We start from the raw sequence: 288358 nt of genomic DNA, 5'->3' as shown, positions 1-288358 counted from the left end.
TGATTTCGATTTACTTACTGACTATTACTCGTCATCTTCATTGTCTAAAGGGAAAACTTCATTGGGCTTTTACTTGAACAACTTATTCATCCAATCTGTTTATGTATTTGATGTGAAGCAACATATTTGATTTCAAGACTACCGATCTATTGTTCGATCTGTAGTCATCATTACAGTTAGTGTGAAGTAGGCATAGATTACCGATATCAGTAACTTCACTGTGTAAACATGTTTACATTTTGATGTTGACCATATCTCAACTTTATAGAGTAATTTGAATAAACGAGTGAAACGACCAATGCATCTAGCTGTTCTACACTTTGACATCTGAATCATATGATAAAGACGCTAGGTAATTAGTGAATGTGTAGATTTCAATAATTTACAAACACTGGAATTATTACTTTTCATTGTCATATGACTTCACTACATAACATCAGTCCATGAAGTCACTGTCAATTAAACTGAGCTGTCCAAAAGTGTAGGAAGCAAGAACAAAGATTCTAGCAGAATAGAATTAATTCATTTTATTTCGTTTGGTTATTGTCAGCTGCTTACAAGCTGTGTTTAAAATCGTAATTACAAAATGGTTTTAAATCACTTACACAACAGATGTTAGTTGGAAGTTGTTTTGAAAACTCATCAGTGTAGTATAGCAGGGGTGTAAATAAATTTAATAGACGGAATATTGTTAATATATACCTTATGTGGAAGAACATTATACAAAATTGTTTGTAACAAGAGTTTGAAGGGCTAAAAACAAGTGATTACATAATGAGTAAAACTCAGTTAATAGAATAAGATTACTAACCTAGAAGATAGTCGAAATGAAAAGACGTGATGGTGTAACTAAATGAAGTAAAGAATTGAAGAAATATTATTGAAGATACAGTGAAGGAACATTTGTCACTAAGGCAAGGAAAGGTTAATGGATATCCTTGGAACACAAGTCAGATTTTCGACGCCTGATGGCAACTGCTTCAGCAAACTTCGGAAAACTGAGACTTGACTGTCTATTAATCACCTTGAAAGATTGCAAGATATCGACCTGATGTCTTGCATCCAAGAAATGTTTGATAGTCACACTGTTTAAAGTCGTTCTTTCTCTTGTTCTAAGACTTTTTGGAACATGTTCAAAATAGGTGTAGACTGCCTGATTGTGGTCTGTGTGATTATTTTAACCAATGGTTAGAGACTTCGGATGGCACGGCTCAAAGTCTTTTGGAATAACAGGTGTATCCATTCTTTGTCTTCCTCACAATCCCGAACTTCTGAATTCCTTGCATCGTTTGATGCCAATCACTGCTGGTACTGCCACTACCTCTACTATTATAGGATTTGACTTGAAAATTTCCTCTTTGGTAAATTGAACTGATGTATATACGTACCAGGCTTTACATTGTAACTGGCTGATTTTACAGCATCACTGTTTGACCTGAAAGTTCTACAACTTTTAGAAATGTTTAAAATAATAAATTTCATCAAATCTCACAAATGACGTGAAGATTACGGTATACGAATAAGAATTTTCTTATGTAAGTTACAGGGAAATTTACAATTTTGTATACTGAAGTCGGTGTACTTAGAGTGGTATCAACTTCCTTTCGTTCTCACAATAATGCTGTTGGCCAACTTCCAATATGTGTAAAATTCAACGTGGTTTTTTGTGATAATTGAGCTGAACAACTTGGTTCTACAAGCGTATACAGCATCCCATTGTTTTTTTTTTTAGATTTTCAAAATAAGTAAGATAGTTATTGCCTGACAAGAATCAATTCATCAATAGTCACTAATACTGAGTCTTAACTTACCTTTTATTGCTCACAGGATATTTTATGTATATTTTTATTGAGCAAAATCAATGATTATTAATTAGTAGATAGGACTATCTTATATTTTCATCTGCGTAGCTTTCCAACATACACTTTTGTTGTCACTATTTTTGTTTGTGAAGCCACGTCCGCGTTTTTACTGTATATTTTCTATTGATATTACAATAAATCAGGTGTTTAAAATTAAAATTTACCTATATGATATAGTTTGTAATGTTAATCTGTTATTCGGTAGTTTATTCTTTTTAGTTAGCTTCAACAGAGATTCATTTATCCAAGTTGTAAGCAGCAAAATCTAGACATGGTTCATAACTTTCTTGATAAACCCATGTTAATTTACTTACTCATAACATTCACATATAAAATTATATAATGCATTTCACTTTCTTTAATTAAAATGTTAGCTTTGGTATGAACAATAAATTCAAGGAAGAATTCCCTAATGAATTACATGGTAAACTAGCACCTGAAGAATTTGAGGAAAGTATACGCAAAATAAATGAGCGCTTGGAGAATTCACTACCTAGTCATGTTAGATGGTTTATTTGTGGGTTATTGTGTTGTTGTTGTACAGCTGGCTGCTCACTATGGCCAGTAATTCATTTAAGCAGACGAACCAAAAGAGATCTACAAAAAATACTGGAAGCTGAAAATATTCGATTGTATTGTAATATTGGTTTACGTTTGTCTTTGGTCAAACAGCGGTCTTCCGAAACAACAACACTGATGGAATACGTATGTTTCCAAAGCTTTTTTTAATCGTGAATTATATATGATGTATTGTATTCCTGAAATAAACTTTGTTATGTCCTAGTGAAGATTAAATTACGGGTAACTTCTGAGAACTATTAATGGACTGATATTATATATATTGTATAAATATTCAGTAACTAGATTGTGTGTAGCTGTACTCCTTTTATTATAAGCTTTATTTTGATTTATAGACTATTATGATACGACTTATTATTCTTAAATTATACTCAGTTTATTGATTGCTGTCTCCCACGTTCACAGTCACTTTTTGGGTTGATCTTGTATAAATGTTATTTCCTATTTTATGGTATGATGCAGTCCGTTTGGCTGGTATATAAACCAAGTATGTTTGAAATAAATAATTCGCATAGTGGAAGCTGCTATTGGCGTTCTGAACTTAAGTGGAAGGGCTAGGAGGAAAAAGGACCAATAAAAAATCTAGGCTGTTCATACCGGTCGAACTTCATTGGTTTAGTACGTTACTAAGATTGTATGAGTCGTATTTCGATTGACGAATAAATTAGCCGGTCACAACAAACTTGATGTCAAAGTGTAAACAATAACATAGTTATTTAACGTGTAACAGATTCAAATAGACCACGTGCTAATAATTGAGTGAATAAATCTCAGTGTTCCTCGTATTTAAAATGTAGTTTGATCATCTAAAGTGTGACTTAAACTTTGCGTGTTAGGAAGAATTAATTAACATTATCTTAATTTATAGCATTACTCTAGTTGACTCTCGGTTTATATAACACTGATAGTGATATGAAATAACTTTCTCAATCACTCTACTTTTTTGATATTTCACTTGAATATGTTCATTTTTAACTTTTTCCATTAGGTTCTTCGAATAGATCAATTGCCAAAAGCGTGTATATATTTTCCTGATTGAACTTTTCACAAAATTGAGACAAAAAACGGGCATCATTATCATTTCTGAGGAATTTTTACTTTCATTCCAATTTCCATGAAAAATGTTCAGTAATTTTATTTTTGTAGTGATATATCTTCCTTATTTTCATGCCAAAATGTTGAGTTTTTCTTATCAATATTACTAGTCCTATGTTCAGCTGATTATCATAAACAATATCATATTGAACCGTTCGAATGTATACACGAATTCAATAACGCTATGTTTAAACTGTAGGTTTTAACTTACCTAGTAGATCTGAACAGTTTGTTGTGAAATATACTGTTCACTATCCATTTGGATATATATATATATATATATATATATATATATATATATATATATATATATATAATGTTGTTTCATTCTTCAATAGTTGTATTATTTCAATTTCATTATTTTTGTACATGTACCATTTATTTTTCTATCATTGTTATTATTACTCTCAATAGTATTTAATGATAGTAAATTTAATTTTTAACTCCTCTTTTCCCCTTGTTATATATGACCACTGGGATATTGTTATCTTTTTTTTTGAGGCAATACCAACATTTTTCACTTTCTCTAGTTTCTCCTACATTACTTAATTTGACTACTCTTCAATACATCACATGCATTTCTATGTGGCTTTGGATACGTTGTATACTGGTAAGTTTAGTTTTGAAGATGATAAAATTTAAGTGTCATTCATCCAAATACTGTTGAATAATATCCTAGCCGTATACTATTTAACCAAAGCATCATTTCTTAAGTGATTTATATTTCAGTTTTTCATCCTTAATCCAATCTGTTTATTTTTCTTTAGGAAAAAAGTTACGTTTAGTTTTGCATACTCCAATTGTTTGTAGTTTCGTGTAAAATTGTATTGGTTTACGTGTTTTCAATATTTATACACATGTAAACCACTTATCTTACTTTTTCTGTTATTTTTATGATATTATAACAAATTTTCATGAGTAACAGTTATGTTTATGATAGTAATGATATTTTAGAATTATTCACTTCCTTGTAAATAAACCCTGCTGTACATCAATTATATCAAAAGTATTATCTTAAATTCAGTAAATCTTTTTATTTCTTGCTGTAGGAGAATTGCTGTCAGCTCCCTGTTTTTACATCACTATTTGTTGAGTCGACGTATATGGTGGTAGTGGATAAATTACTTAGTCAAGCATATCTTTTAAGTTATCCTAATAGTAGTCATTCATTTAGTAGGAAGTGACTTCATTAACTAATAGAAATTTAGACTGCTGAATAATCTAGTAGAATGAACACAAAAAATTGGATTTTTGCTGCTGTACGGTCAAAATAATATTCTTCTTGGGTAGCTTTTCCTGTTCCCCTGCTGTACTTTGTGGATGAAAAACGTGCTGTTTAGAAATATAGAATATTCATAGATAATCATAGATACCTTTGGTGCATTGGTTGCGTATATTAGTCCCACAAAGTGAACAATACCGAGATTAGACTTGACCCTAGGTAAGGTTGGCAAATCATTTAATGAAGTCGCTAATCTTCTATTGAGAAAGTTGGGACGTACATTTCGTATGCCCAACCACTGCCTACCTCGACGGGTGATGTAGGAGTAAGTTGGAAGAAAGCTAGTGACGGACTAATCAAAATATAGCATCAGTCCATGAATTTATTGTAAACAGGTACATATTACCTGCTTGGGTTCCGTGTATTCATCATAACCACTGATTAAAGACATTGATGACAACATTGATCAGAATCAGTTACACTGGTTCAGACGTATTCACTGTCTTTACTTAGATCAAAAGCTACATAATTATCCATGATAAATTTCTAATTCATATTTTCTCGAGTCATACCCTCTATGGCTAATCTTTTATGTTGCCAATAGTACCATTTCTAATTATACTATTTCAACATCTCGCTTTGCTGACGTGATGTAGCAAATTTAACCGATTCACTTATGTGTCATGTTCTGTGTTGCATATGACCGACAAACTGAATTTATCCTGTTGTTGGACTAGCTAATGTATGTACTTCACCCTTTTCTCAATTATCTTAGGTTAATTATATGAAGATCTAATTTTGCTAACTAATTTTCCACAAACAGACTCGTTTTTATCTTCTGATATTCCAGGGATTTCAATGAGAGACAAGTAGCTGAATAAACAATCGTATTCGTGCTGTCTAATGCAAGCTCTCCTATATAGTCTTGTCATCAAAATCAATCAGACTACCATTCATGATTGCTTTGAAATCTTACTGAAAATTGTCTAAGTTTTAGTTAGATTTCACTAAGAGTCATCTGAGTAGACTGGGATATATTTTCCGTGAGGGACAATTATCACAGTGTATTGATGAAACACTACGTAACAACACAAATAACTGTATGCAACAATAACAATGTTTGTGAGACACATCTGAGTAATATAAACGCTTAGCGATCATTACCTACTGCATATCGACTCTGAAAGCGAAGTATTTCGAATTTAAGCTTGATTACTGATTTAGCTAGTTACCTCATAAATTAGTTAGATTTAAAATCAGATAAAACATGCATATGTGCTTTATTCATTGTGATTAACTGTTTATGTTCGTGGTATTTTGATTCCATTATTTATCCTGGAATGTTGTTTTGATATTAAAAACACTTTTTAAAATATGGTTACAACACAAGTTTTTCACGCGTATTTCGCAGCTTAGATCAAAAATGTTTCTGTATAAGGATTACTGAGAATAAATGTTTATTGATATACAATCATTTGATTTGACTTTTCTGTCATAACATTCTACGGATCGATACCGTTTCAGACAAGTGCCTGTATATGAATTATAATTTTCACATCTTTTTGTAACTATCATATGAACGAACTTTGTAGCAACACAGAATGGTTGATTTTATGGTTATTTCTCGTGTAAAAGTTGCAATTCCCGTAAAGTATATCAAGATCATGAAATAAAGTGTGTTAACTGAGTATAGATTAGATTAAAGCATGTTCCATGCAGGATTGTGTAAGGCACTCTGATTGGTCATTTCGTAATCAATCAGTGCCAGCGGATACTTGGAAAAGACTCTAGAATATTATTGTGTAAAAATTATAAATATACTAATGTTTTTCTTATGGTGATTCCTATTTCCGTCCAACCTTGTTATTTGAAATATAATGACGTTCCTGTTCAACCGCGTTCTGATTTGAGGACTTGTCGAGTGAAGTATTGTCCAAGAAAACTAAGCGACAAGGGTAGGTGGGTCGTTATAAAAGAGTTCATAAATTGTCAAATTTGTAAATAAGTTATCTTCGTCTAGATGGAACTTTGATAACAAACATTCGGACTGCGTACTCGCGTAACCACTGTTATTACCCTCTATATTCTGAAGAGAAAAAACACAATTCAAGGGCAACCTAACTTTTATTTCACATAACTTCAAATGTCCTATTTTAATATCAATTCTATATGTCTTATCGCAAAAACCTTTTCGATGATGCTAAACTATACCACCGAGCCAATTGTGTATGTACGACCGCTTCATGATCACAGCTCATTTGCTAAAATAGGGTTAGGAGTTAGCACTACGAGTTAGAATAAATATTTTCACCAATAAACGACATCAGCTACAACGCAACGATCCTAAGATGCATATCCAAAGTCTTAGTCTGAGTATAATAAGTAATTCGTTATGCTTTAATGTTTCCTGTTTGGTTAAATGCTTTGAGATCTCAAGGTTGTTTAGGGGTATAGCTCAGCCTAACCACATTTCCCGTTTTATACGTTTGATTTTAATTTCTACCTTAAATTTACATTTGTTTATTCACCAAGCTAATTTTATTTAGTAGTTAATGTGACTACTTTTTCCTAGCTACTAGAAAATAATCGTAGTAGAATGCGTATCATTGAAGTGATTGTTCATTTATGTTAATAACTCATTGAATCTTGGTGCTTACCGGTTCTTAACAGCACCGTTTTTTGTTTGTTAAGTAAGATTGTATGTTAGAAGATTAAAATCATTGTAAACATTCTGGAAGCCAGGTAGAAACATGTGTCATATGGAAGAACAAGGGGATTCAGTTATCTGTCTTCGGTGTTTCACATCAGTCAATCTCCTGTATTTCTGTTTTAACTGCATCATTGATTATCTCCTAAAACAAATCAACAAGAAAATATATCCAGGTCGAACTTGGCTAAAATAATCAATGACCGAATCCACTGGAATTATGGGGAATAATTTAACAATATAAATTAAACTGTAGAGTAACAGAGCGTCTATCACATATCTCGATATCCTGTAGACAAAACGTTTTGAACATGAAGTAGGTGATACTTTGATCTTGTACGGTATAATAAATTATACTTACAGTTTTAAAAGATTTTGATGTCCGAATCTTGAGTGACTCAATTCCTGTTTCTAGCTGCGTTTCTTTAGCATGATTCGAAGTTTGTTATTGATCTTGGATAGTGGAGAAACACATTCGAGTTGAAGAACAAGGGTGAGTTATTAGTTTTATTGTTGTTCATATAAATGCTCCCTCACACGGTCCAGTTCAACCAAGTATTAAGCCTATTCCTCGAAAATTGATATGGAGAACAGACTACAAATCATACTGGTAATCAATAATCTGTTGGTCTAACCTGAAATTAAAAAATATAAGGACATCGAAATCAATAAACAAATTGACCTATTTATTATTCTGCAAAATGGAAAAAGAGATACTTATTCCGAGGTCATCACTTCAAAATTGATCTTGAATACTATAAGATTTTACCTCAATTCTACCTTTTATTATTATAACTTACAAAGCGGAACTAACATTCTAATATTGTTTGAATATGAAGATCGATTTTGTGCATCACTTGTTTGGGTAAAATAAACAAGACTTTTTTGATGATCACTTGAAAGAACGTAGTCTTCGTGGCTTACTAATTTGTTTGACTAATCTTTATTAATTAATGGAGGATTTGTTATCTGTCAGGAATTTTCACTGATATCACCATCAAAATAAGCCTTAGTTAACATTTGAAATTTTTCAAGCCGGAACATTATGTACTGTCGAATTATCCGAATGCTTACACTGTGTCCTACTCTACATCTTACATATTGGTAATAATTCCAGTCAACCAACTACAGTTTTATAGATCTAATTTTTATTAGGATCAATTGTAGATTAATTAGGTTTGGTCTTAAAAATGTAATGATAAGCAGTCTATATGCAATCATAATGAGAGTTCGTGTGGATAACTAGTTCTGTGGTGACTAAATTTTGCCAATGACTGCCAATCACTTTAAAACCTTGATCCAGGTAGGTTATGTGTCGTGCGTTTTCACTTCTGTATTATACTAAGAAAATACTGAGGTAATTAGTAATATCTTGTTACTGAATGGAATTCTTTTAGTAACTCAAAGTGTTTCCTCTCAGAGTTTAAAAACGCATCATTCAATACTAATTATTAGGCAGTATATATTGCTTTCTGAAAACACTTTAAATTTTATAAATAATTACTGTTTAGACCACTGGAAAGATTTACTGATTATTTATTTGAACATAACTATTGGCACAAATAGGCACCAAAATAGATATGCGCGACACAGATAAGAAAATGAAAGAGTGAATAGACAGATGAAGGAAAGTGAGTATACTCAAAAGCAAATAAGTGAATAAAAATAATGGAGCGAGAGTAGTGAATAATGAAAGAAACAGTTAGCTTATGAAAAATACAACCATGAAGAATTCTTTTAGTTATAGAAGTTCCTCTAATTTTTAGGAAGAAAGCAAAGGAGAACATGGTTGATAATAAATTTCTTAAAATACTTTAACATATCTTGATTATAGTACAAATCATGACTATTTTTAGACTGAACAGACTTCCACACAATGAACTTATTTAAATGATAGTTTTGTGCTATGCGCTAACAACCTTCGAGAAACCAGGACCAATAGAGTTTTATCATGTCGAAAGTAGAAGTTATACCGGACATCACTAGATGATCGTCATATAAAATCCTAAATTAATTCAAAGTGGAAATGATGACTACTGAATTCTAACTCAGTGGTCCGAAAGTATCCCTAAAATAGGTTGAAATACCTGATTAAACGTAGTGTAATATCATGAGCCGGTACTGCTAATGAATTTCAAACTAGAACCAAAGAGCTGTGCCTAGTGGATCCAATAAAATCTGTTACTCTGGAGTTAGATGATGGATGCTAGATTCTTTAATAGGAAACTCTTTGCTAGTGAACACTTATGAGCAGTTAACACCAGTTAAGACTTTGTAACAAAGTCATATGCAAAGTAGAGACAAGTGTAGATGTTTATTGACCGCAGTTGCTCAGTTAGACGATATTAACATCGAATAGTAACAGGGTTGAAACAACAAAATTGGTTGTTAAAACCAAACAGAAAAGTTAGTTAATAAAGAACAAATTAAATTTGAGCATGAAATAATAATAAAACTTAAAATTTAGAAAGGGGGTGAAGATCGAATACATCCGTGACACAAAGATCAGTATTGAATCATTTCAACTAAGGTTTTGAATAATAATACACATTTGTTTCACTAAACTCAACCAAAAAATTTGTATCTGATATGGTTCAATTCAATAGTCCATAATTTTCTGAAATGATGTCAGGTAGTGGTCCTTCCTCCTTTTTATTTATAACTTCCAACCATCCAATATTAAAAAGTTTAGTTAGACTTGTAAATTACATTAATAATCATGTCATCGAAGGCAAATTAAACAATGATAAAAGTAACAAGATGAATTTCAAATTCAGTTTTAATTACGAAAAGCCGTCAGAGAGAAAGATTAAAGATCATTGAGATTCCGTATCAACACAAACCACGTCGGTGGTGGGACAGATTATACCTACAAGAAAGTCACTCAGTTTCACGAACTGGCTGGAGTGGAGAATGAGAATCATTCGATTCTAACATATTATCACAAAGTTATCACGTTAGCTTCGTAATGTAAGTGTAGCAGGTCCCGTTCATACAGGGTTGTAAGTGTATAAGACAAAAGTCACGAAATGGCATGAAACAGGTGTCTAGAACTCATTCATTTTGAATCATTCTCCAGCCGAAGCCAAAATGAACAATCTCCATAAACGGCTATCTTCATAAAAATTGTTTTTCATTTATATCTAATTTCGAAAAAAATGATTTTCCTGTCTAGCTACAATCAAAACTAACCTCGCTATTCTAAAAATCCCAATTAGCGTTCAGTCTAAGTCCTTGTCTTCTCATTTAAGATTCAGATTATTTCAAACACGAAACTTGTATATGTTTCATATTAGGCATTGTAAAATAGTGCTGATGCATTTCTTACTATAGATTTTAGTGAGAAGTGTATTGGTCGTATTCTGCTTATTTCATCTCATTAATTATTATCATATTTTCTCATGCTTAAAATTAGTATTTATTTAACTACATATCAACATAATCCACGAGATACCGAGCAACTTAATCTAGTGGCCACATGGCAGCTTGATCGATAGAATTTGGTCAGCACTAAAAAAGGACATGAAATTCATGATATTGGTCACTACCCAGTGATCAATGATTTGTGAACAATCGTAAGAAGCGTACTGCCATGTTGAGTATTTTTAAAACAGAAGAGTGGATGAACTAAGTAAATTAGGTATGCAGCAAACATTTAGGTAAATTGGCAACTTATACATAAATTGAAATCATAAAACCAATTTTAATGATTAGTATATCTATGAGGTTTAAATAAATTCATTATCTTGTGCAATAATACAGAATATTGTAAACCCGAAAGCGTAGAATACATCATTAAGATTCTCACTATAAGGTTGTGGAGAATTTCATTAAACTCATGAACTCCTCAGTAGGGTGCATCCACGAGCCCAAGACCTTCGATCTCGCACACGAACCCTTAACCTATGGACCGTTGGGCCGGCATCCAACGTTTTCAACACTAAACCTCAATTAGTCCACGACACTGAGCGACTATCTTCGATTGTCTTCAGTAGGCCTAACACCTGACAAAGATTAGATTTACCGGTCACGGTTCCTCACAAGAACTCTTGGTTCAATTTGTGTGTGCGGGGATGCTGACGTACGCTGATGATGAGTTCCATACTGGAACGAGATGGCCGTTCAATACTTTCAGGTTTTCAATGGTGGTCCAACTTAAATGGGTTCATGATTTAAATGAAATTCAGAAATCTCCACAACCCCATGATGAATTTACTGCCGTTACTCCCTGTTTAGTTCCATGAATATACATATGTAATTAACTCATTTATAGTAGGGATTTTCCTCAGTTCATTACAACCTAGCATTTATTCGTTAAAATATGGATCTCCCCATTAAGATAAACGTCTCGCAAATATACAGCAATAAATAACCTGATTGGGAATAATACAATATCTAAATGTAACTGAATTGTTACACTAACCGAATAATTTTCAGATTAAGTAGTTTCCAGTGTATGAATCTAGCATCTAGCTTCATAGACATCTTAATTTTGTTTCGGGAGAATAGTGCTGCTATAAACCATAAATAAGTAGTTGAAGAAGTTACACGAAATTTTAGTTATGAAGTGCAATGTTAAATTGGAAGTTTCACTTGAAAATTTTTCAAATGATATTCAAAATAAAGCTTTATCCGATACTACTAGGAAGTATTTTGAAGAAATAAGTATGGATTGGTGGTTTCTAATTCCACATAACTAGCCATGACTTTATGATAATACATAATAAAGTAAACACTACTTCAAAATTTCTGTAGAAAACAATGTATAATCTGGAAACCAATACAACACATAAAACTTATCAAAATCTTTGTTTCGAAAATGATTAATACACCGTCCAAAAATAAGCTTTATGTTGCCACTAGCTCCGAGTAGACCAACAGTATTAGAAATTATCCATGAAATACACATATCTTCAATTCATATAAAGGATGGAGTATGAAATGTCACACTGGAAAGTTTTATGTCTAATCCCAATGTGGTCAAATTAATGTTTACTCGATGTGAAACTACGTTTCATACTGATATATACTTTTACAAAAACAAAAAAATTTTAATATTTATGCGATTGTACAGCTTGATAATAAATTCGTTGAAAAGAGATCCTTTCGCTGAACTTCGTGTTTTAATTTTAATGTTTAAATGGGAATTATCTGTCAGTTGATATATACTGCTCCAATACTCTCTATAATAAAAGTAAACGAATAAATTACCAATTAAGGCATTGTTCTTCATCTAAATAAGAACTCATTTGTTTCATCATGTGGTACTGCCTAGATGGACTCTTTTTTAACCCAACTTATAGCCAATTGAGGTACTAATGTGTCCATTCGGAATTTATTCGCTGGTGCTGCAATACAAACTCAGCAATAATAACTAGTTGACTTCGGTTAATGGTGGTCCTGTGAAACACGTTAGCACAGAAAAGCTTTATACATATATATCATGACCATTAGACAGAATTTTCAAGTGTAGTTTTTCTTTGTTTAGGAAATTGACCAAGCACCAAAAGATATATAGAACTAAATAGTATAGCAAAAGTGGACAATATCTCGGTCTACGAAAAATAAGTTGTCATGCATTTCTTTCGTGTTAGTGCTAGATAATTCGGTCTATTTATCAGATCACATTACCTTGGGGTTGCCGTCTCAGAAGATTAATTCCCTAAATGATACGGATAACTATATAGTAGCAGACGTCAAACGAAACGTGCGTCTTGGATTCCACTGCTAGCCACCAACTATCTCTGCTTATAATACTAAGACTGAAGTTACGTCGCTGACTAATAGATCTCACCAACTACATGAAGTGGTCTCCATGTCCAGTTACTTCTCTCCTTGTCTTTAAAAGTAATAACTATGGGTGCAAAATGTGAATTAAACATTTCCACACTTTTTCTCCCCATTAATTAATTAAATAATGTAACTCACTCACCAAGTACATGTTTATATACTCGGCTTTGTGTCAGACAGTGTGAGAACTAGTGACATTATCTGGTTACTTATAGTGAAGTATGTAGAGCGATAGCTAGAATCCGCAACTACGTCTGTAGCAAGATGATCTAGATGTTGGATCAGTAATCACTGTCATAATTTAAAAATCTTTGCCATTTTTAAACTTTTCCAGCTCATAAGACTGTATTGCATTTGGACTTCAGATTACTTAAAGAATCTCATTACATAAAAGCAATCACAGAATAAAAGAGGTGTACTGTTAACAACAGCCAGAGTGCTTTTTTATTAACATTATATACATACTGACAATAATTACCATGCTAAAAGAAAATAATAGGATTGAATATGGATTTTTATGTAGTACATATATATAAATGAGAAATCTGAGGTAGTAAGAAATCGAAAATGCTGGTCATAAACAAGGAATAAAAACATCTCTATAAATTTGCGTGAAAGTAAAAAGAAGCATAGTCATATATTATAGACAAAATATCTTTTTCAATCAATAAAAAGTCTACTTGGTTGAGATATTTGATAATGCTTAGGTCCAACGCGTTTAAGAGTAACCGTTAGACGGCGAGAATCTGGTGAAGAAGAGTCAGAGAACAGAAGATCAGGGTGCCAAATGTCCTTTGTATCTGAAGTTCGAGACTGCCATGAATTATGAGCGTAGGAAACTGAGGGGATATGAGATGAATTTGAGAGGAAATCATTTTTAATTTTACGTGGTGAATCACGAGCATACAATTCGAAAATACTAGATTGAGTTTCTGGTTGCAGAAGTGGAGGTGGAGGTGTACGGACGACTTCTGGTAAATATGCATTAAAGTTTTTATCATTATTATTATTGATACTATAGTTTTGAAGTGAATTTTTCTCGGATTTCTGCCGGTGGTCTTGGTTGTTTATTTTAGTGTTAAGTATTGGATCCGAAACTAGAGTACATTCAGCATCATATGCTGGCAAAGAGTAATCATGATCTATAAGAATATGTTCAGCTGACATTAAAGAACTTTTTTTGTCATTTGTAATGGACTTATTATAAAGACTGAAAGGGATTATGGGTGTGTTAGAAATATGATAATCACATGAGGAATCAGTATCTAAATTGGGTTCAGTGAGTTCAGAATCAATCGAAATGAGTTCACTTCTATCATCTGCTTCAGCTGTGGAATATATGGAGGGAGGACCCACATCATGAGAACTATCTGACAAAGTAAATGATGACGTTGTATGAAGTTTCGAAGGACTGGTTAGTAATGGGGGTATCAGCTCCTCAGAAAAAGACTCAATATCCGTACATTGGTCCGGCATTGCATAACACTGTGTTCCCGAAGCCGCAACATATTTATTCCCCACAAAAGATAACCCTAATTGTGGGTTGTACTTAGTATAAAAACTTTTAGAATCGTCATTTGCATCTTTAACATCATGGCCGTTGTTATTTTGTGACTTGTCATTCAAAAGTTCATCTTTATTTCCACACTTTATTGACCTTGTTTTAGATCTCACCGTATTTTTAAATGAAACATACTCTACAGAATCTGGATAACTTGGCGGTTTACGTTGCCTTTGTTTGGATACCGGAGTGAGCAAACTGGCCTCGGCTATCAAACGAGCATCATAATTTGTTAAACGTCTTCGACAGTGTTCAGAAGTAGTAGATTGATTAAATATATAATTAGTAGTTAGTGGGCTTTTTAAATCACTACTACACTTTGTTTCATGCATAAGTCGTCCCAAAATAGGTTCCACATTCTTTGTTAGTTCATTTTCAGCTGAAATAGCATAACAGATTTCGATTCAATCAATAAATATGGTAAAATTGGTGAAAACTACTTTCGAAAAAATGTTTTTCTTCCTAAAAAAAACTCAGTACCATTATAAACAATTTGCTTTCCTACATTCCCCATGAAATGCTGAACGTTACAGCTTAGTTGGATACTTACGAACATAAAATTATTGGATTACCTTAAATATCATAAAACAATTTGAGTAAAACACAAAACCTTTAATCCACATACAAGAATGAACATCCCTAGAAAGTATTTGGTGTTCCAAGTAAATATTTTTACAAAGAATCCTTGAAAATGGGATACTTGGTCAATCACCACTAACATAAGCACTCCAAAACTGAATATACATTCGCCTACGTGTACAGACCAAATCGCAACTCTACGGATCATTGTGGAACAATCAGTTGAATGGAATTCATCACTCTACATCAACTTCATTGACTATGAGAAAGCAGTTGATAGCGTGGACAGAACAACATTATGGAAACTTCTTCGACACTACGGCGTGCCTCAGAAGATAGTCACTATCATACAGAATTCCTATGATGGATTACACTGCAAAATCGTGCATAGAGGGCAGTTGACAAAGTCGTTCGAAGTAAAGACCGGTGTTAGGCAAGGTTGCTTACTCTCACCCTTTCTCTTTCTCCTGGCGATCGACTGGATCATGAAGACGTCAACATCTGAAGGAAAGCGCGGGATACAATGGACATCTAAGATGCAGTTGGATGATCTAGACTTCGCAGATGATCTGGCCCTTCTATCCCAAACGCAACAACAGATGCAGGAGAAGACGAACAGTGTGGCAGCAGCCTCAGCAGCAGTAGGTCTCAATATACACAAAGGAAAAGCAGGATTCTCCGATACAACACAGAATGCACCAATCCAATCACAATTGACGGAGAAGATTTGGAAGATGTAAAATCTTTTACATATCTGTGCAGTATCATTGATGAACAGGGTGGATCTGATGCTGATGTGAAGGCGCGGATCGGCAAAGCAAGAGCAGCATATTTACAACTGAAGAACATCTGTTACTCAAAGCAACTGTCAACCAACACCAAGGTCAGGATTTTCAACGCAAATGTCAAGACAGTTCTACTGTATGGGGCAGAAACCTGGAGAACTACGAAAGCCATCATCCAGAAAATACAGGTGTTTATTAACAGTTGTCTACGCAAAATACTTCGGATCCATTGGCCGGACACTATTAGCAACAACGTACTGTGGGAGAGAACAAACCAGATCCCAGCGGAGGAAGAAATCAGGAAGAAGCGCTGGAAGTGGATAGGACACACATTGAGGAAAGCACCCAACTGCGTCACAAGACAAGCCCTCACATGGAATCCTGAAGGTCAAAGGAAAAGAGGAAGACCAAAGAACACATTACGCCGAGAAATGGAAATAGACATGAGAAAAATGAACAAGAATTGGAGGGAACTAGAAAAGAAGGCCCAGGACAGAGTGAGTTGGAGAATGCTGGTCTGCGGCCTATGCTGCATTGGGAGTAACAGGCGTAAGTAGGTACGCTTCACTGTTTGTCTAAAGTAGATTTATTATCGGTGTTCAGTACTAGTTCTTTAAGAAGTTTATTAAAGCTGTTTTAGTGATTATCAACCACCTGAATCAAATTTAACTTGTAAACAAATGAGATTTTGACCTAAAATCTCGGGAAATTTACGTAAGGGATTAGGTAACCAGTTAGTAGCTAATCATGAAAATAGATAGTCAGTAACTAACGATCATTCTAGGTTTAAAGTATAAATTCAGCTCAGATTTACTGAGAAAATATTTCTACGAAACTCAATTTTCAAAACAATGACACTAAAAAGCATCATTAACAAACTATAGGACTAAAAAATTACACGACTGATTTTTTTAACATATTTCTAGCATTAAAAGGTATCTAAGATTAGTCATCTACGTCAATAAAAAACGTGATTCAGCAACGCATTTGTTCAATTTGCCATACTTTGAAACACATCTGAAAATATGAATGTATATAAATTTCTGCTTAACACACCTGTAATTCGTAATGGACTGATGATTGGTATAGAAGACTCAGCACTAATACTACATGGTTTTCGTTTCATATTCCGATTGTCAGTGCACTTTTGAACTAGTGATTCAAGATAGTAAGATGATTTAAGATCAGGTGTAACAACAATCGTTTCACTGAGTGAATTGTTTGGTGAAGTCGATGACATCCGATCCAAATCTGGTGGTAATGGACTATTGGAGCCACTACTGTCATTGTTAACACTCCGCCCTAATCCACTACTTGTCCCATCGGATTCCTGCCATGATATACCATCACAAACTATACTGTGATCAGACAGGTTACCGATATTTCTTCTCGAAGTAAAATTGTCCTTTGCTTGAGCGTCAGACAATATTTGTCGGCTTTTTACGGCAGCGACAGATTTCATTAGGTTTTTTTTACCAATGGCGTGGGGATTTGATTTTGACTTGTTTCTTTTTAAAGAGGGAATGATATTTGAAATTGTCATTCTTAATTTACACTTTTTGTAAGAAGACTTGATTTTTGGCTTTCTGTTTTCTTGACTGTTCACACCAAAGGATCTGTTTATAGAAGCTACTTTTGCAGCAAATAATCGAGCTTTAACGCGGTTTAGACGAGATCCAGTATGGCGTAAGGCGTAGGCATTAGGTAATGCTTTACAAGCTAAACCAGTGGAAGATCCCTTTTCGAGGAAAAAATCCAAAGATAATTGCTTAGCATTTTGTGCATCATTACATGCAGACAGAGTATTATCTAAAAAAAAATCAAAGTATGTACAAAAGATAAATAAATAAAGTCTTAATCTCACTGGTAACTTGTTTAAATATCCCAGAGAACCATTAAGACGAAAATGCATTTTAAACATTTAACGAAACTGTAGACCTAATTTGACATCTAAAATGTCACTCCCTTATTCATAAAAAGAGTGAATCCAAATATTGAACAGTAAAGTTACTGAGTAGGGAGGATCATCTGTATTTTTTCATGAACTTAGTTTTCTTTCATGCATATAATGAACAAAGTGAATTGACAGAATCGTAGAATCCTTACGTTTGATGTCTTTGAGAATTACGGCAAAATGTCATAAGGATTGTGAAGAAGAGCGAGAAACTGAAGCTTCAGTGATATTTAATATAATATAAACACTAGTTACTTGCATGAAAAAGTTTACATATCACAAATAAACTGCAAAGCTAAATAAAATAGAATTTATCGAGACAAATGGCGTTATAGATTTATTTTGCTGTTTGACACACTTGAATAACGACGTTATTGCATCTAAGAGAGATAAAGTTCTATATATCATCGATTATTTCTCACAATGATCGAATATACTTTCAGCTTTTAGTTAGCAAAAAAACTTTAAAGAAATGAGATTACACACTTAGGAGTGAAGATTGACAAAGTTTTGTTGAATGAAGACATTAGCAAACTAACTATTTAAAAACCATAAGTAACAACGCCGGAATGTTTGGGACGAAATTCTTCCCCTCTAAATGGAAATATCGTTTTATAACTGATCTCTGTCTATACCGAGTTTGGTCGTAGCGATGAAAGCGATTGGATGTGTTTTTGTTATTTTCATTTATCTTCAAAGTCTTGTCAGTCCGGATGATTTAGTGATTGACGAAATTTTGGAACAGGTTCTAAAACGTGGCTTGGCTTTTAGTAAGTGATGAATCCTGTTTCATACTCTTATCTCGATTCATTTTCTATTAATTTAGTCAACTTCGTTTTTCTTATGTGGTGTAGTGACTTAGACTGATGCACATTTTAGGTAGGTACTACATTGATTATGGCTAACTGATGGAATAAACATTACTGTTCACTATACACAATAAACACATAAACATAAATTTGTTATTTTGTATACGCATTGGAAGTGAATATAAGCAAAATCAAAAGAATACAAGTTAATATGTTCAACAATGAAGATGTCGTTTCGCGATATCTTTGGCAAGTTAATAATATATCAAATAAGGATGATAAGCGATAATTTACTAGAACTAACACCTTTATACAGATATTCTGAAACAAACCTACCTGGTAATAAGTTCATCTTATCAAGAAGAACATGACTACGAGCATTAGGATTGTAACGGGCATTGTGATACGACGCTATATTTCTGGTATAGTTTTCTTGACCATTCACAATATTTGGAATCAGTTTTTGATTGGAAACAGTGGCATTGTCAATCGTTTGTGTAAATTTACTAAAATAACCGCGCCCCAATAACTCGCAGGTAAAACACTCACAAGCTCTATTATTTGTATCAAAAAAGTGAGTACCATAATAGATAAAAATTTCATCACCACATTTTATATCCGTTTTTGCTTCCAAACTCATACGAGCGTCAATATCACAGTTAATTGTGAACTAAATTCAATCAGAAAAAAAGATTGTAGGATAAGGTGATTTGCAAGAACGATTTGTTTCATAAAACCAACGGAATTTTAAGCCTTGGTGATAAAAGCCTACACTTAATAAAGTATGCTGAGTTAATGTTACTCAAAAAGTATCCAACATTATTACTTTTGAAAGAGAACTAAATACTTGGAGATTAATCACTTAAAAAACCATTAATCATTCCTAATACATTCTCCGAGGTTCAAAATGAGTTAAAAGTCGTGGAAAGACATCCATATTTGTGCTAACAATCAAGCACTGGCATGGAATCTAAAAATCTCATTTACCATTCTAAACAATCTTTTGCAGACTAGCAACGACTATATAGAGAAGTCACACTAACTAAATGTTTTATAAAATTAATCAGCGGAAATCGAATCTCATTATCGTTGAATTATCTTAATGACGCGACAAACACAGCCAGTGATCTAACTCTAATAAACAAAAATGTAATATATGAAAGAAAACGTCAACAGAATTGTTTAAGAACAATCACAATGGTACATATTCCTTTTTATCTTGCAATCTTAAAACTATCACATAATATCTACTCTTCTTTGTATTGGTTAATCTGCGTTTTTTTTTCATTTGATTGATGACTTTCGCTCTTTTATCTAGACATCTCCAAACTTGAACAATGAAGGTCTGTTACTGAGTTAGACCTAACAGGAAGATTGGAACCTAGTAAGAATCAGTCAGTCAGTCAGTCAGTAACAACGTAAGAATATGGTTGCTTAGGAAGATATAAACTTGAGATGCATCTAATATATCGAACAAAACGTTACCTCACAATTTGGATGACAATCATGATTAACGTAGGCAGCGGGACCCAACCACAACTGAGAGCAATTTTTCCTAGAAGAATACATAACCGAAAAATCATTTTTGTGATGCTTCAGAAATGCAGCTTCTTCGTGATGTTTAAGTTCAGCAATACATCCCACCAAGGTACTGATACGTGATCCTTTAGCCCTAGAAACTTATTTATGAGGATTCCTTTGGTTTACCAATCTCTTGTTGCGAAAATTGCAGCACCCATATGGTTTTCCGATGCATAGCGCCAACATGGTCGAATTTCGATGCCAGAACGATCATCAAACAATAAAAGATAACGATTGACCTATGAATAAATCAAGGCTACGAAACACGTACATGCTCTTTGAACCGAGGATCAACACTCCAAGGACGTTTTACAATATTTGGATCGGCTATCAACTGATTATAGGCAGCATCATAACATTTATGCTTCTGAAAGTTGCATATAATATCACGAAACTTCATTTTAATTCTATCTGGAATTCTTAGCTTCATGCTATAAAAGAGAATATGTTACTTGCAAAAACATACTCAGTCATTTTATGGGTAGTGAATCCAAGATAAGGGTCAACGGTGAGGGCGGAAGCAAGATCATCAGCTTCAGCCAACTCCTTCCAAGTCATCTGATGGCTCCCTGTGACATTCGGAATAGGGTTCTTTTTCGCAAAATTCACATCAGGTGATAAATTAGGTCCCCGTACCCTCATTATGAGATATTACAAAAGAAAATAAGTTTCCTCAGCACATAGAGGCAAACCAGCTCCTGAGGTAAGTAATTTCATTGAAGTTTTCTTTTCCATTACAGAGCATGACGTCTGAAAAAGGAATAAAAAGAAAATAAATAAGTGATGTACTAATAGTGTTACAGTTGAGCAGTTAAAAATGTATTCATAACTAATGAGAGTTTAGGCTGTTTATTTCCCACAGATTTGTTGAATAGGATTGGTTAGATGCCGAGTGGTTACAAAAGTCAGAACGTTTGGAAATTTTTAACTAAGCTTATTCCTATGGGATTATCATACAAGGGTACCTATTCTTTTCTAGAAAATCTCTGTAATTTCACCTGAACACTAAACTTACGCTATATTTAGCTCAAAATACAAGCTGAGACTATTATTTAAGAAGACTATCGAAATTGAGGCATAAGAATTCGGTACTGCCACCTGTCTCAAGCCATTTATAGCTTTCTCAAGCCTACCGAGAATTAGAAAGCTGATGTTATTTAATTTAATTTTTTGGTTAACAATTGACAACTAACGTCAAGTTATAGGCCAGTTAGAATAGTGTGTATTTGCCTTAGTCAACTGGAAAGTAAATGACTAACCCACCTTCTTGTGAAGGTGCCGACTTCACAAGCACATTTCGCTCAATTGACCTAAACTATGTAATGTTTCCTATTGACAATAACTATCAAAATATAGATTTCCAAGGTACACTTTTAAAGTAATTCTAACTGGAATACGCCTTATGAGTACCTTTTTAAGAGAAACTTTGATGTGAAGCTTAAATCCCTTCAGACAGTTAAGCAAAGGTTTCTGTACTATTATATTGTGAATAAGACATGGTGTAAAAGCGAAGTCCCATGAAACATTTACTCCCGAAGTGGATTTGATTTTGAACAAACCTTAGTGGGATTTCTTCCGCCTTTAATATTCAAATCAAGCTTAACAAAACCACGCTTTTCTGAGTAAACTGGATGAGATACAGTTTGTTGTCATTTAGACTGGTTAAAGAAATCTTACTAGAATTACCTTTAGATCACTACTCCATGAGATTTTCAAGTGTTCTGGACACAAACAACGCTAGAACAGCATGAATGTAGCAGAGGTGACAACATACTCGAAATAATGGATAAAATTAAAACTAAAGTAGATTCGTGCATTACATTATCAACAAATCTGGCTGAAAAACATAATCTCCCTATTTTGGGGTACTTTGGGTAAATTCCGTGGTTTTCCAAAAAGTCATAAGAAATATGGCAGTTTTCCCAAAACCCGAGGAAATGTTGAGGTTTTTGTGCCATTTTCCCAAAGTTGTTTATAGCGTTTCCCCAAAACAGACAAAATTTTCCTCCAAAATAAGGAGTTAGGGAACTATCGTGTTACGAGACTAAACTTAAAGATAAAAGCGTTTTTAAGAAATTAACCACGCTTCCTGTGCTTCATGAAATAATACTCATGACAGAGTGCAGCAGTATTCATAAGCGAGACGTACAAATAGTACAGAATTTATTTGAAACAAACCCAAACAAAGCGCCCCACAAGTGTTTAATGCCCAAGTCCTACATAATATATTCAATGCTTCAAATCACTTCTGATCGTTACAGACATTGCTAGGCACAGAAATTAGTGAATGGAAACCAGAAAAAACAATTCTTTCACTAAACGCGTGTGAGCTGCTAGGTTAACTGTTTGAGAATCCATCAAGTGTTCTCTAGAAATGCTCCTAGGACGTTGCTTGGATCGATGTTACTCTGATTATGGGTAACTTCTTTCCAGACACTTACTATCATTATAGCAAGACTTCAAACCATATGTACATTCAGAATGCCAGGAGGCTTTTCACACTTCTTAAATACATGCATTAATTTCAAGTCTATTTGGGAATATGGACTTTATAACAAGAAATTCACCCTAAATTTGGTCATATGCCACAAATATCTTCGATGTGGTCCGGATCAGCATACAAATTACTGTGTAGCGATAAATAAATCCCCAAAATAAATAGCTCTGTAAGTTTTCGACATTGGATGCTGACCAGATTAGTTTTAGTGGAATCACCTAGCTGAAGGCGCTCGGTCATGCATCCGCACCAGATCACGTGTTGAAACGCCGTGCTCAACATCTACTGCAATCGCTAGCCAGATTAGATCAGATAATTCCGATATATTGGCACTCGTCAAATACAACTTCTGATCTCCTCGATTCTGTCTTTTGATTTCTCTTGGTGGGTACGAGTTATATTAGAGGGTGTTACTGGTAAAAGCGTTGTCAAACACTGAATACCTGTGCCATCTTCATTGGTGAGCCTAACGTGATCTAGTACACCAAATCCCAAACTGTGTGTTCCTTTTTGGGATACTATATATCATTGCCTTATCTTAATATTTTATACATTGTGATATTTTTTCTCGTGTTTTTCGATATATATATTTTTCCCTCCTTCATTCTCGTACTTCATATTTCATTATGACTGAACAGACACCCAAAGTACTTAAGCTCAAGACTATATCCGCGCCTTCATTTCAACTGATGCCCTTCTGGCCAAACAACATCGAGGCCTGGTTTTGCTATGTAGAAGCCGACTTTTCTGAGCACGGCGTGATCGACACACGTGTACAATTCCTCGCAGTAATCAAGGCACTACCGTGCGAATTCAACAGGTACGTAACACCTAGTATGTTTACTAGTGATGTTTCTGAACCTGATGAAACGCTGAAACGTTCTATTCTTAAGCGCGGAGACCTAATTGATAGACAAAGGTTAGACCAACTCCTCAATAACATCGACCTGCAACGCGGTTCTGCGACGGACATGTTGCAAAGGATGAGAGAGGTTATCGGCTAAAGAACTTTCAATGGAGGCCTATTTAAACAACTTTTCTTTTCGAAACTTCCGCAACAGGTGCAAGCTGTGCTTGTCTCGTTCCACAACAACGCCTTAGACGAGCTAGCTGCATCTGCCGACCGCATTTTAGAAATCACAAAATCTTCTAATACCGAGGTATTTTCAGTCAAGGAAAAGCCCCAAACAACCCAGAATGACATAACAGAGTTATTTCATACACTTACGCGTTATCTTAATTTTCGTAACGACCGTAAGCGATCACACACCCCACGTAGAAGCACTTCACGTAAGCGATCTGTCTCTAGACCACGAGAGACGGATAATCCCGACTGGTGCTGGTATCACAACCAGTATGGAAAGTCTTCCAGAAATTGCAGAAAACCCTGCAATTTTCCCAACACGAAACCGACTGACTCGAAAAACAACTCGGGAAACTTCCAAGCCGGCACGTGTTAACGGCAACCGTAGCCGGCGAACATAGCCGGCTGTTGTACGTCACAGATGTGACAACGAGAGTTCGCTACCTCGTCGACACTGGCGCAGAAGTTAGCGTTCTCACAGCAAATCTTAACGACCGGCTTAATGAATCGGCTCTAAACTTACAGGTGGCAAACGGAAAACCTATCGCTACGTATGGCAAAAGGTACGTTTACCTTAACGCATACGATAGACCCACTTTATCAACGACTACTCGATATGTATCCTGGGATACACCAAACGCAACCGAAATTACCATGTGTAACCAGCAGCGTTACACATCACATCAAGACTACAGGATCACCTGTGTTCTCTCAAGCACGACGACTAGCCCTCGAAAAGCTAAGGTCGGTGAAAAACGAGTTCGACCACATGATAGACTTAGGAATCATACGACCGTCAAATAGCCCATATGCATCTACGTTGAACATGGTCCCAAAAAAGGACAGCAACGATTGGCGTCCAACTGGTGACTATCGGCGATTGAATGCGAAAACCATTCCCGATCGTCACCCGTTGCCTCACATTCACAATTTGACAGCCACCTTGAAAGATTCAACTGTCTCTTCGAAAATCGACTTGGTTGAAGCTTATAACCAAATTCCCATGACCACTGACGACATTCCGAAAACGGCCATCATAATTCCTTTCGGACTTTACGGATTTTTGCGAATGTCCTTCGGTTTAAGAAACGCTGAACAAACCTTCCAAAGGTTTATAGACGACGTTTGTCGAGGTCTCAATTTCGTACATGCATATGTTGACGACTGTCTAATGATAAGTCCGGATAGAAAATTGCATCTCAAGTATCTGGATCTTGTTTTCGATCGACTACAAAAACATGGCATTACTGTAAACATTCAGAAATGTCAAATCGGAACCAACTCATGAGACTTTCTAGGACACACTACCGATGTTCAAAAAATTCGACTCCTTATAACCAAAGTGGCGGCCATTCTGGACTACCCAGAACCGACCACAATCAAGCAATTACGAGTGTTTGACGGCCTTGTAAGTTTCTATAGACGATTTGTACCTAAATGCGCATTACTTATGAAACCTCTTACCGACCAACTTCGTGGAAATGCGAAATCCATCAATTTGGACGGCACCGCGCGAAAAGCATTCTTCATAGTTAAGGAACTTATCGCTAAAGCAACAATGCTTGCCCATCAGGACACCGAAGCACCCATTAGCAACGCAGTAGACGCATCCGACTCAGCAATCGGAGGAGTTTTACAACAATGGGTTAACAACTCCTAGCAACCTTTGGCATTTTTCTCTAGACGGTTGCTAGACACCGAATCGAGGTACAAAACATTCGGTAGAGAACTCCTAGCTATGTATTGTGCTGCACGGCATTTTCAACATTACGTCGAAGGCCGTGAATTCACCCTTTTTACTGACCATAAACCTCTTACTTTCTCGTTAGGCTCCTCCTCAACTGAGTACTCACCTCGTGAGTCTCGACAACTGGACTACATTTCGCAATTTACTTCACACATCCAACACATTTCTGGAGCAAACAATGTAGTTGCAGACGCCTTGTCTCGAATAACTTCCTTGAACAGTTTCCAAGGAATTGACCTTATGAAACTCGCCCAGCTTCAAAAAGAAGACACTGATCTTCAGCAAGAGTTATCGTCTACAACCCTCAAGCTATGCTTCGAACACATGGGAACAGTTGAGGAAACCTTACTTTGTGACACATCTACAGGTGGGGATCGCCCAATCGTGCAGAAATATTATCGACGCAACGTCTTAACTACGTTGCACAAACTTTCTCATCCAGGTGTTCGTGCAACCATCAAACTTATAGCAGAACGGTATTGCTGGCCTGGCATGAAAAAAGACGTGAGGGAGTGGGCACGCTACCGCGTAACCATCGACGACTTTTCGAATTAGCATACGAAGGATCTTTCAAAGTTCTTCAACACGAATGTAAGTACTATATGGTCGATAAGAACGGAACCAACGATAGCATCAGCATCGGTCGCCTCAAAGCAGCGTATTTAGAAGGAAACCCCATCTACGTCGATTTTCCCTCGGTATAATCGCACGACACGGCTCCGAAAATTATAATACGTCATCCAACAACCTCACACACGATGATACTTCGACAGTATCTGAAAATAAACTTAAAACAACGCGTTCTGGAAGAAGAGTAAGATTTCTAGAACATTTCGACGATTATTGCTAGTAAGATATTAGTTGACATTTTATATCACCTCAATTTTTCTTTGCACTATATGTAATATAAAAAAACTAATATTATTATGCTTATGTATTTATATTTACATTTCAAAAAACAACACAAAAAACATTTTGTAAAAGTCCTTTTTAACGCTATTACGTGTGAATGAGTTTATTTTCCTTTTTTCGCCCGCTTTGAGTTTTTACGCACGTACGAGCGTATTTCGACATGCACTTAAATATTTTTTCTTTTCCTGGACGGCTGGAAAAGACAATAAATAGAACGATGAAGTTTATGAGTAAATGAAATTTTCATTGTACTGAAATTCCTTGTTACAATATTGTACGATACGGTCCGTTATAGTAAGGAAAGACGACCAGACACTGCTAAACCTAGCAAGCTATCAGAAGAGTATTTACCAACGACAAAACTCGTTGGGTATAAACCTCAGGCTGGCCACGTCTTAGGGTTATCACTATCCCACTAGGGGGGGGAGTGATCTGTAGCGGTAAATAAATCCCCAAAATAAATAGCTCTGTAAGTTTTCGACGTTGGGTGCTGACCACATTAGTTTAAATGGATTCACCTAGCTGCAGGCGTTCGGTCATGCATCCGCACCAGATCACGAGTGGGAACGCCGAGCTCAACATTCTCTGCAGTCGCTAGCCAGATTAGACCAGTCGATCCTCAATTTATTGATAGCCTATCAAATATATCTTCGAACGAATTCATTTCTGACTTTAATTTGACTGAGTTGGTATAGACTGATTGTAAAAGTGTTGAGTATAAAGGCGTTGTAAAACTTTGAATACCTGTAGCACCTTTATTGATCTCAACAATTGGTTGCTCCATGTTCATTCATAAGGAGCCTGAAAATACAAAGTGTTTCCCCTCACAGACATAAATGGACCTAATTCGTTGTTCTCACCTTCAATGCTCACAGTTAAGTAATCACATTCTCCTTTTTGTAATATGGCTGGGTGTTTAGGCTGGTGTTGAATTGTTGCAGCTGTTTCATGTTTAGTTTTGATCTTAGATATAGTAGCTGCACTCGATATGTTTTCGATTTACGGAGGGTGAGGGGATGGGACTTCAAGGTTTGTGATGTGGCCATCATTGTGACTGTTGCCGATGCACACACTGGGTTGGTTGGTTTGCATATTTTTGACGATTTGATATTCGATGGATGTCCAGTCATGGTTGATTCTAATCTTCTTAAGTGTTTGAATGCGCCGAAATAATGGAATCACTAGGTATCTGTATGGCAATAAATCCTGAATATTTTGGGTGAAGTTACGTTCTATGTGACTGCTGTTAGAATTGCCAGTCATGAATGTATTCGAGTTTATACCAAAACTGTTAAGGTCAACAGGGTTGCACATTGATGTTTTGTCAGTGGTTATTGGTTGACCTCAAACACTCATCAAATCCACAATCGGATATCCTATATAGTGCCTCACATTTTCCAAAAGATTTTCATGATAAGTGACGCTTTCGAGTGGATTGCAAGAAGTACAGTAGCTAACGTAAATTAATTTATATTACTACCAAATTTTCGGAATCAAAGGACGTTTATCCTACTTTGTTCTTCAGCGTTTCCTTCACCACCTATGACATGTTTCATCGTTACAATTCTCCACACACTGTTTTTTGTTCCCATGTTTTATCCGAAGTTTATTAATTGATAAGTTTGAGTTCAACTTGCTAATAGGCATACCTTAACCTCTCCCACTGCAAAAATGGAAAACTAGGTTTTATCAACCAAATTTTGCCGTTAATTTCACTGCTTTTTACTCTCTTTTTCCAGCTCCATGAATGTAACAGGCAAAGGTAGAATTCGGAGCAGATGTACCTTCACTAAAGTTTCAGCTTGTACGATGTGACATTTCTAAACAGATTATATCAACCCTGAACTCATAGTAAAGTACTAACACATAAACCCGTTTATTAATTTGTCGGCTTATCCGCATGAATATTCTATCATAAATCCTCATTGACTTCATGCATTTAATAACCGTACTTAGGTGATATCTTATCTGTAAACCAGTGTTGCAAATTGTTCATTATGCCTTTGATGATGGCACTTACCTGCTGTGTATTATTATTAATCATAACATTAGTTATATTCCTATGTACTCAAATTTACCATCCTCTTTCCAAAACCAGTGTCTTATTATTTGTCAACCTAATGGAACAACTTACTGTAACAAATACTGTGTCATTTGTAATATTTCGACCTTACCTGAAACCTATAGTTATTTCAGAATAAATTATTACTATATTTCATTATTTAATTTCGCCGAACAATAATTGGCTGGACAAAGTTTCTGAAAATAAATTGATCACATCCACATTACTGGACAGAATGAACTTACCTCCATGTTCGCTAAATTTTGGATTGCTTAGGATTTGTTTAGCATACTTTAATCCATTTTTGTACTGCTTTTGGTCATAATATTTCTGTGAAACATGGATTAAGGGAAATAATATGCACTAACAACAACTCTCTTGAATATTGAGAGTTCTTTAGGAGGGAGAGTATAAGTAGATGCCTGTTTACTCATCGCCGAATATAACACATGAACTTTGATGCCAACTCAAATTGCGAGCTTGAACATTACGCGCTTCAAAAAACACTTGTGGTCACAATGAAAAGATGATTTAGATTAAAAATATTTTGACAAATTGTGTATAGGCAGTGAGGTGCATAAAAACAACCGATTTATTCGGGTCCACCTTTAGTTAATCAGTCAACTCAGTGTCTTTCGTTGCGTAATTAAAGTGTTTCGTTACACGTAAATATTATCAATTATATTCGAATTCATCCATTTTTTTTATCGTAAACACTTGATAGAAACTGATGAAAATATTTACAATACCATATATCCTTCTGTAGCGGCGAATAAATCCCCAAAGTCGACATCGGATGCTTACCACATTAGTTTTAATGGACTCACCTAGCTGAAGGCGCTCGGTTATGCATTCGCACCAGATCACGAGTGGGAACGCCGAGCTCAACATCCTCTGCAGTCGCTAGCCAGATTAGATCAGTCGATCCTCAATTTATTGATAGCCTATCAAATATATCTTCGAACCTCCTCGCTTCTGTTTTTTGATTTCACTTGGTGGTTATGATTCATAGTAGAAGGTGTTACTGGTTAAAGCGTTGTCAAACCCTGAATACCTGTGGCATCTTCAACTGTCTCGAACAACTATGTCGTCATCAAAGTTGGCAAGTACAATTTGTCAGCAGATAATCTCATTTACCATCTCAAGTACAAATCTGAAACTGACTTCAGGCACATTGTAGTTGTCAATCATAATCTATAAGATCTCGATTTACCCAAGAAAGTCTTATTGTAATAATTCATTAACTCCAATGACAGAAATCTCTTGCTCTAATATTTTTTTAACAGTCTATCACAGTCCCTGTTATATCCGTATGAAGAATAAATGAATAGTAACTGCTAGGAATTATTTATGGACTACTATTGCATATACTGTTATTGAATCCAATATATTCCTTATTCCGCCCGTATAAAGTCACTAACTTTGCAGTAATCAAGCAAGACTGAGTTGTGAAGCAAAGGTTGGACTTCAGATACCAGATGTTCGGCGAAGTTTATTAACAATGTTATACTGTAAGCTTTGAAACCGCTTAATCAGCGTGGTTTGTTCTTAACTAGCTAGACGGTGCTGGCATTTCGATGGTCGACAAATCATCCAAACATGTAGCAGTTCTGTAGTGCGATGGAATATTACTTCATTTGTAATTTCTATGCAAGTCAACGGAAAACGTTGTGGACGCTTGTTGAAGCACGAAACAACAACAAAAGCATATCAGAGTCTCGTGATTTTGGAGCTTGTAGTTTCACCATTTTCTTTTGTGAAGCTGAACATAAACTCTTAATCTCTACTTAGAGCAGACAGATTGCTTCCTGAAACTACGGATGCTATTTTATGAAGACCGATCACAAGAAATTCATACTGTCCCAAACTATTGTAAGTTTCCCTCAGTTTGTTTTGTGCGGTTCAGCGACTTCCATGCTTCAGATTTGCTGGAATCAGACAGTTTTACCCTTGCCTCCTTAAGTATCTCCCCAATTACAGTTTTATGCTCTTTTACCTATTAGTCTTTGGTCATCCACCTATCCTTACACCATCCAAATCACCTGTCACCTGAACAGAATCTCATAGTTTATGCCGCTAGTTAACTTCACGACATAGTAATATACTAAATTGTTATCTAGACCTAGGAAGAGAAGCTTTGGCAGTCTTTTTTGTAACATGGAACAAGTGAAGACAGTGTAGCCCGATAAGGTGTGCAACATAGAGCTTAGGCCAGAGCTATGATAAAATGAACCACAAACGTACGACAGCCGAGAATCACAAGGAGAGGAAGGGTTAAGTTTCCGCCAAGCAAACATTGGGATGGAAAATTGACCTCAATTCCTTCATGTCAGTATAGCATAGCGTTTTGCTCAACTCGGTCTTCATATGATCGAGCGTGAAGCAACTGACCGATTATGCTGATGCTACTTTCTCATAAGAACGGCCTCTTTAAATCATGTTTGTTACTTTAAATTGATCCCCCTTGCTATTTAAAATTCCTATAGCGTAACACGGCGTGATAGATTTACGCCCGCAATTCCTCGCGACGATGTTTATTCTGACAAAGGAAAGACTAAAATGACGTAAAATAACATTGGAGATTCTTGCAGTACTCTCACTTTTTATCTTAATATTTATCATAATCTCAAACGTTCCGAAACTTTTCATAAAATCCCATTAGAGAAAATCTGTCTTTAGACAACGCGAAATAAATAATCATGATTGTTGTTGATACCAAAACACCCAAGACAGGCCTCTTAGAAATGGCAGAAAACCTTTCAGTATTTCTGTGTGTGTAACTGCGCAAAGCTGAGAAAGCCTTGATGCTCGGTTTCGATCAGCATTACTGCTAGCGATGTTTTTGAATCCAACGACATGTTTGAAAAGGTTATCCATCATCTGGCGGACCTAAACAATTGACAAAATTAGGTCAGCTCTTCTACAAAATAGAATTGGCAAATTTCTACAACTAAGCTTTGCCACGTATGCGGGAGGTATTTGGCCAATGGACTTTCAATCAAGGTTCATACAAAATTGCACAGTTAAGCAATTACATATGTTCAACAGCCTAAAACGTTTTTAAAGAGGGTTCATACAGAAACTTTCATGAGATCCTTACCCAGCAAACTTCATGGAAATGTGAAAATCATAAATCTGGACGACAGTGACAAAGTGCATACTCCACAGCCAGAGAAATTATTGCAAAAAGCAAATGCGCTATCATACCAGGTGAAAAATAGACAAACAAGTCCCAGGTTTCAGATGTTTGCTGAAGTAGTTGCTATCAGGCGTCGAAAACTTGACATATGTATTCAAAGAATGCGTTCATCTTTCCTTCATTTAGTGACAAATATCCATTCATTGCATCTGAAAATTTCTTTGATATTCACATCATTATGTCTTTTCATTTAGAACGTCTAATGGATTAATAAGAGCACTTTGTTAACTGTCTTTCGTTAATTATGTAATCACTAGTGCTTAGAACTAAGAAATCTCATTTAAAAAAATTTTGTAGGATCTTTTTCCACATCATATATATATTTCTAAAATTTTGTTCACTCAATCAGCTTTAATTACACATTCGATATAATAAAACTAGTTTTGAATTCTCGTTGTTGGAGTGTTTGTTAGAATACTTCTCTTCGGGCGTTCAATGCCGTTATGATGCGAATATTAACCCACTTCATCTTTGATCCTGCCAGTGTTACGCTTCATTTCTGTCATCAATAAAGTAGCTCAACTTCAAGCTTGTTGTCATAGTGTTCCATTACCACTTCACAGCTACAGTTCAGCAACCCTATGGTTTAGTTGTGTAGGTTTGTTCTCTAATACTATCCTGTGTACGCCTTAGCCTTGCTTTCGCAAGCAGGTCATTGACCGGCTCGCTTGACTTAATTGATTGTTACGCCTGGGCGCCTTACCATATATGATCACGTTAGTCCTTTCATGTATTGTAGTTTATGTCAGCTGGTGATGAAAACCTTATAAGTTTGTAGCCCCAGATCACAACGCTAGCCCATCTCACACTATGTAAATTTAACCACTTTTCTTACAACGACCAATAATTTAACACGTGAGAGTTCATTGATTATCTCGAAACCGTAAATCAACTGTAAGTTTGCTTTCCTTATTGACCTTTTTTGTAACTAAGCGCTATTCCCTTATTAGCTGGCAATCTGTTAAAGATGGTCATTAAAATATACTTTTACGGTGAATGTCAACCGACGTATATCCCAGTCCAAGTTTTGTTCTAACTAGCGCTTGATAGCGCCAACTATTGCATGCGTCAGTGTTATTATTATTATTCACAATCAGCTTATTGGTACATAAGTGTTGTGAAGACACCGTTTCAGGCTTCTTCAGAAATGTAATTTTACACATGTCTCAATCATGTTTACATACTATTCGTCATATTTAGACAGGTTCTGCAGTATTTGAAAGAATATTAAATTGATTGCAGAAAAAGGAAGGAAATAAAAGTGAAGTGTGTAAATAAGTATGATTGCGAAAAAGACCAAAAATAAACAACAGTATATGTATTATGAAAGTAATTAAACAATAAATCGTTGACGTGGCAACATTTGATGGTAGGATAAAAGTTTATGCAGTAATAGTTTCGAATGATGCAATAAAGGTCTTATTTGATTGCGAAGAATGATAGTCAAATATCAATCTGCGTGTGTCATATATACATGGTGAAGATAAAATGACACTGAAAAGTCAATTCATTTAAGTAAGTGTTAAGCAAGATTTTGTTTTTCTAGTTATAAACTCTGGATGGGTTAGACTAAAAGTTTTTCGGGATGAAAAGAGAGAAGAGAAACACTATCAAATGTGTCAGGGGATCAGTCATAATAATAATGGTAGTAAACATGGACGTAAACGGGCTTTGGATATTCACATGAAAAAATTAAGCAAATAAATAAAATGTCGAAAGTCCTACTTTGTTTTACATTCAATTAAGTAGATGCCGGATCTTGTTTGCATAAATTATCGTAATCACACTGATATTTAATAGGTGATGCAAACCACTTTCAGAGAGAGTCATCAGTGAGACTTTTGAATTGGGTTACACTACAAAGTAGGCCCACTGAAAATCTGCTCCACATCGTTAAATAACGAGGAAATTCTGGTGTGAATTCTCGGAATCGACGGAACGCTCATATTATTGCGCTGGTTGTGGGATGACATGACAGAGTGGGAAGGAATGGATGCCGAACAGTAGGAAATACCATTTATAAACCGATCGATAAAGACAAGGTTTAAATTATTGCGGCTGATTCAGAGCGGTTCTAGCTTGAGATTCTTTAAATCTTTGGTGATAGTCCTTATTGTTGAAATATTCTGAAACATCTCCGGCGAATCTTCTTTGAGCTGGAAAACTCTAGAGGTGCTTACTTATGCCTGCTCCGTACAGTAGAACTGTCCTGACGTTCGTATTGAAGATGCCCAATTTGATGTTGATAGACAGCTGCTTTGAGTTCCATATGTCCTTCAACTGTAGGAATGCTGCCCTTGATTTGCTAATCATTGCCTTTACGTCTGTATCACATTCTCCACGTCCATCGATGATTCTATCTACTTATATGAATGCTTCCACCTCATCCAGAGTTTCCCCATCAAGTGTGATTGGTCTGATGCTCTCTGTGTTGTATTTGAGGATCTTGCCTTTTCCATTGTATATGTTGAGGCCTACTGATGCGGAGACTGCTGCTACACTGTTTGTCTTGTTCTGCGTTCGTTTGTATGTATGGGATAGAAGAGCTATGTGATCAGTGGAGACCAAGTCGTCTAGTTGCATGCAAGCGGTCCTTTGAATTTCGTGCTTTCCTTCAGATGTGGAGATCTTCATAATCCAGTCGACCACCAGAAGGAATGGGGAGGGGTGATGGGTGGTTAACCTTGTCTGACTCCGGCCCTCATTTGGAGTGCATCGGTAAGCTGTCCTCCACGCACGATTTTGCAGTGCAGTCCGTCGTATGAATTCCGGATGATATTGGTGATCTCCCCAGGCCCGCTATAGTGTCGAAGAAGATTCCATAAGGTTCTTATGTTCGCACTGTCAAGTGCTTTCTCATGTTCAAGGAAGTTGGTGAATAGTGACGAGTTCCATCCAGTTGATCGTTCAACGATGATCCGTAGTGTTGCTTTTTGGTCTTTGCACGACCGACTCCTACGGAATCCGGCCTGTTAATCTCAAAGTTGGACATCTACTGAATCTACCGTGCGGTTTAATAACACTGTTGAAAACTTTTCCCGGTACTGACAGTAGTGTGACACCTCTGTGGTTCTCACACTTGTTCAGATCTTGTTTCTATGGTATGTTGATGAGGTTTCCTTCTTTCTAGTTTGTTGGCACTTGTTCCTCTCCCCAAATCTTCCCGAATAGAACGTGAAGCATGTTTGAAGTTGCTTCTACGTGTGACTTCAGCGCCTTACCTGATATGTTCTCAGATCCTGCTACTTTCCCGCTCTTGATTTGTCTGGCGACCATCTTGATCTCCTCGATCGTGGTTCAGTGACATCTGTGGGGAGATCTGCAGGTGCTGCTTCCATGCCCGGTGGGTCAAGTGGGGCTGGTGCATTTAAGAGTTCTTCAAGGCGTTCAACCCATCTGTTCCACTGTTTTGGGATCTCAGTGATTCGCTCGCCTCTTTTATCCTTGACTAATCTGTCTGGTTTACTATATTTCCCTACTAGTTCCTTCGTTGTGTCATATAGTTGTTTCATATCTCCTTCTCTTGCATCTTTATCCGCCTTCGTTGCTAGGTCTTCCACGCATTTCCGTTTGTCAGCTATAATGCTCGATCTAGTTTTGTGTAGTGTGATCCGTTGAGACTCGTGTATGCGTTTGTGTGGGAATGTTATACCGCCTATAACCATGTTGTTGAATGCACGTAAATGTAAAAATCTGTCACTAATCTTGCCCCCTTCTCCCAGTCGTCATCGTTGTTATCATTTTTGGGTGAGTAACTTTGGATAACATTCATTGTGATTCCCTCCTTTGTTTTGAAAGGTGCTTTGATGACCCTGGTTCCACGACATACCCATTCTATAGGTGCATCATGTACTCCCTTGGACAGCATCAGAGTATTTTTCTGTGTGTGCGGAGGATTTTCTTCTTCATGACCAGAATACAGTAGCACCTCTCCCGAATCTAATCTTTTGTGTTCAGTTTAGGTTCAATGGGTTTTCTACAGGATGTGTTTCAGACCTCGCATTCGACCTCCCTCCTTTGTGTGGGCTTGAAGCGTCAATTGCCTTTGGATAGCTATAGGCGGATCACTAGAAACATTATTTTATGAAAATTGTTTAGAAACCACAACCAATAAAGCTGTAATCCAGTTCGATGGACACCCTACCATATATAACCAACAGAATTGCAATGCCACGGAATTATTCCTCACCTACTGGATTGATTTCAACCTAACACAATGTCTTCCACATCTAGGGAGAAGTGATCATGTGGTCCTCTTGTTCAAGTCCATTATCGCTATGCTCTTTTAAGCAGAAACACAGGCCCTTTCTAACATATGCAAAACAGAAGTGGCTGATATCAACTGTGACCATGAGTAAGGACTGAAAAATTGATTGAGATTGATCAGAGGACGATGCATAGAGTCACTTACGGCACTTGTGCAACCACGTAACATAGCATTTTATACCCTGTACGGTCCCGAGTGAACGAAACCATCCCATATCTGGACAAATTAGATGACTCAATGCTCACTAAGACCAAAGCAAATACGCCGGAAAGTTGCCACCAGTCTCCGAACATCGAGCGAAATGAGTGTCAAAAGTCGACAATAAATGAATCCATGAACACACCTCAACGGAATTACGGAATTCAGTTAAAACAACGTGTAATTAAGTAGCCGAAACAACTGTTTTCGTATATAAGTTTGCGGAAAAAAACGCATTAATTAGTTCCCTCTTTAATTATAGAAGTGTGTCAATCACAAACGATCGACAACAACCAAGACGGGGCAGAATCCACGATTGACTTCTCTGGGATGTTCTTCACCTAAGAGTCTCCTCTTAACAGGTGACAAGGGACAGAATTAATGTCACTGAATCGGCTATTCACTGAGGACCCATGTCAAGAAGATGCACCGAAGATAATAAGTTATTCTGACCTCGAAAAGATCAACAGGACCGAATGAGTTGTGCCATGAAATCCTGGGACAAATTGCATTACATATTCCTACCATAAGCACTACATTATTCAGGATGTCCTTTAGAGAGAGTGAGTTGCCTGTGGACTGAAAATGTGCAACTGTCCCTCCAACCCACAAAATAGGATCAGGACAACTGACGCTAAAGTACAGATGTAACATCTCTTCCAGTTACGCGGCTAATATATTGGATAAACCATGGAAATAGCCGTCAAATCCCACGTGGAAATCAACGTGTTGACTAGAACTATGGGGTTCTGGGAAAACATTTGCTAGCACAACCAATCTGCAAATGGCAATTGAGAAAAGGACGGAGCCATTCAACCAAGTTGATCTATAACATGCAAACACAGGCTCTTATTTTGTGACGTGTCAGCTGACACCTGATGAAAAAGAGTGGTAAAATCAAATAACCGATGGCCAGCAACAAAGGCATTGGCATTTCCAATGACTTTTGGTACACGTTTGACATAACTGACCAACCTACCCGCTTCAGTCTTCAGTATGAACGATGGGAGGTCAGTCAAACGATATGTTAATTCTTTAAATTTATAGTACTTTAAAGCTTCAATCCCACTTTAAAAGTATTGAAGAAAGGGGTTGACATTACGTGTTCTTGTTAGAGTTTTGTTCTCTGAGATCGATGGTTTGATCCTGGAGCCTTCATCGTTCTTCTAAACAACTTCAGGTAGAAGTTTGTGTTGATGATGTCGTTCAGAAAAACAATAAAAGTTCGACGAACAAGCTACCCAACTCAGAGAACAGAACTCCATCAAAATCACCCAAATGAGCTACGAATCGTCTCCACATTGCGTGTTCTTGTAGGAGACGCCAGTAATTCGCTACTCGGTGCAAAAAACGGAACTCTAGGAACAAATGATGCGATTACGGTTTTTGAATTTTATTAGAATGTCCTCTGAGATGATCATTCCTGGATGTAAGGAGAAGGCGAGATACATGAATACTAAAATCATCACTCAGCAAACCGTAAGCCAGTATTATATCACCCCTTGACTTAAGTTAAGGGACTTAGGCTGGGGCGTTTCAGTCCGTCTTCATAAGATAGGCCAAAGAAACCTTTTATCATTTCGGCCACAGAATACATTGTTAAAGTATTAAGGTGAGACTAGACTTAACCCTAGCATAGCTGGGAAAATCTTTATCTCATCGAATATTATTACCGGTATCTTACTACGATGAAACAACCATGATTCAAAACCGATCAACAAACTTCTTAGATGTCGAAGAAAGCATTGCAGTATGTTTACTTTTACATTATGTGAACATCACAGATCTACCCATTGCAAGGCTAGGAGTGCTTGAAAAGCGTTAGTAAGTAAGGCTGAGCATAGTTCGGAAAGATTGTTCTCGTATATCAAGAAGCAGATAGAGATAATTGATGGAATCTCATCACTTTTGTTACAAGAAAGTCCGTTAATCTACTCAAGAAATTGTGTTGCAAAAGTTGAGTCTTTATCAGGATATTTCAGCAGTGTTTTGTACCGACAATGGTAAAAGACCAACAATTAATTTTGAAAGCAGCTTGTCAATGGATCCTGTGATAATTGGGAAGGGAATCGTCTTTCCATTACTTCATCATTTCCTTTGATGTTGGCGATATTTATATTAGAAATATGAAAGCAAAAGTGTATGCAGTTACTGAAGCTCTGATGATACTTTCTGTTATCTCTTTGCGGCAGTCTAGACTTGGTGATAGGAGAGTCCTATCATGCTTGACACTTCTGCTCATTGCAAGAGAAGATTGTGTTGCGTCGAAAAATGGAAGTATTCTTGAAGTAATGAACTATAAATACTTAAAATCCATTATAAGCAGTGACGTCAAAACTGCTGTTGCCAAAGGCTCCTGGATCTTATGGCTTATTCGTAAGTCACTTCAGTACTCAGACGAAGAAATGTCAAGGATATAATATCCGACTTTTGTGAGGCCGCGTTTGGAATATGAGGACAAAGCGGCGAATATTTGTTTCGAGTATAATGCGGATGTGCTGGAACGAATTCAGCGGCGGGAGACCTAAATGATAAAAGGTTTCTTTGGCCTATCTTATGAAGACGGACTGAAACGCCCCAGCCTAAGTCCCTTAACTTAAGTCAAGGGGTGATATAATACTGGCTTACGGTTTGCTGAGTGATGATTTTAGTATTCATGTATCTCGCCTTCTCCTTACATCCAGGAATGATCATCTCAGAGGACATTCTAATAAAATTCAAAAACCGTAATCGCATCATTTGTTCCTAGAGTTCCGTTTTTTGCACCGAGTAGCGAATTACTGGCGTCTCCTACAAGAACACGCAATGTGGAGACGATTCGTAGCTCATTTGGGTGATTTTGATGGAGTTCTGTTCTCTGAGTTGGGTAGCTTGTTCGTCGAACTTTTATTGTTTTTCTGAACGACATCATCAACACAAACTTCTACCTGAAGTTGTTTAGAAGAACGATGAAGGCTCCAGGATCAAACCATCGATCTCAGAGAACAAAACTCTAACAAGAACACGTAATGTCAACCCCTTTCTTCAATACTTTTAAAGTGGGATTGAAGCTTTAAAGTACTATAAATTTAAAGAATTAACATATCGTTTGACTGACCTCCCATCGTTCATACTGAAGACTGAAGCGGGTAGGTTGGTCAGTTATGTCAAACGTGTACCAAAAGTCATTGGAAATGCCAATGCCTTTGTTGCTGGCCATCGGTTATTTGATTTTACCACTCTTTTTCATCAGGTGTCAGCTGACACGTCACAAAATAAGAGCCTGTGTTTGCATGTTATAGATCAACTTGGTTGAATGGCTCCGTCCTTTTCTCAATTGCCATTTGCAGATTGGTTGTGCTAGCAAATGTTTTCCCAGAACCCCATAGTTCTAGTCAACACGTTGATTTCCACGTGGGATTTGACGGCTATTTCCATGGTTTATCCAATATATTAGCCGCGTAACTGGAAGAGATGTTACATCTGTACTTTAGCGTCAGTTGTCCTGATCCTATTTTGTGGGTTGGAGGGACAGTTGCACATTTTCAGTCCACAGGCAACTCACTCTCTCTAAAGGACATCCTGAATAATGTAGTGCTTATGGTAGGAATATGTAATGCAATTTGTCCCAGGATTTCATGGCACAACTCATTCGGTCCTGTTGATCTTTTCGAGGTCAGAATAACTTATTATCTTCGGTGCATCTTCTTGACATGGGTCCTCAGTGAATAGCCGATTCAGTGACATTAATTCTGTCCCTTGTCACCTGTTAAGAGGAGACTCTTAGGTGAAGAACATCCCAGAGAAGTCAATCGTGGATTCTGCCCCGTCTTGGTTGTTGTCGATCGTTTGTGATTGACACACTTCTATAATTAAAGAGGGAACTAATTAATGCGTTTTTCCGCAAACTTATATACGAAAACAGTTGTTTCGGCTACTTAATTACACGTTGTTTTAACTGAATTCCGTAATTCCGTTGAGGTGTGTTCATGGATTCATTTATTGTCGACTTTTGACACTCATTTCGCTCGATGTTCGGAGACTGGTGGCAACTTTCCGGCGTATTTGCTTTGGTCTTAGTGAGCATTGAGTCATCTAATTTGTCCAGATATGGGATGGTTTCGTTCACTCGGGACCGTACAGGGTATAAAATGCTATGTTACGTGGTTGCACAAGTGCCGTAAGTGACTCTATGCATCGTCCTCTGATCAATCTCAATCAATTTTTCAGTCCTTACTCATGGTCACAGTTGATATCAGCCACTTCTGTTTTGCATATGTTAGAAAGGGCCTGTGTTTCTGCTTAAAAGAGCATAGCGATAATGGACTTGAACAAGAGGACCACATGATCACTTCTCCCTAGATGTGGAAGACATTGTGTTAGGTTGAAATCAATCCAGTAGGTGAGGAATAATTCCGTGGCATTGCAATTCTGTTGGTTATATATGGTAGGGTGTCCATCGAACTGGATTACAGCTTTATTGGTTGTGGTTTCTAAACAATTTTCATAAAATAATGTTTCTAGTGATCCGCCTATAGCTATCCAAAGGCAATTGACGCTTCAAGCCCACACAAAGGAGGGAGGTCGAATGCGAGGTCTGAAACACATCCTGTAGAAAACCCATTGAACCTAAACTGAACACAAAAGATTAGATTCGGGAGAGGTGCTACTGTATTCTGGTCATGAAGAAGAAAATCCTCCGCACACACAGAAAAATACTCTGATGCTGTCCAAGGGAGTACATGATGCACCTATAGAATGGGTATGTCGTGGAACCAGGGTCATCAAAGCACCTTTCAAAACAAAGGAGGGAATCACAATGAATGTTATCCAAAGTTACTCACCCAAAAATGATAACAACGATGACGACTGGGAGAAGGGGGCAAGATTAGTGACAGATTTTTACATTTACGTGCATTCAACAACATGGTTATAGGCGGTATAACATTCCCACACAAACGCATACACGAGTCTCAACGGATCACACTACACAAAACTAGATCGAGCATTATAGCTGACAAACGGAAATGCGTGGAAGACCTAGCAACGAAGGCGGATAAAGATGCAAGAGAAGGAGATATGAAACAACTATATGACACAACGAAGGAACTAGTAGGGAAATATAGTAAACCAGACAGATTAGTCAAGGATAAAAGAGGCGAGCGAATCACTGAGATCCCAAAACAGTGGAACAGATGGGTTGAACGCCTTGAAGAACTCTTAAATGCACCAGCCCCACTTGACCCACCGGGCATGGAAGCAGCACCTGCAGATCTCCCCACAGATGTCACTGAACCACGATCGAGGAGATCAAGATGGTCGCCAGACAAATCAAGAGCGGGAAAGTAGCAGGATCTGAGAACATATCAGGTAAGGCGCTGAAGTCACACGTAGAAGCAACTTCAAACATGCTTCACGTTCTATTCGGGAAGATTTGGGGAGAGGAACAAGTGCCAACAAACTAGAAAGAAGGAAACCTCATCAACATACCATAGAAACAAGATCTGAACAAGTGTGAGAACCACAGAGGTGTCACACTACTGTCAGTACCGGGAAAAGTTTTCAACAGTGTTATTAAACCGCACGGTAGATTCAGTAGATGTCCAACTTTGAGATTAACAGGCCGGATTCCGTAGGAGTCGGTCGTGCAAAGACCAAAAAGCAACACTACGGATCATCGTTGAACGATCAACTGGATGGAACTCGTCACTATTCACCAACTTCCTTGAACATGAGAAAGCACTTGACAGTGCGAACATAAGAACCTTATGGAATCTTCTTCGACACTATAGCGGGCCTGGGGAGATCACCAATATCATCCGGAATTCATACGACGGACTGCACTGCAAAATCGTGCGTGGAGGACAGCTTACCGATGCACTCCAAATGAGGGCCGGAGTCAGACAAGGTTAACCACCCATCACCCCTCCCCATTCCTTCTGGTGGTCGACTGGATTATGAAGATCTCCACATCTGAAGGAAAGCACGAAATTCAAAGGACCGCTTGCATGCAACTAGACGACTTGGTCTCCACTGATCACATAGCTCTTCTATCCCATACATACAAACGAACGCAGAACAAGACAAACAGTGTAGCAGCAGTCTCCGCATCAGTAGGCCTCAACATATACAATGGAAAAGGCAAGATCCTCAAATACAACACAGAGAGCATCAGACCAATCACACTTGATGGGGAAACTCTGGATGAGGTGGAAGCATTCATATAAGTAGATAGAATCATCGATGGACGTGGAGAATGTGATACAGACGTAAAGGCAATGATTAGCAAATCAAGGGCAGCATTCCTACAGTTGAAGGACATATGGAACTCAAAGCAGCTGTCTATCAACATCAAATTGGGCATCTTCAATACGAACGTCAGGACAGTTCTACTGTACGGAGCAGGCATAAGTAAGCACCTCTAGAGTTTTCCAGCTCAAAGAAGATTCGCCGGAGATGTTTCAGAATATTTCAACAATAAGGACTATCACCAAAGATTTAAAGAATCTCAAGCTAGAACCGCTCTGAATCAGCCGCAATAATTTAAACCTTGTCTTTATCGATCGGTTTATAAATGGTATTTCCTACTGTTCGGCATCCATTCCTTCCCACTCTGTCATGTCATCCCACAACCAGCGCAATAATATGAGCGTTCCGTCGATTCCGAGAATTCACACCAGAATTTCCTCGTTATTTAACGATGTGGAGCAGATTTTCAGTGGGCCTACTTTGTAGTGTAACCCAATTCAAAAGTCTCACTGATGACTCTCTCTGAAAGTGGTTTGCATCACCTATTAAATATCAGTGTGATTACGATAATTTATGCAAACAAGATCCGGCATCTACTTAATTGAATGTAAAACAAAGTAGGACTTTCGACATTTTATTTATTTGCTTAATTTTTTCATGTGAATATCCAAAGCCCGTTTACGTCCATGTTTACTACCATTATTATTATGACTGATCCCCTGACACATTTGATAGTGTTTCTCTTCTCTCTTTTCATCCCGAAAAACTTTTAGTCTAACCCATCCAGAGTTTATAACTAGAAAAACAAAATCTTGCTTAACACTTACTTAAATGAATTGACTTTTCAGTGTCATTTTATCTTCACCATGTATATATGACACACGCAGATTGATATTTGACTATCATTCTTCGCAATCAAATAAGACCTTTATTGCATCATTCGAAACTATTACTGCATAAACTTTTATCCTACCATCAAATGTTGCCACGTCAACGATTTATTGTTTAATTACTTTCATAATACATATACTGTTGTTTATTTTTGGTCTTTTTCGCAATCATACTTATTTACACACTTCACTTTTATTTCCTTCCTTTTTCTGCAATCAATTTAATATTCTTTCAAATACTGCAGAACCTGTCTAAATATGACGAATAGTATGTAAACATGATTGAGACATGTGTAAAATTACATTTCTGAAGAAGCCTGAAACGGTGTCTTCACAACACTTATGTACCAATAAGCTGATTGTGAATAATAATAATAACACTGACGCATGCAATAGTTGGCGCTATCAAGCGCTAGTTAGAACAAAACTTGGACTGGGATATACGTCGGTTGACATTCACCGTAAAAGTATATTTTAATGACCATCTTTAACAGATTGCCAGCTAATAAGGGAATAGCGCTTAGTTACAAAAAAGGTCAATAAGGAAAGCAAACTTACAGTTGATTTACGGTTTCGAGATAATCAATGAACTCTCACGTGTTAAATTATTGGTCGTTGTAAGAAAAGTGGTTAAATTTACATAGTGTGAGATGGGCTAGCGTTGTGATCTGGGGCTACAAACTTATAAGGTTTTCATCACCAGCTGACATAAACTACAATACATGAAAGGACTAACGTGATCATATATGGTAAGGCGCCCAGGCGTAACAATCAATTAAGTCAAGCGAGCCGGTCAATGACCTGCTTGCGAAAGCAAGGCTAAGGCGTACACAGGATAGTATTAGAGAACAAACCTACACAACTAAACCATAGGGTTGCTGAACTGTAGCTGTGAAGTGGTAATGGAACACTATGACAACAAGCTTGAAGTTGAGCTACTTTATTGATGACAGAAATGAAGCGTAACACTGGCAGGATCAAAGATGAAGTGGGTTAATATTCGCATCATAACGGCATTGAACGCCCGAAGAGAAGTATTCTAACAAACACTCCAACAACGAGAATTCAAAACTAATGACAGTGGGATTCATAAAATGTCTTTAATTTAAACACTAAATATCGGGACGTCAGATGAAAATTGGACGTAACTGACTCAATGTTGAAATTGCTGAAGAATTCACAACATTATATAAGGCAGAAATATTTGTTCACAGTAATAAATTGTAATACGCTCTTGTGTTAAAGAAACAAGTTATCAGAAAGCTAAAGATTTTATTGTTAAAATAAACGTTCATACCAACTTCACTCAGTGTAAATATGATGATAATGATCACAATTATCAACAAGTCATTTGGCAAATAGGGTCTGGAACAGATTTGGAAGTACGTAATCTGCGCATATACAGTAGGTAAAGTTTGTTGTACACGATTTTTGAAATTACAAAAGCATTTCACGAAGTAGTTTTATGCACATGTGATACAATAATCATATGTAACATTACTGAACCAAGGTATTTAAATAAGTTTCCATGCAAGAAATATTCACATGAAAAAAAAGGATTTCAAACTTATTCTACAACAGTGTACATTTACTATTGGACAATGGAAAATACAAATGAGTCAGTATTCACAAACTTCTGAATACATACACAAAATTTTAGCGAATAAAATGGATAGGCAAAGATTTCAGTAGGTTCTTCAAGAATTAAACAACGATATCAGTTGCCTTATTTGTTACTGTAACTTGCTTACACGATTGAGGAATCCAACTAGTCGAATCCTTTAGATCACCATTAACCATAGGTTCAGTAGTTAGTCTAGAAAATTCATTTGATAGTTTACTTCCATGATCCGTGTTGAGTTCCGATAATTGGTCCTTGTCATTCGGCGTAAGGAACACACCAGATATAGCTGATGAATTAGCTGCTTCAATCATATTCTGACGTAATATATCTATTTGTGAGGTTGTTAGAAATGCATTTGCCATTGGAAAATATTCATTGCAAGCACAACGATACTTTTCTATGACAGATGGGTCACAACGACCCAGTAACGTCCACTGACCTCTACGCAAAATATCTAGACACGTGCGGCATTCCTAAAAAAAGCAGGATGCGTATATCATTACTTTTACTACGAAGAAAATATCATTAAAAACGGTTGAAAGGTATAATATTACTTTCATGGAAAATAAGATATGGACTAAATACAAAAAGAAAAATCATCTAAAAGAGTTTATATCAACACAATTAAAGTAATATTAGTACTTATGTGGTGCAGTGTGAGTAGTCTGCCTCTTACACCCAACAGTTAGGTTTCAACTGCTCATCCATATGTCGTTTGTTTGTTGGAGTAGAACTAAAAGTATCATATTTGAACCCAAGGGTGAAGTCGTACTGCTGACTATAGAGGGGTGTGATAGTAGTAGAATTTTTCCTTCTGACAGCCAGCATCTGCAGCTATACTGCCATCTGATAAAGGATGGTGTTTTAAGAATGGGAGAACACAAAAATGTCACACCTTACCCTATGCATTACCGTCTTCAACGGTAAGGCCTTTTTGAATTGCGGAGCTGACACGTCAAAAACTCCCCATAAAAAAGCTGTAGGTGACCGGCCTTGAGTAGTTATCTCTTGGCCTCTAAAGTCACACTCCCAGGTCACCAGGACCACTATTAACTTAGTTTCCTTTCAGGTCCCTTAAGAAATCATCCTTGTACACTCTTAAATACCTAGCACTATAATAAACGGCTTAGTATTGTTTGTTTGAATCTGCCGATTGATTGATCAATTGCAGTCTTAATCAATGGAAAGATTCAAATAAACAATACCAAGTGAATGTAAACTTCCCCACATTACAAAAGCAAGTGGTTATCAGGACTCAGTAGCTAAGTGGATAACGCGATGGCGTTTGAAGTGAACTGTAAAGGACTCGCGTCCTGGAGTGAACATCAACTCTGGGATGTAGGTACATCAGCTGACGAGTCTCAAGTAGGACGAAACGCGCCTCCTGGATTCCACTGCTAGCCACTATCCATCTTTGGCTATATTAAGTGGTTGAGAAAGAAATTTGTGAGTTCACCATTCTTGCTTTTTTATTTTTGTCGAAGTCAATCACTTGAAATCAAAATTAGTAACGAAGATTTTTAATAGGTGCATTACGAGAACAACTTAGTTCATTTACAGCTATTTTTAGTGTCCGAACAATTTTTAGATACTTCCATTGAAAAGTCGAGAATCGTAAGGAAAGAAACAAATGTTTAATCAACTACAGTTTTTTGTATGTATTAGAACCGACTTTTTTCCACCATATCATTATTGGTCCTACAGATAAGCATCAAAATTGTATGGAAATAAAAAGTTTATCGTTTCAGGAGTTAGTAGCACTGTAGTTATATCAGTCGGAAGGACAGAAAACACCCTAATTTAGGGATGATGCATCAAGACGAAAACTTATCCTACAAACGCTGTTTGAAATAGATAGGAACCACAAAACTGATGCAAAAGATAATGCGATTTCAATAGAAGTGATCAAGATATTTGTTCGATAAAAAGGCAAAACAGATCCACATGGATGAAACGACACCATTCAAAACATAGTGTCTCGCCGGTAGTAAAAAAAGATTAAATCAAAGTGCGAAACCCAACACTTACTTGCCATGTAACACCTTTAAAGTTATCATTTGGTAATGGAATCTTACTAAGATAATTATCTCTATGTTGTGGGTCAATCAGACATTGACATAGCGTATCTGGAAAAATAATAAAAATAGCAAAAACAGAAGATAAAAGAGAGACAATAAAGAAATAATAATGATTGCCAGAAAAATGGAAATAGAAACATGTGAAATTAAAAATAAATCCAAGTGATACAGTCCTAATAAGATATATTAAAATAATCAAGAGAGAACTTAATAACATACATTACAATGTATTGTTGTCAACAGGATACCTGTCTTTTTACCATTTTAGTCACTGGATGAACATATCTTTTAAAACATAAACGAGCTCAACAGACCAACGATTTATGCGAAATGAGTGTGTGTTTTTCATAATTCTGAAGACTGACTTCACTTCGTAAATATGTAATATTCTTTAATCGCTAACGGTATGGTTGAAATATAAAATATCGTTTTTCTTAAAAAACAAATAACATATCCAGGTTTTAATTTATTTGGCTACTCAAATATTGTGAATTTATCATTCCGGGGATGATAAAGCTGTACCTGTTACTGCCTTCATCTATTATCATCTCATGTTAAAAAACGAAGATAAGGAAACGATAAGTTAATAAAATCTTTTGAGCATGTACATCATATAGCAAACTGCTTTCAAGAAAAACATTTGTATTCAAAAGATTGGAATATTTTAGGTACAATAACTTGAAAAAAATGCTGATACTGCTAGTATGGTTATTTTTAGTGATCATGGTAAACCTGTTGCTTGATACTTATTACAACGGAACAAGACCAATATGCCTATCGCAGAGAAGGCAAGATTGTCAATCAGTTATAGTCATACGCAACGTAGAACCTAACGCATATGTGCATTGGCCCAATTTACCGTACTACATTAACACAGCGAGATAAGATTAATCTAAGATAAATTTCAGAGTAGTAAAAGTATCACTAACAGAGGAAAAGATTCGAAATAGAAAAATAAGGTATAAGATTTCAGGACTGAGTCTCTGGAGTAGGACAAGGGGTGAATAGATTTACCATTCTTATCTGGTGTCCATATACATAAACTCATCATTTCTTGCTCTGTGGTCCTAAAATATACGAGCGATGCTTTGAAAATACCTATAGTCAAATGCTAGTAACCTACGAATATCCTCTATTCTTAATGGTCATATTTCACAACTATGAAGTCGAAAGAGACGAACTGATGCGTGGCATATACTTCACAAGTGACTCAAGTTGGCAAAAGCCAATCGAACTTTCTTCAGAAGCCAGCCCATTATGGCTGGTGAAACTCCCTCAAGATAGAGCAACACAGTGAATAAAAAATTATTTATTTACTAACTGAATACATTACTGAATAAAACATAAGAAATTATCATGAAATATAAATACGTCCTTTCAAATATCCAGTAAATGCAATGAACTGAGTAGTTGACAATAGTTGATACAAATCAAGAGACTTGTGTGGCACATATGAATTCGGTGCCTCCTTGTACCAGTATTTATGTGCTCAAATAAATAAATAAATTGACATTGACCGATCAGTGACTATAGATACATTAAGTAGTCAGCAAGCATGGCAGGAACGTTAGTGCAATTTTAAAAATTATACCAAAAAAAGTAGCTATCACTATGCTCGAACCGCTGATATGAATAAAGTTATTCTACAAATTTCAGTAAACCGAACCGAGGAAACTCAACTAGTATATCAGTAGTGAAGTGAAGGGATGAGATAATAGATGGTTCAGTAGCTATTTTCTGGTACGAGCAGTAAATTTACAAATACCTGACTTACAAAAAAGTGAAACCATACAGTCGATACATTTTAATACGTTCTAGGTGAGGAAGTAAAAATAAAACTAGTTATAAAATCACGTCATACGTATTACGTATCCAATGTTGTAAAGGATAAAAAGACATGTATGTGGTGTCTGCTACTTATGTCGACCGACATAAGTAATATGTAACACCAATTGGAAGTGGGAAATCTGGTAGCAGAAGACTAAGATTGAGTTGAAGAGAATAGAAAAGAAAATATAAAGGGATTGTGAACTGGAAGAACGATACAAAATGTGAAGGAAAAATGATGGAAATTAGCAAATGAAGTATTCAGTGTATGATTTTTATATTTTACCAAGAGATTCTGTAATTTTGTATCCATATATAATTGACTACCCCACCTGTGTTCTCGTTTATTACATGTGTACATTAAGAATTTCCAAGATGTGTTTGTAAGTGCTTGAATAGAATAAAACTCTATAGAATGTATTACTCGACGGAAAAACGCTTGGCAAAACAACGCTACCAGTACCATTCAACTCCTTGATATCTCACTGTATTAAGTATGACTGTTTTAAATATTTTGAAGGAATGGGTTCCAAAACAAAATTTTACTAAGTTGAAGAGACAAGATGCGATTGAAGTGCAAAAAACGTAAACACAGTGTTTAAAATACTTGGAACAACTCCCTTCGAAAAAAAATGAATAAAAATCAGGCAACTAACCGTGATGATTATATGACATACATGTTATATATATAATCGACAGCTGAAGAGTCGGTCATTTAGTAGCATATAAATGATATCAAATGGACTGTTTAATACACTGAGATTTTTCTTTCTTTTTACCAGCACACTGAAATGTTGGGTAGTTGTTAAACATTTCAACACAAAAGAATTGATGTGAAGATATATAAAACATTTTAGTCTTTTTTGACCTGTGCGTTAAAGGCTATAGTTGCAACTATTAACTTAAGAGTTTGACTACTGATGTTCAATAAGATGAAACTAGCCTTGGTAATTTCTTTTCAAGTTCAGAAACCATTCTCAATTGTATTCAATTAATTTTTCATAATTACTTAAATAGTACATTCATTGACTACCTCGGTAAAAATTGGTCCTGTTCACTTTTTGACTACCTCCTAACGGTACAGGTATGTAGCACTATGTTTATAAGTCTGACCAAGATCAACATTATTGCAGTTTTTTAGATAAGAAAATCATTGACTATTGAATTTCGGATTAATGATCGAATGAAATCAAACTTCTCTGCGAAACTTGAAGGCCTTAGGTTTATTATATACACAGCTGTGGATGTCCAGTGCTGAAAAATACAAACCAGAGCAAAATAACCGGTTTACCAAAAAATGTTAGTTTACAACGAAAATCCTCAAAAAAACATCAACGCTTACATCTGAATACATGAGGATATGTGTCCTGATTACGGTGATTAAATCTTTTATTATATTCTTGAACAAATGAAATATTTTCTGGCCACTCGCTGAATAACTTAGGGACTTCTGATGTAAGAACTTTGCCAACTATATCATCTGATTTTCCACGACTGTGTAGCTGGAGAAGAAATCTCACACAGCACTCATGAAACCAAGGATTGTCACGTGAATTTGTAAGTTGCACACCACGGGAAATCCATTTGAGCATGAGGAGAAATTTTCCTGTTAAACATGAAAACAAAACGTAAGTTCATAATTTCAAAACTAAAGGTCATATACTGCTACTGTGTGCTACCGCAGTTCAACTAAATAAAGTGATTAGGAATAGAAATTCATTTGTTAAAGAATAGATTATCAATAAATTAGTCATAATCAACGTAGAGATTGGCACAGATGAGCGTTATCTCAAAAATGCCATAACACATTAGTACGATGAAATAAAGTTAACATGATGAACGTTGAAATAGTTAAAATAATTCTAGTAGTAACTATGATGAGGAACATTGTTCGAAAAGACATGAAAAGGCATGTATGTAAAAATACTGGAACTTGAGATAAATAGTGAATAGATCTAAGCCAGTGTGACCAAATCCAATCCATTTCATCAAATGTTTCCAACCACTGGTCACTTACCACGCAGGTCCTAACCAGGTAGTCTGAACGTAGCAACACGGTTCAATTCAACAGCCAATGATTTCATAGAATGAGCCCACGTTTTGGATTATCAGTCTCTAGCTTTCTTACAACCTACTCATACACCAGCCCTCATCATGCGTCGGCATAGGTAAAATACGTTTCAACTGCCTCAGTTGGTGGACTCACAACCCCATTAACCGACTTGTATTCCTTACCTAATATCCCGCGCCTAACTTTCGAAAGACTCGCTCAATTGTTCCATCACACGCGAATAATATTTGGAAGACATGTATGATCAAAAACCAGAGCCTATGTATACCTTTCATAGAGTAAAATCGATGTTTGGGTAGTATGTTCATCCTTTTATTGATACACGAAGATCTCACCTACACCACAAGTGATACAAATTGATAAAGACCAAATGAGCTTTCTAACTCTGTGCTGAAATTTAGACACCAACGCATTGGGGTTAATGAGACTTCTAAGATAACTGAAGTGGCCAGTGCACTCAACTACTTCACTCCTTATGATCACGTTAACAAAAATACACTGAAGATATGTAAATGATTTTAGTATTTAATGGTAACATACAAGAGTAACATTAGGCTCCTTGATATTTCATAACTAAACAACTAAACATGATTTTGACAAGTTCGATGCGAATGTTCGTAGGATTCTCCACATAATATAGCATGTCAAAATGATAGATTGTAGAGCATTTAGTAAATTTTAAACAGAAAAATGACTATTTAAATTCTCACTTACGCTTTCTCTCATAAACTTCAAAGGCCAAACAATAAGCCTCAATAATTTTAGGAGACAAATCCAACAAAGGGAGAAGAAATTTGGATGCCTCTTCAAGTGGATCCTCAGGCTATTTTATTGGGAGAAAAAGTAACATTAAAAAATTTGAAATCAAAAACAGTTAGCAATTGTTAAGTTACATGAACTTGAGTCAAAATGTGACCAATAGTTTTGTAAACAATGAAGAACAATCAGACGTAAACTACATTTGGGAGAATGTAACCAATTTTTAATTTGTGCATTTATAGTCAGCTGGATGCCTTATATAATATATACACAAAAATTCTTTAAAGAGCTTCATATTCATGTATGTGACTATATCTTCAGAAAAAGACTGACTGATAAATCGGAGCCGTAAATCTCTGGCATCAAATAGTTCGGAAACGAAAACGGGTGACCATGGATAACACAAAATGATGATCATGACAAATTACAGTTCATCTGCAGTCGGAAAACATGAACTATGGAAACCTAACTCAAAATCTAGATGTTATCGTAGTCAAAATCGGGTATGGATGTACTTGATTTGATTCTGCATAGCTTTGAAAGCATGGACAACTGAAGACTCGAAATATGGTAAATATTTCTAGCGTCCCTCTGGTTTTCAATTGTTATCCAATGGTAAACAGACTTAAGATTGGCCACTTTTATACAGAGTTTATTAAACTGAAAAAGGCATTAACTAACAAGAACTCACGTTGACTGTTAAGACAAGTTGCTTAAAAATCTTAAAGTATTTGGGATAGTTAATTATAGTTAATATCAGTCACACTGTCATTTCATGAGGCGAAAAAACAGAGGCAAGTGTGGCAGTTTATTGGTGAAAAACGGGAAAGAAACATAAATTGGCCATTCACGTACGCTAGCAAGTGATAGTACAGTTTAACCAGACAATATTTTGTGATTTAAATAGTAGATTAAATAAAAAATGAACAAAAGAACGACGGAATTACTTTTAATGTGTAACTTTAAAATATAGATATCCTTTTTTAAGAGACTGCCATCAGTATCTACAAGCATGGTAAAATCTGACGCCAGAATTATAAGTCAAGAAACTTTACAGTCAAGGATGAGACTAAGGTTTCCAATTTTATATAAGACTATTATTAAAAACAGCAAATGTGTCAATCTACAAGCTAAAAATGCCGGAACAGAATTTATGAGTTATTTCATAAGGCAAGCAATCTGTAAGTCAAGGTTGAGTATTGTCGCTAAAATGTAAATCCCATTTAATACAACTGACAAATACTTACTCTGGCCAGTAGATTAGCATCTAGGTCGTTTTCCCCCATGGATGGATTATCTGCATTTGCTTCTTCGGATGCAGGCTGTCTTGAACGAGCTGCTTGTTCTCGACGTTCCTGTTCAGCTCGAGCCCGAGCAGCTTCCGCTTCCGCACGCTTAGCAGCTTTCCGTTGTTTATTTCGTAGCTTTTTAGCTTCAGATGAAGACATACCGTCTATTTTTACATTTACAAAATGATAAGAAAATAACTGCGTGTCAATTTTATATGAAGTCAATTACATTCAGGAAATAAACTAAACTTACTTAAATACCGAACAACCTTTTATGGATTTATAGACACTGTTGTTTAAACTTGAGAAATGAGTGAAAAACATCCCAACGTTGATCTGAAATATTATTTACAGATAACAATCTAAACTAATAAGGGGTTGGTTGGTTTATTTCAACTGAATGTAAAATCCCATGCACTTGGTTTCTTTTATTGGAATAAAAAAAATCCCCAGTTAGATGTACCCAAACAGATCAACAAGCTCAATATATTCGCTATATGATGAGATAATAGAAAACAAGTCTTGAAGAGCTGAGTACTTGTGATACAAACTATGTACAAATTTTTCGTGAATAGTCAAAAGATATATCTCATCATCAGAATTTCGCACGAGAAACTGATCTCAAGAAAGTAGGATAACTAAAAACATAAGTACTACTGAAAAAGGGAGGAAATCATTTACATATATTCATGTAGCAAGCAGTTCACTACGATTGGAGAACCCCACAAGCGAAAATTTCAATCCCGGAAATAAAGTGACAACGTTGAGAAAGAAGAGGGGTAAGTTTGCAAAAATCTTACAGGATACAACTAAAATGAAAATGTAACCTGAGTAGATCTCGTACGCAAATCTTGGAGTAAGATTTTCGGCTTAAAGTTACCCTAACGGAATAAACGAACAACCCAGTTACCCACACCACACTAACTACTTTTGAGATTAAAATATGCATGAGAACCATTGGGCCAGCAAGTCAATCAATTTTATTGATAGTAGACTTCAATCAAAGGTGTAAGGAACCTGAAGTCATTCCACTGTTTGAGTAAAAACTTATACAACTTGTAAGCTATGGAGTAAAATACTAAGAAAATTGACAAAAAATAAAGTATCGTTTAACTTCCAATACATAAAAATAAAAGAATTTACTTTTTAGACAATATTTTACAAATAAGACACATTGGTCAGGATCATGATTATTTCCGTCGACCTGATCAACTATGTAATTTTTCAGTACAAAAAAACAATTATATGATAAACTGCATTAGATGTTTAGATGAGAATTGATGCGCTTGACCAGTCTGGCATAGCCGAATGGTAAGTTAAAGGTGCTGATTGGCGTACACTACTGGTCAAGATCTGGCTTCAATTTCCAAGGAAATGAACAAATTAAGGGTTGAAAATGTGGTCGTTTTTCCTGAGGGATATATTTATCTATACTTACGAATGAGTTGTGCATATATTCTCTATTTGGTTGACCAATAAAATCTTCCTACTTACTCTTGGTTTTCCTATTCAGGTAGCTAGTACGGGTAAGTATACAAGAAGCATATATACCAGTATCAAACTCCGAAAACCGCAAAACGTAGTGTTTACCAGATACAGGAATGGAACTCGAACTGACGCGGGGAAATTCTAACCGTTGGTAACTAGAATATTGCAGAAACATGTCATCAATTTGTCTGACCGAGAAATGCTCCTAAAAAGTGTGTACAATGTTTGTGTCTTATAGACAGTTGAAAGGACTTGAGCTAAGATTGCTAACAAGTACAACATACAAAACCCGTTTGTAAAAAAGACCGACATTCGAAACAACAAATCAAGAGTTCTAACCATTTTCGCCGTGAGGAGATTCATCAATACTGTCCAATGGTTGAGAATACAGTTGCAAGTAAATCTAGAAGGGAAATCGAAAGTTGATAGAAGTGAAACTATAATGTAAGGAACAGAATTGATATTGAGATAGACAACGTTTACTAGAAGCAAATAAAAATAAACCAGTTGGATCGAGAGAAATCTGTCAAATTAAGAACATACTTTACGACCGTTCATCGCTTCACTATAAGATAGTTATTGCAAGCGTAAAAGCTCCGTGCATGTGCATGGGAAGAGGCCGCTGACTGAGTGAATTTGAAGTTGGGTGCCACTTTTAAACAATTTGTGAACCAGCACCCTCTGGAGCAAATGAACCATATTTTGTACACAATTTTATTGCCTGACATGTGATATTGGTTGGATGAGAATTACTTTTGACAGAAACCGGGTACGAGTGCATTTATTTACAAGGCTACTGAAAACTAGAGTCGTACATGGAGATGTAAACTTCTTGCATGATGTTATCAATATAGAAATAACTGGCTGCAAACCTTGTTAGAAATTGTTCTAAACAGTTCATAACGACGAAGAAAACTTTTTTGATCAAAATCTCAGTACTATTAGTTGACTGACATTTTTTGACTAGTTCGTTTCTCACTCCCATTGTCTTATTTTAGGGTCGACCTTTTATAACCCCTTCATTTTTTTATGAGGTAGCACGGTTAGAGACGGTTATTTGTGCAAAACCTCATATCGTAATCACACCACAGTATAGTTAGCAGCACAACTCTGGCCTTCGAACTTTAGATTATCTGTTTTCAGTTGCATTATCATCCAACCGACCACACTGCAATGGGAAATCTCTAGGAAAAATTGTTTCAGACAATGTAGCTTGATTGAGTAGTCACGATAGGCAACCCCGACCGTTAAATTAATGTAACAGCTACGGCCAACTTCTTTGCTATTCATCTCGTGGTGTTGATCTGATATGGGGACAACCCTAATTCCCCTAAGGCTCTATGTTGCGTATAACTGACTGAATTCAATAAAAATATTAAAATTATTTTGAAACGTCATATGATATGATGCCTAAGAAATAGGTCTGACAAACAGGTCTCAATTGTTTGAAGAACGAGTGACCCATGAGCTAATTTCATTCAATCGCATATAAAATGTTTTTATTTTTTGTTTATATTCTTTAGGTAAGCATGTTATTTAATCTATTTTTCTGGGCTGATGGTAATCTGTGATTCCAAACTATTCGAGGGTTTATATCAATAATGTAGTCTTGTGAGTAGCCATCACTTGGATACATCAAATCAGTGAGTTCATCTATCGACTAGAGTTCTATTCATTGATTTAAACGACCGAAAACTTAATATCATCAATCATTGAAAACCTCCTCTATAACACTATGTTAATGAGCAAACCATAGTTGAAGACTAATAATGCAGCAATTGTATTGAGATTATTTTATTATAACTAGAATTAACAAAATGAATATAGCTATGCAAAATAGCAGATAAACGCCACAAAAGTCAACTTTAGCTGGATGGAATTCCGAAACAAAACTTTTTAACTCCATATTAGACATACTGATTCAAAAACACTAAAGATGATTTATAAATTATACATGTGAATAATATATACATGTAAATTATATATGCAATAGCTAAAAATAAAACACCTACAAGTAGTGAACTAACAGATACTGTAAGTATTATCTACACATCGAAAGTGAGACAACTTTCAGAAAAGTTTAAAGAACAGACACTTTAGACTCACTTCAACTGCAAGTTGAGCGGTATCAAAATAAGACTGATGATCCCGTAAACGATCTTCTAATCGCAGTGTCTCAACATATGATCGTAGCGTAACCTTCCGCAGACAGTAGGAATGGAAGTCTAACTGATCATCAAGAATATTTCTGTAGTGCTACCAGTTATTGATGATTTCATATGCAACAATCGAATAGATATAGATAAAAGTCAGTCAAGATAAGTATACATCAACAAATTAAATTAAAAATGGCATGAAATACTAATTTTTCGAAAGGGCTAGCTATATCCTAAAATTTTGAAACTTTACATCTTAAGTAGACAATAATTCTTGTTTAAATAATCGTAGAGAAACATAAAGAAATAGTAGTCGATTCAGTCATTCACTACTATGGAAACAATATCATCAATATATTTATTAATTCACAATTCCTGAACCGCCATGTTTTTTATTTTGGTAATGAAACAGAAACAATCAGTACGTGCTATTATTTCTAAGACACATGTGCAAGCACAATTCAGTAGTTTATAACACAATCTTTGATACGTTGAACTTACAGTTGTCAGATATATCATTAAATGATGGCAGAAAAACTTAGAGAAATTCCAGATGAAAGCCATGGCATTCATCGATAGGGAAAAATGTGGTGCTGACTTCTTAGATATTTTGTATTGACATGGAGTTTTAAGGATTTCACACACTACATACATACATATTTTGAAGCAAATGACGATAAGATTCATTTACTACGATTAAAAATCAAAATAAAAAAGTGGGTAAATTAAGGCTACTTATCATTAGCCTAGTAGACTTCCAACAGTCTGCAAAAGACGATTTTGTGAACAAGGCTTTATAGTTCATCTATATATTCGAGCAATTTATTTGAATGGGTAAAGTTTTGGTGATGACGATCGCTTATATTTTAATCGTCTCTAGCAAATGAAATTAAACTAGGCTTTAAACCTTATATCTATCCACTTCCAAAACGCCTGAAATCTTGCCACTAAAAAAACCTTTATTTATGTTTACTTATGGATACGCACTTAGTAACCGTCGTACGAATTACCTGAACTTTATGATTTTGCCTTTACTAGTAGTTTAACTCTAGAGAGTAGCATTTCAACACCTTTGAGACATCTTGAAACTTAAGTACAGACATCAAATCCATAATACGGAATTGTCACGGGGAAATTGATGTCTGACAGAAAAGTATCTTTTTGGATTGGTATATATTACTATTATATATACTACTATAATATTATGTCTTTGAAAGTGCTTCTAGTCTGATTCATGGGAATTTTTAAATAAATCGACACATTATATGATTGTAAACAGAGGAATCTTGAATGATTACACTATTGAGACAAGTACTGCACATTTAAATATGCATAGAATTTTTTAATTTGTATAACTCAAATCTTTAACCGGTTTAAACATTTGTCTTTAGTGCGAAGTGGTTGTTTAAGTAAGAGATTACTTTTAGTTAACGCACGGTTGAAAATTTGTTATCAATACACTAGTCGGCTAATGAATTTCGCAATTTTGAGCAATTCAGAATACCATTTGGTTTAACGTGAATCAGAATAAAATAATTGACGAATTCTTGATAGCAAGAGTTCGTTATCTACAATGGAATATTTTCATTGATTTTTGAGCACAACATGTATTCACATATAGGGATGTTTAAATCTCACCCCAATTTCGTTATGGAAGTCCAGTAGTGATAAAAGCATTTAAACGGAAGTGCAATTAAAAATCAAATGTGCGTTGTAAAGAATCCTGAAACTTAGTTTAATTCATTTCGATAGGCAAGTAGGGATTTTTCCATCGAGGTTAAACCATTTAGATGATAACGAGTTTTACCAGATACATGGTTTATGACTAAATATACAAATCTAAGTGACCATTAGTTTACACTGTGAACACATTTACCCACGCTAGCCTATGAGTTTCAGCAACTGTTAACTACACCTTATCGAACAATTTAATGCACCTAAATGACTTCATATGTAGTTCTTTGAGTATTTTCTCTAGTTCGCACAAAAACATAGACTACATTACTTTCAAAATATTGTTTATGTAAAAACATAACCAATCACTTACTTGCTGCACTTCGTGACACAACTTAAGGGCATCACCAAATCTGCCCATTTCTTTAAGTGCTCTGGCATTATCTAACAGAAACCACATGCACTGCATCTCAGACAAGTATTCCTTTGGCGATGTGTTTCCCTATATTACAAATAAATAAGCTATAACAATATTACCCTTGTAAATTTAGAAGCCATGTTAGTGGCATCTTCAAGGCGATGAGCTTCCACCATGAATTTTGTACAGCGAGCATTAATAAAACGATCAGCTGTATCTAGAGATTGGGCTTCTTCCATCCACCGACTGGCTGTTATATAGTCCCCTGCATCGTGAAAGACATCGGCTTTTAGGACATAAAAGTCAACTAACGTAGGTGTTGAGAGCAACTGAGAATCTATGATTTCAATGGCTTCCTGAAAAGTGAAATAATATTAATCACGAATTGTACCTGATATTTTCTTTTGAAGTTATAATACTGAGCTAGTAAATAGTTAAGCCAAACATCTGTTGTGGGAGCTTCTTTTTCATTACTTTCCTGTGCATCAAGGGATCCGATGGCACTCATGCTGTTACGATATTTAGTTAAAAGACTTTCAAAAGCTGAAAGCTTTTTAGAGTCATTTAAAAGCCCCACAAGTTGTATAAAAAGTGGAGGAACACCTTTTCTGATGTATGGCTTTAGGTAAGCATCCAAACGCTGGAGAAACTCGTCACCTGCAACAAAATGTATACATTTATCAAATCAAACCTGAACAATAATTCAGAATCAACCGTCTAGATAGACGGGATTGGGGGTAACGGGCAATAACTGACTCATAAGTTTTTTTCGTCGTTTCAGTATTTGCGTCTATTATACCACTGACTAAAGCTGTATTTGCCTGTGCCAAAAGCTCAAGATATAAACTATTTTCCTGATTCCGATCAATTAAGCTCCATGAACACTCAACCGCTTCCTCATACTGTCCAAGTTTCAAGTGAAGTTGAGCTGAAAACAGATAACCAGAAAGTAGCAGCCTACCCTTCATTTCCAACAAAGATATTTTATCAACTATTTCGTTGCTATATTGATTTAAATGTTCTAAGGCAGCATTTTCTTTTCCAGCTTCAAGCATGATCATTGCTTGGTAGAGTAGTAGCTCACTGTGTTCGTAATCGAACTGAGGTATTTCACTTTGACCCTTTTTGAACTCATTGATGACTGTAAGAGCGATTTCATAGTTTCCCAGCAAATGGTGAATTAAAGCATAGCCAATCCATGATGCTTTTTGGCTAGGTCGCAGTAGAAGCAACTTGTAACGTATGTCCTGACAAAAGTTTCTTAGAAGGAAAATTAATAGTATACCCTGCATCCTTCATAATCTCTCAACTGCATTTGTAAAACTGAAAGATCCCTTAGCACTTGTAAATTTTCATTATCTAACTTTAAAGCTTGCAAGTAGCACTTTATCGCTTCTTCGTACTTATGGTCAGATTTATGAATAAGACCATAAATATGCCAACCTATCGTGATAACCCAAAGCACGGGAACTTACAAACAAAGCTGGTGATGTTGGCCTTTAAACCACGCTTTACATATTCCCTTGCTTCATCTTTCTTACCAAGACAATTTAATAAAATACCTTTCATCGCCAAAGTTTCTGAAAATAAATTGATCACATCCACATTACTGGACAGAATGAACTTACCTCCATGTTCGCTAAATTTTGGATTGCTTAGGATTTGTTTAGCATACTTTAATCCATTTTTGTACTGCTTTTGGTCATAATATTTCTGTGAAACATGGATTAAGGGAAATAATATGCACTAACAACAACTCTCTTGAATATTGAGAGTTCTTTAGGAGGGAGAGTATAAGTAGATGCCTGTTTACTCATCGCCGAATATAACACATGAACTTTGATGCCAACTCAAATTGCGAGCTTGAACATTACGCGCTTCAAAAAACACTTGTGGTCACAATGAAAAGATGATTTAGATTAAAAATATTTTGACAAATTGTGTATAGGCAGTGAGGTGCATAAAAACAACCGATTTATTCGGGTCCACCTTTAGTTAATCAGTCAACTCAGTGTCTTTCGTTGCGTAATTAAAGTGTTTCGTTACACGTAAATATTATCAATTATATTCGAATTCATCCATTTTTTTTATCGTAAACACTTGATAGAAACTGATGAAAATATTTACAATACCATATATCCTTCTGTAGCGGCGAATAAATCCCCAAAGTCGACATCGGATGCTTACCACATTAGTTTTAATGGACTCACCTAGCTGAAGGCGCTCGGTTATGCATTCGCACCAGATCACGAGTGGGAACGCCGAGCTCAACATCCTCTGCAGTCGCTAGCCAGATTAGATCAGTCGATCCTCAATTTATTGATAGCCTATCAAATATATCTTCGAACCTCCTCGCTTCTTTTTTTTGATTTCACTTGGTGGTTATGATTCATAGTAGAAGGTGTTACTGGTTTAAGCGTTGTCAAACTCCAAATATCTGCGGTACCTTCACTGCTTATACTATCATAAAACGCGTTCGTGGAAGTAAATAAATGTTCAAAATAAATTGTTCTAAATGTCTTCAACATTGGTGCTGTCCTCATTAATTAATTACCCCTTGCTTTCTCTTTAAGCTCCTCTTCAGCCAAGTACTCACCTCGTGAGACTCGACAACTGGACTACATTTCGCAATTTACTTCACACATCCAACACATTTCTGGAGCAAACAATGTAGTTGCAGACGCCTTGTCTCGAATAACTTCCTTGAACAGTTTCCAAGGAATCGACCTTCTGAAATTCGCCCAGCTTCAAAAAGAAGACACTGATCTTCAGCAAGAGTTATCGTCTGCAACCCTCAAGCTATGCTTCGAACACACGGGAACAGTTAAGGAAACCTTACTTTGTGACACATCTACAGGTAGGGATCGCCCAATCGTGCCGAAACATTATCGACGCAATGTCTTCAACACATTGCACAAACTTTCGCATCCAGGTGTTCGTGCAACCATCAAACTTATAGCAGAACGGTATTGCTGGCCTGGCATGAACAAAGACGTGAGGGAGTGGGCATGCTTCTGTGTCAGAAATCTAAGGTTATCAAACACAATAAATGTCCCTTAGGCTCATTTAAAACTCCCGATGCTCGTCTCGACCATGTTCATCTGGATTTGGTAGGACCTTTGCCAGATTCAAATGGATACTCTTACCTCTTAACCTGCGTAGACCGTTTCACTCGATGGTCAGAAGCAGTACCTATCAAGGACATCAATGCTGAAACAGTGGCCCGCACCTTCGTCGAGCGATGGGTAGCAAACTTCGGCTGTCCTTCAACTATCACTACAGACCGCGGACGACAGTTCGAATCCGATCTTTTCCGTTGTCTGACCACACTTTTAGGAATCACTCGCTTCCGAACGACCACCTACCATCCACAAGCAAACGGGTTGGCAGAACGTTTTCACCGACAACTAAAAGCTTCACCATCAGCTGCAAACATTTCACGGTGGAACGACGCTGTTCCACTCGTCTTACTAGGTATTCGCAATGCAGGGAAAGCTGACATTGGATACACTGCGACTCAACTCGTTTATGGAGCGACATTTCGGCTTCCAGGAGAATTCGTGGATCCTTTATCTTCTTCAATGAACATGGATCTAACCTCCTACACGAACAGGCTTACAAACGCAATGCGTTCAGTTAAACCTGCTTCCACTCGACCACAATCAACCGATGTTTTCGTTCAACCTAACTTACGATATAGTACACACGTTTTCGTTCGTCGAGACTCGCATCGACGACCTTTCGAATCAGCATACGAAGGACCCTTCAAAGTTCTTCAACGTGAATCTAAGTACTATATGGTCGATAAGAACGGAACCAACGATAGCATCAGCATCGATCGCCTCAAAGCAGCGTATTTAGAAGGAAACCCCATCTACGTCGATTTTCCCTCGGTATAATCGCACGACACGGCTCCGAAAATTATAATACGTCATCCAACAACCTCACACACGATGATACTTCGACAGTATCTGAAAATAAACTTAAAACAACGCGTTCTGGAAGAAGAGTAAGATTTCTAGAACATTTCGACGATTATTGCTAGTAAGATATTAGTTGACATTTTATATCACCTCAATTTTTCTTTGCACTATATGTAATATAAAAAAACTAATATTATTATGCTTATGTATTTATATTTACATTTCAAAAAACAACACAAAAAACATTTTGTAAAAGTCCTTTTTAACGCTATTACGTGTGAATGAGTTTATTTTCCTTTTTTCGCCCGCTTTGAGTTTTTACGCACGTACGAGCGTATTTCGATATGCACTTAAATATTTTTTCTTTTCCTGGACGGCTGGAAAAGACAATAAATAGAACGATGAAGTTTATGAGTAAATGAAATTTTCATTGTACTGAAATTCCTTGTTACAATATTGTACGATACGGTCCGTTATAGTAAGGAAAGACGACCAGACACTGCTAAACCTAGCAAGCTATCAGAAGAGTATTTACCAACGACAAAACTCGTTGGGTATAAACCTCAGGCTGGCCACGTCTTAGGGTTATCACTATCCCACTAGGGGGGGAGTGATCTGTAGCGGTAAATAAATCCCCAAAATAAATAGCTCTGTAAGTTTTCGACGTTGGGTGCTGACCACATTAGTTTAAATGGATTCACCTAGCTGCAGGCGTTCGGTCATGCATCCGCACCAGATCACGAGTGGGAACGCCGAGCTCAACATTCTCTGCAGTCGCTAGCCAGATTAGACCAGTCGATCCTCAATTTATTGATAGCCTATCAAATATATCTTCGAACGAATTCATTTCTGACTTTAATTTGACTGAGTTGGTATAGACTGATTGTAAAAGTGTTGAGTATAAAGGCGTTGTAAAACTTTGAATACCTGTAGCACCTTTATTGATCTCAACAATTGGTTGCTCCATGTTCGTTCATAAGGAGCCTGAAAATACAAAGTGTTTCCCCTCACAGACATAAATGGACCTAATTCGTTGTTCTCACCTTCAATGCTCACAGTTAAGTAATCACATTCTCCTTTTGTAATATGGCTGGGTGTTTAGGCTGGTGTTGAATTGTTGCAGCTGTTTCATGTTTAGTTTTGATCTTAGATATAGTAGCTGCACTCGATATGTTTTCGATTTACGGAGGGTGAGGGGATGGGACTTCAAGGTTTGTGATGTGGCCATCATTGTGACTGTTGCCGATGCACACACTGGGTTGGTTGGTTTGCATATTTTTGACGATTTGATATTCGATGGATGTCCAGTCATGGTTGATTCTAATCTTCTTAAGTGTTTGAATGCGCCGAAATAATGGAATCACTAGGTATCTGTATGGCAATAAATCCTGAATATTTTGGGTGAAGTTACGTTCTATGTGACTGCTGTTAGAATTGCCAGTCATGAATGTATTCGAGTTTATACCAAAACTGTTAAGGTCAACAGGGTTGCACATTGATGTTTTGTCAGTGGTTATTGGTTGACCTCAAACACTCATCAAATCCACAATCGGATATCCTATATAGTGCCTCACATTTTCCAAAAGATTTTCATGATAAGTGACGCTTTCGAGTGGATTGCAAGAAGTACAGTAGCTAACGTAAATTAATTTATATTACTACCAAATTTTCGGAATCAAAGGACGTTTATCCTACTTTGTTCTTCAGCGTTTCCTTCACCACCTATGACATGTTTCATCGTTACAATTCTCCACACACTGTTTTTTGTTCCCATGTTTTATCCGAAGTTTATTAATTGATAAGTTTGAGTTCAACTTGCTAATAGGCATACCTTAACCTCTCCCACTGCAAAAATGGAAAACTAGGTTTTATCAACCAAATTTTGCCGTTAATTTCACTGCTTTTTACTCTCTTTTTCCAGCTCCATGAATGTAACAGGCAAAGGTAGAATTCGGAGCAGATGTACCTTCACTAAAGTTTCAGCTTGTACAATGTGACATTTCTAAACAGATTATATCAACCGTGAACTTGTAACAGCTTAGGTTGGTTGGTTAAGAGTTGACCCCAAACAACCAAGCATATGCCAAAACAGTATTGTTCAAGTATTCATCCACTTCCTTGTTTTGTATAAGCGTTATATTCCCTATTATCTTATATTGAGTGTTGAGAGCCTTTGTTTGTCTGGACAGATAATCCCACGCTCCACTGTGACCGCGCTAAGATCGAAATAAAGACCTATTCACTACTTCTCTGGTTTCTTCTATCAATAGCACGAGGGATACTTTAAGGCGCGAAATTGGTGAGCCCTTTTTGAACACAAATTTAACCTCATTTCTGTTATTAACATTTTTACTTAATCGTAAAAGTAGACCTGATTATCCGTAAACTAATTTGAGTATATAACTAGTTTATTCCGTATTATCTTAAGTTATTCGTGTTATAGTAACCACTTTTTGTGCAAACTTTATTGCTATATTTGTCACATACCGCATGTCAGACTCAATAGAAACCCATAATCTGGAGGATTTGTCACCAGTGGAGATAGACACTGTTTTGACTACGAAATCCCGACTTCCAGAATTTGATCATAGTGATCCTGAGTTGTGGTTTGCTCAACTAGAGCATTATTTCACGAGACACAATATCAAATCTGAAGGGATTCGCTATAGAGACTTGTGTTCCATCCTTCCTCCTTCAGTCGCCAAAGAAGTCCGTGACTTGATTTTAGATCCACCATCACCACAACCATACACCATCTTAAGACGAGAGATAATGAACCGTTTATCATTATCAGATAGTCAAAGAATCCAAAGACTTTTTCAAGGTGAGACACTAGGTGATCGGTCGCCGTCACAGTTTTTACGTCACCTCCAAGTCTTAGTGGGTGATAACACAGTGGGTGAAGCAGTCCTAAAACAAGGATGGATACAAGCTCTCCCATGCTACGTCCAACACTGTTTGGATGCACAAGACCCTGAAACCTCATTATCTCATTTAGCGCGTATAGCCGACAGAATAATGGAAAGAGGTCCTCCAACTGGATCAGGCACAATAAATCACACACAAAAAGTAGAATCAGCAAAAGACCCCGTAATAGAAGGACTCATTGCGAGTGTTAATAGTCTCACTGAGGCTGTCACCAGAATGCAAATGAGTCATAGAAACAGCAGCAGGTCACCACAACGACCACGATCCAAGTCACAAATCAGGTCACAAATGTCCAGACAATCTGGGCAGTTTTGTTGGTACCACTGGAAGTTTGGTGTCAACTCAACCAAGTGCATGCAACCATGCGCCTGGCCTAAGCATAATTCTAAGACAACGGGAAACGAGTAACCCCTCCCCAGGTCGCGACGACTGAGGAGGGGCGCCTAAACAGTCGCTTGTTTTATGTTAGAGACAGAAACTCTGGCTTGAATTTCTTGGTGGATACTGGCGCTGCTCTTAGCATCATCCCTCAAAATGAAACTGAGATTAGTCGAGAAACATCATCAATTACACTTCAAGCTGCAAATAAAACTAAAATCGCGACATTTGGGCAGAAAACTTTAACCCTAGATTTGGGGTTCAGGAGGCAATTCCCTTGGGTTTTCACGGTAGCCGACTTAGATCTGGCAATACTGGGGATGGACTTTCTAGAGAGATACAAATTTCTAGTTGACACCAAGAAACGGCGATTAACACTAAAAGAAACTTCGTATTACACAAAAGGCAAAGAAAGTCACATCAGCTCTCTTAACTTGATTCAAACTCCCCCAGTAACAACAGAGAAATTCCAAGATATACTCGCGGAATTTCCAAACTTAACTAAGCCAAACCCACAGCCTTCTAAAGACAAACTAAAAGTGAGTCACACTATCAAAACCGAAGGTGCACCGGTGTTTGCAAAACCCAGGAGACTAGCACCAGATAAGCTCAAAATCGCTAGGGCCGAGTTTGATTATATGCTACAATTGGGTATTATCCGTCCCTCTGATAGTCAATGGGCATCCCCTCTGCATATGGTCCCAAAGAAGAATGAAGGTGACTGGCGACCGTGCGGGGATTACAGAGCCCCCAACCGTCAAACCGTACCAGATAGGTACCCAATACCTCATATCCAAGATTTCACCAACAGTTTACAGGGTATGAACATATTCACTAAAATTGACTTAGTCAGGGCATATCACAATATCCCGGTGGCTGATGAAGATATTCCCAAGACAGCTATTACTACACCCTTTGGCTTATCCGAGTTTGTACGCATGCCATTCGGCCTGAGAAACGCGGCACTTCCTCAGATATTCTTATTCCACATTCTCACACTCTCTTGAAAGCACGCAGCAAACCGTCGGCGATAGTTGTAGAAGAAATCACATGCTACAAAATAAGATGACAAGCTAGTAAAGAAGAGACATCCATGGACTATCGTTGACAGCGTCAGTCGTCACTGATTGTAAGTCAAACAGTGAGCGAGTTGATAATTTTCCCTTGGGGTGAGAAATAGAACTAAGGTGTTTTCGATAGTTAGGTTAATCGAACCGACGTTCCTACGGAAGTCGATTCTAGGGGGAAGCTAATGTAACAGCTTAGGTTGGTTGGTTAAGAGTTGACCCTAAACAACCAAGCATATGCCAAAACAGTATTGTTCAAGTATTCATCCACTTCCTTATTTTGTATAAGCGTTATATTCCCTATTATCTTATATTGAGTGTTGAGAGCCTTTGTTTGTCTGGACAGATAATCCCACGCTCCACTGTGACCGCGCTAAGATCGAAATAAAGACCTATTCACTACTTCTCTGGTTTCTTCTATCAATAGCACGAGGGTTACTTTAAGGCGCGAAAAACTCATAGTAAAGTACTAACACATAAACCCGTTTATTAATTTGTCGGCTTATCCGCATGAATATTCTATCATAAATCCTCATTGACTTCATGCATTTAATAACCGTACTTAGGTGATATCTTATCTGTAAACCAGTGTTGCAAATTGTTCATTATGCCTTTGATGATGGCACTTACCTGCTGTGTATTATTATTAATCATAACATTAGTTATATTCCTATGTACTCAAATTTACCATCCTCTTTCCAAAACCAGTGTCTTATTATTTGTCAACCTAATGGAACAACTTACTGTAACAAATACTGTGTCATTTGTAATATTTCGACCTTACCTGAAACCTATAGTTATTTCAGAATAAATTATTACTATATTTCATTATTTAATTTCGCTGAACAATAATTGGTTGAAGAAATGAATTATAATACTTGTTTATATAATAGTCTGTGTTGGAATTAATAATCTTCAATCACCCAATCACTTTCTTGTGAACTTTTACTGAGCAAGTGTGTGGGTGTCAGAGCCAACCTCCACAGTTACTCTGACTCGAAACTACATTGGCTTGGAAGCTAAAATTGTGTTAAAATGGAAATAACACTTAAAACATTGTATCAAGTAATTATTTGGAAGTAAAATATATCCAAGGCTGCATCGGACTGGTCTAATCTTCATTCTTTTGAAATGAATTTGAACTGTTCAGTGTGTCAGTTAGTCAGTGTATACCATTATGTGTAGGTAATTATAATAGTTGAATATGATTAACAGATAGGTAGATAAACATACTTAGTGCGCTCTGTCTCTGGGATAGACATGCAACCAAACAAAGTCATGTTGGAAAGATTCTTACATAAGGCATTCTAATTAATCAGCCTATTGGGTACAAGCTAGCCGGTGGAGTTAGCTTGGTGCGCTTGGTAGTCATGTGCTCTTCCAGTTATCATACCCAGAAATGAGTAGACAACTATATTCATTTAACATATATGCTTCAAATATTATTCACTTTCAGTTCCTGAATGGTTTTAACTGCTTTTATGATTAGCGTTTATTAACAAGTTTGTTTTCCACAGTATGTGGTTGCTGAGTCTATGCTAAATCACCTTTTTATTCGGGCTTGGGTCCGACAGCAACCCTGGAGAAGCTACAGGCGGTTTGCAAAGTTAAGAGCGTCACTGTAAGTTAAGGTCTATAAACACAACGATCGAAGACTTTCATATAGTCTATATTTTCCTCCGGAATCTTCAGGAATGAATTAGTTTTAAGTCAGCAGGCCACCTTACTTCCATCTGTAACATGAAGCTTCGAATATAATAACACTTAAAAATTAGACAGCTATGACAAATGGGGTCCTTGAACCATTTTGAGAGAGGTCTGGCAATGCCTAGATCTTCCAGCTTCAAGGGTAGTCTGTTTGTTGACACCCTATCAAATGCTTTACTGAGGTCTATGTAGACAACATTCATTGATTTTCCATTATCCAGAGCCTCTGTCCATTTTTCTCTCGCTATAAGGGGACTCGTTACGCAGGATAAAACTTTTCTGAAACCATTTTGTGCGTTGTTTAACAATTTGTTGGTTTCAACAAATGTCATTATGATGTTTTTTATTATTCTTCAGGTATTTTAACCGCAACAGTAATGAGGCTGGCAGGTCTGCAGTTTGATGAAAGTTGTCTTGGTTTTGTTTTATGTATTGGGGTGACGATCGCATACTTCCAGTTAGTATGTAACACACCTTGATCACGTGACGTATTGAAGTTGTCAATCGGACAGCAATATATTGTGTAATTAGTCTCAAGATTTTAGGTTGTAGTTCATCCCGTCCTGTCAATTTTTCTGTGTCTAATTCTGATGTGATACGGACGTTTAGCAGGTCGTCTCGATCAAAGTCCACAGTGAGCAACGGATTTTGTGACTATATCTTGGTCTAGTTCTTCGTCTAACAGGAAACTATCTCGAATTAGTTCACCATGGCCTCTTCTTTGTCCTGGCCTTCCTCTATCGTTTGAGATCCACTCCCTTCCGTAACTAGGTTGGTAATCCAATGATGAGTTCTTGTTCCGTAATTTGTGTACCAGAACAATTTCTTCAGCTGTCTGATTACAGATTGTACCAACTGCTTTCAAATTTTCCCTGAGCTGCCCGGATTGTTCTTATACACCTATAACGTTCCATAGCATTTTTCGTGCCAAGGCTGACGGCGAAGTTCAGATATTTTTTCTTTTGTCTTGTTAGGCGTCCAACATCCCGGTTTATCCAGGAAATGGAAGTGGGCCTTCTTTTAAGGGTATGTAAAAGGTATAAGTTGTAGAGTCACATGATTGTGTAACTGCCATAAATCAGCCCATCGCTTTTCTACTGATGCACCTGAGTTAAGTTCCCAGTTTTTAGCCGGGGATGGGCCATGCAACTGCTTGAAAGGCCGTCTTAGTCATGAACATGAATAAGATGATAGCATGATCACTTCTTCATTAATGTGGGAGGAAAGTTATTCGACTAACATCGTCACTGTGCGAAGACTATGTTCAATAACGACGAGACGTTTTGTAGGTCATATCTGATGGGATCTCTGATGTGCCGGAATAAAACCAGGGCGATTGTGATTTTCTCGTGTCGCGGATACTCTTCGTTCTATTGATAGAAAAAACTAGACTAGTAGTGAACAGGTCATCATCTAGATTGTGGGACAGTACCCAGTGGAGCGCGAGGTTATCTTTTCAAACACACGAAGCTCTTCATCATTTAATATAAAACAATAGGGAATATAATGTCAGAACAAAATAGGGAAGTGAATAAATACTTGAGCCATAAAGTTCTGACATTTATCTAGATATTTGCGTTCAACCCATCCAATCGACCCAAGTTGTTATAGTTTTTGGTAATAAAACGTTATCCCTGGTAATCATGCTTCTGAGTTTCCTCAATTCATAGAGAGTGTATTGAAGTCATTGAAGGCTCTTACACGTGTGTCACCAATCTTTAAGTTTGTTTAGGAGAAAGCCATACACTACACATTCTGGACTGCGACATACCAAAACTAAATCAGCCAGTGATGCACCAGTTCACATGCCCCTAAATCGTGCGACACAATCTCGACGACACGTATAGTTAAGGTACTTTTCATGTACAGGACAACCCAACCACCCTTAAGCTTTAATCTGTCAGCTCTTCAAGAGGGAGATTGATTATGAATACTGTAATCTTGAGTGCTGTTATAAGTGTAAGGGTAGCTATCACTTCCTCGGTCGCCCATGTCGTGGGAGAGTTCTTCCCGAGGTACCTGAAAGCTGGGTTGGTTTATAGTTGGTTTTAGTGACCTGAGAGCGTGATTGCAATGCCAAAGGGACAAATGCGTAAGGTTGGTCATACATGACCGTCTTGTGAGTAATTTTTGTGTTGGCTCCGTACTTGTAGGACTTTACTACCGGGGACAAATATCTGTAGGATAAGGTGAGAGCATTTTTAGGGTCGAATTTTCCTAACCCCACTATTTCTTTGTGGGAAGACAGCATTGCTGTTATGTTGGTTGTCTGAAGGAAAAAACTTACTGCCGTCACACCTCTATACAATCAGCAGTACAACCTCGCCTTCGAGCTTTGAGTTTGCTGCTTTTGATCTTACTACTCTTCAACCAACCTTGAGGAATGATTGTTCCGACCAGCATAACTCGATTTGTTCATTATGATAGACAAGCCCGACCACCATGTCAAGGTAGCAGTAACGGTCAGGCAGCTCTAAAAAGTAGGAAACCAGTCGATCAAATTCCACTGTCATACACTTCTGACATTAATTATGTTACTGCGATAGCAATGAAATCAGAGGTTTCTGTCTCCATCACATTATTAAGATGTGCTATTTTATTTACGAGTCCGCGAGAGTTTGTACAGCATACCCCTAATTTTGTGAACAACTTTTCGCGTCACCAATAGTGGTTTGAAGATTGCTTTACTCCAAAATTTCGCAATCTGGAAACCCTTAGGTTTAAGATCTTTCACTGTTTCGGTAGCTTTGATTTATTTCTATTTCCACCACTCTTCACTTAATACGACCAACCATGATGAGATCCCTGCAGACATATATTCCGGATCCAGTCTGTTTGCTTAAAGCTTCCATTATCAGATTTTTCTCTCCAGCAGAAACAAAAGTAACTTCTACGAGGCTTGCCTGTGTGCTTTTGAAAACCTTTTTTGTCCTATTCTACAGAGCTTATGGGTGCTATCTCCTGCTACTGTCTCTGTAAGTGGCTTGCTTATAGGGGATTTATTGTAGCTTAGATCATGCTCATATCTAACCCCTAGTTCCTTTTCGGACGACTCATAACTTAGGAAGAATAACAGACTTCCAAGTGAACCCGTTACAACCGGAGCAAAATTTACAGCACGACCTAGTTATTTAATAAAAAATACATTATAACATGAAAAATTCTATGACTACATGAACGTAGACATGACCGTTATTACAATGGGCGATATATTAACTTTGCGTGGAAGCGTTGAGTATAAATCCACCCCGTTTAGACAAACTTCGGTCCAATTTGGCGCCAGACATACAGGTCTAACTCTGTTTCCTTATCCGGTGACACTGAAAGCCAGTCTTCAGTCTTCAGTAATAAGGATAGTAGGTTGATGAACCTGTGTTAATCCTGACGCACTGCTTTCCAGTGAAGGTCCAGCTTCTCCTTGAAAGTATTCACTGATGGGGCTGATACCACTTGTTCGGGTAAGGCGTTCCAATGATTGACTACTCGATGAGAAAAGCGGGACCCCACTTTAAGTTTATTAGATCGTGGTTTATGAACCTTCTTGCTATGACCTCGGAGATTATTAGTGCTAGAGGGAGCAAAAAGATAAGACATATTAACACCCAAATCATAATTAAAGATACGAAATGCCAGTATAAGGTCACCTCGTGTCCTACGATACGACAAGGGGAAAAGATTTAGACGTTTTAAACGCTCATCGTAAAGGAGGCTAGAAAGACCCTTCATTAATTTCGTTCCCACACGCTGGACACGCTCAAGGGAGTTAGTATCCTTTATCAGACACGGGCTAGCTGCTTGGATACAGTACTCTAAGTGTGGTCTTACATAGGTGGGATATAAAATTTGAAACGTTTCCTCGTCAAAAGATTTGAACGCTCGGCGAAGTGACCATAACGCTCGAAAACCTTTGACAGCGGCTGCTTTGCAATGCGTAGTTGTTTTTAAATAATGACTTAATGCTACTCCTAAGTCTTTATGCTGTTGAACGCATGGAAGAGGTTTACCCCCAATAGTATAACGGTAACTATTACCGTGACCGATGTGCATTAGTACACTCTTCCTAGCATTAATTTCTAAGCCCCACTCTCGAGCCCATCTAACTAAATCGTCTAAGTCAGCTTGAAGATCCAGCTGATCAGCCGCATTTTTTATTGTTCTCCAGATTTTTACATCATCCGCAAACAATAATGTCGACGACCTAAGTAACAGCGGTAACTCATTAACGTAGAGAAGGAAGAGCAGAGGGCCTAAGATAGTGCCTTGAGGTAAACCACTTTTGACCGGCTTCCAATCGGATAGCGTTCCGTTGACCCTCACTCTCTGTCCGCGGTCACATAGGAAATTTCCTATCCACTCATGTACAGTACCTATTATTCCGAAGGTCGTGAGCTTCTGCATAAGACCTACGTGTGAAACCTTGTCAAACGCTTTGCTAAAATCTATGAATATCACGTCGATAGACAGACCGTTATCTAGGGCTGCTGTCCAATCCTCCCTCGCAATAAGCAAGTTAATGAAGCATGAACGCTTGTTACGAAATCCGTGTTGCTCAGGAGCTAACAGATTGTGTAAATCTATGTGGCTTAGCAACCTAACCCGAATTATCTTTTCGAGTAACTTAACGACTATGCTAGTTAGACTAACAGGCCGGTAGTTAGATACTATATGTCTCTGACTGTCCTTAAATATAGGACTGACTATAGCGTCCTTCCAATCTCTAGGGAGTTGAGCGAGTGAAAGGGACATGTCGAAGAGTTTCGCGAACGGTTTGGAAATAATGTCCGCAAGAGATGACAGCAACCGTGGATGTAACCCGTCAGGGCCCGGTGTCTTACCAGGTTTGAGGTTAGTTATCAACGGAACAACAGTTTCCTCAGTCACCTGTACAGATTCCATGGTTGGTATCTCAGTGTGAGTGGGACAAGTATTTGTTTAAATAAACGTAGAGAAGACTTCGCTAAAATAGTTTGAAAAAGTCTCAGCTTTTGCTTGATCTGATTCAGCTAGTAATTCTGAATTTTCGTGTAACAGTAACGAGGGAATACCATCACTACGTTTCGTCCGCCGTTTTACATACGAAAACAATCGTTTCGGACAAGTACGGCTATCATATACTAACTGTCGTTCGTAAGTGGTATGGGACTTGGCTATGGTTTTGCTACAGATATTACGGAATTTTCGGTATTCACGCTTAAATGATGCGTGACCTATCAACAAGAATAAGCTCCAGAAATGTTTCTCACGCTTTAATAGCCTCCGGGTTTCCTTATTAATCCATGGAGGGCAATGTGATAGCTTATGTGCTGACCATGGGATAGACGGCGACGTTACGGACTTGAATGTAGCCCTAAACTTATTCCATTCATCTTCGATCAATCCATCCGCGTCGACCGACCAATCAGTCGAGATAGCACAGTTTCTGATTGCCGGAATATTGGCTCGCCAAATATTGGGACGGGGTGGAGCAGATACGAATTGTATACCATGTGTCCTAAACTTAAAGTGAATTACAACGTGATCACTGTTCACTAACGGGGGAAGGTGCTGAATATCAAAAACATCCTCACAGTGGTGGGTGAGGGCGAGGTCCAGCAGTGACGGATCATGATTGAAATCAATATGTGTCGGTTTTGTGATACATTGTACAAGTGCACACTGAATAACGGTAGATAAAAGGTCGTTATCGAAACCACTACCTGGAGCTGTAAGCTCTATTCAGTTGGTATGCGGTGCGTTGAAATCCCAAATGATGAGACAACATTCTGCCATACTCCAAGAACAGATGTGTCTTAGGATAAAGTCGTCAGCAAGACAAAACGGACTACGGTATATTCCTCCTATAGTCACCAACCCACTTCTAGATTTAATCTTACAACATGCAACCTCACATGTGCCACTGATATGAGCCTCCGATATGGTTGATTGTATACGAAAGTGATCCCTAACGTATAATATTATACCTCCCGCTTTGCGACTTGAAACTCTATCACTTCTAATACAGATATAGTCTGCAATGAACGGAGAACAGTCTATATCTACTGTGAACCAAGTTTCTGTAACGACGATTATATCGGGACATAATTCTTCCACCATCAGACTTAGCTCGGACGTTTTATTTCTAAGACTACGAGCGTTCGTGTAGCACACACTTAAGGTGTTTTGGCAATCAATCGTTCTACCCATACAGGCCTCGGGAGCATTGGCTTCCAAGACCTGACTACCCGAAAACCCTTAATGGTAAGGTTATTTTCGCCATTTAACTTGCGAGTCCGCAACTCCGTAAGAGCATTCTTCCACTTGATTCGATCCTCAAGAGGCCAATCTGGTCGAATACGGATATTTGAGTCACGAGTTTTTGATGCGTTTTTCAATAATATGTCTCTTTCTTCGAAATTCCCGAGAACCAGCTTCAGGATTCTTCTTGGTTGTGTCTCGCCTCTAACCCATTTACCAAGTCGTATTACTTTTGTAATATGTACCCCTGAAACCTCTTTAGGTAGTACATTTCTTACCACAGACTCCACTAACTGCAGGTCATGTGCATGTCTTCTAGCAGGGTCGTTATCTTTCGACTCCTCTAGATTCCAAATAATTAAACTAGGAAGGGGTTTAGCTTCCTTTGAAACTGTGTTAACAGCTTTCGACCGTGACGATAGATCCTGTATATTAACTACTGGTATCTTACGATTAGCTTTTATTGTAACAGAGTCCTGTGAGTGACTCACAACAGTGTTAGACGAAGCTTTTCTTTGGAGCTTTGGCGGATTGGTCTGAGAGTCCACCAAGGACTTTCCAAGTAAACAGTCATTAGTTTTAGCGGTTATTCGATTTTTCTTCTCAGTCACGCCAGGATGGGTTTCACTCTTACCATCAGATTTTGGTAGTGCAGTTTGTGACTCACAATGAGAGTCCATCAGTGAGTTACTAACTACCTGTGTACTGTCTACAGATTTTTTCCTTTCGTTTCGTTTCCTACGTACCGTAGTCCATTTTTCATCCCTCAGGACATTGGGACTGTCAGTAACAGGTGGTATTACTCCCTTTGTTAATGTTAAAGCAGATCTCACTTTTGCGTCGATCAGAGTCGGTTGTTTGAGTCGTCGCGTAACAGCAGATACTACACTGACACATTCGTCACTGTCAGTGCCGGTGTTGTCAGCGCATGTGTCATCGTTTTTCTTGCAGGCCAAAGCCAATAGGCCCATAGCCTCCTTAATTAGCACCTTTTTATCCGTACAGCAGAACATACAAAGCCAATGCGAGTTAGGCTTCGAGCATCTTTTGTATGCCATCGGACTTAGGCGTGTACACATTTTGTGGTACCACTTTTTACAGTCATCACACTGCATCCCCTCCTCAACGGGGAACAAACAATTTGGTTGCCCACATTTGTGAGTCTTACCAACCATTGTAATTAGATTTAAAGGTTTAAAAACACAAAATGATCACAAAGTGAACACAGGTGTTAGTCAAGGACTTAAAAATGGTACTCAGGATAAAATTTCGCAAAAAATTTCAAAGTTTAACCAAAGTACTTTTAGTTAAAGTAGACCAAGAATGCTTTTTGGAGCAATAAGTACCCAAAGCAAGTATAATCCCAACAAGTACAAAAATCACTGCCCTTTTTGAAACGAGCGCGTCATTGAACTCATTGTGTTTCTTGATCAAATCACCTATACCACTCAGACTTTGTCCTTTCATAAATCGCGCGTGTATGAGCCACAAATTTGTTTGGAATCGGACACAGTTTTGATTTGACCGCTTCTGCCAAAACTTGCAAGTTGTCGAGATGGAGCACCAATCGCTTTGTGACTGTTTGACCATATGGTGCTCAGCGACCTCCATCAATGACCAAGGCCACCGGGTCGTTGTATACTGTGTATAATCATATGACTAGAAGCTTTTAGTCTCCACATTGTACTTGCTAGTGTTTGCGCCTATAGGATTTAATTTTACCTAATAATTCCCCCAAACATCAGCATTAATGCAACAACCAACTATTTTAAGAATTGCCATCGTTGGATCTGGTGGGGTTGGCAAGAGTTCTCTAACTCTCCAGTTTGTGTATAGTGAGGTGATTTATTTGGCATACTTTTTACATTTTTATTTTTTCTTTAGTTTCTTCAGGACTATGAACCAACAAAAGCCAATTCGTACAGGAGAAAAATGACGTTGGATGGGGTGCCACTACAATTTGATATTCTAGATACTGCAGGTAAAGGATATTTGTGTTCTCAAAATATTCTTAGGTTATTTTTATTGCTGTCTTAACATTTTAAGAGTACTTCCTGAGTCTCTAATGTTTGGTACTTTTCTTTCACAATATATTCAGCATATTCCTCCAATTTCTTTGTATCCTATAACACAATTAGATTAAATGATTCATGCTTTTAGAACTGCTACTCATCTCAAACTAGTATGTACTATAAGCACAAATATTCATAAATTCCAATCAAATGTAACCAAACACTAGTGTATAGCGCAAAACTGGAACTATTGTAATAATTTAAAAGGGTAATTTAACCAGGTTGGAACATTTGTACAACTACATAGGTTACCATTTTAAGTTCGAATTAGTCCTGGATGCATCAACTGAACTCTGCAAATTTTGAGATAATACCCTCTTAAGTACCCGGAAGTATTTTTAACTAAGTCAGTTAAATATCAAACGTTGTAACTTCAACTCATTATGGATTTCAGACAGCCTTCTGAAGTCGATATATTCAACCATAAATCTCTTCAGACTGTTAGACTTGTCGTAAATCCACGGAATGATTCCTGTTCAAATTAAGTTCAGGTCTTTTAACCAATATAGTGAAACCATTTAGTGTAGTTGTAGTTCGGTTTAGTTGTTTTAAGCGATCCGTCAGAACAAAGTTTGTTGTAGTAGAAGGTTAAAATAAAGTTGTAGGCTTGTACATGTACCACGAATGTCGTCCCAGAGAATTCCACATGTTTGCCGACGCTGGGACTAGTTGGTAAAGTTGGAGAGGTGGTCAATGTATGATATGGTGTCGTGGTATGAAAAAATGTGTACAGGACTGCCTTCTGTTGGACCTTCACAGCTCATTGGTTGGTGTTCTAGATGATAAAATAAATTGGCTGGAGACATCAGACATGGCTCAGAATAGAAGCCAGTGGCTATCCTGCTGTAACTTTCGTTTAATTTCTTCACAAAGGTGACAGTAATTTATCTAAATGAAAGAATTCTCGCTGGTTGTATTTGTTCCAATCGGAGTACTCCCCTTATTATTATTACTAGTAATACTACTATTATTATTTCACTCCCTAATTTCTATTCGCTGATCTCAATGTATAAGAAACAATCAAAATCATGCTATGATAACTATAGGGGGATTCGTTTGACTAGTATAGTGTCTAAAATACTAGCGTCAGTAATTATCGAGTGTCTAACGAAGACTCGTGAACTTCAAATACAAGAAAATCGGGCTGGCTTCAGAACTGGTTGTAGCTGCATCGACTATATATTCACCGTTCGTTGGATTTTAGAACACAGATATGCTTTTCGGCGTCCGACAATCATGGTTTTTCTTGACTCAAAAGCAGCATTTGACTCCGTAAACCGCGAGATTCCGTGGCAGTGTCTGTCATTGAAAGGTGTACCTCAGAAGTACATAAACCTTGTGAAGGCTCTTTACTCGAACACTACCAGTCGAGTCAGAGCTTATGGCGAACTGTCATCTGCTTTCGCAACCTCAAGCGGTGTACGTCAAGGTTGTCCACATTCTCCATTTTTGTTTAACTTCATCATAGACCTACTGATGGAAATAACGTTCTCGTCGGCTGAATTCTCGGGTATTGATCTCCTGGAAGGAGATCCACTTATCGACTTAGAATACGCAGATGACATAGTCCTGTTTGGTGAAGAGGCTAATAAAATGCAGTCTTTTGGTAGCACTAAGCAACAATGCCAGAATGTTTGGAATGCGCTTCTCTTCCTCTAAATGCAAGTTGTTGTTTCAGGACTGGTCTGCGTCAATACCTGAACTAAGGATAGGGAGTGAAGCAGTCGAACGCGTTGACAACTTCACTTATCTTGGAAGTCTGATCAGCCCTAATGGGTTGTTGTCTGATGAAATCTCAGCACGGATTCAGAAAGCTCATTTGGCTTTTGCCAACTTACGTTACCTATGTTGAAGGCGACATATCCGTCTATCAATATAAGGACGAGTATACTGCTCGGTAGTTCGTTCTGTCTTTACGGCTGCAAAACGTGGCCATTAAGAGTTGAAGATACTCATAAGCTACTAGTATTTGACCACAGATGCCTTAGAAATATTGCTGGCATCTGTTGGGATCACTGGGTAAGTAATAGTGAGGTTAGACGCAAGGTATCAGGGAATGATGGTAAATCTGTTGATGAGGTTGTGAATCTTCATCGACTGAGATGGTTGGGCCACGTGTTACATATGCCTGAATACCGATTACCATGACGCGCAGTGCTGACCAGTGTTGGGGATGGTTGGAAGAAAGTTAGAAGCAGCCAAACCCAAACATGATATCAGTGCTTGAAGCCACTAACTTCTGGTCTGAGCCATGTTGGTAGATGCACACTACTTGGTTGGGGTCAGCGTGACTATCGTCACCAATGGTGGGAGACTCTGAGTGATATGGCTCAGAAACAATCACAATGGCATAGGTGTATACACTCTATCTTCCCTTAAACTAAGAGATTAAAATTGCTTCATATCTTTCTTTCTACGAACTAATTTTTTCTTCCTGTACTATATCCTTACATGCAATCTTTCTTTTATATATTACCATCATTGAAGTAACTAATTTTATGAATTCCGTGTTCCTCTTATAGTGCTAATGAGGTGTGGCAACTTGGACCGATGCATATTTGTGACGTGCTACGTTGTAACTTTCTGACTGATCGCCATTGTTCCTCTCCTCTTATATCATACTCACTTTTTCTCTGTCTTCATAACCTCATTTTATAATGTGGCGCGTACCTATTTGGTGCCTCATGCACCAATCATAGCCCCCAAATGCCCTGGTACGGCCGAGAGTGGAGAGAGTCCGCTCTCCCTCTCGAAATGCTCTCACATGGCCACGCGTATATAGCCTCTGCCAGAGAAGTCCTACTCACTGCCTTCTCGTGGCCGGGGTTATTGTTTACGAAATTGAGAGAACGAAAAGCGAATGTCCGGCGCTTTAACCGGATTCCAAATCAATGGTGCACATGGGCTCCAGTATCCTGAAGGAACAAATGGCGTGTGAACCAATCGTTGGTCACCAGCTTCCATGGGACTGCATCTCCTCACGATGCTCCACTGCCTTGTAGACCAGATTTTCAGGTCGAAGGCTCCGGGTGTGGCCCCCTAAGAAAACCACCTGGTTCGGTTTGGGCACCCGGGCAGTATCACAGCTTTCACACAAGTCAAGTGAGATTTGTGTGGCGCGTATGTATTTGGTGCCTCCTTGTACCAATATCTATGTGTTCAAATAAACAAATAATAATAATCATGATAATACAAATGCCTTAACTTCTTATGCTTTTCTGAAACATCAGCATCTAATTCCTTGTCGACTATTCTCTTTTATTGATCTGCTTTCTGATTTATTTTACTGCCTTTATTCTGTACTAAAGATGAGTTTGGTAACTAACTTATGTGATTCTGTACGATATTGTAGCCATATTAGCTTGCCATCTGAAGGGATAAAACAGAAATATTCAGGTTAGTTGATGAATTTCCCTGGTTTAACCCAATCGATTAGCTCCAACATTATTCGTTTCCATTTATGACTATCGTACTCAGAATTCAATCACTGCGTAAAATTCATGGATTAAAATAAGACATCCGTTTCGTTTTTCTTTATACATGCAAGATTTAGCTAGATACTACTAAAGATGTACACAAGAATATGTAGGCGAGATATCACGATAGTTAAGTGTAATGGTGAAGGAACACAAACTATGTTTGAATTATTTTCCTAGATCCTCAGAGGACCTCAAAATGCTTGAAGCTAAATCAGCAATAGCACTGCATTCAGTAAGAACGGGACATAATTAAAGTCAATCGGACAGATATCCTTCAGAAAAGTTTTAGTTCTTACAAAGAGAATTTGACACCCAAATCCCTACATATATGCGCAAACTAAAACAGTCTGAACAGACGAGACGGAGTACCTTAATAACTATTGACTGATAAGTAAATGTGAGTTTAATCTACTATTCTTTTCCACGTCATGTTCTATGAAGAAATGGCTTGTATTCGTTTTAATAGGTTATTATACTTGGATATGGCTTAAACAACCGGTCTAATTGACATAACACAAATATACACTTATTTATTCTCATTCCGTCCATGCTCTGACATGTTTGGTGTGTGACTATCATTCAGATTGACTAATCTTATTTCCGACCGTAGCCCAGGGTCGTATTTAGTCATTGGTTTTTCTTCACATCAGGTCTGGATATAAATTTATTCATTTCTTTCTTTATCACGCCTTCACATTTTCAATCGTTATACACACAGTTGCTTTGTTAACCGTATTTATATTCGATATTTTCGATCCTACATCATTTTCTTGAAGCCGGAGCCGAACTGCTTAGTGAAACGTTGGAGTTGTTTCCGATCTCAACTTGTGAAAGTTTTACAGATATAAAGTTAGATGAAGAATCTTTAGCTAGAATGTAGTTGAAAATCTTTACTAATTCCTTAAGGGTCACTTGATCTATCCCTATTATATTACCAGAATACCTAGCAAAGCAGTTATTCAGTGGCTAGGACGCTCAACTTCTAACCACTAGGTCTCAGATCCGAACTCCGTTCCAACTAATCCCATCTGAACAACTAGATAATATCACTACTCCCTTACATTTAAAGTGTGGCTTTAAGCTAAGCACACATCCGTACCTAGTAAATGAGTTAATATTTATATAATATATAATGACTTTAGATTAACAAATATCCTGTTACACTGATCTTCATTTTCTTCAAAATTTGTTTTTTTTTTTTGTTTTTACTAATAAATAAATAAAATATACAGGTCAGGAAGATTATAGAGGGATTCGAGATTATTTTTTTAAAATTAGTGAAGGTTTTATATTGGTGTTTGCTATTGACGATAGCGAATCCGTTAACTCTTTGGCAACATTTCGGTAAGTGGTGTGTTTATAGAATTATATATAAATAAATATTATAATTCATTCATTTGAAATATCTATATTAAATATTGTACGACATTCACATTGGTATTATCATAGAACTACTATAGAACTGATAAGAATAAGTTCTACTCCCTTCCGCTTAGTATTCGTTAAACAGTAAATTACTCCATTTCAGTTACATGAGTTTTCCTATCGAAGAATCTATTAATGGTTAATTTTTAATAGTACTCAATGCAGTGTTGGTTGTTTGGTATATTCTTGGAACTGGTATTCAATCATAAATACTTGATTTTCCCAGTTTGATGTATTCATCAGAACTAAAATCACAAACTTTGAATTTAGTTAAGTATTCTCAGTCATCAATATCCTTTGAACTCACCCTATCCTCAAGGTAGTGGTAACTACCAGGGTGAGATATGCTCCTTGGTTAGATAATGACAGGTACTCCATGTTATTTTATCATAAGGACTTTTAAAGAATACGTTTATACTCGGTTCTGTTCCTTGATTATAACTCTCAAAGTCGATATACTCTGTCAGTTTCGACACTCCTGCAATCAGTTACTCAAATTAAGATAACCTATTTCATTTTTACACCCGAAATTAAGCTGTCATTTAAAAACCCAGTTACGTTACCATTTGTTTAGCTGTGCTACTGTCTCTATTGTTATAAATATTCCTTACGAAGTGTTTTCAGTAACTGATTATTAAGTGCGAGGAATGAAAATAGAAGACACGGTTTGCTTAATTCTCAATATTTCAGGGCTGGTAATAGCTATGATTTATGGTCATCATAGATTCACAGAATTTGAACAGACAGCAAGTATGATAAAGGATTGAGGTTATTAATAAAATCCCTATCTTGTTTCTGATTTTGACTTATTTATTATAAGTGTTTAGATTGTCCTTTCCTTCAAGTTTACTTTGGTTGAATTTTCATCACTACGAATAAATTTGTCAATCTCATTCAATATTTGTTTAAACTCATTGCTATCATTGAGTTTCTTCAAGACTAGATTTTAGTAATGTATCTTATTCAGCCTGCTGGCCTGTAAAGAGCATAAAATACGCAATTAGAAAAGACTGTATGATAATATGGGAGGAAATTTTATATTCACCCACCTTTAAATTGTCGCAAAATTGGTCTTCACGTGATTTTATTCTCATGAGGATTAAAGTAGGTAGAGCGAGATTTACGTCTCTGGGTGGTCAGTTTATGACATAGCTCTGTGGTACGAAAGAGAGCTTAATGACATCTCTTAGACCATCATGATCACATGGAATTGTAGGGATCATCCAAACCACTGGGGTTACCGTTGTACTTTTCTACTACATTCTCCAGAAGTCACTCATGATCAGCGTAGAACCTGTCAAAAATGTGTTGGCCAAATTTGCCATTAACGTATCTGAACTACGAGATAAAATCAACTAGATGAATAGCAGAGAATACCAAATAATATATTCGCAAAGGTAGTGAAGCAAACTAAACTATAAGAGTATAGTTCAAAGAGATGGAACCAAAATAGATGTATGAAGGAATACTCTTACTCAAAATGTGGAGGAAAATAAAAAGTGTATGTATCCGAGAAATTGTGGTTGATTCTGAGACATGTCACCTAAAGACTTCAACCACGGATTAGTTATTTCATGGACCTCAACCAAGTAACATGCATCTGTCAATATGGTTCAATCCAACAATCGATGATTTCATGTACTGACACAACGTTTTTTCAACTGTCCCTATCTTTCTTCCAACCCTCTTAACTGGAAGGAATTCGTCTTAGCTGTATTTCCGATTACACCGCATCTTTTGCTGAATACTGTTGTTTGTTTATTTACTTTATCTCACGACTCTTCCCTATTCCTTGCACTATTATCATTTCATTTGTTTGTGACATACATTTCGTGTGCCTTTTTGTATCAGAATTTGTACATTATTATTATTTGTTTATTTGAACACATAGATATTGGTACAAGGAGGCACCAAATACATACGCGCCACACAAATCTCACTTGACTTGTGTGAAAGCTGTGATACTGCCCGGGTGCCCAAACCGAACCAGGTGGTTTTCTTAGGGGGCCACACCCGGAGCCTTCGACCTGAAGGTCTGGTCCACAAGGCAGTGGAGCATCGTGAGGAGATGCAGTCCCATGGAAGCTGGTGACCAACGATTGGTTCATACGCCATTTGTTCCTTCAGGATACCGGAGCCCATGTGCACCATTGGTTTGGAATCAGGGTTTTCCGACTCCCCTACGTGGACTCATCATGTCCACCAACCCAGTAAGAGAGCCGGACATTCGCTTTTCGTTCTCTCAATTTCGTAAACAATAACCCCGGCCACGAGAAGGCAGTGAGTAGGACATCTCTGGCAGAGGCTACATACGCGTGGCCATGTGAGAGCGTTTCACGAGGGAGAGCGAACTCTCTCCACTCTCGGCCGTACCAGGGCATTTGGGGGCAGACTATCCGTCAATTAATATCTGTCTGGCTAAACAGTTAAAAGTCTACTAGTTAGGCTACCGAATGATTGTTTATCTACCATTCTCTGTTCTAAACTCACAGTGCCCCAAATTCCCTGGTACGGCCGAGAGTGGAGAGAGTCCGCTCTCACATGGCCACGCGTATATAGCCTCTGTCAGAGAAGTCCTACTCACTGCCTTCTCGTGGCCGGGGTTATTGTTTACGAAATTGAGAGAACGAAAAGCGAATGTCCGGCTCTCTTACTGGGTTGGTGGACATGATGAGTCCACGTAGGGGAGTCGGAAAACCCTGATTCCAAACCAATGGTGCACATGGGCTCCAGTATCCTGCGGGAACAAGTGGCGTATGAACCAATCGTTGGTCACCAGCTTCCATGGGACTGCATCTCCTCACGATGCTCCACTGCCTTGTGGACCAGACCTTCAGGTCGAAGGCTCCGGGTGTGGCCCCCTAAGAAAACCACCTGGTTCGGTTTGGGCACCCGGGCAGTATCACAGCTTTCACACAAGTCAAGTGAGATTTGTGTGGCGCGTATGTATTTGGTGCCTCCTTGTACCAATATCTATGCGTTCAAATAAATAAAACTCACAGTTATGTTTGTGTAACAGTTTTGAGTGTAATCAACTTTCCTCTATCTACAATGCTGGAAATTATCATAAAATGTCAGATTAAAAATGCGGTTAACAGTTAATTGTTAGATTTTGTATTTGTATACTCTTTAACTTGTACTTTTGTGTAATATATTGCAGTGAGCATATTCTTCGTATTAAGCAATCTGACCAAGTACCAATGTTAATTGTGGCTAATAAATGTGATCTGAAAGGTTGTGTTCGAAATAATTATATCAGTCAAGGCAAGCAGTATGCAGATGATTGGCATCTTGACTTTATCGAAACTTCAGCAAAAACATACAGTGATGCTGAAAGGGTAAACAACTGGTCTACTTTTTTAATCGTAAAGATAATTGTCTTTAATAATAATAATAATAATAATAATAATAATAATAATAATAATAATAATAATAATAATAATAATTGTGAAAATTATGTTTAAAATAAACTCTGCGATCGAAGTTTAAATAATTCCAGCAAACTTGTCTGGACTTCTTCAGGGTAGTAATCGAAATCAAAATTATCAAAAAGTATATGATCAAATCAAATATGTACTAAGTGCTTATCCAATCATATCCAGATATTGACTTTGGTAAGTAGGATAATATGAACCGGTTATTTGTGAATCATACGAAAAGTTCACAATGTAAAGATGAATGACTGATTGATTGTGTTTGTGTAAGTTTGAGTTATTTATGGTTGATATTCGGTATTAATTTGTTTTTTATTTGAAGTAAGAATAAAAGTGCAGATTGAAATTGTTTTCGAACCATCGATTTGCATGTAAAATGAGAATCATCAAATATATAACTGTAGTGCTAAAATATCCCAGATTAATTTTTGTCAAAATAACGATGCATGTGAACATTTGCCAAGTGGTAGCTAGTTGCATACCATCTTTTCTGTTCAGGCTATTCTTATTGGCCCATATATACAGCGCTTTTGCTGTCAATCTTTCTTTATGTGTATTAAAACTTTTCTGAAGTATTTTGGTCCCTTCGAAATTGATCTTGTGCTCTGTTTCTAACACATGTGACGATATCGCCGACCTATTCTCAAGTTTCTTCAGATCATCCGAGGATTTGGGACATTTTTCAAACATTGTGTATGTTCCTTCAACCTCACATTAATTGTTTAGAAGTTTCTCCCATCTAAGCTGTATTACAGTCATGATAGTTTATCTCATAGGCAACATTCTGGTGTTCTTCCTTTGGGAACCTATCCTTAACTTTCACTAATGCCGATCTCATGGTGTCACTAGCCCGAAAATACACTTTTATATTATGTTTGTTTATAACCCTCTTAATTTCTTCTGATGTTTCTTTACGATATGGAATGATCACGGTTGTCTTCCAATCTTTCGGTATTTGCTCTAATTTAGTTTTTGTTTAATTTCTAATAATCTTTGAAAATTCTTTGGGATATTTGTTAACCCTAAGCGTAGACAAAATTCTATTCAATTCAACCTGTTGGTCTTCCTCCTCTATAATGAGATTAACACTCCTGTTAGTCAATATTTTTTACAACCGACTTTCGCACAATACTCATGATCCGAACCAATATTCATATTAATAGTAATAATAGAAAAATCTATTTATTTTAGTGTTTAAGGATATTCTTTGCAAGCTTACACCTATCATTAACCCGGTATGTTTAAACTGGGCGCCCATAATTGTTAACTTTATTCATCATTCTAATGCTTTGAAAGATATTTCGGTTTTTCGTATTTCAACGAAACTTCTCGTTATTGCTCATTCAGTCTAAGTGCAACGTAGAACTTGGTACATGTGCACGTTGGTTTGATTTGACATACCCCATTAGCTCTGAGAGATGAAATTTTCAGGGAAAATCATAGTAGTTGAGATAGTAACAGTATTATTGGTCGTAGAAGGGAAAAAACTGTTGCATGATATACTCGTCCTTTGGTCGTCAGACGGATATTTCTCCTGTGCCACAAGTGGCGCAAGTTGGTAGTTGTCAACCGGGTTTTCTGAATTCATCCCGATATTTCATCAGATAGCAACCCACCAGGTTGGTTGAGGAGCTATAACACCAAAAGCACTCATGGTTCGAGGGTGGAGTTGTACTGCTAGCTGTGTTGAGATGTGACATCATTACAGTGTTTCCTTAAGGCAATTAGCACCTGCAAAGATGCTGCCTTCTCACATAGAAAGAAAGGGATCATAAAGCATTGACGCTAAAACATCTCAATTTACTCCACGTATTTCCGTCTTCCAGGTTGTTATGACCACCACTAACCCAGTTTTCTCTTCAGATCCCTCAATAAGCAATATCCTTCCACAGTATGGGCGACCGGGAAGTGACAATCGCCCTCATACCTTTAATGGCACTAGAGATTGTCTTATTCATGATATTCCTTCTATCTCCACCACCAACTCTTTTATGATATTTTCCCCATGCACCATCAATACTAACTGTTCGAGTTTACGAGATGTTGTTTATGGTATATTGAACCTGCGCTTCCGATGTTCGAACCTCATGTCAAATAAGCCAATAGGCTCCCTTATATTAGACTCTAGAATCTTGTATCATCACTATATGCTATGTCTCCGAAACACATATACAGGACCCATGTCGGATCATTAACCTATTCTCATGTAGTCAATACAGAAAACCGGCTCGATCTACCTCCCGTGTATCTGGAAATTTAACTGCCACCTCTTGTTGCCTCTCTGGTGCATGTATAGCACTTAGCTTAGAAGCGAAACTCCGCCTGTAGCTCTTATAGGGTTACTGCCGGTCCCAAGCCCGGGTAAAGGAGGAGAGTTGGGCATGGGGTTAGCGTCCCCATCCCGTAGAAAACTAACTCGCTAAAAAAACGCTTACCAGAAAAAATAATCCAAACCATTTTAACTCTGCCCTGGGAGTTAGAAGGTCTTCATTTAGAAGAATTATGACGCTTCATGGTGAAAGCCGAGTTCCTTCGGAAGCCATGAGGCCGATGCCCCTTCTAACAACCAGAGCAAAAAATTTTACAGGTACATGGAACGTTCGAACAATGTGGGAAACCGGGAAGACCAGTCAAATATCAATGGAAATGAGGAGATACAACTTAGCAGTACTGGGAATCAGCGAAACCCACTGGACCCAAGCTGGACAGAAAAGGCTAGCTACGGGAGAGATGCTGCTATACTCCGGTCACGAAGAGGACAATGCTCCACACACTCAGGGAGTCGCTCTTATGCTGTCCAAAGTAGCACGAAATGCACTTGTAGGATGGGAATCTCACGGATCCAGAATCATCAAAGCATCATTCAAAACAAAGAAGGAGGGGATCTTAATGAATATTATCCAATGTTATGCACCCACCAATGATACCAACGACGAAATTAAAGATCAGTTCTACGAGCGGCTGCAGTCAATCATTGAGAAATGCCCAAGGAAGGACCTAACTATTCTGATGGGAGATCTAAATGCCAAAGTCGGAATAGACAACACTGGATATGAAGATATTATGGGACGACATGGACTGGGAGAAAGAAACGAAAATGGAGAAAGATTTGCAAATCTATGTGCATTCAACAAATTGGTCATAGGAGGCACAATATTTCCACACAAGCGTATACACAAGGCTACATGGATCTCACCGGACCACACTACAGAGAACCAAATAGATCATATTTGCATCAACAAAAAATTCCGAAGGACAATGGAAGATGTGAGAACCAGGAGAGGTGCTGACGTAGCTTCAGATCACCACCTAGTTGTAGCCAATTTAAAACTGAAGCTAAAAAAGAACTGGACAAGTGGACAAACAGCAATACAAAGGTTCAATACAGCCTTCCTTCGAGATACTGACAAACTCAATGAATTCAAGATAGCTCTCAACAACAGGTTCCAAGCCTTACAAGATCTACTGAAAGAAGAAGAAACTACTATGGAGGACAACTGGAAAGGCATCAAGGAAGCATTAACTTCAACGTGTCAAGAGGTTCTCGGTCTAAAGAAATACCATCATAAGGAATGGATCTCTACAGAAACACTGGACAAGATCAAAGAAAGGAAGAACAAGAAGGAAGCAATAAACAACAGCCGAACACGAGCAGAGAAAGTCCAAGCACAAGCTGAATACATAGAAGCAAACAAACAAGTGAAGAGGAGCATTAGAGCCGACAAGAAGAAATACGTGGAAGAACTAGCAACGACGGCAGAAAAAGCTGCTAGAGAAGGAAATATGAAACAACTTCACAATACAACGAAGAAACTAGCAGGGAAATACAGTAAACCAGAGAGGCCGGTCAAAGACAAAGAAGGCAAGCCAATCACCGAAATTCAACAACAGCGTAACAGATGGGTAGAATACTTCGAGGAACTCCTGAATAGGCCGGCTCCAATGAATCCACCGGACATCGAAGCAGCACACATAGATCTTCCTATAGATGTCAATCCACCAACTACGGAGGAAATTAGAATGGCCGTCAGACAAATCAAGAACTGGAAAGCAGCAGGACCCGACAACATACCAGCTGAAGCACTGAAATCAGACATCGAAGCAACCACAAGCATGCTTTATCTTCTATTCAAAAAGATTTGGGAGGAGGAACAAGTGCCGATGGACTGGAAAGAAGGACACCTCGTCAAGATTCCAAAGAAAGGAGATCTGAGCAAATGTGAAAACTACAGAGGCACTACACTACTGTCTATACCAGGGAAAGTCTTCAACAGATTGTTGCTGAACTGGATGAAGGATGCAGTAGACGCCCAACTTCGAGATCAACAAGCTGGATTCCGTAAGGATCGGTCGTGCACAGACCAAATTGCAACACTACGGATCATCGTCGAATAATCAGTTGAGTGGAACTCATCACTATACATCAACTTCATTGACTATGAAAAGGCATTCGACAGTGTAGATAGGAGGACATTATGGAAACTTCTTCGACACTACGGAGTTCCTGAGAAGATTGTCAATATTATCCGGAACTCATACGACGGACTACAGTGCAAAGTAGTGCATGGAGGACAGCTGACAGATGCATCCCAAGTAAGGACCGGAGTCAGACAAGGCTGTTTACTCTCTCCCTTCCTCTTTCTTCTGGTGGTCGACTGGATTATGAAGACCTCAACATCTGAAGGAAAACACGGAATACAATGGACAACTCAGAATCAATTAGACGATCTGGACTTCGAAGACGACCTAGCCCTCTAATCACGTACACACGAACAGATGCAGATGAAGACAGCCAGTGTAGCAGCAGTCTCTGCATCAGTAGGCCCCAGCATACACAAAGGGAAAACCAAGGTCCTCAAATTCAAAGCGGAGAACAGCAATCCAATCACTCTTGATGGCGAATTTCTGGAAGATGTAGAATCCTTCACATACCTGGGAAGCACAATCGGTGAACAAGGAGGTTCAGATGCAGACGTAAAGGCGAGGATCGGCAAAGCAAGGGTCGTATTCCTACAATTGAAGAACATATGGAACTCAAAACAACTGTCTCTCAACTAATATCAAAGTGAGAATCTTCAATACGAATGTCAAGGCAGTTCTACTGTACGGAGCTGAAATTTGGAGAACTACAACAACCATCATCAAGAAGGTGCAAGTATTTATAAATAGCTGTCTACGCAAGATACTCAACACCCATTGGCCGGATACCATCAGCAATAACCTTCTGTGGGAGAGAACAAACCAACTTTCAGCTGAAGAAGAAATTAGGAAAAGACGATGGAAATGGATAGGACATACATTACGCAAATCGTCGAACTGCATCACGAGGCAAGCCCTAACTTGGAATCCTGAAGGGAAGCGAAAAAGAGGAAGGCCAAAGAACACATTGCGTCGGATAATAGAAGCAGATATGAAAACGATGAATTACAACTGGACGGAGCTAGAAAGGATTGCCCAGGACAGGGTTGGATGGAGAATGCTGGTGAGCGGCCTATGCTCCTTCACGAGGAGTAACAGGCGTAAGTAAGTATGTTAGAAGCGAAACTGGCTCTCGTAAACCTCTTTCCTATGGAGAGTTGTTTGTACTTTGTCCGACTAAATGGGGAAGTGGGAAGACAAAGGTGGGGACACACGATTGCCTGTTCATGTCTGCTTACGCTTGTTACTACTATTGATTGGGTAGTAGTCTTTCAATAGGAAATTTGACTAAAAGTTTGGAAAATGAATTTATACTGAAGTGCGCTGTATTTCTGTTACGAAATTGTCCTACACATCAATACAATTATAATTGTTTTTCTGTGATATCATTCTTAGTGTTGCATGAACTGTGATCATTTGTGAAGTATGTACGTAGTTGGCATTAGCAAACCTTAAAAGGCTTTCCCTTCTAGTTGAGAAAATTTTCTTCTCGCTCCATGGTGGTGTACAGACCAGGAAAAAGTTTATTTCAATGAAAATACAAAAAATATCCAATTCTTTTTTAAGATAATGTTCTCAGTCAGTCAGCTACAATATAGGACCATACACATATATGCATCGGTCCAAGTTGCCACACCTCATTAGCACTATAAGAGGAACACGGAATTCATAAAATTAGTTACTTCAATGATGGTAATATATAAAAGAAAGATTGCATGTAAGGATATAGTACAGGAAGAAAAAATTAGTTCGTAGAAAGAAAGATATGAAGCAATTTTAATCTCTTAGTTTAAGGGAAGATAGAGTGTATACACCTATGCCATTGTGATTGTTTCTGAGCCATATCACTCAGAGTCTCCCACCATTGGTGACGATAGTCACGCTGACCCCAACCAAGTAGTGTGCATCTACCAACATGGCTCAGACCAGAAGTTAGTGGCTTCAAGCACTGATATCATGTTTGGGTTTGGCTGCTTCTAACTTTCTTCCAACCATCCCCAACACTGGTCAGCACTGCGCGTCATGGTAATCGGTATTCAGGCATATGTAACACGTGGCCCAACCATCTCAGTCGATGAAGATTCACAACCTCATCAACAGATTTACCATCATTCCCTGATACCTTGCGTCTAACCTCACTATTACTTACCCAGTGATCCCAACAGATGCCAGCAATATTTCTAAGGCATCTGTGGTCAAATACTAGTAGCTTATGAGTATCTTCAACTCTTAATGGCCACGTTTTGCAGCCGTAAAGACAGAACGAACTACCGAGCAGTATACTCGTCCTTATATTGATAGACGGATATGTCGCCTTCAACATAGGTAACGTAAGTTGGCAAAAGCCAAATGAGCTTTCTGAATCCGTGCTGAGATTTCATCAGACAACAACCCATTAGGGCTGATCAGACTTCCAAGATAAGTGAAGTTGTCAACGCGTTCGACTGCTTCACTCCCTATCCTTAGTTCAGGTATTGACGCAGACCAGTCCTGAAACAACAACTTGCATTTAGAGGAAGAGAAGCGCATTCCAAACATTCTGGCATTGTTGCTTAGTGCTACCAAAAGACTGCATTTTATTAGCCTCTTCACCAAACAGGACTATGTCATCTGCGTATTCTAAGTCGATAAGTGGATCTCCTTCCAGGAGATCAATACCCGAGAATTCAGCCGACGAGAACGTTATTTCCATCAGTAGGTCTATGATGAAGTTAAACAAAAATGGAGATAGTGGATAGTATTGACGGACAGCACTTGAGGTGATGATCTGTTCGTTCATAACCCGTCCCCAGTTTACGTACCATTTCTGTTTGCCAACACCTTTAATACGCTTGTTAACTGACTTTTCTTTTTGACTGCATTTTTACAAGGTAATGTACATGGTTTTCGATTAAATATTAAAGCGCTTATAGTTATATATGGCAACCACTTCACTCCGTACTCTTGATCGATAAGTCCGATTAGTCAACACGAGATAATGTTTACACAACAACCGAATTGATTACGACCAAACGTTCGAGATTATGAGTCTAAAACAAATATTGGCACTATTTGTAACATAAATGTTCATGTAGTTCACTAGTTAATAATAGTATATTTTACTTATTAACCATAACCTGAGCTATTACTAAAGTGTGATAATCACAACCATTACAACTTAAATCTTCAAAAGTTTGTTCGCCATAAACTTGAGCAAACCGTAAAATGGCCTCACGATTTTGAAAACACTTTCTGTTCATTGAGAAGTTTATATAGATCAAAAGAGTTTTAATAGAGATATAAATCATATACAGTTTTCAATGCTTATTATCGGTTTCCCAATCTTAACACCATAAAAAGTATTTCTATATAACCCCAATGATCTGAGTGAAAATATATTCACGCTTAGGGTTTCCCCGTAAATCTTTTTCACAACCATAAACTATTGTATTGAAAATCCATCATGGCTTACAAAGTCGTCATTCATAAATTCACTGGAGTAACGAAAGTAAAATTATAAGCGAAACATCATTAACACATCATACCAATCTAAAGAAGTTATGCGTAAAAATCATTATCCATTTTAGCATTTTTATTCAGTAGAACGCTAATAACAAATTATTTCTGTATGAGTTTACTCTAATTAAAGTAAACTGAATTAAAAACACGATGATTCACATCTTATGTTTAGAAAATCAAACACTTGGTACGTCTACTCTATGATGACAAAAATAGGATTTCTTAACAATCTTAAACGTTCAGAGCATTACACTATGACATCTCTGTCGTGTATTTTACATAATGAAAGGTAAAATTTATTCCGTTTTGGATATCCCACAAAAACTGGTGAGGAGTTTTTCATATTCTGGTTGTTTTTATTCTATTATTTTGTCGATTACTTTTGGAAAGATAATAGAACTTTAATTCCATTCATAGAGCTAAACGCGTTCGTTTAAGCGAAGTGACGAACTACATCCAATGAAGTCCTATACACATACGTACTTGTGAATAATGCTTGTTAAGCTGATGTCTTACTACCTTGATAAATTCTACATATTATGTCACAATCAAAATAGATTATCATAAGGAGTCTTTATTAAATTATTTATTCATTTAATTTTATTTATATTTCATTCATTATGCAGGTATTTCTTGAAATTGGTAAAAAAATTCGTGAATCACATATGGCCAGTATACAATATCCGAGAAAAGTGGAAAACTACAAACGAAGAAAAAAGTGTACAATTTTGTAAAGATCAGCATAAACCTGTACATCTTGATGAACAGTTAGTAAAGTGTATTTATCTTTTCATTTCTTTCTTGTCAAACAACCCAAGTATCACACTGAAAAAGCATATTTATCATTGCCAGTCATAAGTACATAGTATTATTTTCAAACAAGTGATACACTGAGAGTATAAACTGTATCCGTATAACTGTAACTACAGTATCTGAAGTCGGGACTATTAATCGCGCGCATGGACATGCAATATATATATATGACAGCTATGCAGTCAGTTACAACGTAGAACCAGGCACAGCTATGCACCAAAAATATAGTTCACATAAAATATCTATGTTTATACTGGGATATTCTCGGGGGCTTCGAAACCTTTGACCTAAAGATCTAATCTGCAAGATAGTGAACCAACGTTGGAAGGTGCTTTCCAGTGGCAAGTAGTCACCAAAAATAGGTCTATACACTATTTGTTCCTTCATGATCTTGCAGCTTATGGGCACTAGTGTTTTGTAACCACAGTTTTCCAACACCGTCTGGTGGACCCACGGTAACCACCAACCCAATTTAAGCAACAGATGTTCGCTTTCCATCCTCTCATTTCCGTAAATAACACCAATGAGTAGGATTGCCCTAGCAGATTATATAAACTCACGGCTTCATGAAAACATTTCGAGAAGGAGAGGAAACTATCCCCAACATTGGACGTACTATAGCATTTGGAATCATATTTATTAGATTTTAATATTTCTTATTTTAATGTATATGATCATAAGTTGGTTGATATCAGTCGAAATTTTTTTTTATATTTTTAAAGTTCTCAGATTCGTGCTCCATGAATTCAGTGTAGAATGTGAATGAAAGCAAGAAATATGGGAGAACATGTAAAAATTTTGTTAATCTCGTTATCTCTATTTTTCAACAAATGATCAAATTTTATTTTTAGAATCTTTTTACGTTTGTTTTATGATTTCACTTTTTCCTTCTTTCTTTTATTCTTTACCTTCCTGTCGTATGTGTGCATGTGCTTATTTCTATAAAAGTTAATATAAACAATCATTGTTTGTTGTTTTTTGTTCTCTCAAAGAGAAGGGGGTCAGGTTGGTTGTCCCCACTTATGTATTTGTGATTTTTATCCCAAATTAATTTATGAAAGTGCACTCATCATCAAAACAGCCGGTGTGATGATGTTTCGTATTTTTGAGAATTCTTTTCAAAGTGTTTAGCGTATTTATTTATTTCCTATCGAATTACACACAGTTCTTTATAAATGTAACTATATGTACAAATTTATTTATCTATTTATATTCGTAACTAAACACATTGGCGATCATAAAGCATTTTGTTTACCTGTTGTTATTGTTTTTACACGTTCTATTCACGTGATTTTCTAGGATTATAATTTTAAACAAACTTTCAAATCAATAACTGAAATTAATTTAAATGTACTCCTTTCCGAATTGGTTTTTGGTTTGTTCTTCATGAGTATTTAGGAAATTATCTTTTTCGTTTTTCCTTGTGTTTGACACCGAAATTGATTTATATTGTCTCAAATCTTATCTGTTTGTCACAATGCATATCTTTTCTATATGTGGGACAGTCTCAGCAACTGTTCGTCTGTTTTTATTTAGTCTTATATATTAGTTTATGTAAGATTCACAAGTTAATCACCTTCCCATATAAAGGAATTCCGTTAATGCTTCACACACTTGTATAAGTGTAATAGTTCGATTCTCCGAAATTCACTTCTTTCTTTTTTAGTACTGCTCATGAGTACCGTTTCTGTCTAAATGTTATTGTTCATTCGTTTTTTTAATGTTCTGTGATTCTCACTTTTTCCATTCTTCACTATCATTTCAGCTTCTGGATTGCTTCAGAATAGGTGCTCTTTTTTGCTTCTATGTTTCTACCAATACTACTAATACTTCTACTGAAACAATACAAAAAAACTAGATATTTGATCAATTGGTAATGCTTAGGTCTTTGCAATGAATTGGTGCTATTGATATTTTTCTCTAAATTTGACATAATATTATACTAGATCTGTGTATGTATTTGTGTATAACGGTCTTTGCAAATGAGAAAAAACAACACCACAGCTCAATAGGATCACACTCGTTTTGAAATGTACTCAATAATGATGATGCCTATCTTTGATATCGTTGCGATTTGTATAATGTACCATATATATATGGCCTATGTACCTCTTAATTATTGTTTTTTTATTCCTTCGAGATTAATACATTGAAATTGCTGAATAAATAATATATCGTTTTTCTTACAAATTGTGTTACTAGAGAATAGTTATCGTCAAGTTTACAGCATAATTACACTAGGTAGATATTGCCGCTATTTGAATGTATCTTATGGGATGGAGTATAAATATTAGTTGAAAATACCTGAGAATTGTAGTGCAAATTATACTTTACTAAGTCATGAAATTTCCATGGAAGGTGCATAAAGAACTATGATATTTGGCCAATATTTTTAAAACGAAAAAGATTTGGGAAGTTGTACGGTGAAAATGAAAATTACACTTGACAGTATATATGTGCTTACTTATTTCTAATATTAATATTTTGTTGGTCTAAACTTGTGTATTCTTTTAGTTCATGCTCTAATCGTACTCTTTAATATTTGCTTTTTAGTGTAGAAGTAGGTTGAACAAAAGCTGAGGTGGTGATCAAGCCAAAACAGACTACTAGCCCATAAAGTCATTGACTGTTAAGGTGAATTGTGTGGGGTGGTGTTGATTCCCTGATCAAGTACAATGTAATATTCATGATCAATGGTTGTAGACATTAAGCGATATGACCCGAAATCGGTCTTAATTTTCCAGATGTTATTCACTTCTTATCTCCTTAGATCTTATACCATCATTTCCATTTTTCTTTATATATAACCTTAAAACAATTCAGAGAGGTCATCCTTTTTCAATAAATTCATCGACAAACATTATTTCTCAGGTTTATTTAAATATTAACTCTTAGCAACTAGTGATATTTTTCTATTTAAACGGACTTTTTCTCAGAATAATATAATATAGATGGTACAACTTATATATGAAATGTTTTTTTTTTAAAACAATCTATTGCTATTAATAACAAGGTTGTGTTTATGTAAGTTATTTTATTTAAAATCTAATATTTTCTAAAACATTGCACTGTTAAGATCTAACCGAATATTGATATGTAAATACTTATAATTGGAAGGTATCATCCTTTTGTCTTAACTAATTATAGATGTCTACTCTGTCATATACACCGAATCAAGGGATACTTATTTTGGAATTGTATTGATAATTTCTGTGTCCTTTGGTTTGTTAGCTAAACAAAAATTAACTATTATAAAAAATAACTGATATACATTTTTCGTATAGCTGGAATTTAGATTGAAGCTTTTTCTCACTGGTATTTGTAAACTATAAAGTTATATACATTTTGAAATGCAATTATTAACCTTGAATATGATGAAACTGCTTTAGCTAAAAGATCTACTGTGATATCTCATACTACGTGTAGAGCAGTTGCATGGTCGTTAAGGTGTTCGACTTTCAACCTCTGAATCCCAGGTCCGAACTCCGCTTCGCCTACTTCGGTCCGGTCAACTAGATAATATCATTCGAGTGTGGCCCATACCCTAGTATCTGGTAAATGAGTTAATTTAATCCTACAAAATTAAGCAGTTGTCCAATCCTCAATGGCTTTCAATAGTTCTCTAGCTAAGATTATGTGGCAAACAACAGTCTCAAGTGGAAAAACTTAGTGAACCCTGCTTTATTAAGAACAATCATCTTACAAAAGTAAATTCATCCTTCTAATACCTTTGTTAATTAAATTGTTTCCAGTTTTTCCCCTATTACTTCTAACTTACCTGTTAAAAAGAAACTTTCCTTTACTAATGACTTATTTGTTGATACAGTTCAAACTTCCATCGAAACAACAAGATAATTTATTAGTAATATTTCCCAACGAGTTGAAAAAAAGAAGACTGACGGTTCACGACTTAGTGTAAGTTACTGTTTAAGATCTAACTACAGCAAAAGTCTGAGCCAAATTTATTTGGATGTTTTGATCGAATTCTAGATAAAACACTAATTTTTTCACAAGTGTTACTAATTATCATGTGTGTAAAGTGAATCTGTTAATGTTAAACATAAAATTGTACTGTAGTATTAATTTGTTTGACCAAATAGTCACATTGCAGCTTAATCAATAAGATCCGATTGAAATTAAGAACTGGATAACGTGACATTAGTTATTTTTTAGTGGTCTATCAAATATAAAGCAAGTCATAATTTTAATGTTATATTATCTGACAAAATGTTTCATAAAATACGTGATTCTAATTCAATAACTGCGATCATTTTTTGTATCATTAATGGTAGTCCCACTACTTTGAATAATGGTTTACGAATTAAGTTATTTCTTGCTTTTAATTATTGGGTCACAGATTTGAACCAAGATCCGCCTACTTCGGTTTGGCTCCTGATTAGTTTCACTAGTACCTCACACAGCTAGTGTTGAGCCTGTAAGTAGTAAATTCGTTATATAAATTGGGTCAGATGGTTCAGGATCAATCACAGTGGGGCAAATACATCCACTCCTTAACTCCCAATCTTGAGTTTCAGTATTCCTTTGTACACAGGTTTTCATTCCATCTTTTCAAAACATATTCTCAATGTGTAGTATGTATGACTAAAATTGCTACCACATTATTTCTACTCGTTTGCCATTCATTTTACCAATTTTATCGCATCGTGCTAACGCCGTGTTGCAGCTTGGAGTAACGTAATTTTGTTCTAGGCTCTATGTCGACTATGTTTAACTAAAATCCGTTACATTATTCTGAATTTTAACACCTACGGGAAAGACAATATTGGTGCATAAGAAAAGAGCAAACTTTAGTAATAATTAAACACTTCAAAAGAGAATATAAGCATCACGAACAAATAATGTATCTAAGTAACACAGTTTATGATTCGACATTATCAAGTTTATTTTAGGAGAACGTTTCTTGACCAGCATCTAGACGATTGGCTATTAGTTGGAGAAATTCAGCTGTTTGCTCTAATAATTTCACAAATACAGTCCCATCTATATGCTGTACATCATAATTAAATAGTCAGATATTAATAAATTCACTTACTTGTTGAGAAACAGAATTCAATGAAGTAGGAATCTCTTCGTCAGAATTTACAGGAAAATCATGACTGTTGTTAATTTTCACATTGTCATCATTATAGCTCGTTGTGTGAGTGGTAATTTGTGGGTCAACCTGTTGGAGATGAAATTTATGTAATTGTGATTGATGATGAGTCAGCTTGTTTGTGTTTTTAATCTCTTTTTCAGTGGTCTCACGACAACCAACCATCGGTGCTGCTTGCCCAATCAACTTATTGTTTTCTGTGTTCTAAAATTATCATTGTTCATTTCTACAGATAATCACTCACTAAAATCATATTGTTTAAATAACTTTGCTCTTTCAGGTAAATAGTTTCAGCCAAACTGGATGCCTTTCCAGAACTTAGATAACGTGCACTCATTCTCACATACGGTTCACCATTCCTTCTTTTGGCGTTACGTCTGCATGCTTTCAGATAAGCGCATATTCTTTCACGATGAAATGAATCACTGAATTCAGGGAAATTCCTCTCCAGTACGCATTTTAGAATATCCAGTATATACTTTGGTTGGTGTGAGTAAGTGATTTTTCTGTCGAGATATTCATCAACTAGTCTACGTAATAACAGCTTATTTAACAGAAAAGAGAGGAAAAACAAGATTACAACAGTAGCACTTACATTGTAAGTAATCTCCCTCTCAGAATACTCTTTCCTCTCAATATTCTCCTGATTGGAGATTAAGTATGAAGTCAACTAGATTGACTTTAATTTACTACATATTTGAAATACCATAGTGTCCTGCTTCATAATCTCAGAAAATTCATCGGTCTCTGCAACAGTGAAGTAATCAACAGGACCACTGCTGCTAATATCCTTTTTGAATATAGATGATAGGATTTCAATAAGCCAAGTATAAACTTACAGAACTGACAGAAATTATTTCTGAATTTTGGTTGTTATTATCATTGACATTACAATTATCTTCTTCTTTTATAATAGTTTGTATACTTTTTGTTAACAGAGTAGAATTATTTAAATATGACTTTGCTTTGTTCAAATTTAAGTAGTGATTCTCCATAGTTTAACCAGTGTCACTGTAATAAACAATGATCCAGTCTTAATATTTCAACTAGATTTATAAATACAAGCCTGGTGGAATAGGATCAAATTTAAGTAATATGGGTAATTTAAAATAATCAATTCTTTTTTATGTGGAATATCATCTATCTATCTATTGTGTTGGGATGTGTTACTGCTAAAAATCGATTGTTGTATATACACATATTAGAATAGGCCTGTATGTTTACGACATGTAGAATATTCTGGAAGTGATATTATGATCAGTAAATTGTGATAAACACTCGTTTGTTTCGATAATAATAATAATAGTAGTAAGATATAAATAGAAATACAGAAATGTAACATTAAATGAGTCATTAAAAGAAAGAATATTTAGCTACGATTTACATTGTGAGTAATAAAGCTACATAACATACATTTTATATTTTGTTCTAATTAAATGAAATGTGAATACAACCTATTGAATGATTTGTATTACATCAATTACGCTTCAAACTGATGATTTGATCGTGAGTCATTTTGACTTAACCATGTGATTATGACTTAATAATGACAGAGGAATTTTCTTTATCTTAAAAATATTCATTCTGTTAATGATGAATTAATAGTTCATCTATAATTTTGTTTTTATGTTCCTCCTTTTAGGTATATATATATATTGAAAAGAGCAAGAACAAAGATTCTAGCAGAATAGCATGAATTCATTTTATTTCGTAGGCTCTCGTCAGCTGCTTATAACCTGTGATAGTTAAAAATCATAATTACATAATGGGTTTAAGTTGCTTACTGAATATTGTAAATATATACTTAATGTCAAAGAATATTCTACAACAGTAATTGTGACAACAGTTCAAAAGTGGGTTAGAAACAATTGATTACATAATGAATAAACATTGATAGGAATATAGTGATTAGAGTTCAGTTGAAAGATAGTTGAAAAAATAAAATAAAAGATAAAGACTACAATTTGTCTTGGACTATGCCATTGAATGTTTCCAACGATAGATGATGACTGCCTACCAAACCTCAGCCACAAAGCCTACATATTCCCATGCTTCTTATGTCAGCAGTCAGTAACTTCGTGAAATGATGATAAGTCTTCATTTGGCAGCTTTCTTCCAAAGTAATTTTATGTTAGGTTGGGTATCCGTTATATACCCTTCAAGTGACGTAGTGATACATGATACCATTGTTCTTCAGATTTTTAACAACACCGTTCCTATATGTTACTTCAATTTTACTACCCCTTGACTATTGAATAACTTTAAATTCTGACTGACTTTATTACCTCTGATAACGACACAATAGTTTTCTATTCATATGAACTATATGTAAAAAATATAACACTAAATATAACTTTATAGCTCTAATAAATGAAATAGTCGACCAGGAAACGTCTTCAAACAAAATAACATACAATTAGTAATACTGTTATAAATATAAGTTAACCAACCTTATAACAAGAAGACAGTAAAAAGTAAGTGATGACGATATCTAGTCTAAGTTGTAAAAAGCTGAATAGATATTAAAAAATAATTTCATGAGCCAAGAGATTGAATCATGTTGAAAACGTAAAATATATTTATACTGTTTTGGTTTATGAAAAGAATACAACACCGATTGTTGTGATTAAAGCCCATGTATTATTATTATTATTATTATTATTATTATTCACCTGATTATTGGATGAACTCGAATTTGCTTATGTTTGAAGTGTATGAATGAAATATGTAGTAAACATCACAAATTTGTCATCAAATTACTAGATAGAAAAAATATAGGATGAGAAGGACATTATTGTTAAAAACAAATATGATTCATATGAATGCATGTGTTATTTTAACTTGTTTCCTTCCTTTATGCAGTATTATGTTTTCAATTAATTTCCTTATGGTTGTTAGCATACTATACAAAACCTTTTGAATGGTCGATGGGTAATCAGTAGAATGTGTTGAATCTGCATTTTTTTTTAAAATACTACTTGACGTCCATTAATCAGGAAATATTTAAATTCTTAAAGAAGGATTCATGTTCTTTCTTTTATGTAAACATAAGTCTCTTGGTGTATTAATCAGTGATTATCACCACTCACCTATCAGTTTTTGCGAATGCATGTTAATCCAACATAAGAAATAAAGTATATCTTAATGTCGTGTGATAAAAGATAAGCTATAGAAAGCGCCAAATCTAAATTTAGTGTTGTTTGGCTCATGTCAGCAAGGTGTATCTACAATCTTGACGGGAATGGTACTCTTCGTGGGATGCAAATTTCACAATCCAGTGGTAATCAATGATGTTATCATTCAGCCATTCCATCTGCGATTGATATCATGTAGAACAGAGATAGTTGCACTGAATAATCACTGAGTAGTAATCAGTGATGCGTTTCTTTAGCTCTTAGTGTCCTGACCGTATTATATAGGTGCAATATGGCCACTACTGTGTACATTAATAGTTATCTGCAAGTCACTTTTCTCAAATAGTGCGTATCATATAGCCTACGGATGAACAAACTCTTCATCTTGCAATAATTATCATAAATATAGTTGAGCTGATCATCTAAAATCTACAATAATAACAATTTATGCATAAATTTATTACCCCATAAATTGTATCGTTTAGTTAAAACTATCCAAAATTGAAGGTCAAGGTATGCTAAATTCACAACAGCATAATATAGTTTAATGGAATTCACTTTAACTACATATAATATTCTAATATATTAATGCATAAAATTCTTATTGATGGTAAAGTCAAGGTGAAAGGTGAGAATTTTTATATAATCACTTCATCATATCGTGTAACTGAATCAAACAAATTTCTCTATTGATTATTCCGTTGGTATGGAAGATGTTTCAATAATCCACAACGTTAGTGATTAGTGAATCATAACAATGGAAACCATTTAGTTAAGTGATTTGTTTCATGTATAGTTATTTGCCTATGTCATACATGTGAAGCTGTGATTCGGTGATTAAAGCATTTGGTCTTTTAATTGGTTAGAAAAATGCAGCGCCTAATTCAATTTAGACATCCCAGAAAATATTCCTTTCCAAAAATCTGTCTGTCTTTTTATTTCATTTAGAAATATTACCTCCTTTGACTAGCTATAGTCGGAAAACTCATAACATTTCTAGATGTTCTCTAATAGATTAGTTTCACCACATTACTACTTCACTAAATTCACAAGTTGGTTATAAATTCTGGTTAACCAGACTGACCTTTGCTGTTGATGACAGTTCCCTTCAGGACATTAAACGATCTCTCAACATACTATAGCCCTAAAAAAGTATGGGTTGTCACCATATGTTGAACGTAAATGATATGAAAAAGAAGACTCCACTCTGATGTGTAGGCTGTCCAACAGATTTCCCATAGAAAATGGATGAAACCTGCCATTCTACAATACACATGAAGTTAGAACTATGTCAAATTTTCGGTGTCTCTCATCTTATATAACACACATTATCTTCTTCCTTATGAATGACGTCACTTTTCCTTTAAAATTTATGGTTATTACTGTGTTTTATATCATTAATAATGATGTACTTAAATGTGATATCATGTTTATTTACATTTTTTCATGAATTTTTATTCTTCATAGTATTGACAACTTTGTTACAAATATTCATTGCAAATAAGTTTCAAATTAAAGTTTTTTTAAATAATGGACCCCTATTTCTTACTGTTATCTCTTCTTTTGCATCATTTCCAGGAGACATTATTTATCATAATTATAGAGATTATTATTACTTAGACAAAGAACTTATGTTATTAGTTACCTTTGTTAAGAATAGTGCCATAATACTAACATTAGAATAATCTCAAGATAGTCTATTTACTTCATAATTAGTAATAAGTCTGTTTAACTACCTAATATTGCCCCCGACTGCCCAGGTACAGCTACGGGTGGGGAGAGTTAGCTCTCCCTCTCTAAATGCTCCCATACGGCCACGCGTATATAGCCTCTGCCATGGAAGTCCTACTCACTGCCTTCTCGCGGCATTACTGTTGCTTACGAAATTGAGAGGACGAAAAGCGAATGTTTGGCGCTTTAACCGGGTTGGTGGATATGGATGATTCACCTAGGGGAGTTGGAAAACCCTGATTCCAAACCAATGGTGCACATAGGCTCCAGGATCCTGAGGGAACAAATGGTGTATGAACCAACTATTGGTCACCGGCTACTCATGAAGGAAAATCTTTCTTCACTGTGTAAGCGACCAGGAATCGTCTCTGTACTAAGTATATTTAGCTGTAAATCAAATTCATCAACTATTCTATTCTTTTCCTCTTAAATTCTCTTCTCCTACTGTTATCAGAACTTCCTTTACAAATGTGCTTTCCTTTTTGCTTGTAACTAATGCTAACCATTCCACCCTACAAAATGTCATCCCAGTTCTCTTGAAACCTCATCCCAAACTACATTCTGTAACTTCAAATGTTCGAACCGTACTTTGATTAGAAAAACAAGTTTCACTAGTCTTGACTCAGTAATTCAATGACATATTTATTGTCTGTTTCTGAAACCCCGATACAGGGCTTAAATGTAACTATTCACTTTACTTAGATAAAGTAATTCGATCCTCGTGTATCTGAAGTTCTATCAGCGATCTTTTGTTGGTGTATATGTGAAATTGAGATCCTTTGGTAGTGCAAGTTATCCTGTTGGTTAGAACTAAGAAATCCGGAGATTGAAAGTCCATGCAGCTACCTGTTTGTAATCTCCTCCAAGGCTCCCATCAGCGGTAACCGAGGTAAAATTAAATATGGATTCCATCTAAAGTATGTGGGATCCTGTAAAATACTGGACAATCTAACCTTCAGTAGAATTGATATATTTTCCTTGGGTTATCGTCATTATTCTGGTTTTAATTTATGATATATATAGGTAATTAAAATCTATGCAAAGGTATATTTCTTACAAACTATCTTTAAAGTATTTTGAGTATTTGAGAAAACGTTTTTTTAATTATTCATAGAAAAAAGACCTCGCACGTTTGTTATATTATGGCTTGAAACGTCTCAGTTCTCACATTTTAACCGATTTTTATAGAAAGAATTAGGACACAGTTATCAAGTATGTATTTTTTTAACTGTAACGAAATCATCACCAAAGGTGGTTATCATAATTTACCTCGTCTATAAATTAAGCTAAAATAAATGTGAACCTTGCAACAAAGCAATGAAAGCAAATTATTATTATTATTATTATTATTATTATTATTATTATTGTTATTATTATTATTATTATTATTATTAATTCTTCTAAATTCAACACTCATATAAATATTCATACTAATATTAATACAAATTGCATCGTAAACGTCTTAGTGAACTAAGGCATCTATCATTGCTGGGATACTAGCCGATATAATATTTAATTTGTCCAGACAATCCATTATGAATGCAAAGTATTTTGTTTACATCACAATAATTATATTTATGGTTATTAGAGCATTAAGCCCTCCCGCTTAGAAAATAACGAAAGTTCACTTAAAGTTTTCTTTGCCGATGATGCTACTAGTTAGCATGATAGTGAGAGCTTTTTCACTAAAACAGTCTGGCTAAAGATCACCGAGACTTAGCAAAATGCGATGTCGATTTCTTGCAGATAGTTGGTAACAGTCATAGTTCATTATTTTTAGTTCACAGGTGACCTAGAAAATATAGTGGACTAGCTAGAGGTATTCAGAATTCCACCTTAGAATAATACACAGCTGACCGAATACTATGTAACGACCAATATCATGTTTATTTAGTCCATAGGTGTTTGATGACACGGAAGTACCAATATATTCGCTATCACAGGTAGATCTTGTTGACAGGTGTTAAAGAGCACTAAACCTAGATCTAGGGTTACTTGTCGATCACTCCTAACTACTTAGAATCAGTGAGTTCTTTACATCACCATGAGAGTTTTTCTGAATGGTCATTCCTATGAAAGTTTAACTGAAAGTTACAAATATCCAGTTTGGCATTGAAATTTCCTGTCTTTAAAATGTTTTTAAACCAATTGTTAATTTACATCCTTACTTCTACTAATTTTCTAAATATAACTTCTAGGATACTTCTCGGATATAAGCTATGTGCTGGTCGATATTCGCTTATGATTTCAGGTACACTTTACTAATGAAGGCAAATAAACTTAAATCGCAGTTCACAGTATCCAAGTTACTACCTCCAATCAACTAGTTTTAAACGAAAGCTGATACAAAGTGTAATTTCGTAGCCTGAAATTTAATTGATAGGATTTAATGAGCACTAAAGACTAGACAATACGAAACTGTAAGATTAGTGAGTGTCCAAAGCTTTTTTTATTATTTTTTTATTGAGATCATGAACCGATTGATGTTAGACCACCACGATTGAAAACCTAGAAGCACTGGATGGCCGTTTCGTCCTATTGTGGGACTCGGCAGTGGGCATCCACGATCCCGCTCGCGGGATTCGAACCCAGGGCCCTCGGTCTCGCGTGCGAACGCTTAACCAACTGGACCACTGAGCCGGCATCCAATGGTGATAGTTTCTAACATCAACCAATCCACGAAATTGCGCGACCAACTTCCGTTGTACTGAGGTAGATACCTGTCTCTACCCGACAAGGATTAGCTCCACTGGTCACGGCTTCTCACTAGAACTCCGAGGTATTGTTTTGTACAATGTCACTTAGTTACTGTGTGAATTTATTTCGTGTTTAGCAGTGCTTTGTTATCATAAACATTTCTCATTCTCTACTTTTATTTACAGATATGTATTGATAAGTAAAAATAATAATCGGTTTTTATCTAAACTGTACAAAGCAATGTCTAGACAGAAGTTTACAATCGATCATTTTTGTTAATGACCTAAACGCATTGATGATTATCATGGTCTAAAGAATTAGTAAACTCGAAATTGACATTCATCAAAGAAACTAGATAGGATGTACTAATTTCTGGCCAGTAATCATCATAAATACATAACAACGATGAAATGACTAATGATTCTATAATAATGAATTTTAACTTTAAAATATTATTTTAAATTTGCTATTCGAATAATCAAAATCTAATATAACAGTATTTCATCCCATTCTAAGACAGTAATAACTCGTTACCTGCTTCAGATATCTGAATAATTTAAATACTTTTAAAATAAATGAGTGGAAAGAATCAACATTATTGGAACCAGGTTTCACAGTATTGTATGTTCTTCGACATTGAAAACTTATGTTTGGTACATAACATATATACATTAAACAAGGCAAAACGTCTATTCCTTCAGTAGAAGTTTACCGAACGAATGCTTAATCAAGCTCTATACAAAGGAAAAACTAGAGCTAATATTAAGAATGTCTTACATGGTTAATCTTCGTGTCATTTTTTAGTTTCCCCATCAGTAGACACATTAATTAGTTCTACACCCTCCATATGGATCTACCAAATCAGCTGTTTTTATACTAGTACTACTGAGTTGGTTGTCGTGTAGCCAAGTCACTGAAATACAAATAGATTTCACTTGAACTAGAATTCAGATCCTATCATCTTAAAATAGTGGATTAGCTTAGCAACATGTAGTTTAACCTAGCACAAGCAATCCCTTAACAAGATTTTCGATTATTTTCCAAGTAATGGGTTGACAAGACACTGTTGACTAGAATTTATTTGTTTTAAAAAAGCAACAGAAACCAGCAATCTGCTATTATAGTTTCTTGGCTTCTACAATAAGTTAAAGATTGGTTAATTTAGAAATATAATTCATGAAGTAGGTGACAGAAATATTGAATGAAGACATTCAATCACTTTTTTGTCATATTCACTTATTTTTTAGTCATTTTAACCAAATGTTCACTTCTCAACTGAAGCTGTCGAAAAATCTTTTTTTAATATACTTACTTACTTACTTACGCCTGTTACTCCTCGTGGAGTAACTATAGGCCGACCACCAGCATTCTCCATCCAACTCCGTCCAAGATAATCCTTTCCAGTTACTATTTATCCTTTTCATGTCTGACCCCACTTCTCGATGCAGTGTGTTCTTTGGTCTTCCTCTTTTCCGTCCCCCTTCAGGATTCCAAGTTGGAGCTTGCCTCATGATGAAGTCTGCTGATTTCCTCAATCTATGTCCTATCCACTCCCAACGTCTCTTCCTGATTTCCTCCTGAACTTGAATCTGGTTTGTTCACTCCCGCAGTAGGCTGTTGCTGATGGTTTCCAGTCAACGGACATTTAGTATCTTGCGTAAACAATTGTTCATAAATACTTGCATCATTTTGACGACGGTTGTGGCAGTTTTTCAAGTTTCAGCTCTATATAGTAGAACTGTCTTGACGCTCATATTGAAGGTTCTGACTTCAGCATTGATTGACAGACAGTTGTTTTGAGTTTCACATGTTCTTCAACTGTAGGAATGCTGTCCTTGATTTGCCAATCCTTGCCTTTACATCTATATCACATTCTCCACGTTCGTCGATGATGCTATCCAGATACGTGAAACTTTCCACTTCATCCAGAGTTTATCCAAGAAGTGTGATTGGACTGCTTTTCTCTGTGTTGTATTTAAGGATCTTGCTTTTCTCTTGTGTATGTTGAGGCCTACTGATGCCGAGACTGCTTCTACACTGTTTGTCTTAACCTGCGTTTGTTGATGTGTATGAGACAAAAGAGCTAGGCCATCTGCGAAGTCCAAATCGTCTAGTTGCATGTAGGCTGGAGTGATATCTATAGGAAGGTCTGTGTGTACTGCTTCGATATCTGGTAGATTCAATGGAGGTGGTCTATTTGAGAGTTCTTCAGAGTGTTCCTCCCATCTGTTTTTCTGTTCTTGAATTTTAGTTATTGGCCTGCCTTCTTTGTTCTTGACCGGTCTCTCTGGTTTACTATATTTCCCTGTCAGTTTCTTTATCGTGTCATATAGCTGTTCCATGTTTCCTTTCCTTGCGGGTCTATCCGCTGTCGTTTCTGGTTCTTCCACGTATTTCCGCTTGTCGGCTTTAATGCTCCTCATTATTTGCTTGTTTTCTTCTGTGTATTCAGCTTTTGCCTTGACTTTATCTGCTCTTGTTTGGATGTTGTTAGTTGCTGTCTTCTTCTTCTTCCTTTCTTAAATCTTTTTCAGGGTTTCTATAGAGATTCATTCCCTATGATGATGCTTCTTGCGGCCCAAAATCTCCTGACACGTTGAAGTTAGTGCTTCTTTGATCCCTTTCCAGTTGTCCTCCATAGTAGTTTCTTCCTTCAGTAGATCCTGTAGGACTTGAAACCTGTTATTGAGAGCTATCTTTAATTCGTTGAGTTTTTCTATATCTTGAAGGAAGGCTATATTGAAAGTTTGTAATACTGTCTCCCCAGTTGTTCATTACTTGACTAGCTCCAGCCTTACCTTGGCAACCACCAGGTGGTGATGTAAAGCTATGTCAGCTCCTCTCCTGATTTTCACGTCTTTCATTGACCTTCTGAATTTTTAGTGATGCAAGTATGATCGATATGGTTCTCCGCAGTGTGGTCTGGTGAGATCCATGTAGCTTTATGTATAAGTTTGTGTGGGAATATTATACCGACTATAACCAATTTGTTGAAAGCACATAGATTTGCAAATCTGTCACCATTCTCGTTATTTTCTCCCTGTCCATGTCGTCCCATGATGTCTTCATATCCGGTGTTGTCCATTCCAACCGTGGCGTCTAGGTCTCCCATCAAGACGGTGAGATCCTTTTTTAGGCACTTCGCTATTATTGATTACAGCCTCTCATAGAACTGATCTTCATTGTCGTCGTTGCTATCATTGGTGGGTGCATAAGATTGGATAACATTCATTGTGATTCCCTCCTTTGTTTTGAAAGATGCTTTGATGATGCTGGATCCATGAGATTCCCATCCTATAAATGTTTTTCGTGCATCTTTGAACAACATTAGAGCAACTCCGTGAGTGTGCGGAGCATTTTCCTCTTCGTGACCGGAGTATAGCAGTATCCCTCCCGTATCTAACCCTTGTTGTCCAGCTTAAGTCCAATGGGTTTCGCTGATTCCGAGCTCTGCCTAGTTGTGTCTCCTCATTTCCGTTGCTATTTGACTGATCTTTCCAGTCTCCCACATTGTGCGGACGTTCCATGCTCTGGTTGTTAGGAGGGACTTTGGCCTCGTGACTTACGAAGAACCTTGGCTTTCACCATGAGGTGTCGTAATTCTTCCTTCATCTTGGGGGACAGATTTCAATTGGTTTGTTTATTCTGGTTAGTGCTTTTTAACAAAGTTATTTTCTGCGGGATTGGGTTGCTTACCCCATATCCAACCCTCCTCCTTTATCCGTGCTTGGGGCAGGTAGTAGCCCTAAAAGAGCCACAGGCGGATTTTTTTTAACTATGCTACCTGAAGATATTTTTTGTTATTTTCCATGTTTTACAAATTCACACGCAAGAAACCGTAGAAAAAAAACTAGTTATCGCTGACTTTTTAAAGCGAATAGTGAATCACTTGTTCAAACTTTTATTAAACTAGAAAGAAGAAACATAGTTATTGTGTATAGTGTAACCTAAAGTTTACTATCTTCGACAAATAAATTCCAATGAAATAAATTCAATCCTATGTACATTCAAATTCATTATCGATTGAGAAAACTATGAATATAACATGTTAAGTATCGATGACTTGACATTTTTTTCTCATACGATTAATTCACAAAAGCAAAACAAGAATGAGATAAATCTAATCGATCTATCTGATCAGGCAATCAAAGTTTAATGATAAAACATACTGCCATCGTGTTTAGTTCAAATAAATAAGATTATATTGATCATTAGGTACTTTCATCTGTAGACAAAATGAGACTATCTCAAAGGTATGTACGATCTATAACCATCTATTTGATTCTTTTGGAACTGTATGTAATAGTTATTCAGTTAATAACTGTCAGTTTTTCAACCGCTGGAATTCCATTGGGTTACATACAACAATCACGATCAGGGATTGGAGACTTTAGATGATATGGCTCGCAATACCACCTATGTATTCATGCTTTATCATCTGGTTAACCTTGAATTCCTGCATTGCTTTATACACACCTTTAAAGTTTGTCTTTTCGAAACATATTCTCGGTATTCAGCCTTTCTGATTTTCAGTGACACTATATTACTTTAATCTTTTTCGTTGTTCATCTTATTTGTCCTAATACAGTATGGTAACTTGAGTAGATGAACATCTACTCGAGACTCCACGTTGACGACAGCTGACTGACTTAAATTCCGCTCAAATGACATCCCCCAATGTTCAAAAATCAAAGGATATTATGAAATTAACCAGGTACTTTATTTTTGCAATGAGGGTAATTAGTTCAAACCAGTTAGTAACAATCTAATAGTTGCTATCTTCACATTGTCTTACTTACCCACCTTAATGTTATCCTTTGGTAACTGCTTTCTAATGGTTACAGATTATTTATTTATTTGAACACATAAATATTGATACAAAGGGGCACCGGATATATATGCGCCACACAATAATAATGAGAATGTGAAGATATAAAGAATGTAAGGTGCGTTTAAGAAGAAAGTACAACAATGAACAGAAATTAGTGTATGATAATGAAATAACAATAATGGGAGGGGCAGTTTAATTAGCAAAAGCACAGTTAAAGAGAATTCTTCTACTTAAGGAGGTTGCGTCTTTTTTATGAAGAAAGTAAAACAAAGTTACAGCAGAATCTCCACTGGCTTCTATTCTGAGCCATATCTGATAACGTCTGTAGCCACTGTGTCGCACCATCCCTAGGACCCCAACCGCGGAGTCGTGAGGGACCAACAGAAGCCAGTCCTGTACAGCTTTCTTTCATACCCCGACACCATGTCATACATTGACCACCTCTCCGCTTTTTCCAACCAGTCCCAGAGTCGGCAAATAATGCACGACCTAGAATTCTCTGAGACGATATTCGTAGAACATGTCCAGGCCACCGAAGTCAATGTTTGAAGACAGTGACACCAATTGAATTATCGCCGCTGTGCCCAAACACACGATGTCGAACCTCTGCATTACTAACATGGTGTTGCCACTGGGCACCAGCAATCCTTCTGAGACAACGATGGTCAATTACAGGGAATCGTCTAACATCTTCAACTCGGAGAGGCAAGGTTTCACAAGCATAGAGCAAAACTTCTTTCACCGACGCGTTGTAGATCCGACCTTTTACAGCCAGACTAACATCACGAAGGCGCCAAAGATGGCCCAGATTGGCATAAGCCGCTCTGGCTTTCACTATACGTGCATTGATCTCATCACTCACGCCACCACCAGCACTTATGCAGCTACCTAGATACACGAACTTCTCGACTACGTCTATCTGCTCACCATCCAGGGTGAGTACAGGATTAGAATTTTGCCAGTCTTGTAGAAGTACTTTGCACTTCGAAGGTGCAAAGCACATACCATACTTACGGACACTGATTGCCAACTGATTAAGTGCGGATTGCATGACTTGGGCATTATCACATAGTAAGATAATATCATCCGCATACTCAAGGTCGAGAAGTCTTTCTCAAGACAACAGATCCACACCATCATTACCTACATCCAATAGAGCTGTTTCCAGAATGTCATCGATGGCAAAGTTGAAGAGGAATGGTGAGATTGGGCAACCCTGCCTAACACCACTGCTTGAATGGAACAATGAAGAGAGATGGTTGTATGCCCTCACTCTACCTGAGGTGTTTGTACATAGGTCCTTTAAGATGTTAATAAACTTCTCAGGCACACCCTTCTTCAATAGACAATCCCAGGGAACAGTCCTGTCCAACGATTCGAAGGCAGACCTAATGTCAAGAAACACTACGATTGTTGACCTGTGATAAGTATGACGGTGTTCTAACATTTGGTGGAGGGTGAAGATATGATCAATACATCCTCTACCAGAACGAAACCCAGCCTGCTCCTCGCGAGCCAATCTTTCTCGGGTTTTGAACAATCTACGAAGTATGACGGAAGCCAATAGCTTGGACGCAATCGGAAGTAGACTTATCCCCCGATAGTTGTTACAGGAACGATGTGAACCCTTTTTAAAGATAGGGACAACTATCGACTCATTCCAGGATGTTGGGACAATCTTTAACTTCCAATCCTTTGTAAGCAACTCAGTCAGTTCCTTAACCAAAAGGCTGTCACCACTTTTAAAAAGAACCGGAGGTAAATCATCTGGGCCAGGTGATTTGTAGCGCTTCAAGAGTTGGAGTTTCTTGCGGACCTCCGCCTCATTTGGTGGACCAGTCGTCCCAGGCCATGGAGGGCAAAACAGTCTGATTGATGTTGCCAATCGTTACGAATTTAAGAAACCCACTTTGAAGTTATGCATTAGTCCCAGATATTTTTGACGGTCAAATAGAATGGAAAAATATTTTTTTACTGACGGTTTATTTAAATTTTCAACAAAAAGTTTTCGTTACTTTCAAAATATCTACATTCCTTCAGAAACTCAATGCAGAGCATCTCTCATTACTGCAGTCAACTATTTTAATACTGAACTACTTTGGCTGGAAATTCGCAAATGTGATTAAACTACGACAGACTTACTGGGACATTTCATAGTTTGTCAAGAGAAAAATACCACTAACAACATCAGTTATAGAGAAACATACTCAATATTTACTGAAATATAAAATGAAGTAATATATGTGATTTTATTGGAAATTCGTACATACCTGGTTTTAAAAGAAAATAATGTTAACAAATAGTTGTTCCATAAGTTGTGTTAACCAATTATAAAATTTTGTCTACATCCGTAATTATATTTTTCGATAATGATATGTTACTGATAAGTAAATGAGTAGTAAGGCTAAATTCTCAAAAAACTAAGTATCTAGAGACAATATTTTAAATGATTGAAGCCTAGTCAGACCAAGTATTAGACAATGACATTTATATAGACATGCTTAACTTGAGTTGTACAAATAGAGGAAAGAGAATCATTTCAGGCTTTCACATACAACACCAGGTGTTAAACATAGCAAACGTTTGTTTGCATTTTAAACCACTAAAATCGAGGTTATCTAAATACTAGACGCTTATTTATTTTGTCAAAACTTAACTACATAGGTGATGTACTTGGTTAACCTGTTCACCAATATCTGAGTTATTTGACCACTCTAGATCAGGAGTTGGGCATGTTTGGTAAAGTTAATCAATGTAATTTGTTTGAATAGGAACATTCACAGACCAGATTATTAGTATCCCGGTTTGGTATAAACATATGTCAAAGCTGTGTGTTCTCTTTAAGGGAGCTTTTGAGCAGTTCAGTAAAGTCCTGAGATGAACAAACGCTGATATTAAACGGTGGTTAACATATAATCAAACATTATTTACTCTTAAAATCTTAGAATCCGTATCAATCAATAGTTTATAATCAGGGATTTCCAAACCATTGTCTTTTCCAATTGTACCAGGGTATTTTAGAGATGATTAGTTATAAATCGCGACTAAGGTTAAGAGGTCCACATTATTCAGCATTTCCTACACGTGTATTTCTAGATTTGATATGTTTAACAATAATCTATTCCTAGCTTATGATTTCATTCACTCTAATATCCTTCCTGTTTTTTATTTTCCGCCTTATGTAAAATAAACTAGTCTAGCAATTCGAAGTGGTTGGCACACATTACTGCAGAGATCCACGAGATTAATTTAGGAGATGAATCAAATAATTTGAAAATAATTCTTTCATAATTTCATTTATAGATAATATAAAAGGATATTTTGTTTTACGTTGTATTCCTACGCATAAAGTTTTTTAACTTGTGAACTATTCACTACAGTTTCATTTCATTAAACATGTTCTTCTAATTATTCAAGTCATTAATTAAAAAGATTCAAAAATGATTAATCCGACGTTAAAATAACCCATTATGGCGCCAATTGTTGAAGGCTTTCGTGAAGCAACCTTGGTTAAATACCATATACAGTTTAGTGTAATAAAAATCAGGTCTTCGCGTTCAAATCCATTTTTGACATATTTATCACTATATACCATCTGAATAGTAAAGCACAAGCTGATGATTTTCATACAGGAATTTTGTGGAATTTATTAAATTTCACAGTTAATATCACGAGCTGATTTTAGCTAAACAACCACTGGGAACTACAAAGCACTGGACAACTGTCTTGTGTTATTAGGAAAATTTTCAGTAATGACAACTGGAGTGTGAGGCAGTTACCTACCAATGACATCAGAAAATAGTTGAACAATATCAAAAAGTGATTGAAGTTATAAATGTGCACCACTTGGTATCGGCTCAGCGATCTTAAGGTTTAGCGCTCATTGCGAGATCTGATGGTCTTAGGTTCGACCACGAGTGGGTTAGTGGATGCCAACTCCTGAAGAGTCTTATACTTGAAACAGTGCTCCTTTGTTTACAATGCTTGGCTAGCCAAAGTCAGTTGGTGAAGCAAACTATGAGATTTTCGTATATACGGTTCACTTAATGACTTTATACAAACCAGAAGTACTAAAATTTGTTGAAATCTTGAAGTAATCTTAATTAGACCACCATACAAGACCTGGAAGCGTCCACATGCGCGACCGAAGGTCCTAGGTTCGATCCCGAGTCTGGGGTCGTGAATGGGCACTGCTGAGTTCCATACTAGGACAAAACGACCGTCAAATACTATCAGGCTTTCAATGGTAGTCCGATTTAGTTCGATCCATCATTTCAGTGGAATTCAACAATGTTCACAACCACTTACAGGACTCAGTAACTAAGTGGATAACGCGATGGTGTTTGAAGAGAACGGTACTGAGTTCGAGTCCCGGAGTAAACATCAACTCTGGGATGCAGGTATATCCAGCTGACTAGCCCCATTTCTAGCCATTATCCATCTTTGTTTATGGTGTCAAATTATGTGTGCTACTGAAAATGATCTTAATTTGACTCAGTTAATTTTTTTTCGAATACGAACTAAATAAATGTGTACTTTAATCACCTCAATATTTATTAATTGCATTAAATCTCATATTATCCATTGTTTAAAGCAAAAAATGTCATCATTAAACACAAATTGTTTCAGATATATGTATATATCAATATATTTATATAACAAACACTTATCTACATCGATAAAATTCCCATAACTATCTTAACTATCTGAAAGACTGATCTACTAAAATTAACATCTATTTAGCTATTGATAAGAGTTTATTGTTTCTGTATCATTTTTTTTCTCTATTGTCCAACTTATACAAATAAATGTAGTTGTATGTAAGGCATAACTGTCATGATGACATTAGTTTGTTTATTCTGATTAACATTTTTTTCTTTTAATAAACATCTTAATAATAGTCTTCCAGACTTTGTTCGAAAAACGTCTTTAAAAACGAGTCGGTAAGATGATAGCTTTTAAATATGTCATACAAGTAGGGTAAATTTATCGTTTAAATGTTTCACACTGTTCAGTGTGAAAGATTAGACAGAAAATAAAATTATGAGTGTTATCCTATATCTATTCTATATGTTGATACATCATTGAATAAGTTGATCAAACATTAATAATCATACTAAACTTATGTATTGAACTGATTTATTTTGAACTTATTCCTTGTCATTTCTCAGTGAATATACATAGTTTCATTAATCTACTCCAATTTAAGAATAGATGAAATGTCTTAACTATAAATGGCTTTAGATAGTATAGCTATGTGTATATGTAAATAGATGTATGTACATGTTTTATGACATAAACATATAACATTCTTTGAAATTATTAGTTTTGACAACTTCATAGATAACTAAACTTGGACATTAACTTTTCAAGTATCATTTTATTTTCTTGATTTGATTAAATCAACAAAAATTATTCCCACTTGAAAGTAAGTATTACAAAAAAAATGAAATACTACTGAAAAAACCCGATATAAACAGTATGTGCTTTGCAACATAACTAGATTCTATCAGATTTCATATTTATCCCAGTTTTTTAAACAAGAAATCGTTTTCAATTATCTATCTATCTACCTATATATATATACCATCGAAATGCATGTACATGTATATCCATCAGTTTGATTATGACAAAACAAAACGCATGATTACTTTCAGTTTATTTATCAAATAGAATTATTTGACATTGAAACACTTAACGTAAATTTCAATTATTTTAATGATTTAAAACAAATTCATCTTAATGACAGAAAAAAAAACATTCATGATCCAAACTTTAACTTTAATTGATTTTAAGTGGAAATTTCGAAAATGTAATTTTCTGCATTTAAAAGAAAATTAAAAATAATAATAAACTAGGTTATTTGAATGGGATAATTAATTGAATGATATGTCATCTATTAAGTTGAGATGGATGACATAATTTTCGTTTTTTTATCCATTTACTTTCCTTATTTGAAGTGGCTTATTATAAACATTGAAAATCTTTATTTATTTATTTATTTCTGAAGAATAAAGTACTTAATGAATACATAGGATCAGTGAACTATCTGTCGCTGATCCCTAGCTAAACCATCCATCAAGCTGAGTGTTAAACAATTTACTGCACCTCATTAAGGCCAAGAATAACCAATACTGATCAATTAGTTATATGTCATGGATCGTCCAATGAGATAGTGGCCTCAACCTGTGCTTATGTAATCTTTTCTCACAATTCATAAGTCTGGTAAGATTCTATTTACTTTATGCAGTTACCAAAGAAAATGTTTAGCTGGTTGTCATGATAGAATAAGTCAGATCACGTATGTACCACGGGTTTCGACTTCGACTTAATTTAAGAGGTCATACCATTTCCGTCCAACTGATGTAGGTTTCACCATCCACATTATTTTATGTGAAGGCTAATCTATTCAATATATTGAGCTAACAACGAAAATAACTATTGGAATTCGTCAAATATTTTTCACGGGAAGTCATTTCGATGAAAACTACTTCATAGGATAAAGTGTAGGCAATGGTTGAACTCATATCACTATTCTTTATAATTTGAACAAGCAGTTTGACAGAAATTGATCTACAAGTATAATATGGAAGATTTAAGATATGGAAATTATAGTTGAAATAATCTGACTTGAAACCTAAATAGTCCCAACGTTTCACCTTGCCAGTTGATATGAGCTTCTTCAGGGAACTTATTATTGTTATCATAACTATTTCATTAAAGAAGCGCACACCAGTCTCCAAGGTGAAACGTTGGAATTATCTAAAATATTATTTAATGAGGTTGTTTCAAGTATAATTCACATATCGAATGTTAGGTGCTAACGAAATATATAATAATAGTAATGACCTGCAAGGATGTTTTGAAGTTTATCACTTAACTTATTAATATTTACATTTAAAGTTTCCTGCACTTGGTTTTTGTGATGTTCTAAGAGTAACAAACGACTTTAAGTCGTATGCAGGTTGAAAATTAGCTAACTTTTCTAAGCATTCGTTCGAGTTTATTTCAAATTAACAAATTATTTCTCATTTGAGTGATTATAGGTAAATTTAATTGTACTAGTTCGATAAATATCATTCTATGAGGTGTTCCAACAAAAACCATCAGTTCATCCGTTTCACTATCCTTTATTATATTTCAAGATCTCTGAAACTATTTCATGACGGAACTGTAGCAAATCTCCGTTACCACACACCTACGCGAGTTAGTCTTACTTATCTCTCTACCTTCAATGACTTATAATGAATTACTTCTAAATGGATTCACGTATATACATATATACATTACTTTAGCCAAGTTTTTCTGCTTCTTTACTAAAAATAGCACGAGAGAATAAACAATATAAAAATTTATTCTACTAAATTCCAATCTAAAAAAAATTCTCTCATTATTTATTTGTAGTGGTTGCTTGAATCTTCCCCTTTTGAAATGATGGACTATAACTGGTCAACCTCTCTTGGCATATGTGCTTTCTCATCATTTTCATTATTCTTTCATATAATTGAATAAATATTTGAATAATAATAATAATAATACAATAATATATATGACATGTTTCCTCTATAACATACCACCCATTTATCCTCATCCACATTCAGTCATATCAAATCTGTATTGTATGTTGATTATCAGAAAATTATGACACATTATATATACACATGTATGTGTGTGTGTGTGTAGATCCATTATTTATTACTTAATTTTTAAGTAATAAAATATATCACTACACTTCAGAATATAAAGTTTAGTTTGGTAAACATTTATAAACGACATTATTTAATAAGTAGATAAGATTACCATGGGAAATTAAAAAGAAAATGCTTGACATATATATTATTTATTTATTTATTCGATCAAAAGTATTCCATTTATGTATGATATTAATAATAATAATAATAATAATGGTAGTGATAATAGTACTACCAAAATCTTTTTTGTATTGTGTAGAAAGTATATATGCATATATTATTGCAAAAATGCAAATGACTGTAGTAGATATTCACTAAAGACCCTTTTTACTTCACAGTTTATTCAACATATTAATACCACTGTACTATCATTACTATTATTGTAATCATATTAACAGATCAAATCAAATCCACTTCAGTATGCTTATATCAATATATGCATGCATAATAACGATTTCAGATGATGATAATAATAGTAATATTAATAATACTGAATATCACAACTTATTATCAAGAATTAAACATTTCCAATCCATTTTTAAGCCTATTATGTATAGAACAATGTTAAATATGTCAAAACACTGTTGATAATGTTATTGCGTATTGTGTTTAATCACTAATGGTTCATCTTTAGAACAAAATTATTAATCAAGATTTTCGTTGGTGTATATGGAATTTTAATGAACTGTAAATAAATTTATGCTTATCTGATCATTTATGCATATTTTCTTCCTGTTTATAAAATTATATCAGAATGTGTCAAGAGGAAGTGAGACCACTTCTCTCTCTTTCTATCTCCATCCCATGGAGCGTTTACTACCTTTTATAGATTAGTATAGATTGTATTGATACACTGATGTTGAACAACTGACAGAAAATATACCATGATATTATCTAGTACCCCTAACACTCAAATCTATGGATTTCATTTCTTTAATTTGAAACGTATTCATTTTGTTGATTAATATTATTTCTGTTTTGGAAAATGATGTTACCGTATTATTTATCTGGTAATCGTAAGTTGAAAATAAGCTCTCAAGGAACCATCGAAGATCAGCCAATCATTGGACAGTCGTTTCGTTCTAGTTCAAGAATATTCAACGGCGTATATTCAGGAGACATTCGCATAACATAATGGTTGAACTATATCGTAAAAAAAACTGAAACTGGGAAACATAAACCATTGAAATATAATACATATTTAAAGCTTATTAGTTTGAGTCTGCGTGAAATCCTCATTATGTATTCTTAAATATTGATAGATTAAAATGGAGAATTCATTCACTATTTTCCATGGTTTTTATGGGTGATTTCATCCTAGATTAATTTTTGATGAAGAATCTTTCAAACTACATATATTTCTGTAAAAAGCATATAAGAAAATAAAAAACCCTTAGCACTTTATTTTTTGTATTACTCTAATACTAAACACATAGAGTGAATGAAAGTCTTTTGAAGACCAATCCTTATTGCATTCTGATTTCATGAAATCACCGATTTCACCTAAAATATCAAATAAAGCACAGTATCGTTGAATTTGTTTTGCGATTTTTTAAATTTCTACTTAGTATTCATCACAAATTGACCTCAGTTCAAGTATCACTGAATACGAGAAGGGAACTGAACAGTCCACTAGTGACTTAATTCAAAATTTTCCTGTATTCCTAGTGCGAAGATGTGACTGGTGGATTTTAAACATGTCGGAAATGGGACTGTTGTTATCAATGCCATTTTATGGTCTTTAAACCAGATCCCGAATTGATTCGAGTTGGAACTGTACCATTGGACACCAATCCGATAGCTTTTGTAGTTAGGCGTTTTTCTCGAGACCTTGAGTGCCTATATTGGATAATCGGTGGGATTGTGGCCATGAGCTAGAAATTAGTCTCATGCTGTAACGAATATGTTGCCTAGTGCTATCTAGTCTACAATAGTACCACAATTGTAAACAGTTTGGGATGAACATAAATTACAAAGTACAGCATCTATGCAGTTAAAAATGCTTTATTTTCGTTTATATGAAGTACTGTTAAACTTATCTTTCAGCCAATATCATAACTCTAATAACTGAATTAACCTTGTACTTTAAATGAGGTGGAAGACAATATGCAAATATCCAGTTCTAATTCAATTATAGCCACAATACTATGGCCCAATAACAGTGACCACAACAAGTATGCAAATACTGAAGTTGAAAGTGGAAATTTGAATTACATTAAAAATAATATTAGTATAAATATTATTATATAAGATAATTATCAGTATTATTCGTCCAATAACTAAAAGATACCTGACAATGTTTTATATTATATCCATTTTGTCTGAAGTATATATCCCAATACAGACTGCACACTTTTTTCGAAATTTAATGCAACATCAAATCCTTTAACTTTCAGTGTACTTAATTAACTAAAAATCTACCAAAATGATGCATGATCTAACAGGGGATTGTCATTTGTTTTGGGAATGTTATTAAATCGTAATGTAAATCACTTTGAGCTTTGTTAAAACTACCCAAATTCTGAATCTTACTGGTATTATGATAACTGATAGAGGTTTGGCTATGAACATTTGTCTCCTGGAGATCAGTCAGAGGACAGTAGCAAACTTAATTCAGTGATAAGTTTACAAATATCAAAGTATTTTGTGAGAACTATAAGTTTCACAATTTACTTATCTAACTTATCAATCGACAAGACACTTTTTCATTACCAGTAAAAAGATAAGGTTTAATTTCATTTATTTCCTGTTATGAAATAATATCAAACCAATAAAAATGTGAAATTGAGAGAAAAATGAGCAATCACTTAATGTTAATTTGGGATTTCACGCCGATGATAATCCACCATCCCGTCAAAAAGGATTGAAGCCACAAATACGGATCAGAGATCCCGTTAGTCTAATGCAATCAGTGAGTTACTATAATAACAATCCTATCACTCAGATGAATTTTTAGGTCAGATTTTTTTTTCTGGTGTTCTACATGAGTTGGAAGGTATTTTGTTAATGTTTTTGGAATTTTACCACAGTTTGTATATTGGTGGATGATATTTATACCAATTATAGGAGTGACCTGTTTGTTATATATATATATATATATATATATATATATATATATATATATTGAAACTGTGACTTCTCATTAGTTCATATTCACAAAACGTATGTCACAAATGATCGAACCCAGGTTTTATAGCAGAAATACAAATAAAATGAAGGTATTTAATCCAAACATTAGACCATTATTTCTCAAATTCACTTGATTAACGCTTTTTACAAGTGAAAGAAATCATCATAAGTTTTCCTTTTTCATGCTGAAGTGAATATCATTCATTTGACACGGGTATATGCTATACTTTAATATTATTATTATTCTATTTTTTGTAAGAAGCAAAACTTTGTAACAGTAAAATTTTATCTATTTGACTTTCATGTGTTTTTTATGGTTATGATGATGTTGATGGTAAGCATTAACAGTGTGTCATATTCTCCCTCTACTACCACTACTACCGCAGATCTGTCTCATTGTATCTCTCAATTTTTACTCGCTTATTTCTTATTCTTTCTAACATAAAATGATGGATGGAATCATTTTAAAGTTACACTAACAATAATAATAATTTTCTAATTAAATTCAACTTCACTTTACTAGAACAAGACATTCTACGTATTAAAGACAAGTGCACCTGGATCTTTTCTAGTCAATGTTATCTTTTCAACAGTATACATGCACACACCGGTACATGTATGACTTTCGTCATTTAGCATAGTATTCATGATCATTATGATTTGTGTTCTGCTACTGAAAATAGTACAACGACAGATACAATTATTACTAGTAATGCTGCTAATGGTAGTATCACCCTTTTCTTAGACATGATTGTCTATATATATATTGTGCATAGTAGACATTTAGTTGATAATTTTTAAAACAAAATTTATGTCTACAAAAAACACAGTTTATGAACTGTTCAGTAGAAGGGAAAGCATAAGGAATATTGCACATGTGACACATTTTTACAATCAGTTTATTTTAAAAGAAATAGGTGAAAATTTACACTAGTTTTTTCACTCTTCTAATTTTCATTCAACAAATACTAATGCGAAAACATTTCTACCGCACACATAAATCCATATAATACAAATACATATTCACAGCATTTATTTCTATTATCTTTACTCAACAAGTATATAAACACAAATATTCAAATATACACTCATGTAGTCTACTATCTCACTTGTTCCTTATGTATATTTTAATTTATTATCATACACACACATGTTTTCTACTGTAATGAAAAAGTGTTATTAATGATGTGTGTTTTTCCCCCCTTTTAAAATAGTCAGTATGTTAAATGTATACAATATTCTTTTTTACACTTTTTAAATTACTTTTTTTTCACCCCTTGTCATTATGATCGTTAAAAAAAGAAGAAAAGAAAACATGTCTAGTTGTGGGTACAGAAAACAGATATTTTTCACAAAAATATGGTGGACAAGTGAAATGTAGTGATATATTATTACTGATTAGTGTTATATTTTTGAGGTAGGTGAAAGAAAACTGATCTAGATCAATGTTGTCCACGAGGCGTAAAAAAAAGATGTATTTTTTTTAAAAATAAACAATAAAATATATACTGATTAACATAAGTAAATGTATATTAATAGCTTCACCTGACTGGTTAATACCATTGTAACCTGCTATATTTCATTTTCTTCTCGATATAACATACACGTATATTAAATATCATAAGCGTGAACTTTGAATCCACTATCTACAACGAAATACTTTATGTATCACATTATTAAAGTGTGAAGTTCATCAATATCATTAATTATTCATTTCTTTTTTTACACATTAACAAAGAAAAAAAGACAAGATTGTCAATTTTTTTCAGTATACTTTTAAATAGGTAAGTCAATTTTCACAAAATAACAAAAACACTACATCTTTTTTTCAACAAAAAAAATAGGTGTTTGAAGATTGAAAATCCTGATAGAGTAAACGCTAAAAAAAAGAGGGGGAAAAGATAATTCTTAACACTTGTTAGACAATTTTCATTAGAAGTATAGTATTTATTTGACAGAAACATAAAGAATGTCTGTGTAAGTATGTGTATGTGTTAGTGAGAAATGGAATTTCTCATCATATCAACCAGGCACCGAGAATGGATCTATAATAGTTCATGGAAGCGTAAATAATAAATTAAGTGAATGCACGACTGAACTTATTTTATCTTAGTAATAAGATCATATTCAATAACACTATTATGATTAAATTTTGATAACTATGTTGTTACTATAATCACAATTATTACTATTCTTATTCTTATTATAGTCTTATCTTCATATCTTATGCGTATTTCGTTCAAACAGGTTAAATGATACAAAAATCTAATAAAGAACATGATTGAAGTTTGTAAAACTTTCGTTTCTTTTTTTGTTGTTGTTGGAATTTCTCATGAATCGTATCACACATATCAGTTATTTCTAATCTAAAATGTTATGTGAATTTCTCCTTGTTTTTATACAGGATACTGATTTTACACTGATATTACACTAATACATGTACACATTTGTACAAGCATACATACATACACACACATACATACATACATAACTACATGCGAAAAAGCCCATAATTTCTACAAAAAATTTATTTCTATTATAACTTATCAAAAAAAGTAGATAAAAATCAACACTTTACACTTCCTTATTCATCGAGAGAATGGAATATTGGTTGATTAACAATAGTAATAATACTGTATACTTACATATAATTAAAACAATCATTTATGATTAATTTATCTTTTAAAATAACATTATGTTCAATTGACTTTTACATGTACCTTAAAAATATTTTAAAAAATTAATTAAAATGTAATTGGATATTCCATCATGTTAAGTGTATAGTAGTACATTTATGATCAGAAAAGATGATGAACCGTTTTGTCGAGAAATTCGTTAATTTTATTTTTAGAAATCTTTTACAACACGTGTACTTATTATCTTACATCTTTTTCTCTTTAGATTATAACAAATGAAATTTAATGTAATTGTAATTAAGATAATGTATGTGTTAAAGTGAAGTTATTTTAAAGTTGAAGGGATTTTGTAGAGATTCGTTTGATTTTTCACAGTTAAAATTATGAATCGATCTTAGTTAGATCACTATTAAAAAACTGGAAACACTGGACGACTGTTTGGTTTTAGTATGGGACATCTTGGAATTGAACATCCACGACTTTGTACAATGGATCAAAGCCAAAACCTTCGATCTCGCGAACAAACGTTTAATCTTTAGACTTCTATTGCTAGTGTTAAACTGCAATCAACTCGTGATCTTGTTTAAATTGTAGAATGCATTTTCTACAGACTGAAATCAATAACGGTACCACTGAAAACCTGAAAGCACTGAATAACTGTTTCACCAAAATATGGGACTCTTCAACAATAAACATCCATAATTCACCAAGGATCAAACTTATGATCTTCGGTACTCGTGATAGCATTTGGTGAGGTATTAAGTGCACGCTACTGAGAAATCCTGTACTATTCCAAATGAACTGTCTGGTAATCCCTGGTTTTCATTGGTGGTTTAAAAGTTTTGCTGAGACTAATAATTTCTGTACATGAAACTGGTTCCAATCATTTATGTTCCTCAGTGAGAAAAATATTACCGATCTTTGTCCAACGCACCATTCCAAAAGATCTGTCCTAAAATAAAATGTTTTTGACAAATATTACAAACTATAAGCCTGTATTTATATAACAAGATTAGCATGTGTTTATTCAAAATCTTTTTTCTAATAATAATTTAAAGGATTGATAAGTTGTGTGATATGATAGAATCTGAATACTGTACTACTGACAACTATAAATATGGTTAGTATAACCTAAACAAATTTCGAAGCACTATATTTAAAAGGTTTTCTTATTTGGATTTTACGCTGACAGTCAATGAACTTCATGAAACAGTGAACATCTGCTTACTTTTGTTTTGCCTATTTAACAACACACGTTCATAAAACTATACACGTTACAGAACCCAAAGACATTCGGATAATCACTGCATCTTGTGTGAATAGTACAGTACAGAGGATCATTTAAGAATGCTTGTATAACCTTCAATGAGCTTAGGTATAATTTCAAAAATCAACTAACAGAAATCGTGCAACATACATGTCACATTGTGTCATTTCAGTGTGTATATAGACAAGTTCAACTTGGATATGGCTAATGTCATTGAAGAAGAAAATTACACCTATTCAGATGAAATTCTTCTTTAATTGTAACCATTGTATTAAAAGCTTGTTTGATAAACTATAGCTTTAGTTAGTTTCCGGTTAAAAAATGGATATTCAGTAATTTTTTTTACTTGTCACAGCTTTACACAGTTCAGTTTGAATATTGATCAGTATCCAAATAAACATGTAAAACTCATTATATTCATACATAGTTTTGATTTATTTTTGGTGTATAGAAGATTCTGGTCTTTAGTTTTTGTTTCCTTTCTTGTGCAGACCTAAATCAGTTTTTCCATTTCCGTAATCTAGTTTTATAGGTAAGCAATTTATGATATGTAATTCTTAAAGCTACCGAACTACTAATTTCGTGTTCATATAGATGATAAACATTTCTAATAATAAAAAATTCGTCATGCATTTCATTTATGATAGGATGTTATTGACGAGTTTAGTCGATTGCACATGTCATTTACACGACTATATTCGGAAAAACATCATTATTCAAAGTGTAATTATTAGAGAATTGTAGAGAAATAAAAAGTATATGTTATAGACATAGAGAGAGAGAGAGAGAGAAGGAATGAAATTTTTGAAGGGACACTCGTTAAATCATTCTATTTCACACTTCATTAGTTGATAAGTCATAAAACTGATTGATATTTCTGCCTCTGCCATTACCATTACCATTATAACTGGTTGATTTCTGCTAGATAGTACAATTTACAGTGATACATATTTAAATAAGGAACCGTTTAATGTGATAAATGTCAGTTACCAAAAAAAAAAAAGCAAATACTGAGCCAAATTCTTTTATTCAAGTCAGCAGGTGACATCCATATAATATACAAATTAAAATGAATGGTTTTGCATTAATTACTACTGAATACATTATAATTCTTATTTTATTCAGTAATTCTATAAAGGAGAAAAAAAACAAAAAAAAACAGATACAAACTTAAGCGGTACATATATGAACCAAAATTTCCGGTCAAGTGGAAATTTTCTAAATCAGTTATTGATAAGAAATCTTGGATAAATTAAATAATTTATATCATCCAAATAATAAAATGAAATGAATTAATAACTGAAGACATTGAACTTGTAATGGTGATGTTCATCAACTGTAATAATGAAAGACTTTTTCTTTTTTGGTTTTTCACAGAATTATTCTTTTATTTGATATTAGAAATGTTTATAAATGTATAAGAATAATTTCAAGAGAAAACCCTAAAGAAAGTTTCTACTTTGTTGCTTTTCATCATAATTTATTCAGTTTCTTTAAAATGAAGAGAAATTTACTTTATCTGTACATTGTTAATGAAAAAAAACTAAACAAGTAAGCAACTATTTACTGATATACTATTCTATCATTTATAGAAAATACCAAATGTTACTTCTAATAAATGTAAATTAAATTGGTACAACAGTGAAGTTTTTAGTGTCCCAATGAAATTACATAATTGATCAGCTGATTTTTATAAATAAAATTGAATTCTAACTGAAAGTTCATTTCTTTCTATATACATATATGTAGTTGTTACATGTGTTAGGTGGTTGGAAGTAGTCAAGAGGTAAAACTATCTAAACTAGATTTAGTGCTAGTTGACACTTACCAGCAAGGTATACCTTCTCTCTATGAGATTGAAATTCACATTATTTGGCTTGACGATTTGAGACTTTACCAACTAATTATTTGGAGGGTATAACCGACCTCATATAAGATATTTAAGATTGATGTACAAATGATGGACCAAACAATGGACCATAATACATATATAAAGGTGAGAATTCCTTTATCCTTATTCCACTTCACTCGCTCTCCTTCCTGTGACAGCCATCTAAATGGTTAGATGAATTCAGTTCATTACTTTGTACAACATGAATACAAAATACTTGGAAACATATTGTTTTTGCCTTGAAGATAAAGCCGTGGAATTCAACCATGTCTCTTGTGAGGCATTTATTTATTGAAGACAACGGTGGACGGTCGTGCGACATTGTGGATTGATTGAAGTTAGGCATTAACACCATTGGATTTCAGCTCACTGGTTTGAAGGTTAAGCGTCCGGTCGTGAGATCGAAGGTCCTGAGTTCGAGTTCCTTTGGTACGGGATCGTAGATGGTCACTGCTCACGAGTTCCATACTAGGACGAAACAGCCGTTCAGTGATCTTAGGTTTTCAATGGTGGTCTAACATTCATAATATCAATCTAAACTCAACAACCTCCACAACACTATAATGATAACGTATATACATAAATAATATTTATTATTATTGTTTTGCATTAAATAATAACTTAACATAAATTAACTGAATTTTTCATAGGAACATATGGTTTGTGATGTGAATCATTTTTCGAGGAGTACTAATAATCTGTGATTAAATTAAATAACGGTGACAATACATCACAAACTGAAGTCGGAAGTGATAACTATGAAATTTAAACACGATGATCGAGTAGTTTCGTGTTTATTGAGATACCTGAAATTTCTAGACTTAATCCCACATGAAATTAGGTGTTAAAACTGTTGCAGATTGATAAAATAGGACAGAATATCTATTCAATATTTCCTGTTCTTCAATAGTACTTCAAATGTTTTCATATCGTGATGAAAAGCTTACAGTCAGCCGAAAATGAGTTTAATTTACAGCAAAGATTTATAAAAAACAAACAAACTCCAGTAATTTACAAATTATTGATCACTGAGTGGTAACCAGTGTCATGTACATAAAGTGTCTCTTAGTGCTGGTCAAATTCTGTCTATCTGGCTGATGCCGGATCGAATCCGTTAAGACGCATCAATTTTCTCGAGATTACTTGCAAAATTTGCCAAATGCTCGCAACTTAGATCCAGGGTTTTCTGTAGACTACCCACAAGCATCACCTTAAAACTCTAGTAAGATTTCTCTACCAATCAAAGTCGTTGAAATATATTCTTGAAATCAAGTTTTCTATATCTATGCTCAACGGAAAGTAGTTGCATATCCTGTCGTACAACAAGATAGTATCAAACAATAAAGAACTACCAATTCTGAAATAAGTTTGCAGTGAACAAAAAACCTGAGAGATTTTATGTCCGTCATCATTTTTTTATCCTTTTACGTCGATCAACCAATAAATCCTTATTATATGTCAAGTGATTTGTATTATACATGTACTTACATTTCACATGACTGAAGCAAAGAACTTTTATCTGTAATTCCTCATTTATGAAGATAAGTAGTAGATACAATGAAGTGTTAAAAATGTTACACATATTAAAACAGTAGGTTCAACACAGAATATGGAGTGAAAAGCTAGTTGTAGTTAACATTTCACAGATAGGATTTTGATAAGTAAATTTTGTAATCTCCCATAGAATGGAAGGTAGCGTTTGAAATTGTTAACGTTCTTATTCTTCACTGAAGACTATAAATACATTTATTCATAACACTCTAAATTTTACACCATGGAATATTTCAAGAAAATAGAGCTCTATGGTTCAGTAATAATTTCTTTAATTATATTAGTGGATGACTCGGGTCCGAATTCCACGAGAAAAATTAGTTCTCGTAATATTTCATATACCTTACTGATGAGACCAAACTAGAACAAAAGTTAGTTCTAAAGCTTCGTGTCAATTGTCTCAAACCATCTAACATCTAGCTAAATTTGCCACCATTTTGATACAATAAGTAAGGCTTGACGACCATAATACAACTTGATCGGTGGAATCCTGTTATCACTATGGGATAAACAACAGGATATTTATTATCACTTAATAATCAATTAATATGCACTCTACGAAACTAATATGGTGTTCATAAAATCCAACACTTTCGGAATTATGCGTGAAATACTCTATCCTTGAATTTATCTGTTTACCAGTCAATCGAGTAAAGTCACATTTTTAAAAAGACATGTGTGTAAATATCTCAGCATAAATACAATTGACTGGTCACTGAGTAGAATTCATAGTCATGTTTGTTTAGTTCTTTAGAGTTGATCAAGCCCTACCTATCAAACTGCAATATGGCCAGTAGTTCAAGTGACTTGGCACACATACACTATGCTGAGATGTCAGATAGTTGGATAGTCGACAAGAAATTTCTAGTCTTTGTTTTGTGTTATTCAAAACTAATTATCATGGCGTATCTAAATTTAGCATTATTAAGGGACCAGGAAAACACTGGTTCTGTTAATAATCAGTGATCAGTCATTTGTACATCAATATTAGATATCTTATACGAAGTCGGTTATACCCTCCAATTAACTAATTTGTTAAGTCTCAAGTCGTCAAGCCAAATAATGTGAATTTCAATCTCATAGAGAGAAGGTATACCTTGCTGGTGAGTGTCAACTAGCACTAAATCTAGTTTAGATAGTTTTACCTCTTGACTACTTCCAACCACCTAACACGTAATAACTCCTAAGTATCTTACTTCTGTAGTGATTATAAAATAGGTTACCACACTGGTAAATCGAAGTCCAGTTCGTAAACTTCTCGGGTTAGCGATTTTTTAGTTCAACTCTTTTTTACGAGATTGGGTCGCAAACCGTACATCCAATTTCTTTATCTTAACCCTAGTTTGGTATTAACGATTGCAATAGGGGGAGGGCTCAAAGCGAAATTAATAAATAAAAAGTTACTTATTTCAATGGATAGATGATTTCAAAGCACACTTTATACGATATAAATATATTTGCCAATATAATTAATACACTTACTCCGTGTATCAGAGATATTTCATACAAATTATATGACAACAATGTTTCCCTATAAACTTCATATAATAAAGAATTTTGATATTAAACACTGAATAATGTCAAATTTGAGCGTAACAGTGTTGAGAAAACAGTTAAAGTAAGCATTTTTATTGCGAACTTCACATGTTTGATAGAAATGTTAAGTGTTTCTTTCTCTCTCCATATATAGAAGAAATATAAATTAAGGTCAGTCAACCAATGTACACACATACATACACAAACAATACATTTTTCAGTTACTAGGTGTAAAACCTTAATTGAATGAATAGACATCAGAATATTCACAGTTTTCGTTGTATTTTGTTTATCAGCTGATATGCTGTCATCACAATTTTTCATACAATTGATTGATAGATTTTTCAATACTCACTTTCATTCCCAATTTCGATCACAACAGCATGTGTCATCACAATAATAACAATGGACTATGATATATATAATTAAGGTGAGAATTCTTTTATCCTTATTCCACTTCACTCTCTCCCCTCCCTGTGACAGCCATCTGAAAAGAAAATGAATATAATGATGGATTCAATTCTTATTTTTATTTCATGGTTAAAATTATGTAACCATAATTATTCGATAAATGTGTATTAATCGTCTTCATCAAAATTTATTATTATTATTATTATTATTATTATTATTATTATTATTATTATTATTACAGAATGCAACACAGTGATAGTGGAAGTAACAGCTACAATGTAACCGAGGTTCGTAAATAATCGACGCACTTAACTAGTCTTATTATCTATGTAGTAGACTGTGGTTAAAATACGGAGGTGGGGTTGGGCAAGAAAAATTGCTTGAAATTCATTTGTTCATTTAAAAAGCAAAAATTCAAAAAAAACACGAGTGAACCAATCATTTTAAAATGCGATAATGATGCTGATTTTAGTACACCTCTCTTTCTCCAACGTTTAATAAAAGAAAAGCAGAAATTTTCAGAAAATGAAATTCCTTTCCATATTTGACGAATGGTAAACAAACAATAACAGAAAAGAGAGAGGGGGGAATTCCAGCTAAACTCTACTATAAATATTACTTATTTAAATACTTTGTTTCTTACATATAATTCATTATTTTAAAAATTTATATTTTTGAACAAGAGAATATCAGTTATTGAATTGTAGAAGAATGGAAGAAATTGACCATATTCGGTATCAACAAAAATTAACATTGAGTCAACAAACTTATTTAGAATCGATCATAGAGAATCATTTCTTTACTACAAATCATAATAATAAAATTAATGATACTGGCGAAGAGGATGACATTAATACTAATATGCTACCATTATCATTATCAAATATAGATCGTGATCATTGTTCAATAATACAACAACAGTGTGTACCTTTTATACAAAAGGGTTACTCAAACTTGGAATCACCGATTCAACTGAATAGTTACAGTTTTATGAATGAAGTAAATCATTCTATGTATTGTCATTCAAATGGAAACGATGCGTATAATGATAGTCCAACTTCTGCTCCGATCATTACTACTACTAATATTAGTATTTGTCATGATCATAATCATCAAAATTATCATGCAAGTACAAGCACTCCACGTTTTATTCATGAATCTGCATGGCATGGCAGAAATGGTGACTATATTGTTGATAATTCCTCTTTTTGCACTGGAACATCACCATCATCATCATCGTTATCATCATCTTTGATGGTGCCATGTTCAACGACCAGAACAACTGCTGAAAATCATATTGACTATGTACATTCAACATATTTAACTAGTAAATTAATCAAGTCATCTAGTACAAATTCATCTCAACAAATCAATACAGGAATTGATTTAACGCATAACATTTTTGAGAATTCACCTATTCTTCAAAATGTAAGTTCATAATCGGTATAATATAGTTTTATGACTAAAAGAAAAACATAAGTTGTGGTTTACAACAAATACTGAGTTCACTTGACAAATGACTGCAAAGTGACTAGTATTGAATAATTGTTTCTTTCTAGTATAAGACTCTTCAATGGTCCACTTTTACAATTCCTTATAAACCTGGCACGTTAAGTTTTTATGTTGAACTGGTTATCTTTGGATCACTAAAATCCGAAGGATTACACTTTTGAATTCAGTCATTTTGTAAGATAAGTTGACAATCATTTAGTTCAGTTGATAAGGAACTACTTCATATAAGTGAACAATACAATAGAATTAATGATAACCTACTAAATAACATTGAAATAGAAAACATTTGAACGGATCATTCATTAAGTATTATCTGACATATAAATGATCATTTAAGATAATTTATAATTATTGATTAAACTTAATAAATGGTCCAGTGGTTTCTTAAAAGAAAAAGAAGAATCTTGAAACCATAGAACAAGAATAAATTTTAATCAATGAAATTTTTTAACTTCAATAAACATGTAAACAATTATGATTTACTGTCAGTTATTAATTAATTAAAATTCTTTAATAATATAATATGATGATTGAATTTTTAATTTATTATTCAAATTAATCATTTATATATGATGGATGCGTCGCTCAATTTCATGGATTAGTTGAAGTTAGACATTAACACCATTGGATACCAGCTCAGTGGTCTAGAGGTTAAGCGTTCGCACGTGAGACCGATAGGTCCTAGGTTTGAGTCTCGCGACGACGAGATCGTGGATGCACACTGCTGAGGAGTCCTGTCCTAGGACAAAACGGCCGTCCAGTGCTTCCAGGTTTCCCATGATGCTCTAGCTTCAATTGATTCATGATCTCAACTATTGACGTTAATATATTTACTAAAGATAATTGACAATTGAAATAATAGTTAAACATTTTTTGAGAAAAAATTTAACCTTGACATTCTTATTTATTTTTATCATTTTATTATCTTATTAAAATAGAATTCTCATAATAACAATCCAAAATATCATCGTAATTCTAACAAATTATCATCTTTTATACGTAAAGAACATCAACGTGAACAAGACAAAAATCGTACAAGAACATTGAATGTTGCATTTTGTCGTTTACGTTCATGTTTACCAGAAATACCGAAAGATACAAAATTAACAAAAATTAGAACATTACGTTATGCAATAACTTATATTCGTCAATTAATAGATTTAATTCATCAAACTGATTCAGTTAATTCACCTAATATGTTTGATACTGGTTTGAATTCATTAAAAATGGTAAGTATTATTATTGTTGTACGAATAATATTGTATTGAATATGCTTTATTCACGAATTGGTAATTTAATTTCTGAAAAATATTGTGGATGCATGGATGCGCACTGCTGAGGAGTCCCACAATGGGATGAAACGGACGTCCAGTGCTTCCAAGTTTCCAACACTGGTCTAACATCAATCGACTCATGATCTCAATCAAAAATATTGTTCGCATTTGACCATTCAGTCTATGAAAGCATCTTGATAGTTAACTTCTCAAATAGGTCATATTGTTTATGAATTTATTAGTGTTGGAATAATTAATAGAACGCTGAAATATTGTATGACACAATCTGTGTAATTAAAATGACATTTGCATCAATGTAATGAATAAAATGTCTGCTCAATGAGACTTTACAAGTAGTTATTGTCAGGATAGCTCAGTGATAATGCCTTCATCTGTGAACCCAACTAAGTTGAATGGTTGTTATTACCAAGGTCTGACTTGATAATTTTAAATAAACTGAGCATTAGGTAAATTGATATTAATAAAAATAATATATTTGTAATATCTAAATGAGTAGAAAACATTAAAATTGACCGAGTTCTCTTGAAAATGCAGTCATTGATAATGAGGGTATACATGGGATTTTTACGAGTTAATAATTAATGAAACTTCATTTCTTGATTATATTAGTTACAACAAGCTTATAAATATTAGAAAGATATTGAACAATAATTGTAAAATTGACTGAAGGTAAGCAGAGTGTAGAACATTTTCAGTTCTTTCTAAACTTGTGGATATCACCCACGCATAAATATCAGAACAGTACCGAAAAATTTATTAAAGATTTTTAATACTGTTTAATTTTGCAGTAATTCATTAGTGAATATTAGTTAGTAATAGGGAATGATTGTCTAATTAAGATCATTCCGTAATGTAAACTAGGAAGTTCAACAATCTCTACAAATCCTCGATACCAATAATAATCATGTACTCATTGGTGACATGTAATTTTCAAAATCGTAGCGATAAATTGTGATGGTTGGAACTCAACCATCTCGGATGTGAAACAGTTACTCATCAGTGGTATTAGAAGATTGTCGTGCAATATCATTAGTTGATTTAAGCTAAATATTTTAACCTTTGGATATTCATTAAGTGGTATATATGTTGTGCGCTCATCACAAAACCTGAAGATCCTGAGTTTGATCCTCAATGGAGTCATTGTAATGCTGTTCAGTGATTCTTGGTTTTCAACAGTTGTATAACTAACGTCAGTTCTTGATGTAAACTAAAATTTAACTATCTTAATTAAGTAGCTTCAAAAGATTTGTTTAAATTAAACACCGTTTACATGATTGACTTATAAGAATCAGATAATTCTTGAAAAATAATGCATACTGGATTAATGTTTCATCATCCTATTGTGAAATTCTTTAAATCATAATAGAATCATCACCTTTATACTATTACATGAACCAAATTCGAATATAAAGTATCAAGTTTTTCTATTTATTAATGCATTATTAACTAGTTAACTATAATTAATCCATTATCCTTCTACTATTTCTATATATTTTAGGAATCTGAACATGATCAATCATTAATGAAGGATAGTGGATATTTAAGTTTTATGGATAGATAAAATTGAATGAATTATGAAGTGGAGTATTTTATTTATAATTTAGAAATTTATATTTCGAATTTTTCTTCCTTTTTTTAAAAAAAAAGAAAAGAAAAGAAATTATTGATTTACATTTTACGTATTCGGTTTCATCATTGTTCTTCTTTTTTTTGTTTTGTATATGTACAGAGTTATTATTTATTCAATAGGACTTTTATCTTTTCGATTTATATATTTTTATTTATTCAAACAAAAAAACAAAATTACAAAACGTACAACGTTCAATTTTATAAATTATTACAATGATAAACTTTTATTTAAAATATAGTCTCCACTTTTTTTTTAGTTTTGTGCTAATATTTCACTTATTTATATTTAGATTTAAAGAATAAATACTACTGTTCATCTTTTTCTAAAAATGACTAAATACAATATATGAAACACAAAAAATTGTATTTTCTTTTTCAGAATAATAATTAAGAACTATCGTTTAAAGTTGATCGAATAGTTTCACAGTATTTGGGAGTTGAGTTAATGTGAGACATTAAAGAGGAAGAATATATTTGTTTAATCTTAGAAGAATGAATTTGAAGTAAATTCAACGTTTCACCTAGTAATCTGGTCTAAGCTATTTTAAGGAAATAACTTTGATTATACAAATACATTCTTCCTCTTTAAAAAAACTGTTACTGAAGATGGACTCCTTCATGTGTGTATGTCAATTTAACTGCTCCTGTGGAGCTAGTTACATAGGCCGTACTCAGAAGGCTTTATCCTTGCGTGTTCGTGAACATGTACCAGTATGGTTGAGAAAAGGAGTTACTAAATAGATTAACAACACTATTCTTTCTCACTTGGTAGATAGTGAACATCATATCAAAATATGGGAAGCTTTCTCTGTTTTATATCAAGTTCCAAAATATCGACCTCAAGGAGCTAGATTACGACTGCTCTGGATTAACTCCAGAAAACCAAACTTATGTATCCAAAAAAGGTATATCCAGCCCCTGTGTTTACTCTGGCCCACAGTTAGATCACTGGATACCTAAACTGAATATTGTGAACCTCTTAACCCCTCTATTTTTTTCTTTTTTGATTACCTCTATCTTAATCTTCACATCCATCATTCCCAATCAGTTTATCGTAATTGCCTTGATAACACCCTCCTTATTACATATTGTATTCACACAACAATATTACTATTATTATCTCAATTGACAGGATGAAATTCTCCTACTATGCATTTTATTCACACAATTTTTTGCATTTTCATTGTTGCTATAATACTATTCTACTTATTGCGACTGGACACTACTCCAAATCATTCTGACCTATATTAAATGACCTCCCTAATTTGCAAATAACACAATTTTGAAGTATGTATGTCGTAACAGATGCAAACGTTTACCTTTTTTTAAACATATAACATTGTCAAACGCATGAATACATGCCTTATTTCTAGACTTATAAGTGTAGAGCCTGATGATGAAGTTATTGAAAACAATTATTCGCTCAAAAATTTTTCTGTTTAAATATTTTAAAATATATTACTGGATTACGTCGAAGTACATAAATACAAATGGTGGTAAAATAATTTTTGAGCTTTATTCTATGTAATCAGTATTTCAGAGGATTTTCGAAGGTAAATCATTTTATGTTACAACCAAAAAGCATTCGTTTGATTGGAGTTACCAACCGATCTAAGTTAGACAACCATTAAAGATTTGTATGCACCGGATGGCTGTTTCTTCGTATTTGGTACTCTTTTACAGTGCGCATTCACGATGTCCCAATTGAAAATTGAAGATAGTTACTCGTAAGCTCCGAGTTTGTTCCATTTAGAAACCTGACGAGAATAAAATGTGAATTGAAACTTCAAACCATTTGATTGAGATATAAGAATAGATTGACTGTTATGATTGGTAGAAGACATGCATAGACTACATGTTTTCGATTATAGATATTTTCAAAGTATTCCTCGCGTTTATGGAAGAACCAAGTAAGTAATGTTGAAGTTAGGTATAGGCTGCTATGTAAAATGGCATGTCAGTTGACGAAGTTATCAACCTTAATCAATTGAAGTGGTTATGACGTATGTCTTTTTTATGTTTGACCACAGTCTACCTGAATGGACGATATTTGCTGATGTACGAATAGGTTACAAGAAAACTAAGAGTAACAAAACTAAATCAACACAATGTTTTGTCTCAATTAATTAAGCATATATAATAACCACCCCTGTCTATCTTTTTCCTAGTCTTAATGAGCTTTGTCTACAAATTTAACTACCAGCATGGCCTAACTTCATGCATAATGCAATTTTCTGATTAATACAAACTATAATTCCAACAGTTATCCTATTTTAAATACAGTAATAATATTAATAGAGTACTTTTATCGAGACGAAAGCAATTCATCGATGCTCAAGTGATTAACTTTTCACAGCTTTTTTATTTCCAGTATCATTTTTATTTGCGATATAATATGACCAGTATTTTTATAAGCAATACTATAGATAGGCTGAAATTCATCTCTCTTATGTATACAACCTACAAATTAAACCAATCTCTATAAAACTCACCCAACTAAACTGTAATAATGAGCTTACTAGTAACTTACTACAGGATATTTTTGAAGTATCAGTGCGAACTGTGACCGATGGAGTTTAGACATTGAGAGTGAAGCAGTTTTCACCAATGGCATTGGATGAGCGCCGGGATGAATCACAAATTGGTTGAAGTTGGCACTATACCATCGTGTCCTGATCTACTGGTGTTAATCATTGTGTTTGCTGAAAGACCTAGAGTTCCTAGGTCGGATTCCTACTGGGGTCGTGGGTGTGAACTTGAGAGGAATCCAATACTAAAAAGAAACGGCTGTCCAGTGCACCTTGGTCTCTAGTGGTACCCGAAATGAAACCGCTTTGTGACATGCATAGCTTACAAGCTAAATTGATCTCTAGAAAACCACTTCAACTAGAATTCGACTGAATCATTTCGAAAAATTACCAATGTAAAGGTGAGAAAAATCAGCACTTGAAAACGAGTCAACAATAAAAGTCGGTTTAATGTTAGTCGGCTATCGAATGTGAACTGACTATAAGATTAAAATTAACCATAGTATTTGATGATGAACAGAATTTTTTTGGGAGTTCATGGATCTAAATATAATGATAATCATTTTTTAATCCATTAACTAAAATTATTGAGTATTGATTGCTAGATTTTAACTCATCAGCCCAGCAGTAATTTACTTGTTACCATGTAATAAAGGGATGGATGTAGAGCCAACAGTAATCGCTGAAGATAAAGTATAAATAGATAGGAAACATTATGGTTTGACATGATCTTCTAAAAATGAAGTCAGTTCATGAAAATTACTCTTAAACTTTAAGTAACTGAATCACAAAATAAGTTCGACCATTGAAAACATAGTTTATTACAACAACTCAATAATACTCTATCACCAAAGATGGATAGTGGCTAGCAGTGGAATTCAGGACGCGCGTTTAGTCCTTTTTGGGACTCGATGACGTTTGAAGCGAACGGTACCGAGTTCGAGTTCCAGAGTGAACATCAACTCTGAGATGTAGGTACATCCAGCTGACGAGTCCCAAATGGGACGAAACGTGCGTCCTGGATTCCACTGCTAGCCAGCATCAATTTTTGCATATAATGCTTGTAAATTAAGGAAATATCGAGGCGTACGCACAGTATGCACATATGCCAATAAGAGACTGATCAATTTCAGTCCTAAAAACATCAATGGGAAGAATCAAGTAAAACAATACCAAGTGAATCAATAATACTTTTTTAAGATTTTATTATTGAATGAAAAAAGTTAAAATCCCTGAATATTAAAAATTCTCCTTCATGTTATATTTATGACAAGCAACGATATGCAAGACTCTAAATCAATCAAAATAATGTCTTTTGAATAATTTCAAATCAATTAAATTAGTGACTAGATGAAATTCAGTCAACATCAGGGACTTGATTCTAGTACATTTGAATCGTTTAACTTTTCCTTTTTCATTTCAAATAAAATCTAGATTTTCATTTATCTTCCTGTTATATGAAAAAAATTTGTGAATCATGTCAAGAAAGAGTTAAATGATGAAACAATTCACAATTTCTCGTGAAGTTATCTATTATGTGAGTAATAAGAGAAAACAATCCTTCATTACGAAGTATTATGAATGTTAATAAAATAATATTGAAGACTAAAAATCTTACATATAAATATCAACCGTGAGAATCAATAAAACTGATGATCCTAATTTAATCATAGTACAAAATATAAAGAATTGAAATACATTTCAATCTATTCTAAATGAAGTGTAAGTGTGGGAAAATCACTCTTAAACAGTCGTGTGTTTCTTAAAGTTACATACATACATAAATGGAAATGTTGATAATATTTGATAGCTGATTTAATTCAAATAACCTGCTATTTTTTTTTAATTATTATATTTAGATATTATTAGAACTACAATAGAATGCGTAACTTCACTTTAGCCTTTAGTATATATGAGTCATTATAAGCTAGGACAATAATTCTGTACACTTAAAATTAATTTAAAGGTAGAATTAAAGTAATTCTTTAGAAATTATTATTAGATCTGGTATTATATGTGTCTAGAATCATTAGGTATAGAAGAAGGAAAAGTATATTGATTTCTTTGAAGATTGAGTACAGATTTACTGGAAGAATACATATCACATGCGATAAATGACACTGACTACTGATTAGTCAGGTTTTAGATATTAATTATTACGGATTTCCACCTTTTTTTCAGGGTTTCATCCTCGTTTGTGACTTCTTATCAGTGTGTATTCGTTAATCCATCAGGAGTTCAAACCAGAAACTTAAGTTTTCATGGAGTGCACATTACTTTTAAACTACTTTGTTAAAATTTAGTGCTCTTCATCAAATAAATCGATCAATTCAGGGTACAGAGTGAAGTTTATATAATCCCATAAGTGATGACTGCCTTATTTATGACATGGGCAAACTCTATCAATCAAAACTTTCCACTAGAATTCTGGGGGCCCATCGTGGAGCTAGTTAGTTGTAAGAATATTATAGTCCCACAATTTTTCAGTTTCCGCATGATTGGCTAAAAATTTAATCAACGATCAATAAAAATGTAGAACGTCATGCATCTGAAAGGATTAGTTTGACAAAAATGAATGAAAAACGAGTAATAGCATTTATGATCTAGAACAAAAAAAAAATAAAAAAAACGCGATTTTATCAAAAGACGAATAGTACAAAGATCTCTTTTTTCAATATTTTAACAAAAGGTCACTATTGTAGTGACATTACACAACTATTGTGCAACACAACTACTCGATGGATATTATTTCACTTTTATAAATCGTAGATATATATTACTGTAGAGTGGATAGTGGACTACCATCAAGATGATTTATCTGTAATCCTTGTCCTGATTTCATGTTTTGCTCATAAGCACTTCATTCAAACTAAACATTATTACTACTATTATTACCAATCTGTGTAACAATATTATTTATCAGTATGGAGGTTTGTGGAGATTGTAGTATTTTTACAGTTGAAATCGTGAGTCGATCTAAGCTAGACTACTACTGACAACTTGAAAGTACTAGATGGTGGGATCATGAATGCACACTGCTAACGAGTACCACAATAGAATAAAACAGCCATCCAGTGCTTCCGGGTTTTTACTGGTGGTTTAGCTTAGATTGACTCGTGATTTCAATTATGAAAGCACCACTTACATGAAAATTCGTCAAACTTAGACGGTTAATGTGACAAAAACTGGACACCGAGTATATATAATACGTTAAATGGTAAAATTTTATTTGAAATATAATTTCTATGTTTAAATAAGTACTATTGTTTGTAAGGTTTTGGATTTTCTCATCATTGATATTAAGAGATACAACTTATCAATCTCTGTTGGTACATACACATTGTGAGCAGACTGTTTCGATATAGCTATTTTATCAAGTGTTTTTAGAATAGATGTCTTCACATTTTCTAATGTACACTGATCAACGACAGTTCTTAATATCAACAACGAGAAGATACAAAATACATATAAATGAAATTCACACCCACTGAACAAGTTAATGATGATCTGGAACCAGTATTTAAATGGAAATTGCTATTTGAAGCAGAAGGTACTAGGTTCGATTCTCAATGAAGATATCAATACCGAGATACAGGCAAACCTGTCTGACGAATCTCAAATGGTACGGGAAGCACATCTTGGGTCCCGCTACTACTATTCGAAATAACGTTTCACGATAAGTACGTTATTGAAATCTACTTTGTGAAATTTGTTGAACTGATGAAAGATAGTGAATTTTCTCAAATAAGAATAATTGGTTTTAGCTTATAGATGATTTCATTTATATCGATATATGTTTAGTGAACTGAATATAGTTGATGATTTTCGACATGAATCGTAGAAACTGTATGTTTTTTTTAGTAGCTAGGATAACTGAGAAATGGATATGGAAATACTATCCTCATTAGTTGATATCTATCAAGATATAATCAAATATGTCTTCGTTCGGATACTTTTGGGATCCAGGTGTATCTAACTGATCAACTTAACGGGTTCCCTTACAAGCTACAAATAAAATGCATAATAAACAGTTCTGAATGAACTTTTTGATTTTTCAGCTATCTTCATTACAGATTCATCTTCAGAATACAAACAATGAAAATCTAACTGTAGTCGGTCTTTTCTAGAGTTTTGTAACACTTAAGTTAACATAGACATTCTAGACGGATATTGTTCCCGAAAATCATTCAATATGTATTCAGCATAGTCTTTAATGTAAAAGATCAACTGTTCATTTCGTCATTCATTTATTTTTTAATTCTATCAAATATTGTAACATAAATATCAATACTGTTCAATTTTAAAGATCATTTCATTAAAAGAAAATATAGATAATCCCCTAAGCGAATGAAATATTTGGAAGTCCATAAATAACCATATTAAATGGTTCTAATGTTGGGATTTCTAAATGTTTATATTGATCATCAAATTGATAATCGATTTCATTGATTGATTTCCGTTCCAACAGCTGATTATTTTTATCTTCAATAATTTGCTTTAAACGATCCAAATAATTATCTAATTCCATTTTGAAAAGTTCATATTGTATCAATAAAGTTGATTGTCCAATTGGATAAAGGTGATCTAATAAATCTAAAATATAAATTAAAAGGAAAAAAATCAACATGATAACTGCATCAAATTAATAACAACTGTTTTCTTGATTTAAAATATTCATCACATGTAATTTAAGTACTGCTGTGGTGTGCTACTGATGTCGACAGATATGAGTAGTATGTGACAGGGATCAAAAGTGGAATGCCTGGTAGCAGAAGATTGAGAAAATCGAAAAGAAGAGAACGAAAACAGAGGGTGATCGGTATGGAAACGAAGGAATAGTAAAGTTTGAGACAATTGACGGATATTTTGCAAATGAAGTATTTACTGTATGGTTCTCAGATTTTACCAAGACATTCTGTAATGTATTGAAACACATTTGGTTGTCCCCGCCTGTGTTTACATTTATTACGATTTTATTTAGTATGTAGTCAACAAAATCTAAAAGAGTAGACAAATTTTGATTAATTAAGTGTTGCATATTGAGTAGAATTCGAATTAGGAGTCATTTTTCTTCTGAGAAGTAGAAAAGTGGGATGTAACTTATCAAGCACGGGTTTTCGGACTCAGGCTAGTGATAGTAACTAACTACCTAAATTGAAACACGTGTAGTGGATTCCAAAGTTGTGCAAAAAATTAATGAACTAATCAACTGGTAGGATAATATGGTCAAATTCAATCTTTTACTAGATTAACGATATGTGAAGTATATCGAACGTATAAACCACTGTTAGAAAGCGAACTATTTTACAGATGTTTTAAAATGAATATCATTGTAAGTGAAGAAAAGGGTATTTGTAAGGGTTTGTATTTTTCCGCCGTTTACACTGGGGATTGTAATTTATGGATTTCTTTTGGCATATTTGTATCATCAAAAGAGTGCCTTGATCATCTTATTTGGTCACGAGTTTCAATCAAGTTGGATTTTGACTAGTGATGGGATTGAGATTCCGCGTTTCGCCCCGTTCGGTGCTCGTCAGATCAATGTAGCTACACAAACCATATATTTTGCATTTCACTGATAGCCATAATAATAAAAACATGCTCCCAAAACCACTTACAAAATTACTGAATGAATAAAGAAATCAAATAATTGTCAGATACCGTATTTCTTAAGAAAGTTATCAGCAGATGCATCGAAAAGAAGTGGGGTGTCAGAATGTCTTTACAAGTGATTATTAGCTTTTCTGTCTGTTTAAAATCTGATTGATAATCACCCTTAGTTTTATTGACGTTACTCGGATTACTGTGGAAAATACTAATAACTAACTTCTCTCTGAAGAATATACTTAGAGTGCTGTTTATAAAGGTAATAAGAGCTTCACACTTACACCATTTAGCCAATTTCAAAATCTTCTTTCAGTGAATACGTTAAGGTGATGAAAAGATAACTTGGTCACCACAATGCTTGGGTTATTTTGCAGAACGTCATAAAGAGTGTGAAGTCCTGAGTTTTTCACTTGTCATGCTAACCAAAATTAACTTAAATTTATATACTACCCATAATTAGCATGAATATTATTACTAATTAATGATCTACAAATGATTAAAACTATGAGCTGGTATAACCCATATGAAAGTGAGTAAAAGTTTGACCGTTCAAGAAAATTACCAGTGTTTACAGAATTAGTTTCTCATAACGCTATGGAATTAAAAAAGGAAATATTTGAATGGAAAATTATTTGAGTAAGCTCATCATCATACCCTACAGTTATTAAATCAACATTATTGAATTACGGTGACCAAAATAAGACATACATAACTGGATGAATTAGTTTTTTTCTTTTTGTTATTAATAGCTTTATTCAACATTATATTGTTGGCACAATATAGAATCCTCAGTACAAAGTATTTCAACTAGTTTCCTTTTCCTATGTCTTGGTCTATCCTGACGATAAATATTGAAATCTTTTAGTGATACTAAGCAATTGTAAATCATTTAACTAAGATTCTTGATTTGTGATTACACCACAATTACGATACATGTTTAGACTTAGCAGAAATTAAAGCCAGTCCACATTGCCAATTAGTGATCGTCTATTAGAAATTAGCAGTTCAGTAATCGACACCTGAATAATGTTCATTCTTTTCAATGCACATTGTCAGTCACCACGATGTCTCTGATTGTACCTTTTTGTAACTTCTACAGCGAAAGGTCATAAACTTTTCATAAACGCGCCTGCATAGGTTATTCAATGAATAGACACAATAGTGTGTTGAAACAAACAAAAACAGATACATTGTTGAAATATCTAGATGGCAAGAACAGATAACCAGATATTCAAGCAGGACGCCAGTTGATTTTTTTGTTGTTGCTAAAATAGTGAACTTTCGCATCGGTTATGGTTTAAATACTTCCAACATGCCATTTTTAAATGTGACGAGTAAGAGTCATAACTGACGTAAAAGTTCACTAATATCAGCCTACAACATTGTCTAATTCATTTATTTATAAGTGCCTTGTTTTGACCATAGTAATAGGAAACTTGTGAATTTATGACTGTAGATCTTGATGGTGAAGTTATTAGAAAAAATTGTTCATTTAAATATTTTATTTAATTTATTTATTTGAAGTGACTTTAAGATCTAGAATGTCTATTTTCAGTGAGTTCCAAGCTGATTATTTGTGAATAAGACAAAGTAATACAATCTTAATAAAATAACAGATGACTGAAATCGAAAAGTCATCTTTCCAAAACAATCTTGCAGTCTGATATTGATGACAGTTTCAGGTAGTCTATTAATTAAGTAATTTTTATAATTTCTCCACGGAATAGAAAGCTATTTTTATGCGTAGAAACTAATGTATAATACTATTTTCCTCAGTAACATAATCATAATGTTTATTTCAAGAGTTAATAGTGGTTGATATGGAAATTTAGACCCAATATATATTTGATAGATTTCAATGCTTGTTACATTGGTGACAGTTTCATTCCTTTTGGAATGTTATGATCAGCAGATACATAACAACAACTAAATCACAATAGTAATATTATTATTCCCCATTTCAACATTTAGAAATGTGAATCTTACAATTTGAAGGTAAAGCTTTCCTGGAAAGTCTTATTCAGATTAGTAAATATTGTCCGATAAAAGTTATCAATCACATCTGTATTGATCTGATGTCGATGCAATAATAAGCAGAATTATTTACCCAGTTTTAGAAAATACAATGAACAACTTCATATTACAATAAGACGTGGTAATCTACTGTTGTTAAATAGATTATGGAATGATTGAATTTCATACACAGGCTAATTATCACAGTTCTTCATTGTTTTCAACAACTTAATGATAGTCTATATGAGTTAGTTTTGACCTACAAAGAAACAGAATTTACGTTTCAGATATATTTTACTTCATGGACTGTCCTCAAATAAACAATTATTGATTGTATGAATGCACCAAACAGCTGTTTTGTCGTACTTTAGGACTCATCGGTAAGGTACATTCACGATTAACCAGAAGTCGAATCCAGAAATAACAAAATTCAAGGGCAGTAAATTTCCTTTAGATGACCAAGTCCAACCTTATCTAATTTATCTCGAAACTAAAATCAATAAATAATTACTTACGTTTTATCAATTTTCCCATTCTAAACTGATTCCAATGTAGTCGCGTAGACCATTGGAGCAGGATTGTAGAACGTGACCCAACTAATGTGGAAATGATAGCTGTAGACAGTGGTTGTTCTAGTTCATATTCCGTTATCCTAGTAAAGTAAACATCAATCAACAGTGAAAAAAATTTTGTAAACACTAAATAGCCTTATATTTCAAAATAATTGGTTATTTGGTGATGATATCTATGATTTATAATCGGATCCTCGTAAAGTACTTTGTTTTCAGTTGTTCTATGGGTAGGCATGTATTTCAGTTTTAGAATATATACTTAAGCATATAAAATACTTAAGATTCTCTAAATTTCATCCAGTAAAATCAAGATTCAGTGTTTATTATTACATGAATTCAAGTTTTATTTATTTTTATGTGCCATAACAGAAAATAAAACTTTAGTATTGAACAGCTGCATCATATTAACAAACCATTATGTGGTTAAGTTTTATATTTCTTCACAGAAATTCATTAGAACTCACGTTGGTTCTGTAACCAAAGCCCACATAGTTCAGTCAGTGATTCATTAAGAGGTATACTTCGTTCAATTTTAAATAACATAGGAAAAAACGTTATCAAATAGTTTTACTGTTATATCCGGACGAGAATAAATGAGTGATAATCGTTGAGAATTATTTGTGGACTGATATTACATGAATATCCTTATCATATGACCATTAAGTAACTATATTACATGTATATTTATATTCCTCTCATTATAAGCTTTTATTTGACCTATTGACTATTATCACACGATTTACTATTCTTGAGATACTCCCAATTTATTAGTAACAGTTTCTCACAATCATAGTCACTTTTTGGTTTGATTTTGTATAAATGTTATTTTCTGTTTTATGGTGTGATGTGGTCTGATTTGTTTGCATATAAACTCAGTATGTTTGAAATATACGATTCGTATCGCTGAGGCTGAAATTGGCGTTCTTGACTTAACAGACAGGACTAGGCGGAGAAAGGACCAATCAGAAATTTAGGCTGCTCGTACGGTTGTATGCGCCATTAGTTTGGTCGTACAGGTTAGCATATCTAAATTGGCAATCCTAGTTCGCGATAATCGTATAGCATAATAATACAAAATTTACTAAGATATTTATTTATCAAGTTCAACAACTAAATTGTATCTTTCAATCTATGGACTATAATGACTTTTGACAATTGAATGGTAAAGATGGATGGTGGCTAGCAGTAGAATCCAGGATACGCGTTTAGTCGTATTTGAGACTCATCAGCTGGATGGATGCTAGCTGCCACCCATCGTTGCATATAATGCATGTAATTTAAAACAATATCGAAACAATGCACACAGGTTGCACATATGCCAATAAGTGACTGATCAACTGCAGTCCTAAACATCAACGGGAAGATTCAAACAAACAATACAAAATTGAATAGTAGCATTGATATCTACCAAATGTTTCGAAGAGAAACATTTAAAGTATTCTCAATTTAAAACAGATCTATCATAGGTAGAATGTCATTTCATATGTCAAGTTCATTTGCTTGTGACTCAATACTGAGAAAGACTTCTGTATTTTAAGCTTAAGATAACTAACAATCAATATAGATGCTGGCTGATATATCTAACGTAGTTCTTAGTTTACAAAAAATTTTGGTATTAAGCCAAATATTATTAGTGTAAATGAGCAAATAATATCTCTTGATAAGTATTTTTATTTTCTAATTACTGATTCTAACAATTTTAGTTACCGAATATAAAAAGAGTTAAATAGTTTTAAACTTTGGTATCTTTTGTTCTTAAAAATAAATAATTATGATTTGATTTCACGTAGTCGTGACCTGAACATCAAGTCATTATTTATGTAGTCTTGAACCTAATTTCAATGTTTATTACCATTTGTTATTGAAAATTCATGTACTAAACTAATCAACATAGAATCAAGTTAAGTGTACCAGCAAACCAAACTGGATTACAGATCGATTGAATGTACGGATAAAGAACAGTGAAATATGAAGATGTTCTAATAAGCCGCAGTAGAGTAAAGAGCGTCGATTAGCGATTAACGGATTTGCATTTACATATGTGGAGTTTATGTGGGATAAAAATAATCCAGCTGTAAAATGATAACTGCGTCGATGAGTGATGCAATCGATAATAATCATAAAATGCGAAGTCATTGTATGTTGCCGTTTGCGTCATAACCAGAGACACCGAGTTATCGTTAAATATGTATTAGTAGAATGACCAAAGAGACAGAATAGTGACTGCGGGGCGTATTCCTTTTTGGTCGTAAAGCCTGGCGTGATTTATGTCGTTTGAAGGATATGCGCTCAAACTCTTTTGCTAAGAAACCGTACTATGGTATGATAAAAATATCAATACATATGATTATCGATGTCAGCGAGTGAGACTGACATGGATGTGACGAACAAGAGTGCATCTTTCAGAGACATGCTCTAAACTTTATGTTCTAACATGCAATGTGACGGGAATAGAATATTAATTGCAGTAACTAAGTGATGTTTGTATGTAATGAATGATGTAGTATGCAGTCGTATATGTGGACGAGTATATAAAATGAACCTAATCGTTACTAATCGGCTAGTAATACGGCGTCGAATATCTGATGTGTATATAGACATTAAAGTAAAGATAATTGATTTTAGAAAAATGACTGAAGTTCGGTTTAGATTGTCGTTGAAAAAGTAGAGAAACGACGATTGCTGCGTACCAATGAGATGAATGAACATTAGTTGTATTTCGAAGACATAAATCCCTACTACCAGAAGTATGACTTCAAACTCATGTTTATGACAGAGATGCTGACCTTTGTCAGAGTTGTGGTAGTTGCAACCATGCCGTTATCAGCGTGCAGGAGGTTCGGTTGGCTGCTTCGACTGATGATTTGTGTGCATGCACGTGTTGCTAGACTGCTAATTTGCTTAGCAGGTTGCAGGTTGTTCAGTGTATGAGCGGCTAGTAAATATTCCGGAAATATATGACACATGACAGCCATATACCCAAAAAAATAAACGATAATAATTAAACCCTTAGTGTGATAAATGGTCCAGAACATACTAAAACTGATCGGTCTTAGCGAAAGGCTTATTAGGATTAAAGGCAACCATAGACATAATAGAAGACGACATCGAGATGAAAAATGCGTGGTATGATAACATAAAAATGACCTCGACTATGTGAATGTGTGTACAAATGGGGCAAAAATAACATGGAAAAAGTTGGATGGACTCACTTAAGACAAGAAAATTTTGTTATTGAATAATAAAAAAAATAGTCCAGTGTGTTTCAAATCTCATAACGTCAATGGAATGTTCATAAAATTATAGTTTGTTTGGTGAGTGATATGTTTGCGTAAATGTCAAAATTTAATGTCAGCACGAACAAAAATAATAATTCCACATTAGGTAATAACATAAAATTAGTGTGACAATATAAATATGATTATTATTGAAATCATAATGGAAAAATCCGCCAAATAGATCAGTGAGCAGAGTTGACACGAAGACAAAGTACCGATAAGATAATACGATTTGAACATGTCCATGTCGCTGCTGTACTGGCTTCGATGAATGCATGCGATCAGAGATTGAGTCGGTTAAGTCGCTCGTCAATTAAATCAGCCACTTCGTTCGTTTATCGGACGCATATAATTCGAGATGTTCACCGTCTGCGCTGATTTTCAGGGTGTGTTTAGTTTGAAATCGAGCTTACCACTTTAGTGGTGCCATGATCTCTCTTCGATTTGGTCGTATGGTCGTAAACTGCATTGTTTATCGATTGAGCTGACTTCACTGAGTTTGTTCGTCGAAAGCATGAAGTGCAGAAGGTTTATCATCGACGTAGTTTGCTGCGTTAGGTTCGTTGTCGACGCGCTCACCATTTAGTGGCCCGAGATCTGACTCCACTAGGGTCGTATGACTGATTGTTATTGAAATATTGCTGTCGAAATATACATCCTAGCTATCCTCTTATTTTATCATCGACTCAAGTCACGTTGGTGAATAATGGAATTCAATAAGTCAAATACGAGAATGGATTTTTGGATACATATAATTTGTTCAATCGTTGATCGGAAAGAGAAGCAAAAACGTAACGACGTGCGATGGAGAAGGAGAGTGATCCAACTCAGTTTAACCAAGAGTAAATCGATATTTATAGTCAAACAAAAAGAAGTTACAGGATGTGATGAGTAAGATAAGAGATGAACACACATACGCTTACACAAAAAAGTCAAGGTTGATATGCGAATAATTAACACGGCCAAAATATGACTCATGAAGAATGAATAGACTGACCTGTCCGGAAGCTAGAATAATCTGTGTGGGCTGGCATAGCAACCGACACTACAAATCCTCTAAAGAACAAGTGTAAATATGTACTGAACTGTTTTTTTTCCAATAGTTTGAAAATAATAAGAATTATTTGGAAAATAAATCATTTTTATTTATTTTAATAGTTGAAATCATGAGTCAATTGGAGTTAGACTACCATGGAAAACCTGGAAGCATTGGACGGCCGTTTCGTCCTGGTATGGGACTCCCCAGCAGTGTGCATCCACGATCCCGTCGCCGCGAGACTCAAACCTAGGAACTATCAGTCTCGCGCGCGAGCGCCTAACCATGAAATCACTGAGCCGACATCCAATGGTGTTAATGTCTAGTGAGAAGCCGTGACCAGTGGAGTCCAACCAGGTCTGTTGTGAGATATCAGCTCACTGAAGACAACGGTGTACGACGGCGCAATTTCGTGGATTGGTTGAGTTTAAACATTAACACCGTTGGATGCCGGCTCAGTGATTTCATGGTTAAGCACTCGCGCGCGAGACTGGTAGGTCCTAGGTTTGAGTCTTGCGACGACGGGATTGTGGATGCACACTGCTGGGGAGTCCCATACTAGGACGAAACGGCCGTCCAATGCTTCCAGGTTTTCCATGGTAGTCTAGCTTCAATTGACTCATGATTTCAACTATTGAAATTACTAAGATCTCAACAAAACCCATTCTGACGTTTTTATTTAACAAAATTAGTGGTTGATAACAATATTCAGAGTAAAAAAAACAACTTACGTTTTGTGAGCATTAAGTTTAATCTGTCTAAGGCGGCTAGTTCTTGTGTAAATTTTATCCAGAAGACATATTAAATGGCAATCTATGAAATCAGAGATAAATAAACAGAATAAAACGAAGGGCATATAAAATATTGTAGTAATTTAATCTTGTTTTTGAAGGGTTAATATCACGAATTGGAATCCTGATAAAAAAGTTTCTTGAACAATACTTTTCCTTTTTTACAATAAAAAAGATTATGACTGTTTGCTTAAGTATATTACAAATCAAATTATTTGTATTGAAAGATCATATTCAGTATTGAACGTAAAATAAAATATAGATTCAGTTGACGTTACATTAAGCAGTATATTGCTGTTTCAACTAAGCAAATAATTCTGAATATTCTTTGAATACTAATTCAAGTCTTTGTTTCGATTTCACAAAGAAAAATGAATCTACATGAGCATAATAATAAGAAACAAGGGTTCATTGATTTCATACAATATCTGTAATATCAGAATTGGGGTTTGTGGAAATTGTAGTATTGTAACAGTTGAATTCATGAATCAATCTTATTTTGACCACCACCATGAGACTCCTCAGCAGTGAGCATACACCATCCCACACCAAACGGAGTCGAAACCAGGATTTTCGGTCTCGCGCACGAATGCTTAACTTCCAGAAAACTGAGCCGGCATCCAACGATGTTTATGTCTAACGTCGACCAATCCACAATATTACGCTAACATCTTCCATTATCTTGGGTGGGTAACTGTCACACTAGATATTATTACAGCTGGATGCTGGCTCAGTGATCTAGAGGTTAAGCATTTACGCACGAGACTGAAGATCCTGGTTTCGAGTCCCTTTCATATGTGATCGTGGATGCGCATTGCTGGAGAGTCTCATACTAGGACGAAACGGCCGTTCAGTGCTTTCATGTTTTCTATGGTGGTCAAACTTAGATCGGCTCATAAATTCAACTGTTCAATAATAGTCTGATAAACATTCAAATTTATAACTTGCGTTGATCTATACAAGGACTCTAGAATAAGAATCATATGCTATCCATCCTGTAACTGATGATATAAAGCATATTTGATTAGGGTCTTTGATACTTTTCAACCAGTTGTTATGATAAAATTCACTTAAGTGGAGTTATTTAATCTGTTTGAATCTGAAAGTGATGATGATGATGATGATGATGCAGAAGAAATAAAGGAATAAGAAAGAAAGAAAACCACACAAAAATGAATAACAAAGAAAAACAATGGCGCCTAGAAAAAGCAATATATTCAATTCTACATTGTCATTTATTCCAATTAGTCCATATAACTTTTCTTTACCCAGATAAAAAAAATATTTATTTTAAACTTAATACACCAAGATTTCAAATCCAGACAAGAAAAAACAGAGGTAACATTAAATCTCCCAATAATATAAACCAAAAGATTGTTTTTCTGTTGTCTTATTTTACAGATAAACACAACTAAGAACTGGATGTGATGTCGTGAGTGGGAGATGGATTAATGCAGGTTAAACCAGCGATTTTAAGAACATGGAGTGTCCAATATAATAATATTAATAACAATGATAATTTATGCAGTTTCTTATAAATTTAACTCTAAATAAATAGAACTATGAAAACGAAACAAATTAGAATAGGGCCACAACTCATTAATCTACTAGACAATGTTCAAACGTCATTAAATCAAACAAACTTTGAATTTCTAAGGTATATATATGCTAGTTCACACGCTCAATATATGATTATTAATTATGATTTATATATATATATAGCTTGTAAGTGATATAAAAGTGCATAAAGCGGACATGTACAACAAATTTGTTTACATTACAGCTTGAATAAAAATATCTGAAATTATCAGCAACATTTCCAACTTTCATTAGATGTATTCTATCCTGCAATTATAGTTCATGAAAGCAGCATATTAGATTGCAAGTTTCACTAAAGATTTTATTTCAAGCCTTAACGTTCACGATATTTATGTTCTTCCTTCTGTATGTCAAGCTGCGTTAAATTGATATGTTCATGGCAGACAGTTGCGAATAAGTGGAATCTTTAGATCAATTTACTCTCCGATGTACATCATTCCCCCACTAAATAGACAAAAAATTTCTGAAATTGCTGTATATAACATACTTAATGAACGTGAAAAGCTTTGTGCAATCAACATAATCAACACTTATTAAGATGGGTTAAACAATCACTTATATTGGAAGAATACTTGATATTCAATAAGCCTGCTTCTAAGAAGTTTCATGTTTGAATCAGCTAAAACGTTTTATAAAATGAACTTCAAGATATTCAAACTTTAAATTAATTGTGTCAATCTTTAAACTATTGATTTTGATCTTGGTAGATATTATATCCCGTTTCAGACATGATGGAGAATATTCCTCGCTCATAATGAGGATTTCAAAGGTTTATAATTGTTGAAATACTTCTGATAACACAATACAACCAATACATTTCGTCTCCATCAATTCATAAAACATTGTGATAACAATTTTTCCTAAAACACCAAACTATTAGTTTCAGATATAATGGAGAGATTTTTCTGGTAAACCATCAGTAACAGTAGTATTTAGTAAGTGTATTAATATTGATTGCAGTCACAAGCTTAATGTTTATCTACCAACACATGTAGTCTTGTGTAATACTGAAAGTCTCATAAAATAGTAGTATTTGCTCAATTCTTAGTATTTTTAGGCTTACATTATCCTATAATAAATATCGGATCATAAATCATAGCCTTTAATTTTCCAAGTTAAAGGGTGAATTGTTAGTTTTATTTAAAATTTGCGATGGTCAACAAAGAGCTACTGGATACGATTATTGCTTTTTCAAATAACTTATAATCTATATTAGTAATTTATTACACTAAGCTATTAGTCGAAATCTTAGTATGTTGTCCCCTATTACTTGATGGACTACTATTTACATCTTTCTACTAGCCTTAAACCTATGAATACCACACCAATAAGTGTACAAGCAAACGAAAACCAGGCTTTTAAACAGACAGTCAAGAAAAAGTTACATGATATATGGTGTTCATAACTAAGCAACTTCTGACTTTATTGATTAGATTCTAAACTAAGATAACTAGCAAAAGTGATATTTGAAGGTGCAAAATAAAGACAAAATAAACAGTGGTTTAACAGATACCAAGTGTTACAAGAATACAAAATTATGTTACAATCTAACTCCTGAATAAATATAACTTAATTGCATATAGCTCCTCTTGTTTTGTTGATTAGTCACAAACCAATACAAAATTTTTGGATAATGTGATTCACAGGATTGAATTTTTCTCACTTTGTCCAGGTTTAACGGTGAGTTTATTATGTCAAATAATTGAGAAGTACACAATTATATATTTATGCAGAAACTGAGACAGAATTTTCACTTCGGTTATGAAAATAATCTATTATAATCCTACTACTTGTAAATTATTAAGTAGCATAACCCATATGAAAAATTATTGAGCTGGAAAACTTGAAAACCTAACTTTTGTTGAATGATGTAAGATAAGACTATTCTACTGCTTTTTTTCTACAATTTCTGACTTTTTCCATTGTGGAGGAAATGGGTTTTTATTGAAAAATTCAGACAGAATAAAGTAAAAACCGTAAATATATTTCTTTGGTACTTATAATAGTAATGATAAGGCGGATAGTTGGACGCTTTGAAGCATCTGCCTGTACTGAAAATATCTTAACATCTTCATCTATCGTTATCCCAATTATAAAGTTGAGTACGTGGAATTTAATACTGTAGAGTTTCTCATAAACTCGGATTCTACCCCCCAAATTGGTTCCAGTATGATTTTTAATATATCACTGTGCTGTTTACAGGTTAGGATGTGCTATGTTTATGAGACGAAACTTTTTTTCAGTTATTTCAGTAATTAGTATTAATTTATAACAACAAGCTTGTTTCACATCCTCACTTTGCGTACTACATTACTACATCGAATAATTATGTAAGGTATTTTTGTTGGGATATTCAGAAAAGTATCCCAAAAATTATTCTGTTAAGTCTAACGCTATCCTTGGACTTGAGATGGTGTCATTTCCTCATTGGTCAGTGTTTATTCCACGTGTCATTTTCCTGCTGGTCAATATTGTATAATGTTATTTTCTATTTTATGGTACGATGTGGTCTGCTTGATTAGTATATAAACAGAGTGTGTTTGAAATATAATGGTTCATATCTCCGAGGCTGAGACTTGTGTTCTGGACTCAACTGGCTGGGCTAGACAGGGAAGCGGGACCAATCAGAACCCTAGGCCGTTCTTACGTGTTTGCGCGTCTTTGGTCCGATCGATAATTCGCCACACTTTAATTGGCTGCCGTTACAGTTATAGCAATTTTATAAACGAAACTATCTTTTACCGAAATCATACAAATTTACGAAGTTGAAATACACTGAACACCTCAGTTAATGAAATAATTAAGTGATGTATTAATCCTGGATAGAAAATAATTACTTGAGATGACTGGTTAGTGAAATATAATCTCATATGTAGTCTGTAATTAGATTATTCGGAATAATAAAGATTAATTATTTTGAAGCAAATGGGGTAATCTGATAAATTTAAGTAGTCAATTTTGAAATGATGAAGACAGAGACTATCTTTGAGAATGTCTGGAATTGCATGAGCTTTGGACAGAATAAAGAGTTCAATTCCCAGTTTTCTTTTGTTGTTTATAACTTTTTCATTTCGATTAAAAAACAAAGTATATCCAATATTTTGCATCATAAAGTATAAGATTAAAATACTTGTTGACCATCGAACGAGAAGTCTTTATTTCTCCAAACAAATTTATTTGAAAAGTGAGAGCAAATGGAGGTTTACTCAAAGATAGAAAATATTTTGAAAAGGTGCATAGTATTTACTTGAAACTGATCAGTTGTTTAAAGATTATACTCGTAACAACACTCCCTAGCTATTACACTAGATTTCAGAGACTGTCGTAGAACGACTGATGGATAATAGATTTTCGATTGATTCCATCATATTAACAAAACCCTTACACGGAAAAAATTCCAATCTCCAAACAATTGAGTGTCAAAAGTCAGGACCACAATAAAACTGAATGTATTAATTCTCTTCATGTAGAAAAAGATTTACTCAAGTTATTGTGAATTTCAATCATTTATCATACGAAAATTGGTTTACAAAAAGTGTAATAAGGTCGAATAACAGGCAATAGAGATAACATCTCATAATCATATAAAATTTATTTCAGTATTATAATAAATATCAGGCATCACGCAATAGCTGTTGATGAAAATCACTGACTGAACCCCTGACAGATATTAGACATCAACCAATAGTAGAGTACAATATGTTTAGTGTATGAATATGCAACATTCTAGAATATGGCACACAAAATTTCGTTAGTACAAGTTGGACCAGAGTACAGTTACTCAATGATAAATACTCCGATACAGCTCAAAACTCCAATGACTGTGATGTCTACAAACAAATAAAACAATAGCTTGGACGCAATAGGAAAAATTGGAAAGAATTGGGGTAAATGTTTCCTAATGTAACAATGAACATAAACAAGAAATAACTGTTTATTAATTGTAAAGTAAGTCATCAAATGATCTCAATTCTTATCTAACAATGTTTAGTTTGGTTATGAACATATCAATCATTTAGTTACAAATAACTCAGCATTGGGATGAATTTGTGATAGTCTAAGTTATCAATTCTCACATCAAGAAAATAGAAGAAATTAACGGAATGCAAATCAGTATTAAGTGCAGTAGGAAAATAACGAAAAAATATAGATAAAGTAAGAGTGGAAATTATGGGGTTCTTCTAAACTCAAAACTCAGAGGAATATAGGTAAATGACTAAAACTACAACAGAGTAACTGATTTCAAACTCTATCGTATAGAGTCTCCAATCACAAAAATCTTGTGGATTAAGTTCAAGGACATCTCAAAGTTCGGCGGTAACTTATCGGTTGAAAGCCGAATATATCTTGTTGATTGAAGATTCTGATAAATATCTTAAACAGATTAAGATATTTTACTTTACAAAATTTTCTAGTTGAACTCATGGACTGATCTTAGCTAGACTGCTCCTAAAAACCAGCAAGCACCAGACAGTTGGTTCTTCCCAATATGGGACTCTTCAGCAGTGTGCAACTCTTTTCTCATCACAGAGGGTCGAATCTAGAACCCTTGTTTTTACACGAGAGATCTTAACCTCTAGACCTATGATCCAGCATTCAATGGTATACACGTCTAACTTTAATTAATTCCTGATATTACGCGACCATCTTCTATTGTTTGAGGTGAAGAACTGTCTCATCCAGACATGACTGAACTCCACTGATCATGGCTCCTCAGTAAGACTTTTGAAATTGCATCTGGAAGTTGGTCATTAGTAAGTTGTCTTAGTAAGTTATACTATTATTACAAAATAATGTCATCAAATATGTTGAAAGGCAAAAAATAACTTACTAGGAATTGATAAATTAATAAATGTAGATGGAGGCGAATAAGAAAGGAAATTTTCTGAAATATGACTGATTAATCCACTGACTCCTTCATTTAAAAATACTAATAATTCTTCTTCTGATGGTACTTTACCAAGTTCACTATCACCTACTAATCCAATCCAACGTGAAGTGAATTGCTGACTACGTGTTATTGGTTCTTTCAGCAATAATTGGAAATGATTTTTAAATGAATAATTAATGACTACTGTGTCATTTTGTAAATTTGTATCACGAGAGAAATCATTTCGGTTATTATTATCGGCTTGTTCTGAAACATTACTGGAGTTAATAGAAGTAATAATATCAGTGTCCATAAATGGATCAATCAAGTAACGTATATATGTTGTGTCGATTAGTAAACATCCTGTATTTTGCTAGCAAATGAATGAACAAACAAAGTTGGATAAAAATTAGTTTATGCTGAATGAAGAAGGATCTTTAGAAAAGTGTAGACACTCTAGGCCTATCAAAATTGAAAATGATATCATGTTAAAATCGTACTCTCTTTGTACTATTTTTAGCAGCAGTGGTAGTAGTAGTAATGGATTAGACGACCTTTAAGTTTAGAATGGGGATCAAGTTAAATTTTGGTATGTAAGTTACTTCCAAACATCTAATATCGCTTACAGTTCAGGAACATTTCTTATGGAATGGGAGTAAAGAGTAGAACAAAGAAGAACTAATGATTGTTGGCTGTCTTCACAAAAACGTGTATGAAGTTACGAGAAAAGTTGACATCACTAGTTTCCGTTAAGAATATTCATTCAATAAAAAGATAGAATGGACCACTTTAAATTATATTAAACAAATGTAAGAAAAATTTATAGTTCGTAAAGAGTCAGGATAAACAAAAGCTTTCGTAAATTTTGTTGAATCGACTTGAGTATCGTCTCCCCAAAGCTTTTGTCATCCTTAAGGACTCTGGTAGCCAGTCTTTTAAGTCCGATTGGGATAGCTGGTATGACATATTACAGCACGATAATATCATTTGTATACTGGAAATCTGGAAGTCTTTCATCTGTCAACAAATATGTACTATTGTCAAGTACTTTCTTCAGAGCCACTTACAGAATGTTATCAGTGCCAAAATACAGAAGGAATATTGAGATCGGTTAACTCTTTCTTAACCCATAGCTAGTCTGAAATATCCGAAAGAACTAACTGAATGGTTTAACTCAGTTCAAAGTACTTTCAAATTGAGCATCCAGGGTGTAACCACACTTCTTGAGGTCGTTGTGCTGTAAGATTCCCGTCCAACCTGCAGAAGGTAGCTTAACTACCAAGAAATACCATGACTATCAGTCTGCGTTACATGTGATGGTGTTCGAGAATTTATTAAATAGTGGAAAAATAACTGATTCATTTGTGACTTGAGAAAGCCTAGGTTAGAACTTCAAGGGTTGTTTTTTCATTCACCATTGTATTTTAACCTATAAATCTTGATAGAAATTCATTCGGTATTGAAATGGCCGAGAATACCTTTAGTAGATGCTTTCCCAGTTCTTGAAAAAATAACTAGATTGAACTTATCTTTTTGTTTAAAGAAAACTCAACTTTGAAAGTTGATATTAGTTCCATGTGAGTCGTTTGTAAACTGATTGTCAAACTTTAAAAAATTACATTACCAATATGAATTGCTGAGTTTTATTTTTATTCCAATATGAATTCATGTCTAATATATTAAAAAAGCTGTTTGCTTCAACTACACCATGCTTTCTGTTATTCTGATGGAAAAAAAGTATTAAATTTTTAGACATATGGACAGCGTTGAATGATCTAAAAATTAATATTTATAGAAATCCACTTGTGTCTCGATTAGTTTTAAACAAAACTTATGAAGTAGTAATAATTAGGAGAGAAGATTACGTACGACCTACCTGTTTGCAGGACTGTAATGGTGGTTGTTTTGATCCAACATCACGTAATAGAGGATGGAGACTAATTCCACGGGTAGTTTCTGGTTTCCTTGAAGTTTTATGTTGTACACTTTGTTCATGTGTGTTATCCGATAAGTCATCGGTTTTGTGTGTGTTCTGATGGCCTGAAATTATTTATACCTAAAATTTAGCTTATCATCAAACTGGAAAGTCAAATTTTTATATCAAACATACGTAAATTGAATAGCCGTATATACTTATAGAACGTATGTAATCATATATTTCAGCTAGTAGCATAATACTTCAGTCTTTAGGTAGTAGAACTGATAATTTAAAAGATTATAAAGATACAAGTCTTTCAGTGATTTTCAGCTTGAAGGCAGCTTCGACTACAGACTAATATTAGTGAAAGAATAATTAAAAAGCATAGCCATTCATTCAGTCATAAGCGATGCGGAACCTGGCACACATATGCATCTGTTCAAACTGCGACAGCATATCAACACAGCGAGAGGAAGTTATCAGTGCAAATACCAGAGAAATTAAGGTAGTAACAATATCAATGTAGTAGAAAAGACTAGACAGACAATACGATTCGAGAAGAAACAATGAATTCACGAAATAAAACAGCATGTTTTTAAAATTCAGGACCTAAGGTAAGGCAACTAGTGAACGCATCTGTGCCGTTGCCACCGATTCTGATTCATACCACTAAACACATCTAATCATTGAAAGCCAGAGCGTACTGGAGATAAGTTTATTCTTAGTTTGGAACATAATAGCAGTATTCACATGACCTCATACGAGATGTAATTCGAGATTTTCGACCTTTAAAGATAGCATAATATTTATAGGCTACCATCTTCAGTTAACTGAATGTATAACTTGACGATCAATTAATTGCCTCGGTGATTAATTGTTTACACAAATATGATGGTTGTAATCTATCATAGTGACTATCCTACAACCAATTTCGATTATGGTTAATTTTGTTCAAGCTCTTTTATTAACTTACTTAACAGACAATGTTATTAGAATAGTAACAACTCGCATATCTCTTTGTACTGTTATGATCACTAGATCACATGACAGACTTTAGCTAAAATGTTAATTGCTTAAATATCATTCGATGATTCATTCTCCTCCCCATACATATGTACTCAAATCCTATTATTAGCCTTTGCTTTATCTTACTGAGCCCTTATGCGATTTGACTATAAATTTGCCTATGTATTTGCTCGTATATACATATTTGCCTCTGCTTCAAATTCTCTTGATGCGCTCATAGCATTACGATCTTCTCTATTCGCTAATAAAACTATAGTTGTCGCTTCTAATTGCCCTCTGATCTCAAATACCATTGAAATTTATATAATAACGGTTACAAGGGTGATTGATTAACGAAGCAAAGCCACTACACTGTCTATTCAAACTTAGAAACAAAGGTTAAGTTGAACTGTTTGAACGGTTTAATAATAAACGTGTTAATTAGCAATTAAAACTATTTACTTAAATAAAAATGCTATAAATGGTAGTGTCCATCCTTTAACCTTATCCAAATAGAATCTTGAAATATTTTGACTGTTACCTCATTGTTATACAATTGAGTCATAACATTGTCCATTAAGATACAATTTTATTATCAAATGAATAAAACAACAACAACAGAAACAAACCTGTTAAACGTGCATGAAGTAATTGTACACTGAATTCTCTTGTCAACCAACTAAATGGTATCATTGTGTTATTTCTTTTTTTTAAAAGTGGTGAGTTATTTTGTTTCATAGAGTTTGGTGTTACTATTGTATGAGTTGAATTTTTTTGTATTATTGAACTATGCCTTCTAATTATTATATAATTATTACTACTTATATTATTAAATAATATATTCATAATGTAAAATTCTAATGGTAATTCATTTAACCAAAAATCGGAAATAATTAATAAACCATCTTTTGAAAGATCGGATTGATTATTTAAATATTGTTCTAATTGATAAGATAATTGATTTAGTTTATTGATCTGGCAAACGATCCCACTTGGATTATTATTATTATTATTATTATTTAATTTGTCGTTAAGTTTATTTTGATTATTATTTGAATCTGGTTCTGGTAACCAATATTTTAATAATATTTCAAATACTGGATTTAAATAATTGAATAATTGAATATCTTCAATTGAGTTTTGAAACAAATCACTTTTTATTTTTAAAATCTATATAAAAGACAATAAAAGTAATAAATGAATTAATGAAAAGTCAATGAAACTGTTCTGTTTTTTTTAATGTCTTATAAATTAATTGATGAACAGGGTGGATCTGATGCAGATGTGAAGGCGCGGATCGGCAAAGCAAGAGCAGCATATTTACAACTGAGGAACATCTGGAACTCAAAGCAACTGTCTGTCAACCAACACCAAGGTCAGGATTTTCAATACAAATGTCAAGACAGTTCTACTGTATGGGGCAGAAACCTGGAGAACTACGAAAGCCATCATCCAGAAAATACAGGTGTTTATTAACAGTTGTCTACGCAAAATACTTCAGATCCGTTGGCCGGACATTATTAGCAACAACGTACTGTGGGAGAGAACAAACCAGATCCCAGCGGAGGAAGAAATCAGGAAGAAGCGCTGGAAGTGGATAGGACACACATTGAGGAAAGCACCCAACTGAGTCACAAGACAAGCCCTCACATGGAATCCTCAAGGCCAAAGGAAAAGAGGAAGACCAAAGAACACATTACGCCGGGAAATGGAAATAGATATGAGAAAAATGAACAGAAATTGGATGGAACTAGAAAAGAAGGCCCAGGACAGAGTGGGTTGGAGAATGCTGGTCAGCGGCCTATGCTCCATTGGGAGTAACAGGCATAAGTAAGTAACTTAAAAAGTTTTGCAAACGATTTTTTCAGATAAGGCAGTGATAAATTTGGAAATAATTTTCTGTATAGACAAAGATCATTTATTGATTGAAATCATGAACCGACTGATGTTAGACCACCATTAAAAACTTCGGAGCACTGAACGGTCGTCTCGTCCTACTGTGGGACTCCCCAGCAGTGCGCATTGTTATATCCGAGTGAAGATAAAATCACGAGTATCTTCTGAGACATATTAATTGACTAATATAACCTATATATTCTTATGGTGTAACTATTCAATAATTATATTATGTGTATTTATATTCCTCTTATTATAAGCTTTATTTTGACCTATAATTTATTATTGTACGATTTACTGTTCTTAAGCTATGTTCAGTTTATTGACTACTGCCTCCCACGTTCACAGCCACATTTGGCCAAATATTGTACAAATGTTATTTTCTATTTTATGATACGTTGTGGTCTGTCTGGTTGATTTATAAACCGAGTATGTTTGAAATAAATGATTCACAAACTTGACCTTTGCATTCAAAAGAGATTCATACAACCACTTTCCCTGCCCTGGCTATCAGTTTAAGATTTCCTTCAAAAGAACTATTTTTCATACTTCTTCCACTCGTTTTTTTTATTTTTAACTTTTGTAATTTTATTTCTGTTGCTTTTGAACTTAATAACTTCTCAACATTCATCTCTTGATTCTTACGTAACTACCATCCTATTGACCATCCGTTAAATTGCTGTTCCTTCTTTGTTTCTTACATTACTCAACGTAGCAACTTCTTGATCACTTTGAATATTAATAATCCTCTTTCTTTCAATTAATCAATGTTAATTTAAATGTAATTATTACGTAACGTATCTACTCGATGAGTATTATATTATTATTGTAAAACGTATATATATTAGTGTAGAGCCATGATGAAAAACTAATTGAAAAGAAATTTCTTCGCTCAATTCGTTCCTTCTTTATTTACCAAATGGCAAAATGGGAATTTTCACTATATAAAATCATAACACGAATCCACGATCATGCTTGTGGGATTAGGACCCAGGAAATTCAGTCTCGTGAGCAAACGCATAACCTACTGGACCACTGAGACGGCATCCAATGGTGTTAATGCCTAAAATCAACCAATCCACGAAACTGCACGACTATCTTTCATTGTACTGAGGCAGATAACTGTCTTTACCCGATACGGATTAGCTCCACTGATCACGGCTTCTCATTAGAACTCCGAGAATCCCCTCATGAAGCTAGTCACTAGTGAGCACATGGTACTTATCAGTATAGAGTTATGGAGATTATTAAGTTATCGACTGAGATCATGAAGGCCTTGGGTTCGAATCCTGCAAGCGAGATCGTGGATGCGCACTGTTGAAGATTCCAACAACAGGATGAGACGGTCGTCCAGTACTTCCAGGTTTTTAATGGTGATCTAAAATCAATCGGTTCATGATCTCAATCAATAACTTAATAATCTCCATAACTCTATAAAGATTGTTTACATAAAAAGACCATAGGAATTAATGAAGCCTTGGACAAACTTTTTTAACGTTCGAAATCAAATATCTTCCTTATTATGATCTTTGTTCATTCATCGATAGAAAATATAGTTTTCCAATGCATTATTTAATAAAGATTAGGTAGAACTATAATGACTAGAGTTTTATATTTTGTTGTGTTGTTTTGTTCAATGTCACTGAAGAACATGTGTCGTCATTCTTCATGGTGACTGCTCTCCATTGTACAGATTCCTGACTATACTCGATTAACTCCCTAGTTTCTATTCCATTTAACAGTGGTTCTGGAGTTTTTTCATTTTCTGCGACTTCGATTTCAGTTTTCTTTAATATTATGGATAAACCTGTATCACTCATTTACTATGGTCTTGATTATTTGGTTCGATTTTTGTGATAAATGTGCTTACATGATATTAAACATTATTATGATAGTCTTCATCAGTGATGGATATTTACAATATCAAGGATATTAATATGGTTTATTTATGTACCATTGTTGATGAACATGAAGCTCAGTAAAGTTTCATTAAACATTGTATAATGAAAGAAAAATTTGAGGAATTTCATCTCAGAAGCACAAGGAATATTTTTGTTGTTGTTGAAAAACTGACATCATCTGTTTGACGTATTTATTGTGTTATACAATCTTATAAAAGGTCATTAGAATTATACTTCATTTAAGATAAATATGAAATAAATAACATTCTTACTTGATTTGTTATTTGTTTAAATAAATTACTGTTATTACTTTTAATATTTGCAGCTTTTTTTAATTGTTCATCCAAATGATTTAAACATTTTTTCCATGAGTAAATCAACTGACATTTTGAGATTGGATCAGTTTCTATTCTAAGGAAAGTGTACTGAAAAGTGCCTATTATAAAAGAAAATAAAAGATAGTTTTAAATATTTGTTTATAAATGGGTAATGAGAAAGGTATTGGGGTTGAGTTCCATATAAATATGTAATGTTTGGGCTAATGCATTTGTACATTTGTTATAACTTGTGAACCTGTGTGCCCTGTATATTGGATAACGCAACGATACCCCCAATCAGAGAGCAGTGACATTATCGATCAAACCAGTGACGCATAATAGACGTGCGAGCAGCCTAGAGTCCTGATTGGTCTCGCTTCCTGTCTAGCCCAGCCAGTTAAGTCCAGAACATCAATCTCAGCCTCTGCAATATGAATCATTTATTTCAAACATACTCGGTTTATACATCAACCAGACAGACCACAACGTACCATAAAATATGGAACAACATTTGTACAATATTTAGCCAAAAGTGGCTGTGAATGAGGGAGATAGTAATTAATAGATAGGCCATAACTCAAGAATGGTAAATCATATAGTAATAGTCTATGGGTCAAATTAAAGCTTATAATAAGAGCGACATGAATATGAACAGTTTAGTTACATAATAATTATACGATAAAATGTGCTCATAGTATTAGTCCATAATGGATCCCAAAAGTTACCATTCATTATTCTTATCGGGATATAACAACATTATTCTGCATCTGTTACGAACTCCAAACACAGTATACGTTCATTTGTGCTCATTAAGCTCTGAATTAAATTGGACACTTCTAACAGTTCTAATTAGTCTATAAATTTGAATATTTCCAAATATCATAGAATAGCAACATAAAAACAGAGGTATATCCAGCTGACGAGCTAGAAGTAGAGCGTAACGCGAGTCCTAGGTTCCACTGTTAACCATTATACAACTCTACCCAAAATCATTCTGTAAGTTTTAAAATATTCAGGACAGTTATTAAGGAATAATCTTTGATATTAATAAAGAAACCAGACATGTGACCCAAAGGTAATAATCTTTTCTCGTTTGTTACAATTTTAATCTTACAAGATTAACAAACTGACTTCATATGAAAAATCATTGATTGAGTTCTATTCAACCAAACCTAACTCATCTATGCCATCAGTATATTAAGACATAATTTTGTTTATTTTTTACGCCAATATCAACTAACTTTTCTCTTTATTTCATACATTCCGGTATATAATCTTCGGATTGTAAGTTGTTTTTAAAACAATCAAGAGAAAAACAGTGGTATCCAGGTTGGAATTTACATGCTGCTTTTCACTAGTACAAAAGGATATCTTTTGTCTTACTTAATATTATACGATTATTCCAATTGAAATGTTATCGAAACATTCGAATATATGAATGTTTTACATTTGGACTTATTGATCATAGTAGAAAAATAGAGAAACAGTAGAATATGTCTAAAAATTTCAACTGAACTAAAATACTGATCTTGCAGTTTCTGATGACTGAATTATATTGTTCAGGTTTTCAGCTGGAAACTTCGATACTCTTGAGTGACTCCAGGTAGATCGTTTCTGATTGTTATCGAAATATACATGTCGCTAAGCCTCGTACACAGTTATCGACTTAGATCGCGTTAGCGAATAACAGAATTAAATGAGTCAAATACGAGAATGAAGTTTTGAATACGTATACTTTGTACAATCGTTGATCAAACACAGACAATCAGAGCGAAGTGAAACGGATTAAAGAAGGCATGTTAGCCAACTCAATTTAGCTAAACGTAAATCGATATTTATGGTCGAACAAAAATAAGTTACAGGCATGTGATGGATAGGATAAGAAATTCGCACACATACGATCATATAAAAACAGTCATGGTTGATGAGCAACTAAGTGAGAGGGTGAAATGTAGCTTGAGAATAATGAGTAGACTGATCTGTCCAGAGGCTAGAATAACCTATGTGAGCTTGACATAGTACCAGCCCTTAAAACTCTATTAGTTATTTTTAAATTCAATTTTTTATTGGATTGTAGATTAAATGAGATTCGAATCAAGTGATTAAGATTACCTATTATTTCGCTGTAAATAGTTTAATGTCAGACGATTAGATACTTAATTAAGTAATATAGTATAAGTTTTCGACTGAGATCATGAACCGATTGGTGTTAGACCATCGTTGGAAACCTGAAAGCACTGGACGGTCATCTCGTCCTATTGTGGGACTCCCCAGCAGTGCGCATCCACGATCACGCTCGTGCTATCCGAATCTAGGTACTTTAGTCTGGCGCGTGAACGCCTAACATACTGGACCACTGAGCCGGCATCCAATGGTGTGAATGTCTAACATCAACCAATCCACAAAATTGCACGACCATCTTCCATTGTACTGAGGTAGATAACTGTCTCTACCTGACATGGATTAGCTCCACTGATCACGGCTTCTCATTAGAACTCCGAGAATTCCCTCATGAAGCTAGTCGGTTCATGATCTCAGTCAAAAACTTAATAATCTCGACAACCCCTATACTGATATTATAATATAAACTGATCATATATGATGATTATAATGAAATAAATCTAACCTTTATTTGCACTTTTGTTGGCTGGTATACTGCTCCGATGATCTCGATTCGACACAGCCCTGTTCATAGGTTTAGGTATAGCAACATATAAAAAGTGTGAGTTAATTGAATGTTCCATAATAAGAAGATTCCAGCTTTTAGTTATTTGTAAATTAGATCCAGGTAGTGAACTTAGAGTTGATTGAAGAACTTTACTAGAATCAAAAATTATAGAAGAATTCACTTCAGTTACTCTCCATGCCTAAACAAAGAAAATTGAATAAAAATTAACGAGTTATAGACTTTTTGAAGGCAATAAAGTGGGGATTACTGAATAAATGTTTCATGTTCATACGAGTCGATGATATTTAGATTTTATGGAAAATGAATAACTCATAACTATTATTATTATTATTAATATTATTATTTGAATTTCAGATGTATTCTTAGTTAGGATTTCTCTTCAATTTCTAGATTCATAACTCCTTAGGTAAAGGTTTCTCATTGAAGGATAGAAAACATTCCATTTTCAAACTTAATTACACACCTTTCAGTAAACGACTTCAAGCTTCGTATTACTTATGGGCAAATGACCTGAAATGACACTCGTAGGTTAATGAACAGTAACTAATGAAAGGCTGTCTATTCCTTAATGAAAAGCAAATTCTATTAAATAATTCTCACTGTGACTGCTAGTTTGAGTGACTTAACAACATGATGGATTGTGTTTCCTTTTAAGAAATGATAAAAGATTGTGAAGGAGTAATAAACCTTGATTCTATATCAGCTAACGATCGTCTTGAAGAGAGCGGTGTTTACTGTCATATTCAGAAACATATCACTGAGTGCCATATCACACTGGTTAATATTAACTGATCATTTTGCATGTAAACATTTCACTTCTATTAGTCGATCACGGTCTGAATATCTCAAAAGTAACACCTCTGATTACAATACTCAGTGAACAGGATTTGAATCCAGTGGTGAACATCAGTTCTTCAAATAATACGGAAAAGGTTTATTGGTGAATGTAAACATGCATGAAACTTGTAAACAGGGCTACTTTTCAGTCAGAAATAACCATCTAACATATATATCACATATTTAATAAGTAAAATCAAAGATTGATTTATTTTTCTTATATATGAGGTTATTGGTAGCCACGATGTCGTGAAGTTTTACTATAACCTGTTATTAATCTTCAATCACATAATTCAATCAATTTTTCCATCCGGTTCACTTCTTACTTGATTTTCTGCGCTTATTGTAATGGTATTACATTTTAAAATTTATTTTATTATGTCACGAACATATTTTTATATCAAAAACTGTATTCTTTGTATAGTTTTGCTGGGATATTCAGAAAAATATCCCAAAAATTATCCTGTTAAGTTTAGTGCTATCCTTGGTCTTGAAATGGCATCATTTTCCTGTTGGTCAATTTTTTATTTCACGTGTCGTTTTCCTACTGGTCAATATTTATTTCACGTGTCATTTTCCTGTTGGCCAAATATTGTACAAATGTTATTTTCTATTTTATGGTACGTTGTGGTTTGCCTGGTTAATATATAAACCGAGTATGTTTGAAATAAATGAGTCATATTGCAGAGGCTGAGATTGGAGTTCTGGACTTAACTGGTTGGGCTAGGCGGAAAGCAAGACCAATCAGAGCTCTAGGCTGCTCATACGGGTTTACGCGTCATTGTTCCGATCGATAAGTTACTGCTCTCTAATCGGCGGTCATATGATAGAACAAGTTTCCTCTAAAATCCTACAATAAGGGAAATATCTTTGTATGTTCTGAATTTTTATTAATATCATCATCAACAAATTGTAACTCGTAACTACATTTTACAAATATTCATTTACATGGAATTAAAATTGTGCATCTTAGAAAGTAGATTTTAGTTAAAAACATTTACAAGGCATATAAACTTGATTTTAGTAAACAGTTCTGGGAACTTGTTATTTAATGTTCACTTTGGGAAAAGTTCAATATTACATGGTAAAGCCTTAACGATTTATACCACATTTTTATTTACATGTAATCATATGATTTAAAAAAGACATATATTACTTAGTAAATTCCAATGGGATTTCGCCATTGTTAAAGAAATAATATTTCAGGTAATCAATATTCCGATGTTTAGTCTAACCCATGAATAAAACTCAGTCAAACAGAAGTGTAAATTTAATGAACAAATTCTATAAAAATATAATTTTGGTAAACGTTGAAAATAATCTGAAAACAACTGACTTGTGATTGTGACGTTAAAGTTCGTAAAATCACTGGTATCCATGGACTAGCTGATATACTATGATCTTCTGATCCACTACATAAACCTCCGACGGAACGTAGGCGATTAGAAATTAGATTAGATTTAAGTCCTGTTATCCAAGCTAATGCTTCAGGATAAGATGAAGGCTCTGTGGTTGAGCAAAATCCAAATGTAGTGAATAAACTGTCATCGTCATATGTACAAGATGGAGAAGACCACATTAACTGACGAACAAGTGCTTCTGAAGCATTTAATATAGATCTATCAGAATATTCATTTTCTACATTCAAATTGCACTGACTACCTCCAGAACATTTACGTGCATCATATGCTAATATTGTTAGCCAGAAATGAGTTCGCAATCGAACAGCTGTTGAACAACTTTGGTATCCAATTAGTAAATCTTGTGTTAATGTAGAAACACTCTCATGACATCCGCCAAGTAAATTCAGTAGAGATTCAGTAACTTGACGTGCTAGACCCTGAGGAAAAAGGGAATATATTTTTTGTTAAGTTCAGTGACTGAAAATTAAGAATTTAGTAATTAGATGACTTACTGTACAAATTAAAAGTAAGATTTGACAACTTTTACAAATATAACAGCAAATAAGTACGGTGTATATAAGTACCTTAATAAGCTGTGGTACGTTTGACAACATACATGAACGCATAACCAAGATTTCTGCTTTTTAAATTATGAAGCTAAATTCATTAAGTTTAGCTCATTATTGTATTCTATAAATATAACCAGTCAATCAGCTACACCGCAGGCACATATGTGCATCGGTCCAAGTAGCCATATCGTTGCTGCTACCTTGACATGTTGGTCGGGCTTACCTATTGTGATGAAACAACCGAGTTATACTGGCTGGAACAACCGTTCCTCAAGATCCTACCATGTCAGACAGGTCGGTTGAAGAGCGGTAAGACTGAAAGCAACAAACTCAAGGTCCGAAGGCGAAGTCGTACTGCTGACTGTACGGAGGTGTGATAGCAGTAAGTTGTTTCCTTAAGACATCCAGCGTAACAGTGATGCTGCTTTCCCACAAGAAGGGGTGGAGTTAGAAAAGGTCGACCCTAAAAATGCACACCTCACCTTATCCCACGGATATCCGTCTCCGGCAGTAAGTTCTCAACAAGTACGGAGCTAACACAAAAATTACCCATAAAAAGGTTGTGTGTGACCGACCTCAAGCAGTTGCCCTTGGGCACTGTGGTCACGCTCTCAGGTCACTAAGACCACCTTTAACCTAATTTTGTTTCCAGGTACCTCCAGAAGAACCCTTCTACGGCGTGGACAATCGGGAAGTGATAACCACCCCCATACTTCTGACAGCACTCAAGATCACTAATAAACATAACAAACCTATAATTTGCTGATTCTTGAAAACTCAGTTTTGTGCATCTTGAGATTCACTAACTATTTATGGTTTATCAACTGTTCAGTATTCTCTAGTCTTTGTTGTATAATTAGTGCTTATTTATTTCTAGGATAGATGGCCTTATTAATCATAACTACAATAAAATTGAATTATTTTGAAGGGGTTGTTAATTTAAAACGACTAACAATTTAGGCATTTAGTACTTATTAGTAAATTACAAGCTCAGTTACTTCATTTAATTCAGCTTGTTTAGCCGACTAGTAATATTAGTCCGTATACAATAGGTTTGACTCATAGTTAAACTCTACTGAGTACATATGAGTTGTTAACATGTATCGGTACTACATTATCTCAAATCGGGTAACTTCCAGATATTAGATGGAGAAAAATTATTTCTTTTATTTATTAATAACCGCATTTTCACATGGAGAAAATATTGGTACTGGATTAAGTGACTTTTTCTGACCTAAAAAGCGACCCCTCAAAGTAGAAATATAAGAATTCTCTTACAAATAAAAATTTGAATCAGTGGTTAAAATTGTCAACATATTTCCTTCCTAGTGTACACATATTTTACAACAGTACTATAAAATAAAAATTACTAGCGCATTATCTTGTATGATTTATTTTCTATTAAGACGGGTAAAGTGACTCTAGGATGTGGTGGTCGGTATTCAATATAATCCTTAAACTTCGCATGTAGTTCGTCCTGATAACCGTCACTAGATAATGCCCCCACGGTGTACTAATCAGAAGGCGAATACGAAGCGTTGATTAAGTTTATTATTGCACCATGCACAGATAACTAAATTTACAGGTACGTCAAGCAAGCATGAAAGAGTAGTGCCAAAAAGCTAGCAGATAAGGAAGTGACCGTGCTAGTCGAATGAGCAAGTCAATGAGCAGGATTAAAATGTACATATATGTACATAGGGAAATGAATGAATCATCGAATCAATTAAGCGACCAACAGTAAGGTTAGCAGAATGAATATATGCGTAGGCAGTAAGCAGTGCTCAAGTTGCTATAAAGAATTTAATTTATCCTATGAATATTCTACTAGAACTGTAAACGCGATACTGGCGATCCCAGAGTCCATGAGAAAGCTATAGTCAGAACAAGGACAACTTGGCTTTTTGTAAACGTAAAAATAATTCGATTAGTGTAAGTGGGACGCACAAACACACCAACCAATATTGAATGTCTTATCGAAATGTATAAATATTGAGTCACATTAATATAATAGGATAATAATGTCCTTCAATTGGCAGGTCAAATGCAAAAAGGGATAGTCTACAGACAAATCAGACCAGATTGACGTGGTGGACGTTTAAGCAACGATTAAATTGGTTAGTTATGGACATAACTAACAGTAACCATGGTTAGTTTCATTTTTAAAGTTTATGAAATTAAATCCCTTTATTTGTCAAGATTTTCATGTTAATGACGTTATACTTGATATAATGTAAAAGGCGTCATAATCAGATTTATGAATTTATTTGTATTATCTGATAATAATTTCGAATATGATAAATGTGTAAGATAAATTGAAGGAAAAAGTTAGGAAATCTGTTTAAATGTACTTCAGGTTTATATTTAAAACATGAATGGACGGTTCTAGTATTTCATTACTTTTATTTTTGAAAAAGGAAATTGAAAATAAGTCGGAAAGTATGAACGGAAAGTTCTGATATGTTAATTTTAAGTCAATAAAAATATTGACTAATTGCATTAAATTTATAAGAAATTGTAGTTTTCTATTGTTGGTGTTAGAGATTGTGATTGATCAAATAAAAGCACTGGGTGTGAGTCTCGATATGTTAATTAATGCCGAGATGAGAGTAAATTTAGCCAATAAACCCCAACTACAACGAAATACATTTGGATTGCACTGCTACCCATTATCAAACTCTCTTAAATACTTCACGTTATAACAAAAATTATCAAACAATCATTTAGGCGAAGAAGAAGTTTCCGATATTTGGCGGCTCTGTAAAGCTGTCTTCACCGAAAAGCAGCAACATTTAGGTATAAGTAATAAGCGAGGTTATTATGGAATTTCAGGCGGAAAAGCAAAATCTAGAAGTATGTTGTTCAACATCATCACATGTGAGTGGATAGCTAAGAAAGTAATCTAACAGAGCACTTTAAGGATTAGTACATAATAATAATATTGCATATTAGGAAAAATATACAAACAGATTTACTTAACAAACGATCAGCAATTAGGAATAATTAATTAAATTACTCCAGTGTGAAATGACTATAGAATCTTTCAAATCTATTCGACAAAGCTTACAGGTTGAAATCATTGGTTGTCTATGTAAACACTTATAAATATATCAAACTAACATTTTCATTAGTATATTTCAATTACATTGCCATTTATAAACATATTAGACTTACCATGAAATTTTGAGCAAGACAGATTTTCAAGCATATAATAAATAATGATGAAGCTTGTGAGAATAGATCCATTACTGAATTGTAAGTTTTCTAAGTAAATTGACAAACATATATAAGATAATTTAAAGACATTGTTTCACATATCAGTTGAAAAGAAATAATATTTAGTAATGGTAAAAAAGAAACATTCTTTTAAGTAGTTTATATCACAGACCAACGTCAGTTAACGAAATCACTGAAAAACGCACAACGTTTGGATGGTTAATATCAACTTATGGTATGAATTATCTTCAGGGTATTGAAATTTCCATAAAAACGTAGATGTAACTAGTAGTTATGTATTCATCAGAGATTACTTTCTAAATTATTTCTAATAAGAATCCGTGACCTATGGATTTAAACAACTTACGTCATTTATGGCGTAGGCGAAATATCCGTCTATCAACCAAAGAACGGGTTTACTGCGCAGCAGTTTGTTCCGTCCTACCTTATGGATGTGAAACATGGCCGGTAAGAGTAGAGGATATTCGTAGGTTACTAGTATTCGATCATAGGTGTCTTCGGAACATTACTCGTATATCCTGGGACCACCGAGTAAGTAACTCAGTTGCTAGGAAACGGGTACTAGGTAAGGATGGCAAATCAATTGATGAAGTGATGAAACTTCATCAATTGAGATGGCTGGGATACGTGTTACGTATGCCCAACCACCGACTGCCCCGACGTGCGATGTTTCATAGTGTTGGATTAGGTTGGGAGAAAGCTAGAGACGGCCAGACCAAAACATGGCACAAATCCATGAAGTCACTGACAAGTGGACTGAGCCATGTTAGTAGGTGTAGACTACCTGGTTGGGGACCGCGAGATAATAGCAACCGATGGATAGAGACCCTGAATGACATGGCTCAAAATCGTTTGCAATGGAGCAGGTGCATCCACTCTTTGTGTTCTCCCAAATTCTAATCTTCTGAATTATTCGTGTCCTTTATTTTCTTTCCAAATTTATTTTACTGGATTATACTCCTTGAATAACATCTTCAAACCCTAATGTTTCTGATTACTGCTTATACTGTTACTACCTCTACCACTGTGAGATTTGAATCGACAACTGCACCTCTGTGCTAATGTGGTGTGGCAACTCGAACTGATGTACGTACGTACGAAGTTCTACGTTCTTACTAACTGACTGACTGTTTATCCATTAATAATATTGGATGACAATCATGCTATATAGTAAATAGATTGAAATCACGAAATGTGGAATGACGTAAACTGACTTAAATCTGAATGTTACATAGAGTAAACACTGGTATCCATTCCTTAAATGGTACTCCTACTGATGTCGAACAGTGATAAATATCAATTACAAATTAAAGTAATTTTCACAAAACATTTCAGCAACAATAAGCATTTCGTTTGAAATCTATGTTGTAAATAAGGAAATACGGTAGTGATGCCATGTTGTAATAATCGAAATAATTTGATTCACCAAATTTTGGTCCCATGAATTTTGAGTATGACAGAGACAGTCTTTGCTTCCGTTTTATTAAGTTTGTTTATAATCTGCATCGAACCAACTGTCTAAATATTTTTGTCCTATACACATGATGTTTTGTTTAATAACTTCAATAAAGTTCATCTTACCATGTCACTGAGCACATCAGTATGAGTTCTCCAACGAAAACCTGAATGTAAGGTAATATCTTCCAAATTTTGTTTTGTCATCTCTTGAATAAATGTACTATTTTGGATGATTGGTTGAAAGTTAACTACTTCATTATCATTGCTCTCCGGACTCCAGTTATCTTGAAGATCCGGTAATATTAGTTGACCTTTTAAGTAAACTGATTCACCGAAGTAAAAGTAACACTGCAAAGCAAGAAAAAAGTGATCTTCATGTTATTTAAGCATCATCTTACGAGTAAACAAATGAGTGATAATTTTTTATTTTGAAAAATGTCGGTGCTTGAATGTTAAGTGTTATTTCGAAACTGAAATAAAGTTCCAAGTGTTAAGTAATCGCCATTTCATGTTTCAGTTTTTTTTGGAGCGGAAATCATAGTTTAATTTAACTAGTTTATACCTAGGTTCGCTGGATCAATGGTCTAGAAATCTTAAGTTAAAAAGAAATCAGAATGTCGCATCTCATAACTTTAAAAATATTTTTTAAAATTTCAATAGCTGAGATCATAAGTCAATTTAAGCTAGACCACCACGGAAAACCTGAAAGCACTGGACGGCTGTTTCGTCCTATCAGTCTCGAGTGCGAGCGCATAACCTCTAGACCACTGAGCCGGCATTCAGTGGTGTTAATGTCTAACTTCAACCAATCCACGAAATTGAGCGATACATCCACTATTGTCTTCAGTGAGTTACTATCTCACAACAGACCTGGTTGGACTCCACTGGTCACTGCTTCTCACTCGAACTTCAGGAAATACCTCATGAAGCCAGTCACTAGTGAGCATATGTTAATCAATATCAGAAGGGTTTTTGTGTTTACTATAGTGATTTCAATGATTGATAATTTCATTTGAAAATTAACGTATATTTTTATTTACGGGATTTGTAGAGGTAGTTAAATTTGTAGTTTATATCATAAACTAACCCAGAAAGCACTAAATTCGTGTTTCGTTTCAGTATAAAACATACATACAGGACATACAAGACCCTAATAAGAGTCGATATTCAGGCCTTACAACGAATACTATACTTACAGACCATTCAGTTAGCATTCAAAGGCTTACATTACTTACTCCAACTACTTCACAATATCATGAAGCTATTGCATATTGTTATTAATGATATTTATATCATCCCCAACATGGTTGAATTCTACCAATTACAATTTCCCACTAGAACTCCGAAAATTATTTCTCGAACTCTAAAGCGCGTGAGCAAATATATTGTTAAACATATATGAAGTAACGTAAGTCTGAATTGTGTGAATATACTTGAACAATACAAAAAGAATAAGAATTTAATATTTCAATTTAATCCATTTTCACACCCAACCATTAATTTCACTAGTTCTTTTTTTTATAAAAGACAAAAACAATAATTGATTTGCTGAAATTACAGAAATAGTAAACTGATAACATTAAAGAAATTCAGACTCAGTTCATACAATCTCTTCGAGCTCCTAGATACATTTCGTTTATCATATTAGTTCTGTACATTGGAATAAATGTTTTTTTTTTTTAAAAATCATGAGTACCAATGTTAGTGGATGAACTGAGGAATACAAACTATACACATCATAGTAGAGTATAACCTACCAAATACCTTTAAACATTCAGTAAAAAATACCTCACTATCAAATGAATAAACTTAGTGATTATAATGAAATATCAGTAATTATAGAGTTAATCCTAATTACTGTTGTTATTAGTTACCAGGTAACCTAAGCGTATCAAAGAATCAGTGATAACAGAATAACTTTGATTTAAAAAAAACAATATTATTTAAATGTGAGTTTTACTTATATATTGAATTTCAGAACTCATCGAGTGCTACTTTCATAATCATAGACACTTTATTTTCTTAACAAGAAGAAACTATTTGCTACATAAAAATATCTTAAGATTTTAAATAATAACTGTTCTTCCCAGTTCTATCTTTAGGTTTTCATTATTCTTTTCACAAACTACCAATAGCAACTATTGTTAAAAAAAGAAATGAGTTTTTATTTTGATGAAGTTTCATTTTCTAAGCTGGATAGTTTAACCGTGGAGCTTTTATTATCCTACTGAAAAAAATTATCAGAATAAACTTTACGTAGAACTGAGGTTTTAGAGTCTCTTAACACATGACTAACGGCTTATTTTATCGTTTTTGATCTGAACTGATCATTACTGACTTTTAATTTCTTGCTATGTGGATATTTATTCTGATTAATTATCCCTTTGATCTGATTCTTAATTTTATCAATCAACAATGAATGAACACATGTAAATTGATCCAATTTATCGATCAGTCAGGAGAATCATGGACACCGGAAGCTTGTGCTGGTGATATTGTTCAGAAGAATAATGAAAGCTTCACAATCAAACCATCCAGCTCAATGGACAAAACTCCATAACAATCATCTACCTGAATTTTTGTTGTTTAGTAATAACGATGACTTTTCTTGTTTTAAAGCATTCACGTAGATTAACTATTGAAATTTCGGGAAAGGCTCTCACAGAACTACTAATAGTAATTTCGGTCACATAATTGGATAGGATTACTATAATGAGATGAGATTATCACTTTTGATTGACGCTTTATTAAAACATTAAAAAACAACTGGATTTTGGAATAAATGAGGAAAAACGTCATTGTCAAGCTAGTATTAATCTAAAAATGTTTAAAGCAGTTGGTCCCTTTTATAAATTTTGGTAGAGCATTGAGAAGAGGGAACTAACATGAAGGTGTGATGCATTCACGCTATACATTTCAAATAATCTGGTCACACATATACTTGTCAAGGCATTCTATAAAATACTTGACCCTGAAACTAATCAAGGTCAGTTAAATCGGAGTTCGAGAAAACAAGGCGATAATTGTAAGTAAAAGGAAGAGATAATTAACATAATACGGGAAAAATAGGAAATTGTCATACCGCCTCTCTGGGCTATAAAGTGCTTTAAAGATTACCAGAGCAAATTCAGGGTCACGATAAATTGCTTCTGTACACCCAAAGCGGGTTTGAATTTGCAAATCACCAGGGCTTCTACAAACATGAGGATTTTTCCTTGACAATTTCTGTACGTTCCAAAAGCTGTATTGATGTCAATTCGTTGGTACGAACTTCCTTCTTCAAGCTGACTATGTATACTTTAACCATTTGGTAATTGCATTGTAATGTTGTAATACTATCTAGCTATATTTGTACCCTATACGGTAAAACATTTGTTCCATTAACAACTATCATTATTCATGTTCAGTTTATTGACGACCAGATAGCTATCGTGTTCTCCATTTGGTCAACCATCCACTAATCACAACCAAACACATCAATTGATTTAGACACCGTTTACTATGGTTATGCCTTTTAAACTCCATAGAGAATTTTTTAAAAGCAGAAAAAAACTTTCCTGATTACTTTCAGAATTAAAACAAAGATGCCTAGTTATTAAAATGAAAAGCTTATTTTTTTCATTATGCTTACCTTTGCAAGTAGATGAGGTTGTTTATCACTCACGTTAAATATATCCGATAATAAAGAGCATACTTCATCGAATGCATATACAATAGAACGATCCCATATTTGTTGTTCAGACTGACCACATTTATTCGACAATTCTATTAAATTATTTGAAGAATTTTCACTGATATAATTTTCGACAGCCTTAATAGGTGTAAAAAGAAAATAATCTTAAAACAGATTAACTAAAACACTGAATGAGCTTAATTTCCATGTTGAATTCTGGCTGTATAGTTGACTTATTATTATCGTGACTTAATAATTGAACACATACTGATAAAACTGGCTTTAGTATCATACTTATATTCTAAAGTTTTTTTGACTTGAGTCACACAAAACTAACTTTTAATAATTCGAATCTCTATGTGTAAGCCGTTGAAGGGGTTAGTCGTATTTCACTGAATAAAAATAACATTAAATGTTCTTTGATGAAGTATACAGATTAAAGAAAAGTTCATTATGACAGTTCCTATTTTTCCGAAATTTCGGGAGAAATCATTAAATTTTTCTGTACACTTATCTAAACTATAGCTCCGCCTGGAGTCCCTCAGGGGGCTACTGCCGGTCCCAAGCCCGGATAAAGGAGGAGGGTTTGGCATGGGGTTAGCGTCCCCATCCCGTAGAAAACTAACTGGCTAAAAAAACGCTAACCAGAAAAGTATCTAAACTATTATTTCATTTATTCAAATTTTATTGACGAATTCATTTTTCTGCTGTTAAATTTCTTGTAGTTAAGGGGAAAATGAACAATGAAGATTAAATGTACACTTCATTAGACATACAGCGTAATATGATACTGCATATTGTGGAAATAATTCTTGTAATTGATCCATTTTTTAAACTATTAGTTACCTAGATAGAACTCAATAAGTTTGTATTCTCAAAAGTTGAAATCATGAGTCAATTGAAGCTAGACCAACATGGAAAACCTGGAAGCACTCGACGGCCGTTTCGTCCTATTGTGGGATTCTATTTATGATCATTCTTAATAGTAATCCCCAAACTTTTAAATATAAACTATCATTTAAACTTAGAAATGATCAACTACAAAGAAGTTGACGATATAGTTTGTAAATGGAGATGAAAATTCTTTGAATAAAAACAAAAATATGTAAATTTTATACCAGTTAAAAAAACAAACTTACACAATATAATGGATTTTCTAAAGTATTCTCTTGAAGTTTTGTTCTCATATAGATTACATGTAATTTCATCATATCAAGTAGAACAGTTATCAGCATAAATTTGATTTCAATTAAATCTCTATGAACTGGTAAACTGCATCCTTTCAGCTTTTTATAGAATAGAAATGTTTTAAAATAATATGATAGAATACATATATACATATATAAAATAATTTCATATTATTTTATATTGACTATCTATCAGAATGGGTTTCGTGGAGATCGTAGTAATCTCAATAGTTGAGATCATGAGTCAATTGAAGTTAGACCACCATGGAAAACCTGGAAGCACTGGACGGCCGTTTCGTCCTAGTATGGAACTCCTCAGCAGTGCATATCAACGACCCCGCCTTGCAGAAGTCGGACCCAGTTGAAGTTGGACATAATGGCGTTGGATACCGGCTCAGTGATCTAGCGGTTAAGCGTTCGCGCGCGAGACTGATTGGTTTTGGGTTCGGACCCCGCGAGGCAGGGGTGCGCACTACTGAGGAGTCCCATAATAAGAGGAAACGGCCGTCCAATGCTTTCAGGTTTTTCATGGTGGTCTAGCTTCGACTGACTCGTGATTTCAACTTTTGAAATATCTATTAAAAGTCAAGTTGTACAAGATAGGCATTATTTTGATTTCCCATTACTCACAGGGCGACGGATTTCATTAATTTAAGCAATGAAATGAAATTATTTTGGTAGGTATTTTTAAAAAGTTCACAAAATTCATTGAACCCACTATATTTAACCTTAGTGAGTAAACTTTCGATAAGATGTGTGATATGATTTCATTATTAATCCATATTATTAGCATTAGATTAAAGGAACTAGGTGAAACAATACGATTTTACAGTGATCAATAACGTTTGAGATTGAAATTCTTATTAAAATAATTTATTTAAGCAGTGATAGATGATTTGTTTGGCTGTATAGATCGTCATTATTGCTACTGTCATTCAGTTAATTAATTAATGAGTTCTGAACCCTAGTTAAACAATGAACTTATCATAAATGAACGTCTGATTCTTTTAAATTGCAGGCTTCTCTTTACTACTTGGTTGCAACGAAATACGGAATTGAACGTAGGTTCTACAGTTTTCTTAATAGGGACAGTAAATTAAGACTACTTAGTTGGTGTTCTAGCTATCCACATTTCTAACGTCAGTTAATTTTTGATATTACATGTTTTTCCTTCAATGATATGTGTGAGTAATTGTCTTACTCTCAATACGCTTGGATCAACAGCTCACGATTTCTGTTGTTGAATCACAAACGAATAATGAGTAGAAATTCATCATTATCATAAGTAGCTTTGTAAAAATTTCTGTTGTCTTATTTATAAGAAGACAATAATTAAGAAGTTACTTAAACCTAGGAGGCACTAGTTTTCTGAAAGAGATTCACTCAAGTACTACAAAACAAAATATTTCATTTCAAAGAACAGTGTTGAAAAGTATTTTCAAATTATAACCATACTGCGACCATGGACTCTTAATTGGCTTTTACTACAACTGGGAATAATTACAGTGGGGGCTCGTTAAAATTTTTAGTCAGGTTAAATGAATTGAGTATCAGTAGATTGATTATGATGTTAAGAAGAATACTTTTTTGGAATACTTGAAAACAAGCTCATGTACTACACAACTACGAGTGAACTTTAAGATATTTCTGGAAATTTAAACCCTATAGTTGGTCACAGTTTAAGTAACACTAAAAATAAACAAAATAGCCATAATTACAAAAGTATTACATAACAATGATAATGAATAGATTTTCTTACTTCGTCTAGGGTACTAAAAGATTCAGCCAATTTGACAGTTTCATAAGCAAAGTTTAAACACTGACGTGCAATAGTTAAAGTAGTTTCGAATGAATTACAGAGAGTAGATGGATGACATGATTTAGTGCGTAGTTTTGTGATCTGCCAGTTAAAAATAACAGTTTGAATATGGAGCATATGGAGATGGGTTTAAATGAAGAAAAAAATGTTGGTTGATAAAAATGAAATAAACAACATTTTCACGATTCATTTTTTAAAACCTAATTAGCTATAAATTACTTACTGTAAAAAGGTGATCGTGAAGAAAGATTAGAATTTAAAGTGACCTTAAGATATCTACAAAGACGGGTACTCTGACAAAGAAGCATACATTTCAGATGTAAATATCTTCACAATTTTTTACTTACTAGTTCAACAAATTAATGGGAACAAACAAATAGTCTGTTTCCATCATAAATAATTGGAATTCAACGAATATTAAGCGAATGCTTTGAGTGTTAAAAGACATAGGTGGTTGAAGGCAATAGACAGGAAATCCTGAACCCAAGTTTCCGGCCAGCTGGCATACGTCAGTAATCCTGAGCAAACCAACTGAAGTGTTTATTACTTAACATTAATTATCTTTGAGTTAAGCATATAGAACTCATTCGGCCGTATTTTTTCCAAAGACTTAGTTTTGAACTCAAGAACCTTAGATACTGTATAAATTAACGATAATTATCCAGCGTTCTAAATCCCGCTGTATTAGATCACAGTAGCTTACAGATAAAAAAGGACATATATTTAAACTTATGACGTTTTAATGTTTTAAAGTGTAAATAACAGAACTCACGTGTGAGTTTACTTCATGTTTGAATCCTCTAACCCAGTAGGCTAGTAATGGCATCCAGCCTAATCTAAGAGCATTTCGTTTATTTGAAGTCAAAAGACAAATGACTTCTTCAAATAACTTTGGGGCACCATTCGGATTAATCAGTAAATTTATTGGACGTGTTGGTAAATCACACGTTAACGATTTATCCTAAATGAAAAAAATACCACCTTAAAAATTGAAGATGTATAGTATAACAGCTTTTATTTACTATAGAAAGATTAGTCTGAGATCTTTTAATAATTTTATATTATAACAGCATTTCATCTATGAATATTTTAACAAAACAATACTACTAACCAAACGAACAATATTTCCGAAACTAAATTTTAATGATTCATTCTTGGGAATTCATGTTATCTTTAGTGTCTTCAAATGATACTGTACAGACTATGAAGCCATCACTTAAGCGATTTTAAGGGTAAGTGAAAGGTTCTGGTAATCGGGTTCAATTAATTAACGTGAATTCGAATGTGTTTAACTGGTTTAGATCATTGACACTACTGTAAAAGCCTAGATCTTGTGTTTGCTAATAATTATTGGAAGGAGATGTCCGCAAAGCTAAAAGAAGTTATACATTTAAGAACGTCATTGTTGGGCTATTCAAGCCTGACTATTTGTCTGAAATCAGGCTTTCTCATGAAGAAGAAAGATCGTGAGACCGATTTCACGTTGAAAACTGTTGAAGGATCTCAAAGTAAGACAAAACAGTTGTCTTATTCTTATTGATTTTCAGTAATACTCCAGTTGATGTCGATATGTGACTAAAAGTATTCTTAAATCGAATAAGTTTCTACAAACTACTCATCTAAAAAACAATTGCCCGGTTATATTCGTCAAAAATAAATAAAATTGGAATTGTATCATCAGATGCCTGCCTGGTGGTTTTAATGGTTAGGCACTCGTCTTAAGACTTGAAAGCCCAGAGTACGATCCCTATCGGGTTTCTGGGTGCTCACGGTTGGGGATCCACATGCTAGAACGGAACAGCTATCAATTACTTTCTGGTTCCCAGTAGTACTTTGACCGAAACCAATTTGTGACGAACACAACTTAAAAATAAACTAATCCTCACAAAAGTTTAAATAAACTGTAATTATCAGTAATGGGGTTATGAAGATTGTTGAATTTCATTGAGATCAAGAATCGATCTAAGTTAGGCAACCACTGAAATCCTGGTAGCATTAAGCAGCTGTTTAGCTCTAGAATGATACTCCACAGCAGTATGCAAAGATGACCGCTCAACCTGAACGATTTTCATATTAAGACCAAACGTCCTTTCGTGATTTCAATTGGATTCAACAATCTCCACAACCACATGCTGACATTTATCATGTACTCACTGGTAACTAGCTGTGAGAGAAAACCCCTGGAGTTCTAGTGAGAGGGTATAACCAGTAAAGTTCAACCGTGTCGAGTGTGAGGAATTTACCTACTGGCGACAACAGAATATGAACGCGTAATATCGTGAACTGATTGGAGCTTAACATATTCACCATTAGTATGGTATAATGGTTGGTGTTCGAGTGCAAAACTGAAGGCCCTAGGTTCGATTACGGGTGTCTGGATCGTGGATGCTTACTGCTCCAAAGTTCCACATTAGGATGAAACAAATCTTCCAAGTTTTCAGTGGTTACTAAAATCGATTCCATTTATGGCCCTAATAAACAGTAATTTGTTTAGTTTTCTTACATTTATCACGTTACTAAGTATACAGCATAGAAAGAACAGTTTATGAACAAGTCAAATTCTGTTTTGAACCGAAGCAAAGTCAATAATAGGATGGTATTTCGGTATAAAGGTTGAACTTTTGGAGCCTTCTAAATATCTGTTTTGGGGATTTGTGGAGAATATAGTTTACAGGTCTAGAGGGATTGAGTCTTATGTGGGGGATCGTGGATGTACACTGCTGAGTAGTCCCAATCAAAGATGAAACAGCCGTCCATTGCTTCCAGGTTTTTAGTAGTAGTCCAGCTTGAACTGACTCGTGGATTCAACTTTGGAAATGTTTTCATAATCGTCAATTATTATCATATAATTAAAACTTATTTACGAAGTTTAATATCACAGACATTTACTATACAAGCTGATAATTGGTATTTTCAGATAATACTGTATACAAAAAAGAAGAAAATTCTTTATCCAACTATTTACAGTATATTTAAACATACCGATGAATTGAATATTGTACAATAATGATAATTCATTTCATCAATCCTAGTAATTAATTGAGCTTTTTTTGATAGAAGTATTCCTTGTAATTTATCAAACCAACCATTTCTAGATTTAAAATTTTCTTTTCTTTTCTGTAAATCATTTATTGCTAAATCAATTTCTTTTATAGCTGTTTGTATTCCATAATGTAAAGGACATGAAGTGCAATTCATGAAATCTTGTTTATCATTTATTTCGGATAAATTGAAATTATGTATTGTTAGATTAGGATCATAACATAAAGTATCAATCCTTATTGATAGACAATCAAACCAAAAGGATTCATCTTCTATATTAAATTCCTAAGTGAACGGAAATAGATGTGAAGAAAATATTCTAAAGATTATTCAACATAACACTTAGTTACTATGTTAGAGAGTAAATATCTGTAGTTTTTTTGTTTTCTAATGATGAATTATTTTAATGGGCTTCGGTTATAATAATATGAATAATTCAATGTCAAGTTAGGCAAATTCATCAATGTAATTTGCTTGTAAAATGAAATTAAGTTGGGAATAAATAAACAGTTTAATGAATTTACGCTAACGAAGAGAACATACCATTTGATGTAAATGAAAACAAATAGATCAAGTATTTAGTTTAATTCTACATGAGTTGGCAGAAGGAATAATGGATGATTCGCTAGTTTAATAATGATAAGTGTCATTTTCAAAAGTGAATTCACGAGTCAATCTAAGCTAGATCACCACTGAAAACCTGGAAGCACTGAACGACCTTGTTCGTCCTAGTATGGAACTCCTCAGCAGTGCTCATCCACGATCCCACCACGGGACTCGAAGCTAGGACGCTCGGTTTGGTGTGAACTACTGAGGAGTTCCATACTGGGAAGAAGGGGCCGTCCAGTGCTTCCAAGTTTTCAATGGTGGTCTAGCTTAGATTGACTAATGAATTCAATCTTGAAAATACTACAATTTTCACAGATCCTCTAAGTTGAAAATGTCATCTTTTTCAAACTACAATAATTTCTGTTAAAAAACTACTCTAATTTGTTTTAAGTGAAAAAGCCGAAAAAATTACTAATTTGAGTGATCGTATTAATCAATCACTGAGTTTTATAACTAACGTCATATTTATTTAGCTGTAAGCGCTGACCGAATTCCCCTAATCAGATTGGTATCATGGTAAATATACTGTTAAACTTAACAATTACTGTACAGTTTGTGTGACGCTAGATACTTCGACAATACGGATATGTAGTTCAGCCCTTTAGTCAATCATGAGTAAGATTTTTAAAGCTCTCTACGTTCGAATATTACTTGATAAGATTGCTTTTCATAGATAAATACATATATACTAAACTAATGATAGTTCTTTGTTAAAAGAAACTGTCATGCTTCATTTTAGGCAAAGATGTATGGTGGCTAGTAGTGGAATCCAGAATGCGCTTTCCGTCCTATTTTGGACTCGTCAGGTGGGTGTACTTGCATCCGAGTTGATGTTCATTTAGGGACTCGAACTCAGTACCGTTCGCTTCAAACGCCATTGCGTTATCCATTTAGCGTCCTGGATTCTACTGCTAGTCATCATCCATCTTTGCTTATGATGCTTGTAACTTAAGGCAATATCGAGGTAATCCGCACAGGATATACATATACCAATAAGAGACTGATCAATTGCAGTCCTAAACATCAATGGGAAGATTCAAACAAAACAAAATAAATGTCATGTTTCATATTGGTGTTTGTTATTAAATAGTACTTTATTTTTGAAATATATCTATGGCATTAGTGCATTTAAATGTTTAATTAAAGTAGGATCTAGGTAAATATCATCTTTTACTAATAAACACGTTAAACCGAAGAAATGAAGGTAATCAATGAAAATGTATGGATTTTGGCTTAAGATTTTCCGAATAACTTGTAGTGAACACGAACACCAGTGGGAACAACCTAACGTATTTGACACACAATTACAGGACTTGTTAATAAAATCTAACAATCATAAAGTAAATGCTTAATTTGCAAAATGTCCATCAATTGTCTCAAAATGACTCAGAATTCATTGTTTTTGCATCTTCATACAAATTGCATTCTGTTTCCATTCTTTACTGTTCGATCCTCTTGTCTCTCTGCTGCCAGACCTTCTGTTCATGACTAACATATACTACTTATGTTAATATAAGCAGCACACACCACAAACTCACTAAATCAATTTACACTATCCATGTAAAACACTAATATCTTTTATTGAGTTTGATCTATTCTGTTTTCAAAATAAAGAAATCAAAAAAATGGCTTGAATAAAACATGGATAATATTCTTCAATACTCAATAATAACTAGAAATTAATGAGTAAATAGGTAGTTACATGTTTCATACTTCAATACTAATTGATTGTGTTTCAATATAATGAAAATTTTTCAAGGATTAAAATCTTGTAATCAAGTCATTTCGCTGAAGGCATTCAATGAGTTTCTGAAGTATAATGCAAAGTTTATGGGAACGAAAAAAAACCACTAGAATTTATAAAGAATTTCATTGAATCATGTTATTATCAGAAACTGTTCTATAAGTCATTACACCGTAATCACATCCATTCAAACAGAAGTTAGACATTAAAAACCGTTGGATGCCGGCTCAGTGGTCTAGTTGGTTAAGTGCCTGGCGCGAGACTGGTGGGTCTCGGGTTCGAGTCCCGCGGGGCGGGGTTGTGGGTGTGCACTGCTGGAGGGTCCCATAATAAGGCGGAACGGCCGTCCAGTGCCTCCAGGTTTTCCATTGTGGTCTAGCTTCAATTGACTCATGATCTCAACTATTGAAGTTACTACAATCTCCATAAAACCCCTTCTGAGAAAAAAGACATTGAAATGTTATACAGTAAATCAAATTAACATAATAAATAGTTGATTTTTGTTAAATAATGAGTAAATAAAACTAAAAGATTGGTGAATAGAATTATAAAGCTAGTTGTGTATCATGGTAACACTTTAAATTTAAGTTATAAAACTTTAACTTTGAACTCACAAATATTTTCGAAATTAATGATCGAGATAATTTATATTGACCTTCAACTAGAGCTAATCTTGCTCTAGCAAGCAACCAATATTTCATTTGATCGTTATGATGTAGGATAAATTGTTCAGATATACTCAAAAATATACGTGCATGAGAACATTGACCTATACGGGCTAATCGGTCGCCTAAATGAATCCAACTTTTAATTAAATCTTTTATATATGGGTCAGTTGGATTTGTTTTTAATAGTGTATATGCACTACAGAAGTTAAATAAAAGAGAAAATTTGATGTAATGTTAAGTTTATAAACACGATTGTAAAACAGATCAAATAATTTATTGATATGGTTACAATGTTGTACAGTATAGTTGTGTTTTCTCGAAACTAGGGAACTATCCAACTCTGTTTTGACACAAGAAACTAACAGACATGGTTTATAACGAAAACTATGAAAAAAGAAAAAGAGAAGAGAAACTATACTATATAGAAAGCTGAGCTTTCGTCTGCTAAGAGAGTATACTAATTACTTTTGCGTATTTACAGACAGAAAGACTGACCCTGACATCGGATATGTGAGCAGTAACGTTGACAATAAAGTAAATAATTGCCTTACTCATCATAGTTAACCCTTTCCTGGATTTCAGTTATCACGTATCGTTGAGATATTGTGTGGCCCCTTCAGTTTACATAGTATCATAGCTTTATGCAGTGTAGAACCAGACAAATATGTGCACTGGCTCAAGTTCTCATACCATATTAGAACACCGCGATAAAATTATCAAGGCAAATTTCGAAGTAGTAGAATTGACGACGGTATCAGCGCTAGCAGAAAACATTAAGTATAGAAAAAAGATATAAGGAAATTTCCGGATTCGGGAACTAAGGGAAGATAAAGAGTGAAGGGCCCTGTACCAATGCGGATGATTTTAAGTCACGTCACTCAAAGCCTGTAGCCACTATTTACAACAGTCGTATAGACCCAACCAAGCAGTCTGGGATTGACTACATGAATAGCTCCAATAGTCGATAGCTTCATGGACTGATACCACGTTTTGGTTTGGTAACCCATAGCTTTCCTTCGGCATGCTCCTACAGCAGACGACAAGCCCCGTTATTAGTACATAAATACCTAACAAGTATATTTTCACTTTATTCAACTTACTCAGCTATTTCTTGTTCACTGGGCAATAAAGAATTTAATTTATTTTGATGATTGGTTACTCCGGATGATAAACCCAAGCAACAGGAGAGTTCCACTGACCTAGTTGATAATGACAGGAAGATATATTGATAAAAGTACTCTGAAAGTAATTGAAAGAATATTGAGACCACACCTCATGCACTGAAAATATACCGTTTCGCCTCACAAAATAATTGTTCTTAGACGTAAATGAAAAATGTTCTATCCAGCCAAACACCAATCTGTTATCTGACGTTTTAGTGTGTGTATGTGTTACACAATCACACAAAACAGGATATTGTCGAATATACCCTAGTAAGGGTATATAACTAGGTGTTGATATGATCTTAATTGTCACTGTTACTTATTGAAGCTACATGATAGTTGGTCGATACACTAATAAATAATTGGTTATCTTGAATACATTATATACCACTCCTTCCTGAGTGTTTTATATGTCACTGAGCAGTCGAAACATTAACAGGCAACAGCTGTCCCCAAATATTATTACCCAGAAAGAGTACAACTCACTATACACATTTGTAACCAATCTAAAATTGTTATGCAAGAAAGGCTGAATGATTTCAATGATTTGCTTAGCAACAAAATAGAATGTTAAAATAAAAGTAGTCGGACAAAGTAGAGACATGATTTAAAATGTAAAGATGATCTTTTAAACTGTTTTCCACTAACCTAAAATATTGGGTTTCTAATTTAATCACGGTTTTATTAAATTCTTATCCAGCATTAAATATCATATCACTTAATTCAAAGAAATATCCTTGAAGTATACATTATTTAAAACAACGAAATAGTTCCCGGCATAAGACTTACTTCAAGTGAATAAGTTTTCTAATACAAGTACAATTTGCAAACGAAGACGATTTATCATATCTCTCCCAACTGCGAACAAGACCGTCTTGAAAAACTAAAATCGGATAGCCAAGTTGACCTGGACCCATTTCAGTAATCAAATCCAACAGACGGTCCAAACATGCCATAGTTACAAGCTTACATTGTGTACATTATAAATAGTAAAATAAGTAAATATAGTTAGCGTTCAAAAAGTGTGAATTGGAAATGAGATAAAATACCAACAATATTCATGTTTCTCATCAAACAGGATTATTGTTTAATACAGAACTGCAATGTCATACAACAAATCAATGTAAGAAAATTAATAAAGTTTGAAAATAATCATTAAACTAAGGCAAACTGGATAAAAAAATCAGAGGGCAACTCAACATGAAAGGTGTGTTGTGAATAACCAAAACCCCCAAGAACTATTTGAATTTATAATCAATCAGTATCTGGAACTTTAGGGGTATCTATTTAGCCATAGATATTACAATCAATTTTGCTCAAAATAAGCTCAATTTTAGAATTTTATTAGAATATTCGGAAGATGACTTTTTAAATTTTTCACCAGGGCTAGTGAGTTCAAGGCTATTAAGACAACCAAGCGCTGACCAACATTTTTATGGTTCTGATATCTACGCTGTAGCTAGCTGTCGGTTAGATATTATTTCCATAGGATTATCTGTAATTGTAGGTCGTGAGATACTGCTGAAACTAGATATCTAAAATAATTCTAAATATCGCTCTAACAATGGACTTCCAAAAGTTGTAAAACTAATGGACGTCATGTAGGATTGAAATGTTGGATGATTTCAAACTAAATTGAACAGTTACACATTTCAGTAAGTCATTTCAATTTATCCTTAATACTGATTGAAACTGCCTATTCAATCCTTCTTCTGGTAGGTAAATTTGTTTTCTAGCTACCCGAAAATGAAATAGAAATCTTTCTCATAAGCTTACATAAGTTTATTTATCTGAGGATTGTTGATTGTAAACACAATTACTCCATTCACCATATGACACAAAAGTCGCAGTAGTTTAAAATTCGTTTATAAACGTGATTGTAGTTTAACTAATAATCACCATCAAAATAAGATAACTTGATGAATTTTTCGGACATTCTTGTAACAATATAGTAAGGTAGAAATTTTGGAACCTATTTTCTCCCATACTTTTATTTTTGTGTTTTACTATACTATTGAATATTAGTAAGTAGTTTGAGACATATTCAAATACTTCTGTGGGATTGTAAGGTATTTTGCAAAGCACTCGTTTATTCTAGCAAACAACTTATTGAAATGGTTTACATGCAGATATAGTGGTAATTATATGGTAATTTATATTAACTTTCATTTTAATCTTTTCTTTTCTTTTGCTGTCCTAATATCTATTGTGTGAAACGTTGTCTTGGATTGTTGGATTACAGTGTCTAATTTCTCTTTATCGAATTTTGATATTCCCACTAATACAACCATGTAGTGTTTTCTGATTAGTAAATACACTTTCTAAATGTGATTTAAACCAAGCTAATAACAATAAACCATTTCATATTTCAAGTGTCTAATTGTTAGGTGAATTTTTTTCTGTCTTCTTTGAAATTTTCTAGATTAGTCCAAGTGGTGGGTTGCAAATCACATATGGATTACATGGATATACTTAGTAATCACTTTGTTACTTGTAATCTAGTTAACAAGCAGCTATTCCAGAGGAACCATCAGTAATTATCAGTAAAACATAGATTTAAAAATCTTTCAAAGGTGATATTTATTATAAAACTAATCGGATATACGTATACTAGGCAAATAAATTAATTACAAATCTTGTAACCTACAGGATAACGAATTGTCAGTGGATTAATTTGTTTTTTCACGGAAAATATATCCATGAGTCCAGAGGAATTTCCATTTTCTAAATCAAATTCGTTCAAATTTGTTGATTTCCTTTGATATTCTGTATAATTTCTCTGCCAAGCTTGTAAAATATCATCCGATAATTCATAAGTAGACCATTCAATGATTGTATCAGGTATTATTTTCTTATAATTAGGGTTACACTAAATAAGGAATTCAAGTTCAGAAAACAATTGTTCGTATTAAGTTACAATTTATGGTAATGAAATACAATACATCAGCTGTATTATCTTGTTTTTAACTGGTATCGTATTGAATGAGAACACAAGCGATGACAACCAAATATATTTAAATACAAAATTACAGAATCTCTTAGTAAAATCTGAGAAATATATAGTAAACACTTCACTTGCAAAATGTTCATTAATTGTCTCAAACCTTATCAGTCCTTCATTTCTATACCAATCACTCTCTGTTCTCGTTCTATTCTCTTCGATCTTTTCACTATCTGCCACTAGGCATTCCATTTTTGATTAGTGATATATATTACTTATATCTGTCGACATCAGTAGCACACATCACAGTATGTCTATAAATTTTACCTTACACATCACTACATATTTTGTGAATATACATTTTCAACTCAGTTTATTTAATGGCATTCATTTTTAATATCCTCATTTCTTTTTATTAAATATTTTAAAGTAGAACTGGACAGTACCGTCGGTGCAAAATTAAGGATAAGCTATATTGATATTTGATAATCATATTTTAAATTAAAATTAATAAATCGACTAGAATAAGCACTTATGATCATAATCAAACCATATAGGCTTCAATTGTATCAAAATTATGCGACTAGAAAATGTGACTTACGCTGGTGTTTTAAATGTCATGTTTCTGATAAATAATCAATGAGCTTATCTAGGGCATTTTGGGCTACGATTAAGTTATTGATGAGGCCCGTTGATCTGAATCCATTTTAGATGCATGGATGTTTGTTGTCGCCTATTCTCGTATATCATCGTCGACTTAAGTCGCATTATCCAATAACGGAATTAAATAAGTCGAATAACGAGAATTGACTTGAGAATACATATATTTCGAATATGAAGCGAACAAAGGAGTAGAGCAAAATGACACGCAGGGAAGATGGCTAGGAAGCCAACTCCATTTTAATTAAGCGTTACTCAATATTTATAGGCAAACAAAATAAACTACAGACATGTGATGAATCATGGGACATGAAGTGTACACACATATACGCTCATATGAAAACAGTCAAGGCTAATAAGCGAATAATTAACAAGGTCAAAATATGGCTCAAGTAAAATGAATAAAATAGGATGTCCGGATGTTAGAATAAGGTATATGGGCTTGCCATAATAACTGACACTACATTATAAAGTATTATTATTTTCTTGGATTGTGGTTAGTGGTGGAATCTAAGACGTGCATTCTACCTCATTTTGAACCTAGCAGTTAAATGTACTGGAATTCATGTGTTTATCCGTTATTATCATTCGAGACCACGTTTTATAAGAGAATAGATGTTCATAGAGCAAGCTGACCGGTTCAAAATACTTGTACTCGATTCTAATAGTAGCCTTAATATAAAACATAATAAAGCTTGTAATTATAGATATATGCTCACGGTATACATATGGCAAGAAGGACAGACCTACTCCAATCTTCAAATCACCATACAGGAAATATAAACTTTTAAAAACTTGTAAAGAAATTTTTCGATTAAATACAAACTCATTTTATGACTTCTTAATTCGTAAAATCTTATATTACTGTCATTCTGAAATACAAATGCGTCTAATTAAATGGTTTGTGAAGATTTGTATCCATCGTGATTAGCTTTCATCACTAACTAATATCAGTTAAAGAAATACTAGAAAAAAAGAATAATTGACAGCTAGGTTACAGAAGATAGGAAGAAAGGTTAAGGTCGTGGAAGAAAAAGGCATTGAACATAGTGTATTTGTACGCAGAGGTTAGGCTTGAACTGTTGACTAGCAATAACCTTTGATGTACTTTCATCTTTAGCCGACTCTTCTGACTGTATATATGATTTTAAAAGAGGCTTCTAGTGAAGCCGAGTGACCAGAATTAACTAGATTTCCCAGGATTTAACTTTTGATTGACTTCTGTAATCCTTTAGAAAACCATTCAGTTTCGAAAAAGCTCGCTTTGTGCGGTCAATATAACTTGCAAGTAAATTGATAGATATACAGTGATTTGGTCCAAAGTGTTATCTTATCATTTACATAACTACGAAATAATACAACTCATAATTATTCTGCCCTTAATAACATTCGAGTGGACAATTATCTTTACCTTAGAACTTTTCACTAGCCGACTATTACATAACTTCTCAAAACTTGTTTCTCGTAAACAACTGAAAAGACTATACTTCAAGTTTTCTAATTATTGAGCACCACCCTATTTGACTATAGAACACTATTTTGGCAAATAAAATCAACTATAAATGTGACTGTACAGTTCAAGTAAATGAAATCTTCTAAAGGAAAATTTTCTCCGAATTTCCTTCATTTTTCTTCAATGATACAATTGGTCTCTTTCTCTATTTAATAGCTTTAGTTTTGTGATCGGTCTTATGTGACCCGATAATGTTTCAGCAACCTAAAGTTTAACAAGAAAATAGTAATTTGTAGTACTCTTAAGATGGTTTCATAACTAATAGGGATGCACTCTGCGTTAGTATGTTGATGTAGTGTTAAAATAATTAGAAAATAAGTAAACATCAACCTGAATGAAAATGGAGAAAAAAACTGACTATCTGGCAACCGTTTTTTGAAATATGATTTACGTTTCGTAAAAAACTACTCAGGAAACCGAAAGTCTTATGACATTGCAGTTGAATTATTTACATAGCCAGGATCGCCGCTTATGTTTCCTTTATCTACGTTGCTATGAATATCTATGAAAGACAATTTAGTCATCAGCATCATGCACTTGGTATTTAGCAAATACAGAATCCTATCAAAGTCTTTCCTGCCATACAGTAGGCTTCATTAGCTAGTAGAATCTCGGATGGTCAACAAATATACGAGTATTGTTAAAATTACTGTATACAACTTGTTATAGCTTGGTACTTGAACAATACTCATATCAAAAGAACCATGGTCAATAAATAGTATCCAGTTATTGGTGTAAACTTTACTTTCTGTTATGATATGCTATTCAGTTAAGACGCTAAACACACTAAACGCTTCATCAGCCGATATAGACAGACGAACGAGGATATAGTAAGCTGTATTTTTGAATCCTAATGAACGTATTTAGTGGACCGAGATCTGACTCCAACTTGATCGTTTCGGATTGCTATTTAGATATACATGTCGCCAATCCTCGTATATAATTATAGACTTAATCCACGTTAGGGAATAACGGAATTTAACAAGTCAAATACCAGAATGGATGTTTGAATACATATATTTTGTACCCTCACCGGTCGAAACAGACAATCAGAGAATCGCAGCAAATGAAGTGAAGAAGAGAGAGCGAAGCGAAACAAAATGAACTGTAGTGGAGGTGTGTGAACCAACTCCATTTAGTCGAGTGGTAATCAATATTTATAGTCACACAAAAATAAGTTACAGATATGTGATGATTGGGATAAGATGTAACACACATACGATCATATAAAAGCAGTCAGGGTTGATAAGTGAATAATTAACAAGGTCAAAACGTAGCTTGAGAAGATTGGATAAATTGACCTGTCCAGAAGCTAGAATAAGTTATATGGGGGTAACATAATATCCGACACTACACGTACTTATTGTTTACATGAACTTACAAGTAGATAGACTGGCCTTGATAAAATATCTGCAAGTGTTAACCTACTTATTACATAACTGATTTATTCACTATAACTCATTAACATTTATCGTGTACTCTCCAAATATTATATGACTTGTGTCCTTCATTCAGTAGTTATTGAATTAAAATTTCATAACAAATGCAAACTTACACTTTGTTTTCCACGATTAGTTTCACTACCAGTTGCTTCGTTCGATTTTGATCTTACTTTAACTGAAGTAGATCGAGGACTTTTCGGCGATTTTTGGTCCAAACGTGGGCTTTCAGTAACTGATGAGACAGCAAGCTAGTCGATTTAAAGACGAATATTAAAAAATACTTAGGCATTAGAAATCAAACTTAGAACTTAGAATTAGAAGATATTTTAATGGGTAAATTGAAGACCTTGTTATCGCTTGAGTAAAGCAAATAAGGTTGAAAAGTTACTTACTTTTGATCCGAGTATTAACTAGTGACCTGCACACAGTTAAGTAAGCAAAACCGTAATAAGAAGATTGATTATATATATATATATATATATATATATATATATATATATATATATATATATACTAAAAGAAGATAAATCGGTAGTCAAACTTCCTTTAATTTTTCGATCCTAATCAATGAGACTATCTTATGAAAACTGACAAATTTTGACTAGAAGTGTATAAATAATTTTTAAGTAGTAGTCGTTACAGATTGACCTCATTCAGAATGATTAAACCAAAGGGGATTGAACAACTGTTTCTTTTGTGCACGGAATCCTTTAGAGTATGCACTCACGATACAACCAGGAACCATTTGAGTCTAAGTCGGTGGCTTAATAGTTAAGTGTATAGTGTAAGACTTTAAGAAGTTAGATTCATTCCTTGGACCGGTCACCAGCATGAACTCCTGAGAAGTCCCATATTATGACGAAACAGCAGTTCAGAGCTCCTTGGTCTGCCGTGGTGCACCAACTTTAGCCAGTTCATGATAAGTAGTCTCTAAAAGTCAACCTAATGCCTACAATAAGTAACTATGTATAAAAGCCTAATAAGACATAGTGCAGTCTAATACAAATGAACTACGTATTAAATTACTGGTGTAAATGCGTTCATAATAACTTTACTCCAACCTTAGAATAGATAGTCGAGTAATATATATCCCATCGTTGTTTAGTAATTAAAAAGTATATGTATTCTCAGAATGGGTTTTGTGGAGATTTTAGAAATTTCACAGATCTATTCTCATATTTAACGTGCTTCAATTCCGCTAATCACTAACGCGATTTAAGTCGATAATTATATACGAGGATTAGCGACATTTATATACCTTTCCAACATGGATTGAACCAGATACTAAAATTTGATGTACATTTTTAAATTATATTTAGATTGACCTCTGTATTTGGTAATTTTTATTTAATCAACTACATGATTCCCAATAAATTTTTAAGTTCAGATAACCGCTTTATTTAAAAATGAATACATATACTGAGTCAGTTGAAGCTAGACCACCATTGAAAACCTGGAAGCACTGGACGGCCATTTCGTCCTAGTATGGGACTCCTCAGCAGTGCGCACCCACGATCCCCACGCGGGGCTCGAACCCAGGACCTACTGGCTTCGCGCGCGAGCACTTAACCACTAAACCACCGTTGGATGCCGGCTCAGTGGTCTAGTGGTTAAGTGCCCGCGCGCGAAGCCAGTAGGTCCTGGGTTCGAGCCCCGCGTGGTGCGGGATCGTGGGTGCGCACTGCTGAGGAGTCCCATACTAGGACGAAATGGCCGTCCAGTGCTTCCAGGTTTTCAATGGTGGTCTAGCTTCAACTGACTCAGTATATGTATTCATTTTTAAATAAAGCGGTTATCTGAACTTAAAAATTTATTGGGAATCATGTAGTTGATTAAATAAAAATTACCAAATACAGAGGTCAATCTAAATATAATTTAAAAATGTACATCAAATTTTAGTATCTGGTTCAATCCATGTTGGAAAGGTATATAAATGTCGCTAATCCTCGTATATAATTATCGACTTAAATCGCGTTAGTGATTAGCGGAACTGAAGCACGTTAAATATGAGAATAGATTTTGAATACGTATACTTCATGCAACTCAGTGGTTTGAGCAGGCAATCATGGAGACGATACAAACAGGAAAGAGCGAAGTAGATTGAAGAAAGCGTGTGAACCAACTCGATTTAACCAAGAGTAAATCGATATTTGTAGTCAGATAAAAATAAGTTACAGGCATGTGATGAGTAAGATAAGAAATGTACACACATACGATCATATAAAAACAGTCAAGGTTGACAAGTGAATAATTGAAAAGGTTAAAATGTGACTCAAGAAGAATGAATAGATTAATCTGTCCAGAAACTAGAGTCACCTACGTGAGCTCGACATAAGGCCCAACCACTACAAACTATACTCTAATTTGAGTCGGTGAGACTATAATTTGTGGACGAACCAATCAGGAATATGATAACAGGTCTCGAATTTTGGCGTGAAATTCGCTCATCTATTTGGCTAAATAGCGTTTTTTGCATTAGAGCTGATGTCGGTTCGTGATGAAAACTTTAAATCTAATTCTTAACCCTAACCACAAACTCAAAATCATAATTCTAATTCCTCACACTCTTTTATAACTAACATTTAGTCCTAGTCATTAGATGGACACTCTCAAGATCATTTTAGAGTCGCTCAAAGGTCGTTCATAAATTACAGTCACACCGGGATTTCTACCTAAAATTTATTTACTTACATTTAAAATAGTTTTAACACAATTAACACCAATAATTAAATAATCCATTGAATGAAGATCATGCTCTTGTTCAATATTTGTATTGTTTGCATCCCAAAACTCCGCTAATAAAACACATGCTCTCATTAAAATATCTAAATATTGAACATTCTCTGAATGAAATATAAGTTGACCTGTATAGGAGAAAAAAAGCGACAGAATAGTAAAGTTTGACTAAGAGTTACTTAATTGAAATAAATAGTTCAATATTCAAATAGAAATTTGTTGCGTTTATTCAGTATGATAGTAATTCTTTAAAGTAATTAGTATTGCTCTGTTTTATATTGTATCTTAACTACTTCTAGTATCGCTTGAATTTTTGTTAAGGAAACAGTAATTGACAGTCTTATACAGGTTGTTAGACAGAAATTAGGAATAGTAATCATCAGGGTAGCTTGTGAATAATCTACTATGACCTTTAACTTGTAATGGTTTATGTTTACTTTAATGTTAAATATTTATCCACTGGTACACAAATTTATGATTCAGTTGTTATGATTCATTTTTTGTATTGGATGTTTGAATCTTCCTGGTCACTCATTGGCTATGTGCATCCTATGCGGATTGCCTTGATATTGCCTTAAGTCACAAGCATTATTGAGGAGATTTAAACAACCAATACAAAAATAAATTAAATTTCACTCCATTGCACAAGCTAGTAGCTACGCAGACTCAATAGCTAAGTGGATAACACGATGGGGCTCGAAACGAGTGGAACTGGGTTTGAGTCTGGGAGTGAGCATCAACTCTGGGGGTGTAGGTACAGCCGGCTGACGTGTCCTAAATAGGATGAACCGCGCATTCTGGATTCTACTACTAGCCATACATCTCAGTCCATTTGGTTCCGGATATACACTAATATGTAGGCTAACTAAGAAAACATTTTGCTTTAGTGAGTAATTTTTGATCAGTTATATTTCCCATTAGATACATAATTAACCAAAGCTATAATCTTACCACATGTTTTCGATTGAACGAAACCAATTCAATGACTACAAATGGTAAACGTATTTACCAAAAGCTGAAAAGATTAATCAAATATGAATTACATAAACTGAATATTTTTCCATTGACTTTACAGGTATTCCTCCCTATTTTTCGATAAGTAGTCATCGTCAAAACGACTGTTTTAAGCTAAATTAACTTTAGTTGATCTAAATAAATCGTAAAATAGTGTCATATCAGTTTAAGTTGATACAGACTACAGTCTTCACGGTTTTCCCACTAGTAAAAAATTTGTCGTTGAATAATATTTATCGGTATTCATGATGAATAAATGGTTTGGGAGATGAAACAAAAGCACCGAATTTTTGTACAATCAGTTCCCATCAAATTTTCCATAGTATTACCAGGTGATGAAGTTAACATTTTCGAAAACAGAGTGAATCAATTAATTTAACTGATAAAGAATCCTACATCATACCAAATGTTCATACTACAAACCAGTCTTTTTCTGACTAAATGTATTACTAGTCATGCTAGCATTTTGATAATATATAAAGAGCTCCCCCCTCCAATTCCTGTTAATGTCATTTTATCAGTAATGTAAACAACATCTGTAACCCTTAGACTATAATTATGTTACGGGGTTACTATCCTATAACTTAGCACACTCTCTTTATACATATATAGCAATTCAGCAATAAGTTTTACTGAATGATTTACACAAAGAAAAACCTCATATAACGTTTTTATTGCTTTCAGAGGCTATTTAATGTATTTAAATATACAGTAATAGCTACATTTATATTAATACAGTTCTTATCTTGAATCTATGGTTATATAGTCACTTTAGGAAAAAAATTGGCCTTACTATACTTCGTTTCTTTGTACTGATCTAAATCATAATTCTTTTTATATAAATCATTTAATATATCCACAGCTTCTTCAGCTAAACTTATACATGTAGGCATATCATATCCATGGGCAAATAACCATTGAGCAAACTGTAACAAGAGATCAGACTTTAACACCCAATAATCGGGACTCTTCGAAGAAAAGAAAAGAAAATATAATAATTGAAGTCAATTAAGTTGAAATGAATGTCATTTAATTGTATAGGCCTTCTGATAAGAATTATTCCATTTGTTTCATTCATTAACTTATTTCAAATGCTTGTATGTTACAATGCAAGTGATTACTACTGAATTTCGAATAGTATCAAACAATACACGATAAATAACTATGCATGGATGCCTATCAACTTAATCTTAAATAAATAAATAATTCCGTACAGTAAATTAAAAATTTGAGAAGTAATATCTATAATAAGTGGATATTGATTCATCTGTTGTATATCATTGAACAACTATTTAACCGGGAAACATTTCAATCATAAAGTTGTATCTAAAGTATATTAATGTAAGGAAATAAGCCCATAACTATTTAGTAGTTAATTTGTTAGTCAACTCATGTTTGAAGTAAAGTTTTCAATTTTTGTGACTGACTTAAAACTGTTAATTCTTATAGTATATCATATCTCATATTGATACTTCGTTAGCATAAATTTCTAGATTGGCTTCTTTAAGATATACATACACTTGATAAATTTAAATATATGAAATTTTAAAAATTAAGTTATTTATCGCATACCTAAGTATACTTGAGAAACAATTCCTTAGTCTTAAAATTATTTTACGGTATTGTAAATGAATTCAAATCGTTAATCTTATTTTTACGTCGAACTTCAATTCTAACACTCGACTTATTTTGAATTGAATTCTAAATGATTATACCAGTTAATCAGTGTTGCTGATAATGTACAACTAACTACACAGTTTTATTTTATTATTAGAAGATAATGCCCTGGTACGGCCAAAGATGGGGAGAGTTGGCTCTCTCTCTCTCCCGAAATGCCACTGTATGGGAAGTCTTACTCACTGCCTTCTCGCGGCGGCGGCGTTGTTTACGAAATTAAAAAAACGAAAAGCGAATGTCCGGCACTTTAACCGGGTTGGTGAATATGGAGGATTCATATAGGGAAGTTGAAGAACTTCGATTCTAAACCAGTGGTGCATTTGGGATACAGGATCTTGAGGGAACAAATGGCGTATGAACCTATTGTTGGTCACAGGCTACCATGGGACTGCATCTCCTTACGTTGCTCCACTGCCTTGTGGATTAGACTTTTAGGTCTAAAGCTCGCGGCGTGGCCCCCTAAGAAAACCACTTGCTTCGGTTTAGGCACTCGGACAGTATTCCAGCTGTCACACAAATCGAATGATAAAGTGTGCTGCATAAATATTTGTTGCCTCCTTGTATCAATGCTTATCTGTTTAAATAAATTAAATAAATAAAATATTGAGTATGTATAAAAATATTTATTTTAATATTTCACTTATAGTAAAATGATCATTCAAACTGCAAAAACGAATATTTTATTTATTTACTTTTATAGCATTAACCGACTGTTTGAATGCCATCAATTGGACGTTGATATTTGAGCTAGCATAAGCAATTTCTATCCATATTTGTGCTTGTAAATATTCCGGTTCTGACTAAAATAAATATATCAATATTTACAGGGAAAAGTGTTCAAAGAGTAAATTAGACTTGGTGTAGAAACAAACATAATAGTTATGAGAAAACTACAACGTAATGTCAAACTATTTGAAAAAAGTAAAAAGATGCTTGACTAAATAAAAATGACAAAAGAAGAAGGTCTAAAAAAAGATCTCGTCACTTTTTTGCTCCATTTCATATTATTTCCAAATACTTGTTTTAGTGTAGAGGAATTTTATCTCAATAGGGTGCTTTTGCGGGAACTGAATTTTCCTATCTGGTTGGTTTAATCATTAAACTTTCATCATCTTTCTAGACAATGTCATCAACATAAGCTTCAGATAGAAATAAAGCATGTCATCTAATGAGCATAGTATTGGAATAACTGATATGATCCATTAGTCTGATAATATTAGGAAGAGATTCGCAGTGACAATATACGTATAGATAATAAACTATATTGTTAATCCTAGTAACTCATATCTCACTGAGCTGCGAGAATATTAGCAAAAAATATTTAGTATGACTGATAAAACCTATTTAATTAGAAGAATCAGGCTACTTTATAGGTGTTTTTCATCAAATTTAAAATCACAATGGAAAAATTGAGTGAATGTGGCTGATTGGTTCAATGCCGGAATAAGCTGTTCAATCAGATCATTCTAACCACTTGGTATGATGAGTCTAAATTTGAAATATAGAAAATTTACCGATCAATAGTCCTAAATATTGGTCTGTTATTCAGCAACATCTTATCAACAATGAATTGAAGATCAACTACAAATCTGAATTTCAAATTAAAGTAACATGTTGTTATGCTAATATATGACCAAGCTCAAAAGAATATTATGACTACATAACTTATTCTAGCTTACGGACAGGTCAATCTATTCATTCTTTTTGAGTCACGTTTTGACCTTGTTAATTACTCGTTTGTCGATCTTGACTGTTTTTATGTAAGTGTATGTGTGCACTTCTTATTTTGTTCATCATATATTTGTAACTAATTGTTGTCTGACTATAAATATCTATTCACTCTTGATTAAATTGAGTTGGCTCACTCCCCTTTTTCCATCGCACGTCATTTCGCTTCGCTCCCTTCCCTTCGCTTCATTTCTTGAGTCGCTTGCCTCGATCAACAATTGCACGAAATATGCTTATTCAAAAATCCATTCTCGTATTTGACTTATTGGATTCCGTTATTCGCCAACGCGAGTTAAGTTGATAATTATATACGAGGATTGGTTATATGTCTATCCCAATAACAATCATTCATACGATCTAAATGGAATTAGATTTAGTGCCACTGAAGTTGTGAGCGCGTCGACAACATCATCATCTGATTAAATTGGTTTTAACTAATTTCGTGTCTTCGGTGTGAGTCACCAATCCAATTTTAAACCACTATGCAGAGAAACGATAGATAAAGTATTTACTTTGTAAAATAGTTGTCAGTTGGTCTTTAGGAACTAATTTAAAGAAGGAACACCTCTTTGAATTGTATAACAAGTATGCTTAATGAAAATAATAGTACATTCATAGTTTAAAATACCATAACTTGAGATAATGGATTATTAATTCACAGTAGCTTTTTTCTCTTTATTAATGAATAACAGCTGTCATTTATCTCTATCGCAAATCCTATTCCATTTTCACTAATTTTATTGTTATAATATTTCATTATCCATTGTCTCAGGAACTTTTGTTACTGATTTCCTTCAACTATCAATCTTAACTGTTAATTTATTATTCAGCACTTGTTGTATTCATCATCATTCATAAGACATTGTATCCTTTTGGAGAATTAAGACTAATGTTATCAATACTAAGCTAATTACTATTGAAATATATACTACTGAATTAAAAGTAAAGGGACAATAGTAATGATTTGCAAGGATTTTGATTAAAATAAACTTACTGTGAATTTTTGCATATCCAATTCTATTGACTGACCTAATTTAGCTTTTGTAACTACGAGTTGACGAAACAATGACCTGAATAATAAAATGTATTGTAAAATATAGAATAAATTCGGTTGAATATTATAAAGGTTACAAGTGAACTTTTCTTTAGAAGGATGGTAACACCAGTAAGACCCTTTATGCACAGTAACTTGTCAATTGCTCCAAACAATCCAGAACATTTTTACTGGTTTTTCTCAAATATATGACGTATCACTGTGTATGCGAATGACCCTATGAAATAATATCAAACTAATTATCACAAAAATGTAACATACAACCCTGTAGATGCGAGCACTTCTTAATAAAAACTCGTAATTCTGAAACAGTCATAAATAAGGTTAACAACATTTTTGTCATCAGTTGATAATCTTAAAAATATATGATAAAATAGATAGTGTAAGGCGAAGGTTGGGTTTATCCATTATCTAGGGTTCTTGTTCTTGTTCACGACAATACTAATCACGTACTAATTAGTGATTAATTTCTGTAGGTAGTTCTTGAAGTTGTAGTGAGTAGCCATGACCGGTAGAATTCAATACTGTCGGTCATGAGGAGTAGCAGGTGACTACTCAATATCATAAATTAAATACTGTTAGAGATGGAAGCAGTCGGGTGGCAGCTAGATGGTCAGTAGGTTAAGATTAGTCTCAAGGTTTGACAGAACTGGGTTTGATATTCAGTGGCAATGTAAATGCGTACTAGTGAGGAGTGTCATACTAGAATGAATTATCTGTTCAGTGCTTTGTGAATTTTAATGGTTGTTCAAGGTTGGTTCGTGATACAAAGTACGAAAGTCAATTGTTCTTTTTTAGTTTCTTTTACTTATTATGTTAGGATTGTCTTGATCAGCAAAACAACGTAAAAACTGGTTAAGATCATATAATTTTAACAAGTCAAAAGTGATTAGCTTTAATTTCCAATAATTCAGATTAGTTCTTTTATTGAGTATAGCTTCCAATTATTTAATTTTTAGTAGTTAAATGTAAGATAGTTTTGAAGAATAATGGAAATCCAACAATATCCATCAATAAAATGTAATTTCAGTAGAATAGAGTATTGGAAATTTTGTGATGAATAACTAGACTTTAAAGTGTTATGTTTGATCAAAAAATATAACGACAAATAATATAGAGATCATAGAAAGTAAGTGATTTCATAAAACAAGATCTCTTGGATTACTTTGAAAAAAATTGATTCGAAGTGTCGAATATTATTGAGTAGGATCTTTGATATCAACAAACTAATGTCAATGAACAATGTAAAAGAAGTCATCTTGTTGAATTTAATACGCATATTGGATTATAATGTTAATTTTAGAATTCTTAGTAAGTGATCATTCCTAATTAATTCTAGCATCAATCATTGAATAAAAATCAAAAATTTAGTGTGACATTAGAAGACTTAGACTTATTCTCTGTTCAGTAACATTCAACTGGTATATTATCGACTAATTCTTTGTCAGAGGAAATCAACTTGTGCTTATGCTTAAACGTTTTATATCTGCTACCTTTAAGTAACTTCTTTATATGAGCGAAGTACACAGGGTAATCACTTCAAGAACAAGGATATTGTCCTACTTTTTACGGCTTGTTTATTTTTCATAATGGTTAGATATAAGTTTAGAAGTGAGTCAGTAAGTTCTTCTCAAAGCCTTTTCATCCCAGCTTCACAACAACTTGTCTTTGTTCACCTGCAACCACAGAATCTTGCACGCTCATTTCACTGCGATTTATTTATAATAAAGACAAGTAACATGAGTTTTCTAGGAAAGTGTGGTTTCACATCCTTACTTCAGATATTTTTAACATACTCACTTTATTACCTGAAGAAACAAAACCACATTTACTTAAGTCAGAAAAGTTATATGTGATGATGGAAAATTCAATAATACGGCATGTCTTTAGCAAATAAATCAGATTGACCGTTTTCTCGATTCATTACCTTATCATTTACACTTGGGTCGTGAAGAGATAACGACGAAAACTTAGAGTTCTTTAAATATATACATTGGCACCAGCTTCTATGTTAAATTGTGTTTCTTTTATTTGTGTGATAATGCTAATATTTCGGAGAGATCTTATATTTTGGGTTTGATGATTTTTAAGCTCATCTCTCTCTCTGAGTTAGATTCTTTATACGGATCCTACATTATTGAATAAGTTACTCTGGAAAGGATTCGCATAAATATCGAAGAAATTCTTATAATATATTAAATTGTCGTGAGGATATTACATGTATCATGCTTACACTCTTGCTTAATTGATTCATGTATTAAAGCAACTTACATTCTGTGTTTGGTACGCGGTAAGCTAGTTGTAGCTTTGGCCAGCACACTTAATGCTTCTGTAAAATTGCCCTACAGAAAGCATTGAAAATAAGGGCAAACAATAATATTATTTCAATATGTTTGTAGTCAATAATCCAATGTGAAATAACACTTACACCCTGCATCATAATGTAAAAGAAGACAATGTTATCAACCTTTTCAGGTCATAGTATACTTTTCGTCAAAATACATTTTTGTTATATCCTAGTGAGTAGAAAATTTCTACTTTTGACGTTTCGTGACCTAATGTAAGCCACTTCTTCAAAGTAAAAGTTATAGAAATTTATCATCTCATTCTATGGTCTTCAGAGTGAATTCATTTCTTCAGTCGGCAGTTGTACTTTTCATATTTTAAATAACAGATCATTCAAAAGTTACAGTACTTTTGATAATTTAAATTTAATAAATATGGTTCATTTCAAAGGTGTTTTGGTGATTTCTTTGGAAGTTGGAACCCATGTCTAATTTTTCAAGATTTCTATTGGTCTGTAAACATTCACTGATATTCTGGAGTGGTAATCATCAGCTAATATGGGTAACGATAAGTAAGCCTGTTTGTTAAGTCTCAATCTCATTGGTTACTAAATGATCAATAAAATCCATATCTTACAATCACTTATGTTTTAAATGACTTTTAATCATGTTTATTTTTGTGTCAAATATTTTACCAAACATTTTGTAGTTTGAGTAGAAGAAAATGACTCTTATTGTAGGTCAGTTTATTTTGTCTTTTGATTTCGGTTCATTGTGTACTTTAGTCAAAAATTTGATCATCGTAGGTAATCTACACGCGAACACATGCGCTTTTCATATCATTTTACAAAAACCGATAGTATTATTACTAATGCTAATTTTATTCCATAACATTTATTTGATAACATTATATAATTCTCAGTACAAAGGTATGTAAAACTGCAGTGAAATTTCCAATCTGTTAGGGATTTAACTTGAGCATATTAAGAAAAAATATGGTTTTTAAACAGCCATTAGCTGCTATTTATATTCAAACCTGAATATTTACCACCAGTTTTGTGCATGTGACATTTCTTTTCATTATATAATACATTTAATGTGTGAGTTCTTTGAGAATCTTAGGTGTTTGAATGAACTAATGACTCCTTTGTACTTGTTGAATACTTGATTTCGAATTCTTAATACAGTACATTCGTTTGTGGTTATCTGGTACTTCTTGATCCGATTACGTTATTTCTGGGATTCTTAGTCCATACTATAATTCAAATACTCTTGATTATCACAGAATCACCTTCCATTTCTTCAAATAGTAAGAAGGAAGGAAATATACAAACCACTGAAATGGTACGTTTTGAGTTTTTCCGTATTTAGATTAATGATAGGTTGTAAATATTTTTTGTATTAGCTGTTATTATACATAAAGAGCTAATTAAAACAAATTTAAAACAAGAAAATTTAAGGTAATCACATGTTTTGAGAAAAGGTGATGCAAACATTTGAACAGGTTGCCAATAAACAGATAAAAAATAAATTTCACATCCGCATATAGTTCATGGAAATTTTTCCATTATTATAGTATTAATAACACTCTACATATGTGAGTAATATTTCTTTCAGTAGTAAAGTTGAGAAACCTCTGTGGTACTATTATAATCAGTTAGATAGTTCGATTATGAATTTTCATAGCACATAATACAGTACAAAAACTACTAACCAAAGTATTAACAGTTAATTTGGTCATTTACCTGTTCTGAATAAACATTGTATAAAGCTTTATACATATCAACTCTTAACTGCAAATCCATTTCAAATTGATTTACTGTAGGGTATGGAATGATTACTGTTTCATATAAACTTGAAACTTCAGAAATAGATTAGTAAAGAAAAACAAATAAACAAAATAAGAAGTTTAGATTTACTGTTTATATGCTTCATAGTGAAGGTTCTTCTAAAGAGTACCATTATGTAACGAAGTATTATATTATATTCTAGAATAATAAGTTTGGTGAACTATGGTCGCATGTGTTTTCCTTATGTGACGACAAATTAGAATCATTATCAAAAGCTGTAACAATTTAGGCATTGTTCTCTGATTGCCTGTCACTGAGAGTAATACTATTTAGCAAAGTCAAATTTGACAAAAAGTTTTGCGAATGTCATATTGAAAAAAGTCATAAATAAATCTTTGAATCAAGTTTCCTAACATAACTAGTGGACTGTGACTACCAATACATTGTTATTTATTGCTTTCTATTCTTGATTTTTCAAGATACTTGTAACCTTATAACTTATTAATAAAACATCGAAAATATTGTTGAAACTGATGATTCTTCCTGAAATTCAGCAGAATGTTATGTAGTGACTATCTCAAAGTCGTATTTAAAATATTAAAGCTACGACTAGTTATTTTGGTGATTTGATCCACCATACTACGCCATCATTAGTGAATTTCTATCCAGTTTTCAGGATTGAGAAATTACAGCAATTAGATTCAGACTCCTGTATTTTGAATATTACTGTACACATCGCGGGACCACTGTGGATTTGTGAGCACGTGCCTTTGAGGAATCTTGAATCAGGGGAAAATAGTTATTTAGATGTCTCCATCTTATACTGGATTTCTAGCTAGTATCACAATGTGACAGAAGATAACTTTCGTTAGGAAATTACTCCACCCTCCATCTAATTAAACAAAAAAATCATTCACTAATTTGTGAACTGCTTCAAAATGGACTTCTCATTGTCTTGTTTCGAAACTTAAATCTGTTCAATTAACCAATTAGATAGAATTTGATAAACTATACTATTGGATTCTTAAAAGCTCTTCAACATTACATACCGTGTAAACAACTTTTCCCAGGTTATACATTTGAAGAGTATTACCAACTAGGATTCAAAGGCTTTGTTTTCATTAACGTTTCCAAGTCAAACTAATAGAAATATGTAAGTTATTTTGAGATTCAAAGATATTTATTTACATCTCATAAAGTGATCCATGTTTGATATCTAAAAAGTACTGCCTAAAGTGTTCAAATGTAAAAAAATAGACCAAATCAATATACCTTCTTTTGTACACTTGACGGAATCCATTAGAATAGATTCCAATTTCAAAGTAGAAAACTCTGTAGTTAAATCTTGTTTATTTTCACTATTTCGAATTTGAGCTGCTAACTCGTTCCTGACTTCAGTTTTTATACACTGACCTAACCATTTGGTTATATTTTCAACCTTCTTTGCAAACGATTCTATTTTTTGTAAAACATGAGTGATTTGGTTTGATGGTGCCAAAATTGAATGATTCAATAATGACCAGTATAATGCAGCTAACATGACCAGTAAATCATAACGTCCAATTTTATGAGCAATACTAGATTGGAGAATTAGTAACAAATTTGGACAATGACAAATGACATAATGATTAAAAGTAAATAAACCATTACTAATGGGGAATGAAAATATTACTCATATATACAAGTGTGAAAAATTGAGATTGGCCACTAAATCTTACTTCATTAATGAGCATGTAGTATATCACTTATAACTGTTCAACTGATTACTTTGAGAGTACAGTTAGGAACGTTTATAATTAATCTTCAAACAATGTTATATTCCAGATGGATCTTGAGTATATAAAAGCAAGTTGATACTCAATATCGAGTGTTCAAACTCATCTATCTCATAAAATCAAGCTTATAAATAGTTTACTAACATGCCTATTACAACTAAATCTACAACCTGCCATATTTTTGGATCGATATTTGGTATTCGAAAAATGATCTTACAACTAATCTCACTATTCTAGCCTTCTACAATTTACTCTATTTATTTAACACTCAACATAACCAAATAGTTTACAAAGGATCTTTCACAGTTCCTAATTACCTACTTGTTTTTGAGTGACTTTATGAAATTTCAAATTTACGACCGATTTGTCTAGTTTTATTACTTAAAATAATCCTCAGTAATCATTATTTTAACTGTTAACTTTCTCAGTAATTCAAACTTGATATTTGTCAACACACTTCATTCATATCACACAATGAATAGTCAAGATATGTCCCTTACCATTTAGATGTACAAACTGTCTATAGCCGTCTTTTCCAACAACGTATAACTTGAAATTGTTGAGTAAGTCCATCACTTCAATTACTTTTACAGTCTTATGGTCCCTGATGGGTTAATGGTTCACAAGATCCCATTACACTTTCATGAACCGGTTACACTTTAAATTGAGACTGTGTTTGAAGATAAAAGAAAAGTGTGCTACATATAAGTTGAGAGTGTTACTTTTTGGCTGAAAGGACAGAAGATAAGATAAGATTACAGGCATTTAATTATAGATGTTTTCAAAGTATTGCTGGCTTATTAAGAAACCATTGGTAATTAATATAGATTACGCGCCGTAAGAATTTAACTTCATGATGTTATGAATGTTAATCTGTTGTGGCTAAGACAGCATGGCACATGTTCCAAAATAATTTAACTTAACGAACTAATCATATTAACAGTAGGTTTATTAAAAGCACAAGGATAATCTGATCAAGATTTTACGCCAAATTAAACCGAGGTTAATCGTTATAGCAACTCCGCCTGGAGTCCCTCCGGGGGCTACTGCCGGTCCCAAGCACGGATAAAGGAGGAGGGTTGGGCATGGGGTTAGCGTCCCCATCCCGTAGAAAACTAACTAGCTAAAACAACGCTAACCAGGAAAAATTATTCAAACCTTTTAAACTCTGCCCTAGGAGTCAGAAGGTCTTCATTTAGAAGAATTATGACGCCTCATGATGAAAGCCGAATTCCCTCGGAAGTTACGAGGCCGATGCCCCTTCTGACAACCAGAGCGACCATTTATTTAGGTACATGGAATGTTCGTACAATGTGGGAGACCGGGAGAGCCTTCCAAATTGCTGCAGAAATGAGAAGATACAACCTAGAGGTACCTGGGATCAGTGAAACACATTGGACACAAGTTGGACAACAACGACTAACTACAGGAGAGCTCCTGTTATACTCCGGCCATGAAGAAGAAAATGCACCACATACACAAGGAGTTGCATTGATGCTGTCCAAACAAGCGCAAAATGCGCTTATAGGATGGGAATCTCATGGACCAAGGATCATCAAAGCCTCGTTCAAAACAAAAAAAGAGGGCATTTCAATGAACATCATCCAATGCTATGCGCCTACCAACGACTACAATGAAGACGCTAAAGATCAATTCTACAATAGGCTGCAGTCAGTCGTCGAGAAGTGCCCAACAAAGGACCTGACCATTCTGATGGGAGATTTCAATGCCAAGGTTGGAGTGGACAACACTGGATATGAAGACATAATGGGACGACACGGACTGGGAGAAAGAAACGAAAATGGTGAGAGATTTGCAAATCTATGTGCCTTCAATAAGCTAGTCATAGGCGGCACCATATTCCCACATAAACGCATACACAAAACCACATGGACTTCACCGGATCACTATACACAAAACCAAATCGACCATATTTGCATCAACAAAACGTTCAGGAGGACTATAGAGGACGTGTGAACCAAGAGAGGAGCTGATATAGCATCAGATCATCACTTGCTGGTCGCCAAGATGAAATTGAAACTCAAGAAGTTCTGGACAACGGGGTGGACAATGTCACAAAAGTCCAATACAGCCTTTCTTCAGGATACTAACAAACTCAACAAATTCAAGATAGACCTCAGCAACAAGTTCCAGGCCTTTCATGATCTACTCAATGGAGAAGGAACTACTGTGGAGAGCAACTGGAAGGGGATCAAAGAAGCAATCACTTCAACATGTCATGAGGTCCTGGGCCATAAGAAGCACCATCACAAGGAATGGATCACTGTTGATACACTGGATAAGATTCAAGAAAGAAGGAACAAGAAGGCAGCAATCAATACCAGTCGAACAAGAGCAGAAAAAGCCAAGGCACAAGCTGAATACACAGAAGTAAACAAACAAGTGAAAAGGAGCATCAGAACTGACAAACGTAAATATGTGGAAGATCTAGCAATGACGGTGGAAAAGACTGCAGAGGGAAACATGAGACAATTGTAGGACATAACAAAAAACTCTCTGGAAATCGCCGCAAAGCAGAACGACCAGTGAAAAGCAAAGAGGGCAAGGTAATCACCAACATTGAAGAGCAACAAAACAGGTGGGTAGAACACTTCAAAGAACTCTTGAATCGACCAGCCCCACTGAACCCACCCAACATCGAAGCAGCACCCACGGACCTCCCAATCAATGTTGGCCCACCAACAATTGAAGAAATCAGCATGGCCATCAGACAAATCAAGAGTGGCAAAGCAGCAGGACCGGACAACATCCCAGCAGAGGCACTAAAAGCAGACGTAGCGGCAACTGCAAGGATACTCCACATTCTCTTCAATAAGATTTGGGATGAGGAACAAGTACCAACAGACTGGAAAGAAGGACTTCTGATCAAAATACTGAAGAAAGGCGATCTCAGCAAGTGTGATAACTACAGGGGCATCACTCTTCTCTCAATACTGGGAGAAGTCTTCAACAGGGTATTGTTAAACAGGATGAAGGACTGCGTAGACGCCCAACTTTGTGACCAACAGGCAGGATTCCGTAAGGATAGATCGTGTACAGACCAAATCGCAACTCTACGGATCATTGTGGAACAATCAATTGAATGGAATTCATCACTCTACATCAACTTCATTGACTACGAAAAGGCATTTGATAGCGTGGACAGAACAACACTATGGAAACTTCTTCGACACTACGGCGTGCCCCAGAAGATAGTCAATATCATACAGAACTCATATGATGGATTACACTGCAAAATTGTGCATGGAGGACAGTTGACAAAGTCGTTCGAAGTGAAGACCGGTGTTAGGCAAGGTTGCTTACTCTCACCCTTTCTCTTTCTTCTGGTGGTCGACTGGATCATGAAGATGTCAACGTCTGAAGGGAAGCGCGGGATACAATGGACATCTAAGATGCAGTTGGATGATCTAGACTTCGCAGACGATCTGGCCCTTCTATCCCAAACGCAACAACAGATTCAGGAGAAGACGAACAGTGTAGCAGCAGTAGGTTTCAATATACACGAAGGGAAAAGCAGGATTCTCCGATACAACACAGAATGCACCAATCCAATCACAATTGACGGAGAAGATTTGGAAGATGTAAAAACCTTTACGTATTTGGGCAGCATCATTGACGAACAGGGTGGATCCGATGCAGATGTGAAGGCGCGGATCGGCAAAGCAAGAGCAGTATATTCACAACTGAAGAACATCTGGAACTCAAAGCAACTGTCTGTCAACCAACACCAAGGTCAGGATTTTCAATACAAATGTCAAGACAGTCCTACTGTATGGGGCAGAAACCTGGAGAACTACGAAAGCCATCATCCAGAAGATACAGGTGTTTATTAACAGTTGTCTATGCAAAATACTTCGGATCCGTTGACCGGACACTATTAGCAACAACCTACTGTGGGAAAGAAGAAACCAGATCCCAGCGGAGGAAGAAATCAGGAAGAAGCGTTGGAAGTGGATAGGACACACATTGAGGAAAGCACCCAACTGCGTCACAAGACAAGCCCTCACATGGAATCCTCAAGGCCAAAGGGAAAGAGGAAGACCAAAGAACACATTACGCCGGAAAATGGAGATAGACATGAGAAAAATGAACAAGAATTGGATGGAACTAGAAAAGAAGGTCCAGGACAGAGTGGGTTGGAGAATGCTGGTCAGCGGCCTATGCTCCATTGGGAGTAACAGGCGGAAGTAAGTAAGTAAGTAATCGTTAGAGCGTTTCAGGAAAATTCATTTTGTTATGTTTGTTACCTTTTGATCTGTCCAACTTATTTCATACATCATTTTCTCTAATATCTGCACTGAATGCAACTTGTTTAGCTATATATACAAGGCTTTGAATTAAGTTTAGTTATACCAGAGGAAGTTTAGATTCACTATCGATTGCTTGACTCTTTCTTCTGCTGGTCCTTTGTTAGAATGCTGATAAGAAGTATAACGATGTGAAATAGCTCTACTATAGCCTACTCCATTCAAGCACACTTGTCAGGTTAATCGTTGGTAATGTATGATATGAGAAAAATATAATTTCAAATTAGTCTTACTTGGACGCTTTATAGAAGGCCTCTTCTCCCGCTTCAAATAAGCTGTTCTCAACTGATTGACTATCTTCACTTGTTGTGCTTTTATCACGCTTTTGACCCAGAAGTTCAACATGTTTAAATTTTATATCGGTGAAACGTTGTTTTCCGCGTGTTTGTTGCTGCTGGGTATACTTTCCACTGGTTTTTAAATTTTGTTGACGAAACAGTTTCATTTGATTTGATATACCGAATATGGCTAAACCTCGTAGACAAAGTAAGTGAATCAGCCAATAATTGATATTCACATCGGATTGTTTAACCCCTTGATATAACTCTATTTGAATATTAGACATATCGATGATGTCTAGAATAGATGAAAATTGTGATGTTATAAATGCAGTCATAGCTAAACGAGTCCATAATTCAAGTTCTGTGAAACGTTCTATGGATGCTTGACCCAATCTTAAATCATATTTAATATTGTTTTCTTGCTCTTTGATTGTATTTGATTTACCTGTAGGATTTTCCGTGTGTATATCAGACTTCTGATTGCAAAATGTTAATTGCATCAAATGAATAGCCTTGGAGGAGAGACAAATATAAGTTGTTAGATAGGGCAGATAAAAACTGACTGTCAGTAATTATTACACAAGAGATATTGTTAAATTCAAAAGAACGTCCTTTGATTTACTGAATATGAAGCATACACTTATATGTATATATACAGTGGCTGAAGTATTCAACTGAGACTATATAGTTGGGATCTAAGAAGAAGTGCTATTATGTGTTTCAATCTGATAATTGTTATAAGAATATTGAGTTTTCACTGCCTCTTGAGAAGTAAGACAGTGTATCGTACATTAGTAAAATATGTCACTGGGCATCATAAATCAGATTCCTATGTTCTTCGGGTTGGGTAATTCATTATCATCACCCAATCTGTCTCAATAGATTCGGAAATGTGTAAAAATGTCGATATATATAATGAAAATATAAAAGAAACAACTTAAAGTAGTGATGAAAGTTATTTGATGGAATTTTCCGAATTAATAATAAGAATAAACCATAAGTCACCGTTAACTAGTGATGCTTCAAACTGTTTAATATTTATTGAAAAGGGATAACTGGAATTTTAGAAATACTTTTGCTCGATAAGAAACCAAGTTCTTTTGAAGATGTATCAACAACTGGAGGAAACTAAATACATATCAAGATGTTTAGTGGTACTCAAATATGTACATCACAGTCTTATAGAGAAGCTTGGTTTAACAACTTGAAAAGCTGATGAGTACGTCGTAAACCAAAAACTTAATTGACTATATGTAGGAGATATTTTCGTGAATGTTTAGTCCGTTATTCGGAATATCCCAATACCAGTTAACTTTCGTTTCTGATTTGATTGGTTAATAGATTGGCTATCATAAACTACAGAAAATAAGTCATATTTAAGTAGTAAAATCAATACTACTTATAAGTAGTTAATAGCAACGGATGCTCTTAAATCATTAGAGGTAAATTCTGTTTGAAAATGCGTAACCGAAATCAATCTAACCAATTGTCGCTGAATTTGGGAGATGAATATCAGTAACAGAAGTTATTTCTGAGACCACTGGAACAATAACACAGATGAATATTTTTCAGTGAAATGTGTAGAATTATATTCAGTTTATAATGGAAAGTTGGTGTTACAAATGATGAGCGTGAAATTCGACAGAATTCACCTTCCTGAATACGATTCAAAGTTTACCAGACTTTGCTTCTTTGCAGATTGTCAGTAACAAAAGATATGGCTTATCCGAACACAATATGTCAGGTTCCCTTGTATTCTTTAACTAGAAGCTTTAAATTAATGGTTATTGTTGGATGACACCTATAATTATTCTAAAAAAAATGCTCTCAATTGCTTTTAGAGAACCAATATCCTGTACAATTCCTGTAAAAGTCTAAAGGCCAACTTACTATTATTTTCAATAATCTGAATAAACGCTAGAATAGAAGCGTCTAGGATTTACAGGTTATTTCACTTCTTTCTGTACACTACGTTTCCTGTACTTGAACTATCTCTGGAAGTAAAGTTTCTTTCATAGTTTTAACCTCTCGTTTCATTCACGGTCTACGTGTTGAAGATTTCTGGTGTTCATAAATACGCTAGGAAGTAAGTATAGTCGGCTTGTATTCCATTAAGAATAGTTTGACCGATAATCGCAATAATTTATATGACACCATTTTTAATTCTTCTCCTGTAAGCGCTGGTAATAGGAGGAAGACATTAAGAGAATGAATGACATTTGTATACTGCTGGAAAGGAGAGTTTGAGACAAAGTAGGTTGGAAAATACTTACTATTTTCTTTTTTGATGTTCATCCAAATTGTACCTGTTATGACTTTAAGTTGTAGTCGATTTTTACCCTGTGCTAATTGTTGTGTCCTTGACTGGAAAATTAGAGAGCAGCGTACTTATCGATCGATTACAGTGACACGTAAACACGAACGGATAGCCTAGAGTCTCGATTGGTCTCGCTTCCCTGTCTAGCCCAGTCAGTTGAGTCCAGAAGACAAGCCACAGCCTCGGAGATATGAATCATTATATTTCAAACATACTTTGTTTATATACCAATCAAGTATACCACATCGTACCATAAAATAGAAAACAACATTTTGTACAATATCCAACAAATGAACAGATATCGACCAATAGGAAATGTCCATTTAAAGTCCAAGGACACTATTGGACTTAACATGATAATTATTGGTCTATTCCTCCGCATCCACAACAGTACCACTAATTGAAGGACAAAATTAAAAATTATTTTTCTAGGAGAAAACAATTAACTGACTTAATCATCACATTTGTAGACAAATTAAGTCGTATGATTACAGAAATGTTTTCCTCTAATAACTAACATTATTTTCGATCAAAAAAAGTCACTAGCTGTTTAGTAAGTGGATGGTTTTAATAAAGAAACAAGGAGAAATTAATTTTCATCCCATTATTGTATTTCGAATCCTGCTTTGATTTGACAGTATACTTACTTCTTGAAATACTGATGATGACAACAGTGGAGAATAAATTTGATAAGCAAATAATCATGCAAGTACATAAGCAGATAAGTCAAATGATCGATAGTTACCTCTGCCAGTGTCGGGGCATCTTTAAATCCAGCTAATATATCTCCTTGTTTCAATGGTTCAACTAATGTCTGAGTACTTTGTTCATCTATAAGTTTTGAGACTGTAACAGGCCATTCAGATATATATTTATGCTTATTAGTAAGCCATAATGAATGTACTGATAACAGTGTTCGAGTTATTAAAGTCTCCAAGTAGATTTGAGCTTCTTTTTGATTAGTTATTGCAGGCTTACGAGTTTGACTGTCAGAATCTGATGTATAATTCATTTCAGTATAATTGGTAGTTTCAGTTGATAAATCCAATGGAAATAAACTTCGACATACTGGAGGGTTGGTAATCAACTGTTTCGCTATCAGCCAACAAACTATTAAAGATGAACGTGTACTAATCGGTACAATTGGTTGTAGTTGATATGACTCATCAATATTTTGAAGTAGATCCAATCTATTTGGTTCACATAGTTTCCCAGCTAATATCAACCAGTCTATTGCTTTTTTAATGTGAGGATGTCCTTCTGGCGGTGCCTAGAATTCAATAAAAGTGAAAACTAACCATTAGATTTTTAAATGTATTGTTAAATCGATAAATTTGAACAAAGTACGACAGAACAGAAAAATTTAACGGTTATTCACTTTATTTCATCGATTCTCATCAGTTGCATAAAATCTCTGAATACCGATTCACTTGTAGATGTTTTAATAAACAGATATGTGATGTAAATCGATTCAGTGAGTAATCCCAAATAGAAAAACGAATATTCTATTCTCTAAATAAATAAGTATGCCAAATTATGATTTTTGAAAACAGTGTAGATTTTAACCTTTTGATTGGCTAAGTATATTTAAATGTTCCTCAACTACTTTGTTATTTTATACAATTCAATAAAAATGGTTGATAGGTTACCATTTAGTTAAAGTTATTATAGGACTTACAATATAAAAACTTGGTTTGCCTGACTTTCCTCGAATCACTTTTTGACTTTTTTGTTGTATGTTAAGTTGTACAGGTTTATTTTTCTCATCAGCTAAAAATGTTGATTTTAATGATTTCGGTAGCCAAGGTTGAATCAACCCATGAGCAAGTATAGTTGCCATTTGAATATACAATTCATGTGGTAAACAACTAGATCCAATTTTATTGGCGTTCTCTAGAATCACCTAAATAGTGTACGAATTTTAAAAAGATTTTGAAACAACAGTTCTTTTCATAGAAAAATGAATACGAAATAACATGATTTTAAAACAATAGTAAATAATTTACAATTAAAATAGATATTTCACTGGTGTTGCAATATGCAAACTAAGTTTTTTTCTACTGTGACGCTTTTAAACCTCATCCCAACATTATCACTGATGCAAACCATAAAATGAGTCATATTTATGAAGTTGACGTCAAGTACTGGATATGCTCATTCTGAATATATCTCAATCATAGGTAGTTATAATTTTTGTAAATTTCATCATTATTCTTCACTTATCTGGTTTACAGACAGGTTCATTATCAATGTTTATATTATTATCAGTATGGGGATTTGTGTGGACTGTAGTAATTTTAACAGTTGAATTCACAAGTTGATCTAAGCTAAATCACCATTGAAAACTTGGAATCATTGAACGGCTGTTTCGTCCTAGTATGGGACTTCTAACTCATTTAAATTTAAATCTTTTAGATAACTTTTAACATTATCAAAGTTAATCCAAGATAATATTCGGATATTTTTCTTTTTTTACTCAGTATCGTTTCTTCATGTATCACTAACTGGTATTCGTTGTTTGAATGAAATGACAATAAAACATATTGTTCTGATTACTTAATTACGTTTAAAATGAACGTTAATTTCATCCTCTTGGTTATTTATTTAAGAGCAGTATGAGGGCACTTCACTTTGCTTGATTAGATTGTTATCTGCTATACCTAAGGGAAGCAGATGAACAAAATCAACCACTTTGAAACGACCTGAAAATAATAATATTATTATTCTGTTATTGTCAAATTCAAAAAGAAAATAATCAGCTACCTCATGTAAAAATACTGTCATTCACTAATGAAGTAACAAAACTCATTGTAGTCCGTTCGAACTACTTGTCAAAAAAATAAATAAACAAATAAATCCAAGCTGTTTATGTACTCGTAAAGATTTAAGGGTAATGTAATAAATCGATATCACAAATTGATCAATGTTAGATTACCAGTGAAGACCTGGAAGCACTGAACGGCCGTTTTATCTAAATATAGGACTCGTGAGCAGTGCGCATCCACAGTCCCGCGCGTGGAGCTAGAAACCAGAACTTCGATTTCACGCGCGAGATGGATTTCCTGGAGTTCTAGTGAGAAGCCATGACCAGTCGATTTCAACCGTATCTGTTGTAAGGAAGTTACTTATTGAAGATAATGGTTTGGATCATCGGAACTTGACAAGACTTTATGTAGAATTTTCGAATCTTACAGATGAAATACTATTGTGTTTCGAAATCTAAATCATATGATTCAAAGATTTTTAGACTTCATTTGGTTTTCGCTATTGAGAAAAATATTTTTAACTAATATAGAATTCTGTTCACATCTCAGTATATATAAAGTATTTACTCTAAGTTAACCTACTGAAAATGTTGTAGTTAGTTGACGATGATCATTCTGACATATTGTTGGAAGGCAGTAATTCCATACACATACAGCACATGAATGTAAATTATTTGAATCGACTATTCTTGCAGATAAAACAGCGCTACGTTGAAATGCTGATAATGCAGCTTCATTGACAAAACTAAACCATTCGCTAGGAAATATTTTAAAATTAAAAGAAAAGAATTATTTAAACAGATGATCAAAAATATTTGACTACAATGAATAGACCAATAAGTAGTAGTCAACCTAGACAGGACATCTTGACACACGAGTGGTAAATTTTGTCTCCATCAGTATCCTACACTTAACTAACATGTAGGCACATTAAAAATCAAAAACTAATTTTAATTTTAAGAATAAATTGACCGTTCAAACACTAATGTTTACATATTTCTTCTTCAAGTAAAAGAAAATGACATGAAGTTTGTTCATTGCGAATGTTCTGGCAAACAGCTCAAATTTCTTAAGTCATAATGTACATTAATCAGTTGTTAAAAACAACATACAAGTCGGTAAAGAATCCATTTTAGTGACTGATTATTTCAAATATGTATTTAATTTATTTAGATAGAATCTATTCGGTTTAATTGCTGGGTGTATTATCACCAAAATATTTTTAAAGTTAATTGTACCTATTCATCTATACCTCTAAACGAATATGAAGTATCATTTGAGGATTGTGGAGACTGTTGAGTTTTTATTGAAATTATGAGCCAACCAATGTTAGATCACCGTTAAATATCTCGAAGCACTGGGCGGCCATTTCGTCCTAGTATTATGTCTCTCAGGGGTATGCATCCACAATATCGCACGGGGGCTCAAACTCAGTTAAACAACTGAGAAAATGATTGCGGTGGTTGGTACTGCACACTGGATTTTGTGGTATTCTGAAGATAAATATTAAGCAACTTTGGATATTGGTTTCATTTCAAGATAGATAGAATGATACTTTTATTTGTAAAAATATTTCAGAGAACGACATAATATACACTTGGAGCTTTTTTATTTTTTGTGGTATTCGGAGTGTCACTGGGTTATAATAAGGAGTAAAATTATTGTTTCTAGAAGGCTAAGATGAATATCGTTTTTATCGAAATCTTATCGATAAATATAATTTTATTAATATCCAAATATGACACATCAATCTTATACTCATTAATCACTGATTAGTAAGCAATTTCATATTTGTATCAGAAGGGGTTTTGTGGAGATTGTAGTAATTTCAACAGTTGAGATCATGAGTCAATTGAAGCTAGACCACCATGGAAAACCTGGAAGCACTGGACGGCTGTTTCGTCCTATTGTAGATCGTGGATGCGCACTGCTGAGGAGTCCCACAATAGGACGAAACGGCCGCTCAGTGCTTCCAGGTTTTCCATGGTGGTCTAGCTTCAATTGACTCATGATCTCAACTGTTGAAATTTCATATTTGTTCAGACTTTCAGTAATACTTCCATTTAAAATTACTTTTAAGTTGCATTATATTTGCATAAAACAAGTAAATTTAATAACTCTAAAAGAGTGCAAACTAACCAGTAATTTTTCCATTGCAAGTTATATTCACGTTGTTCTTTAGATTTCCTGACATCTTGATTATGATTATCACTATCATTATTTATCAATAAAGAAGTATCGAACCAGGATGAGTTTAGATTGTTTAAGTTACCACCTAATTGAATACCACACATTTGTTGACGTAACAAGACGCATAAACATTCCGCAAATATACAATATATCTGAGATAATGCACTATATAATTTCAATTCGAAACTGGTAACAATATCTGGATAATTAGTTATGGTACGTGGGTTTGACTTTGATTTGTTTAATGGATTTTGAATCTCTGTTTTGGATGCTATCAAAATTTAAACCGATTTGGTGATAAAATAATTAGGCTTTTTTATTAAATGCGATGTAAAAATCAATCAGTAGATAAGATCACGTACATATTCATGGATTTTCATATTACGGTCTACCTGAAGACTAGTCTTAATGCCCGACACAAACAATATTAGTTATGTAGTGAACGAAGATACAAGTGGGGACAACCAAATATATTTAAATACAAAATTACAGAATCTCTTAGTAAAACCTGAGAAGCATTCATTTGCAAAATGTCAGTCAATCGTTTCAGACTTAGTTGTTCCTTCGTTTCCATACTAATCACCCTCTGCTCTCGTTCTCTTCTCTTCGATTTTCTCAACCATCTGCCTCCAGGCATTCCACTTACGATCCATGATACATAATACTTATATTTGTCAACATCAGTAGCACACACCACAGTTAGAGAGATGTTCAAACTTACAAACCAGTAGTTAAAACTCAAATGATCTAGTCACTAAAACATTGCTCCACTAATTAAATATTGTGACGACGGACCACGGGTGAACTCGAGGAAGCTGTAGGAGGCTCAGAAGGAGCCAAAGATATTCCATCCAATCACCTTTTGGAATAATATTCTAAAATCTCTAAGTGTAGCTACCCGATTGAACAATGCTAATAACCTACTGTATGCTGATTGGAGGACTGTAACGATGATTTTGTTTTTACTAAAAACTATAAATATTTGACAATTTTGTACTATAATTGACAGTGTCTGGGAATAATATTCCTTTCATTAGTATTCTGTCTTCTCATTGCGACTTGAAAGGGTTCTGGCGTTCTAGTGCTCACGTTATACGCGGTATATCAAGAACAACCTTCTAGATATAACAAATATATTGACTTAGTTCTGTAAGGACAACATCAAAGAGTCATAACCATAGTGGTAAATCCATCGCATCTAGTAAACACTACTTTTCGAATTAAATCTGACCTTTGAAAGTTACCATAATTTACTAGAGTTGATGACTGGTTAAACATATTTAGGGTTCTTCATTAATTCTGTAGAGATTTTCAATCAGAATTATTTATTCCGCCTAATACATTTATTTAGGTTTAGATTTAAAGATGAGTTAACGTAATGAGATTGTGATTAAAATTAATTTAGATAAACTTCACTGATTTACAGTTGACTGTTGTGAATGTTTTTTTGAAGATATTTTATTACCGATACTTTACATATTCGTGGATAGTATCCAGCATAGAGTGATCTCAGTTGGAACAGCGTTGGATACAAGAAATCAGTGAACAGCTGTTGGTTCTTACCAGTAAGCATCTATAACTAAATTAAAGATGGAATCCATGACCAAAACTCAACCATTAGAATAATTATGGCTAAATTCAACTGCTTTACCGTAACTTTAATCAGTCTGCAATTTAGCATGATGATTATTCAATACCATTGATGACAGTTTACATTTCCTACATAGCTGAACACCGATTTTCAGTTGTATCTCGAATGGGATCGATCTGCGACAAATACTGCTTACAAGTAAAATGAATCTGCACAAAACCTTTTCAAATAAACTGTAGATTCTTGTCGTATTAAGCCAAACTCATTTTACATCAGTTGATTAAATATATATAACTATATAGTTCTGGACAAATGTAATTTATGAGTTCGTGAATTTTCTGAGTTTTATCATTGATGATGCTATAAATGTGTAGCACTGATGAGCTTGAAAGTGAAACAAAACAACTGCCTAATGGTTTTCCTGGTTTTTAATGGTTTGCCAAAAAGAATTCATCACTTTCTAGCTACTCAAAAATATATTATCAGCTTAATCCCAAGCTATTTAAGTTCATTAGATAGATAGACCAATAAAGTACTTATTTCTAATACCCTGAAAGGAATACTTAAATAATAGCAGTAAGTGTTATGGATAAATTATCATAAATTAATTAGACAGAAATTTGATTACATTCGTGAAGATACACACAAATACACTTGTAATATGTTTCTAGTCAATACATCAATCTTTCTAAATACTATTTCTATTAAAATTGTGAAATATTACTTAATTTATAGAAGTGAGATTAAAATATTTTATTTTCTACCAAGTTTTTAGTAACTCAAATATTTAGATCGATATCACAAATGGATCAGTATTAGACCATCATTCAAAGTCTGGCTGGTCGTTTCGCTTTAGTATGGGGCTCCTCAGCAGTGCGCATCCACGATGCCACATATGGGACCCAAACCAAGGACTAATCTGGATTGGTTGAAGTTAGACATTAATATCACTGGATTCTCGCTCAGTGGTCTAGAGGTTGGGCATTCGCGCGCGAGACCAAAGGTCCTGGGTTCGAGTCCTGTGTGGACACTGCTGAGGAGTCCCGCACTAGGACGAAACGGCCGTCCGGCGCTCCTAGTTTTCCAATGGCGATCTAACACTCACCCATTCGTGATATCAATCTAAACCTAACAATCTCCACAACCTGTAATCTTGAGGGAACTGATACTCCCTGATAGATTCGATCTCGTGTCACCCAGCTTCACAGTCAGAGACGTTACCACTGAGCTATCCGAGCCGTGACTAACCTCCTGTAAGACTGAGATGTAATCACAATTGATTGATCACTGGGTGGTGATCAATGTCATGCTTGTCTAGTCCTTATTAGTGCAGATCGAATGCTATCGATCATGTTGCAATGTGGCCACCAGTCTAGGTGACTCGACACTGCGGGCACTATGTATTGAGATTTAGATGGTGGTTGGAGGTAGTCAACAGGAAACCCTGGACCCGGGTTTCGTGCTACTTGGCACTCGTCAGCAAGGTGTACCTGTAATCTTGAGGGAACTGATACTCCCTGATAGATTCGATCTCGTGTCACCCAGCTTCACAGTCAGAGACGTTACCACTGAGCTATCCGAGCCGTGACTAACCTCCTGTAGGACTGAGATCGAATCGGGATCGAGATCGAATCCTCCAGGGAGCATCAGTTCCCTCAAGATTACAGGTACACCTTGCTGACGAGTGCCAAGTAGCACGAAACCCGGGTCCAGGGTTTCCTGTTGACTACCTCCAACCACCATCTAAATCTCAATACATAGTGCCCGCAGTGTCGAGTCACCTAGACTGGTGGCCACATTGCAACATGATCGATAGCATTCGATCTGCACTAATAAGGGCTAGACAAGCATGACATTGATCACCACCCAGTGATCAATCAATTGTAATCTCCACAACCCTATACTGACAACTCAGATATTGTCAAATGCATATTTAACAATATGCAGTAGTAAAACCTTATTTTAAAGTCTAGTCAAACCTACCTGTTTGAGTAGTTAAATTTGCATCTGTTGATTTTAAGTTGGTTGTTGAACCAATAACAGGTTTAACTCGAGTAGTTCTGTGAACAAGGAATAAAAAGGAAAATGATCTTACATTTTAATTGACAAACAAACTTTTTTTAAGTTAATGATTTTAGTTACTTTTTACAATTTGTTATCAACTCGGTGATGATAACAGAGCAATAATGCAGTTTCGTCGGGATGTTTCTGTGGAGATTGATAAATCGGATAAGCAGGCGAATTCACATTTCTCGCTAACCCACCGTAACAATTTATAGCAATAGTTTTTATCCTCAATGTAGTATTTTAGTCAGTACGAGATTGAGTTTATACTTTTTAATGTACCATCATTTTCGGTCAATTTGTTTCGTATTTATTACGTGTAAATTTTGTTGAGTATAACAGGCGCGAACCTACTCCCTGCGTGACAATTATATTCTTAATATAATTAGGAGTAAACTTTTTATGTGATTACAGTATATCCGAATATCCCTTCATTTATATGGTGTTTATTCATTAATTAGCAAATGTGCGTAAAATCAGCACATTAGGTTTAAAGTCGCTGTGCTTTAAGAGAGTCAATAAATTTTCATTTTTGTCAGTTTTTGTGTTTTCAATTTGCATTGCAGGAATTGCTTTGGTCCCCGCTTTCAAGTATCAGGGATAAAACCACATATACTACAGAAATTAATGTAAATGGAAGGTGACATTAGTCGCGAAAATACCTCATTCTTTATGCAACTGAAAACCAAGGATTACTGGGCAGGCATTTCATTTCGGTATGGAATTCACACCAGTGACCACCCATGACGACACCTTGAGGTGTAATTGTTTGGGAAATCTTTCACGGATCCTATATTTCAGTGGGGTGTAACTTTTGAATATTTATGGCTATTTCACCTTCCGTGTTAAAACAGATGGCAAATTTCTCAAAAGACTAGTAGATTTAATAACTAACCAATAAAAATATATAGAATATCATTTCAACAAACGCATTGTGTTACAAAGCGGATTTATTGACTAACAGTCTACAGATGAAGATTTTTAAGCGGTCAGTGTGATAAACCTTATAGTTCGAATTGTAGTGTAAAACGATTCAAATAACGGACCTGCTAAGTGTTATGACTAAGAGGTAGCATCTTAATGCGTGATTCACTCGTCTGTAATGTGTAGAGCACACTCAAACCTACGCTCTTTTTCCCAATGAGTTGAACTTTATAACTGATATGCTACTAGCTATCAGATAACTGACTAGTTATAATCACATTTCCAAAACCGTATTCTAATGATTATATCTCCTTTCTCATTTGTACTCTCATTCGAAAGAAACTACCAATGTTCATAGTTTTGACATAGCTCGACTGTGCGGACTAATCAATTAGCGGAGGAAATGAGGAGATACAACTTGGCGGTGCTCGGAATATGTAAAACCCATTGAACCTAAGCTGCGCAGAAAAGATTAGATTTGGGAGAGACGCTACTGTACTCTGGTCATCAAGAAGAAAATACTTCGTATACTCAAGGAGTTCCCCTGATGTTGTCCGAAGAAGCACGAAATGCACTTATGAGATGGGAATCTCATTAATCCAGAATCATCGAAACATCCCTTGAAACAAAGAAGGAGAGAATCACATTGTATGTCATCCAGTGTTATGCAACCACCAATGATAGCAATCAAGATGATAAAGATCGAGTTTACAAGAGGCTGAAATCGATCATAACAAATTGCTCAGAAAAGAACCTGATCATCCTAATGAAAGACCTAAACGCCAAAATCGGAATGAACAACACAGGGCATGAAGATATCATGAGATGACATGGACTGACTGGGAGAAAGAAACAACGATGATTTCTAAATTTATGTTTTTAACAAAATGGTTATAGGTGGCACAAAGTTCCCACACAAACACATACACAAAGCTACATGGATCTCACTGGATCACGCTACAGAGAACCAGATAGATCATAAAAAAATCGGAAGGTCAATGGAAGACATGAGAACCAGGAGAGGAGATAACATAGCTTCAGATCGCCACCTGGTTGTGACCAAGATTAAACTGAAGCTAGAGAAGCACTGGACAACTAAAAAAAACAGCAAACCAAAGGTAAATACAAACTTCTTTCGAGATACTGACAAACTCAATGAATTCAAAAAAGCTCTCAAGGAAATATCAGATAATTACATGGTACAACGGAGAACTCAGTCGGGAAATATAGCAAACCAGAGATACCAGTCAAGGACAAAGAAGGCAAGCCAACCGCTGAGATTCAGAAACAGAGGAACAGATGGGTAGAATACATTGAAGAACTCTTGAATAGACCAGCACCAATAAACCCATCTAACATCAAAGTAGCACACACAAACCTTCCTGTAGATCTCACTCCACCAACGATAGACGAAATCAGGGTGGCAGTAGGACCTGACAAAATAACACCTGAAGCACTGAAATCAAACATAAAATTGACGGCAAACATGCCCCATTTTCTGTTCAGGAGGATTTGGGAAGAGTAACAACTGCCAACAGACTAGAAAGAAGGATACTTCATCAAAATACCAAAAGAAAGGTGATCACTATACATCAACTTCCTTGACTATGTGAAAGTGTTTGGCAGTGTGGATAACAGAAACTTATAGAACCTTCTTCGGTATAGTAGGGCGAGTAGCTGAGAATATCATCAGCATCATCCAGAATTCACAAGATGAACCACACTGCAAATTCGTGCATGAAGGACAACTGACACGCGTTGATGTAAGAACTGGAGTCAGATAAGGCTGCTTACTCTCTTCCTTCCTCTTTCGTTTGGTAATTGACTGGAATATGAAGACTTTCATATCTGAGAGGAAGTACGAAATACAGTGGACAGTTTGCATGCAACTAGACAATTTTTACTTTGCAGATAACCTAGCTCTTCTATACCATACACGCCGAAAATGTAGATGAAGACCGACAATGTAACAGTAGCCTCTGTATCAGTAGGCCTCAACATACATAAATAAAAAAGCAATATCCTAAAATTAACACAGAGTGTGTGAACCAACCTAATCACCCTCGACGAAGAAGCTCTGGATGAGGTAAAAAAAGTTCACGTAACTGGTTAGCACTATCGATGAACAAGGAGGATCTCATACAGATAAGAAAGCAAAGATCGGCAAAGGGCAGCACTCCTACACCTGAATAATATTTGGAACTCAAAATAACTGTCAACCAACATCAAAGTCACAATCTTCAAAACATGCGTCAAAACAGTTTTACTTTATGGAGCTGAAACTTGGAGAACTACCGCGACCATCATCAAAATGTTACGGGTATTTATAAACAATTGTCTATGCAAGATACTCCAGATCCGTTGACCGGATACCATCAGCAACATTCTACTGTGGCAGGAGACAAACCAGCTTGCAATTGAAGAGGAAATTAGGAATAGATATCGGAGGTGAATAGAATATACATTACGTAAGTCATCAAACTGCATTATGAGGCAAGCGCTAACTTGGAATTCTGAAGTGGAAGATCAAGGAGCACACTGAGTTGGGAATTGGAAACAGACCTATAAAAAATGAATAGCAACTGGAAACAACTTGAGAGGTTGCTCAGGATAGAGTTTGATGAGGAATGCTGGTGGTCGATCTGTGCTCTTCCACAAAGAGTAACAAAAGTAAGTAAGTAAATAACACAACTCACCTATACTGCTCTAGTTTTTTTAGTAGTATACTCCAGTAGGTATCATCATCGAATACTAAACATAATCGGCAAAATGTTGAACACAAATCCCATATTTGATATTTCTTAGCTAATTTGATCAAATCGAACCATACAAGTAATCTGTAAGTAATAAAAATTAGGTAAATATGGTTTTTTCTTTACAATGTCGAACTACTTAAAATTAACCTCTGAAAATCACTCAGACGAAAACATAGTCCATTCATTATACTTACATGTTGATACAAAATATATTCATATGAAAAATAATCGAATAATAGTGATACAATGAATTATTTATGTTATGTCATTTGTAAAAGTTATATATTTATTCCCTTTGTCACAAATGAAATTAAAAGAAAATTCTACTAACTTGAAGAGATGAGGGAATCAATAGAACTTCTTTGTTCTCAAACTTTGCTTAATTATAGATAAGCTTTGTAATATGAAGTTGAGTCAAATCTAGAAATATCAGTATAGGGTTATGGATAGTGTTAAGTTTTTATTGAGATCATGAACCCATCAATGTTAGACGACCACTGAAAACCTGGAAGAATCAGACAGCCGGTTTTCCCTAGTATGGTACTCCCTAACAATGCTCATCCACAATCCTGCAACCTAGGACCTTCCATTTCACGCGAGCGCTTTGCCTCTGAACCGTTGAGTGGAAATTCAACGGTGTTAATGTCAAACCTCAACCGATCTACGATATTGCGCGACCATTAACACCGTTGGGTCCTCGCTCAGTGGTCCGGAGGTACGGCGTTAGCGTGTGTTCGAAGGTCTTATGTTCGAGTCCCGTGTGCGGAATTGTGGGTACACACTGCTGAGAAGTTCCATATTAGGACGAAACAGCCTTCCGATGCTCCAAGTTTTTTTAATAATAGTTTAACATTCATCAGTTCATGATCTCAATAAAAATGTATATTCCTATATGCGTATACATATGTTAAGCATAATGTAACAAATAACTATTACTTACTTTTCATTTATTTCACATTCAGCATTTTCACTAATCATTTCACAATGATGCTTAATTCTCTCATTAATTTTTAACCAAATTTGTTTGTAGGAACTTATTTGGGAAAGCAGTTCTTTATAACTTTTATGTTTATACTCTGATAATAATTTCGAACCACCATATTGAACTGTTTCATATTTGAATACTTCTTCAAATATACTTTTATCAACCAGTTTACCGATTTGAATTAATAAAGTACCCTAAAAAAGAGGTTGTGAGAGGTCGGAAAAGATTTTATTCATTGTAAAACAAAATTAACTGTAAAATGGTTATCAAGATAAATCTGCAAAACATCGACATTGAACTAAATTAGGTGATACAGAGATAACACTTGATGATTAAGCTGAAGTTCTATTCGAATTTTTGAGTTCTTTGAGCCAGACAGTTCAACTGTGAAGTTTTCATTTCTGTTCTGAACATTATTATTATTGATTACTTCATATAGAAGTGAATTAATTATTCTACAAGCGTTAAATCAATTTGTTCTGGTGGCCTTGTGACAACCAATCACAATGCAGTCAAAATATATAGAATAATTCAATTCTGAATGATTTGAGCCTTAATAATGAAGGACGTCCAGCTAAAACGTTTAGCTCAAAGAACTCTGTGACAATGAAAGCAGCAAATCTTTCCCTTGATTACTAAATTCCTATGTTTAGTGCTTCTTGCCTATTAATGGTTACCCAGTTGATTTTAGAATGTGATGAAATATTTTGTTTATCTCCTGCTTGAAGTCAACAAATGAATATTTTTCAATAATTGAGATCATGAGTCATCGAAGCTAGACCACCATGAGAAACCTGGAAGCGCTAGGCGGCCGTTTCGTTCTGTTGTGGGACTCTTCAGTAGTGCGCATCCACGATCCCGCTTCTCAAGATTCGAAACCAGGACCTATCAGTCTCGCGCTTGATGCTTAAATATATTTTAAAAAAATAATGTATTCATGAAAACTTACCAACAAATCATTAAAGTTGTTCCTTTTATATTCATCAAGCTCATTACCATTATTATTATTATTATTATTATTATTATTACTAAAATAATTTGTATATTTTAAAAGTTTTATTATTTCAGTTGATGATAAATTATTAGTATTTTGAAGACGTTCAATGATTTGACGTGCTTGTTCAATTGGTTCATTTGGTATTTCATATAAGTTTGAACGTAATAATAAACATTTTTTGTAGTAATTTAAACTAGATAAAAACTCTCCCGTTTCGTCAAATTTCATAGCCTAAATTCAATGGAATAATATGAAAGAAGAATTAGGAATATGCTTCTAAATCATTATGTATAAATAACATTATGGGTATATGTTGTTTTTTTTTTAAAAACTCTTCCTGGAGTCCCTCCGGGGGCTACTGCCGGTCCCAAGCCCGGATAAAGGAGGAGGGTTGGGCATAGGGTTAGCGACCTCATCCCGGAGAAAACTAACTCGCTAAAAAAACGCTAACCAGAAAAAAAATTATTCAAGTAAGTTGTTTTTTTTTAAAAGGAGGGATATACACTATTGTCATTCAATATTTAAACTAACTCATTCTTTGTAAACATTTTTAGTTTACAACTTCACTCTTTGTTTTAGTGTATTTTGAACATACTACTTCCTGTCTCTCTATATTTGTAAATCAATCAAATTGTAATGAAGCTTTATATTTCTTGCTGTATTATATAATCTGTCTTATGAGTGATTCTGTTAGATCTTCATAAATGACCTAGATATACATGAAGAGAGTTTAACCATAAAATACGTTGTGGATTGAGTGTAAATAATTCGCACTCCATTTATGCTATTACTACACTTTAATTGTTTAATTTAACTGTCGATTCTTTTAAGTTAATTTTGATTTTAATGTTTTTATATTCAGTAGACATTTGTTAAGAAGCATAACATTTGAAGTTTGTTAAATTATTATTTTAATTGTATTTGTATGGATAATACTTCATTTAGACCATTGCTTGACTCTGGAAATCCAATTAATGTTAAGTTAGTAAACTATCTCCTAGCATTATTTCTGTTTGATAAGTCAGATTGGGAAACATATTTTAATGAAAGTAATGTGGGAAATTTTTCATTAAATCGTAGTGAACGAAAACTTGGTGGGGAAAAATAAGTTGGTTTTATGCAAAATCAAACAGTAGTTTTGCAAAATACGAAAATTATACATTGAATACATCATTTGCATATCCTCCTCCAGTTGTCATTTATACACTTCATCATTCTTCCAACCCTGTTACTCTTCTGAATGCTCTTCGTTTTTTTTCTTCCTTTTCTCTTTATTTCACGCTTCCTCTGATAAGTATTCTACTTCCAATACCTGCAACATAGTACCTATGTCTGTCCGCATAAGTAATGCACACCTTATAACTACTTTTGGTTAGGCATATTTTATTAACCACCAGCACAACATACATCTACCAAACTTATCCTCATATTATGCTAGCGAAGTTGCAGAGGAGCTGCAGAGGAGTCCCATACTGGGATCGGTTATCAGTGTTATCGAAACCGAGGTTAATATTATATTTTGTAAACGCTCAATGTAGCAAATGAAGATAGGCACTAAATGTAGCTCAAGGAAATAAACAATTTTCTATGCTCTTCAGATTAAATTGTTTTTAATACATCGTTTCGACTGAGTAAAGTTGCACTATTAAAATAAACATCCTCAAAAGTATGAATTCAAAATTAAGATTTATTCATTTCAGTTTCTGATAGAAAGAATTGACAAGTTCAGTTTTTATGGCAATATATATGCAACATGTTCGGCGCTTAGAAAAGATATTGACGTGTATTGTAAATGTATTTGGCAGTGCAAAAAATAATACTATCTAATATTCTCTAATCTTCAGCAGTCTCCTGATTTAATAGAATTCTGGGATGGTAACTAGCAAAAAGAGACACCAAAATCTGGAATACATTGAATAAACAAGCTTTATTCAACCAGAGAGAATGTTTGTAGTATACTGTGTTGCAATGAATGAAAGACAAAAATAAAACGTGGACACACATTCTAAAACTTCATATTTGATTTCGTTTATAAATTATAATTTGTTTGTCTCAGTAAATGTTGGTTCCCAGAGGTGTAACGTTTTCTTTATACAATAATTAGTAGAATGAAAATTAAGAACGCTTGTAAGACTTAAATAAAACGGTTCCTGTAATCTAAAGTGTCATTTACGTTGACTCCTTAGTAATTTTTCTTTAAAATATACACTGTGTATGTAAAATTTCAAATTTTTAGAATAGAACATTATATCTTTATTGTTTGTTACTGATTACAAATAAGTAATATGATATATCATTTCTGTCCAACCACTTGTAAGATCGAAAATATATGATATTGAGAGAAAAAAGCAATGTAACTATTATTTTAAACCTACCTTGTCAATACTGTCTAAAGCCTCGGTGATTTGTTCCATATCAGCTTGACAATAGGCTATCATCATATGCACTTCACATCTCAGACGAAAATATAAACTAAAAATATGTCATCAAAAAATTATGTATTATGTAATTTCTTTTTTTATACTGAGATTATATACATATATTACTCTTTGATTAGCAATTTATGTTACTAAGCGATTGGAAATATTTTCAGAAATAGTGAAATGTAAAGCAATTAGTCCCTTTGATAAATTTCGATAATGTAATAAGATAATCTTCGTCTTCTTATTACATTATCAAAATAGTGAGATGTATTATGAATCAAGCTACATAAATCAAATATTTCCAAGCTTATTAGTTCTCATTTACGTTCAATCTCTTAATTTATCTTAACGTTACATCATTTTTGTATCTAGTATTTCACTAGTCACTATATATATCTGGTATTAAAATTTCCTGCCTATGGAACTTTATAAAACACATTTCATTTAAATTAAAAACTTTTTTGATGTGATTGCAGAATGATAAATAAGAACTTTCGTCTAAATTTAAACGAATAGTTTCACAATATTTGGGCGCCGAGTTAATGTGAGTCATTAAAGAGGAAGAAAGTATTTGTAAAATCTCAGCGAAAGAATTTGAAGTAAATCCAACGTTTCGCCTGTCAATCTGGTCCAAGCTTTTTCAAGGAAACGTTTTTTTATTTCATTAACAGTAACATTTATCTCATAACAATACTCATTAAGCTTCAGTTTACTATTTAGTGATAAAATTAAGATGATCTCATCTCTTGGAATAGTCATGAAATTACCTCGGTACTGTTGCATTCTTCGAGTTATTCACCAGTAGCATTTAATCAAAAACCTGGCAAATTCATCAATCTACTTGATAAGCACAATTAAAGATAAGTATGAAGCAATTAATGCAATTAGTTTTTTGGATTAATATCAAATATTTTAGAATTACTGTTCTCACCTATCTTGTTTAGTTAAATGATGGTTGATCAGTTGTAAACTTTTAAATGTCTTTAGCCTAGTCTGTGAATTATGCTGTATCAGTGGTGAACATAAACGCCACAAAGTAAGACAACCTTGAATAATTGTTTCTGGTTGATAGGTAGGAGAGGATAAACATTGTTCTAATAAATTATAACACTTCTGCATCCCATGATAATGAACCTAAAAATATATGATTAGAAAAGTTAGTAATCTATAAATAAAATTCACACAAGTTAGATTTCATTTAACAAGAAACGTAGGACAGTAACTTCCATGCTTTTCTCGATTGTTTAATATGAAAAACATGGGGACCAAAGAAAGGATTTAGAAATATTAGAATTTTATAATTTGATCACGTGAGCATACTACAACTCATTTGAAGGTCGAAAACAATGATAAACTGAATATATTGTAGATTGCATATCTGAACAGCTTGTTGTAGTCAGGATTTGCTAATACCTCGCAAAAACTACCTCATCAATGAGTTATTGAGTTCTCAGTCTGTACCAGAGTTCATGTGAAGCCAACTATATAAGTCTCTTTTTAGTAACTATGGCACTTTTATGGGATCAACTACCTATAATGCAATTTTTGATCTCTCTACAGAACTTCGCAACTGAATAATGTTCCCATTTATCAATAATTTTTTTTATTTCCAGAATATTGAGTACATAACTGTTTAATGAGAAAACTGGTCGATATCTTAAAAACGATGACACACTATCATCGTTTAAAACGGTGAAAAATTCCCACTTGACACATTTATTTCTTTGAATTCAATTTCAAATGATTTGGATTATCCTGTTGTTGATATTTTTAATTAAAATCTGATCAGTCCTGGTTGGCATATAAGCATCCTGAGCAGATTACCTCAATATAATCATTATTACACAAGTTCGCATATAACAGATGGAATGTAGTTGGCATTAGTTTGTAGAATACGCGTTTCGTCACATTTGGGACTCATCAGGTGGATGTGCTTGCTCTGGGACTCAAAACCAGTACCGTTTTATTCAAATACTATCGCGTTATCCACTTGGCTACTGAGTCCAGACAATCACACACTTGTGCAACCGGTATGAGATTTAATTCAATTTGAAATGGTTTAGATTATTCCGTCGTAATATTGTTATTTCCTCTCTTTCAATGTTGGTGTATTCACATCTAGTATAATTCAACAAGCTTCACTTCAATAAGCTATCAAGTTACGATGATTATCAGTAATTAGGTACTGTTAGTATAAATCATATCGTCTAATTTTTGAACAATAAGTTTGAATGAGCCGGTCTAAAAGGTTTAATTCATCCATATTAGCTATGAAAATATTATTTCATATACATATTATAATATTTCATAAAATGAAAACTCATCAGAATATCATGTAAAACTTACTGATAAGTACTGATTAGAAGTTTTGGCTACCTTCACCGCAAGGTTTTGAGTGTTTATTTCAAGTGAAAGAAAATGGAACATCATTGAAGCTGATTCTTTGTTCTAAGTAAGTAAAAGATAATGATGTATTTCATCTTAAGTAACAGTATTATGAGATTAACTGAACGATGAATCTTACAGTTTATTACGTTCATATACGTGAAATTATAAAATAAGTCAAGATATCAGAATATTTTAAATGATCAATTATTTCATTCATTAAGGTATAATCCTACCCCATCAACTGAAATATGAAATTATAAACCACTTCACTTAATTCACTTAGTATCATTAAACACTGAATAGATTATAGTGATGTACTAATATGAATTTATAAACTAGTATATTCGTTATTACAATCCCAGTGAATCAAAAAAGTCCTTTAATGGTGAAAAAGAAGCATAAAAAGAAATAAATAACTTGATCCTGACAATTATCTGTCGTAAAGTTGTTTAGTCTTTGCCGAACAAATCTAAATGCTTTGTGAATATTAATAAAATCCATATATTCTTTTTACAAACAATGAACCGGCAGTACATCTGGTTAATAAATGTCAATCATTGAATTTCAATGTCTACGGATTACAGAAGAAATAATTTACAATACTAAAAACTTGTAAACTAGAATGGAGTAGATAGTAAATTATCCTCGGGTCTTATTGGTCGTTTGACGATATATAAGTTTGTAGTGAAAACAATTGCATCTCACATCACAGGACTTGAATGAAGTACATTTTGCTTCAGACGCTTAACCTATTATCGACTTAGATATTGACTACAGATAGCCACTGACTTGTGTAACTCTGTTTATAATCCTTCTAATTTTATGGAAATATCGAGGCTATCTGTACAGAATGCACATATGCAAAAGAGACTAGTCGACTGTTATCATAAACATCAATGGTGAAATACAAATAATCAATACAAATGAATCTTAATGTGATAATAGCTCTAAGCAGCTCACAGACATTACTTTTTAAAACGTTTTGGTGTAAAACAACAATAATTTCACCTTTCCTCAAAACAATGGAAAAACTATTGATACTCCCATTTCAACCTGCATTAAAAGAGAACATTGGTCCGTGTCAACTTGCTTACAGATGCAAAACAAGCCCCTTAGATGATGCTGTTGTTCCGCATCATAACATAGTGTTCAGCTTAGAAAAGGGTAAGATGTAAGTTCGATGAGCTTTCTCGGACTATGCTTCTGTCTTTGACTTTTTCTAGACAGCTTATACTCAACAAGTTGGTCAGCGTCAAAACTGACAGCTGGATAACCAACTAGCTATGTTCCTACTTCTCTGGAAGAGGACAGTACGCCGTGTTTGAAGGAGAATGTTCTACGTCTCTATTATCTCATGAAGGTATGCCACATGGGATTGTTCTTTCCTCTCTTTTTTTCCCTTTTTGTTTTCATAATCTGCCATCTCCCATAAAAAACACTTTTTTAAGTATGTGAATGACCTCACTGTAAATACACCGACTTCTACCTGTTCACATTCCCTTGAAATGAATGAGTTCCTGTATTTCATTGAATGATAGTCTCACACTTTATTCTTCTAAATATCAAACTGTTAACGTCAGTCGGAGGCATGAACAGCATCTAAGTACGCTGTTGGGATCCCATCAAGCTTGTACTATTGGAGATTCTGTATTAAAAACAGTGTTAAAGGTCATTTATCTTTGTATAGGTTTTTATTTTTGTCTCTCTTGGTCTTCTTATGTTTTATTAATATCGAAGAAAGTTTTCTGTCCGGCTTACTATGTAAAGAGTTTATATGCTTTTAGGATTACTCGAAATTTACTCTTACGATTTGTTAATTTATTCATGTGACCTATTATTTTTTACCTTTTTTCGATTATTCTTTCTCAGTATTTTGAGAAAAGCTTTTGCTGTGTTGCGGAGAGTGATAAAGGAAGTTAGCAGGGGTGTGTTGTTATCTAATCAGATATTAACTAATACAATGATGTAGTTTCAGTTGCAACGAAAGTCCAACCACATAAATCAGCTGTTCCATACTAACCACTATTGTTCTGTCCAGCTCCAACCGCCAATTGCATTATTGTAAAACAAACTTACAGTTTAACATCTAAACTAAATAACCGATCAATATATTAAATCGTACATGTGATTATTAATGGGAGCCGACAGTTACCAAACCCAAATATAATTGCCTATATCAACAGAATCCAACCATGAAAAAATTCATCTATCCCAAACGTATGTCTACTAAAAAGCCATAAAAACTCTTTGAATATAATGCAAACTATTAAGTGATAGAAAGATTCGCTACCGATAACTTTTCTTTCTCGATAATACTCTCGCATTGCTTGATGCATTTTAAGCAAATATGCAGTAGATCACGATCAAGAGCCAACTGTGTCAAGCTCACTAGTAATTTGAATCTGTAATCGAGAAATAAAATAAAGAAGCATGAATTAGGATTAATATTCAGCTACGACTTAGGTAAGTGATGAATTGACAACTAATAAATAATAAAAATATTTACCACAAGGCCAGCTATCTGCTTTAATGTGAAGGTTGGACATTAACGATTTGTAGGCAGATCTATAATAGTAATAAGAAGTATCAAGCCAAAAACAAGTCTCAGTTTGAAACTTCTTTAGGAGAAAACTCAAACCTTCGGAGTTTTAAAAAATGACATTTTCATTAAAGAATGTTGGGTAAATTGGGTTTATCTTAAAAGGATACATCCCGATAAACCCAAGATAATGAGCTGAGGAAGTACAAAGCACTTCTTTTCCATGATGGTTTAAATAAAAGTGCAATTCCACCTGGAAACAACCACAGAAATTTCTCAGTAATTTAAACTCTGCTGACTTTTAATCATATTCATTTGGGTGAACTAACAGACAAATTAACTAACGAATGAATGAACAGCACCCTGTATGGTTTGTAAGGAGACAATCGAAAACAATATGTAGCTCTATTTTTGTATATTTGGTGGACAAAACCAAATTACTTAGAGTGATCATTTGTATACCTCCGTTGTTCCCAATGTGGTTCGACCTCATCCCCTACATATGATAGAATCTATAGGGATCCAAACCTAGAATCTTATTCACTGAAGCTCTTTGGCCAGATATGACAAACTATTTCGCTAGTTTTTTCACTGTCTGTATTTGTTTGACCTTCTTCATTCCAGTTTACATTCTTCTCTATCTGATTACCTGCATACTTCTAATTACATTTGTTTTTGATAACTTTTAGTGACTATTATTCTAATCTCCATTTACCCAAGTTTGACCTGCCTCCTATGTTAAAATATTGGTTGGACTTTCATCATTTTATTATTCTTATTACTTCTAGTACATCTGTCTACGTACTGCCGGTTTGCACTTCTTACTTATTATGTGTAGTTGATGAATTTATTTATTTATGATCACTAACTTAAAAATTGTCTTTATTGACTTCATACTTTATATAACTGTTACTGTATGTTAGAGTAAAACCTGATGACAATCTAATTGAAAACAATATTGTTCGCTTTTATGTAGCCTTCATAATAATTTATGAAAAAACAGCTTATAAATCATAATATTATTTATGTTTACCGAGTTTCAGTGGTTAAAAACTTAGGAGAAAGCACATCATCTATGATCTCCTCAGAGTTATTGATCATTTCAGTATTGTTACTACTATAATTAGTATCATCGATTGGTGAATCTCCGATGTTTGATATTTTATTCTCTAATTGTTTATCCGTTAGTAATTCGTTGTTTTCATCTTGAATTTCAAGCAGTCGTAGAATTTTCAAAAATTCTTCACTTTGTTCACTTGGATTTTTTGTGCTATCGAAGAAAACATAATCAGCGATAGAAAAACCACATTATAATCACATTAAACATTGTTGCTTGTAATATTTTATCATTAAATATATCTTTTAAGTAAATTAGTTAGGGATTTCGGTACATTAAAAGTCTTTATTGCTAACCTAACTCATACAAAGTACCACACGATGTTTTAGAGTCTAAAGTAGGTATTTTCATTTACTTGGTACAAATGTCAATGAATTAGCAACCTCCGTATCACATTGTAAATTACTTCATTATTGGTGTTGTAGGTTAGACATCATTCGCCAACTTTCTAGAAATTTCGCTGATCAACAGCTAAATTATCGCTTGCATACTTGGACATGTTGGATCTATTGTCGTAAGTCACTGAGGATTAGAACTTTTCCTAATCGCAAACTTGAGTAAGATTGCTGCTTCGTTTATCTTATGTTTTAGCTGATCACTTTACCCATATTGTACATTATTCTTTATGTAGCACTACTGTATCAGTAAATTTAACGAAACTTAATGAAGAGAGCAAATTTTCGGGAATAACTTCACGAAGATTTGATAGGTGTTGAGATTCTCTACTAGCCGGATCGATAACTCCTTTTTAGGTAGACTAGCCACAGGTAAGAAACTATCTTATCAAGTTATATCTAAAACTACTATATTTTTCTCTGTTAAAATCCATTAAAATAACATCTAATAGGTTAGATAATGATGGAGAATATCTGATTGTCCAAACTATCTACATTTTCTTGACCCCATAACGGTTTTTAAGAATAATTATTTCATGTGACACTGGCTAGATGTTCAATAAAGGATGATATTAAAAACTAAGACGTTTTACTCCAACTACGTCTGGAGCCTTTCTGAGGCTATTTTCAGTTTTAAGTTTGGGTATGAGAGAACAATTGTGTGTTGGATTATTAATTCAGCCTAGTAAAGTCACTAACTACAGAACTGCTAACAGGAGAGAATAGAATAATCTCGACTCTAGAAAGAGCATAGTATTCATGCAGAAGAGTTATCCAGCCTTATGATGGAAGCTAGGGATCCTTGAAAGCCACGAGGGCCTTTCAAATATACACAGAAATAAGAAAATACAACCTGATTTAGCTTAGAAAAGGTTAAACTAGTTGAATGTGACCTAGACATAAAAGACTGAAATCAGAAGAGTAATTTTTGCACTCCAGTCATCAGAGAGAAAATTCCATTCCTCATACGCGTACAGGGAGTTACACTGATATTATCTTAAGAGGCAGAAAATTACTAATCGGATGGAAAACCCATGGCTTCAAGGTCATCAAAGCACCCTTCAATACAAAGAAGAAAAATAATGAAATGACCAAAATACAGTGTAATGAATCCACTGGTAGTTGCGATGGAGGTAAGATGTTGTAATTCACCCGACATAAATACCTGGTAAAAGGACTGACCATCCAGATGTCAAGTCTGAGTCCTCAGGTTAGTGTGGAATAAACGGAAAGTAGCAGCATGGACTGCACGACTAGGTTGTTTGTGATTTCAACAACATGGTTATGGTCAGCACCATTTTTCCCAACAAATATGTGCAGAACGCCACATGGATTTTACCAGACGATACTACATAAAAGCATATTTATCGCATCTGTGTGAAAAATATAGGAGTTCACTCAAGGTGTGACAATATAGAGATAAACTGGTGTGGTTTTAGACTACTACCTAGTGGTGGCCAAGCTAAAACTGAAACTAAATAAATGTCGAATATATACAGGATCAAACAAACAAGGAAAGAAGAACTGACAGTCGAAAATATGTGGAAGACCCGACAACTACATTAAAACAAGCCGAAAGAGAAGAAATATGAGAGAGCTATGTAATACAACCAAAGAACTAACTGTTTTGATAATCAGAGATAGAAATTAAAACCATTAATGGAACCCTGTAATAACTGAAAAGGACGACCCTGGAGAGAGTTACTTGGCGAGTCTTGGTCAGAGACCTATACCCCAAGACAGTAGTGAGTATAAATAGTTAATTTTCCTTCTAAAACTTTCATATCGTTAAAATACTAAATAATTTGGAAGTTGACAGCATTTTGACAATTACTGTTGAACTGAACAATACTTCTTGACCATTTATGATGAGTAAAATATCGGAATGAAATGAGATGTATCTATTGAGATTACTACACTTATGGTTATCACGAACCCTGAAGATTCAAAAGGTATTTTTTTATCTGATTCCATATTTATTAAAGCAACACACTTTCATAGCACTAGCGTTCAAACATACCTTGCTCGTAGCCTTGCTAGACGACTTGAGGGTACTATTCCAAAGCTGATTAAACTATGTGCCAATGGTCCACTCATCGGTATATTCCGCTCTTTTGCTTGAGACACAGAACTTTTGGTAGGCTGGTTTATGGATAATTCTGTTTGATTACCACTATACACTCCAAGCGCCCAGTTTATATAGCGTTCAGCGCTCGTTAGGTTGCCCCCACTGGCAGTTGCAAGAAGTTCAACCATTTGTTCAGGAACGTGACGAGCAACACCACCAGCTAACGTATCTAACAACTGGCTCGCTTCCTTTCTGGATCCGACTTGTATGAATGTTTCGATAAGAAGTCTGTAAAACAGATTGTGTGGGAAGTTACCAAATAAGTGGGTATTAATAAAATATTGTATTTATTTTACACTCTTTAGAAATAGTTTTGAAATCCACAGGAGTCACAAGTCTCACTCTGGAGAAAAATTTGTTATAAGATTTCAAAACTGAATACCTGTTTATATCCAGAGTTTGCTGAAAAAAAAGATTTTCTACAACAGACCAAAATTATATTACTATCTAGAAACTGTCAGCCTACAACAAGCATTGAGTAAGTTTAGTTAAAATCCAAAACTTGAAACTTTCCTGCTATTCGACGAAGACCCAATATAACAAAAAACGGCGGCAATAATGTCAACTCAATATTGCTCTGTTTATTAGTACGTTTTGAGTATGTGCTGTTTATAGTAAACCTAAAACAAAGCCTGAAGTTTTACATTTCTGTGCGTCGATCCGAAGTGAACATGTGATGCACAAACTATTTGATTAAAGTATTCGAGTTGAAACTACCCAACAAGTCGAAATATGTTGAAGACCCAGCCGCGATAGTAGGAAAAGCTGGAAGAGAAAATATTAGACAACCGCATGGTACAACGAAGGAACAAGAAGGGGAATAAAGTAAACCATAGACACCGATCAAGAACAAAGGAGGCAAGCCAATCACTGAGATTCAACGACAGAATAACAGGTGTATAGAGCACACTGAAGAACTCTTGAATAAATCAGAACCATTGAACCCACCCAACATCTAAGCAGCACGCACATATCTTCCTATAGATGTCACTTCACTAATGATAGGAGAAATCAGGATGGCCATCAGACAAATCAAGATCGGGAATGCATCAGGACACGACAACATACCACCTGAAGCAATGAAATCAAACACAGAACTAACTGCAGACACGTTCCATTTCTTATTCGGGAAAATTTGGGAAGAGTAACAACTGCCAACAGACTAAAATGAAGGATACTTCATCAAGATATCAAAGAAAGGAGATCTGAGCAAGTGTGGAAACTACAAAGGCATCACATTATTATCAATAAGTGGAGAAATTTCCAACAGAGCGTTGCTGAGCCGGATGAAAGATTTAGTAGACGCACAGATTCGAGATCAACAGTACAGAGTCCTTCTTATGTTAGTTGAGTTGATTATGAAGACCTTCACATCTGAGAGGAATCACGAAAAACAATGTACAGTTTGCATGCAACTAGACAATTTTTACTTTGCAGATAATCTATCTCTTCTATACCATACACACCAACAAATGCAGAAGACGACAGACAGTATAGCAGTAGCCTCTGCATCAGTAGGCCCCAACATACAGAAATAACAGGCAAGATCCCATAATAAAACAAAGAGTGCATCAACCAACCCAATCCACTTGATGAAGCCCTGGATGAGGTGGTAACATCCACGTAGCTTATCAGCATGATCAACATACAAAGATGATCTGTTGTAGATATGAAGGCAAGGATTGGCAAAGTAAGGGTAGCATTCCTACACCTGAATGATATTTGGAACTCCAAAAAATGTCAACGAACATCAAAGTCAGAATTTTCAATGCATACGCCAAGATACTTCTACAATATGGAGATGAAACTTCCAGCACTATCACAGTCACCATCAAAAAGGCACAAGTATTTATAAATATTTGTCTACGTGAGATACGGAATGTCAGTTGGCCTGATATCATCAACAACAGACTACTGTGAGAGAGAACAAACCAACTTCCAGCTGAAGAAGAAATTAAGAGAAGATATTGGAAGTGGATGGGAAATACATCGAGGAAATAATCAAACTGCATCACGAGGCAAGTCCTAACTTGGTATCCTGAAGGCAAAAGGAGACAAAAACCAAGGAACACACTGGGTTGCGAATTGGATGCAGGCATCAAAAGAATGAATAGCGACTGTAAAGTATTGCCCATGGTTGAGTTTGATGGAGTTCAGCCTATGCTGCTCCATGAGGGGAGATAGGCGTAATTAATTAAGCAAGTGAGTAATGTAAATCTCACATTTCTCTCTTGAAGGATAGAAAAATATTGTATAAAAATTCCGATATCTACAAAATTTAACTGTCATACTTACTTAAAAGATGATGTTCTCAAAAGTAGTGTCGTTATTAAAGTAAATCTTACACAAGCTAAACACCAATTTTGTAATGACTTCGAATAAACAAAACTATTTTGACCAAGAGGATACTGTTATAGTCACATTCTAACAGTTTGATGAAAAATTAATTACGTAACTATAATTGGCCAAACACTTCTCACTTTCCAACTCTTTGTGCAGTTTTGTAATTCATTGAGATGGGAAAACTAGTGACTGGCCGAAAATTTATTGTGGAAAACGGTATTACAAGAGATTCTAAGACATATTTGAAAAAAATGACTCTAACCCTATAATTAGCTGAAAATGGAAAACTGGTTTCGTTAATTAGTGAAGTAGCCATCCTTGAAAAAATTAATTATATTAATGTTTTTGTTTGAAAATATTTCATGCGTTTGGGCAAAAAATGTACACAAGTATAGTTTGAACAATATGAAACTCTCACATTCCAAAACGTAATATAAAAGAGTAATCTTTAATATGCATATCCATCAGCAACTTTAACTTCGGCCTTAAAAATAGAGGTATTTCTGCTCTCTTGAATAATGTTGCTTTCATTCGTACAAACTTGTATAAAAGAATCAGTAAGTTATTGACAATAATTTGGTGATCACTCTCAGTGGCAAAGTAAATCGATTTTTCAACGTGACCCATAGCCAGACCTATCGTGCTCTAAAACTCAATATTATTTTATATTAAAGATTACAATGGAAAATTCACTTTTTTGAAACAATATTTCGGCGAAAAGTAATGACACTAGATCTGAAAATTCATTATTACCACCAAAAACACTCTCAAAAACATTAATGACAGAAATGGCGGTACCGCTTAGCTTTGCCTAAAAAGCAAATATAGAAAAATTGAAAATTATCCATAGCTTTATACCTCAGCAGCAACTACAGCCAAATGTAATATATCATGGCTTGTATAGGCAAAGTTCTTCCCAGGTTTCCATGAGTTGGACGCTAAATTCAATAACGTGAATGCTCTTTCGACATGTGTCACTGAAAGATAAATTATTATGCGAGATTTACCGTTTTTATCTTCCAAATACAAATGCAAACATTCTTGTACGCTTTCCGACATTTCTAATATTTGCCAGAGTCAGTTGTAGAAGCAAAATAAGGTTTTTAAACGTTAAAACAAATTACCAATCGTTATTCTACATCAAACATTGTCGATTTATGACTAATGACCCATTGTATATTTGCAATACAACTATATGAATAAGGTGGTAGTTTTGTAGAATGTTAATTAAATGGATCTTGATACTTGCTCCACAAACTCGAATATAAATATCTTTGACGTTGCCACAGTTATGCGCATTTCGAGAAGAGCTTTACATGCCACAACTTTTTAATCGAAGTATATCAGTTCACTTCATTTCAGAAGTCAGAAATGAAAGGGTTCGAATATATATTTAGAAGGCCTTCGGTATGTCTAGGGGCGATTGCTGGATAGCAATTGCAAGGGATGCTTAGCACGGCGCACCAACTCGTGATCCAGCGCAAATGTGTGATCGAGTGCCTTTAGCTAGTGTGTTCAAAATACTAATGAGGTCGGCATCAGTGTTGAAGAATTGCATAACTTTATTTTAGAAACTTATTGGCCGACACTATGAAAACATCGATAGTTTATTAATCACTATTAGCTGAACGCAAACTTTCGACCATCACTTCCCGTCTAGTACTGAAATCCTTACGACAATAACTTTTACTTCGAATGCTAAGTGTTCGTGAATTCCATGTTTTTGCCTAGTCTTAGAACTCTCTTCTAATTTCTGTCCTCTCTCTAGAAGATTCTACGTCATATTAGTTGCTCTACACACACCACTGTCACACAAGGTGCTTTTTGCCTTGATCCCAAACTAACAGAGGCTGAACGTTACACACCAGAGAACAGTACAACTTGACATGAGACTCTTATTATTTTCTTCGTATCTAATTAAAAGGTCATCGGTCAAATACGTCCTTCCTATCAACAATCAATTTCATATACCCTTAAAGAAAGCGATCATGTCTGATTCGGTCGGAACTTGTGTGTCATTTTAGTCATCAACTCAAGCATCCGTTAGACTGCGAACATAAAAGAGTTCAAGACACTTCTTCAAACGCCATGCTCAACGGTATCACAATCCAGTCCTGCCATTTTTAACTGAGGTAAAACACCTAGTCTGATTGTTAGCCGCTTAACACAAAGGTGTTTATTTTTAACCGTAACATTTGTAAGGAGGTTTTGTTCGTAATTTGTGAGAAAGTGGAGCTATTAATTATCATCTAAGCAATAAATTGAATGTAATTAATATTATTATTGAGTCTTTTTAACTGTTTGTGACACTTAAATATAAGTATTTGAAAATGTGTTCCAAAATTTTACGAGAAGTCATTTTATGGAAAAATAGAATTCCGACGGTCTCAATATCTTGCATTCAAGTATGATAATGGGAGAAAGTCTTAAAGCTGGAAGAACAAAATTTATCTTTACCACTCTTTCTCTGCTTTTCGTATTATCTGAAACGTAAACTTATTTCATGGATTCAGAGTTAGTTGGATTCCTAAGCATAATTTATTTATTCTCCCCTTCCGACTCATTGCATATAAATGCCCCAAAAAATCCATCCCACAACATCTTTTATTTGTCTTTTGTTGCCACCTTCACACAACCGAGTTAATCTACGTTTGGTGCTCGAAATTAATTAATGAATTATATTTCATCATCATTGTCATTCGTAGAGTCAACAGAGGGTACTAAAGATGCAAACTGCAAAGCCACTCTGAAAAACGGAATTGTTGGCAACAAAGTCTGTCACCTTAGAAGCCCTGACGTATTGCTCCCGATAATTGTTTTCTGCATGCTCACCTCAGGAAGCAAAAAGTTATAACTCATGGGTTCAAGTGAATGACTTTTGTATTCAAGAGTTACGATGTGGTCTGGGACTAATTTAGTTATTATGTTCTTAATTTCCCTAAATCATATAAATCATCATATATCTACAAGTTTGATCGTGAATTGAGGCTGGTCGTTAATACGCAAGTAGAGTATGCACGAAAAGTAAGACTTTTGGGAGTTCACAGATCTTATCCAATATTGTTTATTCAACCACTACCTGGGCTGTTTATTTTGCAGGATTTCTTCTGTATTTCAGATTTGCACTTTATCAGGAGGTGGGTTCATAAGTATGGTGTATTGGAAGCTTTTAGGATATCTTATCTTCGCCATTGAATTTTAAACATCTACAGTATTGTTTGGTTTATTAAGCATTTATTCTGCAATCAAGTTTTCAATGTAAGTGTTGCTATAGTTGACTTTCAGGGTTCACACATCTGACATTGACAGATGTTTTGAAAATCTGGATCCCTTGCTGAAGAGAACCTCTGAATTACTATGCAAGATCAAGTACTGTATATATTTTTTCATGTTCATATAATATTACCCTAACCAATACATTTACACGTTTGGTCTGTCATAAGGTTGCTTTTAATTAGACTCACATACCCAAAAAATAAAGTCTGCTGCATAAACAAGTGGTATCTTTCACAGCCGTATACTTTTGGAAGACGGTGCTGAATGTCTTGTAGATTTTGAGGTTAATGTTGTCGAGGAAACATTGTCAGAAGGTTTTAATTTGCCTAAATCTGTTTGACCTACAGTTTTATCGACAAATAATGTCTTTCAGGTGAATCACTAGTAAGGCTGATACTAGTATGAATAGCTTGTAATGATGGGGTATATTTCTAAGATGTTCGTCGTATACTTTGATCAGTGTTGATTCATAACTTTGAACTACTACTCACAGCTTTTTCAGACTGTAAAAAACAATTCAACTGATCTTTAACACTGTCATACTATTAATTAGGATTTTATGGTTTGATGATACATGTTTTGATTTTACTGAAACGTAAGATTAGAACTGAAGTCTATAGATATTGCTCAGTTATTCGATGGGGTCAAATGATAGCTGATGAGGAATTTGAGTTATTGACGTAAATCCTGAAATAGATTGTTATCAAAAGTCAAAACAACTAAATAACAGGATAGGTCCTTTTATGTCGTAGAGTAAAATTCCTAAATACCGAATATTAGGTTCAGGATATTCACTTAATTGTGGCACTGAACAAACGAATTATTGAAAGATATGAATTTCTTAAGTCATTCATACATCAACAAAACAAATACATGAATTGTAGGCCTAATTATTGTTTAACTATATCATCCCATTCTTTGTGCTGTGCAGAATATAGTAGCCAGTATCGCACGATTTCTTCGGATTTTATGTCAACCTAGGTTTTATTTGCAGCTGAAGATGTTTAGTACCCCTAAAAGACGACTTCATTAGTTTCCTGTCGGGTGATTTAGACACGATATGTTAGCAGTGTTTACTTCGGTTGCTTACGGTTAAATCATGGCAGCTTACAACTTTTGGGTTTCAACCGGATATCCCATGTTTAGTTGCTACGCTACATAATTACATCTGAGTAACTGAGTAGTATAACTAGTCATCATGTACGCAATGCTGAGTATGTTAAATTTTACTCGATAAACGAGTTCCTTGGGAGTTATTTGACTGATTATTACGTATGAAAAAACTGAGATGTTATGTCATTTATATTAACCTGTTCCCGTAAAATAGCTGATTAATTTATTCCTCTTATAAATCGATCTAATGCTTTTTAAATTGTTCCACTTACTGTGTAACATCATCCGGGATCAAATTACACATTATTTATCGCTTATTTTGTGCTCAACTTTCATTATTCATATTGATTATCTTCTCTATCTAAGTTGCTTGTTTAAATAAATCTTTAAACTCCAATTTCTTACAAGCAGAAATGAAGGCGTTCTAACTAATTCTCATCACTATGCTCATCAGTCTCGTCGTATTGATCACAATCTTGCTCATTTTACTACAGTAGACCAAAATCCAGTGGACTATGATTCAAGAAATTTGAAGAATGTCAATTCAGTTGAGAAATCCTGTTTTCATAAATATGAAAATGGATTTGCTTTGTCGGAAAATCAACACCTCCCCACAACAGTTAAAACGTTTGCCTCAGCTGCTCCGCCAAACTCTGAAGAATCTTCCTTGCGTATAAAAGATAATTTACGCGACTACCAATCGAATACTGAGAAACTGATCGCCGAATTGAAGCAGTCAAACGATCAAGTAAATACTATTTACACAGTTCCACTCATAATTATTGATGCAGTAAATGTGTAATTATTTTTTAGGATTAAGTTTGCAACAATTGATTTTAGAAAGAATATTCCAAACTGAACAACCTAAACCCCATTACAATAATCAATTATTTTAGGCTGCTATACTTTTCAATCAAATAATTTCAAGTGCAACTGGGTTTTTCTATAGTCTTCAGAATACCAAAACTTATTATTCGATGCTTAATGACGATGTATACGAGGTTATATCTGACATCCAGTCTACCTAAATAGTATCTCCCGTTATCTATGTAACATATTTTCCTTTTTCCGCAGAATTGTACAAGTTGATGGAATTCCTTACGTAAAATAAAGAGAATGTCCCTTCCAGCTGTAAATATCTTAGTCTCTATTAATCCTATTCAAATAAATGTAAGTGTGATCTTAGAGTTAGATTAGTCTATCAACTTAGCTATTAAACCCTCGACTATTAAATCGTTTATTGTTCTAGACGTCCAATTGTTTTTGTGATACATCACAAGTCCATACCTTTCTACCCCTACCGAATCTCATTCTGTTAAGGAGTATCACTCGCTCTCACAATATATGATCCATACATTCTTATATGACTCGCTGTCAATTTGTTGGTTGTCTGGATTTAGATAACCTTTCTCTAATTTGAATACCCGAATGTGGGATAGATAGACTCGATAAACCTGATGTATGAGTGCTCAATAAAAAATTTTGTACGTATTTAATTCACATAATTACCTGAAAAAAAGTGTGGATTTAGAAATAAGTTGACGTGGACACTACACTCCAAAATACAGTGTATAAGTAAAAGACCATTCTTTATTTTGCATATTAATTTAAGGTGGTTTTAGTTCAGTCAATTTCAACGCATCTTCATTATTTCTATTCATTAACTTTCAGTATATGTCAGTTTTATCCATCTTTATGATTCGCACCGCGTTTTCCTTCCAGTAGTTATCACACTATGATTTTGCATCCAGTAACAGTAATACAGTTAATAGAACCCTGTAATTAATAATCACTGACTTAATATATAATTAAAGTAACCTAGACATAATATCGACCTTCTTTGGTCTCATTCAGTAATTACGATCTTTTCAGAACTGTTTATTTTCTTAACAGAATCCTTCTAGATTTCGAGAATATAAGTTGCATATAAATTTTCACACCAATCAGTAAATTAATCAAAAGTTTGGAGTGGTCGTTTTTATTTATTTATTTCGTAATCTGCACTGGATGAAGCTCATTTTAGAATGCTTAATGTTCAAATATATGTATCTCCTGTTTTATAGATAAGAAATCTTGAAAAATCCTTATTAGCAAAACAGTCGTCGATTAATGAACTTTCTATTGAATTGGAGCGTAAAACAGCTCTTGTCAATTCTTTAACAATAGAGTCTTCAACAAAAGATATTTTATTACGTCAGTTAGATTCAACTTTAGGTCGTTTGACAAGAGGTTGGAAAGATAACGAGGCCAAACAAGATCTTGCTATAAAATTAGCTAAAGAGTCTGAAAATAGAAAAGATAAAGAAATAGAAGAACTTAAGAACCAATATCAATCAGTTCGTGCTCAGTAAGTTCTATGATTATTATCGATAATTGGTTTAAACGAATAGTGATGAAACTTTGAAAAACATGAAATCTAGTTGACTTCCTTTAGAAGAAATTGTACGCACATACCTTTGTATTTTCAAAAACGTTTATTTACCTATCACTTTCAAATTTCGTTGATCTTGCGAATCTGTATGTCTCAATAGGATGATGCTATATTTTCATTGGTTTCAAAGCTCTTCTAGTAAACTAAATTCTGGTTCATTTACCATTTATCCTTTTTTCTATTAGGTAAAGTTACGTTCTACATTTTAAAAATTGTTTTTAAAAAAGTGGCCAGTTAGATATTATACTAAAATACTTTGTATATCTATATTCCATAATCCTTTTTATTACGGGAATTTTTATTTACATTGGATAAACATAATTTAAGTCTGTTACTCGTTGACTTCAACCTTCAACATATAGATTGTTAGCACTATCCTATTTATAAGTACACAGATCACATTTTTATGCCAAATTGTTTGGATGAAAGCTACATAAAGGTTGTCAATGACTTGGTGTTTTGATATGAAGAGAAGTTTGCTGGATATGTATCAGTTAATGTATGTTGACTCTTTGATAAGAGTGCTAAGAAACCATACAACGGGCTACTAGAGGCTTTATTAAATATAATTTAAAATATAGTACACCGGTGATTCAACAACAGTTTCCTTTTGTTGTTTATTTCAACCTGAGTGTCAAACCAACATAAATAACTTTTTATCCTAGTACAAACCTGTTATCACCTAAGTTTACTGCGATTCACATCAGTACAACAAAATAAAAATAAAATATTTAAGGATAGTGATATCAACAGTAGCGGAAACATAAGAGGAAGATGGAATAAGTATGTAGTAACATTACATCTAACCGATCTATCAACCTAACATAATACATCACTAATTACACAATTATTGTTTCAATATTTCAACAATGAAACACTCTTTTATGCTACTCAACTTACTCAGTGAGCTTCTTTGCTGTAGTTTGTCATTAATAATTCAATAATTAGTAGTTGACTTTGAAATAAAGCAGTACATAAGAAGGTTGTTTCCATTCAACAAGTTTTGTTTTGTAATACACATTGATTTTAAAATCTAAATATCAAATCGGTAAAACTGAATTACTCAGTTTTATCATTGTTATTATTGGATGGAATTTATCAATATTCATAGAAACGTTTTCGTATCTATTCTATGAACAATAACTACTACGAAATGTTTTTTCGTTTTATTTAAATATCTTATTTATTATTAAGAAATTATAATGGACACAAAACCATAAAAGTATATATTGATATATTTTTTATACGTATATATGATATTACGGAATTGCGCGTGCATTTGTTTACGTTTTAACCGGTATCTTGGATACATTGTATGTTTACACACGTAACTAACTGGCTAAATAAAATTAAAGGCGTTGGGTACTCACTTTACCAATAGCTTGAATATATTATTGGTGGATTACTTTTTGTCAGTAATAATTATTTATTTTTTTATCTTTATTGACCTTTAGGGGTTAAATGGTGAAGAATTGAATTTATTATTAAAAAATTATAGAGATTGGATCGAAACAACTGTGAAAAGTTCACCCTGCCATATATTTGATTGAAATATTTTAGTTCCTATAATAATTTGCTTGAAAAACACATCAACGCTTGTATAATAGACACTGTAAAATATACAGTTATGTAATAAATCAATAATTAAACGTAGGTAGGAATAATTTTTAGGATTAGTACAGTGAAACGCTAGGTGTTTGGAGGTAGTCAGCTGGAAACTCATCTTGTCCTAAGTGTTGTGCTAGTCGGCACTCGTCAGTGATGTGCAAATGTGATCTTTTGGGAACTGATACTCCTTGTAAGATTCGAAAGTTGGTCACTTAGTTTCACAGTATGAGACATCGATAAACTGAAGAACTAGACTAATGTGACATTGGCTACGACTTAGTGACAGGTCAGTTGTGAATAGAAATTATATGCTAGTGAAGCCTCTTGTAATATTAAAGACTTTGTTGGACAAGCGTTTCAAAATTATTCGGCATTTCCAGAGGAATTAACCAACGGTAGTCAAAAAAGACTTTCGGAGTTAAGCTGTCGCGTACTGGTAGTCAATCAATGTTTGTAATGGTTCATAATGATAATCATAGTACACAATATTCTCAATATCTTTTGTATTCAGATGGGATGAAGAGCTTAATTCAATAAAAGCAGAGCATCGTTTGGAGAAAATGTCTTTAGAAGAACAATTATGTCAAATAACTAGTAAATGTAAAGAATTAGAAGGAAACAATACAGATTCTTATCGAAGTATAGAAGAATTAAAATGTAAAATTAAAAATTATGAACAAAATTTACAAGAATATCATACAAAATTAACAGAACAACAAAATGGATCAAATTTAATTATTAAAAAATGTGCCAAATTAAAAGAACACTGGCAAAATCAATTAAAACACTATAAAGACTCTATGCGAAAAAGTTTAGAAACGAAAAAAGATGAAATATACAAATTAAAAGAAGAAATCTCTATAGTAGCTAAAAAATATGAATTAGAATTTCAAGATTATCAAAAACAAATTGATTTAACTGCAGAAGTATGTATTTATATACGTTTGTTAAATGTATTGTTGTTTATGACGAAAATCACATAAATTCTCATGATAAACTCAATCTTGATTCCCAGTATTCCTTACTACATACTTTACTAATCTGTTTTCATTTTAAAGTATATTCCGAATAGTCATTCTTTATCGTTAACATTGCCACTATATTCTTTCGATGTATTTTGCTATTCATTTTGTTAGTTCAATTACGTTGCGCTAATCCAGTGCGACAAATTTAGCCAGCTTGGATCTATGCCATGCTTTATGCGACTGGTGAACTAACCGTATATTTTGATATAATAAGAAGTATTAATTTAGTAATTGAGGCAATTTTTGAATGTGAAAAAGGTTACATAATTAAACATAATCATTAATCGACAAACTGCCTTGATTTATTTAATATTTTCATATATGCATATAAATGCTACTGTAAATTAGTGTAAAGCCTGATGAAGATTTAATTGCCATTCTAATCTCCGAGTGACAGAGAAAAATTGTTTGATTATTGTTATTCCTCAATTATAGAAAAATGAAACCTATTCTCTAGGATATGAATTTCTTTCGACATTAAAGCAGTTTCCTAGTATGGATAGAGCGACCTGCCTTTAACCAAATGATTCATATTAGCAAAACTCAGTTTGATACTTTTGGTTTCGACCAAACGGATAGTATACAATCGATTAATTACTGAGGGGTGACCAGTGTCCTGTTTGTCTGGTCCTTTGGGGCTGATCGAATTTTACCGATTAAGTAGCAGTGTGACACTAGTTTGTGCTACTCAACATTGGGTGCCCTATGTCGAGATGTTATATGGTTGAAGATAGTTGACAGAAAACTGTCCTTCATCTGTGTTTTAAGTTGGTTGGTACTCATCACCAGAGTGTGCCCTGATTCTTGAGGAAACTAATTATATCTGTAGTATTCTAACCCGAGTCACCCATCCCCACAGTCTGAGACATTACCACTGAGCTATTCGGTATACATGTGTATATTATCACTGGGCCTCATACAAAAAGTGGCCTAAGGTTAAGTCCATAAAACCTGCACTTGATAGATCAGCTTATACCGAACCAATGAAATACATCAACGATTATATTAATGAAAACAAACTTTCAGTAATTTATTAATTTGAATTGTAAGATATCTCATTACCATTAAAAAATAATCGAATTGATTTGTGGATTCTTGAAATGTGTTGATAAGTTACAAAATGAAATAACCCAAATGTAGCATATAACCTTATCTTTAGTAAAAGTTAGACGACATTTACAGCTAAAGTCGTGCATTAAAAACTCGTTTTATAAAAGAATCTAATTAACTGTATTTTTTGCCCAATGTACTTCTAAACCGATTCACAAACATCAATATGTAGTGTGCTTGACTCCTGGCACTTAAAGTTGTGCAAATGATTTTCCAAACTCAACCTCTTTATCTATAATGAGTGATAGTCAAGAACTGTAAGACTGAAAGCATTAACTAAGGTCCGAGAACGAAGCCGTTCTTTTGAAGGTAATGAGGTGTTTCCTCAAGATAATCAGCACCTGCAACCATTCTGCCTTCTCATAACGGAATGGAGGTGTTCAAACCTTGATTGAAAACTTTTCAATATTGCTTCATTCTTGGAGTGTATAATATTCATCGTTCTTTTCCAATTGTAATCCTTCCTTTTTACTTAACGTTTCTTATACCTTAATAACAGCAAAGAATTCGAGAGCAACTAATAGCTTATGAACAAAAAATTCAAGAAAATGCTACACAAGCGGAAGAAACTCTACGCAACAAGTTACGAGAAGCGTCAGATCGTTATAGACTAGATCTTGATCAATTACGGTTGAATGCTGAGACAGAATTATCACGACAAATGTCTGAAACCGAACATCGTATTGAAGTTGAACGTAAACGTGTACAAACTGCAGAGAAGCAGTGTGAACATTGGCGTATCAGAACAAGAGAAGCTGAAGAAGCAAGGTCTGCATTAGCTCTTCAGATAAACGAGTTGTTACAAGCCCGCTGTACCGAAGCGATGCAAGTAATTGAAACAAACAACTTTTCTACTTGTGGGTAGTATTTGTCTTAGATTAGTCACATTTAGGATACTATTAACCTACGAAGAATACCAACTACAAATTTAAACTCCTTCAAATAAAGGAGACCCGTACTTGAAAGAAACAGTTGTCGAATCCTCCCTGGTTTTAATGGTAACCCCAATGGGATCAATCTGTAACAAGTATTATTTGCAAATTAAATCGTTCCCCATAAAAGCCCTGCAAATAAATTTTGCATTTAATACTTAGTCTTGCCACACTATTGATTATAGTAAAGGTACACTTAAAAGTAAACTACGTAAATTTGCGTTGTATTAAACAGTCAGTGTAGCTTGTGTGGTTCTTCACCTTTTTACTCATTGATACTGTTGTGTGCATACTAATTCTTAGTTGCATCATGAAATGTTTCTTCGGTTATTTGTATACTAAACTTAATTTCGCTTGTTATGACATGGAATATCCTTCTAATTTGCCGTAATCCGCCTAATAAACATACTAGGCCTTTTAGGTGTATGATGATCAAGTAAATCAGCACAAAAACAATACTAAGCAGCTAGAGATTCTTAGGAAATCTCATGAAATTCGCTTAACCGTTAAGTTGATATATGAGGGAGAACATGAAGGTAAAATACACTACTTACCTTTTCTACTTACAAAGAAAGCCAGCGAATCAATAAGAAGGAGCGTGGAACTTCAAATAAACTTAAAAGTAATCATAGTCCCCAAAGTTAATCAATAAGCTCTCAGAGCATATTCAACACAAACACTTGATCTTTTCTTCTCAATAAGCAGTCCTCTCTTTTCCAAATTACATAAATATCAACATGCTTGAAGCATAGAGTCTTTATGTGTTTTGTTTTTTATCTGATAATGACATTCCGATCATCGTGCACTGATTGAGTGTCTAGTTATGTCACGTATTATTAAGATTATGAGTTAGATAGGTCAACTCAATATTTAATGAGGTGATCTAAAACTCGAATATATCTACTACTCAGATCAATCTAGATTTATTTAACGTGTAAATTCTATTTCAGTTTAGCATGAATAAAAACAGTTTTCTTACTATGTAGTGCTAAAATGATAGTCGTGAATCCCTTCGTTTACCAAAATCCTACTGTCGTAAAATATTTTTAAATTGTACACAGCATACCCTGTCAATAGTGTGATTGTGCCCTCCGAAAACTTACTAAATACTGAAAAATATACATTTTTAGTAACTTGATTTTGATAACTGAAGCATAGTAACTACCTATTACGACTATTCTCATCGTCTTCGACACTTCACTATCTTGATGAACACTTGGGAAATATATCCCGTTTTAAATATGAGTACGCTTTAACAAATAAATCTATGCATATTTGCTGCACAATTTAAATTTATTGTAATAATTCCATATATTTATAAATAAAAATTTGTTTTCCACTCCATATATAGATGCTTCGATCTAGTTCAACCACTACACTCCTAAATATTCCTACTACTCATAGTTTTCTGGGTAATAATATTGGTTCAAATATACTGACTGATTTTGACCCAAGTGATCATAATCTGAATAAGCAGAGTCCAAAAGATAGAAATGAATCGGAAGAAGAACAAGAACAGGATCTAAGTATATCGACAGTGCATACATTCGAAACTCAAATTCTGTCACGTATTGATTTGAATGGACAAGATGATATGGGCAATGCTAACATATTGGATAATCAACAAATATGAATTTAAATTTTAAACTTAACTGGTTTTATCTGTGATGTACTCGTTACATAACTTATTACTATTGTGCATATCAGTAACATAACACTTTGTTTTAACATTTGTGTAATATTTCTGCCAGTTAGACCGGTGTTATTTCGATTAATCGTGAATAAATGTGGATTAGAAAACTTCTGTGTGTTGTTAAATGCCGATAAAAATAATTTGTGATTTATCTTTTAGTCAAATTAACACATTCTTCCAAAACTGATTCAACACAAATGCATGTCAAATATTTTGCTATTTTGTATTGATGATCTAGTTTTAAATCGAATACCCGAAAGTAGTGAAACAAGTATAGGACAAGTCATCCTCAGCTTATTTGGAAAAATCCTATCTCGACACAGGTTCTTCACTTTCAGTCATTACTTCAGTGCGCAAAACTCATCCTGTTAAACAAGAATACACTAAATTAATCTAATTGGCAATTCAGGTTGATAACTTTTCAACATAGTTATTACTGTTAGCTACATTTTTAATTTTTTTTGGTAGGATTGCAGTGAACCAAAACTCAGGTTGGGATAACCAATTTCTCGTTTGATGACAAATTACATAGTATCTTCGTAAACTATGAAAACCATACATTGAATACATCATTTGCACATCTTTCACCAGTTGTCTCTTACAAACCTCATCATTCCTTTATTCCCGTTGTTGTTTTGATTTCTCTAAGTTTTTTCTCCTCTTCATTTCAATCCTCTCAGTCTTCTGCTCGCAGGTATTCCACTTTCGATTGGTGCTACATACTACTATATCTATCAACATAAGTAGCATACACTGCAGGATTGGTACTTAAAATAAAATTAAAAATCTTAATGATAGCGAAGAAAACTAACAGACGTTCGGGCGACTTTTCCTTTGTTTGCTAGGAAATCGTTCCCATCCTTTTTAATTAGATATGTGTCATACGCAAATAGGATTAATATCATGGTTCAAAGTGATTACATTTTAAACAACAGCATAACTATTCTATTCTGTTCAATAATTATGTGAATTCAGGTCATTAAAGCTATTTCACAGAATTTGGGATACATCATTTCCATCGTTAGAAACATTCCTAGATGTCGTCAGAAGTCAAGCTTGTCAACCATCTCATCAATTCAAACTTCTCAGCTCCATAAGTTTTGCCAAAATCAAATGAACAGACAATTTTCCTGAATCCAGTCCATCAAAAATCACTTAAACAGTGAATCGGCTTTCGGAAGAAACAGTAAATCGCACTTGTTCTATCTTTTCATCCGCTAAGAGGTTGACGGTGATCCTGGTGTTGATCATCTTTATAGTCTTCATAGACCTCACCGATACCTATGATTAATCTGAAAGAAGCCATTTTTTCCAATTTATTACCTTCATGAATAGCTCTTGACATTCTATAGATTTTCTGGTTTTCCGGAGTTTCACTAACAACTAGTAATTCAGTTTCCGTATTTATAAGACAGGCCACGCTCTCTATCAGTTAGAATTAATTTATACTTGACGTGGAAAGCAGTAAATCCCTTGTTAATTGGATTAATTTGCATCTTCATGTGTTCAAACAACACCAAAAGTTGTATCTTGTTTTGAAAGAGAAAATGTAACATTTATTCTATAATTTGGCGGATTAACAGATAATCCGTACTTCATGAACTACTACAAATTTACTTTGAAACATAAGGCAGTATGTCTTCTAACATCGATAATAATCAATTTACACATTGTATTTATCATTATGTCATCTTTCCTGAAACGTAATCCAACAATAAACATCCATACCGGTAAATATAATCAGTAAATTAAGATTAATTAAATAAGTATAAAGTATTATTTTTATATACCGAAAATATAAAGGGCTGTATAAATCAGGTGTATTGTTAGAAATACTTAGAGTTCGCTTATTATTATTATGCAAAATTTGCAAGGATGTTGCGAAATATATACTAACCAAACTGGACCAACCTGGCTTAAAAATGCTAAAGAGAAAAGATGTAATAGCTATGACATCATATTTAGGCTCAATCTTAGCTTCTTGCTAGCCAAAGTAGAAAACAGACTCTTCAAGGAAGTAATAGGAAATTTAGATTTATACTGCTTTTATATTGACGATGCATTCATCATCGATCACAATATCAATAAAGAGAACTCCAAAATCAGTGTACACTAGGCAATCACATTCACTTGTGTAATATTAAGTTGCATTTCCTCAACATGTCATTAAAAAGACGGCAAGTTAAGTCGATAAGTGTATGTAAAAAGTTTATTATCCCACTACACAAACCCCTTTAGTTTCATATCTGTTTACTACAAAAAAACCTGGTTAGACGTCTTACAAGCAAAGGAAAAAAAATCTGGTCATATAACGCCATAAGGCAGTTGGGGTTCGTCAGTAATATGCTGACTGAAATAGACAACTCAAGTTTTTTTGAAGAATGTGTACAAAGAAACAAAGCTCTTCCTAAAACTGCAAATGGACAGATATATCTACCAATGTCTAACATAATATACTAGTTAGGATGGTTAAACAGGTTTATGTATATCATTTTCAAGTCGACTAGTGATGTTTGCTCAGACAAATAATAAGTTACCTGCTTTTGGGATTTTGATGTATATTTACCAATTCGGCTAATCCTATAGAGAAAGCTATATCGGGCGTACTACTAGGCAGCCTGGCCAGCGAGTAAGTGAACGTCCCCCTACGTAGTTTGGATAGGGTCGAACAGTCAATAGGCAGCTTCTTTTATCACGCTTGCTTGACGGTTTTCATATTACAGATAAAACTAAACCATTCCGAGCTGTAGAGATTTAGGCTTACAACCTTGGTCACTGTGTCGCAAAAAATGTTTTAACACCCCTATCCCCTCCACCAGATAAGAATTAGTAGACGAGCCTACTAATTATTTACACTTCCTTTATGTTTATTTTTCACCATCACTTTCATACTTCTTTATTTAAACTGAACACTTACACACTTATTATGTAATTTTCAAAATGTTATTTCACCAGGTTTTATTTCCCAGTTTTATCCTATTTTCTATAGTGAAATACTTATTCAAACTTTTATTACTTTGGTCACTAAATACTAAGTGAATGATACGATACAATTGGCTGTTATTGTTGACTGAAAAAGTAACAGATCAGTAGAAATCACTTGAATCTTTCAAATTTAAGACTCATCGATAAATATAACGCAACCATTGTATTGGTAAATATTTATTTCTATTATGTTTCAATAAAAGTTACTGACCTAGATAGAGTGAATGCATATCGATCTTTTATTCATAGTAAATATGAAAGAGATCAGCATTATTGGTTTAAGTAAATGATGATGAACTCAATCTACAATAAGGTTAGCTGTTTAAACACCAGTGTCATCAATATTCACATATTTACTGAAACAACAATAGAGCCAGCAGTCAGTATCCAGGTTTATGTATTTACTATACATAACATAAATGTTTACAGTAGCGTATCCGTTCCACATTGTCAAGATAAATTATAAGTTAGCTCTGACATTTTTGATGTTGTAAAATCAATAGTAGGTATAAAAAATGAACCCTATCGGCAATAAATGATACACATTCTTCAAATAACTAGCACACCATATGCGACGAACTATTAATATATTTTTAGGATCATGCTATAAATGACAATCCTATTATAGTTTCTAATTATAATTATTATTGTGACGTTAAAAATAATTTGATAACACAGAGAGGCTATTAATGTGTAGTTTGTGAACCCTCATTATCAAATGACCTCAACTTATATGCAAATCTAAATGTGTGTAAACTGAATTGATAAAGTTGGAGAAGATTTTGTGGACAAAAAGATTCAGAGCTAACAGACATAAGACTTATAGAAATGAGGGACTAACAAGAACAGTAGCAACGGATCCATTGAAGTCATTTGTAAAGACTTAAAACTTTATCAAGAATTGCTTTCTGTTTTAAGTCTACATCTTATAAAATACAATGCATAATAAAAGCATTATCATTTCAATGACTGAAAATAATGAAAATGCCAGACCTGTAGTCCCCTGTTGTAATGGTTAACAGTCAGTGAGGTTACTTTAAACAGCTATGAATTCAGAGCATACTGAGTTTTTACAGTCTGAAGAAAAATATTTTCAATTGAACGACGATCATCGGAAGCCACTGAGCAGTATAAATTCCTTATGTCATTATTTGGGAACTGATGTCCATTACTGACACCAGATAATAGATGTGATCAATCACAAGACTAAGTTTGGAAAAGTGAAGTATATAAGCCCGATTAGCGATTAAATGATAGTGCGCTAGCCACATGACATACAGGTCTTAGGTTCTGTGTCATATTGGAATAGATAGTGTAGATTATATACAGTAGTAGCAACCAGTAGGTATTCTTTTTCCCAACAACTGATTATTTCATATGATTCCGAAAGTAAACCCATTATACGGAGAAAAAGTTAAGACAGAAAATCTTCAATTCTTCTACTGAATCTAAACATTTATTTCATATCACAGTGAAATCAAGTTATTAAGCAACCCATAGAGAGCAAAAAAATGTAATCCCTTTACAAAAAAAAGACAAAATACAAGAGAATACCAAGAAATTATGAAACTAATGAATCTTTAGATGAAGATAATACACGGTTCTTATCATATAAATCATCATCATTACGATTGTCATTATTCACAAAATTGAGAAGACCATGTTTGGCATCATCAACATCTTTATCATCACTACCAACAACAACCACACTAGTAAAATAATTATCATTTCGATTAAAATTCATTGATCCTTTAGATTTTTGTTCATGTTCTATATGTCGAACAGCTGCATAAACTGCTGATCCGCCTAAAACAACAATATTACTAAGCCACCATGAAATTGATTTGATTTCGTGATAAATTATCACAGCTAGTACTGTCTGTGCAGCTGCCTTAGCAGTACCAGAAACATTATGAGTTAATGGACTGGTCACTTGAATTTGTAGTGTACTGATGTAACCAATAGCAAATCCAAATATTCCACTAATTACCATAATAAACCAGAAATAAGCACTAGAAAAATATAGTAAATAGTTTGCGAAAAAAATCACTGATTAATATTGTTATGATATTTAAGAAAAAAATGAAAATGACAATGATAATTCCAAAGCAGGGTTAATAATTTAGACTAAATTAAGGTAAAATCATAGTGTATAATGAAATAGTGGCAAAGATTTGTAGCTCAGGTGGATGGTTTAGGTGGAGTATTGTTCTCTGAGCTGGATGATTTGGTTGTGAGGCTTTCACTGTTCTCCTGAACATCATCAGCACAAACTTCAGGTAGAAGTGAATTGTTCGGATTTCTCCACGTATAACTTCGCTTGTCTTGTCGATCTCGATTTTGAATAGTTATCGTTGACCTTTAACCTGTCATTGTCTACTTTATTCTGGTTGTATCAACCTTTGACTTGATTCTTGGTCCTGTATTTGTCCATGATTTTCCTGATTGGTTGATAGGTTGGATCGATTTCAATGTTTGTCGATTGCTAATCTCTTTGTTGATTTCCGAACTTGATTTCATTTCTTTTGACGAGTTGGGCTGATATTTTTCGATGAAGTTGCGTGTATAGCCATCTTTTTGGAGGAGGCGAAATCAAGTACAGAAACCAACAAATGGATCATCCTGTTATATATAAAAGACATATCAGAAACTACAACGAGATTGGTGAAGCCGTTTAAAATAAGTGCAGCACAAAAACTAGCAAAACCATATTAATCAATTCCACGCAAATCAAAGGACAAAATGACAAAAGAAGAAAAATCGAACATCATCTACAAAGTAAACTGCTCCAATTTTGAAAGACACTACATTGGACAAAGTGAGCACCCCCTTCATCTTCACCTGCACGAACATCAATTAGCGACCAAACGCCGTGACACAGCATATAGACAACTGAGAACACACGTCCATCTGGAAAAATCTTGAAATCTTCAAAGAGGGAATGCTAAGAACAGCTGGGAATTTTTAAAATCTTGGCACTCAGGTTAATCAGCAATCGACAAACATTGAAATCGATCCAACCTATCAACCAATCAGGAAAATCATGGACAAATACAGGACCAAGAATCAAGTCAAAGGTTGATACAACCAGAATAAAGTAGACAATGACAGGTTAAAGGTCAACGATAACTATTCAAAATCGAGATCGACAAGACAAGCGAAGTTATACGTGGAGAAATCCGAACAATTCACTTCTACCTGAAGTTTGTGCTGATGATGTTCAGGAGAACAGTGGAAGCCTCACAACCAAATCATCCAGCTCAGAGAACAATACTCCACCTAAAATAAGAATAAAACAAATAAAGTAAGCATTTAAATATAAGCGGATTGATTAGGTTCATTAGATACTGGCTGGGCAGTTCAAAAGTTTAGAGCTTCCAAAGAGACCAGCTGAAGGTCCTGACTTAAATACTCCTTGGGGTAGTGGATCCATACTGGAAAAGCGACGCATACAAGGACCAAGCAAATGTTCAGCTGCCTTTTTTTATTTTCAACGGTTATATAACTAAGGCTAGTTCGTGATGCTTATTATACAGTTAGATTCAGTCGATCAACCAAAAACAAAAAAGAATAGAACACGTTTACCATACGTTACTGATAATAGTTAGAGGTAAGGAAGCACGCTTGGTCAGTTAAATCTAAAATTTAATTAGCTAGTAAGCGACCCAAAAGAATTGTGCCTCTTGAAATCACGCAGGTTTGTAAACCATGTTTATTGTTGTATTAAATATTTCGAAATTAATTCTATCGCGTTTTGCTAAAGGAAAAATGGTAATAACAAAAACAATTTACTGACCAGTTGTTTTGTTCTTTTACTGTTTGTTTGTTTATTTACGGGGTTATGTTAACAATTTAGGATATCATGTGTAAGCTTCAATCAGTCACTTTACATTCATATATCCGTCTAAGCGATCGATCACGCGTTCATAAATAAATAAAGGATTTGTAATATTTATTCTCGGAAGAAGTGGCTTGCACTAAGTCACGAAACGTCAGAAAATCTAATTTTTCTGCTCATTGGGATATTACAAATATATTATTTATTTATAATAATCTATCCAATGCTCAATTTATTCGAAATTATCAAGTCAAACATTAGTAATGATGCCTATAAATAAAGGATTTTTCAGTTATAACACTTATTTGGAGTTGTATATCGATTTCACTCAAGACTTGTCAAGTGCTGAGTGAAACACCGATTACTGTTAGACCGAGCAAAATAGGTATAGCATTTATCTACCTAAACAAACCTGTTCATAATATGATGTAGGATGACGGATAAATATACCTTATTACTATCAATACCACATACTAGTTGTGCATAAAATGATTATAAAGCTCGGTAGAATGATGCTTAGTGTGCATCATTGCGAACATTTAATTATTCACAGTAAATTCGAGTTTGATTAGCAAAATCAACATCAATCAAGATCCAAAGTATATTTTAACTATTAGACATTATTATAATGTATTATAAGAAATGTTACTTGTCAGTTTGTAAAACAGATTATATCCATGCCTATTCACATGGTTATATTTTTCGGACTGATTTTATTCCTCTTCATAACTCTAATAAATCTATAGTAAAGTAGTGTTACTACTTTTTCATGATTTACAATATGGTGAAATTGTCATCAAATGATTAGATACTTGTTTACTTCCTCCCACTTTGCTCCACTTCAACTCCTCTCCTCACATTAACAATTATTATCAAAATTTATGCAAATTTAATAGCTATCTACGCTTTTTAGGAATCCATACATATGTAATAAGCAAATTTTTATGCATTAGGCTTACAAAGGAAAATAAAATGAGTGGATTTGTGATGAGTTGCAACCTGCTGCCTACAGACAGAATTTGGTCGTTACTAAATGACTAGGCAAACATGACAATGATAACTATTCAGTAATCGACTGACTGTAAATATCTCAGTCCTATAAATTAGCCACTGTCCGAATAAATCAGTGATAACATCTCAGACTAAGAAACTAAGTAATGCATGTTCTAACCCCACAGGAAGCATTAGTTCCCTTAAAATTCCAGGTACATTGTTCTGATGTGTATCAACTAGCACGAAACTTAGGTCAAGCAGGGCTTTCTGGTGACTAGTCCCAACCACTTGAGTTATCCAGAACTTATTGGTTTTTAATAGTTCTTCGAATGATAACAGTATGTCGCAAGAACCACTACTGTAACCCTACTTTAGGTTTCCTACTAAATTGTGATTTCAAGCGCTAATAAGTTATCTCTGAACTGTATGTCGGAAATACATTAATAAATGATCGAATTCCATTAGAAAATAAACAAGCTCACAGAGTGTAGTGAAATGTGATTGTCGTAAGTTAGTCTAAGAGAACTAACAGGTTACTAATGAATTTTTAGGCAATAGCTGTTTACTTTCTACTTTTAACAAAAACAAAATGGCTCAGTGGTCTAAAGGTTAGGCGTTCGTGCGCGAGACCAATATGTCCTGGGTTCGAATCTCGCGAGGTGGGATCGTAAATGCGCATGGTGATCTAGCTTCAATCAACTCATGCTCTCAACTATTGAGATTACAAAACATTAGTTTATTAATTTTTCATTTTTTTTAATAAAGGTTGTTCTAAATTGACGTGATTCTTTTTTTAGATGGATGAATGTACAATATAACATCCCGACGAAAAGATGAAAGTAAGTCTTTCGTGAATTAACTGGAGAATTATTTGGCATTGAACGTAAATTGTAATATAAAACCTATAAAAGAGGGGGGCATTTCTAGATTAAGCAACAGTTTCTTTGGTTAATGTTACGACAAAACAAATACAATATTTATTGAATGGTCGTTAAGATTTAACAATAGAAAGTAGTAGTAGTATTGACTTCGAAAATTATAAAACGTTAGTCTGTGTCGTGTAAGATGGCTGAGATTTTCAAGTTATCAGAATTTTATGACTGAAATACACTAGTGAAATCACTTAAAACTGTATCATTTAAAGCAACTTTTCATTCAGAAACGAAATCCGAACAGTTTTATGAGTGATTTGAACATCGGTATTAAAAATAATAACATTTACATACCTAGTATGAAAAAAATGTTCCTTAATTGGTTGATATTCCAATAAGCCAATAATAGGGATTGATAAAAAAAGTGAATTAAGATTATTGTAAAATGTAAGTCTCCATACACTGCCTTCCACTTTTGGTAAACACTTTGCTGTGTAGATAGAATTTAATGCACAAGTAATGCTAGATGCAATACCAAACACTAATCCAATCCAACTTAAAGAACCTGAAAATGATTCGAAAAAAGAAAAGAGAACGTTTATCCAGGCTAGGAGCTTTCGTAAATAAAATATACAATAAAAGGCTTTTATAATTTCTAAGCTATTTTATGTATATTCTATTATTTAGTACCGATATCAAGAGAAAATTTCATTTAATCACTTATTCAATATATTAAAGAATGTAGGATATGATACACATGTGAATCAATTCAAGTTGACAGACATCACGTTAGTTGAATAATTATAGTAGTCCACTAAGCATCTATTTCATATTTATGCTAAAAACGTTAATCAATAATGTTCAGATTACCACATCTGCTCACTGAATTTAACAGTTTCATTACTTAGTTGATAGTTGACACAGAAACTTACTGAAGCTCTAGTTAGTTAACAAATAATCTCAGCAATAAAGAAATGACTGTTTGTTTCAGTTCATCTGTATTTTTGCAGAATCATCCAATAAAACGATATTGAAGGTACTGCCAATTAGGATCCAGGAAAGAGTGGTTTAATGGAGAGATCTCTTTCCAGAAAATTCATTCTCAAAGCAGTGTAATCGCAAATACATATTAATTTATCATAATTGTAACTTACATGTATGTTAATAACAACTTAAACCTCTTAATAAGAATGGAATTATTGTGCTTAGTTTATCTTATCCCTTTGCTAATATTTTCAATAAATAACAGTTATTGTCAAAAACCAAATCGTCAATAATCCTTATGAAAAAAAGTATATATTTGCAACTGTACAGCTCTGAGAATGAATTTTTCGGCAGGGATTTCTTCACAGAACAACATTTTCCTCTCGTACGTCTCAATATGTTTCCCGGTTGCTTTATTACAATTTAAATGACGGTTATTTTTTCGGAATATTAAAGTTTTATTTATAATCCCGGAACCGATAAACCACTTGTAGTAAATTGAATAACCATAACTCGAAAGGCCAATTACTAATATTGATCAAGAAAATTAACTGCTTAATTTAGAGAAAGAAAATCTGGGGAACTTGAGATGTTGGACTCAAGTAACGTATGGTAAATAAAAAAGGGATTAGAGAAGTTCCAAAAAGGAAAACGAGAAAATTAAAGGTGAGCAAAAATAAGAGGAAAGGCACTACATATCTCTGTATCGTCTGAGTTTTGTTAGCTACTAGCATTTTACATCTATTCATAATGAATGAGTAGATGTTTTGCTAATCCATTTGGAGTTTCCGATCTTACTGGATTTAAAACAGTCTTATTTATGCTTACCAACAAATTGAACTTTCAGTTATTTGTGATATGGACTCCCCTACCCATTAAGTGTTTTTAAACCCAAGTTAATTAGTGATGTTAGGTAATTATGAAGTTAGTTCATTTATAGCTTGAAACATACTGGATAACTCCATACAGGACTGGTTAAAGCTTGAATCTACATAAACTTTGTACTATTTCAGTGAAGTTTGATACAAGGCCAAGACATAAATTCAAATAAAATACCACACCTAGAGAATAACAAATCTACCGACCGAAAAAAACGCACTAAAACTTACCTAAATTACCCTCAACAATTACTCCAGCACAATATCCAACAATTATGGCAGCACAACAAATCAATGCCTTTGTTGAAGTTTTCGTATTTAGCAGTAAATAAGTAAATATCTATTAGACGGAGAGAAGAAACAGGAAACTACCATTAACTGAAAAGAAAAGGTTCCAAGAAAATATTAACTGAAGTATTAGGACGTCTTGACTGAAGGATTTGTATTACATCGTCTATTAAAAACTATGTCATATCCCATAACTAAAGACCTATTTAATTAGTATCCACAACGAAAAAATGGATAACGGAAAAATGTAATTTATAACGTAACGATATCTGCAAAACACATTTAAAGATGTATTTCTGTTTAGTAAGCTTTCTATCATAGCTTAACAATGATAATATAGATTTTTAAATGAATCATACAATTTAGAACTTGTATTCGTGAATTCAATAACAAGCACATTCATTTTAAGATGTTCGGTAGAAGTAATAACTGATCACGGAAATTAAGATAGTAGAGAGTGAATAAAGTTTTCATTAATGTACAGTCACGATGAAATGTTAGTTCAAATACAATAATTCCTTGTTCATTTTCTCAAGTTTGTGAAAATTTGTAGGTAATTTTTAGATAAGGATAGTGATTATTACTGTGGAAATTCTTGGAAAATAATTAAAAACCCTGCAAAGAAACAGGAGGTACGTAAGTAAAATATGCAACGACTTGAAAAGTTAGTCTATAAAAAACGGATCCATTCGGATTCAGGCTATGTAGAGGGAAATAATTTGTCCTAACTACGAGATAATTCAGCTTACATGATAATATGTGATTCAGGACTCCAATTTCAAGTTATAGACTCCTTAGCTTCTAATCAACTTATCTACTGTAGATACAGACTACTTGTTTGGGGTCAGCGTGACTAACGTAACCAATGGTTGGAGAATGAGTGACATGGCTCAGAATCGATCACAATGGCGTAGGTGTATACACTCTCTGTCTTCCCTTAAACTGTGAGACTAAAATTGCTTCATATCTTTCTTTCTACCAACTAATTCTTTCTTCCTGCACTGTCCTCATACACAATCCTTCTTTTATATATTACTACCATTGAAGTAACTACTTCTATGAATTCGGTGTTTATCTTGTTGTGCTAATGAGGTGTGGCAACTTGGACCGATGCAAATATGTGCCTGGTCCTACGTTGTAGCTGACTGACCAACTAACCACTCTCATATGTTTTAGTCTCATCATCTCGAAACATTTACATATCTGAGTTAGACTCAGTATAAACATAATCAAAACAGAAAATATAGAGTTATTCAGCATGGATACAGATGAGACATTTCGTATACAACATGGTTATAAACAGCAATGTATAATAGCTCACGACTTTATAATAACAATAAATGAAAAACTTTATTGATATGCATACCTCAAAGCAGTAGGATGTTTTCAACGAATCGTCTCTCGTGGTACGACTATTTAAAGTAGGTGTGATTGGCATACACCCACCACTAAGGCGATTTCTATTATTTGTAAGTCGATTACTTTATTCAAACATTATCTAAACTAATGATAAGCAGAAACGTGGTCATGGACCCACAGATGGGATGAACAGTTATCTATATTAGCCCGTTAAATTGACAATCGAGAGAGACTACGTAAATGTTTATTTTTTTCCTGTTCGGCTTCGCTACATTGAGGCTGTTATTATTAATGGTAACATTTCCATGTTAAGCTACTTAAATAGTGCTTCCACTGCTTTATAAAAACCTATCCTGTGCATAATGAAAGCCATGATCATTAGTACTTATTATGGAGGAATACTTTAGACAAAGCCTGAATAAGTGTTATTTAGAACTCCCCAAGGATTAGACGAAAGTGCTTAAAACTACCAAAGATAAGAAACATGAACTGTAGTATGCTTTTGTAGTTTGAAGAAATAGATCAACAACAAAGAAAAATGTCACAAACCTTACTTATTTAAACATATCCTATGGAACCCAAGAGACTGTGTGTCGCTATTATTTACACGACACAAATCATTATTGTAACATTTGTCGGTTTATCACAATCATTTACTATTTACATTTTCTTACAAAACGGTTACTCTTATTGATTATTAGAATTTCAGCACATTGGAAACCAATTGACAGACACATTCCTTAGTAACATGGAAAGAATTAGTAATGACTTCGGAAACTTTCGAACAGTTTGTGTAATGCTGCTATTTAGCACCAATACTGGAGTGATAATTAATTACTTAAGAAATCATCATATTCCAAGAATTTGTAGATCCCGAAAACTCTAATGCTAAAACGGAAACTAGGAACGTAACATATGATACAATTTAGTAAAAAGCTGAGTGCTAGAGAACAATCTTGACAAAAAGTAACTGGAAAACTTAAGTTTAAAAAACACTGAATACTACACCATCATGTTCCTAAATGTGTTAACCACGTTTCAAAGCTCTCACAACAGTTTATTAGAATGGACGAGGATTATTTGATCACAATAATATTTGGAGAAAGAAACAGAATTTTCGAACTTAGATTATCATAAGAGTATACAAATACTACAACAGTTCAGTAAGTAGACTCGGTTGATTAAACCTCGATCAGAAGCATTTTAATGACGTAATGAACACATTTCTGAATTAATTGCCGCTTACATTTAGCGCTATGAAACTACTCAATTTCCAAGTTTGATAAAGACAAATATTTGCCTTCATAGTTGACAAGTAGCTGTACTGTGACTTAAACACAGAACTGAATAAACAACAAAGATGAAATTAAACTGTCAATGAAAAAAGGTGTCAATCATTTGTTAGTGATACACAAATAACTTACAACGTTGAAGATTGTAGTTAGTGATCGTGCTAAAAAATAAAACGAAACACTCAAGTACTTCAGGCATAGGTTGTTAAAGCAGACCATTGAAACAAATATTATAGACAGTGGCAAGATCTGAAAAATAATTTATTAGTAACGTGTCGCCTACTTCAATAGACGTTTTAAAAGAAAAGTTCAACTGTGGAAACTTCACATGACTAGGTAACAGCATAGCTAGATACGATGTTAAATAACATAGAAATGCTGTAACTGCACATTGAAACCAAGTTATAAATATCGGTGCATTTAGCTGATTAAGTAATTTTTGTTTATTATTAACCAGTGATGTTGAGTACTTACCGATACAGACTTATCACTCAATAACCATTTGTTTATAAATACCAAGGAAATGGAAATAAACCTTAAAAGTATTTATTTTAATTATCATAATGGAAACACAACCTACCAATATGCAGAAACAACACAAATTATTTTTTTAATCATCCTTCTTTCCCTCTTTGGTAAGTACATAGATTCAACGTATCTAATGATGCTTTATTTACTAACTTTGTATCATTCACCTTTAAACACTAATAAGAGAACTAAAATAAAAATCACTATATGAAAAATAAAAATTAACAGGACAGCAGAACAGAAGGGGAGTAAATGAGTTAAAAGTTTTATATTAAAAAAATCAATTTGTTAGCAAACGACTATCACATTCAATTTTTATTATGTGCTGTCCAGGGATAACAACAGTGGTTAAATCTCTTAGCGAATTGTCGGATGCTGAATCAGGTGCCGGATACTCTGTACACGAACCCATTACAATATTTCCAACATTATCTGTGCACCAAAAGCTTCCAATATATCTTCGACCATCTGATACGTGGACAGTAAGTTCTTGATCGAACAAACACTTCAAGAAGTCTTTAGCTTCATCTTTGGTTTTGAATGAAGGCCCACTGAGAGTCATAAGAAGCTAAGTTAAAGAAAAAATTAACCAATTATAGGAGGGCTGATTAAAGTTCTAAAATTGTGACGTCTGAAAAATAAAGCATTCTCAACAACAAATTAACGATGATATAATCTCAATCAACAAAAAGTCTTGAAAAATTGTTCATTGACCCTGATTGTAAGAACGAGGAAATAACAGGATGATAACGAAAGCTGAAGTATTGTTATTAACTGCAGTGGGAAACTAACGAGTATAATCCAAATTCATTACTTAGACACACAAATACTAGCACAAGGAGACATAAAATATATATGTTCAACACAAAGAATTCGGCTAGTGTGAACGCCCGAACCGAAGCAGGAATGAATGGAATGTCGCTGCCAAGGAAACAACTGGATCACAACAAAAGTTGAAGTATTGTTATTAACTGCAGCGGAAGACTAACGAGTGCACTTGAAAGGAAACAAATAAAACAGAGGAATAGAAGCGTGGACTAATAGTTCCCGTCGAAACTTAAGGAGAGATAACGAAAACAGTTTATGAGAGCCCATTTATAGAAAATTAAAGTAAAAACGAGAATGAGTAGTCAAGGACGTAACTCTAGTAACGGAAAATGTATTGGAGAATAGGCGAGAATCTGATTTATGGACGACCTTTGAACGAATCTCAAGTGACCTTGGGAAATATTAGACAATCAGCAAACAGTCAGTATACAGTAAAAATATGTTATACAAAACCAAGGAAATAAAGTGGATACACTTCTTATACGTGGTTCAAAAACTTGTCAAGGTAAGAATGAGGTTCAGAGGTTCTAAAATCGTAATGCATTCAGTAGAGGAAATCATCCATACGGCTACATAATAGTCGGCCTCTGGAGTCATGATAAAGTGTCAAATACTCTTTCAGTCCCGACCACATAGCTTCAATATTGTTTATGTGCACTCTGGTTGTTGAGTGCACAAAATGCTACTTGTGGACAACAAAACGATGCACATGACCAAGCCTATGTAGGAACCTGTACGCTCTCCAAACATCCATATATATTGTAGTACCTGGCTGCTGTCAGTGTTACTGGTGCTTTTATTATCCAGTTCGTAATAATTGTCGTAATTTGCCTTAGTTAGGAATTATATATAGGGTTTTCATCACGAACTGACACCAGCTATATTGCCAGAAATTTATTTAGCCAAATAGATGAATGGCTTTCACGTTAAAATCCGAGATCTATTATCTTATACCTGATTGATTCGTCCACAAATTATAGTCTTGCCGTTTTATTTGTTATAGCCACTCGAATATCACGTTTTGTACAAAATTCCCTGTGAACCAATCGTACGTTAGCATTAAGCACTGAATTTGGTGCCGTAGCCCTGAAATCTCTAAAACGCTTCTGATTGGCTTGTCCATATATTAGTCTCGCCGACGAAGTTCACCATATCATACGGTTTATTTTTCCGTTATCACTTATTTAGTTCGCTTGTTTGGACACCAAACTTGTAGCCACTGTAAAAACCACGAAAACAACTATAAACGTTTGAAGACTTCCATACATAAAATGTAGTCTGTATGCAAAATGATTCGGTATTATCGAGATCGCGGGAAACAAAACTACTCACTATTTATTGACTTTTAGAAAATATTCTGAGTTTGGCTCATAATCTGAAGAGCCACAACTCCAAGTTATTTATATACAATGCTTTTGATTGCGTCTTACAACAAAGGCGATAGGTTTACTACCTGTTGGGTTCCCCTGATTTCATATATTTTCACTGAAAACTGAACATATAGGCTATTTTTACGATTATAATCGATACTATGTACAACCAAGATGATTCGAAATGCACAGCATGCCTAATTCGCAATAAACACTGTATAAACGTGATGGACTCACGACTCTATAATCGAGTACGCGGAAAGGCCTTGAGAAGATAAAGATCCCTCAATAGTAGCGCGCTATACAAAAATTCCTCATTTTGTGACAAGAAACGCCAATAAAATATAAAATATTTTCAAGTAAACGTCAGTGATATGGATTTGACTTTTTAGAATATTTAGACATACGTTTTAAATAAAAGGATTTTTCGACCTCGTTTTACATCCTGACTCAAGTGTTACTCACTTTTAAAAAAGCTATATCGAGAAGTGATCAATCTAAGCCGGTTAGCGGTCGTAGGAGGTGGGAAGCATGGTGTACCCGCTAGTGATCTGGTGCGAATGTGGGGCCGAGCACCTCCAGATAAGTGAGTCCACTAAAACTGATGCGGTTAGCATCAAATGTTGATGATTTACAGAGCTATTGATTTGGGGGTTTATTTACCGCTATACTGGCACAGTCATCATTGTGATAGAACATTTTGTCAATTTTTAGGTCGAGATTGAGAATAAACGAGACAAATGTGATATCTAAACCGCCTAATATGAGGTAGACTACATTTTTTTCTTCTGCTCGGTTTGCAAGCAGCGGTAACGTTGATGCTTTTAGCCACTTTGACAGCACAACTTTACACCTGATCTTAAACAATTTTACTCGATCCTATCTACAGTGTGAAAAAATTATTTCCCTCCTCACCCCAGAAGAATAAGTTGGAACGTATCCAACGACGAGGCATAAGTCAACTCTGGGACTCAAATTCAGACCCTATGAGGAGCATCTTAAATCACTGGACCTCTATCCATCACAATATAGTCACCTTAAACGTGACTCTCTAATGACTTACAGCAACTCAAACGCTTCCAGACATCCTCTTAAACACCTACTTAATTTCAGTCACAACACTAACCTTAGAGGTAACACTGAAGATGACACAGGTATTCAGTGTTTGACAACGCTTCTACCAGTAACACCTAATATTATCCGTAACCACCCAGAGAAATCAAAAGACAGAGTCGAGGAGATCGGAAGAGTGTATTTGGCGATAACCAAAATATCGGAATTCTCTGATCTAATCTGGCTAGCGATTGCGGTTGATGTTGAGCACGGCGTTACCACACGTGATCTGGTACGGATGCCTGACCGAGCGCCTTCAGCTAGATGAGTTCACTAAAACATGTGGTCAGCATCCAATGTCGAAAACTTGCAGAGCTATTTATTTTAGGGATTTATTTACCGCTACAGATCACTCCCACCCCTAGTGGGTTAGTGATGACCCTAAGATGTGGCCAGCCAGAATTTTAAACCCAGCGAGTTTTGTCGCTGGTAAACACTCTTCTGATAGCTTGCTAGGATTAGCAGCGTCTGCTCGTCTTTCCTTACTATATGGGACCGAGGTACAACATAGTAAAAAAGAAAATGTACAATGAAAATTTCAGCTCCTCATAAACGTCATCGTTCTTTTCCAGCCGTCCTGGAAAAGAAAAAAAGAAAATGTATGTGCATGTCGACAGACACTCGTATGTGCGTAAAAACACAATGTCGGCGAAAAAAATTGAAATATAAACTAGTTTACGCGTAATATCGTTATAAAAAATTTATAATGTTTTTTTGTTTTTTTTGAAATAAAAATATATAAGCATATTAAAATTGTTTTTTTTAAATATATTATATATCGTAAAAAGAAAGATCGAGATAATGTTAAATGTCGAGTAGTGCCTTACGTGCAGTAGTCGTTTAAATGTTCTGGAAATCTTATTCTTCTTTCAGAACGCATCGTCTTAAGTTTATCTTCAGATACATTCGGAGTATCACCGCGTGTGTTAGTTGTCGGTTGAGGAATTATGAGTGTACGAGTCGTGTTGTGCGATTGTACCGAAGGAAAATCGACGTAGATAGGATTTCCTTCTAAATACGCTGCTTTTAAGCGATAGATACTGATGCTATCGTTGGTTCCGTTCTTATCGATTATATAGTACTTCGGTTCGCGTTGAAGAACTTTGAAAGGTCCTTCGTGTGCTGATTCGAATGGTCGTCGATGCGAGTCTCGACGAATGAAAACGTGTGTACTATATCGTAAGTCAGGTTGAACGAAAACATTAGTTGATTGAGGTCGAGTGGAAGCAGGTTTAACTGAACGCATTGCGTTTGTAAGCCTGTTCGTGTAGGAGGTTAGATCCATGTTCATTGAAGAGGACGAAGGATCCACGAATTCTCCTGGAAGTCGAAGTGTCGTTCCATAAACCAGTTGAGCCGCAGTGTATCCAATGTCAGCTTTCACTGCATTGTTCATACCTAGTAAGACGAGTGGAAGAGCGTCGGTCCACTGTGAAACGTTTGCAGCTTATAGTGAAGCTTTTAGTTGTCGGTGAAAACGTTCTACCGACCCGTTTGCTTGTGGGTGGTAGGCAGTCGTTCGGAAGCGAGTACTTCCTAATAGTGTGGTCAGACGACGGAAAAGTTCAGATTCAAACTGACGTCCGCGGTCTGTGGTGATGGTTGAAGGGCAACCGAAGTTTGCTACCCATCGTTCGACGAAGGCGCGGGCCACCGTCTCAGCAGTAATGTCTTTGATAAGTACTGCTTCTGGCCATCGAGTGAAATGATCTACGCAAGTTAAAAGATAAACGTATCCATTGGAATCTGGTAGCCGTCCTACCAAATCCAGGTGAACATGGTCAAAACGAGCATCGGGAGTTTTAAACGAGCCTAAGGGACATTTATTGTGTCTGATAACCTTAGATTTTTGGCATCTTACACGGGAGCGTGCCCATTCCCTCACATCTTTATTTATGCCAGGCCGGCAAAACCGTTCTGCTATAAGTTTGATGGCTGCACGAACACCTGGATGAGAAAGCTTGTGCAATGTGTTGAAGACACTGCGTCGATAATGTTTCGGCACGATTGGGCCATCCCTACCTGTAGATGTGTCACAAAGTAAGGTTTCCTTACCTGTTCCCATCTGTTTGATGCGTAGTTTAAGTGTTGTGGACGATAACTCGTGCTGAAGATCAGTGTCTTTTTTTTAAGCTCGACGAGTTTAAGAAGGTCGATTCCTTGGAAACTATTCAAGGAAGTTATGCGAGATAAGGCGTCTGCAACTACATTGTTTACCCCAGAAATGTGTTGAATGTCTGAAGTAAACTGCGAAATGTAGTCCAGTTGTCGAGACTCACGGGGAGAGTACTTGTCTGAAGGAGAGCTTAGAGAGAAGGTGAGCAGTTTATGGTCCGTGAAAAGAGTGAATTCACGACCTTCGATGTAGTGTTGAAAATGTCGTACAGCACAATACATAGCTAGGAGTTCTCTACCGAATGTGCTGTACCTCGATTCGGTGTCTAGCAACCGTTTAGAGAAAAATGCCAAAGGTTGCTAGGAGTTTTTAACCCATTGTTGTAGGACTCCTCCGATTGCTGAGTTGGATGCGTCTACTGCAATACTAATGGGTGCTTCGGTGTCCTGATGTGCGAGCATTGTTGCTTTAGCGATAAGTTCCTTAACTATGAAGAATGCTTTTCGCGCGGTGCCGTCCAAATTGATGGATTTCGCATTTCCACGAAGTTGGTCGGTAAGAGGTTTCATAAGTAACGCGCATTTAGGTATGAATCGTCTATAGAAACTTACAAGGCGGTTAAACGTTCGTAGTTGCTTGACGGTAGTCGGTTCTGTGTTATCCAGAATCGCCAACACTTTGGTCCTAAGGGGTCGAATGCCTTGAGCATCGATAGTGTGTCCTAGGAAGTCTAATGAGTCGGTTTCGATTTGGCATTTCTGAACGTTTACAGTAATGCCATGTTTTTGTAGTCGTTCGAAAACAAGATCCAGATGCCTGAGATGTGATTCTCTGTCCGGACTTGCGATTAGGCAGTCATCAACATACGCATGTACGAAGTTAAGACCTCGAAAAACGTCGTCTATGAATCTTTGGAATGTTTGAGCAGCGTTCCTTAGACCGAAAGGCATTCGCAAAAACTCATAGAGTCCGAAGGGAGTAATGATAGCTGTTTTCAGTATGTCGTCAGTAGCCATAGGAATTTGGTTATACGCTTTAACCAAGTCGATTTTCGAAAAGACAGTTGTACCTTTCAAGATAGCTGTCAAATCGTGAATGTGAGGCAACGGGTAACGATCGGGAATGGTTTTTGGATTCAATCGCCGATAGTCACCAGTTGGACGCAAATCATTGCTGTCCTTTGTAGGGACCATGTGTAACGGAGATGCCCATGGGCTATTTGACGGTCGTATGATTCCTAAGTCTATCATATGGTCGAACTCGTTTTTCGCTAACCTTAGCTTTTCGGGAGCTAATCGTCGTGCTTTAGAGAATACAGGTGGTCCTGTAGTCGTGATGTGATGTGTAACGTTGCTGGTTACACACGGTAATCTCGGTTGCGTTTGTTGTATCCCAGGATACTTATCGAGAAGTGGCTGATAAAGTGGGTCTATCATATGCTTAATTGTGACTGGGGATAATTTGCAACCAGAGAAGGAAGTTACGCAAACGGACAAATTAGTGTTTCGGTCTACTAGCTTCCGTTTGCGAGTATCGATGATTAGATTATGGTGTTGTAGAAGATCCATACCAATGATTGGCATAGAAACATCTGCAACAACGAAGATTCAGTGAATGGGTTTGCGTAAACCCACGATAAGGTAAACGTACCTTTTGCCATACGTAGCGATCGGTTTTCCGTTTGCTGCCTGTAAGTTTGGGGTCGATTCGTGAAGCCGGTCGTTAGGATTTGCTGGGAGAACGCTAACTTCTGCGCCAGTGTCGACGAGGTAGCGAACTCTCGTTGTCACATCTGTGACGTACAACAGACGGCTATGTTCGCCGGCTACGGTTGCCGTTAACACGTGCCGGCTTGGAAGTTTCCCGAGTTGTTTTTCGAGTCAGTCGGTTTCGTGTTGGGAAAATTGCAGGGTTTTCCGCAATTTCTGGAAGACTTTCCATACTGGTTGTGATACCGGCACCAGTCGGGATTATCCGTCTCTCGTGGTCTAGAGACAGATCGCTTACGTGAAATGCTTCTACGTGAGGTGTGCGAGCGATTACGGTCGTTACGAAGATTAAGGTAACGCGTGAGTGTATGACATAACTCGGTTATGTCATTCTGAGTCGTGTGAGGCTTTTCTTTGACTGAAAATACCTCGGTAGTAGAGGGTTTCGTAATTTCTAGAATGCGGTCGGCAGATGCAGCTAGCTCGTCTAAGGCGTTGTTCTGAAACGAGACCAGAACCGCTTGCACCTGTTGGGGAAGTTTAGACAAGAAAAGTTGCTTGAATAGATCTTCGTCGAAAGTTCTTAGACCTATCATCTCTCTCATCCTTTGCAACATGTCCGTCGCAGAACCGTGTTGCAGGTCTATGTTATTAAAGAGTTGATCTAACCTTTGTCGATCGGTTAGGTCTCCTCGTTTAAGAATCGAACGCTTTAAGGTTTCGTAAGTTTCAGAAATATCACTAGTAAACATATTAGGTGTTACGTACCTGTTGAATTCCCGCGGTAGTGCCTTGACTACTGCGAGGAATTGTGCACGTGTGTCGTTCACGCCGTGCTCGTGCCCGACGGTCGCACCAGATCTGTAGCGGTAAATAAATTCCTAAAACAAATAGCTCTGTAAGTTTTCGACATTGGATGCTGACCACATGTTTTAGTGGACTCATCTAGCTGAAGGCGCTCGGTCAGGCATCCGTGCCGGATCACGTGTGGTAACGCCGTGCTCGGAGAAGTCGGCTTCTGCGTAGCAGAACCAGGGTTCGATATTGTCGGGCCAGAAAGACATCATTTGAAATGAAGGTGGGGACAAAGTCTTAAGCTTGAGTACTTTGGGTGTCTGTTCAGTCATGATGAAATATGAAGTACGATAATGAACGAGGGAAAATATATATATATCCAAGAAAAAAACATGAAAAAAGATCACAATGTTTAAAAATAAAAAATAAGGCGATGATATATAAAAATCCCAAAAAGAAACAGACTCACAGTTGCAATTAGGTATACCATATCAATTCGGGCTCACCAATGAATATGACACAGGTATTCAGTGTTTGACAACGCTTCTACCAGTAACACCTAATATTATCCGTAACCACCCAGAGAAATCAAAAGACAGAGTCGAGGAGATCGGAAGAGTGTATTTGGCGATAACCAAAATATCGGAATTCTCTGATCTAATCTGGCTAGCGATTGCGGTTGATGTTGAGCACGGCGTTACCACACGTGATCTGGTACGGATGCCTGACCGAGCGCCTTCAGCTAGATGAGTTCACTAAAACATGTGGTCAGCATCCAATGTCGAAAACTTGCAGAGCTATTTATTTTAGGGATTTATTTACCGCCACAACACCAAGAAACTAGGGGCACAACATAGCAGAACGGACTGTAAAACACCTACTCCCTAAGAGTAGTCATATTCAGAAATTCGCTGCCGGATGAGCTTGTTCAAATGACTTCTTAATAGTCCCTTAATTCCTCGTAACAGGAGATACTAAATACCCTACTGCTTTTAGAGTAATGCAGAATGGAATACTGCCTAAAAGATGACCTACACTTCACTTTTAAACAGTCACATGAATTTTGCTTTCAAGTGTCGAGACGAATGAAATATGTGAAGTAAATACTTTGGTTGTGTTTTACGTATTAACCGTGTCTGGGTGGTGGACGGATTAGTGTTAAGTGTAAATTGGATTTGTCATTGTGCGACTACCTAATATGTAATATCTTACGTGGAAGTCTCATCATTCTCTATACTGACTCATCCCACGTGTCCATCAGCAATACGACGTCTAGTATTTCTAAAGAACACATCTGAAGTAGGATGAGGGTAATATATTTGATACAAAAAGCGAGAGGCAATATGATCACGCATGGGTGACCAAGCCATGGCATTTCTATTTAGTCTTCCCGCGTTCATCACTACCGACCTCCTCCAATTTTACGTTTCCAATGTCAATGTCAGTAATCATATAGCCAGCATCTATGATCGTGTGGCCAGGAATCAATACCACCATTAACTCATCATTTATTTTTACTTCAAATGCTACATCCATACCCAATCCATAGACCATTAGCATTGACTGTGTGACATTCTAATGACACGGTATTGGTAAAGCTGTGGTGTGGAACATAGAGTTATAAGTGGGCAAAATACTTGGTCGAATCTTCACCTTAATATGGCTTAACATCCAGAAAGAAAACTAGATGGCAAGGCGATGAAGAATACTAACTAGAAATATGCAAAATAACATATGTACAGGATTGGCGAAGAAACGGCTTGTCTTTACAAGAAGTACGGCGTACGCCATTGGTGATTCAACTTTCTGAATGTCAGGCACATATAATTGATTCTACGTTCATATCGATTCCGTTAGACAAAAAAAGCTTCATTTTACTCCTGATTTTTTCAACCGAATGACCTATTGGATTCGTGCATACGAGGACTGAGTGTCATATCAGGCCCGAAAGCCACGCACAGCAACTTACTTATCAGCAAAATATGATGCTGATATTGACAACTTCTAACCAGTCGTATCTATAGGTTGAAGACATTTGTTCAAGTTCTCTATGATTGGAGTTAAGGAACTGTTCAGTGACAGCGAGGTGTTTTTCCTACATTTGCTGCTCCTATGATTCATGTTCTAGAGCTTGGGTTCGGCTCACTATTATATCAGGGTAATTTATTACATACATATTCAAACCTCTACGCCAAGATCGAAACGTTGTCAACTGATAAGAAATAGAATAATTAATAAAGACGCATATTTGGAGAAGCGTTGACTCTCAACTACGCCACAATATTCGAGCATTGTTAAATAGGTGAGGCAAGTGCCCAGCAAATTAATGTACTTTTACAATCTCATCGATTGTTTCGTACTCATTCTTACAATTGATTTTGAACTATTATCTTTGTACTCATACGCGCTTGTGAATTTCTGTATATATTTATCTGGCAGCCATGTTTGGCCAAATCTAGACACTGATTTTCGGTTCAGGATATTCCTTCTATACGTGTATAAAGGCACCTTATATACATGCATGTTTGTTTTAATATGCTTTGAGCACACTTATTCATTCACTCGTCATCCATTCTGTCTGTTAGACCTCTTGATTGGAGGAAAAAAGGGTTTTAAATAAAACGTATCGAACGACTCATATGATGATATGACTACTATTCATTCTTCAGTAATACGAATAGGAGGTCTATCGACCTATATTAATACTTTCAGTTCGTAACATTATGAAGGTCGAAACTCGTTTTGAATCTTTTAACAGTAGGTGCTGATATTGCTTGTTCTGGTGGAGAATTCCAGCAATTCACTACTCTGTGCGAGAAACGAAACTACAGACATAGACGATTTGACCTTGGTTTTTGAACTTTCTCCGAATGTCCTCTCATACCGTTAGTTGTGTTCAGTTCAGTGATTAGAGCAAATTTAACTCGGTTTATTTGGTAATAAGGGCCTTACAACCAAATAAAGAAGCAGACACTTCAACGACAGCCCACTCTGGTGATGAAAATCAGTTTGAATTTGACCTACTGATAAAGCATACCTTAATGTCAAAGATGACACACTGAGACTTGATATTTGCTTAGTTAAATCAAATTCCGTTTGTTTGATTGGATATAATTTAGTTGTCAGCTGCTAATGACTGATATGTTGCAAACCTCAAAGTCAAAAGTTGGAAGCTGACTGGGCCTTTATCATTATATTTTGATTTATAGACCACTCCACCCAGTATTTGCTATCCGGTGAATGTACAGTTTATTGGTGATATATTATTTACGTCCTATACTGTCTGCATGATAAGATTTATTGTGTGAATAACTTCTTTCAACTGAGCTCAGTTTTTGGAGGACCGGAAAAATCTAATGTTTCGATCCCCAATATATCTAAATGGTTCAAATGGTTGTGGACGGAATAGAAGAAGCTTTTGCTTAACGGGCTTCCGTATCTAGTAGCAGTGGATCACCAATACCTCCAGGCAGGAACCTAGGTATGTGAATGATAATAGAGGGAAAAAAAGAAATTGGTAAATCATAATAAGATGTTATCCTTAGTCCTTAAGAATAGGTCCAGTTTCCTCTTAAAGGACTCCTGGGAAGTCGCTCGGACTAGTTCACTTGGCAGCGAACTCCAGCGTTTGACAACTCCTAAAGAGTAGAAGTTGTGTTTACAGTTCATTCTGCTATGCTTTGTCTCCAATTTCTGGGTGTTACCCTTTAGGTTCGTATTGGGACTAAGCTTAAATAGGTGTTTAAGGAGATGTCCAGAAGTATTAAGGATACTGTAAGCCATTAGAAGGTCACCTCTAAGACGCCTGTACTCTAATGGGTAAAGTATAAGTGATTGGAGGCGCTCTTCATAAGGTTTAAATTCGAGTCTTCGAACTGATTCCGTAGCTTGCCGTTGGATACGCTACAGAGTGTCCTTATCCTTTTGGAGTGAGGGAGGAAATTCTGTTTCGTACTCTAAATGGGAACGAATAAAACTGTTGAAGATTGTGTGGAAAGTTCCTCCGTCAAACTGGCCAAAAATGCGCTCAAATGTTGCCAGTGCAAAGTTTGCTCGAAAGGCATTTTCGTCTCAGTTAGCGTAAGACTTCGAATCGTAGGTTACCAGGACTCCTAATTATTTTTTGACTCGGGATGCTACTAGAGAGGAGTTTCTTAAGTTATAACTGTAGTCTGAGACATGTCGCAGATGGACTACTTTACACTTTGAAGTGTTTAAGGTAAGTCCGTTGCCGTCTGCCCAACTTTAAAGTCGAGTCAGATCCTCCTGAAGTACCAGTATATCCTCTTGGTTGCGTATCTCTATCCAAAGTTTCACATCATCAGCAAAAATTAACAAGTCAGATGATACCTATTGTGGAAGATCGATAAGATAAATTAAGAAAAGAAGAGGTCCTAGTACTGAGCTCTGGGTACCCCACTAGGACATTCCATAGCCTGAGATAAAGTAAAATTAACCCTGACCTTAAAATGTCGATTCTTTTAGATATGAAGTGACCCAGACAATTAGAGATTGTTTGATACCCAATCGTTCGAGCTTATTGGTAAGACATGTATGGTTAACCCTATCAAAAGCTTTTGAGAAGTCAAGGTAAATGACGTCAACCTTCCGCTTGCGATTAGAGATACTTATCCATCTGTCCACCGCATTCATTAGGTTGGTTATGTAAAAGTGACCCTTCCTGAAACCATGCTGTTGAGGTAAGAAGTTTGATGATAGTAAATAGTCGTGTATACCATCGCATATCAAGAACTCCAAAATTTTTGAAGGTAAAGACGGAAGAGTTACCGGTTGGCAACGTGAAGGTTCGCTGCGTCGACCTCCTTTGAAAATTGGTGTGATGTGAGCCAGCTTCCAATTTTCCGGTAGTTTTCCTCGGCTTAGCGAGTGTAAGAACATCACGCTAAGCGGTGTTGCCAGGATTGAGGCCGCTTCCCTCAGTATAGCAGAATGAACCATATCCAGGCCAGGAGAAGTGTCTTTTCGTGGGTGCTGCAGTTTCCGGAACACCAAGTCAGCGCTCAGGTTAACTTCGGAAAGTCCTGTGCAGTTGCAGATGAAGCTGTCATCAGTATAGTTGATGTGGGTCGGTTGAAGTGTCCGGGAGTATTGTCCGGCCTAAAGGTTAGCGGCATCACCGTCATTATTGGTCGGGGCATCGGGTCTGAGCAGTTGTGAAACTTCAGTTTTGACTTGTCGAAGAGAGGCTGCTTAACGGAATAAGCTTTTCGAATTAGAGACAAGTTTATCCATAAGCTTTATCTGGTAATGAAGCTTGTCTTCTCTTATAGCCTTCGTGCATATGTTCCTTATATGTTTGTATTGCCTGTACGGGCCGTTGTTATCAGTTCGTTTGTATTCTGCCCAACGGTGCCTTTTGTGGCTTAACAAACGAAGAGTGTGGCTCTTGATGATTGCAGGTTGCATGTAGCTTTTTGGGACCGTTTGGAGAACTGACTGCTTTGTAGCACATTAGAGCGTGTACAGTATGAATTCCAAATTAGCATTCACATCAGGTTGAGAGTAAACATTCCAATCCACCTGTTGTACATAGTCCTGTAATGCTGACACATTCAACCCTTTGAAATTTTAGCGCCTTTTAATGGTGGGATATCTCAGCTCAGTTTTGCTGACAAAACTGAAGGCTATAACGGTGTGATCGCTTTTCTTCAGAGGAGCCAGGATTGAGAGGTCGTCAACTAGGAATTCTTTGTTGGTAAATACCAGGTATCTGACTGTTTCTCCAACGAGTTGCCGACTTCACATTTTCGAATAATCTCAGATTTTCAGTGAGGTTGGAGAACCGAGTTTCAATTTAGTTTTCACATCCAATATACGTAATTTCCGCGAAATTGACTCTAGGGAGTTTGAAGTCCCCTAGAATCAGGTTATGTGTGAGTCCGAGACGCGTAGAGCGGGATATTCTTCCCAGCATACGATTGTCGTACTCGATGTCAGCATTGGGCTTCCTGTAGATGACCACAACTAGGCACCTCGAAGTGATAGACAATCTTACTGAGCACTGTACGGATTCATCAAGGTTGGCAAGCTCTTGATTGTGATCTTGGTTTACCTCCAGGCAGGATCGTATGCATAGGGCTACTACACTCTCGATTTCTGTTTTTCTGCCGTTGCGAAACAGAGACATCCCAAGTATTGCTAGCTCCTAATCCGTAAACGGAGAAGATATCCAAGTGTCAGATATTCCCATCAGATAAGCATTATTAGTATTGCTAAGTTCATATAGCTCATCCATTTTATTTGGTAGATTCAATCAAAGTAAACTAACTGCAGAACAATTGACGCCTAGTTTCATTGCAAAAATCATTTGTCGACCTTCTACAGCCATCCGTTCTCCTGCTAACTTTTTCCCCCTTCTTCAACGTGGTCTTTACAGCACACAACTATGGAACTTTTACCCAACCTTTGATCATTATCTAATATACTCACCCATCAAGGTTGCAGTTTTGCCAAACGCTTTCTTCTCAATAACTCCTGACATACTTAACTTATTGTGGATTTTCCTCACGCAAATTAATTCTGTATTTACATGGTATGCCTCCAGGAACATTCTTTTTTAAAATTTCGCCGACATACTGAATTGTTCGTCTTGATAATCTTAACGGGAGAATGTCTCATATGTAAATCTGTGTTCTAAATTAGTGATCACGCTTGCAAGAATGTTGTTTGCATCCTTGGTCAGTGATTACACTGTGTGAAATTTTAGGGTTTGTAACAGATCCTCAGGATTGTGTGATTTGCAAGGTGGCATGAAGGTGTAGCGGCAAATAAATCCCCAAATCAATAGCTCTGTAAATCATCAACATTTGATGCTAACCGCATCAGTTTTAGTGGACTCACTTATCTGGAGGTGCTCGGCCCCACATTCGCACCAGATCACTAGCGGGTACACCATGCTTCCCACCTCCTACAACCACTAACTGGCTTAGATTGATCACTTCTCGATATATTGGTATCCTATCAAATATATCTTCGAACCCCTTCGTTCCTGACCTTTGATTTAACTGTGTTGGCACGTTTTGATTACAAAAGATGACACTGGTAAAGGCGTTGTTAAACTTCGAGTACTTGTAGCGTCTTTATATGCCTTAATCCTTGATGATCTGGGTTTGGGTTCCTATTTTTTAGAAACAAAATATTCAAATATGCGAAAAATACATAATAGCACATTCACACGATGTATAAAATAAATCATATATTGTCGCGACAGGAAACATAAAAATTTTCATTCCGTGAATTTTATCAGGTCGGGCTCACCACTAAGGTTTTCACGAGTATACCTTCCTTCACAACACTTGTAGAATTATGGTCTACTATGATGTTAGTACAACGCTAATAATAGACCTAATCCTAAAATTTTAGATTTGTCATGATATAACTTCCTAATCTATAAGATCTAACGTGGAAGTCACATCATCGTCTACACCAACTCACTGTATCGTAACAACTACCAATACATGATGAAGAACAAGCTTAGGTTAGAGAAAGAACAATATATTTAATATGAATAGAAGATAAAAGGTAACATTCAGATGAACCACGCCTACATGGCCGAGCCATGCCATCCGATCAACTCCAATTCATTCCACACATTCTTCCCGCCTTCTCAATCGTTCGGTATTTCTCCGCGTTAAATATTGAATATCTATTTTCCGAGTTGTCTCGTGTTCAGCTTTGAGGATTGTATGGTTATGGTCCAATGCCACTACACACTGCTGTTCGCAACACCTTCATAATCGAGTATCCCAAAGTCAGTCAAACCAGAAGTCGAACAGAAAGGTTTTCGGGGATATATTTGGAAGATAGTCAATGTGTCGAGAATTGCCTGATCTAAGCTGACTGGTTGTTGAGAGGGACGCCCTTCACGGCGTCCTCGATCGTGACTTGGTGAAGATGATCAACAGAACGCCTTCAGCTGGAGTGTGTACAGTAAAACTAATAAGTTCAGCATCAATGTCAAAGATCTACAGAACTATTTATTTTAGGGAATTATTTACGTCCATAAGCTGAATGACAATAAGTTTATATAGATTTTGCAAGTCCAACTGAATTCAAAATCCGTACGTGTATGGAAAATTGGTTTCAAATCAAATTTGACGAACAACAATGAATTATATCAACCGATGATTACTTAAGATTTTCTGTCTAGTTTTGTTTGAACTAGTCGTTGTTGAATAAGCCTGTTCTGGTCCTTTCCCAAAAG

At 34.6% G+C, this 288358-nt stretch overlaps 10 protein-coding genes across 15 annotated transcripts in view; 5 read left to right on the top strand and 5 right to left on the bottom strand.

Annotated features, from left to right (window-relative positions):
• The window catches only part of CHIC2 (Cysteine-rich hydrophobic domain-containing protein 2), a 6901-nt gene extending 2358 nt beyond the window's left edge, over nt 1-4543 (top strand). The window contains exons 2-3 of the mRNA XM_012944161.3: nt 2237-2567; nt 3430-4543. Coding sequence (XP_012799615.1) covers nt 2237-2567; nt 3430-3480 — 382 coding nt within the window. The 3' untranslated portion in view covers nt 3481-4543. The remainder of the gene's footprint in view (nt 1-2236; nt 2568-3429) is intronic.
• A 7289-nt stretch (nt 4544-11832) lies between these two features.
• Nucleotides 11833-22718, bottom strand: MS3_00007460 (uncharacterized protein). Its single transcript, XM_051215736.1, has 8 exons — nt 22674-22718; nt 20991-21274; nt 20796-20955; nt 20651-20763; nt 20429-20615; nt 19280-19613; nt 17237-17989; nt 11833-15195 (listed from the first exon to the last, which is right to left on the bottom strand). Exons 2-8 carry the CDS (start codon nt 21164-21166, stop codon nt 13916-13918), a joined length of 3003 nt encoding a protein of 1000 aa, XP_051066267.1. The 5' UTR covers nt 21167-21274; nt 22674-22718; the 3' UTR covers nt 11833-13915.
• Nucleotides 22719-44421: 21703 nt separating this feature from the next.
• Nucleotides 44422-60972, bottom strand: NAA15_1 (N-alpha-acetyltransferase 15, NatA auxiliary subunit). Of its 2 annotated transcripts, XM_051215735.1 has the most exons (16): nt 60744-60972; nt 60621-60705; nt 60468-60572; nt 60278-60435; nt 59954-60239; nt 59684-59920; nt 59384-59649; nt 59112-59348; nt 58948-59076; nt 56851-57000; nt 55084-55147; nt 53215-53420; nt 51923-52031; nt 50480-50743; nt 47261-47358; nt 44422-45705 (listed from the first exon to the last, which is right to left on the bottom strand). In XM_051215735.1, the coding sequence occupies exons 1-16, from the start codon at nt 60807-60809 to the stop codon at nt 45313-45315; spliced, it is 2853 nt and encodes a 950-aa protein (XP_051066266.1). In that variant the 5' UTR covers nt 60810-60972; the 3' UTR covers nt 44422-45312. The 2 variants fall into 2 exon arrangements, with proteins under 2 accessions (XP_051066266.1, XP_051066265.1); XM_051215734.1 differs by having other exon boundaries at nt 44422-50743; nt 59954-60435.
• A 15682-nt stretch (nt 60973-76654) lies between these two features.
• MS3_00007458 (uncharacterized protein) lies at nt 76655-97314 on the top strand. Its single transcript, XM_051215733.1, has 6 exons — nt 76655-77069; nt 77114-77210; nt 82013-82124; nt 85366-85543; nt 94183-94323; nt 95092-97314. Exons 1-5 carry the CDS (start codon nt 76980-76982, stop codon nt 94288-94290), a joined length of 585 nt encoding a protein of 194 aa, XP_051066264.1. The 5' UTR covers nt 76655-76979; the 3' UTR covers nt 94291-94323; nt 95092-97314.
• A 73-nt stretch (nt 97315-97387) lies between these two features.
• MS3_00007457 (uncharacterized protein) lies at nt 97388-101038 on the bottom strand. The gene is made up of 8 exons (XM_051215732.1): nt 100322-101038; nt 100189-100272; nt 100078-100152; nt 99727-100026; nt 99423-99686; nt 97734-99377; nt 97641-97695; nt 97388-97600 (listed from the first exon to the last, which is right to left on the bottom strand). The coding sequence occupies exons 1-6, from the start codon at nt 100475-100477 to the stop codon at nt 99276-99278; spliced, it is 981 nt and encodes a 326-aa protein (XP_051066263.1). The 5' UTR covers nt 100478-101038; the 3' UTR covers nt 97388-97600; nt 97641-97695; nt 97734-99275.
• A 31660-nt stretch (nt 101039-132698) lies between these two features.
• Nucleotides 132699-136355, top strand: HAND1 (Heart and neural crest derivatives expressed; the record flags this gene model as incomplete). Its single annotated transcript, XM_012938882.2, has 3 exons — nt 132699-133415; nt 134438-134728; nt 136293-136355. 3 exons carry the CDS (start codon nt 132699-132701, stop codon nt 136353-136355), a joined length of 1071 nt encoding a protein of 356 aa, XP_012794336.2.
• Nucleotides 136356-143290: 6935 nt separating this feature from the next.
• TTC40 (Cilia- and flagella-associated protein 46) lies at nt 143291-246057 on the bottom strand (the record flags this gene model as incomplete). Its single annotated transcript, XM_051219317.1, has 45 exons — nt 143291-143544; nt 147087-147223; nt 152189-152270; nt 158679-159090; nt 160594-160757; nt 162270-162810; nt 165710-165873; nt 168381-168621; nt 170617-171120; nt 174427-174516; nt 176071-176295; nt 179579-179758; nt 180760-180906; nt 182567-182707; nt 183399-183587; nt 185609-185953; nt 188636-188885; nt 189790-189888; nt 190642-190817; nt 192500-192721; nt 196522-196656; nt 199100-199272; nt 200952-201126; nt 202528-202635; nt 204558-204633; nt 206889-206959; nt 208648-208763; nt 209965-210341; nt 218620-218663; nt 219072-219296; nt 220741-220915; nt 222298-222619; nt 225923-225999; nt 229624-229764; nt 230624-230673; nt 231618-231896; nt 234041-234137; nt 235020-235222; nt 236435-236536; nt 238767-238878; nt 240049-240285; nt 242548-242883; nt 245417-245643; nt 245678-245809; nt 245857-246057. The coding sequence occupies 45 exons, from the start codon at nt 246055-246057 to the stop codon at nt 143291-143293; spliced, it is 8754 nt and encodes a 2917-aa protein (XP_051066262.1).
• Nucleotides 246058-246927: 870 nt separating this feature from the next.
• Nucleotides 246928-258350, top strand: MS3_00007454 (uncharacterized protein). 2 transcript variants are annotated; one of them, XM_035730039.2, is made up of 8 exons: nt 246928-247130; nt 248117-248256; nt 248284-248367; nt 249799-250135; nt 251451-251734; nt 253938-254352; nt 256061-256390; nt 257845-258350. In XM_035730039.2, coding segments are annotated over exons 2-8 (1734 nt in total). In that variant the 5' UTR covers nt 246928-247130; nt 248117-248254; the 3' UTR covers nt 258127-258350. The 2 variants fall into 2 exon arrangements, with proteins under 2 accessions (XP_035589206.1, XP_051066261.1); XM_051215731.1 differs by lacking the exon at nt 246928-247130 and having other exon boundaries at nt 248117-248367; nt 257845-258289.
• Nucleotides 258351-262233: 3883 nt separating this feature from the next.
• On the bottom strand, nt 262234-274714 carry MS3_00007453 (uncharacterized protein). Its single transcript, XM_051215730.1, has 8 exons — nt 274639-274714; nt 272256-272771; nt 272150-272210; nt 271959-272099; nt 271808-271924; nt 268968-269076; nt 267229-267439; nt 262234-263183 (listed from the first exon to the last, which is right to left on the bottom strand). The coding sequence occupies exons 2-8, from the start codon at nt 272318-272320 to the stop codon at nt 262733-262735; spliced, it is 1155 nt and encodes a 384-aa protein (XP_051066260.1). The 5' UTR covers nt 272321-272771; nt 274639-274714; the 3' UTR covers nt 262234-262732.
• A 13512-nt stretch (nt 274715-288226) lies between these two features.
• The window catches only part of ST13_1 (Hsc70-interacting protein), a gene marked incomplete at its 3' end in the record, with an annotated part of 4389 nt that continues 4257 nt past the window's right edge, over nt 288227-288358 (top strand). For all 4 annotated transcript variants that reach the window (XM_051215727.1, XM_051215729.1, XM_051215728.1 and 1 more), the window contains exon 1: nt 288227-288358. This exon is cut by the window's right edge and continues 125 nt beyond it.

This window comes from Schistosoma haematobium, chromosome 4 (genome assembly GCF_000699445.3).
Source record: "Schistosoma haematobium chromosome 4, whole genome shotgun sequence".
Classification (NCBI taxonomy): domain Eukaryota; kingdom Metazoa; phylum Platyhelminthes; class Trematoda; order Strigeidida; family Schistosomatidae; genus Schistosoma; species Schistosoma haematobium.
Note: the sequence above shows the minus strand (reverse complement) of the source record. Positions and strands in the feature narration are given on the sequence as shown.

What these genes read in the sequence shown, in the direction of transcription:
- MS3_00007460 (XM_051215736.1), bottom strand. Translation starts at nt 21,166, where the DNA reads ATGAGGGTACGGGGACCTAATTTATCACCTGATGTGAATTTTGCGAAA. An exon ending in ACTACCCATAAAATGACTGA is followed by an intron (nt 20,956 to 20,990) that starts GTATGTTTTTGC and finishes TCTCTTTTATAG; the next exon opens with CATGAAGCTAAGAATTCCAG. An exon ending in ATTGTCATCCAAATTGTGAG is followed by an intron (nt 19,614 to 20,428) that starts GTAACGTTTTGT and finishes GATTGAATTTAG; the next exon opens with TTCACAATTAACTGTGATAT.
- MS3_00007454 (XM_035730039.2), top strand. An exon ending in GAATTACTATGCAAGATCAA is followed by an intron (nt 248,368 to 249,798) that starts GTACTGTATATA and finishes TCTTACAAGCAG; the next exon opens with AAATGAAGGCGTTCTAACTA. An exon ending in TATCAATCAGTTCGTGCTCA is followed by an intron (nt 251,735 to 253,937) that starts GTAAGTTCTATG and finishes TTTTGTATTCAG; the next exon opens with ATGGGATGAAGAGCTTAATT.
- NAA15_1 (XM_051215735.1), bottom strand. Translation starts at nt 60,809, where the DNA reads ATGAGTAAACAGGCATCTACTTATACTCTCCCTCCTAAAGAACTCTCA. An exon ending in CCGCTCAACTTGCAGTTGAA is followed by an intron (nt 55,148 to 56,850) that starts GTGAGTCTAAAG and finishes TTTCCCTTCTAG; the next exon opens with ATTTACTTGCAACTGTATTC. An exon ending in TTAAAGGTGTTACATGGCAA is followed by an intron (nt 45,706 to 47,260) that starts GTAAGTGTTGGG and finishes TGCTTTTTTTAG; the next exon opens with GAATGCCGCACGTGTCTAGA.
- MS3_00007458 (XM_051215733.1), top strand. Translation starts at nt 76,980, where the DNA reads ATGCAACAACCAACTATTTTAAGAATTGCCATCGTTGGATCTGGTGGG. An exon ending in TCCAGTTTGTGTATAGTGAG is followed by an intron (nt 77,070 to 77,113) that starts GTGATTTATTTG and finishes TTTTTTCTTTAG; the next exon opens with TTTCTTCAGGACTATGAACC. An exon ending in CATACAGTGATGCTGAAAGG is followed by an intron (nt 85,544 to 94,182) that starts GTAAACAACTGG and finishes TTCATTATGCAG; the next exon opens with GTATTTCTTGAAATTGGTAA.
- MS3_00007457 (XM_051215732.1), bottom strand. Translation starts at nt 100,477, where the DNA reads ATGGAGAATCACTACTTAAATTTGAACAAAGCAAAGTCATATTTAAAT. An exon ending in AAATAATTTCTGTCAGTTCT is followed by an intron (nt 100,273 to 100,321) that starts GTAAGTTTATAC and finishes ATATTCAAAAAG; the next exon opens with GATATTAGCAGCAGTGGTCC. An exon ending in ATTTAAACAATATGATTTTA is followed by an intron (nt 99,687 to 99,726) that starts GTGAGTGATTAT and finishes TGATAATTTTAG; the next exon opens with AACACAGAAAACAATAAGTT.
- MS3_00007453 (XM_051215730.1), bottom strand. Translation starts at nt 272,320, where the DNA reads ATGTACTTACCAAAGAGGGAAAGAAGGATGATTAAAAAAATAATTTGT. An exon ending in CTTTTAAAACGTCTATTGAA is followed by an intron (nt 271,925 to 271,958) that starts GTAGGCGACACG and finishes ATTATTTTTCAG; the next exon opens with ATCTTGCCACTGTCTATAAT. An exon ending in AATTGTTGAGGGTAATTTAG is followed by an intron (nt 267,440 to 268,967) that starts GTAAGTTTTAGT and finishes AATCATTTTCAG; the next exon opens with GTTCTTTAAGTTGGATTGGA.